This window comes from Sminthopsis crassicaudata, chromosome 1 (genome assembly GCF_048593235.1).
Source record: "Sminthopsis crassicaudata isolate SCR6 chromosome 1, ASM4859323v1, whole genome shotgun sequence".
NCBI classification, from domain to species: domain Eukaryota; kingdom Metazoa; phylum Chordata; class Mammalia; order Dasyuromorphia; family Dasyuridae; genus Sminthopsis; species Sminthopsis crassicaudata.
In genome coordinates, this window is record NC_133617.1 from 449535251 (window position 1) to 449823608 (window position 288358).

Sequence of the window (288358 nt, forward strand, 5' to 3'; positions counted from 1 at the left end):
TTTTAATGTCTGGACGCTCAATCGCTGGGAGGCTCTCCCTCCACCTAATTTTGAGGAATCCCTAACTTAATTCATAACTGAGCTCAAGCATCACTGTCTTTTCCAAATGAAGACTTTTCCAAATCTCTTCTTCCTCCAACTGTGTCATCCTTCCCTACACTTCCTTATATTTATTTTTTTCTTATATGTTCTACAAATGGTTATATGTACATGTTATTCTTCATTTCTTTGTATCCTCAGAGCTTGGCCAGTGCCTAGCACATAGTAGCTATTTAATAAATGCTAGTTGATTAATTTAATCAATAGTTTTCTTCCCAGTCAATATGAGAGGATTTTTAAAAAAAATTTCTACTGATGGTCACCTTAGGGTATCTGCCACTTGTTCTCCCTTTGTTCTTCAAGAAGACCAGTGGCATCAGGACAATGATGTTTTTATTTGCAAGTGAATTATATTTAAGTGAGGCAGAGCTGTGCAAAGCCATCAGCCTTATTCTCTCCTCTAGAGTCATTAAAGTCTAGTGGCAAGTCTCAGATCAAGATCTGTTAGATCTGGGCAGTTCTCTTTGATGATTTTCTGTAAAACAGTATCTAGACTCTTTTTTTCATCATAATTTTAGGGAAGTCAAATAATTTTCAGATTATCTGTCCTAGATCTTCTTTCCAGCTCTGTTGTTTTTCCAAGTAGATATCTAACATTTTTTTCTAATTTTTCATTTTTTTGATCATTTGATTTGATTTTTTTGCTTGACTGATTCTTGATGTCTCAATGAATCATTCATTTATATTTGTTCAGTTCTGATTTTTATTGAGTTATATTCTTCATTAGCTTTTTTTTGAACTTCTTTTTGTATATGTCCAATTGAGTTTTTAAATGAGTTGTTTTGCTCTATGGAACTTTTTTCCCTTTCACTAATTTTTTTAACTGAGTTATTTTCTTTTTCCAATTCACAAATCCTACTTTCCTGGGAGTTCTTTACCTTTTCCAATTCACAAATTCTGTTTCCCTGCACTTCCTGGGAGTTCTTTATCTTTTCCAATTCACATTTCAGGAAGTTGTTATTCTCTTGCATAGCTTTTCTTTCCTTTCCCCATTTTTCTTCTAACTCTCTTTTAAGATTTTTAATAGTCTCTTCTATGAGAGCCTTTTGTAATGGGGACCAAGTTGGATCCCCCTTTGGGATATTGTCTGGAGACTGTCTGCTATTAGTCTCCTTGGGGTTTGAAAACCTGCTCTTTTTCAATATAGAAGCTATCGATTGTCCTTTTGATTTTTTTACTCATTTTTTTTAATGCCTGTAAAGTCTACCTTCAGGGCTAGGAGGTTACCAGCTTCCTCTGCAGAGCAGAGATAGGTATATGGACAGTAGCTGTCCTGCCAACAGGCTGCAAAGAGTGGTGAGGTACAGGAATACTCTGGGAAAAAGTTCCCCACTGGAAGTGACTCATGTCTGGGTATCATAGCCGAGTTGTGGAAATGCCCAGGGAAGAATCCTACTGTGTGGATTAGTGACTGTCCTGGGTCTAGAGGCTGAGCAGTGAAAGTGTCACTACTCCAAGCCAAAGCCAGCTGTGGGGCTGTGTGTATTAGCAGTAACCCAGCAAATTGTTCTGCACAGCTCTGGAAGTGGCTCTCCCCAGGAAGCACAGTAGTGCTGCGGAAGTTCTATTGCCTTAGGTCTAGCTCTGCATTGTGCAGAATAGAGGCTGCCCCGGGGATTGCCCCCTCCCCTCCACCACAGCCATGCAGATTTGTGACTGCCCTGGTCCATGCTGCAGAATGCAGCTGCACAACTGTGCTGTGGTCTATGCTGAGTCACTTCTGGTTTTGGGTGGATATAGCCAGATCCTATTAGGGTCTGGCATTTAAAAAAGTATCCTCTACCTTTAGCTTTAATTTTTCTGCTGGTCTTCTGCTTTGCAAGCAAAGCAGAGCAATCAGCCTCTGGCAGAATTGTCTCTGTAAATTTTCTAATTACAAATACCACCCCTGCCCGGTCTGTTTAATATGCTAGCCTCTAATTCTATCCCCGTTTGCGCTGGTCTGTTCCCGCCACTCAGGACAAACCTTTTCTGACGATCTTCCAGATTATCTTAGGCTGGTAAGTTGTTGCACTTCCAATCTTGGTGAATTTTACCAGTCAAGCGCTATTTTTGAGACTGAATTTAATAATTGGTAGTGAAGATATGAGAGAGCTCAGAAAGTCGTGTGTGCTTTCTCCACCATCTTGGCTCTGTCCCCTTCCAGGTATTTTTGAAAAAAATTTACTACTTTCCCCAATTTCCTATCTCTCTTCCTCCAATCCCCCCCCTTTTTTTTTTCAAGGAAAGCAATTATCAAATAACCATCCCACATATAAATGACAAGAGTGAATTCCTATACATAACAGACTAGTACAGTAAGGTTTCCTAAAAATCCCTCAAACATAAAGCAATAATTACACAATTTTGACAATTTCCATCCTAATCTTAAATACACAGTAATAAATGACCCAGTTAGGGCTTAACAGTCATTCATCAACCATTTTCCAATTCCCTATATCAATCTTTCAGGGGCAGGGAGCAAAGCTTCTCATTAAAAAACTGCTTCATGCTGATAAGGGGTAAAGACAGTCTGAGATAGAAAGGGCTGCTACAAGATGTGTGGAGGCCAAAATAGAGTGGCCAGAAGCTATCCATGTAAAGAAACATGCTTGTCTCACATGACAAGTGAATGGCTGTCAGCTATAGTCCCAATAAAAACAGCAGTTTAGGTTTCACAGACCACTGTGAAGGACTAATTGTCCTCTCATTATTTAGAAACCTTAAGAAAAACTTGAATATTCACAGACACAGATAGATGATCAGGCTAAATACTCATTTGCTTAAGTATTTAGGATACAATGATTACATATAATCAGATTGGAAACAGCAAGGTTTGACGTAAGTAAATTGCATTAACAATTTTTATTGACTATTATTCTTATCACAGAAATCAGTCACAGGAGGAGAAAAATACAGGGATATAACTGTAGCATAATATAAAAACTGACCTTTCAGCCCATATAGGACACAATATAAAATAGCCATAATCTAGTTTTACTCCAGTAATTGTCCCAGTGGAGCTTCAAAACTCCCTATAAGCCCAAGAATTTTACCTCCAATAACAAATCCTGTTAACCAAAGTTTCAAACAAACCCCAAACAGGTACTTACCATGACCTTATATTGATAATAGTAAGAAATTTGTTCACAACTTATCTTTCATATCTAAGTGGGCAGTTCCATAAGTTGAACATTATACAAATCATTTTGCTTTAAAATACCCAGTACATAGAAAAGTTCCAAATTGCATATTGCTCATAATAGAAATATTTTCAAAGGGACAAAGGAAAAAAAAACTATTATTTTCCAAAGCCCTTTAAAAGATGGGCATAACTTCAGGATGCAATTAATACAATCAATTAAAACTTATACAGAATATCCTAATACACATAAAAGAATCTGAAAGATTCTTAAAAATACCAATCAAACTTTTAGAAATAACTCTATCAAATTATAGATCACAGTTATGACCATATTCCTTAACCAAGGAAACCATTATATATCCAAAAAAGAAAAACCAAATAATCAGTCAATTAACTGAAATGCAGGCCTGTTTCTTTAAATCACAGTTTGCTCCTTTCAGCAGAGAACCAGGTAGCTGCAACTTGATAAAAAACAAACAAACCAAAAATACCAAAAACAAAAACAAAAACAAAAAAAATGTCTGAAACACACTTGGGAGGGGGAAGGGAAGGCGAGCTAAATCTGCACAAAAGATTCCCTCCTGTTCTCCACTCGAGTTTCCCCACACAGAAATCCTTCCATTAAAAGTTTTCCTTTTTCTCTTCCTCCTTAACTCTTCTCTTTCCCTCAGCTACATACTTTAAACAAATTCAAACAACTCTTCTGACTAGATGCTCCATTGATAAAGTAGCAGAAGCAGTGGGGGGAGGGTAGGAGTGAGTTGAATCTTCACCTTTGAAGACAAAAGATCCTCTCCTGTTTCTCCTTCCCCCAACTCTTCTCTTTCTTTACTCTTAAAACCCTTCAAACCTACAACTGCTCCTACAAATCAGTCTTTCATAAACCACATCATTCTCCTTTCTTTTTCCCTTCAAAAGTTATAAGATTCACAATACAGTGAATAGCTAAATAACTCCATAAAACCCACATATCCAGGAAAACATAACTTACAATGTTAATAAATTACCCAATGTTTCAGAAGCAAACCCAATAGTTTTTTTAAAAAAAAGTTTTTCTTCCTTCTGCCTGAGTGTTTCAAGGCCACTAGTATAAACTTCTTTTCCCAGGTGGCATCAAGCAGATAAGGTTTTATTGTCATTACTCCTCTCTATCAGGCTTTGAAAACCTGCTTTTCAGGGAAAAACTTCCCTGCCAGTTTAAAATCACAAGAAAATTTTCATACTAAGTACCCATTGCTAAATTTCTTAAAAATTTTTCTTAAAACTTAACAGAGATCTTTAAATCAACACAACAGACAGACAAGTCACAAACACAGAACACAAATCACACGTCATAGACAGCACAATTACATTAACAAAACATTTAACATATACAAGACTAGAAGCTATCCAGAAACCTTAGAATAGCTCTGAGAGTCTTCCCTCCCAGAATCCAAACGGAGCTTTTTAGGCTTCCAAACCCCTGTTTGGCGCATTTCCTTGCCTTCACAGAGAATGCCCAGAGAACCAGATAGTGCAAAAAGGCACTCAGAACCAGAGTTGTGCCACTGGCACACAGAACTAGATAGACACAAGTACACTTAAAAACAAAGAGACAGTAGACAAACAATTCTGGAACACCAACATACAACCAATCAGCCAGGGCACTCCAACAGCGTCTTGTGGAGGCCAGTAGGCATTACTATTTCTGTGTCCATTGTAACCACCTACTATCCCTGAATTCTCACTTGAAATTGAACCGGTTCCCAGAATGCTTGAAGCCAATTGAGTCAAATTTATGTCTCCTCACCCAGTCCACAAAAGTGGAGGTCCAAGGCCAAGGAACATCATCTCGGTGGTCACCCTGGAGAGACGGTAACCCCCTTCACCCTCCAGGGAAAGGGACTAGGGCTGTTGAACAGAGCCAAAGGCTATTTTGCTGAGGCCTCCAAATGAAGTGCCCAGAAAAAAGAAAATACAGGACAGTCAAAATAATATAAATTTAAGAGCATTCATTGCTAGCTAATGATTGAACCACCAGAACAGGGAAGTCAGTATCAAGAGATTTCAGAGACACATATTTATGGAAAGAGACATAAAAGTTCCCATAATACATTTGTCATACTAAAGGAATTTTGTCCTAGACAGGAGGCAAAGATCTCCTGGCCACTAAGGGTGCCATTTCGAGACAGGCAATAAGACATTATCAAATTGTCAAAATCTTAGGTTTATAGAGCAGCACATCTGGGGTGTAGAAATACTATCTGCATTTGAGCGTGAAGAGCTAGTAAACTTCTAACTATAGAGTTTCAAGATTGTGTTTTTCACGGTCCAGAACGGTGTCCTTACACCTTAAACCCATATTGCCTCAAAAAAAAAAATTAATTGAAAGATGTTAAACAAGATAAATCTTGTTGGCACTACTGGAACCTTGGGAAATGGGTTTAAGTACTCCTCCTAATATATATATACTCTGACTATATTACCTGGAACAAAGTTAACCTTCAGAACTCAAAAGACTAATTAATGATTGACATTCAATGGAGGGCAGAAAGGTTTTAGAAGAAAAAAAAAAGTGATGAGTAAAAGTTGAGAGGCAACTTTGGATTTTATGTAAAGATAAAAATCTATAAATTAGCACTATCTCAAAGTATGATGAGCTTTTTCAATAATACATGGGATAACTACAATACATATATAATAAATAGTAGAAGATAAAAGATTGCTAATGATGTTCCTCCCCCCCCCCCCCATTGCTAGGCCTTATTCCCTGTATTACTTCAAGACTCTGCTCAAATGCCCATCTTCTGTAAGATATAATATAATATAATATAATATAATATAATATAATATAATATAATATAATAAATATAATACAATGTAATATAATAGTACACACACAATACAATACCCACGTGCATATACATAGTCTTGTTCATTTATAGTCACCTTTGACTCTTCATTTCGGGTTTTCTGATCAAAGATATTAGAGTGATTTTCTATTTCCTTCTCCAGTTCATTTTACAGATGAGAAAAACTAAGGATTAAGTGACTTGTTCAGGATCACACAAGTAATGTGTCTGAGGCCAGATTTGAAGTCAGAAAGATGGTTTTCCTGACTCTAGATCCATCTAGAGCCATCTAGTTTTCTCATAATTTGAATATATCTAGTTATTTACATATAATCTCTATTAGAATGTATCCTCCTTGAGGGCAGGAACTGTATTTTTTTTGTCTTTCTTTGCACCCTTTGCAGTTAGCACAATGCTTGGCATGTAGTGATTACTTCACAAACACTTGTTGCTTTTTAACTTGTTGTTATCAAAGGTTTGGACTACTATGGCTTCTAATGCTGAGATTTGGGGTATTTTTAAGATTTCCTTTAGCACCAAATCCATTGATCCTGAGATTGGTTCATCCTGAGATTGGTTCCTGAACAAACTTGTTCTTCTGTGTATATTATTAGTCTCTTTTCTTCCAGGTGGAGATTTTTTTTTTTTTTTTGTATTTGGCTACAGATCTATTAGGTTGTCTCTCTCTTCCCTGCCCTCCTCTTTCTCTCTCTGTAGTTTTTTGTCTCTTTCACACACACACACACACACACACACACACACACACACACACACACACACACACACACATACAATTACCACAGAGATTATAGCCTTAGAGATTGAGAAATGGAAGGAACTTCAAGAGACATTTGGTTCATACACATATGAATGTGTATATATTCAGTTATATTACATAAGAAATAATGATTGACCTAAAAATAGTAGAGGAAATTGAGGAGCAGTTAGACATGAAAATAACCAGGAGAGAGAAACCCCAAGAAAATGGAGAAAGGAGAAAGCATGTAGGAGAAAGTGATCAACAATGCCAAATGTTATAGAGAAATTGAGTTCAAAACTGAGAAAACTAGTTATTTCAAAAGTTAAATATTTCAAAGATGATGATAATCTTGGTTATAAGCAAGCCACTCAAGAATCAGAGTAACTGGGGTCAAGCAGATATTTTCAACTAGATAATCTCTCTATCACTGCTAAGAGCCAAAGACTGGTTTACTGACTGTTACATAATTTCACAGAGCTTCTCAGAATCTCCTTGAGCCAGAAATGCAAACATTCCTAAGACTTCAGGGCTATCAGGAGAAAGAGACATTTGGAATTTTGGCTGCTTATTCAAGGGTTTCCAAGGCACCTCCAGGCTTAACACATCATTGGCAATAGAATGGTATCATTGACATCAGTCAGCCCTTTAACAAGCGTTTCCCCTTTCCAATGCTTATTGAATCACTTTTGACCTTTTCCACAACAGGCAGGCCATACTTGTAACTAGCTACAAGTACAAAAATTTAGTTATGGGATTGTTAAACTCTACATGAAACTAATGTTTGAAAAAAGCATTCTTCTCATGTCAAAGCACTTTCACCCATAAATCAGCATGAAATGTATTTTTATGCGTCAACAACATGTTGCTAGGTTTAGGAACCAGGTCTCCAGCCTCTTTAATGGTATCTAGGTGGCACAATGAATAGAACTCTGGGCCAGAAGACTTCAGTTCAAATGCCTCCTTAGATAATGCCTACCTGTGTGACTTTGGACAAGTCATCTAACCTCTATCTCCATTTTCTTACCTGTAAAATATGGATAATAATAGCACCTACCTCCAGGATTGTGAAGCTCAAATGAGCTATTTGTAAAATAGCAAATTCCTGGCACAGAGTAGGATATTAAAATATATCCTCCCTTTTTTCTCCCTCCCTTAGACAAAATACTTTCTATATTGACTTCCTCTTTTTATTAACACCAATATTCTTTTAGTTATGTGATATGGCCGTTGGAGAATCCTATGATCTCTGAATCACCCAAAGGGCAAAATAAGAGTAGGATGCAACACATTACAAAGAAGAAAATGTGCAAGGGAGTGTGATAAAGGATATCATCAGAGAAATGCAAAACTGAGGGGGAAAATAGAGGAACCAGTTGCATAATATGCATGACCAATGGACAAACTTGTGTAATTCATTGATATTGTGCAGTGTCAAGAAAATGTGAATACAAAAATATAATAAAACCTCCTTTTTTAGTTCACCTGATGATATTAAGAAATACATATTTCTCCAGTTTAAGGTCCTTTCCAGATATATCTGAAAGAAGGAAACTTTAATGGCATCTTTTCAAACTTCTCAGAAAATAAGATTATTCATTAAATTAATCAAAATCCTCATCCCACTTTTTCTGGGGTCTAATTTCTTTATTTAAGGCAAGTGTATGAAAGGTCAAGAAGGAAATTAGTTTTCTTTCTAGGCTCCAGAAAATGGAGTAAGAATAATGAATAACCATTAATAACTTAGAACAAAAAGTGTTTCTTTAGGATCATTGCTTTCTACTTTATCCTAAATGGATTAGAGGAAGAGTTTTCAGAATGTGGTCCACAGACTCCTGGAGGTTTTGAGACCCTTTTAATAGTTCCTCAAGGTCAAACTATTTTCATAATAATACTAATAATTTTTTTACCTAACAAAATACTCCTTTTTGATCAAACTATATCTATGTGAGGCATATCTATATTTTAGCCAAAACCTATCTCAATAAATTAAATGAAGTCCTTTCAGGTCTTAAGTAATTTTTAAGAGCATAAAGAAATCCTGAAACTGAACTGGTATATTTAAGACTGTTACTACCTGGAAAATAGAGGGTTTGAATAGTTTTTAGAGATGGATTTTCCAGGGGGATTTCCTAAAAATTAAGTGACTTTTACTCTATTTGATAAAATAGAATATGAAACAAAATATATAATTTATGTTTTTATCATATTTTGAAATTTTCCTGTTTAAGAATCTTATAAAATGTTATCTTCAAATATTTTGTGTTGGAGAATGTATGAGAAAATGCTGCAAGAAAATGCCTCTGAGGGGCAGCTAGGTGGCGCAGTGGATAGAGCCACTAGCCTTGAATTCAGGAGGACCCGAGTTCGTATCTGATCTCAGACACTTAACACTTCCTAGCTGTGTGACCCTGGACAAGTCACTTAACCCCAGCCTCAGGAAAAAAAAAAAAAAAAAAAAAAAAAAAAAGAGAGAAAATGCCTCTGCTTTAACCACGTTTTTCTTTTTCTGAACTCCACATACTCAATCCTGACATCATTTTAGTTCAATTCAAAGAAATATCTGTTAAACAATTACTATGTGCTGAACACTGGACCAAACAAAACATGCAAAAGACAGTCCCTGTCCTCAAGCAGATGACAATCTTACAAGTTCTTATTTATGTTGTTCCCCCTACCCCTAAACTTGGGATGTCCTTTTACCTGTAATCCATTCATTTTTATTCTATGCATTATTCAAGATTCATGTTGTGTCCCTTCCTCTATGAGGCTTTTGCTGACCACTATAGCCTATTATTTTCCTTCATCATTTTTCTCTTTGAACTGACATCACTTCTTGATTGGGTAACTCACTTTGGCAATGATCATATTGCTGCTCTGAATCTGATCCCTTCTCTGTTCACAGAGAATCAAACCCTACAACAACTTTCAAATTGGAATCCTTGCTTAAAGTCTCTTACCACCCTAGACCATCCATCACATTGTTACAGAAATAATTTTCCTTGCCCATAGATCCAACCATGTGAGTCCTCAATTTAGCTGATGCTAAGGATGCTAGGTGGTGCTTTGAATAAAGTACTGGGCCCTGAATCAGGAAAACTCCTTGAGTTCAAATCTGGCCTCAGACAAGTACTTACTCACTGTGTGACTCCGGGCAAGTCACTTCACTCTGTTCACCTCAGTTTTCCTTCTCTGTAAAATGAGCTGGAAAAGGAAATGGCAAAACACTCATATCTTTGTTAAGAAAACCCTAAATGAGGTCACAAAGAAGTGGTCAAGATAAAAATGATAAATGACTTTTTATTACCTCTAAACTATAAACCTTGCTTAGCCTCTAAAGTCTTATATAATATGATCCCAACTTATCTTTACAACTTTATTGTACATTATTCCCTTGCAGTGCTCTGTAATCTGGCCAAATCAGCAACCCCTCCTGCCCTCATTAAACAAAACACTATCTCCCATCCTCTATGTCTAATGCCTCACATCATCCCTCTCTTCCTTTAGAAGTGCAGCTGTGGTATGATCTTCTATGCAAAGCTTTTTCTGATCCCCTCAACTACTCTCAAATTTCCTTATTTTTAACTATTTTGTTATATTCGTGTTTATTCATGTAATCTGTACTTTTTATGCTGCATTTTATATACAGTTATATATTACATTAGATGTGTGTTTGTTCATACACATATACTTACAAGTAAGAATTGTTTCATTCTTTGTGCTTATCTCTTTAGTACCTGTGACAGTGTCTGGCATGTAGTATGTGGTAAGTAATACTTGCTGATTGCTTGCTTGGTTGACTGAATGTATATATTATTTCTTTCCATCTCAATAGAGATGATGAGAACTACTATATGGACTAGGTTCTTATCAAGAAGAAACAACTGACTGATGAAGAAATAGAAGTAGAAACTTTGAAGAGAAAGTGGGGAGTGACTGCTCCATCTTAGAATTTATGGCAGAAAAATAGAAGAAAGTTAAGAATAATCTGATATGTGTCCTTGTTTTGGGGAAAGCAGATTTCATTGAAAAGATAGGTATGGGCTAAGGAACTTGGTATGCAGCCAAGAATAACTTACCCATCAAAAATGAGCATCATTTTCCAGGGAAGAAGATGGATATTTAACGAAATAAATGAATTCCATCTATTCTTGATAAAAAAAAAAAAAACAGACCTACATAAAATGTTTGATCTTCAAATACAGAACTCAAGAGATTTCTAAAAAAGTAAAAAGAAATCTTGAGAACTATACTTCTGCCATAAAAATACATAAAGAACAAATGTATAATGTGTCCTAGAAACTAGAGGTGGAAAGGAAATTATATCATAAAAAAGGGTAAAGTGGTGGTACTATATCTCATGAAGAGGCAAAGGTAACATTATATCTGAAAGAAAGAAAGGAGGGAGATGAACATAGTGTGTATCAATAGACATATTTGATTTATGGTGAAACTTCTTCCACTTCATTGAAAAGTGAAAGGGAAGGAGTAAGCTAAGGGGAAGGAAATACAGAAATTGTGAGGAAAAGGGGTAAAATAAGGGGAGGAATTTTAAGGTGGGGGAGGGATACTAAAAAGAGAGGGCTGTGAAAAGCAAGTGGTGTTACCAAGTTTAATACTGGGTAGGGGGGTAAGAGTGAAGGAAAGGGGAAAAGCATAAGCAGGGGTTAATAGGATGGCAAGCAATATAGAATTACTCATTCTAACCATAAATGTGAATGGGGCAAACTTCCTCATAAAGAGCAAGCAGTTAGCAGACTGGATTAAAGTCAGAATCCTACTATATGTTGTTTACAGGAAACACACCTGAAACAGGGTGAGACATTCAAACTAAAAGTAAAAGGGTGGGGTAGAATCTACTATGCTTCAGGCAAAGCCAAAAAAGCAGGGGTAGCCCTCCTCATCTCAGATCAAGCAAAAACAAAAACTGATCTAATTAAAAGAGATAAGGAAGGGCATCATATCCTGCTAAAGGGCAGCATCAATAATGAAGCAGTATCAATATTAAACATATATGCACCAAGTGGTGCAGCATCTAAATTCTTAAAAGAGAAATTAAGAGAGCTGCAAGAGGAAACAGATAGCAAAACTATAATAGTAGGAGATCTCAACCTTGCACTCTCAGAATTAGATAAATCAAACCACAAAATAAATAAGAAAGAAGTCAAAGAGGTAAATAGAATACTAGAAAAGTTTGAAATGATAGATCTTTGGAGAAAGCTAAATGGAGACAGAAAGGAGTATACATTCTTCTCAGCAGTTCATGGAACCTATAAAAAAATTGATCATATACTAGGGCATAAAAACCTCAAAATCAAATGCAGTAAGGCAGAAATAGTAAATGCATCCTTTTCAGACCATAATGCAATCAAAATTACATTTAATAAAAAGCCAGGGGAAAATAGACCAAAAAATAATTGGAAACTAAATAATCCTATACTAAAGAATGATTGGGTAAAACAGCAAATCATAGACATAATTAATAACTTCACGCAAGAAAATGACAATAATGAGACATCATACCAAAATGTGTGGGATACAGCCAAAGCAGTAATAAGGGGAAGTTTTGTATCTCTACAGGCCTACTTGCATAAAATAGAGAAAAAGAGGGCCAACGAATTGGGCTTACAACTCAAATTGCTAGAAAAGGAACAAATTAAAAACCCCCAGACAAACACAAAACTTGAAATTCAAAAAATAAAAGGTGAGATTAATAAAATTGAAAGTAAAAAAACTATTGAATTAATTAATAAAACTAAGAGTTGGTTCTATGAAAAAACCAACAAAACAGACAAACCCTTAGTAAATCTGATTAAAAAAAGGAAAAAGAAAAAGCAAATTGTTAGTCTTGAAAATGAAAAGGGAGAATTTACCACTAATGAAGAGGAAATTAGAACAATAGTTAAGAGCTACTTTGCTCAACTTTATGCCAATAAATTTGATAACTTAAATGACATGGAAGAATACCTTCAAAAATATAGCTTGCCGAGATTAACAGAGGAAGAAGTAATTAGTCTAAATAGTCCCATCTCAGAAAAAGAAATAGAACAAGCTATTAACCAACTTCCTAAGAAAAAATCCCCAGAACCAGATGGATTTACATGTGAATTCTACCAAACCTTTAAAGAACAACTAACTCCAATGCTATATAAACTATCTGAAAAAATAGGGATTGAAGGAGTCCTACCAAATTCCTTTTATGACACAGACATGGTACTGATACCTAAACCAGGTAGATCGAAAACTGAGAAAGAAAATTATAGACTTAATTCCTTAATGTTCCTTAATGAACATTGATGCTAAAATCTTAAATAAGATATTAGCAAAAAAGACTTCAGAAAATCATCCCCAGGATAATACACAATGACCAAGTGGGATTTATACCAGGAATGCAGGGCTGGTTTAATATTAGGAAAACTATTAGTATAATTAGTATAATTGACCATATTAATAATCAAATTAATAAAAACCATATGATCATTTCAATAGATGCAGAAAAAGCATTTGATAAAATCCAACATCCATTCCTACTAAAAACGCTTGAGAGTATAGGAATAAATGAACTATTCCTTAAAATAATAATGAGCATATACTAAAAACCTTCAGTAAACATCATATGTAATGGCGATAAACTAGAACCTTTCCCTGTAAGATCAGGAGTGAAACAAGGTTGCTCACTATCACCATTACTATTCAATATAGTACTAGAAACTCTAGCCTCGGCAATAAGAGCTGAGAAAGAGATTCAAGGAATTAGAGTAGGAAATGAGGAAATCAAATTATCACTCTTTGCAGATGACATGATGGTATACTTAGAGAACCCCAAAGACTCTGCTAAAAAGCTATTAGAAATAAATCAGAATTTTAGCAAAGTCGCAGGATACAAAATAAATCCACATAAATCCTCAGCATTTTTATACATTACCAACACAGTCCAACAGCAAGAGATACAAAGAGAAATTCCATTCAAAATAACGGTTGATAGTATAAAATATTTGGGAATATATCTACCAAAGGAAAGTCAGGAATTATATGAGCAAAATTACAAAACACTTGCCACAAAAATAAAGTCAGATTTAAATAATTGGAAAGGCATTCAGTGCTTTTGGATAGGCCGAGCAAATATAATTAAGATGACAATACTCCCTAAACTACTCTATTTATTTAGTGCTATATCAATCAGACTCCCAAGAAACTATTTTAATGACCTAGAAAAAATAACAACAGAATTCATATGGAATAACAAAAAGTTGAGAATTTCAAGGGAAGTAATGAAAAAAAAAATAAATGAAGGTGGCCTAGCTGTACCTGATCTAGAAGTGTATTATGAAGCAACAGTCACCAAAACCATTTGGTATTGGCTAAGAAATAGACTAGTTGATCAGTGGCACAGGTTAGGTTCACAGGTCAAGATAGTGAATAAAAATAGCAATCTAATGTTTGACAAACCTAAAGATCCCAAATTTTGGGATAAGAATTCATTATTTGACAAAAACTGCTGGGAAAACTGGAAATTAGTATGGCAGAAACTAGGCATGGACCCACATTTAACACCACATACTAAGATAAGATCAAAATGGGTCCAAGATTTAGGCATAAAGAATGAAATCATAAATATATTGGAGGAACATGGGATAGTTTACCTCTCAGACTTGTGGAGGAGGAAGGAGTTTGTGTCCAAAGGAGAACTAGAGACCATTACTGATCACAAAATAGAAAATTTTGATTACACCAAATTAAAAAGTTTGTGCACAAACAAAACTAATGCAGACAAGATTAGAAGGGAAGTAACAAATTGGGAAAACATTTTTACAGTTAAAGGTTCTGATAAAGACCTCATCTCCAAAATATACAGAGAATTGACTTTAATTTATAAGAAATCAAGCCATTTTCCAAATTGGTCAAAGGATATGAACAGACAATTTTCAGATGATGAAATTAAAACTATTTCCACTCATATGAAAGAGTGTTCCAAATCACTATTGATCAGAGAAATGCAAATTAAGACATTACACACCTGTCAGATTGGCTAAGATGACAGGAACAAATAACGATGAATGTTGGAGGGTCTGTGGGAAAACTGGGACACTGATGCATTGTTGGTGGAGTTGTGAAAGAATCCAACCTTTCTGGAGAACAATCTGGAACTATGCCCAAAAAGTTATCAAAATGTGCATACCCTTTGACCCAGCAGTGCTACTACTGGGCTTATATCCCAAGGAAATACTAAAGAAGGGAAAGGGACCTGTCTGTGCCAAAATGTTTGTGGCAGCCCTTTTCATAGTGGCTAGAAGCTGGAAGATGAATGGATGTCCATAAATTGGAGAATGGTTGGGTAAATTATGGTATATGAATGTTATGGAATATTATTGTTCTGTAAGAAATGATCAACTGGAGGAATACAAAGAGGCTTGGAGAGACTTACAGCAACTGATACTGAGTGAAATGAGCAGAACTAGGAGATCATTAGACACTTCAACAACAATACTGTATGAGGATGTATTCTGATGGAAGTGGATATCTTCAACATAGAGAAGATCTAATCCAATTCCAATTGATCAATGATGGACAGAATCAGCCACACCCAGAGAAGGAACACTGGGAAATGAGTGTAAACTGCATTTTTTAATTTTCTTCCCAGGTTTTTTTACCTTCTGAATCCAATTCTTCCTTTTCAACAACAACAAAAATTCGGTTCTGCTCATATATATTGTATCTAGGATAAACTATAACATATTTAATATGTATGGGAATGCCTGCCAACTAGTGGAGGGGGTGGAGGGAAGGAGGTGAAAAACTAGGAACAGAAGGGAGTACAAGGGATAATGTTATAAAAAAAAATTTACCTATGCATATGTACTGTCAAAGTAAATGCTATAATTATAAAAATTAATAAAAAACAAAATTAAAAAAATTAAAAAAAAAGAAAAGATAGGTATGATCTTAAAGCTTGAGGTGATGGTCCATCCAAAAATGAAATACACAAGGCACAAAAATGATCACTTCTAATGTCTGATGGAGAGGAGCTTCTCATCCAAGTACCAGTTAAACTAAATATTCACTTAGGGCTCTTTCAACTTTTACTCTCTCTAGTTCTAGTTCCAACTTCCTAGAAGATGGGGTTGGTTTTTTTCCTTTTAGTAAATTTCTCACAGAAATTCTTACAAAAGTACATAATCATGGGCACTAAATACAGTATTCTGTATGAACAGATAGACTAGATTAATCTAGAAGATATTTTGGCAGGCAAATAGGTAATACATGTTGGAGGGTGAAGAGTGGACATTGGACATTAACAAATCCTCAGAAGTCCTACTCCACAAGAAATCCCATTTCTTGCCGTTTCCCATGGCAAGCCTATAGCTTGTCATGATTAGTATTTAAGTAACTGAAAAAAGTCAATAGGTAGGAGGAAACAACTTGAAATTCTAAAACAAGAGTTGATTGAAGTCACCAACTCCACAAAAGTACAACCAATTTGAGAAAGATGTTTATGAATACAACTTCTATAAACTCTTTGAGGATGAGATCTATCTTTTATTTTTGTCATCATATTTTCAATGCCCTATCCATATAAGGCATTTGGTTTGAACTTTTGCTGTCTTCCAAAGAGCATGATAGATCTTCGTTCAAAGGAGATAAGTGTTAACTAGAACTGAAGCTTTTATTGAATTTCTGATATGTTCTGTGGCTAGTGTTCCATAATCTAAATTGAAACAAGGTAACTCCACTTGAACTTTAAAATGAAAAACAGGATAAAAGATTAGATGCCATTTGGTGTTTGGCAAACTCTAAAAGACAACTTTGGGGAATGAAATGAACTTGTCATTCCATACACTTAAATGACAGTGATGCTATTCAGTTGTGTACAATTCTTCATGACACCACTTGGGTTTTTCTTGACAAAGATAATGGAATAGTTTGTAATTTCTTTCTCCAGCTCGTTTTAGCGATGAGGAAACTGAGGATAGCAGAATTAAGTTAACTTGCTTACACAGGTTGGTCATTTGAATTCACAAAGATGAGTTCTGATTTCAGAATAAGCACTCCGTATTCACTTAAAATTGACTCCGTATGAGAAGAAAATGAAATGTAGCATATTCAGATCTTCTCAAAGGCAATTATCTTCCACTATATCAGTGGTTCTTATTCTGGGGTTCATGAATTTTTTTAAATAGTAGACAGAGGCAAAGTTTTTTTTTAAATGTTCCAGAGAAGTTCTCAATTTATTCCAACTATTTTGTTTGTTACATATTTTTAAATTTTTTTATTTATTATTATAACTTTTTATTGACAGAACATATGCATGGATAATTTTTTTTACAACATTATCCCTTGCACTCACTTCTGTTCCAACTTTTCCCTTCCCTCCCTCAACTCCCTCCCCTAGATGACAGGCAGTCTTATACATGTTAAATATGTTATAGTATATCCTATATACAATATATATGTGCAGAACTGTACAATTCTCTTGTTGCACAGGAAGAATTGGATTCAGAAAGTAAAAATAAGCTGGGAAGAAAAACAAAAATGCAAACAGTTCACACTCACTTCCCAGTGTTCCTTCCCTGATTATAGCTGATTCTGTCTATCATTAGATCTTCTCTTTGTTGAACATATCCACTTCCATCAGAATACATCTTCATACAGTATTATTGTTGTAATGATCTCCTGGTTCTGCTCATTTCACTCAGCATCAGTTCATGTAAGTCTTTCCAAGCCCCTCTGTATTCATCCTGCTCGTCATTTCTTACAGAACAGTAATATTCCATAACATTCATATACCATAATTTACCCAACCATTCTCCAATTGAAGGGCATCCATTCATTTTCCAGTTTTTAGACACTATGAAAAGGGCTGCCACAAACATTTTGGCACATACAGGTACCTTTCCCTTCTTTAGTATCTCTTTGGGATATAAGCCCAGTAGTAACATTGCTGGATCAAAGGATATGCACAGTTTGATAACGTTTTTGGGCATAATTCCAGATTTCTCTCCAGAATGGTTGGATTTGTTCACATCTCCACCAACAATGCATCAGTGTCCCACTTTTCCTGCATCCCCTCCAACATTCATCATTATTTTTTCCTGTCATCTTAGCCATTCTGATAGATGTGTAGTGGTATCTCAGAGTTGTCTTAATTTGCATTTCTCTGATCAGTAGTGATTTGGAACACCCTTTCATGTGTGTAGAAATACTTTTAATTTCGTCATCTGAAAATTGTTCATATCCTTTGACCATTTATCAATTGGAGAATGGCTTGATTTCTTATAAATTAGAGTCAACTCGGGGGCGGAGCCAAGATGGCGGAGAAGATACATGCCACTGTGTAAGCTCCTTTCTTCCCTCACAACGAACTAGATTTAATCAGCCTCAGAAATAGCGTTGGACTGATAGAATCCACAAGGACTGGAAGCACGACTTACCAGCTGAAGAGAATCTGGAGTTTCAGCAGGAAAGGTCAGCTCCCAGGGGAGGAAGAAGAGAGGCCAGCGCAGACGGTGGGGTAGGGGCACACTGCGCTGGTCGCACTGGGGAGGGCTCTTGGATCAGAGAATCCACTGACATAAAAGAATCTGGCACAGGCTGTTAGCTCTTCTCTGCTTATAAAACAGCAGTTCAGAGGAGAAATATAAGCCACTTTGAAATTTGAAACTAGATTGGATCTTCCCGGATCCCAGGGGTGACTCAGCAGATCTCGGCACCGGGCTGACATAGGCAACCCAGGCTTTTACCTTGGGGTAGTTAAGAGATTGGAGAGTGGGCAGGGCGGTAACTCATAGTGCCTGGCTCGGCTGGAGGCGGTGGAATGGTAGTCCCAGAGAAGCGGAACCTTTGAACTAGGGACTGCGGTTCCTGGCAGACACTTCCAGTTTGAGCGCAGGGGCTTTTCACATCACCTGGTGCAGACATCCACGCCCCACCGGGACGCATAGGCTAGGCTTTGAGTCGCCTTTACTGTTCAGTCTCAACCTCAAGGAAGCTGCTAAAACACAGCGCCCTCAGGGCACAGCAGTGCTGATCACCTCTGGGGCACTTCCAGGGAGGGGGTGGGGAACTCTCTCCCAGAGCTCTCTCTTAGCTCAGGCGCTAGAACGGCTGCATCCATCCTGTCTGGGAGGAAGCTGTTAAAGAAATAAATAAATAATTTCCTACCCCAGGGACAGACCCCAAAAGATTTTTTAAGTATGAGCAAGAAGCCCCAAAAAAACATAGATTCCTTCTACACAGAGAAAGAGCGGGTATCCAACCCTGAGGAAGTTAACAGCAGAGAGTCAGCAGATAACAACCTAAAGGGGAATGATTCCTGCCCCCCATCACATAACTCTCTCCATGAAAAGAAGATTAAAAAGTTAAGAGAGTTTGAAGAAAAATGGGGAAAGGAAAGGGAAGCTATGATAGAGAATAACAACGTTCTGAAATTGGAGTTGGAAAAAAATAAAGAATTCACAGGAGATGCAGGGAAACAAAATTAGTGAATTAGAAAAGGTAAAAAAAAATCACAGGAAAATAGGATTTCTGAATTGGAGAAGATAAAAAAGTCCCAAGAAAATAGGATTTCTGAATTGGAAAAAGAAAATAATTCTCAAAAAAAAAATTAGGGAAATGGAAAAAAATTCAATAGAGCAAAATAATTCATTTAAAAACTCAATTGGGCATTTACAAAAAGAACTAAAAACTGTGAAAGAAGAAAATAACTCCTTAAAAGTCAGGATGGAACAAATAGAAATGAATGATTCACAGAGAACCCAAGAATCAGTCAAACAAAACAAAAAAAATGAGAAGTTGGAGAACGTCAAATACTTACTGGGAAAATCTATAGACCTGGAAAATAGATCTAGGAGAGATAATCTGCGGATCATTGGACTTTCCAAAAACTATGACCAAAAAAAGAGCCTAGATTCTATTTTACAGGAAATTATCAAAGAGAACTGTCCAGAGATAATAAAAACAGAGGGGAAAGTAGATGTTGAAAGAATTCATCGAACTCCTTCTGAAATAGACCCTAAAAAAACAATACCACGGAATATTGTGGCTAAGCTGCAGAATTACCACACAAAGGAGAAAATCCTGCAAGCAGCTAGAAAAAAACAATTTAAATACCAAGGTGCCACAATAAGGGTCACACAAGATCTGGCTGCCTCCACATTAAAAGATAGAAGGGCCTGGAACCTGATATTCTGAAAGGCAAAAGATCAAGGATTGCAACCAAGAATAAACTACCCAGCTAAGTTTAGCATCTTTTTCCATGGAAGAAGATGGTCATTCAATGAAATAGAGGAATTCCATATGTTTCTAAATTAGAGTCAACTCTCTATATATTGTGGAAGTGAGGCCTTTATCAGAACCTTTAACTGTAAAAATGTGTTCCCAGTTTGTTGGTTCCATTCTAATCTTGTTTGCATTAGTTTTGTTTGTACAAAGACTTTTTAATTTGATATAATCAAAATTTTCTGTTTTGTGATCAATAATGATCTCTAGTTCTTCTTTGGACATAAAATCCTTCCTCCTCCACAAGTCTGAGAGGTAAACTCTCCTTTCTACCATACTAATTTCCAGTTTCCCCAGCAGTTTTTGTCAAATAATGAATTCTTATCCCAAAAGTTGGTATCTTTGGGTTTATTAAACACTAGATTGCTATAGTTGTTCACTATTTTGTCCTGGGAACCTAATTTATTCCACTGACCAAATAATTATTTTATAGCCAATACCAAATGGTTTTGTTGACTGCTGCTTTATAATATAGTTTTAGATCAGGTACAGCTAGGCCACCTTCATTTGATTTTTTTTTCATTAATTCCCTTGAAATTCTTGACCTTTTGTTCTTCCATTTTGTTGTCATTTTTTTTAAGTCACTGAAATAGTTTTTTAGGATTCTGATTGTTATAGCACAAAATAAATAGATTAGTTTAGGGAGTATTGTCATCTTTTTTATATTCACTCGGCCTATCCAAGAGCACTTAATATTTTTCCAATTATTTAAATCTGACTTTATTTGTGTGAAAAGTGTTTTGTAATTTTGCTCATATAATTCCTGACTTTCCTTTGGTAGATAGATTCCCGAATATTTTAGGCTATCGTCAATTATTTTGAATGGAATTTCTCTTTATACCTCTTGCTGTTGGATTTTGTTGATGATATATAAAAATGCTGAGGATTTATGTGGATTTATTTTGCATCCTGCCACTTTGCTAAAGTTGTGAATTATTTCTAATAGCTTTTTAGTAGAATCTCTGGAGTTCTCTAAGTATACTATCATATCATCTGCAAACAGTGATAATTTGGTTTCTTCATTACCTACTCTAATTCCTTTAATCTCTTTTTCAATTCTTAGTGCCAAGGCTAGCATTTCTAATACAATATTGAATAATAATAGTGATAGTGGATAATTTTGTTTCACTCCTGATCTTATTGGGAATGGTTCCAGTTCATCCCCATTACATATGATGCTTACTGATGGTTTTTAATAGATGGTCTTGACTCTTTTAAGGAAAAGTCCCTTTATTCCTAGACTCTCACGTGTTTTTAATAGGAATAGATGTTGGATTTTTATAAAATGCTTTTTCTGCATCTATCGAGATGATCATTTGTTTTTTGTTAATTTGGTTATTGATATAGTCAATTATACTAATAGTTTTCCTGATATTGAACTAACCTTGCATTCCTAGTATAAATCCTACTTGGTCATAGTGTATTATCCTGGGGATGATTTTCTGTAATCTTTTTGCTAATATTTTATTTAAGATTTAGCATCAATATTCATTAGGGAGATTGGCCTATAATTTTCTTTCTCTGTTTTCAACCTACCTGGTATCAGTACCATGTCTGTGTCATAAAAGGAATTTTTTAGGACTCCTTCAATCCCTATTTTTTCAAATAGTTTATATAGCACTGGAGTTAATTGTTCCTTAAATGTTTGGTGGAATTCACATATAAATCCATCTAGTCCTGGGGACTTTTTCTTAGGGAGTTGATTAATAGCTTGTTATATTTCTTTTTCTAAGATGGATTGTTTAACCAATTTACATCTTCCTCTGTTAATCTGGGCAAGCTATATTTTTGAAAGTATTCTTCCATGTGATTTAAGTTATTGAATTTTATTGGCATAAATTTGGGCAAAGTAACTCCTAATTATTTCTTTAATTTCTTCTTCATCACTGGCGGGTTCTCCCTTTTCATTTTAAAGACATTTTTGTTGGGTCTGCTGAGTGTGAGCTGCCTTCTGTACTCTCACTGCCTGCTGTGCTCTTCCTGCCTGCCTCCCTTCAGTCTATGCCTGATCTAAACCTCCCCACCCATAAGCAAAAATGACCTTTTCTTGCGAATTGTGAGGATTTCATCTGTTGGTAATTGTTTGTAGTTTTTTTCAGTCTGGCTATAATTCAGAGGCCTTGTCATAAAATAAAGTATTCTGAGAGAAAAGACAGAGCTTAAATAGATGTGTGTGTCTTCCCCATCATCTTGGCTGGAAGTCTCATGAATTTTTAAAAACACTTTTTCATAACTGTAATTCAATATAAATGATTTGCTTTATATTCCTCTGTATTTTATTTTATGCATTTAGAAATATTATTTTGAAAAGGCATCTGTTATCTTCACTAGACTTCTAGAGGGTCCATCACACAAGAAAGGATAAAAAATTCTTTTTAAAGTATCACTTTGAGAAATGGTAGTGGAAAAATTCACAACTAGATGTAGACTGAAATATAGCATTCCAATTTTAATTAACTACTAAATATCATTGTGAATTTTGACAGCAGCATACATAGAAAACAGGAAAAGTTTTACTTCTTGGGGACATTTTCCCAATTGAGCTCACTTTCACCATAGTCATAAGATTTTGCCATATAATCAGACTACACCAGGCTATCTCAATAAGTGAGTTCATGAATGTGTTTCCCAAGGAAGCAAAACATATGCAAATAAGTCTCATGCATAAGATTTTTGTGTTTCTTGTGGAATACAGAGGCATGTCACTATAACTGCAGTATCCTTTCCCCAGTGAAGAAAGCAAGATGTGTCCATCTGTTTTCCACCTTTTTACAAGGGTTTCCTGGGCTCTTTTTCTATCCCAGGGTCTATAAATGAATCAAGTGTCACTCTTAGCAGCCATTTCATGCCTTAGTATTGGTTCTGTATTCTCTTTAGCTCTTATCAGGGGGAAGGTGAGACAGACACACTCCTGAGGGATATGCTATTCAGCATAATCAACAAGTTAGTGTACTTTGGGGGATTTTGATCTCCCAGGATGACTCAACACAAACACGTGTCCTATGATCCTGTGCTAAACATGTGGGACATGTTCAAAGCTTGGGAGAATTAAATATGCCTATTCCCATATAGATTTTCCAATGAAAAGTTTCTTCTCATGGCCAACAAATGAATGATTTGTAAACTTCGGAGAACTTTGGTATTTCAACCAAAATTCTCATTTCTTTCCATTCTTTTGAAAGTAAATAGTTAGATACCCCACTGATATGTACTTAGAAGAGTACAAATATGTTTGAGAGGAAGCTTTGGTGGGGATTCAAGAAGAAGATAGGAAGAAAAGAATTGATGGGAACAGGCAGATGGAGATCAGTGGGGCTTATGAAAAGAGTCTGCTTTTTCCATATAATCTGCTATAGACACTGGAATCCTCCTCCAAATTATTGAGCTCCAGTTGCCCTGAATACCTATTTCTAGTTGCCCCAGGGACTCTGTGGTTTTTAAATTTAATACCCTCCATACTGGCACTTCTTTTACTCTCTCTCTCCTTAATTATGAATGTTTTGTCATGCTGAACTAGTATAAAACAAATAGGGTACTCAACTTGTTTCTCAACTCACTTCTTTTCTCCTTGTGAGTGCTGATATCTAGAGATGGAAAAGGGGGGAAGTTTAATTGTTTATTGTGAACTACTTATGAGGGAAGATCTGAAAAGATATTGCAGCTCTAATAGACTATTAAATACATAATTGCATAAGTGAGCTAATGCAATTGGCTAAGACTGAATTGAAATTGAAGTTTTCTTTTCCCACTCATCTCATTTCCCCTCCCAACAACAAAATACCATTTCAAAGGTATATAAGACACAAATAGGTAGCAAGAAGGCATCAGCAAAGGCAGTTCTCCCTCTTGATACTCTCTTGTGACCTTAGTTCAGGTGATGACAGTAGGTCCCCGACGACCAGTTCTCTCATGGATTTGGGAAATTTTCAAGGCAATAGCTATGAGAGGACTCAGCACAGCCTGAAATGGGGAAAAAACAAAACAAAACATGGTAAACAAAGTTGTATTCATACTTATTTTGTAAGAAAATAGCTAGGTTATACAGGCTTGTAAAGGGCTGAAACTCTTGAGTTAATGGACTGAAGTTGGGAAACTTAAGGCTAATTACCGATTGGACAATACTCTATAAGAATATGCTTGGAAAATGGCCTTTCCCCCTATTCTGTGCTGGCCCAATCATTTGGTGTATACAGAGAATTGTAGGAGGGACTAGGGTGTGGAGTAAGACTAGCCAGAGTCACTTCTGAGTGGTTGATGAAGAGGTGAGGTCATGGAGATCCTGCACATCCATTCCCTTCATGTCTACTGCTCAAGACCAAGAATAAAGACTTTTGCTTATCCTGACTCCGGCTGATTCTAAGGTATCCAGGGTGCTAATGTGGTCATCACATTTGGTGCTCAACATGGGACCATGAACCCTAGTTTCACTGAAGAAGTCCTCGGAGACAAAGAAATAGGGTGAGTATTTTAATAGGCAAACTTTGTAACCTTTTCTAGCTGAAATGGGGCAGATATTAGGAAAATATTCTCCCCCCAGCCCCACCCCTGCCCCAAAATGTCAATATAGAAAGCATACTTAAGTTGATCAAGGGACAAGACTTAATTATAACTTGGTTGCAGATTGCTAGACACTTGGATACATTAGAACACATGTCCCCTTGGTTCTTAAAGGAAGAAGATATAGGACAACAAGTAGGAGAGCAACTATGTGATACTACAATGATAAAGGTCCTGGTTCAATTTCCAAGGAAACATTCTATATATACAACATAATACAGTTGGCCTTAAAGAATTCTGCAAGTAATAGAAAAAAGAAAAATTTTAAGAACAGCCAGATGAGGAAGTGTAAGGAAAAAGAGGAAGACAATGAACAGATTAAAAGCAATATTACTAGAGGGCATGTAGAGTTAAGGGAGGATGAAGGGCGTGGTGAAGGGTGTGGTGATTCTCTCTCTGACCAGGCAGCTTCAACTCCGCCTAAACCAGAACTGGTTATTATACGCCCCCATCAACTTCACCTTCCAGGATGGAGGGAGGAGTAGTAGTGGGAGGGGCAGTGATACCACCAGCAATCACCCCCTTTTATGACTAGATTGCAAAAGGCACTACTTAAAGAAATAGAAGAAGGGCAGGATTTAGCTGATTTTAAAATCTGAATGTATCCTTTGATTCAACAGTTTAACTCTTCAGGTCAAGAAAGTAGAAGATACACTCCTTTTGATATAGAAATGCTCAAAGACTTGAAAAAGGCTTGCACTCTTTATGGGGCTACATCAGCTCATGTTAAGATGTTATTACAGAATTTGGCTTATGAAGTCTTAACCTCTAGGGATTGGAAATCTCTAGCAAGGACATGCTTAGAACCTGGACAAAACTTCTTGTGGTTTTCTGAATATAGTGAGCTTATATAGGATACAAGCCCAACAAAATAGTCATAGTGGAGTTAATCCTATGACCAATCCTATGACCTATGACCAATTAACAGGTGTAGGTTCTTATGCAGATATTTCAGTGCAGATTAATTACCCCAGAACAGCATATGAGTAAATTGCTGCTGCTACTATCAAAGCATGGTCTTTTCTACTCAGTAAAAAATGACAAGGGAGAGTTTTCACAAAAATTGCACAAGAGACAAATGAACCCTTTGCTGATTTTGTGGGACATTTTCAGACAGCTGTAATACAAACTAATGGTGAAAATGCAGTAACAGACATTTTGATAAGGCATAACTTGCTAAAGAAAATGCTAATGTAGGGGTAGCTAGGTGGTGCAGTGGATAGAGCACCAGCCTTGAATTCAGAAGGACCTGAGTTCAAATCTGTGTGACCCTGGGCAAGTCACTTAACCCCAGCCTCAAAAAAAATGCTAATGAGATTTGCAGAAGGATTATACTCTTAGTATAACACAAGGATGCTCCTTTAGAGGATCATAAGATGCTGTGCCATAGTGGGCACAAATACCTTTTATAGCCAGGCTACGATGCAGAATTCCCAAGATCTGAACATGGGAAGATAGTATCCCTTTTAGCAAGGGATTTCAAGAGACTCCTCAATGCTTTCAATGTGGTAAAGTAGAGCATCTGAAAGCTCAATGATGGCATAGAGACAGAGTGAGAAAACAGGGTGGGAGAACAAGACCCAATACCCCATGTCCAAAATGCAACAGAGGCTTCCATTGGGCATCAGAATGAAGACTGATTCAGGGAAACAGGATGAGGGGCCCAGCTCCAGGGCCCAAGACAAAAAAAAATACTTGGGGCATGATAGCAGCCGATGGTACACCCAGAGAGTTCCTAGAAGTTCAGTACCCAGACATGACCAATCAGCCAGGAAGCAATCTGATGAGAGAAAGGGATTACAATTGGGGAGAATAGAGTATGCAGCTGGGACAACTGAGATACCCCCTGGAGAGGTGAAATCTGTTCCTCTCCAGCCTATGGATCCCTTGCCTCTGGCAGAGTAGGCTTGACCATTTCACCTCTTGAGAGTACTTACAAAACAGTGTTCATCCATACACTGATGTGGGAAACTAGGGAATGTGTAGATAATATCCCAGTCACTAATACAGGTAGACAATGTGTGACTTATCAACCAGGAGAAGCAGTAGCATCAGGTTTACTGATACAGACTCCTAATAAGCAATCTTCAAGCAACAAAATCCAGGAATATACTGGACAGCAGTTGTGACAGCTGACCAAACTATGCTCACTATCTATATAAATGGCATAACATTAGAAGGATTGGTAGATACAGGTGCAGATTGTACAGTCATTAGAGGTGCCAACTGGCCCAGTCACTGGCCAAAGATTAAGGCAGACACCTACATGTCTGGCGTAGGAGGATCAATAGCAGTTAAAGTTAGTGCTACCTCTTTGAGATGGATATTTGAAGGTGAAACAGGAGTTTTTATTCTTTTTATAGTTAAAAAATTCCCCATCAATAAAGAGACATTTTACAACAAAACATGAGTACTTTGGTTTTTTAGGAAGGGCTGCTGTTGAAGGCCTGCCAACACTTTCATCTGTTCCTAGCCAATGAAAAACTGATACACCAGTGTGGATAGAACAGTGGCCCTTTCAAAGATAAAATTCAGGCCTTATTAGATATAGTACAGGAGCAACTTGAACAAGGACACTTACAACCTTCTCTAAGTCCTTGGAATTCCCCAGTATTTCTAAGAAAGAAATCTGGAAAATGGAGGATGTTGGCTTATTTGCCAAATGGAAAGATTGTAGGATTTCAAAACCCTCAGGAATCACTGGATTCTCTGAGACATGATATGACTGTTGTAGGACTTGAAAACCTTCAGGACTCATTGGATTCTCTAACACATAAAAAGACTGTTGCAGGACTTCAAAAACTTGTGGGCATCATTAGATTCCCTGACATGTGAAGCAATGGACAATAGATTGGTTTTGGACTATCTCTTGGCTGCTAAAGAAGGCGTATGTGTAACCGTTGTTTATATACTCTCCTAGGACTTTTAGAAATCTTTTACAAAACCATGTTGATTTATATTGTTTGTTATATCTACTAGCATGTACAATTCATGTTTGTTACACCACATTGAGCCTGCACTGGCTGTGGGGAGTCATCACTAATAGCCTGTGTGTTATTGCTATGTGCTTGTGTAATATCTTCCATGCTGATGGGTTTGTGCATACTTGTTTCTAATAAGATCTTTCAGCCCAGAAACCCAGTAGCAATCCCCACTTCCCTTTCGTGCTTTTCATCTCCCTTCCTGAGATGTCAGAGAGGGCATGGTTACCTCCTTTTCAGTGTTTTTACCTCCTTTCCTGAGAAGTCAGGGAGGCTGTGATTACCTCCTTTTGGGGGTTCTCACCTCCCTGAGAATTCAGGGATGGCATGACCACCTGTGTTCTAAAACAGAAGAAAACAGGAGATGTAAGGGGCTGAATGAAACTCTTGAGTTAATGCACTGATGTCAGACAACCGAGCACTTAAGGCTAATTACCAATGGGACAATACTCTATAAGAATATGTTTAGAAAATGGCTCTTCCCACTATTCTGTGCTGGCCCAATCATTTGGTGTATACAGAGAATTGTAGGAGGGACTAGGGTGTGGAGTAAGACTAGCCAGAGTCACTTCTGGGTGGTTAATGAAGAGGTGAGGTCATGGAGATCCTGCACATCCATTCCCTTCACGTCTACCACTAAAGACCAAGAATAAAGACCAAGGACTTTTGCTTATCCTGACTCCGGCTGATTCTAAGGTGTCCAGGGTGCTAACGCGGTCATCACACAGGCTGGGCAGCAAGATGGCACAGTCAATAACATACTGGAGCTGGAGTAAGAAAGATCTGAGTTTTTGTAAATTAACAGCTGTGTGACTTTGAGGAAGTCACTTAACCTCTGTGTCAGTATCTTCATTTGTAAAATAAAGATAATAGGTTGGAATAACAGCATACAGATATGGTATTGAAAGGGTAAGCTAGAATACTTTGGTGGATCTATCAGGTCTAGCAGACTTTAACTATTCCTTCTCACTATGTAATGCTGGCTTTAGGCTAAATTAATATGTAGCCCAAAGTCAAGAAAGGAAGGCAGGTTGGATGGCTAAGACTTTAAGCATAAGCAGAAGACAAGAGATTCAGGAATACAAATCAGAATCCTAGCTTCAAGTAATTTAAGGCTAGTCATGAGCACTGGCATTGGCTGAATGATATTAAGAGCCTAGGACACCAACTCTTGAGGGCAGAGACCCTATAACAATACAGGGCTTCTGTCATGGAAGTGGGTCATTCAGCAGCTTTCTATTCTAGTTGGTTCATCTTAATAATTAAATTCTAAAAAAGTTGTTTCTTCCTTTGGCATCCAAGAAGCCTGTTTACTGGAGTTAGGAATAGAGTGACATCTACAAGTAAGCAATTTGTCTTTCAAAAGATGATATATGGTAAGTGCTTTGACTAACAGTTTATTTAAGGAAGAGGCAGCTGAGTTCAAATTCAGCCTCAGACTTTGACAAATAGATCTACTGAAGAAGAAATTTTTCATTAATTACATCTTGGACACTTCTGAAAGTATCTAAGACACAACTTTGAGAATCTGCACAAAACTCTCTAGCTACCTCATCTTACCTCATCTTATTAAGCCTACTTGTGCAAAAGCCCAATGGGATGTAAGTTTTCATTTCCTAAAGAAATTGTTTTATTTGCAACAAGAAGAAAGTGCAAAATCATGCTATGGCAACAATAGTTATCTACAGAACTATACTATACTAACTACAGAAAAAAAAATAGAGTTGAATAATATGACTTATTTGTTTTAAATGATGATGCTTCAATTGACTTTAATTCAATCAACATTTATTTAGCATCTGCTATTTATGAGTAATACCCTCAATTCTAGACATATAAAAAAAGAAAATGAATTTACATCCCATTGGGCTTTAGGAAAAGTAGGTTTAATAAAAGGAAGGTAAGAGAGTATGACTTATAATTTTGGGAAATTTTAGTACAAAGTATATATACACCAGGACATGGATTGAAGAATTATTGCTAAACAGCTAATATGTAAATTCCTATAGGATCTGGGGTTTTAATAATATGGCATAATTTTCATAAAATTTGATTTAAAGAAATATAATTATTGGAGTAACAATTCCATGAATGTTTCACCAGCTTAAAATATAAAAATGATTTTTAAAATTTAACCTATTACATAATCATGGATTTACTAAAGAATCATTTTTTTCATAGTAGAATCTGGAGGAACTTTAGAGAATATTTTGTCTAACTCCCTTATTTTATATGTAATTGAAGATATGGGAAAAATAAATAACTTGACCAAGGTCAAATGGGTAATAATGAGGGACAGAGCCAGAATTCAAACTCTGATCTAATTCTAAGTTTGGTGCTCCTATACAAGCACTACCTGTTGGAATTAAATTTGATTACCTCTAAGAACACTTTAAATGGTTTGGTTGCAAATTACTAAGTACTAATTACTTGGTTGCAGATTTCGATTATTCACAGGGGCTCTTCCTTAAAGTTTTCTGTCCATTTGCCCATATATTCTTTGTAACTATGTTTTCTTTGTCCTTAGGTATCCTTAAATCACTGATCAACTGAATATTAACAAAAATTTTTAAAAACTGCAAATCTCCTAAAAGAAACCAAGAATTTAAAAAAGTGATTTAACTCCATGAGTGCAAAAATACTCTACAAAATGCTCTTTTATAAATTCAAAAAAATAGGGAGAGAGAAGTTCTATCTTGAGACAGCATCTTAAAAAAATCAATTTCTAGGACTGCTTCACATCTTTTTCAAAGTCCTTTAAATTCCTTCTAACATCTCTAAAAATACAAATGGAATTTTATTTTTTGTGGAATTTGCCACTTAGGCTCTTTTGGAGGACTGCTTCCCGGCAGTTAACCAGAAATACTCTATGGGCAACACATCAGTTTTGGTGCTCAATATACTGAGTGTAGATAATGCTTTACTTTAGTGAAAGGTTATCCTAAGGCTGCATTGAAACAAGCCATTCTTCACTTCACATCTTCCCCACCTTCTGAATCTCTTTCCTTTGCTCAATGGGATAATACCATTCAATGAACAGTAAAGTAGATTTGGACCATGAGAAGTATGACAATCTATTTCTTAGGCTGCCCTAAATTCAATTTCAGTGAAAAACTCAAACAGTAAATCCTAAATATTTCATAACTCTTCTATAAAAGGAAGAAATATTACAATAATAATTAATCACATTTATGTTGTGAGAACCAAATAATATAACACATGTAATGAGCCCCAAAGGAGCCCAAAGATATTACTTTATTTTTATAACACCATACAGATGCTAGCAATTATTATTACACAATGGCTTAAGGTTTGCAAAGCATTTTTATTTTTTAAAAAATGTCTCTATGAGTTAGTATAAATCTCATTATTATTCATCATACTAATTTTTTCATATGATGAAACTGAAGCAGGTTAAGCCAGTAAATTTGAACTCGAGATTCAAAACCAGGTCGCTCCATTTTTATAGCACTATTACCTTGTAAGAGGGAAAATTTTCCATCATCAACTAAAAATGTCAAAGCATTGTGAAAACATTTAAGTATTATCTTGACCTAGGATCGAGGTATCCAAATTACCAGGACATTGGGCACCTGGCATCGTATGCTAGGCATTTATGTACTGTCAATAAAATTATTATCAATGAAAGGAACCCATTTCCTTGTCCAGTCAACTATCTAAGAAGCTGAAAAGAGAAGAACAAGCAAAACAAATAGACTTGTTTATACACCTTCCATAAATAAAAGGACACTTGAATTGAAATTGGGTGACTAGAGTTCTAATATAGGCCTTGGCATTCATAAGCTCTGTGACTCTGAAAACATCTCCCCACCTCTCCAACTTTCAGTTTTCTCAAATTTAAAATGAGATTAGATTAGTCCTGCTCTAAATCTCTTTATCTTATGTAGCTAAACCTGAGATTCTTTTCAGCAGTCTTAAGGGAACCAATGAAAATCACCCTAAAGATTCTTTTCCAGTGAAGTTCTTCAATTGCAATAGAAATCTTTGTTCATTAAGAGTAATTTTTCCTAAAACTTACTATGTGAAGTAAAAGTTTAAAAAACCAAATTTTATAGCTATTGAACCATATAACAGGATGAATCTAACAATGACTTTTTAGAAGACTTTCCAAAAAAATCACATTTTGGTAGAATAACAGCAATAAGAACAGCCACCATTTATCTAGCACTGTTTTCAGAAGGCTTAAGGTCTAATAGAGGCAACAACATGAAAACAGCAGTGTACACACAAAATGTTTTAAAAAATATCATTTAATGTACACATAAAGTGTTTTAAAATATTCTCATTAGATTCTCACAACTTTGCAAGGTGCTACTAATTATCCCCATTTTTACAGATAAGGAGATTGAGGCAAGTAGAGGTCAAATACTCTATCCAGTATCACATACAACTACTAAGTATCTGATTTGAATCCAGGTCTTTTTGACTCCAGGTTCAGTGCTCTATTCATTAAGACAACTAGCTGAATGCTTTAAGTGTTGCTTCTCAGAAGAGTTCAGTAAAAAGGGCAATTTATTACTTATTAAATGCTAAGGGACTAGCACTATCTAGATAAAATTTTCAGGGGGTAATGAACTCTTTCTGTCACACTTGTTTATGGAGGACCCTGGACTATCTAAAGACAGTAAAAAGTAAAGACAGAACAGAGGAAGAATCCTTATTCAGCGGCTCCATATGGGGAGTAACCTGAGGAATCTTCTCAATCAAAGGGAGGTTACAGTGGGTGTAGGTGATTGGGAAATAGCTGGTATCCATCTTCACACTATAAAGAAATATTTATCAAGTTATTATGTGCATGTCCCTGACACTGATACTCAAGCCACACTCTGGAAATGTCAATTTAACCTTGTGATCTTTTCAGCCCATTTGAGCTACTCATAAGCAATGGGAAACCTATGTCCAATTCACATCAGCAGCAAAATGTGAAGTCACATTTTTATAGGCAAGAGAGGAAGGTCAAAAAGTTATAATAAATCTTTTCCCAAATATTCATCCAACATGAGTGGCTGACAAGTAAAAACCCTAAACATTCTCTTCTTCCTCATCCTTTTCCAATGTACCAGGTCTAGACAGAATGAGAAAGAGTGTTAGATCTGAAATCAGAAAACTAGGCTCAAATCAAGACTTTTTGCTTCTTAGGAAAGTCCCTTTCTCCCTTTGGAGACTCAATTTTTGTATTTATATAAATAAGGGGTGGGGGAGTTCCCCCAGACTATATTATCTTGAAGGTCCCTTCCAGCTTCAAATCTTCATTCTATAGATTCCAAGTGATTTGGATTAAAATACAATATGTTAAATGCTTCTCCATACCACTAGAGGGAAACCTAACATACCTGACTTTACTTTTTAAAATGATAATTATGAAATCATAAGATCTCAAAACAGCTCAGTCATGCTTTTTGGCAATGACATATTAAAAAACAATCTAAAGATATCAATTTCATAATAGTTAAAAAGACCTTAGGATAGGGAACCTCCTAAATAAATAAATAAACTTATCAGCAAGTTATAATCTTAGAGAATAAGACTTCAACTCATGATTTCTTGGCTCTGAAGGCAGCTCTCTATTTACCATGCCGCTTTGCTTCCTGTCATGGGAGTAGTGGTGGGTGTAGTGATGTTGAGAGGGGGATCAGGATAGTGTGACTGGTGGGATTAAGGTAATAGTGGTAACAAAAGTTACTTCACATTTGTAGAATTTTTTCAGACATGTTTTTAAGATTTCTCTTACAACAACCTTGTAGGAAATCTATCATTATAAATATCTGCAGTAAAGATAATTCTGCAAATTATTTCTGTATTCTATTCTAATGTTTGAGAATTTTCACTGAAAGAGTTCTCCTTTGTAGCTAATTTAGATCCCTTCTTTCCCAATTTGAATTCTTTCCTCAAAATCTATATTCATTTATTTTGAAGAACATCTAGTAGTATACTTTGTATTCTTGACTACCTTTGTTACCCATTACCTCTTCTAAAGTAAATGAATCAGCTTCTCTAACGTTTCTCATGTCTTACTTACACACACACACACACACACACACACACACACACACACACACACATCAAATGTTGATCTTCTCTACTAGGAAGAAGGGAGGGAGGGAGATTCCTTGGAATTCAAAATGTAACAAATAAATCTAAATATTTTTTAAAGTCTGACAGTTTAACCCTTAAAGTAACATTTATCTTGTCTTTAAAATGGTTTCCAGGGGTGGAGCCAAAATGGCAGAGAAGATACATGCAAACTTCTAAGCTCTCCCTTATCCTCAATACCAAGTATATAATTCAGCCTCAAAAATAACGCTGGACTGGTAAAAATCATGAAGATTAGAAACACAACAACTTGCCAGCTGAAGAGAATCAGGAACTTCATCAGAAAAGGTCTGTAATGAAGGGAGGGGGAAAAGGACCAGCACAGATGGAGAGAGACTAAAGACTATTTTACTGTGCCAATCGGGCTGGGGTTATAAAAGCTACCGAGACAGAGGTTTCTGGCATAGGCTGATAGCTCTACTCTCCTTGCAAAAAAGCAGATCAGCAGAGAAGTCAAGCCACTTAAAAACAAAACAAAACAAACAAACAAAAAAAACCCCACCAGAAACTGTCTATAGCTACCCCAAACCGGAAGTAAGACAGCACAAATGGGGCAAGCCTTCTGCTGTCCAGGGCTTTTCCTTGGGGCAATTAAGAACCTGCAAGGCAGTGGGGGTGACACAGCCCAGGGAAGCCTCTAGTCCCACAGTGGGGGGCTCAGCTTGAGGCAGTGGAACTTCCACAGTAGCAAAACCCCCACAACAGTGACTGTGCTTTCCGGGGCAGAGATACTTCTGGTGTATTTGCCAGTCAGCTGCTATTATCCACAGCCCTATGGGGAGATTTGGCCTGGGGTTGTGATGCTTTCACTGAGGCTCTAGCCTCAGAGCAGTTGCTAGGCTACAAAGCCGGTGTCCTTCACTGGGCACACCTGCAGCCTGGCTCTGAACCACTTCCAGAGGAAGAGGAGAGAACTCTCTCCCAGAGCACTCTTGGACCTTTTCCACACTGTTCACAAGACAGCTGCTTTTCATAATATCTTTGTTCTGTAGCGGAAGCTGGGAACCCCTTAATCAGAAAGCAGACCCCACAAGTTATAAAAAATGAGTAAGAAATTGAAGAGAACGATTGACAGTTTCTGTATAGAAAAAGAGCGGATCTCTAACCCTGAGGAGGCGAACAGCAGATAGTCTCCAGATAATACCCTGAAGGGGAATATTACCTGCCCTCCATCACATAACTCTCTCCTAGAAGAGACTATTAAAGACCTGAAAAGAGAGTTAGAAGATAAATGGGCAAGGGAAAGAGAAGCTATGCTAGAGAGTAACAATGTCCTGAAATTTGAATTGGAAGATAAAGAATTCACAGGAAATGCAGAAAAACAAAATTTGGGAATTGGAAGAGGTTAAAAAATCACAGGAAAGTAGGATTTCTGAATTGGAAAAGATAAAGAATTCTCAAGAAAGTAGAATTTGTGAATTGGAAAAAAAAATAACTCACTAAAAAAAAAAAAATAGTGAAATGGAAAAAAATTCCACAGAGCAAAATAATTCATTTAAAAATTCAATTGGACATATACAAAAAGAACTAAAAAAATGTGAATGAAGAAAATAACTCATTGAAAATCAGGACTGAACAAATAGAAATGAATGATTCAATGAGACACCAAGAATCACTCAAACAAAGTAAAAAAAATGAAAAGCTGGAGAATAACGTCAAATATTTATTGGGAAAATCTATAGACCTGGAAAATAGATCTAGGAGAGATAATATGAGGATCATTGGACTTCCCGAAAATTATGATGAAAAAAAGAGCCTAGATTCTATTTTACAGGAAATCATCAAAGAGAACTGTCCAGAGATAATAGAAACAGAAGGGAAAATAGGCATTAAAAGAATTCATTAAACACCCTGTGAAAAAAACCCTAAAAAAAAAACAAAACAAACAAAAAAAAACTCCATGGAATATTGTGGCTAAGCTGCAGAACTATCAAACTAAGGAAAAAATATTGCAGGCATCCAGGAAAAAACAATTTAAATATCAAGGTGCCACAACAAGGGTCACTCAAGACCTGGCTGCATCCACATTAAAGGATCGAAGGGCCTAGAATCTGATATTCTGAAAGGCAAAAGAACTTGGAATGCAGCCAAGAATAAACTACCCAGCTAAGTTTAGCATTTTCTTCCATGGAAGAAGATGGACATTTAATGAAACAGAGGAATTCCATTTGTTTCTAAGAAAAAAAAAAACAAAACAGATCTAAATAAAAACTTTGATCTCAAAACACAAGACTCAAGAGAAGCAGAAAAAGGTAAAAGGAACTCTTGAGAACTGTATTTCTGTTGTGGATATACAGAAAGCCCACATGTATAATTGGATTTTACTGATATAACATAAAAAAAAGGGAAGTAGAAAGGGAAAGGTATCAGAAAACGGGTAAAGGGGAGATTAAAAAGAAGGAAAATACATCCCAGGAAGAGGCAAAGAAAATTGACCACATCTGAGGGAATTCAGAGATGGGGAAGAACATTGTGTGAATCTTACTCTCATCAGAGTAGGCTCAAAGAATTAATAGTTGACATATTTGTTTTTCAGAGAATTCTCTCTCACCTCATTAAAAGGGGGGAGAGGAAAGGGGAAAAGGAAAAGAGTAATAAGGGAAGGGTACAATAAAGGGGAAGGGATGTAAAAGGAGGAGGGAGGAATACTAAAAAGGGAGGGCTGTGTGATAGGGGCCCATAAGTTTAATACTGGGGAAAGGGTTTAGGGGGGACAAGGGGGGAAAAAAGCATAATCTGGCGATAATATGATGGTAGGAAATATAGAATTAGTAATTTTAACTGTAAATGTGAATGGGAGAAACTTTCCTATTAAGCAGAGATGGATAGCAGACTGGATCAAAGTCAGAACCCTACAATATGTTGCTTACAGGAAACACATTTAAAGCAGGGAGATACTTACAGAGTAAAGGTCAAAGGCTGGAGCAGAATCTATTATGCTTCAAGTGAAGTCAAAAAAGCAGGGATGGTCATCCTTATCTCAGATCAAACAAAAGCAGAAATGGATCAAATTAAAAGAGATAAGGAAGGAAACTATATCCTGCTAAAGGATAGCATAGACAATGAAGCCATATCAATACTAAATATACATGCACCAAATGGTATAGCATCTAACTTCCTAAAGGAGAAGTTAAGAGAATTGTAAGAAGAAATAAACAGCAAAACTATAATAGTGGGAGATCTCAACCTTGCACTCTCAGAACTAGATAAATCAAACCACAAAACAAATAAGAAAGAAATTAAGGAGGTAAATAGAACATTAGAAAAATTAGGTATGATAGATCTTTGGAGAAAACTGAATGGTGATAGAAAGGAGTATACTTTCTTCTCAGCAGTTCATGGAATCTATACAAAAATTGACCATATATTAAAACATAAAGATCTCAAAATTAAATGCAGGAAGGCAGAAATAGTAAATGCTTTCTTCTCAGATCACCATGCAATAAAAACTACATTCAACAAGAAGTTAGGGGCAAAAAGACCAAAAAGTAATTGGAAACTAAATAATCTCATATTAAAGAATGATTGGGAGAAGCAGCAAATTATGGAAACTATTAATAATTTCACCCAAGGTAATGCCAACAATGAGACATCATACCAAAATTTGTGAGATGCAGCTAAAGCAGCAATAAGGGGAAATTTTATATCTTTAGAGGCTTACTTGAATAAAATAGAGAAATAGAAGATCAATGAATTGGGACTGCAACTTAAAAGGCTAGAAAAAGACCAAATTAAAAACCTCAAACCAAATACTAAACTTGAAATTCTAAAATTAAAAGGCAAAATCAATAATATTGAAAGTAAAAAAAAAAAAAACTAAGAGTTGGTTTTATGAAAAAGCCAATAAAATAGATAAACCTTTGGTAAATCTGATCAGAAAAAGGAAAGAGGAAAATTAAATTGTAAGTCTTAAAAATGAAAAGGGGGATCTTTCCACCAATGAAGAGGAAATTAGAGCAATAATGAGTTATTTTGCCCAACTTTATGTCAATAAATTTGATAACTTAAGTGAAAAGGATTTCTACCTCCAAAAATATAGGCTTCCTAGATTAAGAGAGCAGGAAGATTAACAGATCAAATAGATTTACATGTGAATTCTACCAAACGTTTAAAGAACAATTAGCCCCAATATTATATAAACTATTTGAAAAAATAGGGGATGAAGGAGTCCTACCAAACTCCTTTTATGACACAGACATGGTACTAATACCTAAACCAGGTAGGTTGAAAACAGAGAAAGAAAACTATAGACCAATCTCCTTAATGAATATTGATGCTAAAATTTTAAATAAGATATTAGCAAAAAGACTTCAGAAAATCATCCCCAAGATAATACACTATGATCAAGTAGGATTTATACCAAGAATGCAGGGCTGGTTTAATATTAGGAAAACTATTAGTATAATTGAACATATTAATAATCAATTTAACAAAAACCACATGATCACCTCAATAGATGCAGAAAAAGCATTTGATAAAATACAACATCCATTCCTACTAAAAACGCTTGAGAGTATAGGAATAAATGGACTATTCCTTAAAATAGTCAGGAGCATGTATTTAAAACCTTCAGTAAGTAAGTACATCATATGTAATGGGGATAAACTGGAACCTAAACTGGAACCTTTCCCAGTAAGATCAGGAGTGAAACAAGGTTGCCCACTATCACCATTACTATTCAATATTGTATTAGACATGCTATCCTCGGCAATAAGAGTCAAGAAAGAGATGAAAGGAATAAGAGTAGATAATGAGGAAATCAAACTATCACTCTTTGCAGATGATATGATGGTATACTTAGAGAACCCCAGAGATTCTAATAAAAAGTTATTAGAAATAATTAACAACTTTAGCAAAGTTGCTGGATACAAAATAAATCCACATAAATCCTCAGCATTTTTATACATCACCAACAAAATGTAACAGCAAGAGATACAATAAGAAATTCCATTCAAAACAACTGTCGAGAGTATTAAATATTTGGGAATCCATCTACCAAAGAAAAGTAAGGCATTTTATGAGCAAAATTACAAAACACTTGCCACAAAAATAAAGTCAGATTTAAATAATTGGAAAGACATTAAGTGCTCTTGGATAGGCCGAGTGAATATAATAAAGATGACAATACTCCCTAAACTAATCTATTTATTTAGTGCTATATCAATCAGACTCCCAAGAAACTATTTTAATGACCTAGAAAAAATAACAAAATTCATATGGAAGAACAAAAGGTCAAGAATTTCAAGGGAATTAATGAAAAAAAATCAGATGAAGGTGGTCTAGCTGTATTCTAGGTGGTCTGGGCGGTCTAGGTTTTATGAAGTATGAACTAGTTGTTCTTCACAGATCACAGTTGTATTTAGTTATTCTCAAAAATGGTCCTGAAAACAAGTTCAGAATGAAGGTTGAGTGTTGGGATTACTAGGTGAGAACTGAGGTTGTCTGGATGGTGACAAGGTGAGAATTCAGGTTTTCTGGACAATTACAAGGTGAGAACTCAGGTTGACTTGATAGAGGGGGCAAGCTCATTGGCTGGGGTGGTTCTTCCCAGAAGCCCTTGCATTATCCCACGCCCATTCTCTGGGAGGATAAAAAGAGACAGCAATGGGCGCAGAGAGCAGATCGGCCTGGAGAAGGATAAGAGCTGGAGGAGATTCAGAGCCAGGATTCAAGAAGGAAGACTCTGAATTGCATCAGGCTTGACGGGGCTCTCTGCAGGAAGGGAAGTCACTTCTTTGGACAAGAGTTAACAGCAACTGCCTGGAGACAACGGTTCATTACAGGAAGAAGAATCTGTCGGAGAGATTTGAGTAGACACAGCAGATCTCTTCCCAGAGAGCGATCCAGCAGCTTCTAGAGACGACAGCTCGCTACAATTGGCGCCCAACGTGGGGCAAGGACTTTTGCTTATCCTGACAAGAGGAGCTAGACCAGACCTTCGCAATTTGGCGCCCGAACAGGGACAGATACGGTCCTGATTCCAGTGGAAAAGCCTCCCATCCAGATCTCAGTCTCTCTGACCCAGAACCGTGAGTAACGAGGAAACTTTGTTAAAGATTAAGTCAGTGTGCTAATAGATAAATAAGGAACTTGTTAAGGACTAAACCAGGAATCTCTTATAGCTGAAATGGGGCAAACACCTTCTGTTCAAGGAAAATGTTTAGAGAGCATCATCAAGGTTATGAAAAGCCAAGGATTGATTATAATTTTAGAGGAGATTACTGAACTTTTAAGAACTGTGAAGGTTATATGTCCTTCTTTTTCTCTGGAAGAAGAATTGGATCCAGATGAATGGGAATTAGTAGGAAAGCAATTAGGTGAACACTACAATTCCAGGCCAAACTCAATTTCCAAAGATACAATTCATATATACAATGTAATCCAATTGGCTTTAAACAATGTTATTCTAAAGGAAGAGATGAAGGAGCAAAATGGGGAGGTGTCAACTAAACTAGGTGAATCAGATAACAATGAAGTTAAGTACAATTCTGAGCAACAGCAACAGGAGCACCTCCCATCTCCTCCCTCAATTAACCCTTCAGGGGTGGAGCAAGAAGGAGGAGAGGAAGAGGCAGAAACACAAACAGAATTGCCTGTGAAGCAGCCTAAGCCTATGACAAGATTAGAAAAAGCATTGGTTAAAGCTAAGAGAGAAGGAGACAACGGTTCATTACAGGAAGAAGAATCTGTCGGAGAGATTTGAGTAGAAGACACAGCAGATCTCTTCCCAGAGAGCGATCCGGCAGCTTCTGGAGACGATAGCTCGCTACAGTTGAGGAGTGAAACATATTTGGAATCAATCATCTTGTCCTTATTCCCAGAACTTGTCAGTCCACCAGGAGGAATATGCATAGTTAACAGAAGCTCCCACATTGTCTATGCAGAAAGTGGAAGACCATCTCCCAGGGCCATTGACCCAACTCATTCCAAAGTAGTAGATGCTCATTGGAAAAGTGCATATTTCTCAAAATTACGTTCTTTTATGATATTATATTTCCAGAAATATTTGTGAAAATGCTGAATTAGAAATCTTTTTTTTTCTCTTTCTATCTTTTGTTTTCTAATTGTTGTCTCACAAACTTGTTCCTGAAGAAAAAGAACTTGAATCTATCATTTCATTGGCCTAGGAAACTAACTCTAATAATGGTAAGTATCTTTTCTACAACTTTCTCTAGTTGCTCAAAGCACTTAGGGGCTAAGTGACTTGCCCAGGATACATTAGAAAGATACATTACAAAGGTCTTGAAACTAGACCTTCCTGGCTTTGAAGCTAGTACTCTCTTCACCACACCATATTTCTTTTTATCTCTGAAGAAGAGAATAGAAATTGCAGTTCCTTCTCTTCTTTGAAGAAATGGGAACTAAAAGTTAGAAATACTGTTTATATGCTGTTAGACTCAATAGATATACTAGTTTTAAACAGGAATGATGGAAGCAAAAAGAGGTGATTTTCTGTCTCTAGGCCTAATGTTCTAATCCACTCTTACCACCTAGCTTATTTCTGTGCTATCCTTTTTGAAATCTAAGTGTTACTAAGTATACAAAGAAGGGTGCTCTAATTATAACAGGCCATAGCAAAATGAAATGTTATAAACAGAATTTGAATGTCAATAAATGACTTAAAGATGAAGGAAATTCTCACGTTTAAGAATCACTAAGTAAAGTTTAACAGATTTTTATTGTTGTTCCAGGCCATCAACTCCAGAAACTACCTTAAACTGTTGCAGATCAGAAACTGTTCTGAAATGTATAATCTTAGGGAGAGCCAGAGTACTGAGAGGTAAAATGACTTGCCCAGTGTCACATAGCCAGTATGTATGTGTCAGAAGATGGAAGTTGAGGTTCAAATCAATCAATCAGTAAGAATTTATTGAGTGCCTACTGTATACCATGCATTATCCTAAGCACTGAAAATACAATGGCAAAAATTTAACAGATCCTGAAAGAGATTGTATTCTATAAGAGACAACATATAAATATGTAAATTAAATATGAAATATGAATATTAGATAGTTTGATGTAGCAGTACATTAGGAAATTTAGAAAAGTCTTCTTATAGAAGATAGCATTTGAGCTGAGTCTTAAAGAAGACAAGAGTTTTGAAGAAGCAGAGTTTAGAAGGTAAAGCTTTCTAGGCATAAGAAACAGCCATTGAAAGGAATTGAGGTAGGAGAGGGAACATTGTGTGTACCCAAAGCTGCAAGAAGATCAACATGGCCAGATTTAGAATATGTGAAGGGAATTAATATGAAAAGATGCTGAAATGATATGTTGGAGTCAGGTTCTGAGAGGCAAAAAAAATTTAATTTTGATCCTAGAGGTAATAGAGAACTGATGATATATATATTGAGTCTGATCAGAATTGTACTTTAGGAAATCTGCTTTGGCACCTGGGTGAAAAATGCATTGGTATGGGGAAATGTAATGTCTGAACTGCCTCTCTGGAGGACCTTGGGATCAGCCCAAGTCCTTGGTCTTAGTGGAGGAATGAAGGAGGCAGGAGAACCACCACAAGGCTGGTCAAAGATGGAGTCCAGAGTCTGGAATCTGTTAGTCTGGCGTCTTCTCTTGTGTCTGTGACTGAGAGACTCCTTCTGTGTCTGAGACTCCCTTAAATACCTCAGTATGATTACATTACTGCAACACACTGAGCTTGTGCAACCGTTACATCACCATATCACATTAAGTATATGTTTAGAGAACCATTATCTCACATTGAGTAGCTGCTTAATTATAAGTACTCTGCTGTCCTTGATTCAAGTATACCTTTTCAGAGATCTGGCCCTCACAGGGAAAAGTTTAAGGTCAAAAGACCAAATAGGAAGTTATGGAAATAATATAGGAGAAGACCTGAATTGGGGTACTGGTTATGTGAATGGAGGGGAGGACATTTATGCTACAGTTGTTGTGGAATTAAGTATGACAAGTTGGACAATTGATTAGGCACACAAGGATAAATGTAAGTAAGGTGTCTTTGAGGATGGTAGTACTCCTGAAACAGGAAGCATACTTAGTTTTTCCCTTAAAAAGTTCAAGAAACTCAGTCCTAAATTAGAAAATAAAACCTGCCTTGCCTCATGGTGACCATAGTAGCCATTTAGTAGCCATGATAAAATTAACCCATCATTCCAAAGGTTCTGATTGAAGATGTTACCTTTCCTCCGAGGTAAGGCACAAGTATTTATTTTGATAATGACTATTGTGAATATAAAACAAAGGTATCAAATTCATCCCTCACTAACCCTATTTAGCCTACAACACTCTGGAAGACAACCTGAACCAGATTAAAATGTAATTGAGAAATATTTAACAAAATAAATACAAATATAATTGGGTATAATAAGTGATTTTATAAGTCTAAATATACAGATAAGGATTCTTATAAATGGTTTAGTAGCCCCCCAGTTCTATTTGAGTTGGGGTTAGGGGATAGGGAGTATGCCTCTGATATTATTGGTACAGGGCAGTGCTTCTCAATTTTTTTATCTCAAAAACCCTTTACATCCTTAAAAAATATTCAGCATGCTAAAAAGCTTTTGTTTATGTAGCTTAGACATATCAATATCTATCATGTTAGGAATTAAAACTAATAAATTTGAAAATATTTTAGATTCAACAAAAGTTTAAATACCTATTACTTACAGGTACTGCACTATATATGGGGATATAATTAATATAAAGAAAGACAGTCTCTGATCTCAAAAAGCCTACAACCTAAAACGGGAGACAACACATAAAAGAAAGTAGCAAAGAGGGCTAGTGACAGGATAGGGGGTAGTTGGTTCAGGGGCTTCTTGTTTTGTGGAGTTCAAACCAGGAAGGAGAGAAATGTAAAGTGGAGTAAGTTGAATCCAGTTTTTTTCCCTCCATGAAGGAAGGCACTGAGAGGAGTTTGGTACTCTACCCTCCAGACTCTAATCAAAAAGAGAGAAGGCCATGGGAAGTAATGTCAGTCTAGGCTTGACTTAGTAGTATGGCAATGAGTTTAGAAGGGATGAATTTACTCTGGGCCAGGCAGTTAAAACTAGACAGGGCAGTAAATGTAAAATGAAGAAAAATTATTTAAAATGCCAATAATAAACTCATTATATGTTAACATAAGCAAAAGATTTTAAAAATATTAAATTTTTATAAAACAAATTTAGTGAGAAAAATAGCATTATTTTACATGTTATTTACAAATCTCTTTAATGCTTGGGTTAAGAGAAGAAAGCTGGATTCACATATTTGCTTCTGCTTTGTTGCAATATGTTGTTCTGATAGAAGAATATGAAGAAAATCTGGCATCATAGATATGTAGTTAGAAAAAGGAGGAATACTATACTAAGGACATAATATCTTAGTAATAGTATAAAAATGGTTTTGACTATGGGGATCTCCTGAAAATGTATTGAAGACCTCCAGGGATCTGCAGACCATACTTTGAGAAATAGGAAATTCCACCTACCCATGAAGGTTTGATATAGGATCACAGAGGTTAGGCTGGACCCAACTTTCCCAAACTGCAGAGCAGTCGCCAAATTACACATTTAAACAAATGATTTTAGTTTCTCTCTGTCTGTCTGTCTGTCTGTCTGTCTGTCTCTGTCTCTCTTTCTCTCTCTCTCTGTCTCTGTCCTTGTCTCCTCTCCTCTCCTCTCTTCTCCTCTGCTCTCTCCTCCTCTCCTCTCCTCTTCTCTCTCTTCTCTCTCTCTCTCGGTCTCTCTTTCTCTTTATCTCTCTCTATTTCTCTCTCTCTCGGTCTCTCGGTCTCTCTCTCTCTCTCTCTCTCTCTCTCTCTCTCTCTCTCTCTCTCTCTCTCTCTCTCTCTCCCACACAGATTATAATGTTATAAAGCCTAAACAATTAGTAACTAGAAAGATATTAATGTAAGAGCCAAGTATTACTAGTTATATAATTATAAACACACACAGATATACATTTGTGTTTATATTTGCATATATGCCTATTGTGTGTATATATGTTTTTAAATCTTCCTTGAAGGTGAAACTCACAGATCTACTGTTAGGAATTTTTGTGTATATACTTAATTTCTTATGAAAATATCTACTAATAATTTACATTATACTCAGCTTTCAGTATGTTTGTTTTCCTATTCTGTATATAATACATAATTTATCAAGTAAAATATTTGGGGACTCTCCTAATGATATTTCCCACTCTATCTCTGTTATTTTTGTTTGGTTTTGTTTTAGTACACACAGCTGAAATATAGCAGTTTCCAAGACTAAAGAGATAAATTAGGAATTCCTTATATGGAGAAAAGTATAACTGAGTCATCTCTTGAAAGATGGAGAGAGAGGCATTATCAGGCTTTCTCTGAAAGAAGCCTGTAGCAATTCTCATAACTAAGTCCTTGACTTTGGGTCAATAGTCTGTTTCAGCTGGAAAAACTAAAAATACATCTGCTTTTAGGTTCAGCAAAGAAGTTGGTTTAGAAACATATGGCTGTTTTCCAGTTTTCTTCTAGGCTTCTTTCTTTAGATTTGCTGCACATGTATGTTTACAAATAGTTACAGGCAAAGCCTTTTTTTTTTTTTTTTTTAATCTTTGCTGGCATTTTAATGGAGAAAAAAGTTGGGGCTCTTCTTTCTCCCTCCCAGTGGACATAACATGGAGTAAGGAGAGTGGGAATAGTAACTAGTAAGTAGGGGAGATGGGAGAATGAAATGGGGTTTCTAGTAATAATAAGAAGATGAATTGAACTGAACTTGAATCATTTGCCTGTCACCCTACATATCTATAGTTCCACTAGATCTATGGAGAAGCCTTTTCCAATTTCCCCTCCAAGATTCTGTACTATCCTTCACACCCACCCATTCCACTCCTAATTAAGGGAAGAGAAAAATACAAGAGACTGGCCTGGAGATACAGGCCAATATCCATTTGTGCCTTCTCTGGTAACAGTACCCTAAAATGGCTTTCAAACTCTCAGCACACACTTCTCCTACAGTCCCAATCTGGACTTCTTCTAAGAGTAAAGTAAACTTTTTTCCCCTCCATTTATTTCTTCCCTGAAAAGGATACATTAGTGTATCAGCAATAGTGCCTTATGTTAACAGATCATTAGGTGAGTGATGGCTCCTTAATTCTGTTAAAGGGGACAATTCTAGGCACAGTTAACTGTGTTTTAGATCTTTCAAGTGCACATTTTAATCACTGTTGTTTCTTCTATAATAATAGATCTCTTTAAATGGTGTCATAAATTAACTGCATGATAATCAATTTATGTAACACATCTACATAAAGTTGCAAATTAGAATAAGATTTAAAGAAATATGAATACCTAAGTATGTAGCTTCTTTCTCTAAACTTATCTGTTTCAATCACTTTAACTAAGCTTGAGTTTTTAACTTTTATTTTCCTATAATTCTATCGATACTTTTCTTTGTTATTTTGCCTGCTTTCTCTTTTAGAAGAAGAGAATATCTTAGCAAAAAACTCAATTTATCAAAGAGAAATCATCTTACACTAATTCTAATTATTACTTGAGTGCCTACCGAGAAGTGGAATTTGTCATTGCTATAGAACTGAGGCCTAAATTACTCCTTTAATCTTTTTATCTTGATTTTTATTCCATGCTTCAACAAAATAAGGAAAAGCCAGAGTTCACAGTGACCCCCATTTGCAGTTTTCTTGGCAAAGATACTAGAGTGGTTTGCTTTTTCCTTCTCCAATTTATTTTACAGGTGAGAAAAATGAGGCAAACAGCATTAAGTAACTTTCCCAGGGTCACACAGCTAGTTTTTTGTTTGTTTGTTTGTTTTTCCTTTTTTTTTTTTTGTTTCTTAAAGCTTTTTATTTTCAAAATATATGGATGGACATTTTTTCAATATTGACCCTCCCATAGCCTTGTGTTCCAAATTTTCCCTCCTTCACACAGCTGGTTTGAAGTTCGGAAGGCAAATGAGTCCAGATCTGGTGTTCTGTGCACTGTGACATCACCTCACTGTCCTAGAACCTAGTCTTAAATACTCCCATTTTCTCAGTTGCTTATTATGAAGCTGCCTTCTTTTATATTAAACTATTCCTACTAACTCAATCCATTTTCTGTGTATAAGGTATTTTTTAACATACCAAATTTTAACTAATTAACTTTCTTTTTGATACTCTTTTTTTTAAGTATCAGATTTTATTTCTTTTGTGAATGTAGTAAGGCATTTTGAGCAGCACTGGTTTGAATCACAGTTAAGTTCCTCATAAGAAATATTCATAAATTATTTGAAATGACTAGGGAACTGTGTTATGAACATATGAACATAATCTCATAAGATTCAGAATCATCTCTTATAGTACCAAAGAAAGTATGCAATTAGTAATTCGTGCATTTTTCACTTGTAGGTATATATCTTGGCTTTCTATTTAGAGCCTTTTCATATTGCATAGAAGTATTGCCCCTTTTAAATTGATTTTTAAAATTTTCTTACCTATGTAACACTCCCTCTGTGTACTTTTCCAACTTATATTCACACTTATGATAGAAGTTCCCAGAAGGTTACAGGGGATTCTATGTTCTATGTTCTTGTCTGTTATGTCTATTGCTCATATACCACAACCAATGTCTCCCTCCTAACAGTTAACCAGCAAATATAATTAGTTCAAAGCAATAGTATTTTCTTCTTCTCCTTTTTCTCCTCTTCTTTCTCTTCTTCCTCTTTTTTCTTCTTATTCTATATTTTTATTAATGTTTTATTTTACACCAATTACACATAAAATGATTTTAACATTTATTTTTAAACATTTTGAATTTTAGATTCTCTCTCTCCCACTCTCTTCTCACCCCTCATTGAGAATGCAAGCAGTTTTATAGAGTTTATACATGTGTCGTCATGTAAAACATATAAACAAGTTAGTCATGCTGTGAAAGAAAACACAGCCCAAAACAAGAAAAAGAAAATTAAAGAAAAAGTATGCTTCAATGTGCATTTAGACTCCTACAGTTCTTTCTCTGAAGGTGGATAGCTTTTTTTCATCATCAGTCCTTCAGAATTGTCTTCGATCATATCATTGCTGAGAATAGGTGAGTCACTTTCCAACAGTGAGATGAATGATGCCAGTTCTAATGCTCTTATGATGAAAAGCACCATCTACACCCAGAGAGTGGACTGTGGGAACTGAATATGGATCACAACATACCATTCTCACTCTTTTTGTTATTGTTCACTTATACCTTTACCTTCCTACTTTTCTGTAAAGTAAGGCAGATGAGTATGTTATTCTCCTCTTTGAACCAGTTTCAATGAGAATAAAGCAATGGCATTTTCTAAGAATGAATATAAACAGTACCTACAAATTATTTTCCTCGTGAATCTGAAATGACATCAAAGTTACACAGTGGTAAGATTTGATACAAACTTGAAATACAGTGTAACTTAAAGATACACATGCAGGGAACACATGTGACCAAGGCTACTTAGTCTTATGATACTACTAAGTTTTGAAGGCCTTTCTCTCCTGTGGAGTCATCTCAAAGCTATCCCCTGTATGCATCATCTCTTGTACAGGTTATTCAAGTGGATCCACAGAGTTTACATTTCATTGAATATAATGACTCTTGTGAATCCATAGTCAGCTCCCTTTTCTACAGCCAAGGGTCATGCTTCTTATCTCAAATGTTTCTCTGTATTCATGTCTGTCTGGAATTTTATCTTCACTTTCTTATCCAAGCCTCAAATATCAAACTGACATTCCAACTGTTGAATGAGTTTTACCTCCCTCTGGGTACTAGCTATTAAATGCCATGACCATTGGGAGGTTGAGGGAAGAAAAGAAATACCCCCTTCGCTTTAAATGGAATAGAACTAAGTACTTCCCCAGCTGCTGGCTCTATCTTCCATACATTCAACCTGATAATATTTTTAAGGGTCATCTGAGAATATGACCAATCATTGCTCATCTAATCACACTGCTCCTCTCTGACTCATTTGGAGAGATTCATTTGACATCTTAAGCTACATCAATTGAATTAGGGTGAGGGAGAGAAACCAAATCTCCCTCCCTCCCCCACACACACCTTACACGCTGTTTTATGTATCAATGTGTGTGGAGAATCACTAGAATTTCAGATAGAACCTATATTGAAAGTAAAAAAAAAAAACCTAATAAATAAAACTAAATTGGTTTTATGAAAAAATTCAATATAGATAAACATTTGGTAAATCTGATCAGAAAAAGGAAAGAGGAAAATCAAATTGTTAGTCTTAAAAATGAAAAGGGGGATCTTTCCACCAATGAAGAGGAAATTAGAGTAATAATAAGGAGTTACTTTGCCCAACTTTATGCCAATAAATTTGATAACTTAAGTGAAATGGATGACTACCTCCAAAAATATAGGCTTCCCAGATTAACAGAGGAGGAAGTAAATTGCTTAAATAATCCCATTTCAGAAAAAGAAATAGAACAAGCTATTAATCAACCCCCTAAGAAAAAATCTCCAGGACCAGATGGATTTACATGTGAATTCTACCAAACATTTAAAGAACAATTAGCCCCAATGCTATATAAACTATTTGACAAAATAGGGAATGAAGGAGTCCTACAAAATTCCTTTTATGATACAGATATGGTACTGATACCCAAACCAGGTAGGTTGAAAATGGAGAAAGAATACTATAGCCCAATCTCCCTAATGAATATTTTTTTTATTTTTTTAATTATTATTATTTTTTTAATTAATAATTTTAAATTATATATATATATATATTTTTTTTATAATATTATCCCTTGTATTCATTTTTCCAAATTATCCCCCCCTCCCTCTATTCCCTCCCCCCGATGACAGGCAATCCCATACATTTTACATGTGTTACAATATAGTCTAGATACAATACATGTGTGTGAATATCATTTTCTTGTTGCACAATAAACATTAGATTCCGAAGGTACATGCAACCTGGGCAGACAGATATTAGTGCTAACAATTTACATTCACTTCCCAATGTTTCTTCTCTGGGTGTAGCTACCTCTGTCCATCATTGATCAACTGGAAGTGAGTTGGCTTTTCTTTATGTTGAAGATTTCCACTTCCTTCAGAATACATCCTCATACAGTATTGTTGTTGAAGTGTATAGTGATCTTCTGGTTCTGCTCATTTCACTCAGCGTCAGTTGATTTAAGTCTCTCCAGGCCTCTCTGTATTCCTCCTGCTGGTCATTTCTTACAGAGCAATAATATTCCATAATCTTCATATACCATAATTTACCCAACCATTCTCCAACTGATGGACATCCATTCATCTTCCAGTTTCTAGCTACAACAAAAAGAGCTGCCACAAACATTTTGGCACATATATGTCTCTTTCCGCTCTTTAGTATTTCTTTGGGATATAAGCCCAGTAGTAGCACTGCTGGGTCAAAGGGTATGCACAGTTTGATAACTTTTTGGGCATAATTCCAGATTGCTCTCCATAATGGCTGGATTCTTTCGCAACTCCACCAGCAATGTATTAGTGTCCCAGTTTCCCCATATCCCCTCCAACATTCATCATTATTTGTTCCTGTCATCTTAGCCAATCTGACAGGTGTGTAGTGGTATCTCAGAGTTGTCTTAATTTGCATTTCTCTGATCAGTAGTGATGTGGAACACTCTTTCATGTGAGTGGATATAGTTTCAATTTCTTCATCTGAGAATTCTCTGTTCAGATCCTTTGACCATTTATCAATTGGAGAATGGTTCGGTTTCTTATAAATTAGGGTCAGTTCTCTATATATTTTGGAAATGAGACCTTTGTCAGAACCTTTGTTTTTAAAAGTATTTTCCCAATTTGTTACTTCCCTTCTAATCTTGTTTGCATTAGTATTGTTTGTACAGAAACTTTTTAGTTTGATGTAATCAAAATCTTCTATTTTGTGATCAATAATGATCTCTAATTCTCCTCTGGTCATAAATTCCTTCCTCCTCCACAGGTCTGAGAGGTAGACTATCCTCTGTTCCTCTAATCTATTTATGGTCTCATTCTTTATGCCTAAATCATGGACCCATTTTGATCTTATCTTGGTATATGGTGTCAAGTGTGGATCCATATCTAATTTCTGCCATATTAATTTCTAGTTTTCCCAACAATTTTTTCCGAATAATGAATTTTTATCCCTAATGTTGGTATCTTTGGGTTTGTCAAAGATTAGATTGCTAGAGATGTACCCTTTTTTGTCCTTTGTATCTAATCTGTTCCACTGATCTACCGGTCTATTTCTTAGCCAATACCAAATGGTTTTGGTGACTGCTGCTATATAATATAGCTTTAGATCAGGTACACTTAGACCACCTTCCTCTGAGTTTTTTTTCATTAGTTCCCTTGCAATTCTCGACCTTTTATTCTTCCATATGAATTTTGTTGTTATTTTTTCTAGGTCATTGAAATAGTTTCTTGGGAGTCTGATTGGTATAGCACTAAATAAATAGATTAGTTTGGGGAGTATTGTCATCTTTATTATATTCGCTCGGCCTATCCAAGAGCAATGAATGTCTTTCCAATTATTTAAATCTGACTTTATTTTTGTGGCAAGTGTTTTGTAATTTTTCTCATATAATTCCTGACTTTTCTTTGGTAGATGGATTCCCAAATACTTTATACTCTCAACATTTGTTTGGAATGGAATTTCTCTTTGTATCTCTTGCTGTTGCATTTTGTTAGTGATATACAAAAATGCTGAGGATTTATGTGGATTTATTTTGTATCCTGCCACTTTGCTGAAATTTTGAATTATTTCTAGTAGCTTTTTAGCAGAGTCTTTGGGGTTCTCTAAGTATACCATCATGTCATCTGCAAAAAGTGATAGTTTGATTTCCTCATTTCCTACTCTAATTCCTTGAATCTCTTTCTCGGCTCTTATTGCCGAGGCTAGCGTTTCTAGTACTATATTGAATAGTAATGGTGATAGTGGGCAACCTTGTTTCACTCCTGATCTTACTGGGAAAGGTTGCAGTTTATTTCTATTGCATATTATGCTTACTGAAGGTCTTAAATATATGGTCCTGATTATTCTAAGGAATAGTCCATTTATTGCTATACTCTTGAGCGTTTTTAGTAGGAATGGATGTTGCATTTTGTCAAATGCTTTTTCTGCATTATTGAGATGATCATATGGTTCTTATTAATTTGATTATTAATATGGTCAATTATATTAATAGTTTTCCTAATATTAAACCAGCCCTGCATTCCTGGAATAAATCCTACTTGATCATAGTGTATTATCCTGGAGATGATTTTCTGAAGTCTTTTTGCTAATATCTTATTTAAGATTTTAGCATCAATATTCATTAAGGAAATTGGCCTATAATTTTCTTTCTCAGTTTTCGATCGACCTGGTTTAGGTATCAGTACCATGTCTGTGTCATAAAAGGAGTTTGGTAGGGCTCCTTCATCCCCTATTTTTTCAAATAATTTATATAACATTGGGGCTAATTGTTCTTTAAATGTTTGGTAGAATTCACATGTGAATCCATCTGGCCCTGGGGATTTTTTCCTGGGGAGTTGATTAATAGCTTGTTCTATTTCTTTTTCTGAAATGGGACTATTTAAGCAATTTATCTCCTCCTCTGTTAATCTAGGGAGCCTATATTTTTGGAGGAAGTCATCCATTTCACTTAAGTTATCAAATTTATTGGCATAAATTTGGGCAAAGTAACTCATTATTTCTCTAATTTCCTCTTCATTGGTGGAAAGATCCCCCTTTTCATTTGTAAGACTATCAATTTGATTTTCCTCTTTCTGTTTTCTGATCAAATTTACCAAAGGTTTATCTATTTTATTGGCTTTTTCATAAAACCAACTCTTGGTTTTATTTATTAATTCAATAGTTTTTTTACATTCAATATTATTGATTTCTCCTTTTAATTTTTGTATTTCAAGTTTAATTTTTGGTTGGGGGTTTATAATTTGGTCTTTTTCTAGCCTTTTAAGTTGTAAGCCCAATTCGTTAATCTTCTCTTTCTCTATTTTCTTCAAATAAGCCTCTATAGATATAAAATTTCCCCTTATTACTGCTTTAGCTGCATCCCAAAGATTTTGGTATGATGTCTCATCATTGTCATTATCTTGGGTGAAATTATTAATTGTTTCTATAATTTGCTCTTTCACCCAGTCATCCTTTAAGATGAGATTATTCAGTTTCCAATTACTTTTTGGTCTATTTACCCCTAACTTTTTACTGAATGTAGCTTTTATTGCATTTTGATGTGAGAAGAAGGCATTTATTATTTCTGCCTTCCTACATTTAATTTTGAGATCTTTATGTCCTAATATATGGTCTATTTTTGTATAGGATCCATGAACTGCTGAGAAGAAAGTATATTCCTTTCTATTGACATTCAGTTTTCTCCAAAGGTCTATCATACCTAGTTTTTCTAATGTTCTATTTATTTTTTAAATTTCTTTCTTGTTTGTTTTGTGGTTTATTTGTCTAAATCTGAGAGTGCAAGGTTGAGATCTCCCACTATTATAGTTTTACTGTCTATTTCTTCTTGCAATTCTCTTAACTTATCCTTTAGAAAGTTAGATCCTATACCACTTGGTGCAAATATGTTTAGTATTGATACTGCTTCATTATCTATGCTACCCTTTAGAAAGGATATGATGCCCTTCCTTATCTCTTTTAATTAGATCAGTTTTTGTTTTTGCTTGATCTGAGATGAGGATGGCTACCCCTGCTTTTTTGGCTTTGCCTGAAGCATAGTAGATTCTACCCCACCCTTTTATTTTTAGTTTGAATGTATCACCCTGTTTCAGGTGTGTTTCCTGTAAACAACATATTGTAGGGTTCTGATTTTTGATCCAATCTGCTATCCATCTCCGTTTGATGGGATCATTCATCCCATTTACATTTACAGTTAAAATTACTAATTCTGTATTTCCTGCCATCATATTATCCCCAGATTATGCTTTTTTCCTTGACTCCCCTGATCCCCCTCCCCGATATTTAATTTACAGACACCCCTTGTGACGCGCAACCCTCCCTTTTTTTTTTTTTAGTATCCCTCCCCTCTCCCTCCAAGTCCCTTCACTTATTCTCCTTTTCCTTTTCCCTTTTCCTCTCCCCCCTTTTAATGAGGTGAGAGAAAATTTTCTGAAAAACAAATATGTTAATTATTTACTCTTTGAGCCTCTCCTGATGAGAGTAAGATTCACACAATGATTCTCCCCCTCACTAAGTTCCCTCAGATATGGTGTATTTTCTATGCGTCTTCCTGGGATGTAGTTTCCCTCTTTTTATCATTCCTTCCCCTTTTTCTGAAACGACCTCCTTCCCTTTACTACACCCCCCTTTTTTTCTTTTATATCAGCAAAATCAAATTATCCTTGAGTATTTTTTATATACCCACAACAGAGTTACAGTTCTCAAGGGTTCTGTGTACCTTTTTTCTGTTTCTCTTCAGTCTTGTGGATGTAGATCAAATTTTTTGTTTAAGTCTGGTTTTTTTCTTAGAAACATATAGAATTCCTCTATTTCATTGAATGACCATCTTCTTCCATGGAAAAAGATGCTAAACTTAGCTGGGTAGTTCATTCTTGGTTGCAGTCCTTGATCTTGCCTTACGGAATATCAGGTTCCAGGCCCTTCTATCTTTTAATGTGGAGGCAGCCAGATCTTGAGTGACCCTTATTGTGGCCCCTTGGTATTTAAATTGTTTTTTTCTAGCTGCTTGCAGGATTTTCTCCTTTGTGTGGTAATTCTGCAGCTTAGCCACAATATTCCGTGGTGTTCTTTTTTTAGGGTCTATTTCAGAAGGAGTTCGATGAATTCTTTCCACATCTACTTTCCCTTCTGTTTTTATTATCTCTGGATAGTTTTCTTTGATAATTTCCTGTAAAATAGAATCTAGGCTCTTTTTTTGGTCATAGTTTTCTTGAAGTCCAATGATCCGCAGATTATCTCTCCTAGATCTATTTTCCAGTTCTATAGATTTTGCCAGTAAGTATTTGATGTTGTTCTCCAGCTTCTCATTTTTTTTGTTTTGTTTGACTGATTCTTGGGTTCTCTGTGAATCATTCATTTCTATTTGTTCCATCCTGACTTTTAAGGAGTTATTTTCTTCTTTCACAGTTTTTAGTTCTTTTTGTAAATGCCCATTTTCGTTTTTAAATGAATTATTTTGCTCTATTGAATTTTTTTCCATTTCCCTAATTTTTTTTTGAGAATTATTTTCTTTTTCCAATTCAGAAATTCTATTTTCTTGAGACGTTTTTATCTTTTCCAATTCAGAAATCCTACTTTCCTGTGATTTTTTAACCTTTTCTAATTCACAAATTTTGTTTCCTGCATCTCCTGTGAATTCTTTATTTTTTCCAACTCCAATTTCAGGATGTTGTTATTCTCTATCATAGCTTCCCTTTCCTTTCCCCATTTTTCTTCAAACTCCCTTAATTTTTTAATAGTCTCTTCAAGGAGAGAGTTATGTGATTGGGGGCAGGAATCATTCCCCTTTAGGTTGTTATCTGCTGTCTCTCTGTTGTTAACTTCCTCGGGGTTGGATACTTGCTCTTTCTCTGTATAGAAGGAATCTATGGTTTTTCTGGTTTTTTGTTCATATTTTAAAAATCTTTTGGGGTCTGTCCCTGGGGTAGGAAATTATTTATTTACTTCTTTACCAGCTTCCTCCCAGACCGGATGGATGCAGCCGTTCTAGCGCCTGAGCTAAGATAGAGCTCTGGGAGAGAGTTCCCCACCCCCTCCCTGGAAGTGCCTCAGAGGTGACTAGCACTGCTATGCCCCGAGGGCGCTGTGTTTTAGCGGCTTCCCTGAGGTTGAGACTGAACAGTAAAGGCAGCACAAAGCCTAGCCTATGTGTCCCGGTGGGGCGTGGATGTCTGCAGCAGGTGACGTGAAAAGCCCCTGTGCTCAAACTGGAAGTGTCTGCCAGAAACCGCGGTCCCTAGTTCAAAGGTTCCACCTCTCTGGGACTTCCTGGAGCCGAGTTCCACTCCCTCCAGCTAAACTAGGCAGTGTGTGTTGCCTTGGGCCGTATCCATCCACTTGTCAATCTCTTAACTATTCTCAGGAGGTAGCTGAGGCCACGCCCCCTGGTGCCGAGATCTGCTGAGTCACCCCCAGGGTCCTGGAAAATCTAATCTATCTGAATTTTTAAGGTATTTTAGCTTTCTCTTCTGAACTGCTATATAATAAGCACAGAAGAGCTAACAGCCTGTGCCAGATTCTTTTATCTCAGTGGCTTCTCTGATCCCAGAGCCCTTCCCAGCGCAATCGGCGCAGTATGCGAGCACCCAGCCATCTGTGCTGGCCTCTCTTCTTCCTCCCCTGGGAACTGACCTTTTCTGTTGAAACTCCGGATTTTCTTCAGCTGGTAAGTCGTGCTTCCAGTCCTTGTGGTATCTATCAGTCCAGGGCTTTTTCTGAGGCTTAATTTATCTAATTGGTTGTGAGGGAGTGAGGACGTTCACAGAGTCGTGTGTTTCTTCTCCGCCATCTTCCCTAATGAATATTGATGCCAAAATCTTAAATAAGATATTAGCAAAAAGACTACAGAAAATCATCCCCAGGATAATACACCATGATCAAGTAGGATTAATGTCAGGAATGCAGGGCTGGTTCAATATTAAAAAAAACTATCAGTATAATTGGCCATATTAATAACCAAATTAGGGGACTTCCGGCCAAGATGGCGGCGTGGAGGCAGACAGCTGCTTGAGCTCCTCGTTTTCTCTCAGAACTTACTTCATGACAAGCCTCTGACTTAATGCTTGACCCAGAAAGAAATCCACAAATTATCACCAAGAGAAGACATCCTTGAAAGTCGCCAGAAAAGGTCTGTGTTTGTTCGGGGGAGGGTCAATCAGACTGGGTGCAGACTGAGGGCAGACAGCCAGAGCAAGACAGGCAGCTCACACAGCTCAGACCGGAGGGGGAGGGGTGTGATCTCTGCCGTTTCTGTGAAAGGGCTTTTGCCCCAGTGTGGATGCTCCGTCTTGGCAGCAAGCCAGGAGCAGCAGAGAGGGTGTAAACACCGGAGGTGAAGATTAAAACCCCAGAAAGTCAGCGTCTCTCAGAGCCCGGCCACCCCCAACCCCCACCTGGACTGACTCGGTGCGTTCTCAGAGCCTCAGAGCGCAGACTCAGTACAGTCATTGCTGTTCTGTTAGTGGCTCTCTGCTGCCCTACCCCCAGTCTGTAGAGGAAGCCCATTAATACCATCCAGCCCCATCCCCCGCAAAACAGACCTATTGTTTCTCTTGTCAGTTTGTTTTCTTTGATTCCTACTCTGACAAAATGAACAAAAAATTCAAAAGGGCTCTAACCATTGACAGCTTCTGTGTGGAGAGGGAGCAGACTTCAAATGCTGAGGAGACTAGGAACAGAATGTCCCCAGATGTATCCCCTGGGAGGGATATAAGCTGCTCCTCAATACAAAAGAACCTCATAGAGGAAATCAAAAAGGCTCTCACAAGAGAGCTGGAAGAGAAATGGGAAAAGGAAAGGGAAGCTTGGCAAGAGAGCCTGCAGAAGTCATCCCATGCATTCAAAGACAGAATGGATAAAGAAATCAAATCATTGAGAAACAAGATTAGTGAGCTGGAAAAGGTAAACAACTCCAAGGAAAACAGGATTAGTGAGCTGGAAAAGGTAAACAACTCCAAGGAAAACAGGATTAGAGAGCTGGAAAAAGAAATCAGCTCTCTAAAAAATAAAATGGATAAAATGGAAAAAAATTCCATAGAAGATAAAAACTCAATTGGACAATTACAAAGAGATATAAAAAAAGTGAGTGAAGAAAATACATCATTGAAAATTAGACTGGAACAAGTAGAAATGAATGACTCAAGGAGAAACCAAGAGGGAGTCAAGCAAAACCAGAGAAATGAAACAATTGAAAAGACTGTCAAGTACCTTACCAGAAAGACAACAGACCTGGAAAACAGATCCAGGAGAGACAATTTGAGAATAATCGGACTCCCTGAAAAATGGGAGGAAAAAAAGAGCTTGGACACCATTTTCGAGGAAATTATCAAAGAGAACTGCCCAGACGTTTTGGAAACAGAGGGTAAAATAGACATTGAGAAAATTCATCGATCACCTACTGAAAGGGACCCTAAAATCAAAACGCCAAGAAATATAGTGGCCAAGTTCAAGAACCATCAGACAAAGGAAAAGATATTGGAAGCTGCTAGAAAAAAACAATTCAGATATGGAGGATCCACAATAAGGATAACACAGGATCTAGCAGCATCCACATTAAAAGAACGCAGGGCCTGGAACATGATATTCCGAAAGGCTAAGGAACTTGGTATGCAGCCAAGAATAACTTACCCAGCAAGAATGAGCATCGTTTTCCAGGGAAGAAGATGGACATTTAACGAAATAAATGAATTCCATCTCTTTTTGATGAAAAAACCAGACCTACATAAGAGGTTTGATCTTCAAATACAGAACTCAAGAGACTTCTAAAAAAGGTAAAAAGAAATCTTGAGAACTATACTTCTGTCAAAAAAATATGTAAAGAACATATGTACAATTTGTCTTAGAAACTAGAGGTGGAAAGGAGATTATATCATAAAAAAGTATAAAGTGGTGGTACTACATCTCATGAAGAGGCAAAGGTAACCTATTATATCTGAGAGAAAGAAAGGAGGGAAATGAACATAGCGTGTATCAATAGACATATTCAATTTATGGTGAAACTTCTTCCACTTCATTGAAAAGTGAAAGGGAAGGAGTAAGCTAAGGGGAAGGGAATACAGTAATTTCGAGGAAAAGGGGTAAAATAAGGGGAGGATCTTTAAGGTGGGGGAGGGATCCTAAAAAGGGAGGGCTGTGAAAAGCAAGTGGTGTTTACCAGTTTAATACTGGATAGGAGGGTAAAAGGGAAGGAAAGGGGAAAAGCATAAGCAGGGGTTAATAGGATGGCAAGCAATATAGAATTAGTCCTTCTAACCATAAATGTGAATGGGGCAAACTGCCTCATAAAGAGGAAGCAGTTAGCAGACTGGATTAAAAGTCAGAATCCTACTATATGTTGTTTACAGGAAACACACCTGAAAAAGGATGAGACATTCAAACTAAAAGTAAAAGGGTGGAGCAGAATCTATTATGCTTCAGGCAAAACCAAAAAAGCAGGAGTAGCCATCCTCATCTCAGATCAAGCAAAAACAAAAATTGATCTAATTAAAAGAGATAAGGAAGGGCATTATATCCTGCTAAAGGGAAGCATCAATAGTGAAGCAGTATCAATATTAAACATGTATGCACCAAGTGGTGCAGCATCTAAATTCTTAAAAGAGAAATTAAGAGAGCTGCAAGAGGAAATAGATAGCAAAACTATAATAGCGGGAGATCTCAACCTTGCACTCTCAGAATTAGATAAATCAAACCACAAAATAAATAAGAAAGAAGTCAAAGAGGTAAATAGAATACTAGAAAAGTTTGATATGATAGATCTTTGGCGAAAGCTAAATGGAGACAGAAAGGAATATACTTTCTTCTCAGCAGTTCATGGAACCTATACAAAAATTGATCATATACTAGGGCATAAAAACCTCAAAATCAAATGCAGTAAGGCAGAAATAGTAAATGCATCCTTTTCAGACCATAATGCAATCAAAATAACATTTAATAAAAAGCCAGGGGAAAATAGACCAAAAAATAATTGGAAACTAAATAATCTTATACTAAAGAATGATTGGGTAAAACAGCAAATCATAGACATAATTAATAACTTCACCCAAGAAAATGACAATAATGAGACATCATACCAAAATGTGTGGGATACAGCCAAAGCAGTAATTAGGGGAAGTTTTATATCTCTACAGGCCTACCTGCATAAAATAGAGAAAGAGAGGGCCAATGAATTGGGTTTACAACTAAAATTGCTAGAAAAGGAACAAATTAAAAACCCCCAGACAAACACAAAACTTGAAATTCAAAAAATAAAAGGTGAGATTAATAAAATTGAAAGTAAAAAAACTATTGAATTAATTAATAAAACTAAGAGTTGGTTTTATGAAAAAACCAACAAAATAAACAAACCCTTAGTAAACCTGATTAAAAAAAGGAAAGAGAAAAAGCAAATTGATAGTCTTGAAAATGAAAAGGGTGAACTCACCACTAATGAAGAGGAAATTAGAACAATAGTTAGGAGCTACTTTGCTCAACTTTATGCCGATAAATTCGATAACTTAAATGAAATGGAAGAATACCTTCAAAAATATAGCTTGCCCAGATTAACAGAGGAAGAAGTAAGTAGTCTAAATAGTCCCATCTCAGAAAAAGAAATAGACCAAGCTATTAACCAACTTCCTAAGAAAAAGTCCCCAGGACCAGATGGATTTACAGGTGAATTCTACCAAACATTTAAAGAACAACTAACTCCAATGCTATGTAAACTATTTGAAAAAATAGGGATTGAAGGAGTCCTACCAAGTTCCTTCTATGACACAGACATGGTACTGATACCTAAACCAGGTAGATCGAAAACGGAGAAAGAAAACTATAGACCAATTTCCTTAATGAATATTGATGCTAAAATCTTAAATAAGATATTAGCAAATAGACTTCAGAAAATCATCCCCAGGATAATACACTATGACCAAGTGGGATTTATACCAGGAATGCAGGGCTGGTTTAATATTAGGAAAACTATTAGTATAATTGACCATATTAATAATCAAATTAATAAAAACCATATGATCATCTCAATAGATGCAGAAAAGGCATTTGATAAAATCCAACATCCATTCCTACTAAAAACGCTTGAGAGTATAGGAATAAATGGACTATTCCTTAAAATAATAAGGAGCATATATTTAAAACCTTCAGTAAACATCATATGTAATGGTGATAAACTAGAACCTTTCCCTGTAAGATCAGGAGTGAAACAAGGTTGCCCACTATCACCATTACTATTCAATATAGTACTAGAAACTGTAGCCTTGGCAATAAGAGCCGAGAAAGAGATCCAAGGAATTAGAGTAGGAAATGAAGAAATCAAATTGTCACTTTTTGCAGATGACATGATGGTATACTTAGAGAACCCCAAAGACTCTGCTAAAAAGCTATTAGAAATAATTCAGAATTTTAGCAAAGTCGCAGGATACAAAATAAATCCACATAAGTCCTCAGGATTTTTATACATTACCAACACAATCCAACAGCAAGAGATACAAAGAGAAATTCCATTCAAAATAACAGTCGAAAGTATCAAATATTTGGGAATATATCTACCAAAGGAGAGTCAGGAATTATATGAGCAAAATTACAAAACACTTGCCACAAAAATAAAGTCAGATTTAAATAATTGGAAAGACATTCAATGTTCTTGGATAGGCCGAGCGAATATAATAAAGATGACAATACTCCCCAAACTAATCTATTTATTTAGTGCTATACCAATCAGACTCCCAAGAAACTATTTTAATGACTTAGAAAAAATAACAACAAAATTCATATGGAAGAATAAAAGGTCGAGAATTGCAAGGGAACTAATGAAAAAAAAGTCAGAGGAAGGTGGTCTAAGTGTACCTGATTTAAAGCTGTATTATAAAGCAACAGTCACCAAAACCATTTGGTATTGGCTAAGAAATAGACTAGTTGATCAGTGGCATAGGTTAGGTTCACAGGGCAAGATAGTGAATAAAAATAGCAATCTAATCTTTGACAAACCCAAAGATCCCAAATTTTGGGATAAGAATTCATTATTTGACAAAAACTGCTGGGAAAACTGGAAATTAGTATGGCAGAAACTAGGCATGGACCCACATTTAACACCACATACTAAGATTAGATCAAAATGGGTCCAAGATTTAGGCATAAAGAACGAAATCATAAATAAATTGGAGGAACATGGGATGGTTTACCTCTCAGACTTGTGGAGGAGGAAGGAGTTTGTGTCCAAGGGAGAACTAGAGACCATTATTGATCACAAAATAGAACATTTTGATTACACCAAATTAAAAAGTTTCTGCACAAACAAAACTAATGCAAACACGATTAGAAGGGAAGTAACAAATTGGGAAAAAATTTTTACAGTTAAAGGTTCTGATAAAGGCCTCATCTCCAAAATATACAGAGAATTGACTTTAATTTATAAGAAATCAAGCCATTCTCCAATTGATAAATGGTCAAAGGATATGAACAGACAATTTTCAGATGATGAAATTAAAACTATTTCCACTCATATGAAAGAGTGTTCCAAATCACTATTGATCAGAGAAATGCAAATTAAGACAACTCTGAGGTATCATTACACACCTGTCAGATTGGCTAAGATGACAGGAACAAATAACGATGAATGTTGGAGGGGCTGTGGGAAAACTGGGACACTGATGCATTGTTGGTGGAGTTGTGAAAGAATCCAACCATTCTGGAGAGCAATCTGGAATTATGCCCAAAAAGTTATCAAAATGTGCATACCCTTTGACCCAGCCATACTACTACTGGGCTTATACCCCAAGGAACTACTAGAGAAGGGAAAGGGTCCTGTATGTGCCAAAATGTTTGTGGCAGCCCTTTTCATAGTGGCTAGAAGCTGGAAGATGAATGGATGTCCATCAATTGGAGAATGGTTGGGTAAACTATGGTATATGAATGTTATGGAATATTATTGTTCTATAAGAAATGACCAACAGGAGAAATACAGAGAGGCTTGGAGAGACTTACATCAACTGATGCTGAGTGAAACGAGCAGAACCAGAAGATCATTATACACTTCAACAATGATACTGTACGAGGATGTATGCTGATGGAAGTGGATTTCTTCAACATAGAGAAGAACTAATCCAATTCCAATTGATTAATGATGGACAGAACCAGCTACATCCAGAAAAGGAACACTGGGAAATGAATGTAAACTGTTATTTTTACCTTCTGAATCCAATTCTTCCTGTGCAACAAAAAATTCGGTTCTACACACATATATTGTATCTAAATTATACTGTAGTATATTTAACATATATAAGACTGCTTGCCATCTGGGGGAGGGGGTTGGGGGAGGAAGGGAAAAAATCTGAATAGAAGTAAGTGCAAGGGATAATGTTGTAAAAAATTACCCATGCATATGTACTGTCAAAAAATGTTATAATTATAAAATAAAATAAAAAATTAAAAAAAAATAAATAACCAAATTAACAAAAACCATATGATCATCTCAATAGATGCAGAAAAAGAATTTGATAAAATCCATCATCAATTCCTATTAAAAACACATGAGAGCATAGGAATAAATGGACTTTCCTTAAAATAATCAGTAGCATCTATTTAAGCATAGCATCATATGTAATGGGGATAAACTGCAACCATTCCCATTAAGATCAGGAGTGAAATAAGGTTGCCCACTATCACCATTACTATTCAATATTGTATTAGAAATGCTGGCTTTGGCAGTAAGAATGAATTAGAGTAGGTAATGAGGAAACCAAATTACTACTCCTTGCTGATGATAAGATGTTATATTTAGAGAACCCCAAAGATTCTACTAAAAAGCTATCAGAAATAATCCACACCTTTAGCAAACTTGCAGGGTACAAAATAAAGCCACAGAAATCATCAGCATTCTTATATGTCACTAACAAAATTCAACAGTTAGAGTTACAAAGAGAAATTCCATTTAAAGCAACTACCAATAGCATAAAATATTTAGGAATCTATCTGCCAAGGGAAAATTAGAAACTATATGAACAAAACACAAAATACTTTCCACAATACTAAGCAATTGGAAAAACATTAAATGCTCTTGGATAGGGTGAGCAAATATAATAAAGATGACAATACTCCCTAAACAAATCTATTTATTTAGCACTATGCCAATCAGACTACCAAAAAACTATTTTAATAGAAAAAAATAACAACAAAGTTCATATGGAAAAACAAAAGGCCAAGAAATTCAAGGGAATTAATGAAAAAAAAATCAAATGAAGGTGGCCAAGCTGTACCAGATCTAAAATTATATTATAAAGCAGCGGTTATCAAAACCATTTGGTATTGGTTAAGAAATATACTAGCTGATCAGTGGAATGGTTAGATCCAAAGGACAAAATAATCAATAACTGTAATAATCTAGTGTTTGCTATTGATCAGAGAAATGCAAATTAAGACAACTCTGAGATACTACTACACACCTGTCAGATTGGCTAAGATGACAGGAACAAATAATGATGAATGTTGGAGGGGATGTGGGAAAACTGGGACACTAATACATTGTTGGTGGAGTTGTGAAAGAATCCAACCGTTCTGGAGAGCAATTTGGAACTATACCCAAAAAGTTATCAAATTGTGCATATCCTTTGATCCAGCATTGCTGCTATTGGGCTTATATCCCAAAGAAATACTAAAGAGGGGAAAGGGACCTGTATGTGCCAAAATGTTTGTGTCAGCTCTTTTTGTAGTGGCTAGAAACTGGAAGATGAATGGATGTCCATCAATTGGAGAATGGTTGGGTAAATTATGGTATATGAAGGTTATGGAATATTATTGCTCTGTAAGAAATGACCAGCAGGAGGAATACAGAGAGGTTTGGAAAGACATCAACTGATGCTGAGTGAAATGAATAGAATCAGAAGATCGCTGTACACTTCAATGCTGTATGAAGATGTATTCTGATGGAAGTGGATATCTTCAACATAAAGAAGATCCAACTCACTTCCAGTTGATCAATGATGGACAGAAACAACTACACCCAGAGAAGGAACACTGGGAAGTGAATGTAAATTGTTAGCACTACTGTCTATCTACCCAGGTTACTTATACCTTCGGAATCTAATACTTAACATGCAACAAGAAAATAGGATTTACACACATATATTGTATCTAGGTTATATTGTAACACATGTAAAATGTATGGGATTGCCTGTCATTTAGGGGAGGGAGTAGAGGTAGGGAGGGGATAATTTGGAAAAATGAATACAAGGGATAATGTTATAAAAAAAATTACTCATGCATATATACTATCAAAACATTTATAATTATAAAATAAAATAAAATAATAATCTAATGTTTGATAAACCCAAGGACCCCAGCTTTTGGGATAAGAACTCAATGTCTGACAAAAATTGCTGGGAAAATTGGAAATTAATATGGCAGAAACTAGACATTGACCCACACTTAACACCATACGCCAAGGTCAGGTTCACATGGGTTCATGACCTATGCATAAAGAATGAGATTATAAATAAATTAGAGGAACATAGGATAGTTTACCTCTCAGACCTGTGGAAGATGAATGAATTTATGTTCAAAGATGAATTAGAGATCATTATTGATCACAAAGTAGAAAACTTTTATTATATCAAATTGAAAAGTTTTTGTACAAACAAACCTAATGCAGATAAGATTAGAAGGGAAACAATAAACTGGGAAAACATTTTACCATCAAAGGTTCTGATAAAGGCCTCATTTCCAAAATATATAAAGAACTGACTCTAATTTATAAGAAATCAAACCATTTTCCAATTGATAAATGGCCAAAGGATATGAATAGACAATTCTCAGATGAAAAATCTATTTCTAGCCATATGAAAAGAGCTCTAAGTCATTATTAATCAGAGAAATGCAAAATAAGATAACTCTGAGATACCACTACACACCTGTCAGATTGGCTAGAATGACAGGGAAAGATAATGCAGAATGTTGGAGGGGATGTAGGAAAACATACATTGTTGGTGGAATTGTGAATACATCCAGCCATTCTGGACAGCAACTTGGAATTATGCTCAAAAAGTTGTAAAACTTTTGAACCAGCAGTGTTACTACTGGGCTTATATCCCAAAGAGATCTTAAAGAAGGGAAAGGGACCTGCAAGTGCAAGAATGTTTGTGGCAGCCCTCTTTGTAATGGCCAGAAACTGGAAACTAAATGGATGCCCATCAATTGGAGAATGGCTGAATAAATTGTGGTATATGAATACTATGGAATATTATTGCTCTGTAAGACATGACCAACAGGATGATTTCAGAAAGGCCTGGAGAGACTTACATGAACTGATGCTGAGTGAAATGAGCAGGATCTTCTGGTATACTTCAACAACAATACTATATGATGATAAATTCTGATGGATGTGACCATTTTCAGTAATGAGGTGAACCAAATCACTTCCAATAGAGCAGTAATGAACTGAACCAGCTACACAAGCGAAAGAACTCTGGGGGATGACTATGAATCACTACATAGAATTCCCAATCCCTCTATTTTTGTCCACCTGCATTTTGGATTTCCTTCACAGTCTAATAGTAAACTATTTCAAAGTCTGTTTCTTTTTGTACAGCAAAACAACTGTTTGGACATGTATACATACATTGTATTTAATTTATACTTCAACATATTTAACATATATTGGTCAACCTGACATCTGGGGGGAGGAAGGAAGGGAAAATTAGAACAAAAGGTTTGGCAATTGTCAATGTTGTAAAATTACCCACACATATATCTGGTAAATAAAAAGTATTATTAAAATAAAAAAAATAGAACAGGTATCATGTGACATAAAATATCACAAAATTTCAAGCCAACCATATGCTAGATGCCCAAAAAACCCATCTGCTTTTGTTACCTGTGGTTCTCTATCATGATTGCATGGGTCCTTCTCATAGCTTTCTGCATAGATCCTGATTGTAGTTCTCTTGCCACTGGATGAACTGACCCTAAATATGAGCCTGGAGGCATTAGAGAAAATGATTCGCAGTCCCTAGGAAAGAGGAAATACAAAACAAGTGAATTAATAAATAAATACATAAATCGAAACCAGCTGTGGAAACCAGTATATAACTATGTCCTCAAAGCATCACAGCTGGTTGTGAACAAAAAAAGACAAATCTACACTAAATGTGACCTAGAAAGTACTTAATGTTCTGTAGATAATAAAGAGAGAATAAAAACAAAGTTTATGGAATTGTCATTTATAATGGTATTTAACAGACATTTTATGTAATCAATGTCAATTTTATGGTATAGTATTGTCATCAAGTTGCCACTATAGAAGAATTTTCTCTAATCTCAGGGGCTTAAACTTGCATGGAGAGGAATAGGTAAATTGATAACCCTTAGGATAAATCCATAGGACACATCATTATTACTCAAACTCCCTTTTAGATGTATTCTGTATCCTAGAGATTTACAGGACAATAGTACAGATCATACCAGATAAGCTCATCTATTAAAAGATGAGTTCCTAATAACTTTGTCTAAAGGGACACCAACCAAGATTGCACATAAAATTAATGGAGACAAAAGGGGAAATGAGTTGCTGCAAGTTTGGATCTATGTGCCCAAGCTTCCCAACTTCTACTCTCTGGTCTATCTAGATTACATCAGCACTCAAAGTGATACAAAGCTTTTGTACATGATGGCTTCTTCCCCTAATTAGGTATGGGTGGGAATTCAGAAGCATCTTTTCCTAATATCATTGTCAACAGATGTTTAATGGACAATAATAATAACAGTAGCTAATATTTATATAGTACTTACTATATGCCAGACCCTGCACTAAGCACTTTACAATTATTATTTCATTGGCTCTTGCAAAAACTCTGAGATGTTCAATACTTTTATTACTTCCATTTTACTGAGAAGGAAACCAAAGCAAATAGAAGTTATGTGAATCAGCCAGCATACAGTAATAGAGATTGAGTTAACCATGTTAGAGTAACTTAATTTGATGTTAAACTCCTCCTCCCCACTACTATTATCCCCACTCACACCTTTATTTTTAATAAAGTTTTATTTTTTCAATAAACAAAAATCTTGTTTCTTTTACTCCCACATTCCCATCATCCCTTTTTCTAGTTATAAAATCTTGTAACATATGTCTAATCAAGCACTACAAAAGATTTCTCAGTGTGCTCTCTGAGCCCATCACCTCTTTATCAAGAAGTGGTTCACATACTCATAATGGGTCCTCTGGAACCATGGTTGGACACTGTGAATTAGAGTTCTCCAGTCTTTGAGATTGTTTGTTTTCATGCTATTGTTGTTATTGCACAAATTATTCTTTTAGCTCTGCTTTGCTTCAGGTCATAGAAATTTTTCCAGGTTTCTCTGAAGTTATCCTGTTCATCATTTCTTACCATACCATCACATTCATATAACATTCATAACTTGTTCAGCCACTCCTCAACTGATGAATACCCCTTCAATTTCTAGTTCTTTTCCATTATAAAAACAGTTGTTATAAATATTATTGATATTTTATATATAAAATATATATGTGTATATAAATATAAATAAATATGGATCCTTTTAAAACTTTTCTTTGGGTTTAGTCTTCATATCCACTGCCTCCTATAAATGCATCTCTTTCTATCTTGGCTAATTTCCACATTCCAGTTAGATGAAAGTGTAGATTGCTCAGTGCCAGAGCCTCAGGTCACTGGGTACCTCTTCAGACCTTTGATCTACTTTCATTCTTACCCCAGAATATTTGTTCCTGGGAAGGGTCATAAAGGCAAAGATGTTGCTACTTAACTTTGGCTAAGTAAGTTCAAATTCTGTTACCTTTATAAATCCCTGTTGTATTTCAGTTATTTCTGATTCTTCCTCCTTCCTTCTTCAGTTCATCTTATGGATGAGGAAACTGAGGCAAATAGTCATAAGTGACTTGTCTAGATTTATTCTATGAAGATGAATTTTCCTATTCTAAACCTGATGCTCAATTAATTGCACCACCTAGTTGACCCCTGTAAATCCCTACCTTGAACCTAACTGCTGATGTTAACTAGTTTTGTGACTTTAAGTCCCTTCAAAATTGTGGAACATCTTTTCTCATTGGTAAAATGAAAGCATTTGAAGAAATGATCTTTCTGTGCCTTTAACTTCTATGAATCTTTCCTTTTTTGTGATTATATAATACTTAGAAGCTATACTGTGCTTGAAGCTTTAAAAAATTGCCTTTCAGTGGTTATCCCATTCGGTCTTCAAAACACCTGCATGTAGAGCCAGATCTCAAAAATAAATTGTTAAATTTTCAGTACAAGCATTTATAGCTCTGAGTTCGATTTATTATTGATTATTTAAACTTCAGAAAATGATAGAAAAAATTAATAATGCAGATTAAAATTAAAACTATGTATAGTTTTTCTGTCCTAGAAAGCTAGTTAAACATTTATCAATGCTCCACTGCCTATTTTCATTCCCATTGATAGATTAGGAGATGTAGCTTAGATTAATTGACCAATATCTATTTAAAAATGAAGTAGGATTCAAGGATTCTAAATTGAGTATCCTAACCAATGTACCTACCATCTAGCTTCCTGGGATTCTTTTTGTCCTGCGTTTCTCAGACTTCTCTGTTAATACCCAGCTTTTGGGATGTGATAGTCCAATTCTATCTCAATGAATATTGTCACTTGAAAAACACCATAAACATCTTTTCATCTAATTTATTCAGGACAGGAAGCAGTAATTAGCTAATGGCTGCAACCTAATTGCCCATGGTTGGATTGAATGGCCTTAGATATTTTTTACCTATAAAATAGAGACAAGAACAATTGTACTAACTTATAAGATTGTTGTAAGGATCAAATGTAAGATATATTATTCACAGCTGTAAGGTAAAGAACAGGGTCTATCCCATCTATCTATACTTTATATTACTTCTCTCATCTCATCCCACCCCACCCAAGCTTGGGAATAATCATCAGCACAATTCTAGATAAACTTTGGTGTAATGAATGAACAAAAGATTGTAAGATGAGAACAGTAAAAAGAGAGCTTTGTTTACATATGTGTTGTAATCCTTCTATTTGCTTTTCTCTTCTTGCTGACTAATGAGAATAGCTGGCTCATGAGAATTATATCCTAAAAGAATTTCTAGAAAACAAAATAATATGGGGGAAGGAACGAGGCCAAGAAAATCCAAGGATCTCAGGAGTGAGGGAATTCACTTCAAAAGAACAGCTAATCTTGATTAACTATCTAGGCTTAAGTCCCAGTATCCTTTATACTGAAGCCTCTCCATGTTGAAAGAAACCTGGACATTCAAGTTTGGAGCCAGGGGAACAATGTTCTGACAAATTCTAATCATTTGGGACATTTGTTTATGCCAAGAAGAACTACAGAGAGGAAGGCATACAAAATTAGAATCTTGGTGAGAGACAATAATCCAGGTCCCTTGGAGGAATCTAATAGTAAAGATATTGATGATGATGACAGTTTTAACAATAATATTGTATCTACTTTAAAATAGATATTGCTCTTTGGTATATTGTGCATAATGCAAGTATACATCAAAGAGCTCTAAGATTTGTGAAGTATTTTGAACATCTTATTTGATCCTCAAAACAAAACTATGAAGTAGGTGCTATTATATTTTATACATAAGGAAATTGAGGCACAAAGAATTTAAATTTTTAATTGTCCATAGTCACATAGCTGATAAGGGTCTGAGATGGATTTGAACTCAATTATTCATGATCCCACGTCTGGCACTGTATCTTCCTTGACACCTCCCTCTCTCCATATCAGTCATTCTTAACTTATGTTGTATTATGGACCCCTTTAGCAATCTGATGGAGTAACCCTACTGTGATTACTGACTACATTCATAATTGAAGAAAATGCTAAATTTAAGTCTTAAAATAAAGATATAATATTTTCCCCATCCAGATTCAAGAATCTTTTAAAATACATCTGTGGACCCCATCCACGGTCCCTGAATTAAGAACTCCTAACTAGGTAGAACTGACATGTATTGTATAATAGAGAAAAACAGGGATTACAGGCCAACAAAGGCCCAAGCATCAGGTGGAGGAACAAGGAAATTTTCCAATATAAATATAAATTAGTAACAAACCCTTACTTTCATCATCTCTCCTGCTGAAATTACTTCCACTGGTTATCTGCACAGGTAATATGACTCAAGGAGGTCAGAAAAACCATAGTGAATAAATAACTGAACTTAAATTAATATATTATTTTAAGTTTGACAAAAGCCCTTTATACATAGTCATTCAATTAGTTTTTATGAATATATACTATATGCTACTCTGATAGTCAGCATTTGTAGTGAAAATTTCTATTTACATTTTATTATATATCATGATATCCAGCCTTGTCCCTGAAGAAGTAAAAAGAAAATATAACATTCTCTTTTTGTGGGAGAGAGAGAGGACTTGGAATAGAAAATTGAATGTTTTGTCAGATGCATATTCTGATCATTGCTTTCAATCGACTGGTTTCCTTGTTACAAAGTAACAAGTATAAACAGGCAGATGGGTTGAGGACATATGCAGAAATATGCCCAACAAATCCCCAAATATCAATAAAACTTTTTTTTTAAAATTAGAAGGATCATTCAAATCACCATTAGAGAAGTTTCTATTTGAATAGACTGTCAGTTTATCATGGGTAGAGATAATTTTGTCTTTTCTTTGTCTCAGCAAAAGTTATTACAGCTGGAGGGGCAGAACCAAGATGGCAGGGAGGACACATGCCTCTATCAAAGCTCTTCCTTGCTCTCAGACTACTTCTTTCATGAAATGGCCTTGGGATTAGTGCTTGACTGAAACAACCCACAAATATTGGGAGTACAACACATTACCAACAGAAGATACCCTCAAAATTCACCAGAAAAGGTCTATTTTTGCTCACGGGCAGGCAGACCTCAGGCAGGCAGTGAGAGCATGGAAGGCAGCTAAAGCTGAACAGACTAGAGTGGGACAGGATATGCTCTCAGCCAACAGAAAATTTGCAGGGAGAACTTTGCCACAGTGTGAGCCACTTTGCCCTGGCAGTAAGCCTGTAGATCAGCAGAGAAGTTTTAAACACAGGGGGTAAAGACTATAACCTTGAAACGCTACATTCCCTTGTGACCTGGCCACTTCCACCCAGCACCCAGAGTGTCTCAGCACACTCACAGAGTCTCAGAGTGCACCTGTTGTGCAGGCAGCACAGTTATTACTGTTCCGCTGCTGCTTCACTGTTACTTCCTGTTGTGTGTAGAGGAAGCTTGGTAATACTATATTGCCCAAAAAGCAGACCACCGCTTTTCTTTTCTTTTTGTTTGTTTTCTTTATTTCATTTTTATCAAAATCAGTAAAAAGTTAAACTGAGCTCTAACTATAGATAGCTTCTATATGGATAGAGAGCAGACTTCAAACCCTGAGGAGACTCAAAACAGATTGATTCTAGATGAAACCCCAAAGGGGGATATGATTTGGTCTCCACCACGCAAAACTCTCATAGAAGAAATTAAAAAGGCTCTTACAAGAGAGCTAGAAGAAAAATGGGAAAAGGAAAGGGATGCTTGGCAAGAGGGTCTAGATAAGCCATCCTACTCATTAAAAGACAGAGTGGATAAAGGAATCAAATACCTGAAAAACAGAATTAGTGATGGATTTATATGTGAATTCTGCCAAATATTTAAAGAACAATTAACTTCAATGTTATATAAGCTATTTGAAAAAATAGGGATTGAAGGAGTCCTACTAAATTCCTTTTATGACACAGACATGGTACTGATACCTAAACCACATAGGTTGAAAACAGAGAAAGAAAATTATAGACCAATCTCTCTAATGAATATTGATGCAAAAATCTTAAATAAAATATTAGCAAAAAGATTACAGAAAATCACCCCCAGGATAATACACCTTGATCAAGTAGGATTTATACCAGGAATGCAGGGCTGATTCAATATTAGGAAAACTATTAGCATAATTGACTATATCAATTAACTATAAGCATAATTGACAATATCAAACAAAATTAACAAAAACCATATGATCATCTCAATAGATGCAGAAAAAGCATTTGATAAAAATCCAACATCCATTCCTATTAAAAACACTTGAGAGTATAGGAATAAAGGGACTTTTCTTAAAATAGTTAGGAACATCTATTTAAAACCATCAGAAAGCATCATATGTAATGGGGATAAACTGGAAACATTCCCAGTAAGATCAGGAGTGAAACAAGGTTCAGCAATAAGAGTTGAGAAAGAGATTAAAGGAATTAGAGTAGGTAATGAGGAAACCAAATTATCACTCTTTGCAGATGACATGATGGTATATTTAGAGAACCGCAGAGATTCTACTAAAAAGCTATTAGAAATAATCCACTACTTTAGCAATAAATCCATATAAATCCTCAGCAGTTTTATACATCACCCACAAAATCCAACAGCAAGAGATACAAAGAGAAATTCCTTTTAAAATAACTGTTGCTAGCATAAACTATTTGGGAATCTATCTGCCAAAAGAAAGCAAAATTATAAAACACTTTCCACACAAATAAAATCAGCTCTAAACAACTGGAAAAATATTAAGTGCTCTTGGGTAGGTTGAGTGAATATAATAAAGATGACAATACTCCCTAAACTAATCTATTTATTTAGTGCTATACCAATCAGACTCCCGAGAAACTATTTTATTTTATTTTATTTTTTATTTTTTAAAATTTTATTTATAAATTTTTTGACAGTATATATGCATGAGTAATTTTTTTTATAACATTATCTCTTGTATTCATTTTTCCAAATTATCCCCTCCCTACCTCTACTCCCTCCCCTAAATGACAGGCAATCCCATACATTTTACATGTGTTACAATATAACCTAGATACAATATATGTGTGTAAATCCCATTTTCTTGTTGCACGTTAAGTATTAGATTCTGAAGGTGTAAGTAACCTGGGTAGATAGACAGTAGTGCTAACAATTTACATTCACTTCCCAGTGTTCCTTCTCTGGGTGTAGTTGTTTCTGTCCATCATTGATCAACTGGAAGTGAGTTGGATCTTCTTTATGTTGAAGATATCCACTTCCATCAGAATACATCTTCATACAGCATTGAAGTGTACAGCGATCTTCTGATTCTATTCGTTTCACTCAGCATCAGTTGATGTAAGTCTTTCCAAACCTCTCTGTATTCCTCCTGCTGGTCATTTCTTACAGAGCAATAATATTCCATAACCTTCATATACCATAATTTACCCAACCATTCTCCAATTGATGGACATCCATTCATCTTCCAGTTTCTAGCCACTACAAAAAGAGCTGACACAAACATTTTGGCACATACAGGTCCCTTTCCCCTCCTCAGTATTTCTTTGGGATATAAGCCCAATAGCAGCAATGCTGGATCAAAGGGTATGCACAATTTGATAACTTTTTGGGCATAGTTCCAAATTGCTCTCCAGAACGGTTGGATTCTTTCACAACTCCACCAACAATGTATTAGTGTCACTCTTTCATATGAGTCGATATAATTTCAATTTCATCATCTGAGAATTGTTTGTTCATATCCTTTGACCATTTATCAATTGGAGAATGGTTCGGTTTCTTATAAATTAGGGTCAGTTCTCTATATATTTTGGAAGTGAGGCCTTTATCAGAACCTTTAACTGTAAAAATATTTTCCCAATTTGTTACTTCCCTTCTAATCTTGTTTGCATTAGTATTGTTTGTACAGAAACTTTTCAGTTTGATGTAATCAAAATCTTCTATTTTGTGATCAGTAATGATCTCTAGTTCTCCTCTGGTCATAAATTCCTTCCTCCTCCACAGGTCTGAGAGGTAGACTATTCTCTGTTCCTCTAATCTATTTATTATCTCCCTCTTTATGCCTAAATCATGGACCCATTTTGAACTTATCTTGGTATATGGTGTTAAGTGTGGATCCATATCTAATTTCTGCCATACTAATTTCCAGTTTTCCCAACTGTTTTTTTCAAATAATGAATTTTTATCCCTAATGTTGGTATCTTTGGGTTTGTCAAAGACTAGATTGCTATAGATGTACCCTTTTTTGTCCTTTGTATCTAATCTGTTCCACTGATTGACTGGTCTATTTCTTAGCCAATACCAAATGGTTTTGGTGACTGCTGCTATATAATATAGCTTTAGATCAGGTACACCTAGACTACCTTCATCTGACTTTTTTTTCATTAGTTCCCTTGCAATTCTTGACCTTTTATTCTTCCATATGAATTTTGTTGTTATTTTTGTTGTCATTAAAATAGTTCCTTGGGAATCTGATTGGTATAGCACTAAATAAATAGGTTAGTTTGGGGAGTATTGTCATCTTTATTATATTCGCTAGGCCTATCCAAGAGCACTGAATGTCTTTCCAATTATTTAAATCTGACTTTATTTTTGTGGCAAGTGTTTCATAATTTTTCTCATATAATTCCTGATGGATTCCCAAATATTTTATACTCTCAATATTTGTTTGGAATGGAATTTCTCTTTGTATCTCTTGCTGTTGCATTTTGTTGGTGATATATAAAAATGCTAAGGATTTATGTGGATTTATTTTGTATCCTGTAACTTGCTAAAATTCTGAATTATGTCTAATAGCTTTTTAGTAGAGTCTTTGGGGTTCTCTAAGTATGTATATAGTATAGAGTCTATGGGGTTCTCATGTCATCTGCAAAGAGTGATACTTTGATTTCCTCATTTCCTACTCTAATTCCTTGAATCTCCTTTTGGCTCTTATTGCTGAGGCTAGCATTTCTAGTACTATATTGAATAGTAATGGTGATAGTGGGCAACCTTGCTCCAAAAAACTATTTTAATGACCTAGAAATATGTATAAAATTCATATGGAAGAACAAATGGTCAAGACTTTCAAGGAAACTAATGAAAAAAATCAAATGAAGGTGGCCTAGCTGTACCTGATCTAAAACTATATTACAAAACAGTAGTCACCAAAATCATTTGGTATTGGCTAAGAAATAGATTAGTTGATCAATGGAATAGGTTAGGTTCATAGGACAAAATAGTCAATAACTATAGCAATCTAGTATTTGACAAACCCAAATATCCCAACTTTTGGCATAAGAATTAATTATTTGACAAAAACTGCTGGGAAAATTGGAAATTAGTATGGCAATAACTAGGCATGGACCCACACTTAACACTGTACACCAAGATAAAATCAAAATGGATTCATGATTTAGAAATAAAGAACAAGATTATAAATAAATTAGAAGAATAGGATAGTTTACCTCTCAGACTTGCAAGAGCAAGGAATTTGTGACCAAAGAACTAGAGATCATTATTGATCACAAAATAAAAAATATTGATTATATCAAGTTAGAAAATTTTTGTATAAACAAAACTAATGCAAACAAGATTAGAAGGGAAGCAATAAACTGGGAAAACATTTTTACAGTTAAAGGTTCTGATAAAGGCCTCATTTGCAAAATACATAGAAAATTGACTCAAATTTATAAGAAATCAAGCCATTCTCCAATTGAGAAATGGTCAAAGGATATGAAGAGACAATTTTCAGATGATGAAATTGAAACTATTTCCACTCATATGAAAGGGTGTTCCAAATCACTATTCGTCAGAGAAATGCAAATTAAGACAACTCTGAGATACCATTACATACCTGTCTGTCAGATTGGCTAAGATGACAGGAAAAGATAATGATGAATGTTGGAGAGAATGCAGGAAAACTGGAGCACTGATGCATTGTTGCTGCAATTGTGAACGAATCCACTTATTCTGGAGAGCAATTTGGAATTATGCTAAAAAAAAGTTGTCAAACTGTGCATACCCTTTGATCCAGCAGTGTTACTACCGGGCTTATATCCCAAAGAGATATTAAAGAAGGGAAAGGACTTGTATGTGTAAAAATATTTGTGGCAGCCCTTTTCATAGAGGCTGGAAACTGGAAATTGAATGGATACCCATCAATTTGAGAATGGCTGGATAAATTTTGGTTTATGAATATTATGGAATATTATTGTTGTGTAAGAAATCACCAGCAGGATGAATTCAGAGGGGCTTGAAAATCTATACACAGATTGTTATAGAAGAGTGTGTTCTATGTGTCCAACTTAAAAACCTTTGTTCATTTTCCCCTCATTTTTTAGGTTAAGAGACTCAAGACAGATCAGTGATGTACCCAATATTATATTGATAATAAGGACCGAGCTGTGATTTTAACTCTGTTTATCTAGAGGGAGGTACATATTGCAATGTGTGGAGTGCTAAGACTGGATTCAGGAAGACACTAGTTCAAATTTGACCTCAGACATTTACTTGCTATGTAACCCTGGGCAAATCAGTTAACCTCTATTTGCCTCAGTTTCCTCTACTGTAAAGTGGGTATATCTTATAGGCCTGTTGTGAGGATCAAATTAAATAATTAATTTTAAAGCAATTAGCACAGTGCCTGGAATATGAATGCTCATTCCCTTCCCATTGGATCCAAAATGAGCACCATTTCTTTTATAGGCTCTATTTCATATATTATCTCTCACAGGACATCTCAATACATCCAGAACACAAGTTAAAGTGTTAAGGGAAAAATATTGCTAAATAACATGTGAACTATATTTCATAAAGGAAAGCATTCAGTCTCTTCAGGACACTATAAAAGGCTTGGATTAAACTGACATATTCTCCAGGGAAAAGACTGGCTAGAACTCTCCATCCTTCTTGGTTTATATCATAGAGTTAAACCTCATTCAGAATTTATTTAAAGCAGGCTTCTTAAAAGAGCCCATATTACAAAAATACTTCAGCAGCCTTTTTTTATGTTGGCAAAGAATTGGAAAGTGAGGAAATGTCCCTCAATTGGGAAATAGCTAAAGAAGCTTTGGTATATGAGTGTGATAGAATACTATTGTGCTGTAATAATAAGGAAATGGTTTCAGAAAAACCTTGGAAGACTTGTATAAGCAGATGCAAAGTCAAGTAAGCAGAATCAAGAAAACAATTTATATAGTAAGTGCAACTTTGTAAAAATAATCTATCTTGAAAGACTCAGTAACTGATCAACCCAATGACCAATCATATTTCCAAAGAACTCAGGTTGAAACATGCAATCCAGCTTCAGTTAGAAAGTTGATGAAATTGGACTACAGACTGTGACACATATATATTCACACATATAAATATATGTGCACACATACATACATGATTACATATGTTTATATATGTACACAAGATAGTTTTTTAATACATGACAAATGTGGGAATTTTTTTTGTATTATCTTGGAAATGGGTTTTATTTTTCTTTCCTTCTCAATGGATAGGAGGGATGGGGAAAGGGAAAGTAAAATTGTATTTTAAACATATATGTGTATATGTATGTATACATATATATTTGTACATATATACATATAGATTTCTATGTATGTGTATATGTGTGTGAGAAAATGTAAACTTTTTCCAAATTATATCCTGCTCTCTTCTATAATTCAACACTGGAAAGATGCTGAACCTTAACCTATAAACTTGATACTTGGGGAAGAATGACTGCCTCAAGCTCACACATCTAAAGTTGAAGCCTCCAGAGTCATCTTGTCCAACATTCTGATTTTACAACTAAGTAAACCAGGCTAGAATGATTTACCAAAGGATATAAATATCATAAACATTACTAATCAATCAGTCAATAAACATTTATTAGGTGCCTATTATGTGCCAAGCACTGCTGTTAAATTCTGGGGATAAAAAGACATAAAAAGACAAAAGACATTTTCCGCCTTCATATATTCTATATTCAGGATAATATTCAGACATTCATACACATGTTGCAAATTGAATAAAGGTAGACACTAGGTGCTATTGTGCTCCTAGCAGTTTGAATCTGAACTTTGGAAACAAGAAGTCCTGCCATTTCTGGAGTAAAACTTAAATAACTTGGATTCTTTTTCATGTCTCTTCTAATTTGGGTTCTTCAATCGAGATTCAGAAGTCATGAAATTCTATCAATTCTGAAGTCATTTGTAGCATTTGGTTAATATTGGAACCAATCAATAATTAAATTTAAAAGATCAGGCTGCCCAAATATGTATGCCAATGGGCTGATGTTGGAAAAAATCCAATTTAATTAGGACTATTAACTGTCCTAATACTAGATACTAGAACCTTTTTAAGTTAAGCAGGATAACTAAATGTTTTTTCCCCCAAATGCGAAGCTTAAAACAGAACGGGATTTCTTCTTAGGTCTGAATTAAATAGGGAATTAATTTAGACATGGCACTCTTTTCACCCATGATTCTATTAATATATTCTTCTCTACATAGGGAACTCGATATAAACACTTTCATAATCCCCTACTGGAAGGTCAATTAAGGTGGATTTATCTAAACCTCTGGATTACACTTCAGGGAATGAGAAAGATAGCCAAGTTATTATTAGTCAATGTAAGTGGGTTCAATTGAATAGAGCGATAGGGCCAAAGTGGTGGGTTTTGTTTTGTATATGGAAAAATTCCACTTCACAGTTATGATCTATACTCTGACTCCAGTCAGTTTCTCCTACATGGAGCTACATGGTAACCAGGTTAGAAGGTGGATAATTCAGTGCACCATATAACTACAACTAGAAAGCAATTTAAAGATTATGTTTTGAAGACTGTGGGGGTAGTGCTATTACCTTTGCACACAGAATCAAATACTAGAACTAGAAATGATGTTAGAGATTATCAACCTCCAAATTTTACAGTTATATAAATAGAAGCTCAGACAGGTGAAAAGATTTCTACAAGTCTATCCAAAACTTGATCCAAGTCCTAGGGAACACCTAAGTGTTGCAGGAGATAGAGCACTGGGACCAGGAGTCAGGAGGACCTGAGTTCAAATGTAACTTTATGCTCTTCCCAGCTCCTCAGTTCCTCATTTGTATAATGAGCTGGAGAAGGAACTGGCAAATCACTCTAGTAACTTTGCAAAAAAAAAAAAAAAAACCACAAAACCCAAATGGGGCCATGAAGAGCTGAAAAATAACAACCACCTCTGTTTCAAAATCTACTATTTTCTACATTAATACCATATTGCTTTTTAATTGAATTGCATAATTTGTTTAGGTAATAATTTATCAATATAATTTATATTGATATATTATAAAGCAAGAAACATTAAGTATGCACTGTGCTAGGCACTGGAATGAAAAATATAAACTGAGACAGTCTCCATCCTTAAGGATCTTATATTCTCTGGGAAGTATATATAATGTTCATAGATAAGTAAACACAGGATATAATTAAAATGCATATAAAATATTTTTGGCAGGACTCTAACACCCACGGGAATCAAGAAAAGGTGGATTTCACATGGGAGAACTGAGGATTTCAGGTACAATGATGGTAGCAGGTCACTTTGGCTGAAGCATATAATGTGTAAGGGGAAGTGATATGAAATCAATATGACAAGATAAGTTGGATCCAAAGTGTAGATTTGAACTCATCTTCCTGAATCCTTAGCACTCTAATATCTTCACCACTTAGCTGTCAGCGAATAGGATTCTGAAATCAAAACAGTTTTCTAATCAATCTAAGGTTAACTTGAAGACTTGAAGTCACTTCTGTATTATACTTTTCTACTAAAAATCTTATACACACACACACACACACATATATAGATACATAGATATCACTTTTTTGATTTAGTAAATATTTTTGTTTAGTTGTTTTTCAATCCTGGCCAAGCCTTCTTGACCCTGTTTTGGTGTTTTCTTGGCAAAGATAGTGAAATGGTTTGCTATTTCTTTCTCCAGCTCATTTTACAGATGAGGAAATTTAGGCAAAGAAGATTAAGTGCTCAGGGTCAGTAACTGAGACTGGATTTTAATTCAGGTCTACCTGATGTTAACCAAGTCCAGTACTCCATCCACTACTCCACCTAATAAATATATGGAAGCCAACCTAATTTTAAGAGTATCATTAAAGATTTAAAATTAGAAGAGATCTCAAAGGCTATAAACTTGTCATTTTTTTAGGTTCGTTGACAGTGAGCAGAGTCCTCTGTAAATGAATTTACAAGCCTGAAAATCTAGATCGATAAAAATGGTTTCTTGTAGGGGTTTAGAAGTAAAGTTTATTTAGTAAAGTTGAGGGTAGAGATAAAAGGGCACTGGATTAGGTCCAGTGGGCAGAAACCCTTGGCATGACCGACATAAGGATGCCATGCTTAGGACTTTTGCAAATGTGGACTCCAAAGTAGCCCCTTTTATAATGGGGGGTCTTGGTGATCTTGAAGGTGGGTGGAGTCCTAGGCTCCTGGCGGGCTTTCAGCCAGGGTCAGCATTGAACAGAATTCAATGGGTTTAAACTGTGGGGGTTGGGAAAACTCAAGTTTAGCTCAGATCTGGTGGGGGCTGGGGAAACCCCGGTGACCAGGATTTGTAAATCAAAGGTCAGCCATGGGGGTTGGGAAATCAGAAAGGGATCTTTAAAGAGACCTCAACCCCTATCACTCTGATAGCACCTATCTCCTTATGGCTGTTTGATCTCATACCAAAGAGCTTAGCCATCTTGAAATCAGATTCCAAATGTAAATTTTACTCAGGAAAGTTAAAAAAAATCAATGAATATCCCAGTGTAAAAATAAAAACTGATTTTCAATGTGTTCTGATGGTCATGAAGAAAGAGGGTATGAGGTAGTTGTGGAATAAATGAATTAGTTTTGGCTCTACCAAAGCATAAATTAGCCTGATACAAAACAGCTAAATAAAACAGAAGAAAAATGCATTGAAGTGTCAAAGCATTAAAATGATACCTCATATTTTTATACTGGACCAATGATGTCATTGGTATAAGGAACTAACAGTTATGCAAATTCTATCCATGCAGTCAAAGTACTGTTTTCTAGCATCATTGGTAACTTTTATAAGCAAAGTAATTTCTGATGAATGGTGGTTTTATGCTACAATAGGTTTCCCCATCTTTCTCATAAAAATCATTTACTATAAATATGGGTTAAAATATATTAAAATTAAATATTCTAAATAAAGGTTTCCCTTGTTCTACTAAAAAAAGAACTGTTTTCTAACTCATAGTCTTAGAGTTACCTAAAGTACTGTAAGGATAAATAACTCACCCTGGGTCTCAGTAAGTATAAGAGATAGAACTTGAATCAAAAGTTCTTTGGATTTAGAACTTGACTTTCTGTTCATTATGTCATGCTGCCTTTTTTTCAAGTCTATACATTGGACACATTCATAAAAATAAAAATAGAATCCATCTAAACTCTCCCAATATTTCCTTCCAAATTACTTTGCAATAATGTAGTAAGCTAAACTCTGGAACCAGCTAAACTAATCTATTTATTTAGTTCTAGACCAATCAGATTCCCAAGAAACTACTTTAATGACCTAGAAGAATTAACAAAATCTGTATGGAAGAACAAAAGGTCAAGAATTTCAAGGGAACTAATGAAAAAAAAATCAAATGAAGGTGGCCTAGCTGTACCTGATATAAAACTATATTACAAAGCAGCAGTCACCAAAACCATTTGGTATTTATTGACTAAGAAATAGATTAGTTGATCAGTGGAATAGGTTAGGTTCATAAGACAAAACAGTCAACTGCTGGGAAAATTGGAGATTAGTATGGCAGAAACTAGGCATGGACCCACACTTAACACTATATACCAAGATAAGATCAAAATGGGTTCATGATTTAGGGATAAAGAACAAGATTATAAATAAATTAGAAGAACATAGGATAGGTTTCCTTTCAGACTTGGAAGAGCAAGGAATTTGTGACCAAAGAACTAGAGATCATTATTGATCACAAAATAGAAAATATTGATTATATCGAGTTAAAAAAACTTTTGTACAAACAAAACTAATGCAAACAAGATTAGAAGGGAAGCAATAAACTGGGAAAACATTTTTACACTTAAAGGTCAGAACATAAAGGTCAGTCATAAAGGCCTCATTTGCAAAATATATAGAGAATTGATTCAAATTTATAAGAAATCAAGCCATTCTCCAATTGAGAAATGGTCAAAGGAAGAGACAATTTTCAGATGATGAAATTGAAACTATTTCCACTCATATGAAAGGGTGTTCCAAATTACTATTCATCAGAGAAAGGCAAATTAAGACAACTCTGAGATACCACTACACATCTGTCTGTCAGATTGGCTAAGATGACAGGAAAAGATAATGATGAATGTTGGAGAGAATGCGGGAAAACTGGAACACTGATGCATTGTTGCTGCAATTGTGAACGTATCCATTCATTCTGGAGAGCAATTTGGAACTAAGCTAAAAAAAGTTGTCGAATTGTGCATACCCTTTGATCTAGCAGTGTTACTATTGGGTTTCTATCTCAAAGAGATATTAAAGAAGGGAAAGGGACCTGTATGTGCTAAAATGTTTGTGGCAGCCCTTTTTGTAGTGGCTAAAACTTGGAAATTGAATGGATGCCCATCAACTGGAGAATGGCTGGGTAAAATTGTAGTATATGAATGTAATGGAATATTATTGTTCTTTAAGAAATGACAAGCAGCATGAATACAGAGAAGCCTGGAGAGACTTATGAACCAATGCTAAGTAAAATGAGCAGAACCAGGAGATCATTATACAGTTCAACAATACTATATGAGGATCAATTCTGATGGAAGTGGATATCTTCTACAAAGAGAGAAAACAAATCAGTTCCAATTGATCAGTAATGAACAGCACTAGCTTCACCCAGTGAAAGAATAGCATTTATACTCTTTCTGTTGTTTTTATACATAGCATTTATACTCTTTCTGTTGTTTGCTTGCATTTTTGTTTTTCTTCCCAGATTATTTTTACCTCATTTTTTTTTGTGTGTGAATATCATTTTCTTGTTGCACAATAAACATTAGATTCCGAAGGTACATGCAACCTGGGCAGACAGATATTAGTGCTAACAATTTACATTCACTTCTCAGTATTTCTTCTCTGGGTGTAGCTACCTCTGTCCATCATTGATCAACTGGAAGTGAGTTTTTACCTCATTTTTAAACCCGATTTTTCTTGTGTAGCAAAACAAATATGTATATGTATATATATATATATATATATATATATATATATATATAGGTATGTATTGTATTTAACATATACTTTAACATATTTAATATGTATGGGACTACCTGCCATCTAGGAGTGAGGGTGGAGGGAAGGAGGGGAAAAGTTGAATAGAAGTTTTTGCAAGAGTTAATGTTGAAAAATTACCCATGCATATGTTTTGTCAATAAAAAACTATAATAATAATAATAAAGATGAATTCTGGAGATGTATAGACAACAAAAAGTCAGGATGAGACATTTTTTTACCTAAGATAACTCAGGAGGTTGAAAGAAGAGGTCTGTGACACGAAGGTGAAGGTTGGCCCAAAGCACATGTGTTGGCAACATTAGTGGTGGACCTTGAACATGGCATGATAGTAGCAACAGCTTAGGAAGCTTTCAACCATGGGATGATTGAGCAGTTATCTGTCTGCTCAAAAAAAAAAGATTACTTGAACTGATATAAGGTGCAGGACTAAACAATGTTGGGCAACTCCATTGGCTACACACAATTCTGGACTACAGTTGCAGAACAGAGGAGTGCCAGAACAAGAGAACACCGAACAAGAGAGCTTACCTTACTTCTTGCTAGATCACACTACTTTGGAAACACCAAGAACTGGCTCTGAAAACAACAGCACATAAAGGCCTGAAGTTTGGAAGAGTATCTCCCTATCTTAACATGAGTAGAGTTGTTGGGAGCCACAATCTCTAAGCTGATTGGCAAAGCCCAGCACTGAGATCAAATGTGCACAGCACTCATGCAGGAACAACATTTTCTTCTATGATTCTCATTAGTGGACTACTATTTACAATATTATTTATAATTGGCTTGATTACAGCACTAAAACATTATCTAAAAAAAAATCTGCTGACAAGGGGAATTAGAATGTTCTTGGAGCACCAGAGTGCAGACGCAGCGCAGCCATCACTGTCCTGTTAGTGCCTCTCTGCTGTCTCCCGCAGTCTGTAGAGGAAGCCAGGTAACACTGTCTAGCCCCATCTCCACACCTGCCTCCAGAAACAGACCAATTGTTTCTCTTATCAATTTGTTTTCTTTGATTCCCGCTCTGACAAAATGAACAAAAAATTTAAAGGGGCTCTAACCATTGACAGCTTTTGTATGGAGAGAGAGCAGACTTTAAACACTGAGGAGACTAAAAGCAGATTGTCTCCAGAGGAATCCCCTAAGGGGGATATGATCTGCTCCTCAATACATAAGATTCTCAAAGAGGAAATCAAAAAGGCGCTCACAAGAGAGCTAGAAGAGAAATGAAAAAAGTAAAGGGAAGCTTGGCAAGAGAGTCTGGAGAAGTCATCCCATGCATTTAAAGACAGAGTGGATAAAGAAATGAAATCATTGAAAAACAAAATTAGTGAATTAGAAAAGGTAAACAACTCCAAGGAAAACAGGATTAGTGAGTTGGAAAAAGAAAACATCTCTCTAAAAAATAAAATTGATGAAATGGAAAAAAAGTTCCATAGAAGATAAAAACTCAATTGGACAATTACAAAAAGATAAGTGAGTGAAGAAAATACATCATTGAAAATTAGAATGGAACAAGGAGAATTGAATGACTCAAGGAGAAACTAAGAAGTACTCAAGCAAAACCAGAAAAACAAAACAATTGAAAAGAATGTAAAGTACCTTATTGGAAAAACAACAGACCTGGAAAACAGATCCAGGAAAGACAATATGAGAATAATTGGACTCCCTGAAAAATGTGAGGAAAAAAAGAGCCTGGACACTATTTTCCAGGAAATTATCAAAGAGAACTGCCCAGATGTTTTGGGAACAGAGAGTAAAATAGACATTGAAAAAATTCATTGATCACCTACGGAAAGGGACCCTAAAATCAAAACGCCAAGAAATATAGTGGCCAAGTTCAAGAACTATCAGATGAAGGAAAAATTATTGGAAGCTGCTAGAAAAAAGCAATTCAGATATGGAGGAACTACAATAAGGATAACCCAGGATCTAGCAGCATCCACATTAAAAGAATTAAGGGCCTGGAATATGATATTCTGAAAGGCTAAGGAACTTAGTATGCAGCCAAGAATAACTTACCCAGCAAAAATGAGCATCGTTTTCCAGGGAAGAAGATGGACATTTAATGAAATAAATGAATTCCATCTATTCTTGATGAAAAAACCAGATCTACACAAAATGTTTGATCTTCAAATATAGAACTTAAGATATTTCTAAAAAGGTAAAAAGAAATCTTGAGAACTATACTTCTGCCATAAAAATACGTAAAGAACATATGTATAATTTGTCCTAGAAACTAGAGGTGGAAAGGAAATTATATCATAAAAAAGGGTAAAGTGGTGGTACTACATCTCATGAAGAGGCAAAGGTAACCTATTATATCTGAGAGAAAGAAAGGAAGGGGATGAACATAGTGTGTATCAATAGACATATTCGATTTATGGTGAAATTTCTTCCACTTCACTGAAAAGTGAGAGGGAAGGAGTAAGCTAAGGGGAAGAAAATACAGAAATTGTGAGAAAAAGGGGTAAAATAGGGAGAGAAACTTTAAGGTGGGGGAGGGATACTAAAAAGAGAGGGCTGTGAAAAGCAAGTGGTGTTCACAAGTTTAATACTGAGTAGTGGGAGTAAGAGGGAAGGAAAGGAGAAAAGCATAAGCAGGGGTTAATAGAGCAAGCAATATAGAATTAATCATTCTAACCATAAATGTGAATGGGGCAAACTGCCTCATAAAGAGGAAGCAGTTAGCAGACTGGATTAAAAGTCAGAATCCTACTATATGTTGTTTATAGGAAACACACCTGAAACAGGGTGATACATTCAGAATAAAGGTAAAAGGGTGGAGCAGAATCTACTATGCTTTAGGCAAAGCCAAAAAAGCAGGAGTAGCCATCCTCATCTCAGATCAAGCAAAAGCAAAAATTGATCTAATTAAAAGAGATAAGGAAGGGCATTATATCCTGCTAAAGGGTAGCATAGATAATGAAGCAGTATCAATATTAAACATATATGCACCAAGTGGTACAGCATCTAAATTCTTAAAAGAGAAATTAAGAGAGCTGCAAAAAGAAATAGACATCAAAACTATAATAGTGGGAGATCTCAACCTTTCATTCTCAGAATTAGATAAATCAAACCACAAAATAAATAACAAACAAGTCAAAGAGATAAATAGAATACTAGAAAAGTTTGATATGATAGATCTTTGGAGAAAGGTAAATGGAGAAAGAAAGGAGTACACTTTCTTCTCAGCAGTTCATGGAACCTATACAAAAATTGATCATATACTAGGACATAAGAACCTCAAAATCAAATGCAGTAAGGCAGAAATAGTAAATACATCCTTTTCAGAACACAATGCAATGAAAATTACATTCAATAAAAAGCCAGGGGAAAATAGACCAAAAAATAATTGGAAACTAAATAATCTTATACTAAAGAATGATTGGGTAAAACAGCAAATCATAGACATTATTAATAACTTCACTCAAGAAAATGACAATAATAAGACATCATACCAAAATGTGTGGGATAGCGCCAAAGCAGTAATAAGGGGAATTTTTATATCTCTAGAGGCCTACTTGCATAAAATAGAGAAAGAGAAGGTCAACAAATTGGGCTTACAAGTAAAAATGCTAGAAAAGGAACGAATTAAAAACCCCCAGACAAACACAAAGCTTGAAATTCTAAAAATAAAAGACTTTTATAAAATTAAAAGTAAAAAAAAAAAAACTATTGAATTAATTAATAAAACTAAGAATTGGTTCTATGAAAACAAGAAGAAAATAGACAAAACCTTAGTAACAATGATTTTAAAAAGGAAATAGGAAAAGCAAATTGTTATTCTTAAAAATGAAAAGGGAGAACTCACCACTAATGAAGAGGAAATTAGAACAATAGTTAGGAGCTACTTTGCTCAACTTTATGCCAATAAATTCAATAACTTAAATGAAATGGAAGAATACCTTCAAAAATATAGCTTGCCCAGATTAACAGAGGAAGAAGTAAATAGTCTAAATAGTCCCATTTCAGAAAAAGAAATAGAACAAATCCTAAGAAAAAATCCCCAGGACTAGATGGATTTACAAGTGAATTCTACAAAACATTTAAAGAACAACTAACTCCAATGCTATATATATGAAAAAGTAGGTATTGAAGGAGTCCTACCAAATTCCTTTTATGACACGGACATGGTACTGATACCGAAAACAGGTAGGCTAAAAACAGAGAAAGAAAATTATAGATCAATCTCCCTAATGAATATTGATGCTAAAATCTTAAATAAAATATTAGCAAAAAGACTACAGGATAATAGACTATGACCAAGTGGGATTTATGGAATGCAGGGCTGGTTCAATATTAGGAAAACTATTAGCATAATCGACCATATTAATAACAAAATTAACAAAAACCATATGATCATCTCAATAGATGCAGAAAAAGCATTTGATAAAATGCAACATCCATTCCTACTAAAAACACTTGAGAGTACAGGAATAAATGGACTATTCCTTAAAATGATAAGGAGAATATATTTAAAACTGTCAGTAAACATCATATGTAATGGCAATAAAATGGAACCTTTCCCAGTAAGATCAGGAGAGAAACAAGATTGCCCACTCTCATCATTACTATTCAATATTGTACTAGAAACGCTAACCTCGGCAATAAGAGCCGAGAAAGAGATTCAAGGAATTAGAGTAGGTAATGAGGAAATCAAGCTATCACTCTTTTGCAGATGACATTATGGTATACTTAGAGAACCCCAAAGAATCTGCTAAAAAGCTATTAGAAATAATTTGGAACTTTAGCAAAGTTGAAGGATACAAAATAAATCCACACAAATCCTCAGCTTTTATACATTACCAACACAATCCAAGAGCAAGAGATAGAAAGAGAAATTCCATTCAAAATAACTGTCAATAATATAAAATAATTGGGAATCTATCTACGAAAAGAAAGTCATGAATTATATGAGCAAAATTACAAAATACTTGCCACAAAAATAAAGTCGGATTTAAATAATTGGAAAGACATTAAGTGCTTGTGGATAGGCCAAGCAAATATAATCAAGATGACAATAATCCCTAAACTAATTTATTTATTTAGTGCTATACCAATGAGACTCCCAAGAAACTATTTTAATGACCTAGAAAAAATAACAACAAAATTCATATGGAAGAACAAAAGGTGGAGAATTTCAAGGGAAGTAATGAAAAAAAAAATCAAATGAAGGTGGCCTAGCTGTACCTGATCTAAAACTATATTATAAAGCAGCAGTCACCAAAAATATTTGCTATTGGCTAAGAAATAGATTAGTTGATTAGTGGAATAGGTTAGGTTCACAGGACAAAATAGGAAACAACTGTAGCAATCTAGTGTTTAACAATCCCAAAGATCCCAACTTTTGGGATAAGAATTCATTATTTAATGAAAACTGATGAGAAAACTGGAAATTAGTATGGCAGACATTAGGCATGGACCCACATTTAACACCACATACTAAGATAAGATCAAAATGGGTCCATGATTTAGGCATAAAGAATGAGATCATAAATAAATTAGAGGAACATAGGATAGTTTACCTCTCAGACTTGTGGAGGAGGAAGGAATTTGTGACCAAAGGAGAACTAGAGATCATAATTGATCACAAAATAGAAAATTTTGATTACATCAAATTAAAAAGATTTTGTACAAACAAAACTAATGCAAACAAGATTATAAGGGAAGTAACAAATTGGGAAAACATTTTTACAGTTAAAGGTTCTTATAAAGGCCTCATCTCCAAAATATACAGAGAATTGACTCTAATTTATAAGAAATCAAGCCATTCTCCAATTGATAAATGGTCAAAGGATGTGAATAGACAATTTTCAGATGATGAAATTGAAACTATTTCCACTCATATGAAAGAGTGTTCCAAATCACTATTGATCAGAGAAATGCAAATTAAGACAACTCTGAGATACCACTACACACCTGTCAGATTGGCTAAGATGATAGGAACAAATAATGATGAATGTTGGAGGGGCTGTGGGAAAACTGGGGCACTTTGTTGGGCCACATTGTTGGTGGAGTTGTGAAAGAATCCAACCATTCTGGAGAGCAATCTGGAACTATGCCCAAAAAGTTATCAAGCTGTGCATACCGTTTGATTCAGCAGTGCTATTACTGGGCTTATATCCCAAGGAAATACTAAAGGAGGGAAAGGGACTTGTATAGGCCATGTTTGTGGCAGCCCTTTTTGTAGTGGCTAGAAACTGGAAAATGAATGGATGCCCAACAATTGGAGAATGGTTGGGTAAATTATGGCATATGAATGTTATGGAATATCATTGTTCTGTAAAAAATGACCAACAGGATGAATACAGAGAGGCTTGGAGAGACTTACATCAACTAGGAGATCATTATACACTTCAGCAATGATACTGTATGAGGATGTATTCTGATGGAAGTGGATATCTTCAGCATAGGGAAGAGCTAACCCAATTCCAATTGGACAATCATGGACAGAATCAGCTACACCCAGAAAAGGAACACTGGGAAATGAGTGTAAACTGTTAGCATTTTTTGTTTTTCTCCCCAGATTATTTTTACCTTCCAAATCCAATTCTTCCTTTGCAACAACAACAACAACAAAATTTGGTTCTGCACATATATATTGTACCTAGAATATAGTATAACATATTTAATATGTATGGGAATGCCTGCTATTTAGGGGAGGGGGTGGAGGGAAGGAGGTGAAAAATTCAGAACAACAAGGGATAATGTTGTAAAAAATAACCTATGCATATGTACTGTCAAAAAATTTATAATTATAAAATTAATAAAAAAAATAAAAATAAAATAAACTTTTAAATAGGGAAAAAAAGAGGTCAAGGCTAGATAGAAAATATGACATTCAAACAGAAGAGTCAAGGGTATATATAAATATATATATAATATATAATATATATATATAAATAAAAGGGTAAATATGAAAGAGAAATCATAAAGGAATTAATAGTGTTTAGCTATTCAAGTTGCTATGTGGGATGATTCAAGAAAAAAGGTGATACATCCTAAAAACTTTATCATTATTAAGGGAGTTAGAAGTATATACATAGTACATACTTAGGATATACTTAGAAGTATATATTTAGTATATCCTTATACTTATATACTTATATTAGCATAGAACCTTAGAGAATCAACTCAACTAAAAACGTAGTTGAAACAATTATCAACTTCAGAAAAATGATAAGACATAAAATAAACTTATATAAACCATCAATATGTCTACATGTTATTATCAAAATACAGCAGACATAGAAAAAAAGATCCATTTCAAATCTAGACAATACAAATTATTTGGGGGTTTATCTGCCAAGACAAATCGATGAACTAAACAGATGCATTATAAAATTTTTCATATAAATGAAGACAGAAATAAACAATTGGGGTAAATTAATTGTTCACGGATAGGCTGACCTAATAGAAGAAATAAGAAATTTACCTACATTTATTTACTTATTCAGTGCCATGTCAAGCAAACCACCAAAGAATTATTTTGTAACTCTAGCAAAAATACTTACAAAATTCATCAGAAAGAACAAAACATCAAGAGTATCAAGGGAATCAATGAAAAAAAATGTAAAGGAAGGTGGACTAGCAGTACCAGAATTCAAATAATATTACAAAGAGCTATTCATCAATACCATAGGGTACTTGGTAAGAACTAAAATGGCACATCTATGGCATAGATTGAATACACAATATATAGTAGTAGATGGCTATGGTAATATAGAGTTTGAGAAACATAAAAATCCAAGCTTTGGGGCAAGAACTTACTATATGACAAAAAGTTGCTGGGAAAGTTAAAAATCAATTTGGCAGAAAAAACATAAACCAATATCTTACACCACATGTCAAGATAAGTTTAAAGTGGGTAAATGATTTATTTTTCCCTCTCAAAAGTATTTTATTTTTACAAGTACATGTAAAGACAGTTTTCAACATTCACTTTTGTAAAACTTTGCATTCCAAATATTTCGCTCCCTCCCACAGAAAGCAATCTCATATAAATATATTCCTTTAAAACATATTTCCATATTTGTCATTTTGTGGGGGAAAAACAGACCAAAGGAGAAAAAAACCATGAGAAAAAACCAAGGAGAAAAAACAAAAACAAACAAAAAAGTGAAAATACTACACTGTGATTCATATTCAGTCTTTATAATTCTTTTTTTCTTTTCTTTTTTTACATTTTAAAATTAATTTTATAATTATAACTTTTTTTAACAGTACATATGCATAATTTTTACAACATTATCCCTTGCACTCACTTCTATTCTGAATTTTCCCTCCTTCCCTCTATCCCCTCCTCTAGATGGCAAGCAGTCCCATACATGTTAAATATGTTATAACGTATCCTAGATACAATATATGTGTGCAGAACCGAATTTCTTGTTGTACATAAAGAATTAGATTCAGAAGGTAAAAATAACCTGGGAAGAAATAAAAAATGCAAACAGTTTACACTCATTTCCCAGTGTTCCTTTTCTGGATGTAGCTGATTCTGTTCATCATTGATCAGTTGGAAGTGAATTAGATCTTCTCTTTGTTGAAGATAGCCACTTCCATCAGAATACATCCTCATACAGTATCGTTGTTGAAGTGTATATTGATCTCCTGGTTCTGCTCATTTCACTCAACATCCATTCATGTAAGTCTCTCCAAGCCTCTCTGTATTCAACCTGCTAGTAATTTCTTACAGAACAATAATATTCCATAACATTCATATACCATAATTTACCAACCATTCTCCAATTGAGGGGAATCCATTCATTTTCCAGTTTCTAGCCACTACAAAAAAGGCTGCCACAAACATTCTGGCACATACAGGTCCCTTTCCCTCCTTTAGTATTTCCTTGGGATATAAGCCCAGTAATAGCACTGCTGGATCAAAGGGTATGCACAGCTTGAAAACTTCTTGGGCATAATTCCAGATTGCTCTCCAGAATGGTTGGATTCTTTCACAACTCCACCAACAATGTGGCCCAACAAAGTGCCCCAGTTTTCCCACAGCCCCTCCAACATTCATCATTATTTGTTCCTGTCATCTTAGCCAATCTGACAGGTGTGTAATGGTATCTCAGAGTTGTCTTAATTTGCATTTCTCTGATCAATAGTGATTTGGAACACTCTTTCATATGAGTGGAAATAGTTTCAATTTCATCATCTGAAAATTGTCTGTTCATAACCTTTGACCATTTATCAATTGGAGAATGGCTTGATTTCTTATAAATTAGAGTCAATTCTCTGTATATTTTGGAGTTGAGGCCTTTGTCAGTACCTTTAACTGTAAAAAATATTTTCCCAGTTTGTTATTTCCCTTCTAATTTTGTTTGCATTTGTTTTGTTTGTGCAAAAGCTTTTTAATTTGATGTAATCAAAATTTTCTATTTTGTGATCAATAATAATCTGTAGCTCTCCTTTGGTCACAAATTCCTTCCTCCTCCACAAGTCTGAGAGGTAAACTATCCTATGTTCCTCTAATTTATTTATGATCTCATTCTTTATGCCTAAATCATGGACCCATTTTGATCTTATCTTAGTATGTGGTGTTAAATGTGGGTCCATGCCTAATGTCTGCCATACTAATTTCCAGTTTTCTCATCAGTTTTCATTAAATAATGAATTCTTATCCCAAAAGTTGGGATCTTTGGGATTGTCAAACACTAGATTGCTACAGTTGTTTCCTATTTTGTCCTGTGAACCTAACCTATTCCACTAATCAACTAGTCTATTTCTTAGCCAATAGCAAATATTTTTGGTGACTGCTGCTTTATAATATAGTTTTAGATCAGGTACAGCTAGGCCACCTTCATTTGATTTTTTTTTTTTCATTACTTCCCTTGAAATTCTCCACCTTTTGTTCTTCCATATGAATTTTGTTGTTATTTTTTCTAGGTCATTAAAATAGTTTCTTGGGAGTCTCATTGGTACAGCACTAAATAAATAAATTAGTTTAGGGATTATTGTCATCTTGATTATATTTGCTCGGCCTATCCACAAGCACTTAATGTCTTTCCAATTATTTAAATCTGACTTTATTTTTGTGGCAAGTATTTTGTAATTTTGCTCATATAATTCATGACTTTCTTTTCGTAGATAGATTCCCAATTATTTTATATTATTGACAGTTATTTTGAATGGAATTTCTCTTTCTATCTCTTGCTCTTGGATTTTGTTGGTGATGTATAAAAATGCTGAGGATTTATGTGGACTTTTGTATCCTACAACTTTGCTAAAGTTGTAGATTATTTCTAACAACTTTTTAGTAGAACCTCTGGGGTTCTCTAAGTATACCATCATATCATCTGCAAAGAGTGATAGTTTGGTTTCCTAATTGCCTATTCTAATTCCTTTAATCTCTTTCTAACTCTTATTGCCGAGGCTAGTGTTTCTAATACAATATTGAATAGTAATGGTGATAGTGGGCAACCCTGTTTCACTCCTGATCTTACTGGAAAAGGTTTCAGTTTATCCCCATTACATATGATACTTACTGACAGTTTTAAATATATGCTCCTGACTATTTTAAGGAATAGTTCGTTTATTCCTATACTCTCAAGTGTTTTTAGTAGAAATGTATGTTGGATTTTGTCAAATGCTTTTTCTGCACCTATTGAGATGATCATATGGTTCTTGTTAATTTGATATGGTCACTTATACTAATAGTTTTCCAAATATTAAACCAGTCCTGCATTCCTGGTATAAATCCTACTTGATATATCATGATATATTATCCTGGGGATGATTTTCTGTAGTCTTTTTGCTAATATCTTATTTAAGATTTTACCATCAATATTCATTAAGGCGATTGGTCTATAGTTTTCTTTCTCAGTTTTCAAACTACCTGGTTTAGGTATCAGTACCATGTATATGTCATAAATGGAATTTGGTAGGACTCCTTTATTCCCTATTTTAAAAAATAGTGTATATAGCATTGGGGCTAATTTTTCTTTAAATGTTTGGTAAAGTTCATATGTAAATCCATCTGGTTCTGAGAAGTTTTTCTTAGGGCATTGATTAATAGCTTGTTCAATTTCTTTTTCTGAAATAAGACTATTTAAGTAATTTACTTCCTATCTGGAAAGCCTATATTTTTGGAGGTAGTCATCCATTTCACTTAGGTTATCAAATTTATTAGCATAAAGTTGGGCAAAGTAACTCCTTATTATTGCTCTAATTTCCTCTTCATTGGCGGAAAGTTCCCCCTTTTCATTTTTAAGACTAACAATTTGATTTTCCTCTTTCCTTTTTCTGATCAGATTTACCAAAGATTTATCTATTTTATTGTTTTTTTTTTATAGAACCAATGATTAGTTTTATTTATTAATTCAATAATTTTTTTTTACTTTCAATATTAATTTTTCCTTTTAATCTTAGAATTTCAAGTTTAGTATTTGATTGGGGGTTTTTAATTTGGTCTTTTTCTCAATCTTTATAATTCTTCCTCTGGATGCAGATGATATTTTCCAAGTCAAGTCTATTGGAATTGCCTTGAATCACCACAATACTGAGAAAAGCTAAGTCTATCATAATTTACAGATTGTCACATAATCCTGCTATTACTGTGTACTTTGTTTTTTTGGTTCTGTTCACTTTTAATTCTGTTAACTTCATTCAGCATCAGTTCAGTTAAATCTTTCCAGGCTTTTCTGAAGTCAGCCTGCTCATCATTTCTTATAGAACAATAATATTCCATTACCTTCATGTTTCTTACTCAGCAATTTCCCAACTGATTGTCATCTATTAAATTTCAACTTCCTTGACACTACAAAAAGAGCTGCTATATGTAATTGCACATATGGGTCCTTTCCCCATCTTTTGTGATCTCTTTGGGATATAAACTGTGACATTGCAGGATCAAAGAGTATGCACAGTTTCATAGCCTTTGGACATAGTTCCAAATTGCGCTCCAGAATGATTGGATCCATTCACAACTCCACCAACAATGTATTAGTGTCCCAGTTTTCCCACATCTCCTCCAACATTTGTCATTATTTTTTCCTGTTGTCTAAGTCCAATTTGAGAAGTATATAGTGGTACCTCAGATTTTCTTGATTTGTATTTCTCTGATCTTCCTCTCTTGGAGGGGTTATGGGAAAACTAGAACACTAATACATTGTTGGTGAAATTATGAACAGACCCAGCCATTCTGGGGAGCAATTTGGAACTATCTTCAAAAGGTTATTAAACTGTACATACCCTTTGACCTAGCTTATATCCCAAAGAGATTTTAAAGGAGGGAAAGGAACCCACATGTGCATGCTGCAGCCCTTTCTGTAGTTGCAAGAAACTGGAAACTGAGTGTATGCCCATCAACTGGAAAATGGCTGAATAAGTTTTGGTATATGAATGTTATAGAATATTAATATTCCATATAATATATAATGATCTATAAGAAATGATTAGCAAGATGATTTTAGCTTTTAGAAAGACCAGGAGAGAGTTACATAAACTGATGCTAAGTGAAATAAGCAGAACCAGGATTTCATTATACACAGCAATGGTAAGATTTTTATGATGATCAATTCTGATGTGTGTGGCTCTTCTCAACAATGAGATGATTAAGGACAGTTCCAATCTTGTGATAATGAGAACCATCAACACCTAGAGAGAGGACTGCGGGAATTGAGTGTGGATCAAAATTTAGCATTTTCACTTCTTTTTTTTGTTGTTTGCTTGAATTTCATTTTTTTCTCATTTTTTCTTTTTTGATCTGATTCTGCTTGTGCAGCAAGATAATTGTATAAATACATATGCCTATATTGATTTGCATATTTTAAAAAATCAATAGCAATTTAGAGCATTTTTTCATATGACTTGAAATGACATTAATTTCTTCATTTGAAAATTGTTCATATCCTCTTACCATTTATCAATTGGGAAATGACTAGTATTATTATAAATCTAAGTCAGTTCTCTATATATTTTAGAAATGAGGTTTTTACCAAAAACATTGGCTATAAAAATTGTTTACCAGCTTTCTGCTTCCTTTCTAATTTTGGCTACATTGGTTTTGTTTATGCAAATCCTTTTTAATTTAATGTAATCAGAATTATCCATTTTGCATTCCACAATGTTCTCTTGTTCTTCTCTGGCCATAATTTTCCCTTTTCTCCACAGATCTAACAGAGAGACTATATATCTTGATTTACTAATTTGCTTAGAGTATTACCTGTTATGAATGCATCGATCTTATCTTGATAAAGGACATTAGATGTTGGTCAATGTCTAGTTTTGCCAAACTATTTTCCAATTTTCCCAGAAATTTTTGTCAAATAGTGAGTTTTTATCCCCAAAGTTGGTGTCTTTGTGTTTATCAGATACTAGATTATGATAGTCATTGACTATTGTGTCTTGCATATTTAGCCTATTCCACTGATCCCCTACTCAATTTCTTAACTATTACCAAATGGGGTTGTGAACTTATCTAATTACTCTGGAGAGCTATTTGGAACTATGCACAAGGGCTATAAAAGTGTGCATACACTTTGACCCAGCAATACTAGGTGTATATCTCGAAGAGATTAAAAAAAAAAAGGAATAAGACCTATATGTATATTGAGATGGTAAAGAACAAGAAATTGAGAGGATGCCCAATAGTTGAGGAATGACTGAATAAGTTGTGGTATATGATTGTGATGGAATATTATTGTACTTTGTCTTACTATAAAAAGTGATAAAGAGGATGGTTTCAGAAAAATGTGGGAAGACTTAGGTGAATTGATTCAGAACTAGGAAGAACTAGAAAGAACATCATACACAGTGGCAGCAATATTATAATAATTACCAACTGTGAAAGACTGATCAATACAATGATCCAAGACAATTCTGCAAGACTCAAGATGAAAAATGCTACTCACTCTCAGAGAGAAAACTGATAAACTCTTGAGTGCAAACTTAACTATAATGTTTTACTTTATTTTTCTTATAAGGCTTTTTGTTTTTGCAACATTGCCATTATGGAAATATGTTTTGCATGATTTCACATGTATAATTGATATAGTAATGTTTGCCTTCTCAATGGAAAGGGGAGGGGGTAAGGGGAGAGAATTTAGAATAGAAGAATTTCTTAAAATGTTAAAAGGAAATAATACATTTTATAAAAGATTAATCTTTTCAAGGGAAGTTTTTACATGTCCACTATGAACATTACAATTAACATTTTCTATTGCCTTAAAGTTTATAAACAGTTTATTTCATCAGTGAAACAAAACCATAAATGATTTTATAAATACTGTAAGGATCTCTCTCTTTCTCTTTTTTTTACTCTTGTACAGAAAGACAAAATAAAGTTCCCTAAAGTTGGATTAGGGACCCAGAGTGAAAAGCAAAAAGGAATTCTACTTTAAGTGGTGACAGAATTTAGGATGATTGTGAATTGATTGGGGTATGAATATTAACTTTAGAATAAAGAAAAATGTGTTTAAAACTTTAAAAAAATGAAAAGGGCTTTACCTAGAATTGGCACAAAGATAGTTATAAAGCAGTTACATGCTTCAGTTGTCAAGTTCTCACTCTCTAATATAATAGTTTCTGCTATATTGGTATTAATTATTTCAAAAGACAATTCAGAGACAACTAGATGCTGCAGTGGATAGAAAACTGGTCCTAGAGTCAGGAGAGCCTAATTTCAAATCTGGCCTCAGACACTGTGCTAACACTTCCTAGTTGTGTGGCTCTGGGCAAGTTGCTTAACCCCAATAGCCACACAGAAAAAAAAATGAAAAAAAAGAAAAGAAAAAAAAAACAATTAAATCCAATCTCCTAAAGTCATTATACAGATTCTAGTATTTGACCAAAAGTATGGAAGCAAAAGCAAAGATGAGTTTAGTTGTTCAGGTAATAGGAGGACCTATAAAAAAATTATAAAATTCTACTGACAGAAAAAGCAACATCTAGACCACAGATCATCCTTCTTCTTGAAACTTGAAATAAGACATACATTAAGAAACAAGACAAAACAAAAATAGTAGTGACTACAATTGTATCCTTTAGTTGTTTTGAAAGGTCTAGTATCCTTAACAATTCATTTAATTTTGTCCATTCTACTTATAACAAATGGACAAGGATGGGAATCTGGGAATTCAGATAGAACTTTTCTTAACCACATAGGGATTTTTAAAAATTGCTTGTTTGTACAGTAAGCCTAAAAATTCTACCACAGGCAATTCAGTGATAGGCATGCCAAATAAACAAAACTCAGTAGAAAATTACAGTGTAAGATTTTCAGTTGGTTCCTGTGTGTTTTGACAAAGGCCAACATCACTAAGGCACAGTTGCAGACTCTTTATTGACCCATTTCTCCCTTTGGTATGATCTAGAAGGTATTTGATGCAATATTCCAATTGCCAGAAGTGAGTGGTGGGGAAGCCTGTCTCCACTTCTCATGAGGAACACACAAAAAGTTATCACATTCTTTGCTGGCAGGGAATCAGGAACTCCCAGGCACGCTACAAGGGAAGGGTAGCAGTAGTTGGCACACAGCTGCTATGAATCCTAATCAACAAGCAACTTCCTCTCCAACCACAAACCAGAACCTGATGAAAGGCAATCTCACTCTTGCCTTAAACTTGGTCATTTGACTTGGCCTCTTGCCCCAGTTTGCCCCAAATTAGCCAGTTTGCCCCAGAATCTGGGGGTCTACACCATGGGAAAGTTATTATTACCTTTATTTTACAGATGAAGAAATTGTGGCAGAGAGAAGTTAAATAACATACCCAGGGTCACACAGCTAGGAAGCATCTGAGACAGAATTTGAACTCAAGTCTTCTTGACCATAGCTCCAAAACTCTAACCACTGCACTACTTAGCTATCAATGTCTTTGCTCATTCTATCTCCCCATATTTCAAAAGTCTTTACATTATTTTTTCTCCAGAATTTCTACCAATACTTTAAAATGCATCTCAAATAACTATTGTGTATCTTTCATTTTTAAATGTGTTTTTTATAGACAATTTGTTGCTGGATTCTAATTTTAATTCGTTCTGTTTCCTTTTTTTATAAATGAGTTAATCCCATTCACTTATAATTATTATTGGTGAATTTCCATCCATTTTATTTTTACTCACTATTGTCCTTCTAAGCCTCTCTTTTTACACTTTTTACACTATTCCAATTATCTTACCCTCTCTTCTTACCCTCCTATTCCATCCACTCTTCCCATGTGCCTCTAGTCAAAGATGACTTTTCACGTACAGATCTTTTGCAAATGCTTTGCCTATATCCTCCTATGCATTTATGTACTAGCTATTTCCTTCACTAGCTACTTTGTATTTGTTTTGCATGTATTTGTTCTGCATATTCTTGTATATGGAACATATTGTTTCTCTCAATAGAATGTTAGTTCTTTGAAGGGATTAATTCATTTTTTTTTAAATTTCCATGACCCCAGAACCCAAAATAGTGTTTGGTACATAATACATATTTAATATTGATTATGTTTATTTGAGAATGCATTCTATTCCATTTCCTAATAAACTTCCTGAAATTAGAGACCACAATATCAAAACTTTACATCTCTCCCACTCAGTGTATTCATAATGTTCATTTAATTGAATTGCAGAATTGAACTTCCTAAAAATGAAATGGTTGTCAGTTTGAGACACATCAAATACCTTGACTCCCATAAGTACCTGTTTTTTGGTCACAGTGCCATCCACAGGGTCCACATATTCAAAACTGTCTGTTTTTTCCACATTATAGACATTGTTCCCCACAGCAAACTGCTGGCCAGTGAATGACTTGTCAGTGACCAAAGCCTCCAGGTCTCGCATGATGTAATATGTCATCTTTGGCTCTAGCTCCTCATAATCAAACCTGGTATGAAGGGAGAGAGACAGTAAACATAATCATAGAACCAGAAGTTTGGTAGGAATTTTTAAGCCCATCTGATCATTTGCCATTCCTTACAGATAATATGCTGAACTGAAAACATTTCATTAAAGTGAGGAGAAGGCCAGAACTCTGAAACAAGGTGTCAGTGGAATTGATGAGACAATGGTTATCTAATTTCGCATGGTGATTAATATTTCTCTAAATTCAGTATGACTGATTTAATCTTACAACAAATAATGGTTTCCTAGTGATATAATGATTAGTTTATAACTCAGTGTAAAGCACATGAGCTGGGACTCAGAGAAAGAGACAGACTCAGAAGGGCCAGACACAGACTGGGAAGAGACTCAGAGTCAGATTCATTCACTCCATCTCACACCACCATGGTGGCAGGCCTGTCCTACTTAGTTTCTCCACTGAAACCAAGACTCCAGAAGTCCTCTAAGAAATCTACCCCAGGTCCCAGGCAAGGAAACTAGATTGTGAAGGAGAAAATAAAGGATTTGGACTTTAACACCTGGCTATTCTCGTGGTGATTACTGAAACAAAAACTGCTCAGAGACTTTCAGAAAACCAAACGAATACTACACAATTCCATCATTAGCAATCATTTAACAATTTTTTACAATTGAACAAGCAAACCTTACAGAAAATAAGCACTTTCTTGTAACAAATTTCTTCAGAGTTCTTACACAATACAAATAGAACATTTGAAACAGTGTTATCTCTTCCCAGAAAATCAATTTGGGAAAGAATGTCCTTTATGAGTACCCTGCAGCCATATCAACCTATCTGTATCTTCTAGTCCAGAATGATAGAAGGGCTGGCTAAGCCAGTAAATAAATGGAAGCTCTTGGAAAAATACCTGTACTTAATATTACTGCTACAAGCAGATGATCTTATTTTCAGATCTTGGAGAGGATTTACCTAAAGGAGGCAGATGTACACACATATGAAGCAGTCAGAAGGCACTAAATGCCTGAAATTGTTGTAATAAAGGTTCACAGTACAATTGATTAGGAACTGGGAGGGACTTTAGAGATAGTCTAATTCAATCTTATCAAATTATAAATGAGAAAACTGAAGCTCAGAGAATGATAACTGGTTTGTCCAAGCAGGTAGTAAATTAGAATGTAAACTTCTTGAGGGTAGGCACTGTCTTGCTTGCTACTATTTGAAACTTAGCATAGTGCCTGGCACATATAAGTACTTAATAAATGTTCTAATTAAGTTATCTAAATCAAGATTTGAACACAGGGTTTACAATTCCAATTTCAGTGTTCTTTTCTCTCTAAAATTCTCCAAAAATTAGCAACGATCGCTTAATTACCAAAACTAATAACCTTTTTTTCTCCCCAGTTCTGATGCTTCTTGACCTCCCTGTAGCATTTGAAATTGTTGATCACTTTTTCTTCCAGGATGCTTTCTCCTCGTTGTTCTCTCCTGGTTCTTCTACTAAAAAAAGTCTCCTATCTGACTATGCTTACAATTGTAGATATCTTTTCAAGGCTCTGTCTTTGGCAACTTTTTCCTCTCTATGCTTTTTGCTATTTCACATGTTGATTTTATCACCTCCCCTAGTTTCAATTATCCTTTTTATGTAGATGCTTCCCAGACTAATACATTCAGCCCTGTCTTCTCTCCTGAGCCACAGTCATAGATCACCAATTTTTTTTAAACATCTTAATCTGGGATGTTTTGTAGGCATCTCAAACTCAACATATTCAAAACAGTACTCTATCACTATTGTTCTCCCCAAATTCTCTCTTTGCTTAAGAACTTCCCTATTACTATCAAGGGAATGGCCACCCTTCCAGATATTCAGCCTTGAAATACTAGTGTCAATCTTAAATCTCACTCATTTTATATATGCAGTTCATTGCCATATCTTTTTCTGCCTTCATAGCATCTATGGTATATTTCCCCTTCTCTTGACTCACATTGCCACAGCCCTAATTCAAGCCCTTATCACATCTTGCCTAAACTATGTCAATAGAATTCTTATTGATATCTCTACTTCAGTTCTCCTCACTCCAATCCATCCTCTACTTAGCTTCCAAGTTGATTTTTCTCTTTATTTTTAATGTCTTTTAAATATATATACATATTTATATATATGTATATATTTTGTAATTTATTTCCCCCAGTTACATGTAAAAACAATTTTTAAAATTTTTTAAAATTAATTTTATAATTATAACATTTTTTGACAGTACATATGCATAGGTAATTTTTTTACAACATTATCCCTTGTACTCCCTTCTGTTCCGAATTTTTCCCCTCCTTCCCTCCACTCCCTCCCCTAGATGGCAGATATTCCTATACATATTAAATATTTATAGTATATCCTAGGTACAATATAGATGTGCAGAATCGAATTTTGTTATTGTTGTTGTTGCAAAGAAAGAATTGTATTCAGAAGATAAAAATAATCTAGGAAGAAAAACAAAAACAAAAAAAATGCTCACAGTTTACACTCATTTCCCAGTGTTCCTTTTCTAGGTGTAGCTTATTCTGTCCATCATTGATCAATTGGAATTGGATTAGCTCTTCTCTATGTTGAAAATATCCACTTCCATCAGAATATATCCTTATACAGTATCATTGTTGAAGTGTACAATGATCTCCTAGTTCTGCTCATTTCACTCAGCATCAGTTGATGTAAGTCTCTCCAAGCCTCTCTGTATTTCTTACAGAACAATAATATACCATAACATTCATATACCATAATTTACCCAACCATTCTCCAATTGAGGGGAATCCATTCATTTTCCAGTTTCTAGCCACTACAAAAAAGGCTGCCACAAACATTCTGGCACATACAGGTCCCTTTCCCTCCTTTAGTATTTCCTTGGGATATAAGCCCAGTAATAGCACTGCTGGATCAAAGGGTATGCACAGCTTGAAAACTTCTTGGGCATAATTCCAGATTGCTCTCCAGAATGGTTGGATTCTTTCACAACTCCACCAACAATGCATCAGTGTCCCAGTTTTCCCACAGCCCCTCCAACATTCATCATTATTTGTTCCTGTCATCTTAGACAATCTGACAGGTATGTAGTGGTGTTTCAGAGTTGTCTTAATTTGCATTTCTCTGATCAATAGTGATTTGGAACACTCTTTCATATGAGTGGAAATAGTTTCAATTTCATCATCTGAAAATTGTCTGTTCATAACCTTTGACCATTTATCAATTGAAAAATGGCTTGATTTCTTATAAATTAAAGTCAATTCTCTGTATATTTTGGAGATGAGGCCTTTATCAGAACCTTTAAATGTTTTCCCAATTTGTTACTTCCCTTCTAATTTTGTTTGCCTTGGTTTTGTTTGTGCAAAAACTTTTTAATTTGATGTAATCAAAATTTTCTATTTTGTGATCAATAATGACTCTAGTTCTCCTTCAGTCACAAATTCCTTCCTCCTCCACAATCTGAGAGGTAAACTATCCTATGTTCCTCTAATTTATTTATGATCTTGTTCTTTATGCCTAAATCTTGGACCCATTTTGATCTTATCTTAGTATGTGGTGTTAAATGTGGGTCCATGCCTAATGTCTGCCATTAAAAACAATTTTTAACATTCATTTCTATAACTTTTGAGTCCCAGATTCTTTCCCTTTCTCTCTTCCCACTGCCCTGCTTTGAGAATGTAAGGAATTCAATATAGGTCATAGATATATACTCATGCAAAAGAAAGCATAGACAAAACAAGTCAAGAAAAGTAAAGTTTAAAAAAAGTATGCATCAATCTTCATTAGTTAGCATTAGTTATTTCTCTGGGAATGGGTAGCATTTTACATCATAAGTCCTTCAGAGTTGTCTTGGGTCACTGTATTGCTCAAAATAGTTATGTCATTCATAGTTGATCATAGTACAATACTGCTGTTATTTTTTTATCCAGTGCATTTCACTTTGCATCAGCTCATGAAAGTCCTTTCAGGTTTTTCTGAGAGCAATTTGCTCATTGTTTCTTAAAGAACAATAGTATTCCAGGGGCAGAGCCAAGATGGTAGAGAGTAGGAACATCTTTATCTGAGCTCCTTTCAGTATCCTTCAAATCAATACCAGCTCAATCCTCTGAACTGATTTTGGAATGACAGAACCCACAAATATTTGGAATGTAACAAATTTCCAGCAGAAGATCCTTTGGAAGAATTTCAGAAAAGGTCTGTTTCAATTTGGCAAATGGGGATGTGGATAAGTGCATAGTTCAGGGAATCATGGAATCAGAGTGTTGTGCTGGGAAATCTATTGGGAGGCTCTTAGACAAAATACAGCTGCATTGGCTGTTCTGGTCTGGTTATAAACCAATGGATCAGCAGATTAGCTATAAGACATCCAAAGCAAATACAAAAGGCAAATGGTGAGCTTCTGAATCCCAGCAAAATTTGGGATCTGTCATGTCTATTCAGCACCAGAAGTCACTCAGGAAAATCAGCCCCAGGACAGCCTAAAGCAGTTGTTGATAGTGGAGGAAGCTTGGTACAATATTTCCTTTGCCCTAAGAACAGACCTAAAGTTTGAAAAAAATACGCAAAAAAGCAAAAAGAACTCTGACCACAGATAGCTTTTAAGGATCCTAAAGGCAAATCATCTACAGATGAAACCCCAAAGGGTGATATAAGTTGGTCCCCATCTCAAAAGTCTTTTTCTTTTTATTATAAGTTTTTATTGACAGAACATATGTCTGGGTAATTTTTTAAAAAAATATTATTTCTTGCATTCACTTCTGTTCTGACTTTTCCCTTCCCTCCCTCCACCCCCTTCCCTAGATAGCAGGCAGTCTTATACATGTTAAATATATTATAGTATATCCTAGATACAATATATGTGTGCAGAACCATACAGTACTCTTGTTGCATAAGAAGAATTGGATTCAGCAGGTAAAAATAACCTGGGAAGAAAAACAAAAATGCAAGTAGTCCACATTCATTTCCCATTCTTTCTCTGGGTGTAGCTGATTCTGTCCATCATTGATCAATTGGAATTGAATTAGATCTTCTCGTTGTTGAAGATATCCACTTCTATCAGAATACATCCTCATACGGTATTGTTCTTGAAGTGTATAATGATTTCCTGGTTCTGCTCATTTCACTCCGCATCAGTTCATGAAAAGTCTCTCCAGGCCTTTCTGAAATCTTCCTGCTGGTCATTTCTTACATAACAATAATATTCCATAACATTCATATACCACAACCCAACCATATACAACCCAACCATTCTTCAATTGATAAGCATCCATTCATTTTTCAGTTTCTAGCAACTACAAAAAGGGCTGCCACAAACATTTTGGCAAAATAGGTCCCTTTCCCTTCTTTAGTATCTCTTTTTGATATAACCCTAGTAATAATACTGCTGGATTAAAGGAAATGCACAGTTTGATAAATTTTTTGGCATAATTCTAGATTGCTCTCCAGAATGGTTGGATTTATTCACAACTCCACCAACAATGCATCAGTGTCCCATTTTCCCACATCCCCTCCAATATTCATCATTATTTTTTCCTGTCATCTTAGCCAATATGACAAGTGTGTAGTGGTATCTCAGAGTTGTCTTAATTTGCATTTCTCTGATAAATATGATTTGGAACACCCTTTCATATGAGTAGAAATAGTTTCAATTTCATCAAATTTCCCCCTCCCTCCCTCTACTCCCTCCCCTAGATGACAGGCAATCCCATACATTTTACATATGTTACAGTATAACCTAGATATAATATATGTGTGTAAATCCAATTTTCTTGTTGCACGTTAAGTAGTAGATTCTGACGGTATAAATAACCTGGGTAGATAGACAGTAGTGTTAACAATTTACATTCATTTCCCAGTGTTTCTTCTCTGGGTGTAGTTGTTTCTGTCCATCATTGATCAGCTGGAAGTGAGTTGGATCTTCTTTATGTTGAGGATATCCACTTCCATCAGAATACATCTTCATACAGCATTGTTGTTGAAGTGTATAGAGATCTTCTGGTTCTGTTCATTTCACTCAGCATCAGTTCATGTAAGTCTCTCCAAACCTTTCTGAATTCATCCTGCTGGTCATTTCTTACAGAGCAATAATATTCCATAATATTCACATACCATTCAAGGATCGATGTTAAAAAAATTATCCATGGATATGCTTTTTTAAAATAAAAAGCTTTAATAAAATAAAAAAATTTTAAAAGAACAATAGTATTCCATGTATTCCAATAATTACATGTCACAATTTATTCAACCATTCCCTAATTGATAGGAATCCTCTCAAATTCCAATTATTTGCCCTAAGAAAAGAACTGCTATAAATATTTTTGTACATATAAATCCTTTCCCTTTTTAATCTGTTTTGGGATAAAGATTTTGTAGTGGTTTTGCTAGGTCAAAGGGTAGGCATGATTTTATATAACCCTTTAGAATGGATCAGTTAAAAACCCCACCAACAGTGCACTAATGTCTCATTTTCCCCACATTCCCTATGATATTTGTCATTTTCCTATTAGCTAATCTACTAGGTATGAGGTGGTACCTCAGAATTATTTTAATATGCACTTCTTTAGAGCACTTTTTCATATGGCTGTAGTTAGGTTTGATTATTTTATCTGAAAACTTCATATCGTTGATCATTTATCAATTGGAGGTATCTTTTTTAATGACTTTTCTATATATTTGAGAAATGAGCCCTTTATTGGAGAAACTTACTTCAAAATTCTTCACACTTATTATTGTTAATTGCATCCGCTTTCTCCTCCCCTGTTTATTCTATTCTCTCTCTCTCCTTTCACTCTACCCATCCCCAGTCTTGCTTCTGACTGCCTCCTCCCTACCCTCCCTTCTAACATCTCCATCTCCTTTCCTCCCACTGTCCTGTAGGGTAAGATAAATTTTTTTTTTTACATCCAAATGAGTGTGTAAGTTCTCTCTTTAAGCCAATTTAAATGAGAGTAAGGTTCACTTACTCCCTTTTACCTAGTCCCTCTTCCTCCTCTTTACTCTAAAAACTTTTTCTTGCCTTTTTTATGGGAGACAATTTACCTCATTTTACCTCTCCCTTTCCCTTTCTTCCAGCATATTCCTCTCTCACACCTCAATTTTATTTTTTATTTAATTCACACCTATGCCCTGTCTATATGTATTTCTTCTAGCTGCTCTGATAATGATAAAATACTTATGAGTTTTAAGTATCATCTTTTCATGTAGGAATATAAACAGTTTAATCTTATTAAGTCCCTTATAATTTCTGCTTACCTTTTTATGCTTCTCTAGAAATTTGAAAGTCAAATGTTTCTGTTCATCAAGAATGCTTGAAAATCCTTTATTTCATTGAATATCAATTTTTTTTCCAACCTGAGTTTTCTAAAACATATGTTTGATTGTGTCAACTCCCCAACCCACCATTCCTGCTCAGTAAACTCCAGTGACCCCTTATTTCCAAGATCAAATATAACTTCCTCTGTTTGGCATTTAAAGATCTTTATATCTGATTTCTTTCTACCTTTCAAGTCTTCTTCATTCTCCTCCACGTGTTCTACAATCCACCACTGTTAGCCTGCTTGTAGTTTCTCAAACACTGCATTTCATCTCACGTCTTTGTACTAACTGTCTCCCATGACTGGAATGGTCTACCTTTTAGTTCCCCTCTCTTCTTTAAATACTCCATTTGAGTTCTCCTCACAGAAGATATTTTTCTCTTTCCCTTCTAATCCCATTCCCCACTTGCTAATGCTTTCTCCATTCACAGAACCTTTCATTGTCTCCTTATATTTCTTGTATCAAACAACAATAATGTATCTCATATATTCCTAGTTATTTACATGTTGTCTCTCCCATTACAAAGTAAGTTCATTGAAGACAGTGATTTTTTTCTACTTTCAGCACTAGGGCAGCTAGGTGGTGCAATGGATAGAGTGCTAGGACAGGTGTCAAGAATACTCATCTTAGATATTCAAATATAGCCTCAGATACTTATTAGTTGTTTGATCCTAGGCAAGTCACCTAATCTGTAAAAATGAGGGGGAGAAGGAAATGGCAAAACACTGCAATATCTTCGCAAAAACAAACAAACAAACAAAAAACACCCAGATGGGGTCATGAAGAGTTGGACACAACTTATAAAAAGGACTGAATAATAACCAAAAAAAAACACACTAAGTATTGTTCTAAGAATTTTGCAAATATTATCTAACACATCTTCAGCACATAGTAGGTGTTTAATAAATGCTTACTGACTGACTATATCATGCTGTTTTTCTTTCACTAGGTTTCTAGTCAGAACAAAGTTATTAACAAAACTGGGACTTTAGGAATTTCATTCTGTCAATCTAAAATACCCTCTGTCAAGTTTCAGCTTGGTATTCTTTATTTCTTGTATGGTTATATTTTTAGTACCTTCATCACTCCTCCCAAAAAAAGAAGGCCACCAAAAATAGTTATACTTTGCCTAGGAAAGACTGTACATTTCAAAAGTGAATTTTTTATGTCATTGACAGTTAAAGATAAAAAAAACACCCAACAAATTGGGTGTTTGCTACTTTCCCATTTGTGAAATGACATAGCAGTAATAAGTTTCAAAATCAAATTTGAAGAGGCCTCTACCTGTATGACCTTAGGCAAGTCACTTAACCCCAACTGCCTTAGCAGCAGCAGCAGCAGCAGCAGCAGCAGCAGCAGCAGCAGAAGAAGAAGAAGAAGAAGAAGAAGAAGAAGAAGAAGAAGAAGAAGAAGAAGAAGAAGAAGAAGAAGAAAAGAAGAAGAAGAAGAAAAGAAGAAGAAGAAGAAGAAGAAAAGAAGAAGAAGAAGAAGAAGAAAAGAAGAAGAAGAAGAAGAAGAAAAGAAGAAGAAGAAGAAAAAGAAGAAGAAGAAGAAGAAGAAGAAAAGAAGAAGAAGAAGAAGAAAAGAAGAAGAAGAAGAAGAAGAAGAAGAAGAAGAAGAAGAAGAAGAAGAAGAAGAAGAAGAAGAAGAAGAAGAAGAAGAAGAAGAAGAAGAAGAAGAAGAAGAAGAAGAAGAAGAAGAAGAAGAAGAAGAAGAAGAAGAAGAAGCTGGACACATGATTTGGGCAGAAAGGATGATACAACAAATTAGGAGTCCAAGGGATAATTTACCTATCAGATCCATGGAGAAAGGACAATTTATGATCAAGGAACCAGAAAAATTTATGAAAGACAAAATGGACAACTTTGATTACATTAAATTTAGAAGTTTTTGCATAAACAAAACTTCCCTTTTAATCTTGTTTGAACAGAAAATGTTACCTGCATCCAGAAAAAGAACTATGGAGACTGAATGTAAATCAACACATACTATGTTCACTTTTTTCTTTTTTTTTTCTCTCCCATGGTTTTTTCCCTTTGCTTTGCTTTTTTCTTTCCCAACATGATTCATAAAGCAATGTGTATTAAAAATAAACAAATTTCAAAAAAAAAAGAAAAAAAATTGAAGAAGCCTTTAGTTATGTAGGATCACAGACATAGAATAGAGAACATTGTCATCATTAGATAGGAAGTGCTCAGACCTCAGACAGATTGCTTATTTGCTGCTTACAAATGTTTCCTCCATACACCAGTATAATTCACAGTCTAATAGAGGAGACAACATGCTAACAACTATGTGCAAACAAGTTATATCATGGTAAAAATGAAACAAAGAAACGACAAAAGAACTAAGAGAGACTAGGAAGGGTTTTCTGTAGAAAATGAGAATGTAAGTGGGACTTGAAGGAAGGAAGCCAGAAAAGCCTAAAATGAGGAAGAAGGCTTGGGAGATGGCCAGCGAAAATGCCTAGAACCAAGAAATGGAATTTGAGGAACAATAAGATCATTGTCACCGGATTGAAGAGTATATGATAAAGTATAATGTATAAGAATGCTGGAAAGATAGGTTTGATAGGAAAAGAGGGATATTATTGAGGAATTAGAATGTAAAACAGAGCGGATTTTATACTTAAACCTGGAGGTGAAAGGGAATGATCAGAGTTTATTGAGTAGGAAGGAGTGATATTGTCAGATCTGCACTTTAGCAAAATCACTTTGGTGGCTAAATAGATGCTGAACTGGAGTGAGGAGAGATTTTTGGGATCAATCAGCAGGCCATTGCAGTAGTCCTAGTATGAGCAAATAAGGGCCTTTTTACTAATCTGCTTATATCTATACACCAGTGGCTTTTCCAAATCAATGAAATATTTGCACTTTACAACTTGAATCCATTTGCAATTTCATTAGTACATATGACATGATTCTAAGAGATTACCCATTGAACAACTCACATATTTCAGTAAATTAATTGATACAAGATCACTTGATCACAGATTTAGAACTGGGTGGTACATTAAAAGTCATGTAATCCCACCCCCTCCTTTTTATAGATAAAGAAATTGGGACCCAAAGAGAATAACTTGGGATCTTAGTATCATAGATTTGGATATAGAAGGGGCCTCATCTAGTTCATCTAGTCAAAGGGATTTGTCCCTATATTTCTCATTTTAGTAACACAATAAGCACTTTGGAAACACCTTATTAGCCCTCCAGAATTGAATAGGTATAGTCAACAATTTGATTTTTAATTTTCATTGAATGTTGCAAAACTGAAATCCAAAGTCACTCAAATATAGCAATATTTGTCATGTAAATATGAGTGTCATGGATTACCTTTTTCTCTGATATTTATCTTAGCACATGGCTTTTCTTTTCTTTTAAAAAAATTATTAAAGCTTTTTATTTACAAAATTACAAAAATTGGGTAATTTTTCAACACTGACCCTTGCCTTCTGTTCCAAATTTTCCCCTCCTTCCCCCAGCCTCTTCCCTAGATGGCAGTTAGTCCAATACATGTTAAATGTGTTACAATATATGTGAAATCCAATATATATATATATAATTATATTTATACAGGTATCTTGTTACACACACAAAAAAATCAGATCAAGAAGGAAAAAAAAAACTGAGAAAGAAAACAGAATGCAAGCAAAGAACAACAGAAAGAGCCAAAATGCCACATTGTGGTCTACACTCAGTTCTCACAGTCCTGTCTCTGGGTGTAGATGGCTCTCTTCATCACTGAACAATTGAAACTGGTTTGAATCATCTTATTGTTGAAGAGAGCCATGTCCATTGGAATCGATCATTATGTAGTCTTGTTGTTGTCACAGCACATGACTTTTCAAGATGCAGAAAAAGACTCTATGAGCGCACAGCTTACTTTGAAACCTATTTGAAACTATTGAGTTTAGACCAAGTTCTAACAAGTCTCAATAGTGTAAGTTGTGGTGATTAGCTATTCAAACACATCCAGTTCTCTGTGACCTATGGACCATAGTACACCAGTATAGCTCATATGGTTTGTCATTTCTTTCTCAAATGGATTGAGGCAAACAGGAGTTAGGTGTCTTGCCCCGGATCACACAGCTGGTGTTTGAGGCTGGAATTGAACTCGGTCTTCTTAATTCCAAAGCCAGATACTTATATCCATTGGCCTCAACAATGTAAAATCAACCAAAATTTCTCTGGAATTTTCCTATCTTAGTGAAATGTAAGCCTACATGGAGTTTACATTTGGTGAAATATAAGTTCTGTGAGGTCAGAGACTGCTTTTTATATTTGTTTTTTGTATCTGTAGTGCCTAGCAAAAAGACTTACTCATTAATAACAAGCACTTAATACAATACATTTGAATTGGTGATTATTATTGTTGTAATTCAACCATGTCTAACTCCTCATAAGCTTTGGGGTTTTCTTGGCAAAGATACTGGAATGGTTTGACATTTCCTTCTCCAGTTAATTTTAAAGTTGAGGAATTGATGCAAACATGGTAAAGTGACTTGCTCAGGGTCAGATATCTGTGGGGTTGAACGCAGGAAGAGAAATCTAGCATTCTATCCATTGTACCACTTAGCTGCCCAGGATCAATGATACTCAAACTTGTCTTTCTTGTGAGCCATCCATCCACCCCTAATCTTCTAAAACTCTCACTAGTTGTCATTTCTTAAATAACTAGCTATATCCTTTGAATTAATACTGATATCCATTTTCTCCACTTTTCCAAACTCAGAGTTAATTTTTGGCAACCAATTTTTTGCTATATGTTCACTGCTGTGATTTCTATCCTGAAGCTGGAGTGCTGAATTGGGAGATACAAAATGAACTGTAGCCCCAGCTCTGCTATTTAATGACAATGGGATCTTTAGCATGTCATCAATCCTTTGAATCTCAGTTTCCTTATCTGAAAAATGAGAGGTTTAGACTAAATGACCTATAAAATCCCTCCAAGCACTAGAGCTCTGATTTCAGTTGAAGAGAAACTATTCAAGGCAATTGCATATTTAAAAGTCATGAAGACATTATCTGCATAATGGTAAACATCAGGGATATTATGAAGAAATGACCCTTCTCTTTATAAAGATGGAAACTTTTCTATTATGATATGTTTAGTATCAACCTAGGAAGTTGGGAATGTAGGTAGAGCTAATGACTAGGCCTGGTAAATGGATCTGATGTGTATCAGTCATTCTATGTCTGCAAATAAGTAAGTAAAAAAGAGTAAGAGTTAAAGCATACCTCATAGAACTCATAATCTAGTTGTCAGAATCTGAGTGGAAGAACAAAGACAGTGAAGAAGAATTGGAAAGAAAAGTGATGGTGGTTCTAAGTTATATATAGAGAATTGTGTGCAAAGAAGATTTAGGGCTTAAAACAGGGTAAGCACTAAGATGCAAGTAGGTGGTACAGTGGATAGAGCACTAACCTTAGAATCTTCTTGAATACAAATCCAGCATCAGACCCTTACTAGGTGTGTGACTCTGGGTAGGTCATTTAACCCTGTTTGCTTGTTTTTTCCTAAAATGATTTAGAGAAGGAAATGGCAAACCACTTCAATATCTTAGCCAAGAAAATCACAAACAAGGTTACAGAGAGTCAGATATGACTGAAATAACTGAATAACAATAAATTTTATAAAGCTGATAATTGGCAAAGACACTACTATATATTTAAGTTTTCTTTTCACAGAACCACTCCTATGATTTCCTATGTCTTACTTGAGACCTCCCTATAAAAATTCTAGTTATCTAAAGCATTGGGAACCACTTTTTAAAATGTTTCTCCAAAGTCTGTATTTGTAACCTTGATCAAACTCTCACCTGCAGTAGTAGTGGCGACCAAATTTGGCCCAGTGATCTCGAACAATTTCCTCTACACTCTGTTTTCGGGCTGCAATGATTGAAAGCCAAACCAATACTGACCAAAGTCCATCCTTTTCACGAAGATGATCAGAACCTAAGAAGAAAAAAATACTATACTTAGAGCTAATCTTTATAAAAGCAAACTTTAAACATAATCAGAAAAATTAGAATTTTTTGTTTGATTTTCAATGAAAATAATTTGCTATATCCTTTGAATTATACTGATGTGCATGAATATATTTGTATTTCTATAAAAGCAAAAGCACTTCCATTTCAAATAAAATGCACATGCCTGTACATGTCAATATATATAAATATATACAATGTGACTTGATATTTCCAATCTGTAACGAATGAAATAAAAGAGCTAAGATAAAGTGCATATGCATAGTAATGTCATGTATTGAGATAAAATGTTACTGTACAAATGATGAAATGAATAGTCATTAGTTTTATTTCACTATTAGGCCACTATGGTTTTTTTTTTAAATATTTTCCTGATAGCAAACCTAAGTAGTAGATAGTATAAATATTATTCTCTCTATTTTACAAAAGAGAAAACAAACTAAGAGTGCCTAAGTACTCTTTCTAGTATCACACAGTAAATAAAGGAGGCATGATTGAATGGTGATGTTTTCAGTGAATCACTGGTTTTCAGAGAATGAGGCTTTGGGGATTAAGATTCCAATCATCAAAAATGGGCAAGTCTTTGAGTATTCTCAGACTTGAATTAGTCCTAATACAGTGAAAGAGAAGAGAGAAGAGAAATTTTTTAAAAAGAAAGGAAAAAGAAAAGGGAAGGGAAGGAAGAAAGGAAGGAAAGAAAAAGGAAGGTAGGAAGGAAGGAAGGAAGAAAGGAAAGAGAGAAGGAAAGAAGAAGAGAGAGGAAAGAACCCAGGTAAGGAAGGAGGGAGAGAGGAAGGGAAGGAAGAAAGGAAGGAAAGAAAAAGGAAGGTAGGAAGGAAGGAAGGAAGAAAGGAAAGAGAGAAGGAAAGAAGGAGAGAAGGGAGAGAGGAAAGAACACAGGTAAGGAAGGAGGGAGAGAGGAAGGGAAGGAAGAAAGAAGGGAGGAAAAAAAACTACTTGAATCTTGCTCACTGATGCTGTGCTAAAAGGCTCTCTCTTTTTTTTTTTTTAACCTAGTTGCAATTCTAATTCTCCTTATTGTATATCTACCATGTCATTGTTGTTGGCTCAGGGAATTTTAGTGGCAAGATATAAAAACACCTACATGACTGAGAGGCAGGCACTAGCCAAGGTGGTTTAATTCAAAAGGAAAATGAATTACCTGTCCTGCTCTTGCCAATGCTCATGAATAGGCAGCTGATGAAATATCTGGTCAGTGCTCATGGTTGTTTCTTTAAAACTGGACCCTCAGCATTACTCATCATGTTACTCTAACCTCAACTAACAAACTCTTTGTACTGATACAAAAATGGAAGTCATTTGGAAGGCATTGGTACAGCTCCATGATTAGCTGCCAAAAACAACAAGGCTGGGAAATACTGCCCAATAGGACTACTTCAAAACCTTTTCTCCTTTTATAGCTGAAAAATTACATTTATTTACTGGTTATAGCAAAATACTCTCTTAAATATAAGCTTTGTTTCTTAAATAATAATAACTTTCAGCTGGATTACATTACCTAGAAATCTAAACATTAGTGGCCATTAAGCTTCTATGGTAAGACATCATAATTTAGCATCAGAGAGATAGAAAATGCTTTAAATTACTTCAAAATAACACTCCAGTCACTTGTAGCCAGCAATCTAGTAAATTTTCTCTTGGCTTAGATTTTCCCTTGTAAGAGTTAAAGATTTGCCAAGTTTCACAAAGAATCAAGTGGAAAAAAAATGACCTGGTCTAATCTAATTTTTTCTTGTAAGAGTTAAAGATTTGCCAAGTTTCACAAAGAATCAAGTGAAAAAAATAACCTAGTCTAATCTAATTATGGGATTGAAATTGGTCTGAACTGATAACTATGAGGAAACTACATAAATTTTTTGGGGGAAGATTTTGGTATGCTTTTGAGAAAAGGGAAAAAACGACCTTCCTTAAATGTCTATAGTTAAACCATATTCTTGCTTTACTGATAAGTAACCTAAGCCAATAAGCCAGAATTTGAAGCTTCAAACAACTTGCAGTCATATAGGGAAACTGGTGCTTGGAAACATTAAATTTAATTTGAAAAAATTTTAGCTGAGATCCTCAAGCAATTAGCTCCTCTTGTAAGCACATCTTACTCTACTGATATCCCCAAATCATAGATATTTTCTGTGTTCACTACTATCTAGTTATACTGCACGCCCAGTAGGCTAGTGAAAAAGCTAACTTTCATTTTGGGCACTTCCTATATTTTAGTCCATGTGCCTGAGAACTGAGCTCTGAGATACTTTCCTGTCTAAATCCTAGATCTTATGATACAAAGTAAAATAAGCAGAACTAAGAGAACAACATTCACAATGACCAGAAATCAGTTGAGTGCAGCTATTCAAGCAATGCAGTAATTCATTGAATAGTTGATGCCAACTATGAATTTCTTCCCCTCAGTTGGGAAGCAGTGGGACACAAGTAGGGAATGAAGCATGTGGTATTACACATAGCCAAAGTGTCATTTTGCTTTGTTTAACTTTGCTTTTTTTTTTATAAGAAAAGTTTTATGGTGGGTGGAGGTATAAATTAGATAGGTATCAGCACATTGTTGGTGGAACTGTGAACAGATCCAACCATTCTGGAGAGCAATCTGAAGAGTGATTTGCTCAAAAAGCTATCAAACTGTGCATACCCTTTCACTCAGCAGTGTTTCTACTGGGCCTATGTCCCAAAGAGATCTTAAAGGAGAGCAAAAATCCAACATATGCAAAAAATGTTTGTGGTAGCCTTTTTTGTAGCAGCAAGAAATTAGAAACTGAATTGGATGTCCATCAATTAGAGAATAGCTAAATAAGTTATGATATATGAATGTTATTGGAATATTATTGTTCTGTAAGAAACGACCAGCAGGATGATTTCAGAGAATTCTGGAGAGACTTATATGAACTGATGCTAAGTGAAATAAGCAGAACCAGGAGATCATTATACACTGCAACAATAAGAATATATGATGATCAATTCTGATGGATGTGGCTCTCTTCAACAATGAGATGACTCAAACCAATTCCAATTGTTCAGTGATGAATAGAGCCATTTACCCCCAGAGAGAGGATGGTAGGAAATGAGTGTGGACCACAACATAGCATTCTCTTTCTGTTGTTATTTGCTTGCATTTTGTTTTCTTTCCCATTTTTTTTCCTTCTTGATCTGATTTTTCTTGTGCAGCAAGATAACTGTATAAATACATATACATATAATGGACTTAACATATATTTTAACATATTTAACATATATTGGACTACCTGCCATCTAGGGAAGGGGGCGGGGGGAAGAAGGTGATAATTTGGAACAGAAGGCTTTGCAAGGGTCAGTGTTGAAAAATTACCCATGCATATGTTTTATAAATAAAAAGCTTTAATTAAAAAAAGATATCAGCAAAACATTTTTAAAGAGAGGGATGTAGAATCAATCAATAAATAAACATTTATTAAATGACTAAGATACAAAAAGAGGTAAAATACAGTTTAATTCAATAAAAATTTATTAAGCGCTACTATGTGCTAAGTAGTAGGGATTCAAAAGAAGGAAAAAGACAGTCTTTGCCTTCAAGGAGCTTACAGCCTAATGGAGAAAACAACATGGAAACAAATATATATATATATATATATATATATATATATATATATATATATATATATATATATATATATATATACATATATATATGTGTGTGTGTATATATATATACATATATATGTGTGTGTATATATGTATATATATATATAAAGCTATAAATAGAATAAAAAAGAAATAATTAACAGATGGAAGGTACTAGAATCAAAAGGTATTGAGGAAGGCTTCCTTTTAGTTTTTTAATTAAGTTTAGTTAGGGTTAGTTATTTATTTTACATTATTTCATTTCATCTTACATTATTTCATTTAAAGAAAACCCTAGAGATCAGAAAAAAGAGGAATACTTATTCTTTTAGAGGATGAAATCAAAGCCCAGGAAAATTACTTAATTTTCTTCCTACAGGTGAGGAAGTTGAATGAGGGTGTTGAACTAAAAATGAGAGAATTGAACTAAAAATATTTAAAAAGTCTTACATAGTAATATCATATGCATAATAAGGAAGAGAGAGGAGGGAAAGAGGGGAAAAGGGAGAGAGAAAAGAGAGAGGGAAAGAAAGGAGGAGGAAGGGCAGGAAGAAGAGGAAGAGAGGAGACAAAGAAAATGAGAGAGAGGGAGGGGAGGAGAGAGATAAAAAGAAGAACTTGCAATATGTATAGCAATAATGGGACTAAAAGGCAATGTGATCTAGAAAAACCCTGGCTTTTGGGTCAGGGGACTTGGGTTCAAATTTTCCCTCTGATCCACCTGAGTGAGTGTTTTTGTGTGTGTGAGGCTCTCTCTGTGTCTCCGTCTCTGTCTTTGTATGTGTCTCTTCTTTGTCTATGTCTTTGTATTTCCCTGTGTGTCTCTCTCTTCTGTCTCTGACTCTGCTCTGTCTCTGTCTGTATGTCTCCCCACTGTCTTTCTCTGTGTCTCTTTTTATATCTGTCTCTGTCTTTCTCCTGGGTCTTTCATTGTCTCTCACTGATGATTATCAGTGAAGTAGTTATATCTCTATGTAGTTTTATCTCTGAATCTGTATCACTGACGATGTAATTTTCTGAAACTTTCATAGCACAGATTTCTGATTTCTTTTTTGTCCAACTGTTGATTGAATACTAATCTAAGAAAAAGCTTGTAAAGAAAACTGGTTCGTATTCTTAAAACTAGCTCTGCTCCTGCCTGCCTCTCTAGACTTTTCTGCTACCACCAATAGCCTTCTCACCTTGGGAAAAAACGCTGTCCTTACAATTTTTTCACTCTGGAAGATCCCTTCACCCCTGTGGTCCTCTCCTCTGAGTGGTGAGTTCTTCCTGAAACCTTTATTTTTAGCAAATCCCCAAACCAGTCAAGTTCATTCCTTTCCCTAACATATTCTGGACTCTCTAGAGTGACTTCTCCATCCTCTCTCCTTTTAAGTTCTTTTATGTGCTATCTTCCTTCATTAGAATGTAAGCTTCTCAAGGGTAGGAACTAATTTTCTTTTTGTTTCTATTTATATTCCCAGCACTTAGTATATTTATATATATATATGTGTGTATATATAAATCATGCATTTATATATAATAATGTTTAATATACTAAAGATCCATGAAAAAATATCTTAGAATGGTGAACATAAATAACCTTCCTGTGTGAAAGAGAATTCTTAGAGAAGATTGCTATGAACTAGGGCCCTTCTTTTTTGTTCGAATTTGGTGGTGGAGGAGACTCTGAATTCTAGCTGGGTGCCACTGGCCTTCCTCAGGGAGGTGATTCATTCTGTAATCAACCACAGGAACATGACTTCACCAAGCCTTTTTGCCTAAATAACTTGTGAAGATTTTTACTAATGTATTGATCTAGAAAAATCATTCAAAGATGCTCACTCAGCAGAAATTTCTGGCAAGTTTTTCCAGCTGATAATAACATAGGAAACATGAATTAATAGCACATGACTTAAATTGTGCTTTATATGAAGCCAGTAAGAATCAGTTGTTTTCTTTAAATTAGAAGATTACAAACATAAAATTCCATACAGAGCAGTGGAAAGAGCCAGAAGTCACAAGATTCGAGTTCTACTCCAAGCTCATTCACTGGTTAGTTAGAGGTGCTTAACTCTTTTGCGTAGTCTTTCTGGGCTTCTGTTTCCTATAAAACCAGAGGATTGAATCAGATGATCTCTCAGCTTTATAATCTTATGAATTTTATTAAAATTTATTTTTAAGTTATGAAACAGACTAATAAAAATTTAGTAGCCCATGAATAAACAAGAGGATTTCAAGGCCACACATATTGCCAAGAATCTCTTCTATGCTCTCCCCCTTAAATGGTCATGTAGCTTTGGATTGAAGATCTCCAGTGATGGGGAGTCACCTACTTCCTGAGGTAACCCATTCTAGTTTCTAGTGACTCTAACTGTTAGAAATACTAAGCTGAAATCTTATTCAATGAAATTTTGACAATTACTTTGCTCTCAGGAGCCCAAAGAGCCAAATCAAATTGCTCTTCCATTTGACAGTGTTTCATATTCTTAAAAATACTTACGTTCCCTTAAAGTTTTCCATATTAAACATAACAAATTCCTTTTGATCATATTTCAGATTGGTTTCCCTTCACCTTCTTGATAGACCTCTGATTCTCTCCAGGATATCAATGTCTTCCTTAAAATATGGTAGTCCCAAATGAATGAAAAGCATTTATTAAGCACTTGCTAGATGCCAGACACCACTCAAAGCATAGGAAATATGAATCCAAAAGTGAGATATTCCTTGAACTCAAAGAGCTTACATTCTAAGATATTTTCAATGAAATATTATGTGCAAATTGATTATTTTATAATCTACTGAAAGAGCTTAGGATAAGGGGCACATTTGGAGAAAAACTCTAGGTTCAACTATACTCCCTGCATTCCTAATAATATTTATGCTTAATACAATTATCTCTCTCTTTGCAACAAGAACTATATCTCTATCTATCTATCTATATACATATATATATATTTATAAACGTATCAATATATACAGATGCATATACATGTATATATGCACACACACCACACACAAATATGTGTGAATATGCATAGAACAGCCATGTGACATAGTGCCAGACCTGGAGTCAGGAAGACTCATCTTCTTGAGTTTCAAACCTGGCTTCAGATACTTATTAGCTGTGTGATTCTGGCCAATTCACTTAATCTTGTTTACCTCAGTTTTCTCAACTACAAAATTAGCTAGAGAAGAAAATAGCAAACTACTTTCTATGTCAAGAAAGCCCCAAATGGGGTGGCAAAGAATTGGGCACAGCTGCAATGACTGAGTAAGAATAACAAAAAATAAAATGTATAACTTGGGGTACTTCCTCTTGATACAACTTGAGACTATTGGAACAGCCTAGTAAGTAATAATTCCCTTAGGAGGCAGCATGATATTGTAGATAGTCATGTAGATAGTCATAAAGGTCAATGTTCAGATCCTGCCTCAGACACTAGTTATGTGACTCAGAACAAGACATTTAATCTTCTGTGCCCAAATTTTTAAAATTGTAAAATAAGAGACATACCTAATATGCCTCCTGGATCTAAATCTATGATCCAATACAATTTTAAGAGAACTAAACTTTTATTTTGGAGGGTCACATTTGAATGATGAGGGGAGGGCTTGCTCATCAAAGTCTCCATGCAGACACTGGAATAAGAAACGCTAACTTCTCTAGGGCTAGTGAACTTTAATTCAATGTTCTTGGGCCAAGAGTTTGGGATTCTTCCATATGCTGTAATGTCCTGGCCAGCAAGACTGGCATGCAATTATCTCCCTTCCCTATCATTTTGTGTCAAACAATAAGCTGATAGGGAAACAATAGGGCCCTAACTGCTACACCAGCAGACCTAATACTGTGGCTTTAAGTGGTTTTTCAGACTCTAACACTAGACCCCATCTTTTTTTAGCACAGAACTTGATAGTTTTTAAATAATCCAGAAAGGAGTTTGTGTTTTCAGGCTTTAAGGAAGCTCCTGGAGACATAAGTCATAGCACTGTTGAGCTCTTACTCACTTCATTCAGGATTGCACATGTATTCAGATGGCCCACTACCTTCAGAGAAATGGCTCTCCCAGTGCTGGAAATACTATCAACATAGCCTGTTTCTGTGCCCCAGTTAACATTCTTCTGGTCAGAGTTAGCAAAAAATACTCATATAAATTCTTAATAGTCTCTTGAAATTTAGGAAAGTTTATAAAACTGGATACAAGTTAAGAAAGCATAAGATATTTCATTGATTCAGAAAGCACTTACTGAAAAAAATTTAACATTTGAAAGACAGTGTGGTATAATGGAAAAACCTTTGGGTATGAAGTCAAAAGCCATGGCTTCAAACCTCATTTCTGCCCAGTGTGATCTGGAACATATTGCTTCATTTCTCTGGGCCTTTGCTTCCTTCAATATAAAGTAGAGAAGCTACAGTTGATGACCTTTAAAATCTTTTCCAGTTATAAATCTATGATTTTTCTAATCTAGATAGACAAAGTGTTTCGTTCAGAATGCAAGATGATAGAGTGGGTCAGAAATACTGTCTTTTTTAGGATATAAATTCCTTGAGGGGAAGCTCTCTTTTTGCCTTTATTTTAATCCTAAGTACTTATATCTTTTCTTCTTTGTGCTTTATATATAATAGGTATTTAAATAATTATTAAGTAATAATAAGTATTAAATAATTATTGAATAGGTATAGAAATATAGATCATTGCAAGCTAAGAGTTTGAGAAAGTCTTAAATAGATTATGGGTATTGACTTAGGCCACTTGGAAACCTTTTGATAGCATCATTCTGCTTAGAAATACCTAAAGAAGATTCATTTCTCCACTAAACTAGGCTTATTGTCAATACTGTGGTAAGATATTTAACATCCACTTGACTTGGTTAAACCCCTTAAACTCTCTAGGACTCAGTTTCCTCAATTGTCAAAAAGAAGGAGTGGACTGAATGATTAAGGATCCTTCTAAGTTTAATTTCATGATAGTGTAGTTATTAGGAGTATTATTGTTAAGCCTGAATTTATCTTTGACTTCCACCTATGTGACCTCTTCAATTCTCAGTTTGTTCATTTGTAAAAAAAAAAAGGGGGGGGGGAAGGCACTGGAATTTCCTTTATAGTTCCACACCTTAGATCATTTATTCAATACTTTATCATTTTGTTCAAAGTATCATCAATGTTTACATATATATATGCATATATATATTATATATTTAGAGGGAATAGCAAGTTGTACATAGTAGATTTGCAATTTCATGCACAATCATGTTTTTTATTGTACTGAGTTTTGTAAATGCTTATTTTGTTCTGTGAATTGAAAATGAAATAAATCTGTAATACATAATAACTAAAATTTATGAAAGCAAAAAAAGTCATTTCTGCCATTTGAAAGGTAAGTATTATATGAAAAAAATAGCAAAAGTTGAGTAATATTGCATTATCATGGATTTAGAGTTGCAAGGAAATTTGTAGATCTTTGAGTCCAAACTCCTCATTTTAAACATGAGGAGTTTGGACTCAAAGATCTACAAAGAGTTTTAGTGACTTGCCCGGATCCACATAGTTAGTCAGTTACACATGTTTTGGATAACTGGTTTGTCATTATCTGAGAAGGAAATTGACCAAATAGATATCCTAAGATCCTTTATAGTCCCTTAAAATGCAATGATTCTATGAAACACAAAGCAATGTTATTAGACTAATCATACCTGATGTTTTTGAGCCCCAAATACTCACAGATGTACCTTCCAAGACTTGGGATAAAACTGATAAAGCATTGGATATGGAGTCAGAAAAACAGACTCTCATCTCTGCCATTTAAAAGATGTCTTCTCTGGACTCTGCTCCTAATTTCCCAGACTGTACCCACATACCATGCCAGAGTAGCCTTCTCATCCTAGAAATTCAATCTTCCTCCTGCAGTCTCCTCATCTTAGAAATTGACTTTGTTGATGGTCTTCTCACCCTGAAAATATAGTCTGCCCCTTCCTTTGATTAGTTGGTTCCTCCTAGAATCTCCATTTTAGGAAAATGCTCAGGCCAGCCATATCTTCATGCCTTTTTAAGCTCCTTCCCCCATTAAAATGTAATACTCCTTGAATTGTCTTAGGAAGATTCTGACGATCACCTGGCAGGATAAGATACTAGATTACTGAGGTCCTTTCTTAAACTAAACTGCGAAGCATTCCAACTCTATTGCAGAGAGCACAATTCCATTGGGGTAATCACATTGTTTGAATGCCAAGTGTACACTTGCCAAAAAAAAAAAATTATGGAAACCTTACTCTGGGCAAGTGCTCACAAGGAAGTCAGAAAAAGTGATACAAGAACCTGCTTAAGGTATCTTTTAACTTTAGCAATGATTGCATGACATGGAAACACTGGCATAGAACTGCCCATCATGGCATGCCCTCATCAGAGAAATTGATTTACTCTATGACCAAAACAGAATTGAATTAGCCCAAAAGAAATGCATGATGTGCAAAATTACAGAAGGTACCCCAAATGTTCATATGGACTATTTGTGTCTAACCTGTGGCAAAGCATTCCAAGATTGTTTTGTTCTGATCAACCACAGTTGGGCATAATGTAACTCAACTGTAACATAGTGATGTTATTTTGGTCTTCTTTGAGAATGAAGGACAACAACCAAACACACTTTGAAGTCAGAGACTATCTTTCTTTCTGCTTCTATCTGTTCGCCCAGCACTTAACACACAGCATCTAGCATATAGTTAATGTCTTCTTTGAGCCTTGGGTAAATATTTTAAGTCTACTGCTATTCTTTACATTATTATACTTTTATGGAATTTGGGTTAATCTAAGTAGTAACATCAGACCTAAACATAGTCACAGTTTATAATATATAATTCTAAATTATACATAATGCCTGCCTTCCAAATAGCTGAAATGAATTTATCTTTTTTATATATTCATATATTTCCTTTATTTATTTATTTTGTTTTAGAAATTATTTTATTTTCAATTTCCAGAACAAAATAATTTCCAAAACATAGTACAATAAAAAAAGATGATTGCACACAAAACTGCCAATTTATCATGTATGACAGAAATTTACATCATGTATGTTAGAAGCACTGTCCAAAGAAATTGGTCTGTCTTCTCCTTCCTTCTTTCCTCCCATACAGACCAGTCTTAAATGCCAGGGCCTAAAAGTACTTGGTAAGAATAGAAAATACTCAAGAATAAAATCATTTGGAATGCAAATCTCTCTGAATTATGAAAAGCAATTTCAGACTCAGCTAAGGAAGGTCACTAATTTGCCTAAACCTAATCATACCATTCATTAGATCATCATTTCACTGGATTCTTTTTATTTAATAAAAAGATAAATAGGGTGAAGAATAGGTTGAAGCAAATTTTATCAGAAACGTCCCACTAAGAAGGGCTTCTAAGTCTTGCCCTTATATGACATGTCACTGGTATTAATAAAATATACACACACATAAATAATACATATTTACTCATATGGATATACTATAATACATGTATACATATGCTCCTTATGTATTTTATATATACCCACATGCATATGTTTGTATGTATATGTGTGTATGTATATGTATATGTATATGTATATGTATATGTATATGTATATGTATATGTATATGTGTAGATATAGATCTCCAAGCCTCAGTCAGGGATTGTCAGGAAGTTGCATGTTACACTTGCCAAATGTCCTTCATAATAATAATAAAAAATGAATGAATAGAAAGGATATATTAAGCAATCATTACATATCAGTTACTGTGCTAAGCACTGAGGATACAAATATAAGCAATCAAGACAAGTCCTGACTTCAAGGAGGTTACATTCTAATAGAGGATAATAAAACACATAATAAAGAACTAGAAGAAGAGAAGACAGTAATAGCTCATTCAGTGTTTTGGTTTGGAGATGTCCAAGAAAGAAATGAAGATAACCTTTATAAAAAATCTTTGTTTTACAAAGAACTTTCCTTATATCAACTGTATAAGATTTTCATTATATTTTATTACACATAAGTATAAATGTGTATTGTATGTGTGTATACCCATGAGGAAACATTCTCAGAGGGATTAATTGACTTTTCCACAGACACATAGATATTAAGTATCACTGGTTGAAATTGAACTCATACTTTTTTTTATTCGAAGTCCAATGTTCTTTCAACATCCCCATGTTGCTTTTCATAATATCAGATATAACAAAGTTTACCTGTGCCAAAGCTTTCTTCTCCACAAAGAGAACACCTTCCAGAGTCCATCAGATTTGAAAAGAATTTCCAACCTGCTGGTGTCTCATACACAGGGACTTTAAGTGATTTTGCCACCCTAAAAAAGAAAAGAAAAAGTAATACAACAGTTAATTCATATACTCCTTTCCCTTTTCTTTGTGTAAATAAAGGCACCCAGAAATTATTGGAGCAGTTCCTATTGTTCATAAGTTTATGGGCAGCATTTGACAATTTATCTATATTGAGAAATGGGGGAAGCTGTTGAATTTAGTATTTAATAATTCTGTGATCATGGACATAAATTCTCCATACCATAATTCCCTTATTTAAAATGGAAATAATATTATCTGCAGAACTCAACTCACAGAGTTGTGAGACTCAGCTGTGATAAAATATGTAAATCATTTTGTAACCCTTAAAGGATTATATGTGACAAATTAAATGTTATTGCCATTATTATAAAGTTTAGGATATCACACCATGGAAAGTGGTTAATTAAACCAATAAAATATATCTAAATTTCTCTTTATAGTAATGATTCATGATCATGTTTCTAAGGATTATAAAGGCATAATATAAATAATGAGAAGTCTGAACCATCTCTAAGCTTCCTTCAGTTTTAAAGCTATGATCCTCCATCTTAACTTACTGATTTGCATCTCTATTTTGGATTTTTCCCAAGTAATTGACCTTCCACTTGTTCCTGAATCTCTCCTTCCTGTGAAAATAGTAGTGATTTTATAATTTTAGATAATAGAGAACTTGTAAATCAGTAGAAGTAAGTGTTCAGTCCTTTGTTCCCCTCAGCTTAAGATGGTGGTTGACATGGAGAAGAAGCAATAGTGAAATACTGCATTAGATCATGAACCTCATTTAGTAGTCACTGTCTATTAGAATACCAAGACAATTCCCAGTTTAGAGGATGAAGTTCAAACCAATCTCATTTTTTCATCTAAGTTAACAGTTTTATTTGGCACATACTTAGGCAAGATGTTTTCATCTTCAATTGTGAATTCCCCTTTTTATTTCTGATGCAATCATATTTTCTCTTTTTTAAAATTTAAAAATCAGACAAACTTTATTAGCTGGTACTTTTTTGCTTTCAATTGTATCAATATCTTCTTTAATTTTCAGAATTTCTACCTTGTTTAAGTAGATATCTTTTTAAGTTTGTTTCATCAGGTTTTAAAAAATTAAATGACTAATGAATTTTTCCCCCCTGTTTTTTGGCAAAGAGGTTTAGGAATAGAAAATGGCTTTTTTTCCTAAGAACTACTTTACCTGGAGCATCTGTTAAGTTTGGGTACACTATTGCACATTATTTAATGACATTTTCTATTGTTTCTACACTTTGGTCTTTGACACATCAATTCTTCAGGATTCAAATATTTAGGGTCTCATTGATTTTTATTACTTTATTTCTAAGCCCCTTATTGAATGTTATTTTTATCCAAACAAGCCCTAAATATCCATTATCATCACATTCCAATGGGGAATAGAATAAACTTTCCCACTGATGTGCCAACAATGATTTAGTAAGGTTAAGACCTAGGAATTTTCAGAATTTCAGGAAATTTTAGAAATACTGAAAACTTGTAATAAAGGAAGATTTCATAGTTTTGAAAAAGCTAAATAACTCTAGATCTCTTATGTTCCCTATTTTCTCTAATATTGTTTATTGCCATACCCCTTCTTGCAATAATCTGTGACCCTGAAAAACAGTTCTTGGGATTATCTTTCAACACCTTATGAACAAAGATGATGTATTGTTTTAGATTACATTTTTGCAAGAGGATTGTCAACAAGTAATTCAAAATACTTCTGGAACCCTAATATATAGCAGTGCACTTCATGCTAACTTATTAACCAAATAATCATTCTATATATTTTCATCTCAATTGTCTAACCTAAAGAGAAAATATTTTCTTATAATGGTAGGCTAATGATTTTCAATCTACCATGGCTGCTTTTAAAATTAGTAGCAGAAAATTGACTATAGTATAAAAATATTAAAGGTCAAAGTTATTGAGCCTATATAGAATCATAGAATCTTAGGGTAGCAAGAAACAACAAAAGTCATTTCTATCAACTGCCTACCCTTTGCAGGAATCCAATAGACAACATACCTTACTTAATCTTTATTTGAACACTTCCATTGTTGAACAGTTCTAACAACATTTTTAAGTTCCCCTTATATTGAACTAAAATCCATCTTCCTTCCCATCAAGGGAAGAATTCTTTTCTCTGGAGTAATGCAGATTAAGTCTATTATCTCTTTCACCTGATAGTTCTTTAAATGTTGAAGGACAACTACTCTTTCTTCATATTAAGCTCCATCAGCTCTTTCAACCATTTCTTATATGACAGTTTTCATGATTGTCACCATTGTGACCACTCTTCTTCACATGCACTGCAGTTTGTCACTCAACCCAAACTGAATATTGATTCATTTTTGTGTACACAACTTTAAGATTTTATTTATGGCTTTAAATAGAAGAAGAAAATAACACAAATTCATTGTTGGTAGAATTGTAAAAGAATCCAACCATTTTGGAGAGCAAACTGGAATTATGCCCAAAGACTTATTAAACTACCTGTTATAATATTTGAAGCAATAATGATTTAGAATCAGTGACTTTAGAAAGACATGAAATAACGAAGAGTAAAATCAGCAGAACCAAGAGAATATTGTATATAGTAATAGCAATATTATTTTAAGAATGATTTTGAGCAACTAAGTCAGTAAATACCCAAATTAACTATAAAAGACATATGAAGGAAGATGCCACTTTTATCTAGAAAAAGAACTGATAAATAGAAGTATGTATAAAATAATTTTACACACACACATACACACACACATAAAACACCATATAACTATATCTCTAATGGTATCCATCTCTAGGGCAGTGGTGGAGAGAAAAAAAGGAATTTACATGGTAATTATGTTGCATATTTGAAAAGAATACAGTAGATTTGCAGTTTCATGTGAAATCATCTTTTTTATTGTACTATGTTGTGGAAATTCTTGTTTTATTCCATAAGTTAACAAATCAATGGAAATGAGTTTAGCATGATTTATTCTTTGTGAACCTATATTGGATTCTAAGTGATCAAAGTTTTCCCGATTTCAAAGCTAATCATTAAACTTTAAATCTTTCAGATCTTTCCCATGATATCCAAAATTTTCTTTTTCTTTTTTTAATTATAGCTTTTTTATTGACAGAACATATGTATGGGTAATTTTTTACAACATTGTCCCTTGCACTCACTTCTGTTCCAACTTTTCCCTTCCCTTCCTCCATCCCTTCTCCTAGATTGCAGGCAGACTTATACAATATATGTGTGCATAAGAAGAATTGGATTCAGAAGGTAAAACTAATCTTGGAAGAAAAACAAAAATGCAAATAGACCACATTCATTTCCCAGTGTTCCTTCTTTGGGTGTAGCTGATTCTGTCCATCATTGATCAATTGAGACTGAATTAGATCTTCTCTTTGTCGAAGATACCCACTTCCATTAGAATACATTCTCATTTAGTATTATTGTTGAAGTGTATAAAAATCTCCTGGGTCTGCTCATTTCACTCAGCATCAGTTCATGTAAGTCTCTCCAAGCCTCTCTGTATTCATCATTTCTTACAGAATAATAATATTCCATACCATTCATGTACCACAATTTACCCAACCATTCCCCAATTGATGGGCACCCATTCATTTTCCAGTTTCTAGCCACTATAAAAAGAGCTGCCACAAGCATTTTGGCATATACAGGTCCCTTTCCCTTCTTTAATATCTCTTTGGGATATAAGCCCAGTAGTAACACTGCTGGATCAAAGGTTATGAACAGTTTGATAAATTTTGGGGCATAATTCCAAATTGCTCTCCAGAATGGTTGGATTCATTCACAACTCCACCAACAATGCATCAGTGTCCCAGTTTTCCCGCATCCCCTCCAACATTCATCACTATCTTTTCCTGTCATCTTAGCCAATCTGACATGTATGTAGTGGTATCTCAGAGTTGTCTTCATTTGCATTTCTCTGATCAATAATGATTTGGAACACCCTTTCATATGAGTAGAAATAGTTTCAATTTTATCATCTGAAAATTGTCTATTCATATCCTTTGACCACAAAATTTTCTTTTTCACAAATGAAAAATAAAAGGAAACCTGAATTATGTCTCATTAAAAACCAAATCTCTTTAATATGATCTTGCTTTATTCTATCTGTGCCTCTGCCTGGAATATTCATCACACCTTACCTAGTCAAAAATGATCTGTCACCTTTATTTAAACTACTGCAAAAAGTTCAATAAACTAAAAGATACCAGGCAAGATATACAGGGTAAGACTTTTTGACAAAAATTTCTGGGAATACCAGAAGGCAGGCATGAAGAAATTAGGTTCAGATCACCATTTTAGATCATATATCATAATAAGTTTCAAAGAGATATATAGCCTAAATATAAAAGGTCATATGATAGAAAAAATAGGAGGTATTTTAATATACTCTGGTTAGTGAGAGAATTTTAACAAAGTAAGAGAGAGATGGGGTCACATAAGATAAAGTGACCAATTTCAATCATAAAATTGAAAAGCTTTTTGCATGAACAGACTCAATGCAGTTAGAATTATAAGAGAAGCAAATGAGGAAAACATTGTTGCAGATGACTTTGATAAAGGCCTGCTATCCAAGAAAAATAGGGATTAATCCTATCTTTCTTGGATAATAACCAGCTATTTTCCAATGGATAAATAGCCAAAGGACATGAATGGGTAAGTTTGAAAATGAGAAATGTTCCAAATCACTAATAAAAAGAGAAATGCAAATTAAAGCACCACTAATATTTCATCTCATACCCAGTCAGATGGACAAGGATGGCAAAAGATGTAAGTGGTAAATACTGAAGGAGCTATACAAATGTGTTAATTAATTGTTGGTAGAGATATAAATTGTTCTAAGCCTTCTAGAAAACAATTCATAATGATGAAGAAATCACTAAAATGTACAGACATTTTGACCCAACACTTCCACTGAGGAGGTTAAGATTAAGGGAAATGACCCATTTGATATGAAAAAAAGATAGTTAAATAAAGTACTTAGAGCAGCACTTGTGTAGTAACAATGAATTAGAAACAGTGAATATCAATCACTTGAGGAATGGCTGAAAAAATTGCAGGCTACATGTAATGATATATTACTGAGTTATGAGAAAGGATAGAGATGAAGAATTCAGATAAGGATATGAAGACTATTTTGAAATGGTGCAAATTGAAGAAGAACCAGAAAATAATATATATGATGAACAAAATAATGTAAGAGAAAGCCTTCACACTTTAGAATTCTGATCAATGCAGTGACCAATCATGAGTTCAGGATACTGCAAGCAAAATATATCTGTCACTTCTTTGAAATGATGGAGTATAAAGGTATCTAATACATTTTTAGACATATTTGTTTTAATTGATTATACATAGAGGAATGGATTCTGTGGTAGAAGGGTGAGGAGTAAAGTAGATGGGTAAGGTACAGTGGTATGAAAAAATAAAGATCATCAATAAATCTCAAAACACAAGTTACTATAGAACTCTTTTGATACTTATTACCCATTATTTTTCATTTTACTTAGTGTTGTAACATTTATCTCCTCTATTAAGTTATAAATTCCTTACTGGAAAAAACTACAGCTCATTCAGTTTTGTGCCACCCTAAAGCAGCTATAGACATAATGCTATGTACATAGTAGACGTAACTAATTGTTTGCTCTTCAACTATAAAATAATTTAATCTTTAACCTTCAGTTACCTCATCTTTAATATAAAGGGGCAGAACTACATTATCTCTAAACTTCCTTCCAGCTCAAATATAATGCTATTCTATGATTCTAATACAAATTCACTGAACGAAATTATGAAAAATATATTAGATATAGTTTTGGACATGAGAAATGTGGGATTATTTTGGCTTAACTATGCTTATTCATTATAAGATCTTTGTTTTGTTTTCTTTTGTTTTTTCAATTGAGGCAATGGGAAGCAAAGAATTGATTGAAAAATAAACCAAATTTAGTTTATTTGTTAAAAATAAGCTATAACAAGAAATGAAGACAAAATGACAGGCATATATGAATTACTCATGGTATCTCTCAGAGCAACAACAGATCAAGCCTGTGAACTGATTTTGGAATAACAGAACCCCAAAATAGTTGGAGTGTAACAAATTTTCAGTGGAAGATATTTTGGAAGAATTCAAGAGAAGGTCTGTTTTAATTAGGTGGAGGGTGGGGAGGTGGGGGGGAGAATCAAGCACAGACACTGCACAGGAAGCTAGTGGCATCTGCACACTGGGGAATCTTCCAGAAGGATCTTAGCCAAAATACAGCAACACTGGCAACTTTGTCCTTGTTACAAGCCGATGGATCAGCAGATTAGCTGTGAGTCATCCAACCTAAATACAAAAGGCAACTATTCTGAACCCCATATAACACACACCCAACCAGCACTGACCCAGGGCAATCTAAGGTCACTGTCACCTGTAGAGGAAACTTGGGATAATCTTCTTTTAGCTCTAATAGCAGACCTAAACTTTTTTTAATGAGCAAAAAAAGCAAAAAGAATTCTAACAACAGATAGCTTGTATGGAGAAAAAGAACAGACCTCAAATCCTGAGGATCCTAAAGGCAAATCATCTTCAGATGAAATCCCAAAGGATGATGTGAGTTGGTCCCCATCTCACAGTGTCCTCTTAAAAAAATCCAAAAAGGATCTTAAAAGAAGAAAATGAGTAAAGAAAAAGAGAACTTTGCAAGAGAGTTTGGAAAAGGAAACACAGAAATTATTTGAAGAAAACTTCTTAAAACTAGATTTAATGAAATGGGAAAAAAACCAATTCTTTGAAAAACAGAATTCGTGAAATGGAAAAAAAAATCCAATGAGCAAAACACCTCATTTAAAAGTTCATTTGATCAAATGCAAAAGAAGATAAAAAAGCTAAATAAAATTTATTGTGATGATATAAAAAGAAACTAAAGGAAAAGGGATTCTACTGGAAAAAGAGGAAAATGAAGTTAAAATGAGGTAAATTATATTTCATGGAGAGGCAAAAAAAGACCTATTGCAATTGAGGGAAAGAAAGGAGTGGGGATGAATAATGTATGAATTTAACTCTCATTAGATTTGGTTCAAAGAGAGAATATCAGATGTATTTGGCTTTATAGAGAGAAACTTGTCTCACCCTATAGGAAAATAGGAGGGGAAAGGGGAAAAGAAAGGGGGAGGGTAATAGAAGAGAGAACTGAAGTAGAAGGGAATAGATATAAGAAAGTGAGAAGGGCAGTAAAAGGGAAGGCTTTTTGAGATAGCAGCCAGAAGCAAAATACTGAGGTGGAGGGACAGGGAGAAAGAAAAAATAAAAGTATAATTTGGAGAAAACAAGATGGTAGGAAATAAAGAATTAGTAATTTAACCATGAATGTGAATAGCAAGAACTCTCCCATAAAATAGCAGCAGATAGCAGACTAGATTAAAAGCCAGAATCATTCAATATATTGTTTAGAAGAAGCACATTTAAAGCAGTGATACATTGAAAGTAAAGGTAAAAGGCTGGAGCAAAATCTATTGTGCTTCAGCTGAAGTTAAAAAAAAAAAAAGCTGGGTAGCAATCCTGATTTCAGATCAAGCAAAAACAAAAATAGATCTAATTAAAAGAGATAAGGAAGGAAATTACATCTTGCTAAAGGGTCTTATATATAATGAAGTAATATCAATACTAAACATATATGCACCGAATGGTATAACATCCAAATTTCTAGAGAAGTTAAGAGAGCTGCAAGAATTAGACAGCAAAACTAAACCAGTGGAGGCTCTCAACCTTGCTCTTCTAGGACAAGATAAATCTAACCATGAAATAAATATGAAAGAAGTTAAGGAGGTAAATAGAATTCTAGAAAAGTTAGATATGATAGACCTTTGGAGAAAATTGAATGGAGACAAAAGGAGTATACTTTTTTCTCAGCAGTACATGGAACTTATACAAAAACTGACCATTTATTTGGGTATAAAAAAATCTCAAAATCAAATGCAGAAAAACTAAATCAATAATTAATTGGAAACAAAATAATCAAATACTAAAGAATGAGTGAGTGAAAAAACAAATCATATACAAAATCAATAATTTCTTCCAAGAAAATGACAAAATGAGACAATATACAAAAATTTATGGGATGCAACCAAAGGAGTTATTAGGGGAGATTTTATCTCTAGATGCTTACTTCATAAAATAGAGAAATAGAACATCAATGAAGGATATGTAACTCAAAAACTACAAAAAGAGCAAATTAACCCCCCCCCCCCAATTAAATATCAAATTCGAGACAGGCAGAGCCAGGATGGTGGAGAAGACACAACATTCTAAGCTCTTCTCATATCCTCACTACTAATTATGAAATTCAGCCTCAAAAATAACGCTTGACTGGTAAAATTCATGAAGATTGGAAGTTCAACTTACCAGCCTGGAACATCACCAGAAAAAATTTGTCCTGAGTGGCAGGAGCAGGGCAGCACAAGCAGGGAGATAGAATCAGAGGCTAACACATTGAGCTGGACCGGGGCAGGGACAGTCTCCATGGCTGGAAAATTTACAGGGAGGACTCTACCACAGGTTGGCTGCTCTGCTTTGGTTGCAAAGCAGTAGACCAGCAGAGAAGTTAAGGCCAAAGGTAAAGTGTACTCCAAAAAATGCCAGAATCTAACAGGATACAACCACCCAGCACCGGAAGTGAGTGATTGAGTACAGACCACAGCACAGCTGTGCAGCTGCATTCTGCAGCACGGGACTTTTGCCCAGCAGCCTCTTATCTGCACAGTGGGGATCTGTCTGGGGCAATAAAACTTCTGCATGACTGCACTCTCCACGGCAGAGAAACTTCAGGTGCCCTATGGGGTTCTTCCCAGGGCAACTGCTAATCCCCATGGTAGGGTTCTGCCTGGAGCAGTGACACTTTCGCTGCTCAGCTTCTAGCCTCATGGCAGTCACTAATCCTCATAGCAGGGCTCTTATCAGAGCATTTCTGCAGCTCAGCCATGCTATCCAGGGCAGAGACACTTCCAGTGCAGAGCTTTTCCCAGTGCACTTCCACAGCTCAGCTGCTCTTTGCAGCCCATTTGCAGGATAAGTACTGTCCATATAAGTATCCCTGCTCTGCTAGCACTGAAGGTAGACCTTAAGGGCTTTAAAAAATGAGTAAAAAAGTCAAACGAATCATCAATAGCTTCAGTACAGAAAGAGAGCAGGTTTTCAACCCAGAGGAGACTAATAACAGACAGTCTCTAGACAAAACCCCAAAGGAGGATGTAACCTGGCTCCCATCACACAGGCTCTCTTAGAAGAAATTATACAAAATCTTAAAAGTGAGCTAGAAGAAAACTGGAGAAAGGAAAGAAAAGCTATGCAAGAGAGCACAAAAAAAGCTTATAACTCACTTAAAGAAAAATTTGATAAAGTGGAAAAAGAAAACAACTTCCTGAAATATGAATTGGAAAAAATAAAGAACTCCCAAGAAAGCAGGATTTGTGAACTGGAAAAAGAAAATAGTAAAAATAAAAAATAGTGAAATGGAAAAAAAAAATATATACATATATATATATGTATATATATATGTATATATATATACATATACATATATATATATATATCAGCAAAACAACTCATTTAAAAACACGATTGGACATATACAAAAAGAAGTAAAAAAAAGTTAATGAAAAAATCATTAAAAATCAGAACTGAACAAATAGAAATGAATGATTCATTGAGACATCAAGAATCAGTCAAACAAAACCAAAAAAAATGAAAAAATAGAAAAAATATGTTAAATATATAGTTGGAAAAACAACAGACCTGGGAAATAGATCTAGGAGAGATAATTTGAGGATTATTGGACTTCCTGAAAATTATAATGAAAAAAAGAGCTTAGATACTATTTTACAGGAAAGCATCAAAGAGAACTGCCCACATATAATAGAATCAGAAGGTAAAATAGGCACTGAACACCTTCTGAAAAAGACCCTAAAATGAAAACTCCAAGGAATTTTGTGTCTAATTTCAGAACTATCAGACTAAGAAAAAATATTATAAGCAGCCAGAAAAAAAAAAAAAATTTAAATACCGAGGAGCCACAATAAGAATCACTCAAGATCTAGCTGCTTCCACATTAAAAGATCGAAGGTCCTGGAATCTGATATTCCAAAAGGCAAGAGAACTTTGAATGCAGCCAAGAATAAACTACCCAACTAAGCTGAGCATTTTCTTCCAGGGAAGAAGACAGCCATTTAATGAAACAGATAAATTCCAATTGCTCCTAAGGGAAAAAACAGAACTAAACAAAAAATTTGACTTCCAACTATAGGACTCAAGAGAAGCAGAAAAAGGTAAAAATAACTCTTAAGAACTGTATTTCTATTATGGACATACATAAAGAGTGCATGTATAATTTGATTTTACTGATATAACATAAAAAAGGAAGTAGAAATGGAAGGGGAATAGTATCAGAAAAAGGGAAAAGGGGAGATAAAAAGAGGGAAACTACATCCCAGGAAGAGGCAAAGGAAAGCTATCATATCTGAGGAAATTTAGAGAGGGGGAAGAACACTGTGTGAATCTTACTCTCATCAGAGGTGGCTCAAAGACAAAATAATTGATATATTTGGTTTATAGAGAAACTTCTCTCACCTCATTAAAAAGGGGAGAGAAAAAGGGAAAAGTAAAAGAATAATAAGGGAAAGATACAAGAAAGGGGAAGGGATTCAAAGGGGATGGGAGGGATACTAAAGAGTGAGAGCTGAATGAGGCAAGTGGTGCCCATAAGTTTAATATTAGGGAATGGGGGAAAGGGAGGCAAGAAAAAGAAAAGCATAATCTGGAGATAATAAGATGGCAGGAAATACAGAATTAGTACTTTTAACCATAAATGTGAATGGGATTAACTCTCCCATAAAGTAGAGGCAGATAGCAGACTGGACCAAAAGCCAGAACATTACAATATGTTGTTTACAGGAAACACAGTTAAAGCAGGGAGATACATACGGAGTAAAGGTAAACAGCTGTAGCAGAATCTATTATGCTTTAGGTGAAGTCAGAAAAACAGGGGTAGCTGTCCTTATCTCAGATCAAGCAAAAGCAAAAATTTATCTAATTAAAAGTGATAAGGAAAGAAATAATCTTGCTAAAGGGTAGCATAGACAATGAAACAATATCAATAGTAAACAAATATGCACCAAATGGTATAGTGGTATATCTAACTTCCTAAAGGGGAAGTTAAGAGACTTGAAAGAAGAAATAGACAGCAAAACTATAATAGTAGGAGATCTCAACCTTGCACTCTTAGAATTAGATAAATCAAACAAGAAAGAAATTAAAGAGGTAAATAGACTATAATAAAAATTAGGTATGATAGATCTTTGGAGAAAACGGAATGGAGACAGAAAGGAGTATACTTTCTTCTCAGCAGTTTATAGAACCTACACAAAAATTGACCATATATTAGGACATAAAGACCTCAAAATTAAATGCAGGAAGGCAGAAATAGTAAATGCATCCTTTTCAAGTCATGATGCAATAAAAACTACATTCAACAAAAAGCTAGGGGTAAATAGACCAAAAAGTAATTGGAAACTAAACAATCTCATTTTAGAATGATTAGGCAAAACACCAAATCATAGACACAATTAATCATTTAAGTCAAGAAAACGACAATGATGACACATCATACCAAAATCTGTGGGATGCAGCCAAAATGGAAATAATGGGAAATTTTATATCTTTAGAGGCTTACTTGAATAACATAGAGAAAGAGAAAGTCAGTGAATTGGGCTTCCAACTTAAAAAGTTAGAAAAAGACCAAATTAAAAAAACCCAATCAAACACTAAACTTGAATTTTTTAAAATTAATTTTATAATTATACATTTTTGACAGTATATATGCATGAGTAATTTTTTTATAACATTATCCCTTGTATTCATTTTTCCAGATTTTCCCCTCCCTCCCCTAGATGACAGGCAATCTCTTACATTTTACATGTGTTACAGTATAACCTAGATATAATATATGTGAGTAAATCCAATTTTCTTGTTGCACATTAAGAATTGGATTCTGAAGGTATAAGTAACGTGGGTAGATAGACAGTAGTGCTAATATTTTACATTCAATTCCCAGTTTCCTTATCTGGGTGTAGTTGTTTCTGTCCATCATTGATCAGCTGGAAGTGAGTTGGATCTTCTTTATGTTGAAGATATCCACTTCCATCAGAATACATCTTCATACAGTATTGTTGTTGAAGTGTATAGTGATCTTCTGGTTCTGCTCATTTCACTCAGCATCAGTTCATGCAAGTCTCTCCAAGCCTTTCTGAATTCATCCTGCTGGTCATTTCTTACAGAGCAATAATATTCCATAACCTTCATATACCATAATTTATCCAACCATTCTCCAAATGATGGACATCCATTCATCTTCCAGTTTCTAGCCACTACGAAAAGAGCTGCTACAAACATTTTGGCACACAACAGTCCCTTTCCCCTCTTTAGTATTTCTTTGAAATATAAGCCCAGTAGTAGCACTGCTGGATCAAAGGATATTCACAGTTTGATAACATTTTGGGCATAGTTCCAGATTGCTCTCCAAAATGGCCGGATTCTTTCACAACTCCACCAACAATGTATTAGTGTCCCAGTTTTCCCATATCCCCTCCAACATTCATCATTATTTGTTCCTGTCATCTTAGCCAATCTGACAGGTGCGTAGTGATATCTCAGAGTTGTCTTAATTTGCATTTCTCTGATCAGTAGTGATTTGGAACACTCTTTCATATGAGTGGATGTAGTTTCAATTTCATTATCTGAGAATTGTCTGTTCATATCCTTTGACCATTTATCAATTGGAGAATGGTTTGATTTCTTATAAATTAGGATCAATTCTCTATATATTTTGGAAATGAGACCTTTATCAGAACCTTTAACTATAAAAATATTTTCCCAATTTGTTACTTCCCTTCTAATCTTGTTTGAATTAATATTGTTTGTACAGAAACTTTTTAGTTTGATGTAATCAAAATCTTCTATTTTGTGATCAATAATGATCTCTAGTTCTTCTCTAGTCATAAATTCCTTCCTCCTCCACAGATCTGAGAGTTAGACTAATCTATTTATGATCTCATTCTTTATGCCTAAATCATGGACCCATTTTGATCTTATCTTGGCATATGGTATTAAGTGTGGGTCCATATCTAATTTCTGTCATACTAATTTCCAGTTTTCCCAACATAAACTTGAAATTTTAAAATTAAAAGGAGAAATTAATAAATTGAAAGTAAAAAAACTATTGAATTAATAAATAAAACTAAGAGTTGGTTTTATGGGAAAAAAGCCCTATAAAATAGATAAACCTTTGGTAAATCTTATTAGAAAAAAGAAAGAGGAAAATCAAATTGTTAAGTCTTAAAAATGAAAAGGGAGAACTTTTCACCAGTGAAGAAGAAATTAGATGAATAATAAGGAGTTACTTTGCCCAACTTTATGCCAATAAATTTGATAAGCTTAAGTGAAATGGATGATGACCTTCAAAAATATAAGGTTCCCAGATTAGCAGAGGAGGAAGTAAATTGCTTAAATAGTGGCATTTCAGAAAAAGAAATAGAACAAGCTAGTTGATTAGGACCAGATGGATTTACATGTGAATTCTACCAAACATTTAAAGAAAAATTAACCCCAATAAACTATTTGAAAAAAATAGGAAATGAAGGAGTCCCACCAAATTCCTTTTATGACACAGACATGGTACTGATAAATAAACCAGGTAGGTTGAAAACAGAGAAAGAAAATGAAAGACCAATCTCCCTAATGAATATTGATGCTAAAATCTTAAATAAAATAATAGCAAAAAAAACCTCAGAAAATTGTCCCCAGGATAATACACCATGACCAAGCAGGATTTATACCAGGAATGCAGGGCTGGTTCAATATTAGGGAAACTATCAGTATAATTGGCCATATCAGTTACTAAATTTAACAAAAACCATATGATCATCTCAGTAGATGCAGAAAAAGCATTTGATAAAATCCAACCTCCATTCCTATTCAAAACACTTGAGAGTATAGGAAAAAAATGGACTCTTCCTTAAAATAATCAGTAGCATCTATTTAAAACCATCAGTAAGCATCATATGTAATGCGGATAAACTGGAACCATTCCCAATAAGATCAGGAGTGAAACAAGGTTGCCCACTATCACCATTATTATTCAAAATTTTATTAGAAATGCTAGCTTCAGCAATAAGAGTTGAGAAAGAGATTAAAGGAATTAGAGGAGTTAATGAGGAAACCAATTATCACTCTTTGCTGATGATATGATGGTATACTTAGAGAATCCCGGAGATTCTACTAAAAAGCTATTAGAAATAATCCACACCTTTAGCAAAGTTTCAGGATACAGAATAAACTCACAAAAGTCATCAGCATTCTTATATATCACTAACAAAATCCAAAAATTAGAGTTACAAAGAGAAATTCCATTTAAAGTAACTACTGATAATATAAAACATTTGGGAATCAATCTCTCAAGGGAAAATCAGCAAGTATATGAGCAAAACTACAAAATACTTTCCACACAAATAAAGTCAGATCTAAACAATTGGGAAAATATAAAATGCTCTTGGATAGATCGAGCAAATATAATAAAGATGACAATACTACTAACCTAATCTATTTATTTAGAGCTGTACCAATCATACTCCCAATAAACTATTTTGATGACCTAGAAAAAATAACAACAAAGTTCATATGGAAAAACAAAAGGTCAAGAATGTCAAGGGAACTAATGAAAAAAAAATCAACTGAAGTTGGCCTACCTCTACCAGATCTAAAATTATATTATAAAGAAGTGGTTACCAAAACCATTTGATATTGGCTAAGAAATAGATTAGTTGATCAATGGAATAGCTTAGGTTCAAAAGACAAAAAAAGTGAATAACTTTAATAATTTAGTGTTTGACAAACCCAAAGACCCCAGTTTTTGGGAAAAGAGTTCACTGTTTAACAAAAACTGCTGGGAAAATTGGAAATTAGTATGGCAGAAAGTAGGCATTGACCCACACTTAACACCATACATCAAAATAAGGTCAAGATGGGTTCATGACCTAGGCATAAAGAATGAGATTATAGGGGTGGAGCCAAGATGGTGGAGAAGCTAGACGGAACTTTCTAAGCTCTCTAATTCCCTTTCTACCAACTATTTAATTCAGCCTCTAAAACAGTGCTTGACTGGTAAAACCCATGAAGATTGGAAATACAAAATCTTACCAGTGGAAGAGAATCTAGAATATAGTCAGAAAAGGTATGACCGGAGGTGGTGGGAGTAGACCAGCCCAGAGCAGGGATAGAAATGGGAACAGGGTGGCCTCTGCAGTTGGAAGGTTTACATAGAGCTCTCTGCCATAAGCCTGACTGCTTTGCTTTTGTGGTAGAGTAGTGGACCAGCAGAGAAGTTGGAGCCTGGGGTAAAGGGTACTCTGAGGGACACCAAAGCCTGAGAGGATCTGGCTACACCAAGGTCAGGTCAAAATGGGTTCATAACCTTGGAATAAAGAATGAGACTATAAATAAATTAGAGGAACATAGGATAGTTTACCTCTCAGACCTGTGGAAGAGGAATGAATTTATGTCCAAAAAAAACCTAGAGATCATTATGATCACAAAGTAGAAAACTTTGATTATATCAAATTGAAAAGTTTTTGTACAAACAAAACTAATGCAGATAGATTAGAAGGGAAACAATAAACTGGGAAAACATTTTTACAGTCAAAGGTTCATATAAAGGCCTCATTTCCAAAATATATAGAGAATTGACTCTAATATATAAGAAATCAAGCCAATCTGCAATTGATAAATGGTCAAAAGATATGAACAGACAGGGGATGTGGGAAAACAGGGACACTGATACATTGTTGGTGGAACTGTGAATACATCCAGCCATTCAGGAGAGCAATTTGGAACTATGCTCAAAAAGTTATCCAACTGTGCACACCCTTTGACCCAGCAGTGTTGCTACTGGGCTTGTATCCCAAAGAGAGCTTAAAGAAAGGAAAGGGACCTGTGTGTGCAAGAATGTTTGTGGCAGCCCTCTTTGTGGTGGTCAGAAACTGGAAACTACATGGATGCCCATCAATTGGAGATTGGCTGAAGAAATTGTGGTATATGAATATTATGGAATATTATTGTCCTGTAAGAAATGACCAACAGGGTGATTTCAGAAAGGCCTGGAGAGACTTACATGAACTGATGCTGAGTGAAATGAGCAGGACCAGGAAATTATTGTATACTTCAACAACAATATGTATGATGATCAATTCTGATGGATGTGGCCCTCTCCAACAATGAGATGAACCAAATCAGTTCCAATAGAGCAGTAATGAACTGAACCAGCTACACCCAGCAAAAGAACTCTAGGAGATGATTATGAACCACTACATAGAATTTCCAATCCCTCTAATTTTGTCTACCTGCATTTTGGATTTCCTTCACAGGCTAATTGTACACTATTTCAAAGTCCGATTCTTTTTGTACAGCAAAACAACTGTTTGGTCATGTATAAATATATTGTATTTAATTTGTGCTCTAACATATTTAACATGTATTGGTCAACCTGACATCTGGGGCAGGGGAAGGAGGGGAAAAATTTGAACAAAAGGTTTGACAATTTTCAATGTTGTAAAATTATCTATGCATATATCTGATAAATAAAAACTATTTTTAAAAAAATGAGATTATAAATAAATTAGGACAGTATAGGATCATTTACCTCTCAGGTCTGTGGAGGAGGAAGGAATTTATGGCCAAAGAAGAACTACAGATCATTATTGATCACAAAATAAAAAATTTTAATTATATTAAATTGAAAAGTTTTTGTACAAACAAAACTAATGCAGACAAGATTAGATAAGATGCAATAATATGGGAAAACATTTTTACAGTCAAAGTTTCTGATAAAGGCCTCATTTCCAAAATATATAGAGAATTGACTCTAATTTACAAGAAATCAAGCCATTCTCTAATTGATAAATGGTCAAATGATATGAACAGACAATTCTCAGACAAGAAATTGAAACTATTTCTAGCCTTATGAAAAGATGCTTCAATCATTATTAATCAGGGAAATGCAAATTAAGATAACTCTAAGATACAACCTCATACCTGTGAGATTGGTTAGAATGACAGGGAAAGATAATGCGGAATGTTGGAGGAGATGTGGGAAAACTGGGACACTGATACATTGTTGGTGAAATTGTGAATACATGCAGCCATTCTAGAGAGCAATTTGGAACTATGCTCAAAAAGTTATCAAACTGTGCATACCCAATGATCCAGCAGTGTTACTGCTGGGCTTATATCTGAAAGAGATCTTAAAGAAGGGAAAGGGACCTGTATGTGCAAAAATGTTTGTGGCAGCCCTCTTTGTAGTGGCCAGAAACTGAAAACTGAGTTTTTGCTCATCAATTGGAGAATGGCTGAATAAATTGTGGCATATGAATGTTATGGAATATTATTGTTCTGTAAGAAATGACCAGCAGGATGATTTCAGAAAGAAATCTGGAGAGACTTACATGAACTAATGCTGAGTGAAATGAGCAGGACCAGGAGATTGTTATACACTTCAACAACAATACTATATGATGGGCGGGGCCCTCTTCAACAATGAGATGCACCAAATCAGGTCCAATAGAGCAGTAATGAACCAGCTACACCCATTGAAAATACTCTGGGTATGAAGCAGTACATAGAATTCCCAATCCCTCTAATTTTATCTGCCTACATTTTTTATTTCCTTCACATGTTAATTGTACACTATTTCAAAGTCCGATTCTTCTTGTGCAGAAAATAACTGTGTGGACATATATACATATATTTTATTTAACATATACTTTAACATATTTAACATGTATTGGTCTACCTGCCATCTGGCAGAGGTGGTGGGGGGAAAGAGGAGAAAAATGGGAACAAAAGGTTTTGCAATTGCAAAGGGAGAACTTTCCACCAATGAAGAGGAAATTAGTGCAATAATTAAGAGTTATTTTGCCCAGCTATATAGCAATAAATTTGGTGGTCTAAGTGAAATGGAGGAATACTTACAAAATATAGATTGTCCAGATTAACAGAAGAGGAAAGAAATTACTTAAATAGTTCACTTTTAGAAAAAGAAATTGAGCAAGCTATTAATCAACTCTCTAAGAAAAAATCTTTAGGGCAAATATTTACAGAACAATTCTATCAAACATTTACCGAACACTTAATTTCAATACTATGCAAACTATTTGGAAAACTACAGAAAGAAGTCCTACTAAATTCCTTTTATGACACAGATATGGTGCTGATACCTAAATCAGATAGGGTCAAAATACAGAGCAATTATAGAGCAATTTCTCTAATGAATATTGATGAAAAATCTTAAATAAAATATTAGCAAAGAGATTATAGCAAGTTATCCTCAGGATAATACACCATGACCAAGTAAGATTTATACCAGGAATGCAGGGGTAGTTCACTATTAGGAAAACTACTAACTTAATTGACTATGTCAATAACCAAGCTAACAAAAATCATATGATTATCTCAATAGATGCAGAAAAAACATTTGACAAAATCCAACACTCACTCCTATTAAAAACACTAGAGAGTATAGGAATAAGTGGAGTTTTCCTTAAAATAACCAGTACCATCTATTTTTTAAAAATCTATTAAAATTTATATATATATATATGTGCATATATATATATAAATTTAAAAAATCAATTTTAAAAAGCACTTTATGTAATGAGGACAAACTAGAATCCTTTCCAATGAGATTAGGGGTGAAACAAAATTGCCCACTTTCATTATTAGTATTTAATATTGTAATAGAAATATTAGCTTTAGCAATGAGAAGAAAAAGAGATTAAAGGAATTAGACAAGGTAATGAAAATTATCACTCCTTACAGATGATATGATTGTATACTTAGAAAATAACATAGATTATAACTTAGTTATAACTTAGAAAATTCTAGAGAATCAATTTTAAAATTCCTAGAAACAATCCACACCTTTAGCAAAGTTATGAGGTACAAAATAAATCCACATAAATAATTAGCATTTTTATATATTAACCACAGAATCCAGCAGCAAGAAATACAAAGAAAAATTCCATTTAAAATAACTGTAGATAATGTAAAATATTTGGAACTTTACCTGCCAGGGCAAAGTCAGGAAATATATGAACATAATTACAAAACACTTTCCACACAAATAAAGTCAGAACTAATCAACTGGAAAAATATCAAGTGCTCTTGGATAGGCTAAGCTAATACAATAAAGATAACAATGTTACCTACGTAAATCTACTAATTCAGTGCCATACCAATCAAACTCCCAAGAAATTACATTACAGAGCTAGAAAAAATAATAGCAAAGTTCATCTGGAATAGCCAAACGTCAAGAATTTCAAGGGAATCAATGAAAAAATGCAAATGACAATGACCTAGTTGTACCAGATCTAAAATTATATTATAAAGCAATGGCCATGAAAACCATTTGGTACTGGCTAAGATATAGGTTGGGTTCACAGGACACAGTAGTTAATGACTACAATAATCTAGTGTTTCATACATCCAAAGACTCCTATCCTAAAAGAGATTAAAAACTCACTATGTGACAAAAACTGCTGGAAAAATTGGAAATTAGTATGGCAGAAACTAGGTATTGACATATCTAACATTGTATACCAAGATAAAGTAGAAGTGGGTTCACAATTTAGACATAGTGATAATATAAGTAAATTAGAAGAACAAAGGGTAGTTTACACCTCTCAACTCTGTGGAGATATAAGAAATTTGTGGCCAAAGAAGACCTGGAGTACATTATTAAATAGAAAATAGATAATTTTGGTTATATTAACTTAAAAAAATTTGTATAAACAAAACCAATGCGGATAAGATTAGAAGGGAAGCAATAAACTGGGAAAAGTATTTACATTCAAGAGTTCTGATTAAAGACCTCATTTCTAAAATATGTAGAGAATTGACTTAAATTTATAAGAATTCAAGTCATTCTCCAACTGATAAATGGTCAAAGGATATGAATAGTCAATTTCCAGATGAAAAAATTGAAATCATTTCTAGAAAAATGCAAATAAAGGTAATTCTGAGATATCATTACATACCTCTCAGATTGGCTAAGATGATAGAAAAAGATAATGACAAATTTTGGAGGGGATGTGGGAAAATTGTTCACGGAGTTGTGAATTGATTCAACCATTCTGGAGAACAATTTGGAACTCTGCCCAAAGGGCTATCAAACTGTCCATATCCTTTGAATCCAACAGTGTTTCTATTGAGCTTGTATCCCAAAGAGATCATAAAGAGGGGAAAGGGATCCACATGTGCAAAAATGTTTGTGGCAGACTTTTTATAGTGGCAAGAAACTGGAAACTGAGTGGATGCCCATCAGTTGGAGAATGGCTGAATATGTTATGGTATATGAATGTTATGGAATATTATTATTTCATAGTAAACGATCAGCAGGATGATTTCAGAGAGGTCTGGAAAAACTTACATGAACTGATGCCAAGTGATCAGGAGATCATTGTACACAGCAATAGCAAGATTATATGATGATCAATTCTGATGAATGTGGCTCTCTTCAATGTTGAGAGATGATTGAGGCCAATTCCAAAGGTCTTGTGATGAAGAAAGCTATCTACAGCCAGAGAAAGGACTGTGGGAACTGAGTGTGGATAACAACATAGTATTTTCACCTTTTTTGTTCTTGTTTGCTTGCATTTTGTTTTCTTTCTTTTTTTTTTTTTCTTTTTTGGTCTGATTTTTCTTGTGCAACATGATATTTATAGAAATATGTATAGAAGAATTGAATGTGGGGAGGGGGTTGGAGGAAGGGAGGGAAAAATTTAGAATGCAAGATTTTGTAAGGGTAAATGTTGAAAATTATCCGTGTATATATTTTGATAATAAAAAGCTTTAATTAAAAAAAATAAGCTACATCAGGCTTTGAGTGGTGTAGTTCTGTTCAAAGAGTCAGAGGTTAAAGTCTTAATTGGATTTGAGAACCTATATCTCCAACCAAAAATTAAACCTCTTTCAATGTCAGCCCACTCATTGGATGGGCATATGTGACAAGTCTCCATGTGTGCAACTTATAGCTAATGGAAAAAGGTGATTTCTCCTAAGACTATGCTCTTCTCTTTTATCTCATGTTACTGTAGCCACTATCTCCTTTACTCCCAACAGCAAAACCTTTTCCCAATTCTTGCCAACGTTTCTTATTTCAGCACATTTCTGCATATGAAGACAAGGTTCACAATAACTTTAGGGCCCCTTTGGTTTCCTTGAGAATTTGTGACAAACTGACTAAAAAAAGTCACAACATGCAAAGTCCAGAACTAGGAATAGCCATATAAGTGAAATATGTGTAAAAAGGAAAACTGAGAATAATTTACCTTCTGTCTTACATGAATTTTATGATGAGAAAGGGCTTTTAAGACTTGACCATTTTTGGAAAACCTTAGAGACCTGTGGACCTTGTATAAGCCAAATATATTTAGCACAAGCAGACAGTCGTTTTATTGCATTTGGAGTTTCATTAGTAATAGCAACTAGCAGGTATGTGGCACATTAAAAGTTACAGTGTCTCATATTTCTGTGAAGCAGACATTACTAATATTATCACTATGTTATAAAAGAGGAAACTGAGGTACATAACAGTTAACTGAGGCAGCAGGGCATGGGAAGAGCACTGGATTTGGAAATGAGATTTGAACCCCTGTCTTTTGATTTAACATTTACTAATTGCACAAGTCTGAGCAAGTCATTTTAGATATTTAATTTCCTCACCTCTAAAATGGAGATGCTAATGAAAGTTCTTTAAAGCACTATAGAAATGTGAATTATTATTGAAGAATCTCAAAGCTGAAGATCTCAGAGCCTATCGAGTTTCAGTCCTTATTTAAATAAAAGTCAACTGTACACCATATGTAAAACTGAGCATCCAACTAACCCATTCCCTTTAATGAAAGCTTTCGGAGAGCTTTTTTTTGGATAATTAACTGTTAGGAAGGTTTGTTTTTCCCCCTTACATCAAACTTAAGTTTTTCTATGCAACTTCACTTCTTGTTCTTAATTTTGCTCACTAGGACTAAGTAGAACAATTCCAAACCTTCTTTACATGGTCATAAAGAGCTATCTCTTTAAAGTCTTCTCTTTTTCAGACTATACATCTCCAGTTTTTTAACTACGCCCCATATGGCATGATCTCAAGGTTATTTGCCATTCTGGTCAATCTTCTCTGAATGTTCTGTAGTTATTTAATATCCTTCTTAAAATACAAAACCCCAAACTCAATAAAGTATTCCAGGTATTGTTTGATTATAGCAGAGAAGAGGAGAATAATCATTTCCATAGAACTGGACCCCATACCTTTCAATAAATTCTATATCACATTGTTCATTTGTATTTGGAATCCATTCAAATCTCCAGTATCTCCTTCAGCCAAACTGTCATGTAGCCATGGATCTTCCATTTTGTGTTTGTGAAATTGATTTTTTGAATCAAAATGTAAGATGACATGTATCCCTATCAAGCTTCATCTTTCTAGATTATGCTCAATATACTAGTCTATGTAAGTCATTGGGAATAGGAATAAAATAAAATATGTTTAGGATACTTTGTTGTATAAATGTTTATTGGCTGACTGAAGTTTACCATTTAGGTTCAACCAATCAACTATTATTTCTGAACTTACCTAATTGTATTAACAACTAGCTCACATTTCTCCATATTTCTCATAAGAAGAGTATGATAAGTTAGGTGCTTTGTTAAAACATAAAGTACATTTGTAACAATTCCCTGGTCTATCAGTCCTGTAACACTGTCAAAAAAGGAAATTAAGTTAATCTGGTATATTGTCTTTTTGATAAAGCCATTCTGGTTCCCTGTGATCAGTTTTTTTTCTTTTCTAAATGTTAACTAACACTCACTTTAATAATAACATTTTAAAAATTTTGCCAGAAACAGAATTCAAACTTACTGCCTATTATTTGCAAACTCTATTCTCTCTTATTTTAGGAAAAAATTAATACAACATGTACACATCTTCCAATCCTGGAGGAATCTTCTTTTTCCATTCTCTATGAGCTTTCTAGTATATGTCAGCATTTGTTCAAATCTTCTTTTTGAATTTTGAATTGTAAAAGGGCAACAGATAGATATTGGCAGTCTTGATGGTAATATTTCTTCAAATAATTTCTTATTAACTATTCAACTTGTAATTTTATCTAGTAGGACATTCCCAGGGAGGAAACTTACTTTCCAAAGTCGATCAACAACTGCTTTGCAAATTAAAGTCTGAAAGTTCCCTGAAGCCTGAAAGATTAAATAATTTGCCAGGATGACATTGCCTCTATGTGCCAGGTGCAGTATTTAAATTCCAGGACTAGCCTCCTCTGCCCTCTCCCTCAGTGTCTTTCTCTTCTGGACACGTCAGTGGGTAACTAGAGGAAGAAACGTCTGTGAGTACTTTTCACAAATGAGTATACACCCTTTTTCCATGAAATCTTGACATAATAAAAAAGCTTGAAAATCCAGAAAGTTTAAGTCTCAAATCTATCATAAATGGTATCATTGTTTGGATGATTTTGGATTTTGGATACAATTGGGGTTGAGTGACTAGCTCAGAGTTCCACAATAAGTATCTAAAGCTGAATTTGAACTTAGGTTCTCCTAACTCCAGAGACAGTGCTTTATCCACTGCACCACCAATACAGTGCATAGAGCTGATCCTGGTATCCGTTTTTCTAAGACTCAAGTGTTCCTTGATGGGGTAATAAACTTAAGAGTTACAATCTCTACTCATTTGAAAAATCATAAGGGTAGATATGGATGGGACTTCAGGGTCTTTTAACCATAAAACTGAAAACATAGAACTGGACTATTGAGGAAAACCTTCTCATTTTACAGAAGAGAAAACAGACAGTGTAAGTGATTAGCCCAGGGTCACACATTATCTAAGGCAAGATTTGAACCAGGAGTCTTCCTGATTTCTGGGTTAGGAATCCATTTATATTGTTTTTACTCCAGTTCAGATATTCTATTCTCATCACTTTAGAGTTGAGGAAACTGAGAATAAAGTGGTTGGTCCAAGGATACACAATTAATAAGTGGCAGGGCAAGCATTTAGACTGTCTTCTGCCTCTAAATCTACTGTCTCTGAAATTTCAGTGGTTGAGAGGTACACTCAATCTTTTTTTTTACCTTTTTCACTTGTCTAAGACACAGACAAGAGATAATTAATTGAAATTACTGAAAAACTTAAAAGAATAGAGCATGCTAATAAACCCATATACTGAGGGAGAGAGAGAGACAGAGAAACAGTCAAAGACAGAGACACAAAAACAGAAACAGAGATTAAATTAATTTAACAAATAAGAGCACAAACAAAGTATTAGAGTAGAGGAGGCATAAGAAAGGGGTACAGTGTTTGGGGAATCACATTTTTTGGCAAAGAATGAAATTCCATGCTAAGGAATGGAAAGTTTAAGGAGGTGGAGGGGAGGATTTCCTTGGCTCCCACCCTCAACAGTAAATTGTCAGGAGCAAGAGGTCATGAAGAATAAGGCTGTAGCTTCATTTTAAAGGACCAGAAGCATCCATTTTTATAACTATTAGCTACAGTTGCAGCTATGCAAGCTAGATTAATCCATTGGGTAATTAGATCTCAAGTTACTGTTCATGAGTTGATTGCCTTGGTCCAGCTAGGAAGGAATCACCCTCCTTCCTCCCTCTCCTGAAGCTGGGACCCAACCCAAATGCAGTAGTCAGTAGACACTAGACTTTAGGCTGGTTGTTGGTAGGAGCCCACACTTGTGTCTCTCTAACAAAAAAGGCACACCCACACCCATATCCAGCGTCTGCTCTGCTCTCTTTGCTCTGTGACTGCCACATGTTAAGAAACAGAGAAGTAGGCACAAAGTGCACATGATGGGAAAAGCCTGGAGTGAAGGAGCAAACAAATGATGCAGTGGATAGAACATTGGCTCTGGAATCTGGCAGACCCAAGTTCCAATTAGGCCTCAGACACTAAACACTTATGAAGCTATGTCACCCTGAGCAATTCACTTAACCCCAGTTGCCTCAATAACAACAACAAAAACAAAAGTTAGAAGTGAAAGAGACAAGAAAGGGAACTGAAGAAAATTAACAGTAATAGGAAACCATGTTATCTATAAAGTGCTAGCTTTTGGGGGGGGGGGCGGAGATGAGGAAATGACCAAGGAATAGTAGTGTCTTAAAAGTTACTGATTAATCCTGCTCCCAGCCTGGGCCAAGGGCTTTACTCTCCTAGATATTACCCACACCACTTGCCCCCTATGGGCAAGTGACCCCAAGAGCCTTGAAAGGGTCATCAATTTCTCCATACCTTATTTCTGGTCTTTTTTGCAGTCATTACTCAGCGTCATCATCTTGGAGTTGAGGCCTGACAATTGCTTCTCCCATTCTGCAGCCACAATTATTGATAATCCAGAAAAGTACTACCAAATGATTCAACATCAGAAACTCATGCTTTTCTCAAGGGAAATAACACCAAAGATAGAATGCTACCATTTGCTTTGCTTCTATATCCTAATCAGCATGAATTTGTCCATTTCTCTTACAAATGAAACCTTCTGTATGTGTTGTCTCTCCAATTAGAATGAGAGCTCTTTAAGAACAGGGACTATTTAATTTTCATTAATCCCCAGCATTAAGCACAATTCTTCATACATAGTAAGTACTTAGTAAACTTTTTTTTTCATTCATTCATTCAATAGGAAATCTTCCTTTTTAAAGGACCATTATACCTTCTTCTTTATAAAAGAAAAAATTGATATTATCCTGTGATTTAAAGAAATACATCTTAGATTTGGAGCTGAAAGGGATACTCAAAGTGGTCTAGTACAAGTCCCTCATTTTGAGGATAAGAAAATTGAAGTCCAGAGGGTTAGGGTGATTTGCCCAAGATCGCATGGGTTGTAGGTTTCAGAATTAATATTTGAACCCAGGTCCTCTGACTTCTGAGTTAGTGTTCTTCATTCCTTATTATGTTGTTCTTCAGAAGCAGTTCCAATATTTATTTTTAATGTGAATGACAGAATCAGATACATTCATTTTGAATTTTCTAGTCCCAGTGAACCTAGAATGAAAGAATTCCCCTGTCCAATAGCTAAAAGGGATAAAAAGGGTAGACAGTGTTCTGAAGGGTAATGTTCTAAACAATAGGAGAAGAGAAAACGAACAAGAACCACATCTTGGGCTCACCTAAGACAATTTGTTTTCTTATATGTGGTGGTCACCAATAACCCAGAACCTTAAGAAGGGAAGAGCAGCTTAACCTTTATGTAGGGTGGGCAGGTTGGGAAATTTGTCCCACAGTGGAAGATTTCCAGGACCATTGTTCAGTGGCTATATTCCTCTAAGGAAGAAGGCCTGAGCAAGGTAATGGTAGGCAAAAGAGCAAATGGTTTTCATAAGGGGTACAGAGCTGTTGCTCAGGACAATGAAAAGTGGAATGGTGTAGAGGGCCAGAACTCTGGAAAAGTATATTTGAAGCAAGGATACATACAACAAGGTATTTACTCAGTGTAACTGATGAGATAATGGTTCTCTAGTTCACATATACTTAGTACTTAGTATGGTGATGTAATGGTTCTCTAATTCACACATACTTAGTGTGCTGTAATGATGTAATCATACTGAGGTATTTAAGGGCTGAGAGGACTGGAAATGAGACTTTCCATCTTTGACCATCGTCCTGGTGGTTTTCCTGCCTTCATCACTTCTCTACTAAGACTAAGGACTTAGGCTGGCCCCAAGATCCTCCAAAAAGCTAGCCCAGACATTACAGCATGGCAGTAGTTTAATTGCCATACAATGTTCACTGGGCAGAGAGGAAGTTGTTAAACCCAAACTCTAATCCTGCCTAGAGGAGAAGAGAAGCTCTTCTGGTTTAGACCTGTCTCCTCAGTGGCAGTGACATTTTCTTCTGCCTAATAGATGGGGATAGCCCATGAAACATGATAACGTGAAACAAAGATAAGTTGGGTAGGGGGATGAGTATGCACATGAATGAATTGTGAAAAGGGAAGAATGAAGGCAGGCAAGGGAAGGAAAGAGAGACAAGAATGTGGTCAGTCAGTCAATTAAATGCGAAATTTTAGAATATCTGCTTCTTTGGAGAGCTGTGCTTCTCTAATGGTACCACTGTTTCTCCAATTCCAGGGACCCTATCTTTCGCTAAAAATTTTGCCTTCTCCATCTTCTCACACTTTCCAAGTCTTGGAGCTAAGAGTTGAGCAATAAAATTACCAGTAGGGGGGAAGGGAAAGTGTTCCTGAAGTAACAAGTTCTCCATAGTCTCTCAGTTTGGCTGAGCTAAAAGAATGGTAGTGAGAGAACTTTGCCATGGTACAGCAGAGGAGGAAGCCAGTTCCTACTGAAGGACTATGTTTTCTTCTGGGATTGCCTCTGCATGTCTCATGCTCAGAACTTTTTTTTTTTTTTTGCCTTAAAGCTTTTTTATTTTTAAGCTGGTAGTGCAATGATTGAGAATCCATTTGAATCCTACCTTAGACACTTACTATCTATTTGACCCAAATAAGTGACTTTGTTATTCTTATTGTTAACAACAGTTGATTACTAAAGATTAATAGTCACACATCCTAAATTAGCTTGAACCAGATTAAGAACACAAAAGATGGTTAATTATTACAATTTTGTATGATACTCCAATTGCCCCTGAGCAATGCTATTTCATAAAAACTGTAAGAGAAATAAAAAGGAGCTATAATTTCTATAAGACTTTTTGATAACCACAAACTCTTGCTTTATTGAAAATCATGTAGGAGATGATCCCACTGATGATCCTTTGATCCTCCTCTCTGCCTAATGGTAGAAAGTTACACATACACACACACACACACACACTCACATTCACTCACCTACTTATTCTATGGTATTTATAATTAATTACATGTTTGATTTGTACATGCTTATAAGGTGTGGGAAAATGAACCACTAGAATGAGAATTCCCATCTAAGCTATTCTTGGTAATGTCTAATCAGACATTAAACAAAAACAAATTCAAACTTCCTTTCCTTCAACATTTCCATTGATGAGTTTATTCTATAACACCATCTTTAACTGCCTGTATGGATTAGCTTGTACTGTCTTTAGGCCAAAAGATTACATATGATTTGCTAGTTAGAAAACATAGCCAGTATTATGAATATGAATCAATATGAATCACTCTATTTTACTTTCTTCCACAATCATTGCCAATATTATATGTTTGCTTTGTATTGGCACCAGAATAAACAATTTTTAATTCCTTCCATCCCTATCCCTTGATATTTTATACAATTACACGTTCAAATAAAAGAAAAGCAGTTACTAAAATCTGTCACAACAGAATGATTACAATAGCATTAGTTCAAAAATAGCCAGAAACTTCATATACTCTAGGCTTCCAGATGCTGGAGTCTCTATTGTCTGGACTTGTCCAAACCATCTCCTCAAAATGTCCTTATTAAATACTGGGGGATAGAAAGGAGGAACAAAGAAATGGAGAGAATAATATTGCCCTTTAAGTTCATGAATCAAGTTTTAATACCACTGAAACCTTGGACGAGAAGTTGGAGCTGGAAGGAATCTTAGAAATAACTATGGCCAAATTCATATACTATCCTTCCCTACCCCGCCTACTCCCATACCCAATGCACAACTCAATTTTACTGAGGAAATTTTTACTTAGGAAACCGAGACCAGGGAATATTGAGCACCTTGGACAAGGTCCCCTCAGTAGAAAGCAGTAAAATATGATCTTGAATCCAACAAAGAATTTAATATGGGATAACAAATAGGTTTAGGTCTATACATATGTTTCATTGGTATAAAAATTCATACTATAAAAACTCCCTCTAATGATGTATCCCTATAGATTTTAGGTTTAGAATTGCCTAGGGCCTTAAGTTAAGTAACTTATCTTTAATTGAACCCAAGCCTTCCTAACTTCAACAATGGGACTCTATTATGAAATAATGAATCCTCTTTAATGATTAATAGATATATTATTTATTGTAATATATTTTTAAAATATTATAATATATTACAAGAGTCAGGTAATATACAACATATAAAGTACTAGAGTTTCTAAATACTGTAAGTATCAGTTTTTATCATCATCACTGCCATCTTGTCGCAATCATCTTTTTAGAGTTCAGATAGAAATAGTTCCCAAGATATGACTCTATTGTGCTATGATCCCTTCATAACTAATGCTCTGTGAATTATTATACAGATAGATAAATTAATTTTTGTAGTTGTACAAAAGCATATATGTAATATATATATATATAATATATTTTACATTATTTAACATATATCCTGTCCATAACATATATTGGCTGCACAATATATTCCAGTAAACTCTTGATTAATCAGCAATCTTTTTTTAAGTACTTGCTATGTGCCAGGCACTCTGCTAGGCCCCTAGGAAAGAAAGACAGAAATAAAACAATCCCTATCCTCAATAACCTTATATTCTATCAAGGACAGACAACATGTGTATGATTAAATATTTTCAAAAAAACAAAAAATATATAATAATTATAAGATTATTGTTAGAATTGAGAATGAATCAGGAGTAGTCTCTGAAAGAAAGTCATGCTTGTGCTAATTTCTTTTTTTTATTAATTTTATAATTATAACATTTTTGACAGTACATATGCATGGGTAATTTTTTACAACATTATCCCTTGTACCACCTTCTATTCCGAATATTCCCCTTCTTCCCTCCACCCCCTCCCCTAGATGGCAGGCATTCCCATACATATTAAATATGTTGTAGTATATCCTAGATCTTGTGCTAATTTCTAAGGAAATTAGGCAAAAATCAATGTTACATTTCAGAGGCAAAAGTATTAGTAACATGATTTATCAAAGTGCCAATCATTGAGCAAATTACTCACATAGTGAGTTCTCTTTGCTGATGAAATTTCAGGTCCAAACCAAATGTACACACACACACACACACACACACACACACACACACACACACACACCTATCACCTTTGATTACTTAAACAGCCATAAGATCTAATCAGCTTCAAAGGATCATGCTGCGATATGCAACAGAGGTAGAAAGCAAAAATACCTGAGACCTTCTTCAATCAATTGGTTCTGACTCACTTTTTCTGAAAATAAATTGAACACAGACCACCAAATAGTGCTCACAGGGAATGGGAGGAGGTAGAATACCCTTGAGACTCTTAACCTTAAGGAAAACAGTCTTATTTAACATTGGAATGAGCCTTGGTGGTAGAGCTGTCTTGTTGGTAATTGTATCAGCTGTTTATAAATTAATTTTTGTAGTTGCATAAAAACAGGTAGATGGCATAGTGGATAGTGTACTAGGCCTGAGGTCAAGATGACTCATCTTCCCTGAGTTTAAATCTGGCCTTAAATCCTTACTAGTTTTGTGATCCTGGACAAGTCACTCAACCCTGCTTACCTCAGTTTTCTCATCTATAAAATGAATTGAAAAGGAATTGACAAATCACTCTATAATATTTGCCAAGAATACCTCAAACACAGTGAGAAGACTCAAACACATTTGAAAAGACTGACCAATAACTGAATTTTTAAATCTGTAATATATGTTGCACAATCTCCACCATTTCTTTACATAATCTAATAAATGCAAGTCTTTTAGGGCTAATTTGTCATTATTTTCTGGTGCAATGACCAGGTCTAAAATTGTTATTCTATTTCCATAAAAAAATCCATCTGACTAAGCTGTTTGATTCTTCTTTGGGGAATATTATATCATTGACTGGTTTCATGAACATGTCACCCATAGGGGGATTTTTGATCGCATGTTTAGATTTCAGCTATTTCAGAGTCTCCATCAGAAAGTAAGCCACTTTGGTTACATATAATTAATCCAATGATGTGCCTGTCATATGCTGTCAACTAATTCTTGGTGGAGTGATGTCTGCTAATTTCAAAAGTATTTCTGTGGATTTTATAACCTGTTTCTCTTTGTTAAAATATTTCCCATTTTGTTATAATCTATTTTACAATTCTAAGGGTTACATCAAGCAAGATAGGTTTTTCCTCAGTGTTATCTGCTTTAAATATTTTCTTGTGAGCTTTGGTTTCAGAATGCCAGGACATTTCTTATTTCTCATCTAGAAAAAAATCAAGATATTTGTAAGAATCATCTTTATTCATTGTTTACTAATATTATTAATATCATCAATAGCTAAAGTAGAAAAATTAGATGTAATTTTGTATTTTCTTTAGTATGTAAGAAGAAACTTTTTTTTAATAATAGTTTTTATTTACCAGATATTTGCATGGGTAATTTTACATCATTGACAATTGCCAAACCTTTTGTTCAAATTTTTCCTCCCTCCCCCCCGCGATGGCAGGTCGACCAATATATGTTAAATATGTAAGACTATAAATTAGATACAATATATGTATACATGGCCAAACAGTTGTTTTGCTGGACAAAAAGAATTGGACTTTGAAATAGTGTACATTTAGCCTATGAAGGAAATCCAAAATGCAGGCGGACAAAATTAGAGGGATTGGAAATTCTATGTAGTGGTTCATAATCATCTCCTAGAGTTCTTTTGCTGGGTGTAGCTGGTTCAGTTCATTACTGCTCTATTGGAACTGATTTGGTTCATCTCATTGTTGGAGAAGGCCACATCCATCAGAATTGATCATCATACAGTATTGTTGTTGAAGTATACAATGATTTCCTGGTCCTGCTCATTTCATTCAGCATCAGTTCATGTAAGTCTCTCCAGGCCTTTCTGAAATCACCTTTGGTCATTTCTTACAGGACAATAATATTCCATAATATTCATATACCACAATTTCTTCAGCCAATCTCCAATTGATGGGCATCCATGTAGTTTCCAGTTCTGGTCACCACAAAGAGGGCTGCCACAAACATTCTTGCACATGCAGGTCCTTTTCCCTTCTTTAAGATCTCTTTGGGATAAAAAAAAAACCCAGTAGCAACACTGCTGGGTCAAAGGGTGTGCACAGTTGGATAACTTTTTGAGCATAGTTCCAAATTGCTCTCCAGAATGGCTGGATGTATTCACAATTCCACCAACAATGTATCAGTGTCCCTGTTTTCCCACATCCCCTCCAACATTCTTCATTACCTTTCCCTGTCTTTCTAGCCAATCTGACAGGTGTGTAGTGGTATCTCAGAGTTGTCTTAATTTGAATTTCTCTGATTAATAATGATTTGGAGCATCTTTTCATATGACTAGAAATAGTTTCAATTTCTTTATCCGATAATTGTCTGTTCATATCTTTTGACCATTTATCAATTGCAGATTGGCTTGATTTCTTATATATTAGAGTCAATTCTCTATATATTTTGGAAATGAGGCCTTTATCTGAACCTTTGAGTGTAAAAATGTTTTCCCAGTTTATTGTTTCCCTTCTAATCTTATCTGCATTAGTTTTGTTTGTACAAAAACTTTTCAATTTGATAAAATCAAAGTTTTCTACTTTGTGATAAATACTGATCTCTAGTTCTTCTTTGGAAATGAATTCATATCTATTCCACAGGTATGAGAGATAAACTATCCTATGTTCCTCTAATTTATTTATAATCTCGTTCTTTATTCCAAGGTCATGAACCCATTTTGACATGACCTTGGTGTAGGGTGTTAAGTGTGGGTTAATGCCAGTTTCTGCCATAATAATTTCCAATTTTCCCAGCAATTTTTGTCAGACATTGAGTTCTTATCCCAAAGTCTGGGGTCATTTGGTTTGTCAAACACTAGGTTATTAGAGTTATTGATTATTTTGTCCTTTGGACTAAGCTATTCCACTGATCAACTAGTCTATTTCTTAGCCAATACCAAATGGTTTTGGTAACTGCTGCTTTATAATATAATTTTAGGTCTGGTACACCTAGGCCACCTTCCTTTGATTTTTTTTTTCATTAATTCCCTTGAAATTCTTGACCTTTTGTTTTTCCATATGAACTTTGTTGTTATTTTTTCTAGGTCATTAAAATAGTTTTTTGGGAATCTGATTGGCATAGCACTAAATAAATAGATTAGTTTAGGGAATATTGTCATGTTTATTATATTTGCTCACCCTATCCAAGAGCATTTAATATTTTTCCAATTGGATAGATTGGACTTAATTTGTGTGGAAAATGTTTTTTTAGTTTTGCTCATATAGTTTCTGATTTTCCCTTGGCAGATAGATTCCTAAATATTTTATACTATCGGTACTTACTTTAAATGGAATTTCTCTCTGTAACTCTAACTGTTGGACTTTGTTAGTGATATATAAGCATGCTGATGATTTATGTGGATTTATTTTGTATCCTGCAACTTTGCTACAGGTGTAGATTATTTCCAATAACTTTTGAGTTGAATCTTTGGGGTTCTCTACGTATACCATCATATCATCAGCAAAGAGTGATAATTTGATTTCCTCATTACTTACAATAATTCCTTTAATCTCTTTCTTCACTCTTATTGCCAAAGTTAGCATTTCTAATACAATATTGAATAGTAATGGTGATAGTGGACAACCTTGTTTCACCCCTGATCTTAATGGGAATGGTTGCAATCTTTCCCCATTACATATGATGCTTATTGATGGTTTTAAATAGATGCTACTGATTATTTTAAGGAAAAGTCCATTTATTCCTGTACTCTCAAGTGTTTTTAATAGGAATGGATGTTGGATTTTATCAAATGCTTTTTCTGCACCTATTGAGATGATTATATGATTTTTGTTCATTTGATTATTAATATGGCCAATTATACTGATAGTTTTCCTGATATTGAACCAGCCCTGCATTCCTGATATAAATCCTACTTGATCATGATGTATTATCCTGGGGATGATTTTCTGGAGTCTTTTTGCTAATATCTTATTTAAGATTTTAGCATCAATATTCATTAGGGAGATTGGTCTATAGTTTTCTTTCTCTGTTTTCCACCTACCTGGTTTGGGTATTAGTACCATGTCTGTGTCATAAAAGGAATTTGGTAAGACTCCTTCATTCCCTATTTTTTCAAATAGTTTATATGACATTGGAGCTAATTATTCTTTGAATGTTTGGTAGAATTCACCTGTGAATCCATCTGGTCCTGGAGATTTTTTTCTTAGGAAGTTGATTAATAGCTTGATTTATTTCTTTTTCTGAAATGGGACTATTTAAACAATTTACTTCCACCTCTGTTAATCTGGAAAGCATATATTTTTGGAGGTAGTCCTCCATTTCACTTAGGTTATCAAATTTATTGGCATAAAGTTGGGCAAAGTAACTCCTAATTATTGTTCTAATTTCCTCTTTATTAGTGGCAAGTTCTCCTTTTTCATTTTTAAGACTAACAATTTGCTTTTCCTCTTTCCTTTTTCTAAACAGAATTACCAAAGGTTTATCTATTTTATTGATTTTTTTCATAAAACCAACTCTTAGTTTTATTTATTAGTTCAATACTATTTTTACTTTCAATATTACTAATTTCTCCTTTTAATTTTAGAATTTCAAGTTTAGTATTTGATTGGGAGTTTTTAATTTGGTCTTTTTCTAGCTTTTTAAGTTGCAAGCCCAATTCATTGATCTTCTCTTTCTCTATTTTCTTCAAGTAAGCCTCCAAAGATATAAAATTTCTCCTTATTAGCGCTTTAACTGCATCCCACAAATTTTGGTATGATGTGGCATCATTGTCATTATTTTGAGTGAAATTATTAGTTGTATCTATAATTTGCTGTTTCACCCAATCATTCTTTAAGATGAGATTATTTAGTTTCCAAATACTTTTTGATCTATTTACCCCTAACTTTTTGTTGAATGTAGTTTTTATTGCATCGTGATCTGAAAAGAAAGCCTTTACTATTTCTGCCTTCCTGCATTTAATTTTGAGATCTTTATGTCCTAATATATGGTCAATTTTTGTATAGGTTCCATGAACTGCTGAGAAGAAAGTATACTCCTTTCTATCACCATTCAGTTTTCTCCAATGATCTATCATACCTAATTTTCCTATTATTCTATTTACCTCTTTAATTTCTTTCTTATTTGTTTTGTGGTTTGATTTATCTAATTCTGAGAGTGCAAGGTTGAGATCTCCCATTATTATAGCTTTGCTGTTTATTTCTTCTTGCAACTCTCTTAACTTCTCCTTTAGGAAGTTAGATGCTATACCACTTGGTGCATATATGTTTAATATTCATATGGCTTCATTGTCTTTGCTTTAGCAAGATATAGTTTCCTTCCTTATCTCTTTTGATTAGATCAGTTTTTGCTTTTGTTTGATCTGATATAAGGATGGCTACCCCTGCTTTTTTTTACTTCACTTGGAGCATAATAGATTCTGCTCCAGGCTTTTACCTTTTTTCTGTAAGTGTTTTCTTGCTTTAAATGTGTTTCCTGTAAACAACATATTATAGGGTTCTGACTTTTGATCCAGTCTTCTATTTGTCTCAGCTTACGGGGAGAGTTCATCCCATTCACATTTACAGTTAAAATTACTAATTCTGTATTTCCTGCCATCATAATATCCCCTGATTATGCTTTTTTCCCTTATCCCCCGAACCCCTTCCCCAGTATTAAACTTATGAGCCCCACTTGTGTCACGCAGCCCTCCCTCTTTAATATCCCTCCCTTCTCCCTTTAAATCCCTTTCCCTTTCTTATTTCCTTTCCTTATTGCTCTTTTCCTTTTCCCTTTTCCTTTCCCTCTTTTTATTGAGGTGAGAAAGAATTTTCTGTAACACTAATATGTTAATTATTTTCTCTTTGAGCCAATTCTGATGGGAGTAAGGTTCACACAATGTTCCTCCCCCTCTCTAACTTCCATCAAATATGATAGGTTTTCTTTGCCTCTTTGTGGGATGTAGTTTCCCTCTTTTTATCTCCCCTTTCCAGGAGTAATTGCAGGTATACAGTTGACTCATTAATGATCTCAAACCTTGATATCTGAGTAAATGACAATATATGGATTCTTATCATGATACTCATGGATGGTTCGACTGCACAGAATAAGAAGAATCAAAGGTCAATGAATCCAGAAAGGAGTAGTGAGCCTAATTCAAACCATCAATTTTACAGAATCTTTTGAGGTTGGTCCCAGAATAATTAAAAGATTCCTTTTTGTCCTCTTTTACTGCTTTACTGTTTTGTAAGCATCCTTCTTCTTCAAAGTGATCAACTGCTTTTTTATGCTAATTAATTTAAAACTTAAATGCAAAATATAAAAAGAAAAATTACCATGTGCATAGCAGAACATTATACATATTAAACAACACATTTCCATTTCAAAAAAACCTACATAATAAAAATACATATCATGCTCAGAGTTGTCTATCTTTTTTTTTGCTTTCTTGATTTTCTTTTGTTTTCTGCTCTGCACTTTTTACTTTAATGCTTTTTTCCTCTTTTCCTCCCCCCTACCTTCCCCCAGAAGGCTACAATTAAGCATGGATAAATTTATATTTACCTATACACATATATGCACAAACATATATAGATATAGATATAAATATAGATAGATAGATATCTATAAACACACACATATATAATATATATACACATATATATACACATATGCATATATATATGTATATATATATACATATATATATACACACACACACACATTCACCATACTTTCATATGCATCTATGTAAGATCATACACTCGTTTTTTCCTTTTTCTCTGAAAGGGGATAACATCCTTCATAAGGTCAAGTCTTCCTTTATTTTTCTAAATCTACCAATTCATCATTTCCTACACTAGTGCAATTTTCCAACCTTATACTATTTGTTATTTTAAATGATCTAAAACAATATTGATTCATATGGCTGACACCCTATTTTTCTTCTGATTAAATCTATTTTAGCTTTAACTTTGTCTGAGGTAAATGATTACTATCTTTATTTTTTTCTAATAAATTCTACTCCTAATCATTAATGTTATGTTTGTGTATATTCTTATGTCCCATCCCTGCCGACTCCTCTGCTTTATTTCCACACAACCTTGCCTTGCTATTATTTAACTTACTCCTCTCAAAGGATCCCTACCTTATTTTCTCCCCTCACTTTTTCCCTCTCCCTTTATCCCATTCCCAGTAATCTACACAACTTTTCCCATTCCTATTAATCCATACACCCTTCTATACTTCCCCTCCTTATCCTATTCCTCTCCATGTTATATAGACTTTTATACCTTTCTAGATAAATATGTATTGTTCCCTCTTTCCTGATGAGAGAGGATTCCAGAACTACCAGCTCTTCTGACCCCAACTAATTCCTATGCATCGGTTCCTCCTCATTCCTATAACAACTTACTTTTTATCTTTTCCTACACAGTTTTGCTTTTTAGAATCACATCATACTCAGGTCTACCCCAATCTTTCTTTTGAACTACTTAAATACTACTGACAATCTTAGACAAACATTACCACCTATAAAACATCGTTTGGCCTTATTGAGTCCCTTGTAATTAGCCTTTGATGTTTATCTTGCTTTTCTCATTGAAATTATATATCAACTTTTTTATTAAGTTCAGGATTTTTGCAACAAAATCCTGAAAGTCTGAAAATTCTTTGACTACCTTTTTTCATTCACCCAACTTTGCTGGGTATGTAATCCATTATTCTAACAACACATAGAAAGAAGGATTTTGAAGCAACTCATCAAAATCTTATAAATAAAAGAACACATCAGGAACTGATATGGCTTCTCCAAGTAAGACATGCCATTTCACTAGAACCTAGCATATCCTATTTTACAACATAATTAATACATTTTGTTCTGTTAACACAGCATTTTTTCCTAGAATTTGCTTTATATTTATTGTTAAGGAGGGAATCCTATTAGTCATAATTTTTAATGAGCTAAAGGGATGGGCTAAATGAATTTTATAAAATATCATTGTGAATAGAAAATCCAGAAGATGTTTCCAGTCTGCAAATTCCTATGCAAGTAATTAATCCTTAATATCAGAAAATCTCTAGATTTCAGAGTTGGAAATTTTTTTTACAGGTCTTATAATCCAACCCACCCATTTTGCAGATGAGAAAACTTGAGTTTAGCACAGACAAGGAAAATTACCTGCCCAAGTTTACAGAGATGCTAAAAGACAAGACTGAGTTTTAGGGCTCCAGAGCCAATATTATTCCCACAACTTTTGACTTCACTTTGTCTTTCATACTAGGTTTTATTTTTTACCCAGTCCTGGGATTTTATCAACACATGGAGGTCCTCCTTTTCATTCCAGCCACTTGTTGGCTTGTCTTTCATAATCTATCTTGATTACAATTGTTTCTGTAGAAATGCTATAACAGATGTGTATAAAACTGAATCAGTTTTCTTTTCAAAAAAGGTTATTGACTTTTCCTTTGTAATCTACAGAGCAATGAAAGATAGCTGCTTTCTTCATTTGGAAAGATTCCAAAGAGTCACCTGGACAAAGGTGACAAAGAATCACAAATTAAAGGATTTGTGCAGAATAACAAAACCAGTATGTGCTCAGAGGAATTACTGGAATCCCATTTTCCTTGACCCTGAGGATAGTTTTGCCACCTTTCCATTCCATTCCAAATTTATCCATCATTTTATCCTCAGATTAACTGAAATTGTCCTTAAGCTTCCAGTGGCCCTGAACCCAGGGCTTTGACACCTCCTCTCATCACTAAAGCCTTGAAATATTTCAAGGCCATCTTGAAACTCCTACTCTGGGTGATATAAGCTATAAACTTCAGGCAAGAAGTCTAACAGCAGTAGCTATGTAGACACATAGCTAGCAGTTGTCTAACAACCCGCGTTAAGGGCTCCAAGCTGTCAAATTCAAAATAATTATTTAAAAAACAAAACAAAACAAAAAAAATAATACTTACTTCAGACTCAAGATCATAATATTCCCAAATTTATCTTCTCTCCCATAGGAGTTAACAGGTAACAGGTTGAATAGATCAGAAAAAAAAAAAAAAGAAAGAAAAGAAAAGAGATGGCCAGTTGAGGGCAATGATGATAAATGTCTATGCTGCCAAGAATCCTACAAAAATTTCAGAACGAGCAAGTAACTTCCAAAGGCAAGTATCTATACTTACTCTTTGGCTCTCCCCAGCTGTTAGCAATATCTGGAGCATTTTCCAAGTCCTTGGTGGCTTTCATTTAGATGTGTTGATCCTTTGCAACATTTTTTTTTAATGATAGCAATGCTGATGATTGTTTGTCTTATGTTAGAATGAATCTCTGTGTACAAGAATAGTAATATTTCCCTCTACTCCACTAACTTTTTCTCCTGCATCAGAGAGAAAGATATGTAAAATTCTTTCATTTAAGCTCTATTATATGGAAATTACATATATTATATGATAGAAAGATGGAATATTTTCCTGGACCAAAAGTGTTTTAGACCCCATGGGAAAAAGCTTGAAACATTCCCAGACAAATATGTGTACTTTCATGTCCACAGGACTCCATCAAAGATATCTTTCAGTATTCAAAAATTATATATATTAAGATCAATTGTCAGTTTGCTTTTGAAATATTTAGTTCCGTAGCAGTATCATTTCAAAGATATAGTGTCAAAGAATAGTTTAATAGGGATTCCAATTTATAAAGTTGGAAAGAACTTCAAAGCCTGATTTTACTGAGATTTCATTTTGATGTTGTCGAGTTGTTCAGTTATATCCAACTCTTTGAAACACTATTTAGGGTTTTCTTGGTAAAAATATTGCAGTGATTTTGAAGTGGGTTGTGGTCCCTTCAAGAAACTAGTCCTTTCAGATTGATTTATTCCTTTCTGATTCCCAACCCCTCCTAGCTGATGCATTATCAATTCAAGAAGCTAGGACCTTTGATTCACAAATCTTAGTCAAAAGCACCCCTTTTGAATTCCAATAGGAGATCTGGGCTTGTCCTAGCCCCCCACCGGATCTGAGTCAACTTGGGCTCTCACAACCCCCATTGGATCTGAGTCAACTTGGGACTCCACTCATGGGCCTCTTTAGCGAAATATCTCATTATAAAAGAGTCAAGCTGGAGTCCTCTCTTTACAGAGGTTCTAAACATGCCAGCCTTACAATTGGCATGCCAAGGGTCTCTACCCACTGGAATAATATTTCAGTGCCCTCTTGTCTTTACCTAACACCTTTTATTAACTAGACTTTACTTCCAAACCCCATAATAAACCTCTTTTATCAATCTGGGTTTTGGGGTCTATAAAAATTCCTTTACAGGGGACTCTTGCACCACCACTAGGCCTCATTTAACGCCCCCTATCCCTGCGCCGAATGCAAAGGGAACTCTATTTGACTCCCTGTATTCCGAAACTGCCACTTGATCTCAATTTCATTTGGGTATCCCAAATCTATACCTCATCAATTTTCCATTTCCTTCTACAATTCATTTTACAGATGAGAAAACTTCTGTAAATAGGATTAAGTGATTTGCCTAAGATCACAGCTAGTAAGTATCTGAAGCTAGATTTGAACTAAATTCAAATTCTAAGCCCAGTGTTCTATCTACTTTACCATCCAGCTGACCTAGGCTTCACTTTACTGGTAATGAAATCAAGATAAGGAGAAGGTAAGTAATTTGTCCACAAAGTGTCTGACTCTAAGGCCAGTATTCTATTTCACTGTTTCAACTTGTTCTCAAAGAGAAGCTCCCTATACCAATCACAGATCTGAATCTAAAGTTTAAAAAAAAAAAAAAACAAAAAAAAAACTTACATTTACATAGCACTCTAAGAGTTACAAAGCACTTAAAATAACAGACTCAGATTTAACAGGTAAGGATCCATATTATTTCTCATTGTATAGATAAGAAAAGTGAGGCTTAAAGAGATGAAATAACTATATTTAGGTCATACAATGGTAAATAGCAGAGTTGGGACTAGAACCCAAGGCTTCTAGCTCTAAATCTATGGTTCTTTCTCCTATATTAAGCTGTTTTTGAAATCAGGGATTTATTCACTTTTAAAAGTTTTATTTATTTTATTCTGAATTTAAGAAATAAAACAGGTACTTCATAATACAGGGAAATAGGATCAATTTAAAAAATTAAATAAAAATTAAAAACATTTAACAAAACGTCTTTCCAGGCGGCTTTTTAAAAAATCCACTTGCTCATCATTTCTTATAATACAATAATATTACATTACATTCATATGCTTCAATTTGTTTGGCCCATTCCCCAATTAATAAGTATTCCCTCAATTTCCAATTTTTTGGCACCATAAAAAGAGCTGCTATAAATATTTTCTATGTATGTGAGTGCTTTTTCCTTTTTATGATCTTTTTTTGGGGGACACAGACCTTGGAGTGGCATTGCTGCAAGTATGAATAGTTTGATTATGCACTGGGGGATACAATATTTACATAATTATATAACTATAAAGAAGCATCAAGGTAATAAAAGATCCATCTTGGAGTTCAAAAGACTTCTATTTAGTCCTGCCTCTGACACAAACTTACTAAATGACCCTCAATAATTCACCTAACCTCAGAGCCTTTTGAAATTTCCAAATCTTATAAGCAAGCTTCCAAAATCAAAACCTACCAATTTGCATCAACATAAGGAATTTTTATAAGAGATTTCTTCAAACTAATGACGTTACATGTCTGCATTTTTTAAAAAGTGTGTGTGTGTGTGTGTGTGTGTGTGTGTGTGTGTGTGTGTGTGTGTGTGAGAGAGAGAGAGAGAGAGAGAGAGAGAGAGAGAGAGAGAGAGAAAGAGAGAGAGAGAGAGAGAGAGAGAGAGAGAGAGAGAGAGAGAGAGAGAGAGAGGGAGAGAGAGAAAGAGAGAGAGAGAAAGAGAGAGAGAAAGAGAAAGAGAGAAAGAAAGAGAGACAGAGAGAGACAGAGAGAGACAGAGAGAGAAATAAGGAAGGAGGGAGGGAAGGAGGGAAGGAGGGAAGAAGAGAGGGAGGAAGAAAGGGAAAGAGGGAAAGAAAAAGGGAGGGAGAAGAGGCAGAGAAAGAGACAGAAAGACAAAGAGAAAAATATGTGGTGATGATTTTGATGATGATGTAATTTGATTTTGCTTCCATACAGCACTCACCAGAAGGATCATGATAGGTTTCTCGTATCTGGAAATATACTCCTTTCCTCTGGCAATAAAAAATTGCCAGGAACCCCAAGTATTTTATATAGCCTATGACAATATGGAAAACATTATAGAATTATAAGATCATAGATTTATTTTTAAGAATGCTTTCTTTTATTTTTAAATTACATTTTAACATTCATTTTTTATTGTTTTTGAGGTTCAAATCCCCTCTCCTTCCTTTCCTTCCCACTGAGGGCAAGTACTTTGATGTATATTATACAGATACAGTCATGCAAAACATATTTTCATATTAGCCATGATGCCAAAGAAAACACAGATCAAAAAAAAAAAAACAACAAGAAAAGTAAAAAGAATTTTAAAGTATTCTTTCATCTGCATCTGACTCTCTATCAGTTCTTTCTCTAAAGGTAGAAAGCATTCTTCATTACAAGTCCTTCAGAATTGTCTTGTATTGTTGTTTTCAGCCCTTAATTTTGAAAGAGGACCAATGATATCATGAGGTGATGTCTTGACTCCCTTGTGAATTGGATTTAAGTGAGGCAGAGTTGCACAAGGTCATCAGCCTCACTTTTTCTCTTCCAGAGTTATTGAAAATCCGAAAGAAAGACAAAAGTCAAGATGATTAGTGATTACCCAGGATATAGTGAATGACTGACCAAGATGCCTTCATGATTGTTGGGATAAATTGTTCTTATCTACCTATTCCACTGGGGAAAATCTTCACATGTTTGATGTAAATTACCATCAATCTGTTTTCAATCTGGTTACAATCAATACTGTCTGCTGAGACAGTATGGCTACTCCATGCTACAACTTCTTGGAACCATGGATGAGGGTTGAGTAGCAGACACAAAAGGCAGGGGGAACAGCCAGGAAAAGGGGACACACCAGAAGCACTAGTTTTTCCTATACACATTGTATTGTTGAGAATAGGTAATTATTCATAGCTGATCACTGCATAATATTGCTGCTATTGTATATAACTGTCAGGAGATCATTGTACAAAGTATCAGCAATATTTTAAGACCATAGATTTAAAGGTAGAAGATAATTCATAAAACTCTCTTTTTACAGATAAGGAAACTAAGGTACACAAAAATTAAGAGGTTTGTCCAGGGTCACAGAGAAACTGTGTTTCTGAGGCAGTGTTTGAACTCAAATCTTCCTGATTCTAGACCCAGTATCACCCTCAGAATCACTGATGTAGAAAAGATCAACTAATCTAACCCTCTCAATTAACATATAATAATGCTAAAACTTCGAAAAGAAGGGTAAATTACCCAAGATCACATAACTAGGAAGAGAAAAGACCCAGAATTCAAACCCAAATCTCCTTATCCCAAGTCCAGTAGTCTTTGCTATTCCAGGTCATCAAACAACTCCTAAATGAAACACTACTGCAGCTAACAAATGTTAAACAGCATTACTAGGAATCTAGGAAAATGGGATCCACTCTAAAAAGCTGTAGAAATTTCAAGAAAACAAGTAATAAGAGTTTGGAGAAGTGAGGTACAGATTGCAATCTGCTATGATATTGTTTGTTTTTTATATTGTCTACATTTCCCAATGTTTTCCACTTCCTGTCCCCATCCCAGAAAACCATCCCTCTTTGACAAAGAATAAAAAAGAGGTGGAGGAAGCAATTCAGCAAATATGAACATTATATGCAGCATTTTACACCTGCAGTCTGCTTCCTCTGCAAAAAGATAGTGTGAGCTGCCTTCTCACATTCCTTCTTTGGTATCAAGCTGGATCATTATGATTTCATAATATTCTTTTTGGGTGGATTTTTAAAAAAAATTTTAAGCACCTATTATGGATTAAGAGCAAGAAAAAATACAATAAGAAAAAATAATAGAGTTTTTTTCTATTAAAGAGATTACAACATGAATAAATACCAGGGATCTAAACAAAGGGCCTTAGGAAAATTTGAAGAGAGAGACAACATTGTAAGCTGGAAGAAAAAAAGAAAATTTCTTTGAAGAGTCAAGATGAACCCTGAAGGAAGAGAATTCCAAAAGGCAAAGCCTAGAAGGGAATGTACTCAGTGTGAACAAACATAAGTATAACGGAGCAAGGCAAAATTTTGGGGAACAACTATATCTATGAAAGTGAAATAATATGAAATAAAATTTAACAGGTATCTTAGATTGGAGTCAGTTAATGGAGACTGTCAAAGGCCAGGCAAAGGAATTTGAATTTTATTTCACAGTGATAGAGAGCCTCCAAAGTTTTCTGAACAGAATAGTGATATGAACATATCTGTGTCTTAAGAATTTAATTTAGGGGTACCTAGATTGTGTAATGGTTAGAACACCAGCCCTGCAGTCAGAGGACATGAGTTCAAATTTGGCCTCATAATCCCAATTGCCTCAGGGAAAAATTATTTTAACAATTGCATAAAAGAGGAATTGTGGAAAGGAGAGACTGGAAGCAGAGGAAATTGTCACAGTAGTTTAGGAGAGATATAGTAAATAACTAAACTAAAAAAAAAAGATTTTGAAAAAAAAAAGTTAGGCAACTAGAAAAAGAGATAAAGTCTTGAAGATGAAAATAATTCTTTGAAAATTAGAATCAGGCAAGGGAAAGTGAATGAAGATATGAGAGACCAAGAAATAACAAAAAAGATTATAATGAATGAGAAAATAGAGCAGAATGTGAAATATCTTATTAGAAAATGACTGATTTGGAGAACAGATCAAGAAGAGAAAATATAAAAATAATTGGACTGCCTGAAAATTGTCCTGGAATGATAGAACATGAGGGGAAAGTAGAAATAGAAAAAAATCCACTGATCACCACCTCAATGAGATTCTTTGTGGAAAACACATGGAAATAGTATTGCCAAATTTCAAACCCCCCAGATCAAAGAAAATTTTGCAAGAAGCAAAAAGAAAAAAAATTCAAATATGCTGGAGTTACAATTAGAATTGTATAAAACTTAGCAATAGCTACCATAAAAGATCACAGATCCTGGAATCTTATCTACTGACAATCCAAAAGAACTAGACATGCAGCCAAAAATATCATATCCAGCAAAATTATCTATAATGCTGAATGAGAAAAAAGGGACATTTAATGAATTTGCAAATTTTCAGGACTTTCTATCAATGAAACCTGAACTTAACAGAAAAATTAGCATATAACAGTTAATATCAAAGATTAGTTTCAAGGAACTAAACACAGACAAATTGAATGTTTCCCCCCCTGCCCTGGGAAATGTATACTATATGTTTAAGATTCATATCAACAATAGGGTAGCTCAAAAGAAAGATTGACAGTTAACATAAAAATAGTAATTATGTTACATAAATGAGGTGCAGAGGAAGAATAGACACAGAGGCATTAGAGGGGGGAAGAGGGCTCATAGTTCTGAAAACCTAACATCTGGGATGGGTTAATTAGGCAGCATTCCATATATATCATGAAAGGTATAGCACCCTCCAAAATCTATAAAGAAATAAGGGGGAGGGGCAGCTAGGTGGCACCGTGGATAAAGCATCAGTGTTGAACTCAGGAGGACCTGAGTTCAAATCTGGCCACTTCCTAGTTGTGTGACCCTGGGCAAGTCACTTAACCCCAATTGCCTCAGGGGGGAAATAAAATAAGGAAGGAAGGGATGGGTGGATGGGGAAGCAAAGGGTGAAGGAAGAAGATAAGGGAGGGATCCTTGGGTGGGGGGAGGTTAGATTAAGTTAAGAAGCAGAATTAAAACAGAGAGTTAGCAGGGATAAGAAAGGTGTGTGTGTGTGTGTGTGTGTGTGTGTGTGTGTGTGTGTGTGATATGTGTGTATGCATGTATGTATAGATCTACATATGTATACATAAATATATCTTTTCTTAACTATAGCTTGCTTGTGGGTGGTAGAAGGGATGAAAAGGGAAAGGAATAAAGTAAATAAGGTGCACAGCAGAGAACAAAAGAGCAATTGACAAGGAAGTAAAGAAAAAATGGACATTTATGAATCTAATTTTTTCTACATATATATTTTTTTTTCTTAATCTGGTAATTTGTTATATATTTTGAATCCTCTCATGTTCCACTGGGCACATGACAATGTTCTCTTTTCTTTTGCTTTATTTTGTATTCCTTTTTGGTTTTTCTTTTTTTATTATTCTGTTTTTTCAAATAAAATAAATTTTTTAAAAAAGAAAAGAAAAAGATTTAGGTGTTGGTGTGTAATGTCTGGACTAACTCTCTGGAGGACCTCAGAATCAGCCCGAGTCCTTGGTCTTAGTGGAGGAATGAAGGAGGCAGGAGACTCACAAGGATGGATGGTCAAAGATGAAGTCTGGAGTCTTCATTATGTCTGTCTGTGGCTGAGAGAATCTTCTGTGTCTGAGGCTCCCTTAAATAACTTAGTACGATTACATCACTATAGCACACTGAGCATGTACCAACTGTTAGGAGAGCCATTACATCACCATATCACATTAATTGTTTAGAGAACCATTATCTCACACTGAGTAGATGCTTAACTATAAATACCCTGCTGTCCTTGATTCAAGTGCATCTTTTCAGAATTCTGGCCCTCTACATTGGTGGGACATTGAAGTATATGTGTCCAGCAATTGATTAGAGATATGGACCTAGATTTGAGGGGAGAAGTTGGGGCTAGATATATGGATTTGGTAATCATTTATGTAGAGGTGATCATCGAACCCATGGGAACAGATAACATTACAGAAGTCAGAAAGGATCTATATACATCAAAACATTCATAGAAATAAATTTTGTTGTTGAGAAAGAAATAAAAACAAAGTGCGTGCCCATCAATGAGGGAATGTGACATAGGAATGCCATGCTATGATGAGTAGCAAATAAGAGGAATTTAGAGCTATGTAGGAAAGTTATATAAATGCTAAGGAGAAAAGTTGACTTATTTACTATGAAAATAATAGATGCAATATTATAAACAATAATATGAAGGAAAAGAACAATAAAAGTGGATTGATGTCTAAAAATAATTACCAACCCAGAGCTCAGAAAATAAATGAAAAGTTGTACCATGATCCTTTCATTGGAGAGGCAGAAGCTATGAGTGTGGAATACTGCATACCATATGCACATTCCAACACAACTTATTTGTGATAATTTATTTTGCTTAATGATTAGTCTTCCCCCCCAAGAAAGGAAAGTTGAGTAAAATAAGGCAAAAAAAAGGGCAAAAAAACCAAAACAAAACAAAACAAAAAAACAGTGGTGGATTGGATTGAAGGAGAATGGAATATGTATGTTTTGAAATGAAAGTGATATTAGAAGGAGGAGAAAGAATATGAGAAGGAGGAGAAGAGCTAGTATTTATATGCCATTTAAGGTTTGCAAAGTGCTTTCATACATAGAATACTCATAACAACCCTGTAATGTAGATGCTTTTATTATCTTTATTTTATAGGTAGGGAAACTAAGGCTGAGAGAGGTTAAGTAACTTGCCCAACATCATACAGCTATGAAGTATATGAGGCAAGATTTGAACTCAGGTGTTCCTGACTCCAAATTCAGCTCTCTTTCCACTGTGCTACCATACTATATACAAAGAAAACAAAAAAGCATCAATAGAACTGTTAAATTTTTTTAATGTATCACTAGCCTAGTGCTATTCACTAGCTTTTCTCTCACACACAATCTTGAAGTTTTAATATTATTTCCTTTCTTCTTTTTTGTAAAGAACATACTGTTAACTTTTTTAATTAAAGAAAATATGTTTTGATGTACTAGCAAAAAAATAAGTGGGACAGAAATTCTCAAGATTTTCCTCTATCCTTCAATAAACATTTATAAAAAAACCTACTTTGTTCCAGGTACTAGTATAGGTGCTGGAGAAACAAAAAAGAAAAAGATATGTGTCCTCAAGAAGCTTACAATCTAATACAATACATAGAAAGAAACTGAACATAGGGTAAGAGGAGTCATCAGAAGGTATCCAGAAGGGGGAGAGAGAAGTGGTGCATGATATTGACAGTAGATAGGAAATGAAGTTATCTGGAAAGGTCTCAGTCATCCATAAAGGGAGGCCTTGGAAAGAGTTCATTGCTCTGCCTTCTAGCCCTTCAATCAGAGAGGAAAGACAACTGAAGGAGACGAGGAGATATTGAACCTTAAAGCACAATCAGTGTTCAAGATGATGGCATAAGCTTATACGTGGAAGAAGTTTGATGGTCCTAGAATAAAAATTAAGCAGAGCAGTTGTGATAGAAGAGTCCTTAGGCCACTGGAGAACCATTTGAGAACTTAAATAAAGGCAACTACTTGAGTGATAAGGTACAATAACAGGGCTGCAAGGAAATGGAGCCAACCTGCCAGAAAGAAGGCTTACAATCAATCAATACAAATTTATTGGCACAGTGATAGAGTACCTAGCCTGCAGCCAGGAAGATCTGGGCTCAAATTTGGCCTCAGACACTTAACTTGGGTAATCCTGGGCAAGTCACTTTACCAATTTTGCCTCAGTTTCATTACCTGTAAAATGAACTGGAGAAGTTAATGGAAATCCACTCTAGTATCATTACCACAAAAATTCCAAATGGAGTCACAAAAAGCCAAAAACTAAAAATAACTAAACAACAACAAAGAACCTACTATGTGGCAGGCATTAGAAGAAGTGCAGGAAATAAAATCTGGTCATTTTGCTGAAGGCCAGCCACAAGTATTTCAATAATTAACCTAGTGCCTATCTTTGATATTTTTACAGTACTAGTGGCCCAGTGGGTCAGTCAGCAGCCCAGAACTGTTGGAATTACAGCTTGGAAGTACAGAAGGCAGCAGAAGGCAGCTTATGTTTGTGCATTTGGGTGCACAATACTTCAAAGTCATTGTAATTTTAGTTGACAGGAATCTTATTAGGAAATATTGCTCCAGGAGGCAGAATTCAACCCAAAAACTGGAACTGTGATTAAAAGATAATCTGGAAACAGTCCATCTTCTTTATCAAACTGTTTTTTCTTAGCTACATAAAACTGTTAGCTCTAGTCCCTGAACGCCGTTTTTCAGCTCTTTTTCACTACCTTATAAAAATAGAAGAGTTGGAGGTCAACTACTCTTGTTGTTATTCAATTGTTTTAGTCATGAATGATTCTTTGTAACTCCTTTTGGGGTTAACTTGGCAAACATACAGGAGCGGTTTGCTATTTCCTTCTCTAGTTTATTTTACAGATGAGGAAACTGAGGCAAAGAGGGTTAAAGGATATGCTCATGGTTGCACAATTACTAAATGTCTGAGGTCAGATTTGAATTAAGGTCTTCTTGAATCCAGACAAAGCCCTCTATCCATTCTTAATCCCTAATTTCACAGATAAGGAAATTGAAGTCTAGAAAAATAAAATGATATTTCCAAGGTCATAACACTAGTTAGTGATGGATACAGGACAAACACATTGCCTGGCTCCTTCACTACTGTTCTTCAACAGGATGGAGTGGAAAGAACCTTGGGAGTTGGAGGGATCTGGGCCTTGGGCCCAGTTCTGCTCCTAACTAACTATATGAGGTTAGGAAATTCACTTTATTTCTCTGAAGTACACTCTAATTTCTATAAAAGGAAGGTGCTAGACCAGATAAGGACTAGGGAATAAGTATTTACAGAGCATCAGTTTTGTGCCAAGCACTGTACTAAGCACTTTACAAATATTGTGCCATTTATTCTCACAACAACCCTGTTGGATAAGTGCTATAATTATCCTCATTTTACAATTGAGGAAATTGAGGGATACAGAGATTTAGTGACTTGTCCAAAGTCACACAGACCAAAAGTATCTGAGGCTGGATTGAAACTCAGGCTTTTTGCCTCTAGGCTAAAAACACCTTTGCACTATGCTGTCTAGACACTTAGATGATCAGATGATTACTAGATAATTAGATATTTCTAAGGCTGCTTATGAGTCTGACCTCCAATGACATTTGGCAAAGGAACTCTGAAATGATCTTCATTTTTGTCTTCATTTCTCTAGAGCCCAGTACGTGCTGAGGTGACCCAAATTGTATCACACTTTGATTAAAGAAAATTAAAGTACAACTAAGTTCTATACACAAAAAGCCTTTAGTAACTATGAACACAATTTTCAAAACTTCCTGTAATAGTAAACTATTATATGTAATTGTTCTTATTGCTGATTTATAGATTGCATACAACTTGGGGATAGGAATTGTTTTGGCAGTTAGGTGGTACACTGGATAGAGGCATCAGAAAAACTTATTTTCCTGAGTTCAAATATGGCCTTGGACACTAGCTGTGTGACCCAGTCACTTAACTATTTGTCTGTTTCCTCAACTGTAAAAAGATATGGAGAATTAATGACAAACAACTTTACTATCCTTGCCAAGAAAACTCTACATGGCATCCCAAAGAGACTAAAACAAATGAAAAGAAATTGTTTAATTTCGTATTTCAAAGGCCTTGGGGTTGATTGCTCAATTTGATGTTGTTACACTGTAAGGATGTGTGACATTTGAAGTGTGATAAAATGATAGAATCATAAATTGAGGGCATCAAATCTAACTCTATTTTTGCAGATAAGGAAACTGAGAAACAAGGATTTATATAATTTGTTTAAGGCCACACAGTTAAAATTTAGATGAGGCAGGAAATGAACCCAAGTCTTTCTTACATCAATTCATATATCTTATCCACTACATGCTATATCTCTTCACACAAGATAGATAGCTCAGAAGTTTCCCATGTTGTCATTCCTTTAAAATCTTACTTAGACAGGTGTGACATGAACTTTTCATTAAACATAAAAATAATGTCGTTGTAAAGCAGTTAGTTCAGTCCTCTGTGATCTCCTTCCTACACACTGAACCTTGGTCTTTTTTCCTGATTTATACTATTGAGTCACACAGACAGAGTTTGCAAGCCATCTCCAGCACCACATGAAATAGAAGGAAGGGATATTTGGGGTCATTCCCCCCTGCATGGCACTACATTCCCTTAAAAGGTTTCAAATGGACACACAAGCCTGACATTAAAGCAGAACTAAACAATGGCTTAGCCTATCCCCCATATAAGGTCAAGTATTAAAATGGTAACACCCCTCCTAGTTTATGAAGCAAAAAAAAAATAGAGGAATGTGGAGCTCCAGCACACAGAACAGAGGACCTAGGGACATTTCCTAAACCGGAAGATAGAAAGCTCATCTCATTGGCAAAGGTTTCATAAGATCAAAAGGAACCAAGTGCTTGCACAGAGTTTTGATAATTGCTGTTTTCTTTATAATAAATTATTTTGCCCTTTACCAAATATAATAGCAATTGCACAAAGCCAATTCATTTTCAGTGTTTTACAGTAGCAAGACAACTATTTAAGACAATATCCAAACTGAGGTTCAGAGGGGAGAAAAATATAAATAAGAAACCCCAGGCTTAATCCTTCCTCTCACTGTAAACATACATATACACACATACACACAAACAAGCACATACCCACTCATTAAACCCTACACACATAGGCATATACACATACATACATACATATACAATGTAACTATACACATATAACTGCATTCGTATACATTATGTATCATTAATTCCTAAGAATGGAAGAAATCTTTCATTTCTAGACAACTATAGTGATAGAAAAAATACTTTTTTAAGCTACAAAGAGTTCTTTAACCTATAACAAGGTTTTTATCTTTGTCTTCTGTTGATTCAAAACAAATTTTTTCATCCAATATCTGTTCAAGTCTGGAACCAATAAAGCTAAAAAAAACTCTGGATGGACCCTGGATTTTGTGAGACATAGTTTATTAATGTCTTGAAATAAGTTTTAATATTTATTATCATTTCTTTAAGACACAAATAAGCTTCTTGGATCAAACTAAAAATAAGCTATGCCATCACTTTCCACTCTTGCAATAATTTACTTTCCTAGGGTCAGATTCTTTACTTATTATGGAGTCCAGGCAATGCTAACATGCTACCATTTAGACCAGTCTTCTCTGCCTCAGAGGGCCAAATAATTTCAGTTGTAAACCACAGAATTTCAGAACTGAAAGGGAACCCAGAAAATAGACAATCTGACCCACACCTGACCCAGTATGCCCATTGACATCATTCATGAATAGTCACTGAGTCTTTGCTTAAAAATTGTTAGTGAGGGAGAATCTAGCACCTATATAAATCCCCATATAGCTTATTTTAATAGAGTGGTGAGCAAATAAGAACAGGAGAAATTCCATAGTATGAGCCCCTTCAACACATATAAAACATATAAACAAAGCACTGCTAAGAAGGCCATATTGAGAATACTTATAAAATAATTGGAATATTTCTAGAGAAACAGTGTCCTGAAGATAAATAAGCATCAAAACTAGTTACACTTTTTTAAAATTTTCCAATTTGGAAGAGGGAATTTAAAGTAAAATTAAGCATGAAACCTCAAATTCTTAGTACCAAAACATTGGTGATATGAAATCTTATTTAAGTAAATTTCCTTTTTGGACTCAAATAAAAAGTCTTTGTTGAAAAACATCATGGGACTGAAACAATAATTAATATACTAAAGGTATTCATGTATCCCTGAGCCTTAGAATTAAATACTCTGTGCCAGGCCACCACATACTTGTCTACCAGGTAGTCTCTAGATTTATTAAAGGGGCTGAGGAGGTAGGTAGGGATGGGAAAAGGGAGAGGGAAGGGAAGTCTACACAAGCATTTACTTGATAAAGTAAAATATCCCAAAGCCTTCACTTAAACCTCACTTCATCCCAATGATGGAAGTACAATAAAGTTTCCAGTTCTCCTATTGGCTTTGCAAGGCAATATGGCACTGAGGAAAGAAGATTACAGAAGATTTACTCTTCTTGCCCAACTCTACCACTAATTAGCTAGGTAACTTTAGCCATATCTCTTAAACCTTCTAAGCCTCAGTTTCCTCAAAAATAAATCATAATAATGTTACTTGAACCACCTACTTTAAAAAGTTCTTGTAAGTAGTTTTACAAATAGAATGGTAAATAAAGGATTTTTAAAATTGGACTTTAATGGACATCTAACTTATACCTGAAAGAAATTCCCACTGTTACATGCCGAACAAGTAGTCATCTAGCCTCTGCTTTAAAGACCTCCAATAAAGGGGAATCCACTACTTCTCTAACAAGCCTGTTACACACTTAGACAGCTGTAATTGTTAGGAAACTTGCAAAAAATTTGTTTCTTTGCAACTCAATTCAATACTCCTGTGAGAGAAGGCCAAGGATATACTTGAATTCCAGAAGAAAGAGAGGTATCAGCTTCCCAGATTGACATTCCAGACTTTATAATGGGGGCATTATTCAACTAATTCTTAGCTCAAATCAGAGTTAACCTAACATTTGCCTTCCCAGCAACATCCTCTAGAAGAAAATAATTCTAGTTTTACATAGATCTGAATGATTTTCTAGAGTTGGGGAGCATCAGTTTGTCGATATTACAAAGAAGGCTTTGATCATGGGCAGGTTTCCATGATTTGCCATAATAAACACATTTTCTTTAACGAAGTAATAGGTTGTGTAACTTCAAAGGCCTTAACTGAATTTAACTTAGGGAGAAAAAAAAGATAATTAGAACACTTGAGTTGAGGCCAAGTTGCCCAAGCTTATAGCTATATTCTTTCCCCTTTTCTGCTAATTGATGGTTATAAACATTTTAACAGTCTAAGCAAAACAAATTAAAGAGAAACATAAAAATTTAGTCATTAGAAAATGTACATTTTCCACCTGGCATCATAGACCTTGATGATAGAAAATTCAGAACTATACATAGCTTTCCTCCTTTTAGAATGTGACATGTTGGTGAGGGAGGAAGGAAGAGGTGAGGAATGGAAAGAGTCACTTTGTCATGACTGTTCAAAAACCTTGTTAGACAGTGACAAGTCACCAACAAGCATTTATTAAGTGTGTAAGTACAGTGGACTAATAGAAGAAATTGGATCCTACTAAGGAAGAGCTGGTTTCAATTCCTACAAATAAGGGATCTATGACCCAGGATCAGTTAACTTCTAAAAACCCCTAAGTAATTTTAAAGACAGTATTTGATCTACACTAGTAAATGGAATTTACTCATTAGGAATTCCCAGTATCAGTGAAACTACCTTTCTAGTTTGTTTTTTTTTTTAAGTAAAGGAAAAAGAGGAGAAAAAGGACAGAGGATGAGATAAGAGAAGAAAAATGAAAATAAGGAGACTGCATCAGAAAGATCAGCAATGCAAAGCTACCTCCAAATACCCTAATTCTACAAATGCTACAGATGCCCCCAACTACAGAGTTAGAGACAATGTTTCATGCAACAGCTTTACATCCTTTCTTTTGACATCCCTCATCTCCTCTCTTTTATGGCTCAGGCTCATCACTGATTTTTGTCTCATACTTGGGTCCTATTACTGTTTGGAAATCTGACCCACTTTTATTATGTGGTCTAAGCCTTTTGTCTTTGGCCTCTCTACATTTTGTTAGCTGATCTATTGAATATTTTTCCACTAAAGAAAAAGGTGCAAATCTTACACCTCCCTTATCCAACATTAGTCACCGGGGTCCACAGTGTCATGAATTTCAACCAGGCCCTAGAGAATCCTTAGTTACTTCATGAGGGTCCAAGTTGGGGTAAATTTTTGTCTTTAGTGAAAAATCTAGAGCTTCAAAAAGGCTTCAAAGGGATACAATTCCAAAATAGATTTAATTACCTATATCTATTCAGTCCAAAGCCAGCCAAATTTAGATTATGTAGCAACTAAGATATTTTACACCTATTTAGCCTATTTATAGATATGACAAATTTATAAATATATATGTATATATTTATATAAATTAGGTTAATATAAATTTAGTTTAAGTTCAGTTGTATATAGGCATTATATTTCTTTATGTTTTGTTCCATAATGTACACCATTTTAAATGTCAAAATAATACCAGTTAATATTTAAACAGCTATTTTAATCAAGAATTTTACTTTTACTAAAGAAAATCTTATTATTATCTTAGATTTATGTCTTGGGAATTAAATGGAATCAATAATTATCAAAGATCCTTACAACTCTGGAATTCTAACTTATTTTAACCTATGATGCCTAAGAAAAAGCATAAATTCTCAGACCAAAAGGCAATAATAGCCCAAGCACATCCACCTTATGGCAAGAAGCTTCTGAAAATTTATATGAAGGAAGAATTCACTAGGGGAAGTTCTATAGCACAGTAGAAAGTATCTTGGGCCTGAAGTCAGGAAGACTCATCTTCCTGAGTTCGAATCTGGTCTCAAACACTTTCTAGCTATGTGATCCTGAGCAAGTCACTTAATTCCATGTTTCTTAGTTTCCTTATCTATAAAATAAGCTGGAGAAGCAAATAGCAAAACACTTCAATATCTTTTCCAAGAAAACCCCAAATGGGATCATAAATAATTGGAATGACTGAACAATAAAAAGGGCATACCAGAAACATATTTTATTCAGGCACTATCCCATATTTATAAAATGAGCAGATTAACATATTTCAAGAAAACATAAGACATTAAAAATGATAGAAATATATAGATTTTCTTTGCCTTTTATAATGTTGTTTATGTCTTTGGTATTGGAAGAGGAGTGGGGATGGAGGTCAGTTATTTCTACACTAACAAAAAAAAATGAGATAACAGAACAGGAATTTTTCATTTTTTTGTTGTCTTGGATCCCTTTTGCAATCTGATAGAAACTATGGAATAGAACAAAATAATATTTCTAAAAGCATAAAATAAAATATATAGCATTACAAATGAAATCAACTTTATTGAAATTATCAATTTTTTAATTCACATATTCCAAGTTAAGAAGCCCTGATCTAAAGGCAACTAAAAGTTCATAATCTTATATGATAGTGAGTTCCTCTCACTAAAAGTCTTTAAGGACATATAAGGCACATGCTGAAATAACAATGAATACTGAAATAACAATGAAAAAATTGCACAAATCTAATTGAAAATATCTTAATATCACATAAATGTAAACTGTCTTTGCAAGTTGGAAAAACTCCAAATTGGGGTGGGAGGGGGAGAGGAATGAGTGAATTACAGTAAAGGAAGTGTGGGGTACTTGGTCAGTTTGAATCTGATTTAATCAGATATAAATCACATATAACCACAAATAAAGATCATGGAATGATAATCTTTAACTTCTACAAAATTCAAGTAATCTTAGAAATTTCATAAATTAATCTGTTATGTATGAAACTCTGGAACTACTGATAAGATTACTTTCAACCTTGGGAAGATTTGACTTATTACAGGTGCTTTAGATTAACATTAGAGGGGCAGCAGTGGCCAGTGGATATAGAGCACCAGCCATGAAGCCAGGATTCAAAATCTAAATTCAAATCTGACCTCAGACACTTAACACTTCCTAGCTGTGTGATCCTGGGCAAGTCACTTAACTCCAATTGCCTCAAAAAAAGATTAACATGAGAAGCAATCTCAAGAAATAAGGAATAAATTGTATATCCAGATAACCCAAGACAGTAAACTACAAAAAAAATCAAGACATAGAATATAATGCAAACCACAAAAGTGTTTTTTCTACATACATCATATTTCTATAGACTGCCAACAAATACCAAGAAAAATGCACAGAGAAATACCCTTTCTGATGACAAAAAAAAATTTAAATGATGTTAACTTATTAAAGAAATGTGTGACATCTACATAAAGACACCTTCAAAACTGATGTTAAGAGAAATTAAGGAATAATTGAAAAGAGCAAGTGTTATTTTCTGCATATAGTTAGGTTGAACAACTATAGTAAAAAAGTCAGCATTTCACAAATCAATTTAAAGGATTAATACAAATTAAATAAAATGCCAAACACAATAAAAACTCTAGCAGACTATTTCACATAACTAGAAATAGCCACAACCAAATTCATATTAAAAACAAAAAATAAAAAACAACTTAGGTAGGCAAGAATAATAATACGAAGTAGGGAAAAAAGAATGGTTGAAGGAGAACTTCAATCAGTTTCAATGCTTATTCTAAAGCAATATTCATTAAAATTATTTTGTGGCAGAGGAGAAAAAGAAATATACGAGTGGAACAATAGGGACATAAAAGGGTCAATCATAATAAAAACTACTGGGAATATTGGATAATGACAAGGTTTTAAAAATAAGTTTAGAGTTATGCTTCATATTCTGGGTTATAATAAACTCTAGATAAAATATGTAAATATTTAAATGATTTTTTAAAACTTTGCTTCAGTTTTCATCAATCAAACCAAAACAATTAAGTTAAATGTTGCTATAAATAATGAATATAGCTACTTTTAAAAACTATAGATTTGACTATACTAATATAAAAATATCTCACATCAAAAAAAAAAAAAAACAAACAACAACTTACATCCGTTAAAAAAAGAAATAAAAGAAATACAGGTAAAATTAGAAGAGAAAACAATTAACTGGAAGATGGGGTGTAATTCTTGTAACAAATGTCTCTGAAAACAGCCTCATTTCCAAGATATACAAGAAACTAATACAAATGTATAAAAACAAACCATTTTCCAATGGATTAATAGTCAAAGGATATTAACAAATCATTCTCAAGGGAAGAAATCCAAATAATCCAGTCACTTAAAATGTTCCAAATCACCAATAATTAGAAAATGTAAATTAAAATAATTTTGAACTTTTACCTCACTTTCATCAGATTTGTAAAGTTGACCCAAAAGGGGCAATGTTGAAGTTTCTGGAAGAAAATAGACACATTGATGCACTTTTGGTGGAGCCATAATGTAGTATAACCACTGTGAAAAGAAATTTGGGGTTAAAGGTAGAGCCAAGATGGTGGAATAAAAACTTGTCTGAGCTCTTCCCCAAACCCTTCCAATACCTTATTATTAAGCATTATCATTTAATAACGCTAAACAAATTCTAGAGGAGTAAAATCTCAAAATAAGATAAACACTTTTCCAGCCCAAGACAACTTAGAAAGTTGGTAGAAAAGGTAGAAAAGTGGAATGAGGTCTGGTGCAGGCCCTGTCAACATAGCCCTGGTTCTAGCAAACCAGGACCAGGCCTTAGAAACCAGTGAATTGGTAATGGCTGCAGTGACTGCTTCCAAAGCTCTCAGTCCACAGATGATAAGGGGATTTAATGAACAACTGATCAGAAAGAGATTGCAGGGGGATCTTTGCTAAAACCCAGGCAAAACTGTGTTGTAACATCTAGGTTGCAATCCTGGGTGATTGTTCTAGGGCTCAGAAGAGCATTAACCAAAGCCACAATGGAAGAGAGATCCTAGTCGAAGTTCCAGGACAGAAAAGAATGTTTGTGGTTGCTCACAGACCAGAGCACAGGTCAGGAGAATAGCAAACATACTTCTCCTTAAATCATACCACTTTGAAAGAACTGAAAACTTAAATGTCTTTTGAAGTATCTCTGAAAACAGTGAGCAAGGTCCCTGAAGCTTGGAACCTCTCCACTCTGGAAGCAGAGTCCTACTTTAAAAAAAAAGAGTTAAAAGTTAAGCAATAGACTAGGGAAATGAGCAAACAATCAAAAAAGATTCTGACTATAGAAAGTTACTATGATAATAAGGAAGATCAAAACACACATTCAGAAGATAATAAAGTCAAAGCTCTTTTATCCAAAGCCTCCAAGAAAGACAATCACTGCTCTCAGGCCAAGAAAGAGCTCAAAAAGAACTGAAAATCAAATAAGAAAAGTAGAGGAAAAAACAGGAAAGAGATGAGAGTCATGCAAGAAAATCATGAAATAAAAATCAACAGCTTCTTTTTTGTAAAGGAGACATTAAAGGTACTAAAGAAAATAACACCTTAAAAAATAAACTAAACCAAATGATAAAGGAAATACCATAATTCAATCAAGAGAAGAAAGTCTTAAAAAGCAAAATTGTCTAAATGAAAATAGAGAAAACAATTCAGTGAAGAAAAACCTTCTTAAAAAGTAAAACATTAAAAAAAAAAGTAAAAAGTTCCAAGAGTGGAGCCAAGATGGTGGAGAGGACACATGTTTCTTTCTGGCCTTCTCCTACAACACTCAGACAAATTAGCAAATCTAGTCTCTGAATTAACTCTGGACTGACAGAATCCACGAATATTGGGAATGCAACAAATTACCATCAGAAATTTGAATATAGGGGGCAGGTAGGTGGCACAGTGATTAGAGCACCAGCCCTGAATTCAGGAGGACCCGAGTTCAAATCTGGTCTCAGGTCTTAGCTGTGTGACCCTGGGCAAGTCATTTAACCCCAGCCTCAGGAAAAAAAAAAGAAGAAGAAATTTGAATATAGCTATTAGCAGAAGATAATTTCAAAGATTGCCAGAAAAGGTCTGTTTTAATGAGAAATGGAGAAAAGCTGCCAATCACAAGCAGGCTGAGCACTGACACCAGTGCATGCTGTGCAGACCTGGAATAGGGTACAGACTCCATGCAGCAGTGCAGACTCCATGTGGCAGTGCAGACTCTGTATGGTGGAGAATCTATGGGGAAGAATCTACAGCAGTGTTGATTACTCTGCCCTAGTTGCAAGCCAGCAGATAAGCAAAGAAGTTAAAACAAACAAACAAATAAACAAAAATCATCCAACACAAACACAAAAGATGAATAGTGAACCCTGAAAAGCCAGAATGTCATGGGCCCTGGCCACATCCAGCCAGCACTGGGAGTGAGTCAGCACCAAACCAGCATAGTCGTGGACACTTGTAGACGAAGCCACTGCTTGTAGATGAAGGCTGCCATGTGTAGAGGAAGCCGCTGCTTGTAGAGGAAGCTTGGAAAACCTCCCTGCCCTAAAAGCAGACCTTAATTTTTTTTTAATGAGTAAAAAAGCAAAGAGAATTCTGACAATAGACACTTTTATGGTGAAAGAGAATAGATTTCAAACCCTGAGGAGACTAAAAACAGATTGTCTCCGGATGAAGACTTAAAGGGTGATATAAATTGGTCCCCACACAAGTCTCTCCTAGAAGAAATTAAAAAGGATCTTAAAAGAGAGCTAGAAGAAAAATGGGAAAAGAAAATGGAAACTTTATAAGAGGATTTGGAAAAGGCATATAACACATTAAAAGACAGATTTAATAAAATGGAAAAAGAAAACAACTCCCAGAAAAACAGAATTTATGAAACAGGAAAAGGAAATAACTCCTTAAAAACAGAATTTATGAAATGGAAAAAGAAAATAAGTCCTTAAAAAACAATTTGTGGAATGGAAAAAATTCCATAGAACAAAATAACTCATTTAAAATTCAATCGGAAAAATAAAAATGAAATAAAAAAGTAAATGAAGAAAATAATTCACTAAAATTCAGAAGTGAACAAATGGAAATGAATGACTTAGTAAGACAACAAGAATCAGTCAAGCAAAACCAAAAAAATGAAAAAGTAGGGAAAAAAGAGTAAAATACCTAATTGAGAAAACAACTGACCTGGAAAATAGATGTAGGAGAGAAAATCTAAGGATTATTAGATTCCCTGAAATTCATGATAAAAAAAAGAGCCTAGACACTATCTTTCAGGAAATCATCAAAGAGAACTAAGCAGAAATCAAAGAATAAGAAGGTAAAATGACCATTGAAAGAATTCACCAAACAATTCCTGAAGGATACCCCAATATTAAAACCCCAAGGAATATTGTGGCTAAAATTCAGAACAATCAGACCAAGGAAAAAATATTACAAGCAGCCAGAAAGAAACAATTCAAATACCAAGAAACCACAGTAAGGATTACCCAGGGATTAGCAACTTCCACTTTAAAGAATCAAAAGGGCCTGGAATCTGATATCCCAAAAGGTGAAGAAACTTGGAAATGCAGCCAAGAATAAATTACCCTGCTAAACTGAGCATTTTCTTTCAGGGAAGATTAGACATTCGATGAAAAGATGATCTTCATTTATTTCTGATGAAAAGAGCAGAGCTAAACAAAAAAATTTGATCTCCAAAGATAAAAAGATAAAAAGAAAAGAACTCTTGAGAATTATATTTCTGTTATGGGTATACATAGAGAATGCATGTATAATCTGATTTTACTGTTAAAATATAAAAAAAAAGAAACTAAAGGTGGAAAGCAGAATGTACTGGAAAAAAGGGGAAAGTGGAGGTAAAATGAGGGAAATTACATCTCATGAAGAGGCAAAGAAGACATATTATAATTGAGGGAAAAAAGGAAAGGTGATGAACATTGTGTGAATCCTACTCTCATCAGATTTGGCTCAAAGAAAGAATATTAGATATATTTGGTTTCACCGAGAAACTTCTCTAACCTTATAGAAAAGTGAAAGGGGAAAGCGAAAAAGCAAAGAGAAGGCTAAATTGAAGTGAAAACAGAAATAGTAGGGGAAAGGTAGAAAAAATGGGGAGGGCCTCTAAAGGGGGAAGACTGCTTGAGGGAAGTAGTACTCATAAGTAAAATTCTGGGGAGGAGGAAAAGGAGAACAGGAAAGAGAAAAGTATGATTTGGGGTTAATAAGATGGCAGGAAACACAGAATTACTAGTTTTAACTGTAAATGTGAATGGGGTGAACTCTCCCATCAGATAACAGACTGGATTAAAAGCCAGAATCCTACAATTTGTTGTTTGCAAGAAACATATTTAAAGCAGAGTAATACATAGAGAGTAAAGGTAAAAGGCTGGAGCAGAATTTATTATGCTTCAGGTGAAGTAAAAAAAAAAAAAGGCAGGGGGAACCATCCTTATCTCATATCAAACAAAAGCAAAAATTGATCTAATTAAAAGAGATAAGAAAGGAAACTATATCTTGCTAACAAGTATATAATATATACTTATATATATATAAGATATATAGATATATAGATATATATATGTATATATGTATATATCTATATATCTATATCTATATCTATATCTATATCTATATATCTATCTATATATCTATATCTATATATATATATATATATATATATATAAGATAATGAAGTATTATCAATTTAAAAAAAATATCTGCACCAAGTGGTATATCATCTAAATTCCTAAAGGAGAAGTTAAGAGAGTTGCAAGAAGAAATAGACAGCAAAACTATAATAGTGGAAGATCTCAACCTTGCACTCTCAGAACCATATAAACCAAACTACAAAATAAATAAAAAAGAAGTTAAAGAAGTAAATAGAATAATACTAGAAAAGTTAGGTATGATAGATCTTTGGAGAAAATTGAATGGAGACAGAAAGGGAATATACTTTCTTCTCAGCAGTTCATAGAGCCTATACAAAAATTGACTATATATTAGGACATAAAACCTCAAAATCAAATGCAGACAGGCAAAAATAGTAAATGCAATTTTTCAGATCATGATGCAATAAAAGTTACATTCAATAAGAGGGCAGGGAAAAATAGACTAAAAAGTAATTGGAAACTAAATAATCTCATTCTAAAAAAGTGAATGGGTGAAACAGCAAATCATAGACACAATAAATAATTTCATGCAAGAAAATGACAATAAAGAGACAACATACCAAGGGGAAATTTTATATTTCTAGATGCTTACTTGCATAAACTAGAGAAAGAGAACAATGAATTGGGCTTTAAATTAGCTAGAAAAAGAACAAATTAAACCTTTCCCCCAATCAAATACTAAACTTGAAATTCTAAAAATAAAAGGAGGAATCAATAAAATTGAAACTAAAAGAAACAATTGAATAAATAAATAAAACTAAGAGTTGGTTTTATTAAAAAAAAAAAAAAAAACAACAAAATAGATAAACCTTTAGTTAATTTGATTAGAAAAAGGAAAGAGAAAAATCAAATTGTTGGTCTCAAAAATGAAAAGGAAGAAGGATCTAACTTTCTACCAATGAAGAGGAAATTAGTTAAAGAAAACTATTAGAAGTAATCCACAACTTTAGCAAAGTTGCGGGATACAAAATAAATCCACATAAATCATCAGCATTTTTATACATCACTAACAAAATCCAACAGCAAGAGATACAAAGAGAAATTCCATTTAAAATAACTATTCACCTAGCTTTTTTGGGATAAGAATTCACTAGTTGGGGGGCAGCTAGGTGGCGCAGTGGATAGAGCACTAGCCTTGAATTCAGGAGGACCCGAATTCAAATGTGGTCTCAAACTTAACAGTTCCTGGGCAAGTCCCTTAACCCCAGCCTCAGAAAAAGAAAAAGAAAAAAAAAAATTCATTATTTGACAAAAATTGCTGGGAAAATTGGAAATTAGTATGGCAGAAACTAGACACTGACCCATACTTAACACTATACACCAAGATAAGGTCAAAATGGGTTCATGATCTAGGTATAAAGAATTAGATTGTAGATGGCAGAGAAGAAACACACGACTCTGTGAACGTCCTCACTCCCTCACAATCAATTAGATAAATTAAGCCTCAAAATAAGCCCTGGACTGATAGATACCACAAGGACTGGAAGCACGACTTACCAGCTGAAGAGAATCTGGAGTTTCAACAGAAAAGGTCAGTTCCCAGGGGAGCAAGAAGAGAGGCCAGCACAGATGGCTGGGTGCTAGCATACAGCGCCAATCACGCTGGGGAGGGCTCTGGGATCAGAGAAGCCACTGAGATAAAGGAATCTGGCACAGGCTGTTAGCTCTTCTCTGCTAATTATTTAGCAGTTCAGAAAAGAAAGCTAAAATACCTTAAAAATTCAGATAGATTAGATTTTCCCCGGATCCTGGGGGTGACTCAGTAGATCTCAGCACCACGGGGCGTGGCCTCAGCTACCTCCTGAGAATAGTTAAGAGATTGACAAGTGGGTGGATACGGCCCAAGGCAACACACACTGCCTAGTTTAGCTGGAGGGAGTGGAACTCAGCTCCAGGAAGTCCCAGAGAAGCGGAACCTTTGAACTATGGACCGCGGTTTCTGGCAGACACTTCCAGTTTGAGCACAGGGGCTTTTCACGTCACCTGCTGCAGACATCCACGCCCCACCGGGACGCATAGGCTGGGCTTTGTGCTGCCTTTACTGTTCAGTCTCAACCTCAGGGAAGCCGCTAAAACACAGCGCCCTCGGGGCACAGCAGTGCTAATCACCTCTGAGGCACTTGCAGGGAGGGGGTGGGGAACTCTCTCCCAGAGCTCTATCTTAGCTCAGGCGCAGGAGCTGCTGCATCCATCCAGTCTGGGAGGAAGCTGGTAAAGAAGTAAATAAATAATTTCCTACCCCAGGGACAGACCCCAAAAGATTTTTAAAATATGAACAAAAAAGCCAGAAAAACCATAGAATCCTTCTACACAGAGAAAGAGCGGGTATCCAACCCCGAGGAAGTCAACAGCAGAGAGACAGCAGATAACAACCTAAAGGGGAACGATTCCTGCCCCCCATCACATAACTCTCTCCTAGAAGACACTATTAAAAAATTAAGGGAGTTTGAAGAAAAATGGGGAAAGGAAAAGGAAGCTATGATAGAGAATAACAACCTCCTGAAATTGGAGTTGGAAAAAATAAAGAATTCACAGGAGATGCAGGAAAACAAAATTTATGAATTAGAAAACGTTAAAAAAAAATCACAGGAAAGTAGGATTTCTGAATTGGAAAGGATAAAAAAGTCTCAAGAAAATAGAATTTCTGAATTGGAAAAAGAAAATAATTCTCAAAAAAAAATTAGGGAAATGGAAAAAAATTCAATAGAGCAAAATAATTCATTTAAAAATGAAATTGGGCATTTACAAAAAGAACTAAAAACTGTGAAACAAGAAAATAACTCCTTAAAAGTCAGGATGGAACAAATAGAAATGAATGACTCACAGAGAACCCAAGAATCAGTCAAACAAAACAAAAAAAATGAGAAGCTGGAGAACAACGTCAAATACTTACTGGGAAAATCTATAGACCTGGAAAATAGATCTAGGAGAGATAATCTGCGGATCATTGGACTTCCAGAAAACTATGACCAAAAAAAGAGCCTATATTCTATTTTACAGGAAATTATCAAAGAGAACTGTCCAGAGATAATAGAAACAGAAGGGAAAGTAGATGTGGAAAGAATTCATCAAACTCCTTCTGAAATAGACCCTAAAAAAAGAACACCACGGAATATTGTGGCTAAGCTGCAGAATTACCACACAAAGGAGAAAATCCTGCAAGCAGCTAGAAAAAAAAAACAATTTAAATACCAAGGGGCCACAATAAGGGTAACACAAGATCTGGCTACTTCCACATTAAAAGATAGAAGGGCCTGGAACCTGATATTCTGTAAGGCAAAAGATCAAGGACTGCAACCAAGAATGAACTACCCAGCTAAGTTTAGCATCTTTTTCCATGGAAGTAGATGGTCATTCAATGAAACAGAGGAATTCTATATGTTTCTAAGAAAAAAACCAGACTTAAACAAAAAATTTGATCTACATCCACAAGACTGAAGAGAAACAGAAAAAGGTACACAGAACCCTTGAGAACTGTAACTCTGTTGTGGGTATATAAAAAGTACTCAAGGATAATTTGATTTTACTGATATAAAAGAAAAAAAAGGGGGGTGTAGTAAAGGGAAGGAGGTCGTTTCAGAAAAAGGGGAAGGAATGATAAAAAGAGGGAAACTACATCCCAGGAAGAGGCATAGAAAATACACCATATCTGAGGGAACTTAGTGAGGGGGAGACTCATTGTGTGAATCTTACTCTCATCAGGAGAGGCTCAAAGAGTAAATAATTAACATATTTATTTTGCAGAGAATTTTCTCTCACCTCATTAAAAGGGGGGAGAGGAAAAGGGAAAAGGAAAAGGAGAATAAGTGAAGGGACTTGGAGGGAGGGGAGAGGGATACTAAAAAAAAAAAAGAGAGGGTTGCGCGTCACAAGGGGGGGTCTGTAAATTAAATATCGGGGAGGGGGATCAAGGGGGTTAAGGGAAAAAGCATAATCTGGGGATAATATGATGGCAGAAAATAAAGAATTAGTAATTTTAACTGTAAATGTAAATGGGATGAACGATCCCATCCAACGGAGACGGATAGCAGATTGGATCAAAAAGCAGAACCCTACAATATGTTGTCTACAGGAAACACACTTAAAATAGGGAGATACATACAGAGTAAAGGTAAAAGGTTGGAACAGAGCCTATTATGCTTCAGGTAAAGCCAAAAAAGCAGGGGTAGCTATCCTTATCTCAGATCAAGCAAAAGCAGAAGTAGATCTCCTTAAAAAAGATAAGGAAGGAAACTATATCCTGCTGAAAGGTAGCATAAATAATGAAGCCATATCAATACTAAACATATATGCACCAAGTGGTATAGCATCTAACTTTCTAAAGGAAAAGTTAAGAGAATTGTAAGAAGAAATAGACAGTAAAACAATAATAGTGGGAGATCTCAACCTTGCACTCTCAGATTTAGACAAATCAAACCACAAAACAAACAAGAAAGAAACTAAAAAAGTAAATAGAACATTAGAAAAACTAGGTATGATAGACCTTTGGAGAAAACTGAATGGCAATAGAAAGGAATATACTTTCTTCTCAGCAGTTCATGGATCCTATACAAAAATAGACCATATATTAGGACATAAAGATCTCAAAATTAAATGTAGGAAGGCAGAAATAATAAATGCCTTCTTCTCAGACCACAATGCAATAAAAGCTACATTCAGTAAAAAGTTAGGGGTAAATTGACCAAAAAGTAATTGGAAACTGAATAATCTCATCTTAAAGAATGACTGGGTGAAAGAGCAAATTATAGAAACAATTAATAATTTCACCCAAGATAATGACAATGATGAGACATCATACCAAAATCTGTGGGATGCAGCTAAAGCAGTAATAAGGGGAAATTTTATATCTTTAGAGGCTTATTTGAAGAAAATAGAGAAAGAGAAGATTAACGAATTGGGCTTACAACTTAAAAGGCTAGAAAAAGACCAAATTATAAACCCCCAACCAAAAATTAAACTTGAAATACAAAAATTAAAAGGAGAAATCAATAATATTGAAAGTAAAAAAACTATTGAATTAATAAATAAAACCAAGAGTTGGTTTTATGAAAAAGCCAATAAAATAGATAAACCTTTGGTAAATTTGATCAGAAAACAGAAAGAGGAAAATCAAATTGATAGTCTTACAAATGAAAAGGGGGATCTTTCCACCAATGAAGAGGAAATTAGAGAAATAATAAGGAGTTACTTTGCCCAACTTTATGCCAATAAATTTGATAACTTAAGTGAAATGGATGACTTCCTCCAAAAATATAGGCTCCCTAGATTAACAGAGGAGGAGATAAATTGCTTAAATAGTCCCATTTCAGTAAAAGAAATAGAACAAGCTATTAATCAACTCCCAAGGAAAAAATCCCCAGGACCAGATGGATTCACATGTGAATTCTACCAAACATTTAAGGAACAATTAGCCCCAATGTTATATAAATTATTTGAAAAAATAGGGGATGAAGGAGTCCTACCAAACTCCTTTTATGACACAGACATGGTACTGATACCTAAACCAGGTCGATCGAAAACTGAGAAAGAAAATTATAGACCAATCTCCTTAATGAATATTGATGCTAAAATCTTAAATAAGATATTAGTAAAAAGACTTCAGAAAATCATCTCCAGGATAATACACTATGATCAAGTAGGATTTATTCCAGGAATGCAGGGCTGGTTTAATATTAGGAAAACTATTAATATAATTGACCATATTAATAATCAAATTAATAAGAACCATATGATCATCTCAATAGATGCAGAAAAAGCATTGACAAAATCCAACATCCATTCCTACTAAAAACTCTTGAGAGTATAGGAATAAATGGACTATTCCTTAGAATAATCAGGAGCATATATTTAAGACCTTCAGTAAGCATAATATACAATAGAAATAAACTGCAACCTTTGCCAGTAAGATCAGGAGTGAAACAAGGTTGCCCACTATCACTATCACTATTCAATATAGTACTAGAAACGCGAGCCTCGGCAATAAGAGCCGAGAAAGAGATTCAAGGAATTAGAGTAGGAAATGAGGAAATCAAACTATCACTTTTTGCAGATGACATGATGGTATACTTAGAGAACCCCAAAGACTCTGCTAAAAAGCTACTAGAAATAATTCAAAATTTCAGCAAAGTGGCAGGATACAAAATAAATCCACATAAATCCTCGGCATTTTTATATATCACTAACAAAATGCAACAGCAAGAGATACAAAGAGAAATTCCATTCCAAACAAATGTTGAGAGTATAAAGTATTTGGGAATCCATCTACCAAAGAAAAGTCAGGAATTATATGAGAAAAATTACAAAACACTTGCCACAAAAATAAAATCAGATTTAAATAATTGGAAAGACATTCAATGCTCTTGGATAGGCCGAGCGAATATAATAAAGATGACAATACTCCCCAAACTAATCTATTTATTTAGTGCTATCCCAATCAGACTCCCAAGACACTATTTCAATGACCTAGAAAAAATAACAACAAAATTCATATGGAAGAATAAAAGGTCGAGGACTGCAAGGGAACTAATGAAAAAAAACTCAGAGGAAGGTGGTCTAAGTGTACCTGATCTAAAGCTATATTATATAGCAGCAGTCACCAAAACCATTTGGTATTGGCTAAGAAATAGACCGGTAGATCAGTGGAACAGATTAGATACAAAGGACAAAAAAGGGTACATCTATAGCAATCTAATCTTTGACAAACCCAAAGATACCAACATTAGGGGTAAAAATTCATTATTCGGAAGAAACTGTTGGGAAAACTGGAAATTAGTATGGCAGAAATTAGATATGGATCCACACTTAACACCATATACCAAGATAAGATCAAAATGGGTCCATGATTTAGGCATAAAGAGGGAGATAATAAATAGATTAGAGGAACAGAGGATAGTCTACCTCTCAGACCTGTGGAGGAGGAAGGAATTTATGACCAGAGGAGAACTAGAGATCATTATTGATCACAAAATAGAAGATTTTGATTACATCAAACTAAAAAGTTTCTGTACAAATAATACTAATGCAAACAAGATTAGAAGGGAAGTAACAAATTGGGAAAATATTTTTAAAAACAAAGGTTCTGACAAAGGTCTCCTTTCCAAAATATATAGAGAACTGACCCTAAGTTATAAGAAACCGAACCATTCTCCAATTGATAAATGGTCAAAGGATATGAACAGACAATTCTCAGATGAAGAAATTGAAACTATATCCACTCACACGAAAGAGTGTTCCAAATCACTACTGATCAGAGAAATGCAAATTAAGACAACTCTGAGATACCACTACACACCTGTCAGATTGGCTAAGATGACAGGAACAAATAATGATGAATGTTGGAGGGGCTGTGGGGAAACTGGGACACTAATACATTGCTGGTGGAGTTGCAAAAAAATCCAGCCATTGTGGAGAGCAATTTGGAATTATGCCCAAAAAGTTATCAAACTGTGCTACTACTGGGCTTATATCCCAAAGAAATACTAAAGAGCGGAAAGAGACATATATGTGCCAAAATGTTTGTGGCAGCTCTTTTTTATTTTTTTTTTATTTTTTTAATTTTTATTTTATTTTATAATTATAACATTTTTTTGACAGTACATATGCATGGGTAATTTTTTACAACATTATCCCTTGCACTTACTTCTATTCAGATTTTTTCCCTTCCTCCCCCAACCCCCTCCCCCAGATGGCAATCAGTCTTATATATGTTAAATATATTACAGTATATTCTAGATACAATATATGTGTGTAGAACCGAATTTTTTGTTGCACAGGAAGAATTGGATTCAGAATGTAAAAATAACAGTTTACATTCATTTCCCAGTGTTCCTTTTCTGGATGTAGCTGGTTCTGTCCATCATTAATCAATTGGAATTGGATTAGCTCTTCTCTATGTTGAAGAAATCCACTTCCATCAGCATACATCCTCGTACAGTATCATTGTTGAAGTGTATAATGATGTAAGTCTCTCCAAGCCTCTCTGTATTCATCCTGCTGGTCATTTCTTACGGAACAATAATATGCCATAACATTCATATACCATAATTTACCCAAGCATTCTCCAATTGATGGGCATCCATTCGTTTTCCATTTTCTGGCCACTATAAAAAGGGCTGCCACAAACATTTTGGTACATACAAGTCCTTTTCCCTTCTTTAGTATTTCTTTGAGATATAAGCCCAGTAGTAGCACTGCTGGATCAAAGGCTATGCACAGTTTGATAACTTTTTGGACATAATTCCAGATTGCTCTCCAGAATAGTTGGATTCTTTCACAATTCCACCAACAATGTATGTGTCCCAGTTTTCTGTGGGAAGTCACTTAAAACCAATTGCTGCTCAGCAAGAAAAAAAAATAGAAGAAAGAACAGAAAGGGATCATCCTTTATCTCCCTCCCTATACCAGCCTCTACCCTCCCCTTTGAGCCATTATTTTATCCACACAAACAGTTTTATCCTTAGCACAACTGTTCTTGGAACTGATCCTGGCCCAAAGTCTAGTATGATCTCTGCCACTCAACTAAACTTTCCCCAATGTGGCCTATCAACTTCTGGTCAGTGGGGTTGGAATTGAACTATGAATGAGGTGTTGTCACAGAAGCTCTGAGCTTTAACTGCTATCCCTGTCATGGCCAATGACACAGTCATAGAGTCAGAGTTGGGAGGGACCTCTTAGGTTATCTAGTCTAACCCTTTCATTTTGCAGATGAATTAAGGAAGTTAAATGACTTGCTTAATGTCACACATTTGAATTACTATTTTTTGTTGTTGTTGTCATATCTGATTCTATATCATCCCACAAACTTGTGTGCATGGGATTTTTTTGACAAAGACTGGAGTTGGCCCCATTTTAAAGATGAAGAACTGAGACAAATAGGAGTTAAGTGAAATGTTTAGGGTCATTCTGTTAATGTCTGAGGCCAGATATGAATTCAAACCTTCCTAATTCCTAAACCCAGTGCTCTATATACTTCACCACCTACATGTGCATTACAATGCCACTGTACTATGTTGTCACTTTATGGAACCTGATAATTAGGTGTCCAAGAAGTACAATGAAGATTCAGAGGGAGAAGGAACACCAGAGGACAATTCTCACTTATAGTGAGCATTCATCTTATGTTAACTCTGTCAATTATAAGGCTCTAGGAAACATGATAAGCATTTTACTGAAAGTAACATAATAGATTCTAATTTAATTTACTTTTTTTTTTAAAGTAACTAAGTTAACTTCTTTTTGTCCCAGATTTCTGAATTGTATACTGTCTACTTTGAGGGGTTATTGGGAGAATGAAATAAGAAAATATACTAATATACATAAAAAGTAGGCTAATAACAACAATAAAATAGCTAGCATTTATATGGCACTTTAAAGTTTCAAAGCATTTTACAAATATTTCATTTTATCTTCACAGCAATCCTAGGAGGTAGATACTTTATGGGTCTACATTGTCTTATGTTAAGATGATATTGGAGAATTTAGCTTATAAAATTTTAACCCCTAGTGATTGGAAATCTATAGCAAAGACATGTTTACAACCTGGACAAAACATGTTGTGGCTTTCTGAACATAGTGAACTCTGTAAAATACAAGCCCAACGAAATACCTGTCACCTTTGATCAACTAGCAGGTTTAAGTCCTTATGCAGACACTTTAGCACAGATTAATTATCCTATAGCAGCATATGAGTATTTTACAGATGAAGAAACTGAGGCAGACAGAAATTTAAGTGACACACCCAGGGTTACAAAACTAGAGACTGTATAGAAATTTAGGACTTCTTGACTAACCATTAGAGCCTCTAGCTGCCTAAGCCTTATAATTCTTTACAGTTGAGAAAGAGAGGCAGTGACAAAGGCAAAGAAAAAGAGTTTCACATGCACATGAGAGAGCAAATGTGTTGGAAAGGAAAGGGAGCTAACTTCCAAAACAGAAAGACATGAGTTTAGTTTTTGACTGACACACACTGGCTGCATGACTGCAATTTACTTCTCTCTGGGCCCCAAGCTACTCTCTAAGACTATAAAGGGCAAAGGAAGCACAGTGTTGGTTGAAGGAGTTTCCTCACTAAGAATTCTCTTTATTTTTTTAAGGACTATATAAACAGGATAATCTAGTGCCTTTAATTAGATTTCCCTATCTACAACACACCTGGAAGTCTTACACTCCTAAAAATATGGCTTTTGTGGACTGTCATTTAATCTTCCAAACATTACTTTTTTTTTAATCCAACAAGAATCTCACTTTCTTTGACTTTCTCAGACTTTACAGAAAGACCTCCAGTCTCTAATATTCTAAACCAGGAAGCTTTTGATGAGGATTAAAAGGATAGGGGCAAATGACTTGGCAGTTGGGATACCATTTCTACTTAGTATCATAAAAGAATAGAAGGAGGGGGATTTGGCAAAGGTCTTGCTGTTTCCTTAGCTTCCTCTAAAAAGAACTGGTAAAACTAACTCCCTTCGGCTCAGACAGGATTAAGTAAGGTGCCATAACAGGCTGGGAGAGTTTGGCACAGTGCTACAAAGCTTAAACAGAGAGCACAGCCCTGCCTGTTATTCCAAATAGTGAAACCTACTCAAAAAATTAGGCAGCATGGGGGAAAACCATGTCAAGAGAATATTCCCATGGCAACTCTAGGTATTCTCTGAGTTTTCTCCCTTTTATACAAAGCAAGATTTTTTTTCTCTTGAGACCTCTTCTATTGAATATATCCAGGGCAAGCTATCAGTAATGCACATTTTCTCTCACATTCCTTAACCAGTAGGATGTGATCTAAAAAATCTGTGAGCTAAAAATAATAACACTTGTCTCCAAAGATGAACACAGGAGAGGCACTTTCAAAGTTCAGAAAATACCTTCCTCAAACCAAAAACAGACATTTAGTTACCACTGAGGAGGGTGGGGAAATTTTGAGCCATCCCTGCTTAAGAGAACATTTTTGGTACATGCAAAGGCATGTCAATACAATTTTTTTTTTTTGCATTGCAATAAACTTAGAAATCACTGGGGAATTTGACTTTGTCCCAGATAAAGTCAAACGCGATGAGTAACAACTCAACCCATTATAATAACCATTCAAAACATAGGGCTAAATAAATTTCCCCCAAATCACCAAATCTTAGCATTAGAAAGGGTAATCAGGACCATTTAGGCTAACTTTGAACCTGAAGAAGAATCTTCTCTATGGCATTTCTAACAAGTGGTTATCCAGATTCTGCTCAGAGACTTCTAATGATGTAAATAAAACCCACTGTGTCTTGAGACAAGAAGCCTATTCTGGATCTGGCCAACCCTTAATTATTGGAAGACATTTCCTTTTATGAGGCTTATTGCTTCTAGCTCTGTCCTTTCTGGCCATTTGGAATAAGCCTAATTGCAGAGACTGGGAGTTTAAGGAATTGGGTTCAAATCTTGGCTCATGTTCTTACTATATGTGTGACATTGGGCAGCTTATTTTACCCTTCTGGTCTCATTTTCTTCAACTGTAAAATGAAAGGACTGGACTAGATGATGTCTAAGGTCCCTTCTAAATCCATGATCCTATGATCCTATGTATTATTCCTTGTGGCAACTCTTCAATTAATTGAAAAGAATTAACATATCTCTTCTAAATCTTCTCTTTTCCAGTCTAAAAACTCCAACTTCTTTCAATCAGTCAACAAACATTTATAATACTTTACCCCTGGCATTGTGCTAGACACTGGGCATACAATGACAAAAATGAAACTGTTCCTTACCATATAAAATTTCTATTCTTTTGGGGGAAACAAAGATGCACATTGTTTCTAACCTTCATAGGTTTCTGAATACTTTTCTGAATAAAACCAATATGATCATTTGTCCTAAAATGTGGCACAACCAGTGGAACACATAGTCTAAATGTGGATTTATCAGAAACAAAGTACTTTCACTGATACTTCTTCTACAGTGGCTCATTCAAATTTCATCTCCTACATGAAGTCTTTCTTTTAACTGCCATAAACCCCTAGCAAATATTTCCTTGTATTTATTTTGTATGTATTTCCCATTTACTTATTTGTTATATCTATACCAAGATATTCATATGCCACTTAAATCATAGGTCCAATTCCTATTCTTCTTCTTATTTCTATATGCCATTAGCTCCCCCAAGAGAATGCAAATTTTTTGAGGTAAGGGACTATTTTACTTTTCACTTTAGTTTCTCCTGTACCTAATACAGCACCTGGCAGGTGCTTACAAAATGTTTGCCAATTGGATGAAGTGCAGACTTAGAACCAACACTTTTTTAGGAAGCTTATCCTTTTCCTGGAAATAATATAAGCTACAGTAGAACCTACTATGTGCAAGGCCCTAAGTTAAGTATCTGACAGTCCCTGCCCTTAAGAAACTTACACCCTAATTAGGAAAGAATAGTCAAGGAATTGAATTGGGGAAGTGATGGAATAAGCAAAAGAGCTGGTGGCAAATGAAGAGAAGATTATGCAAATCGCATGTAAATACCATTGGCTCTCTCTTCTCTCCCCTTCAACCCAATTCCCAGAAGAAGCTTTGAAAAGGTAAAGTTTTTTCTAAGGTAAGAAAAGTTAATTTATGGCTACCATTTCCATAACATAATATGTAAAAAAGATTTATGTACATGAAACTGAAATTTTATTATCTACTACTTGTTATTTCTTTTAAATATATTACAAAGTTTTCATGTAAATTTCTTTTTTACTTCCCTCCCTTCTCTTCCTTGCCTTCCTTCACCTTCCTAGAGATGGCTACCATTGAAACAAATACATATATATGTGTAAGATTATTCTATGCATATTTCTATTTATTAATTTACTAGCTTTCAAACATTATTTTCTATGTTTGAGCTCTGCTACTCCTTTCTTTCTTCAGCAAGAATTCTGAGAAAGCCTAATCCAATTTGAAATAGACAACATGAATTTATTCATCTTTGTACTTCTGCAGATTGCCAACCTAATTTTTCTAGAATCCAAAAGTTTGGGTCAATCTAGCACATTCCACCAATTGTCAAACATTAGTACTACTGACTGAAAGCTGTAGCAAGTGGAATCAATGGGCCTAATAACCACAAACAAATAAAATGCAAGCCTTTAAATCCATTCTTTTATAGCAGATAATAAAAGCAAAAATTCACACAAGATCACCTCATTCCTTATAGTATCAATAAGGCTTATACAATCATGTTCAACAAGTAGAGGAAATGAAAGAATGATTCCAAAGGTATGACAGAAGCCACAAGATTTTAAGTCTCAAAGAATGAAAGCTGTTCATGATGAATACTTCTTCCTTACCTATCCAAGGCTGTGCTGGTTGGCATGCTCCTACCAAATCCTCGAATTCCCATCTGACGAAAATATGGAATGCAAGCGAGGTTGGCAGCAATGATGGCCAGAGAATCAGAAGGACTCACAAAAAAGCCATTTTGGCCTAAAATCATGTAACGGTCCTGTAGGAAGTAAAATATAGGCATTACCAAGCAGAGACATCACAGCAATCCATCCCAATTACTATAGCCAGATGATTTCTTGCCTTTCCTCTGCCAAAAAGTATTTGAAGGCATTTTCAGCCCTAATGGTGGCATCTCAGGGTTGCTTCTCAATCCCAGGCTTGTTTAAAGTATTGAGATTTGTCTAACTAAAATCTCTTTGGGAAGAAAGGTCTGAATATACCAAAATATCAACCAACTCAGAAACACTTATTAAGTGTCTATTGTACCAAATCTAGATGGTAGCCAGATAGTTCAGTGATTAGAGTGCTCTGCTTGGAGTCAGAGAAACCCGAGTTCAAATCTGGCCTCAGATAGTTACTTGCTATGTGACCCTGAACAAGTCACCTAATCTCAGGAATCCAGTGGAGAAAGAAATGGCAAACTCCTCCAGTATCTTTGCCAAGAAAACTTCATGGACAGTATGGTCTGTGAGATCTTTGAAGAATTAGACATAATTTAATGACTAAATAACAACAATGTGCCAGACATTGTACTAGTCCTGAGATACAAAAAAGAGGCAAAAGACAGCCCCTGTCCTCAAGGAATTTATTATCTATTGGAGGACACATTATGTGTGTGCAATATAAATTGAAAATAATTAACAGAGGGAAGGCATTGAACTAAGTGTGGTTAGAAAAGACTTCCTATAAAAAATGTGAGTTTTTAGTTAGAAATTAAAAGGAAGCCAGACAAATCAGTGGTTGGAGAAGAAAGGTGACAGCATTCCAGGAATGGGAAGCAGCCAGAGAAAATGCCAGAATAGAGAGTAGGAGCAACTTGTTCATGAAAGAGCCTCTTGGCCAGTATCATTGGACTAAAGAACACATGCACAAGAGTAAAGTATAAAAAGGCTAGAAAGGTAGAACAAGACTAGATTATAAAGGGCTTTCTTTGAATGCCCAACAGAGCATTTTATATTTGCTTCTAGAAAACTGGCAATAGAAACCATTAGAGTTTTTTTTTAATAGAAAAGTAATATGGTCAGACCAGTGTTTTAGGAAAATCACTTTAGAGGTTGAATGGAGAATGGACTGGAGTGGGGATAGATTCAAGACAGCAGACCCACCAGCAGTTGCTATAATAATCCAGATGTGAGAAAATGATGGCTTGCATTAGAACAGTGGCAGAGGAGAGAAGGGAACATATATTAGAGAAGATGCAAAGATGAAATATATTCATAGCATCAGAACAAAAAAAGTAAGTGAACAGCCAAACAAATTTTGACACATGATCATAACAAAATACTACTGCATTATAGGAAATGGTGACTAGACAGAATTCAGCAAGGCATGCAAAGACATAAATGAACTGATGCTGAATTAAGTAAAGAGAAAGAAGAAAACAATATAAAAGAATGTAACCAGAAAGAGGGCAGCTAAATGGTACAGGGAAAGGAGTGCTAAGCCTCAAGTCAGGAAGGCTCATCTTTGTAAGTTCAAATTTGGCCTCACACACTTGTTAGCTGTGTGATTCTGGGCAAGTCCCTTAATCCTATTTGCCTCAGTTTTCTCATCTGTAAAATGAACTGAAGAAGGAAATAGAAAAACATTCCAGTATCTTTACCAAAAACAAAGAAATAAACAAAAATCACCCCAAAGGGATCACAAAGAGTTGAACATGACTGAAACAACTTAATGACAACAAACGGCAAAACCAACAATAAAATCTGAACAATGCATAAATGTAATGACCAAGCTTGGTCTCAGAGTTGAAAAATATACTTCCTTTGTTATAGAAATGGGAGATAATGAATATAGAATATTGCATATAGTGACAAACATAGTCAATGTGTTCTGAATGCCTATACAGTGCCATGATTAAATGCTTGAAGTTGCCTCATGCTTACACAGGCACTCCTTTAAGATACCAAAACAGACTGAAAACATAATGATCAAATAACAAGAACCTTAGAGTGGGAGGATGGAGGTCAATCTGCCAAGTAATCAATAAGCAATTAAATCTAAATGATTGTCCCAGTTTAGTCAGTAACTAACAAAGAGACCTTTAGCAAATCACCTAATTTTTCTAAGGCTCATTTTCCTTATTTGAAAAACATAGTTATTGTTTTTTAACGTTAATTAAGATTTCTAGCTATTTTGAGACTTACTATTTGTACCAAGGAATGAATAAAAAACATTTATCAAACATTTGTCAAGCCCTTAAGAGGCTCACAGTCTAACTGGGAAAGATAATACATGTAGCAAAGTTCCACTCCAGAGTGGATGGAAAACTCTGAAAGTCCAAAAGGTTCAGTTACAAAGCCAAAAGCAAGACCCAGGAATCCTTTGCCTTCATTAATGTGACTGTCCCATAGAAATGCTTATCATCATTGACAAGGATGTCATGATCTCAAGGTCAAGTGGAGAAGGATTTCTAAAATGCCTTGTCATTGACCCTAACGTGGTCCTTTATACATAATAGATAATCTGTACACAGAATGAAATCAGTGAATAGATACTGAAAGAAATCTAAGAAATAGCTATACTAAGCAAAATTTAGCAAAAAGTAGATTGAAAAGACAATACAATTCAATCATAGGTGTCCATGTATGCATTTTCTATGTGTTGTGAAACTCATCACACTCATTAACTCCCTGGTTACAGTTGGTATTATGACAGATTTAAAGTTGGAAGAAAGTCAAGGTTATAAAGAGGTCATTTTTTCCAGAGATATCCAAACACAGTCCCATGGGTCACCTGTGATCCACAAGACTCCCAGGTATAATTCAAACTAGATTTAAGAGCCACTGAGACTATTTAGCAAAATAAATAAAAATATAATAACATATAGATAATACTAAAGTCATTTTTAAAAGCCATTTGGGAAATTTAAAAGCCATTGGGAAATAATTTAACAAAATAAACAAAAACATAATGACATAAATAATATTACATTTGAAAACTAAGTCAATATGCAACCTGTAGGGATCCCTATGTATGAATTAATAGCACCATTTCCTTGAGTTTGATATCACTTGCTATCATCCAACCCTTTCATTTTATAAAGAAACTCAATTCCAGAAAAGTAAAAAGTGACCACACAAGTTGTAAGAGCAGACTTTGAACCCAGGATGTCTAATTCTTAATACATCACCATTTCCACTATACCACAAACAATTAAGTATTTTTGAGAATGGTTAGGAGGGAAGAGAACCAGTCCTTTATACTAACCCCATCAGCATCAAACGCAGCTCCAAAGCCATATTCTCCTCCTTTCATTGCCTCCAGAAGTGTGGTTGCATATGTTAGATTTGGGTCAGGAGGCTGTCCTCCAAAATCCTCCAGAGGAACACAGTTTATTGCAGAATTTGCTGGGGCTCCTAGCTCATCACACAGAATCTTCCTTACATAGGGTCCCATAACTGTGGGAGAAAAGACAATGTGTCATCCAAATTTCAAATTTTTGCAAGAGAGTGGAGATCTCTTTGTTCCAGTCTCAGAAATATACAGCAACCCATTTAATACCCTCGAAGAAGAAAAAAAATCCATTAGTCATAATTCAAAATACAACATGAAAGAAGACATGAAAGTTCCATGACCCATGTCCCTTTTTCCAAAAATATCTTTGTAGACCCACATGAAGAGCTACCAGAGACTGTGCTCTAGTGCCCCAGCCTTCAAGAGCCCAGGAGAAGCATGAAGCTTCTCCTCATTCCACCACCCTTCAAGTGCAAATGCCTTCCCTTAGTACTACCTTGTATTCAAGTACTGTATATTTATTTGTGTTTATTCTGCATATATTTACATTTATTTATTAACTTCCCTAATTAGATTTTAAACTTCTTTAGAATAGGGATTATTTCATTCTTTTGTATTTTTATCCAATGAGCTAAAAAGCTTGGCACATAGTAAGTACATGATAAATGAGTAGAGTTCTGAGATTTAGATGTTTGTTTACAACATCTCTGCAAATGTATTTTACTTTGTAATATATCTGAATTTTGCATCAATGTGTTTTTTGCTTTCTAAACTGTAACTTAACATCAATAAGAATAATTTTAAAAGAAAAAATGTTTTCCATTCTTGTACAGTGTTATGCAGTGTTATGCTAGCTTCACTATAAAATGAAGATAATTTATCATCATATGAAAAATGTTCCATATAATCACAGATTTTTAAAAATGCAAATTAAAACAACCTTGAGATATCATTTTACACTTATCAAAATGAAGGTTACTGTTCAAAATAAATATTGAAGAAAGTATATTTTGGCTTAACCTTTTTTCTCTGTAAATCACAAATACTATGTGATGCTAATTTCCTTTTTTATATATAAACATATTTATACAATTCTCTTGCTGCACAAGAAAAATCAGATCAGAAAAAGAAAGTAAATGAGTAAGAAAACAAAATGCAAGCGAATAACAACAAAAAGAGTGAGATGTTATGTTGTGATCCACATTCAGTTCCCACAGGCCTCTCTTTGGTTGTAGATGACTCTCTTCATCACAAAATCATTGGAACTAGCATCAATCATCTTGTTATTAGAAAGAGTCACATTCATCAGAATTGATCACCGTATAATATTGATATTACTGTGTACAATGATCTCCTGGTTCTGCCCATTTCACTTCATTCATGTCACTCTCTCCAGGCCTCTCTAAAATCATCCTCCTGATCATTTCTTGTAGAACAATAATATTCCATAATATTTATATACCATAGCATATTCAATCATTCTCCAAATGATGGGCATCCACTCAATTTCCAATTTCTTGCCACTATTTATGATGCTAATTTACAAATCCTTCAAATTGCCACTGAGAGAGGATAGTGCAGATGAGATTTATGATCTAGGTTGGGGCTGGACTCCAAATACAAGAGGTCCTCAAAGACTCAAAGCAAAGCTGAACACTGCCCTGACACATAACCTACTAAACTTTAACACACTCCTAAGACTTTTGGAACACTTTATTGATGCTTAAAAATAAAAAGAACCAAAGATTACTGTTTCATCATCTCCACGTATAACTTCAAATTCACTTTTTCACACTATTTTCACCATCATTATAAGAAATGAAACTAAAATGCTAAGGTTTTCTAGAGCATTTTTCATATTGGAGAATATATACATGATCAGAATGAAAATGAATCTATTATTCCTCATTATTAGAAAAAAACAAAAAGAACTGGTTAAGGGCCTGAGGGGCCTATCTTAACTTGTCTTTCCAAAACCACTGAGCTCACCTCCATGCATAGCATCCACCTGGATCTTAAGTTGATTAGGTCCAGTCAGCAAACTCTTAATGGTGCTAAAGTCAAAGATGGTCTGAAGGAGGTTGAGATAGATGTCCACTGGATCCACTATCTCCACTAAAGGCAGGAAACAAAAAGAAATCAATGTAGTGAGTCACATCCTCATCAGATTGTGAGCCTATTGAAAGTAGGTGCTACTTTCAGCTTTTCTTGGTGTCCCCAGTACTTAGTATGGTGCCTAACACATACTAGATATTTAACAAGTATTTGTCAACTAGACTGGACTTCATTTGAATAAGTAGCTTAAAAATGAACTTGGCCTTATGGAAGCTAGGAGATATTTTTCCACATTATAGGTGATGCTAAATCTACAGATATTTTAGTTGATCAAACTAACTTCTGATGTCTCAGTTCCTAAATGGGGCCAATAATAACAACTATCTCCCAGAGTTGTTTAAAAGATCAAATTAAATAGTATTTTTAAAGTGTCCTGCACAGAACCAGGTATATAGTAGATACTAAGTACATGCTAGTTATTATTATTTCCAGATGTACTTTACAAATTAGAACACAATCATTATTTTATAGCATGATCATTGTCAGGCACTAAGTAACTATAATAACCACCTCAATATCAAAACAATAGATAGGGGCAGCTTGATGACCTGAGTTCAAATTTGACCTCAGACATCTAATAGTTAGTAGCCATGTGACCCTGGGCAAGACACTTCACCTCAATTTCCTCCAAAAAGTAGATAATAAAAGGTATAAGGGCAGAAAAATGCTACAAACACTGTCATTTTATTGATTGGTTTTTACTAAACTGGTTTTCCCTGTTAAAATGTAACTGAAAGGGAGGAAGGTTGTGGAGGAATATTTTCAGAAATGATTGTGTTTATGATGGACAGAATCATCTACACCCAGAGAAGGAACACTGGGAAATGAGTATAAACTGTTAGCATTTTTTTGTTTTTCTCCCCAGGTTATTTTTGCCTTCTGAATCCAAATCTTCCTTTGCAACAACAACAACAACAATATATATTGTACCTAGGATATACTATAACATATTTAATATATATGGGAATGCCTGCCATCTAGGGGAGGGAGTGGAGGGAAGGAGGGGAAAAATTCAGAACAGAAGGGAGTACAAGGGATAATGTTGTAAAAAAAAATTACCTATGCATATGTACTGTCAAAGAAAATGTTATAATTATAAAAGTAATAAAAAAACAAAAACAAAAAAATAAAAAATAAAACAAAAAAAAGAAATGATTGTGTTTTTTAAAATTGAGATCATTATAAATGATCATAAATAAATAAAACTGCCTTTAAAAATATCAGTAGGAATGCTTAATTATTCTTAACATAAAATTATTTTCATTAAGGTGAGATGGGGGGCAGTTATGTGGCACAGTGGATAGAGCACCAGCCTTGAATTCAGGAGGACCCGAGATCAAATTTGACCTTAAATACTTAACACTTCCTAGCTATGTCACCCTGGGCAAGTCACTTAACCCCAGCCTCAGAGGGGAAAAAAAAGGTGAGGGGGGGAATTACCCACAGTTTAAGTGTTACTCTGTCTCTTATTTTGTGATCTTGAATCATTTGCTTCTCTATTTTAGTTTCTCTATCTCTTAGACTAGATAATCTTGAAGGCCTCTTTGATACCAGATTTTTTTTTAGTTTAAATGATTGCATCTATACACTATACAAATATTTTTTCCAATTAGTAAAATGAATATTCATTCATTCAGCCTGATGTTCACCTCTACAAGCAAATATTTAAAGTATATTTTCTGGTGTGATAAAAGCTATAAGTAGAAGAGAAGGGGTGGTCCTAACTTTTCTCTATGGAAATGCTGGCCAATTTTGCCAGCCTGGACCCTGTAGGAAATGGGTACAGGTCTTGAGCAGCACTCAAATCTTGCCACTATTTATAGTAATATATATGTTAATAATTTACTATGTATAAAATGGTTTAACCATTTTTATTACTTAGGTATCTTTTCTTTTTAATGTATCATTGATGAAGGTTTTGAGTGTTGTATCCCAACTTCATTTTCTCTTTAAGCATTATGGTTTTTAGTGCATGCTTTTGCCAAGCAAAAAAGAAAAAAAAGTGTTTTTTGGGAACATATATGGTGAATTATAATAGAACTGACTACAAATTCTGAAAAGATACAACCTTATAGAAAGCAATTTGGTAGTAATTGACTGAGCATTAAACCTTCAAAGCTCCATATTCTCATTCCACTTAAAAAGGCCCCACTGCATCAAGAGCCATCACCAGTTGTCTTTGACTCACTCCTAGACCCAGTGACTCTGAAGGAAAGCAGGAGTCTGATGATTTTGCTCAACTTTGCCTCACTTAAATCCAATTCACTTGCAAGTCATGACATCATCTTCCTGATGTCACTGGTTCTCTTCAAGAATGAAGGACAAACAAGTTTAATTCTCTCTCCTTCAGCCTTGCCTAAGGACATCAGTGATGTCCCAGTAATGGTGTCCTAGTTACCTTACTTCTAAAATAAGGATATCATTTATGATAGCATAGGCTGGGCCCATGAGTGAAAATGTAGCCTTAGACATTAAGTTATTTGACCTTAGGAAAGCTATTTTACTTTTGTCCGCCTCACTTTCCTTGGCTGTAAAATAAGGATAATAATAATACCTAACAAAGTATAAGGTCCAAATGAACAATATTTGTAAATAGTTTGGATCAATGACTGGCATAGAGTAAGTTTCCTTCTTTCCTTCTTCAAGAGGCCTTTCCTGATTGTATCCTCACACACCAAAAATACTTTATGTTTTACTTTTTATATAATTTGGAAATTCCTATATGTGGTTTGTCATGTATCCCTTGATAAATCATATATATATATATATATATATATATATATATATATATATATATATATATATATATATATATATATATATATATATATATATATATATATATAAATACAGGGATATCTTTAGACTCAACTATGTATCCCCAGTACCTAACAAAGTATGTGACACACAGTAGACATTTAAAATATGCTCAATGATTAACTCATAATTTAGAGGGACATAAAGCAGTTAAGAAAATTGTTTCCACAAAGGGACTATCCAATAATTGAGGAAATGTCTGAACAAAATGTAGTGTAAAAGAGTAATGAAATGGTCATAAATGATGAATATGAATATAAATAATTCTGGGAAACTTAGCTAACTTGTATGAAATAATGCAGAGAGAAGGGAGAGAAGAACAATTTATACAATGACCACAGAAATGTCAAGGAATATAACCTTTATCAATGGAGTAACTGATTGTGACTTTAGTGGACTATCATTGAAGCATAAAACTGCATTAAAACTTTTGAGACACTTTATATAGAGAAGATCCATGATTCTCCCTTCACAAGTGAAAAAAAAAAAAAAAAAAAACCTCACAAGCCATCTTCAAGGAAATTGTCTGAGACACATAGAGATTAAGTGATTCAACCAGAGTTACCTGGGTGGAAGCAGGATTATTATCAGCAATTTCATTCTAAATGTTATAAAATTAATTCTTAAAATTAAAGATTGTTCATGTTTAAGATTTCTCTAGGTGCAGGCAACTCCTAGTAAGAAAATTCTACCAATGCAGATTAGCAAATGTTTGACAACTTATCAACTCAGTCCCATGATAAAATATTGCATTTGGCACCCCTGTTCCTACAGTAAATCTTTCCAGAATCATCTGAAGGTTGTATAACATATTCCCACTCACTGTTGAGGGAGAGACTGATACAGAGGATAGGGAGAAGAAGATGAAGAAGGAAAGAGAGACAGAGAGGAAGAGGAAGGGGAGAGAACAATGGAAGTAAAAAAAAAAAGGGAGGGAGAAGGCAGGAGGGAGAATGTTTGAGCAGATTGTTTAATGAGATTTTCTAAAGTTTTATAAAAGCAAAGTCAATATGGCTTTTCAAAGTGTTGTCCAAAAAAAGAATAATAGTTATTTATCACTTACATAATTCTTTAAGATTTGCAAAGCACTTTACATATGTTACTTCACTTGATTTGAAATCTCACGAGTATGAAAATAGATTTTGAAAGAATCTTCTAAACTTCCTTATCAAGCTTCCAGATAGCACCATGGATAGATACTGAAGTTAAATCCAGAAAGACCTGAGTTCAAATGCACTTACTTATTTACTAGCTTACTTACTTACTAGCTACTTTACTAGCTTACTTACTAGTGACCTACCCAAGTCACTAATCCTCTATCTGCCTCAGTTCCCTCAATTGCAAAAGGAGCATAACAGCACCTATCTCCAGGGTTATGTGAGCATCAAATGAGAGTATATTTTTAAAACTCTTAGTAGGGTACTTGGCCCAAAGTAGGCTTTTAATAAATGCTTGTTTCCTTCTTTCCTTTCTCTTAACAACACACAGATGTCATACATCAATAGCTGTTCTTCAGAAGTTTAGTTCAAATATTTAATTTAGTTTCCAACACAGTAAAGATTCTGAGACAGTCCCAATTCCCACAATCCATGGAGCTGCTGTGCCATATCATTTGAATTGAATGTTACTATTACCTCTGAAAGGTTTGAATTTGTTCTCCAAATCAAATTCTTGTCTTCCTAGTCGAGATAAGTCAATTCGGAGATCTGGACAGATGGCATACTCCTCAATCGTTCTGCTGATCTGGTAGATCTTATCTGAAACTACATCTGGTGCAGGACCTAAAATTTAAAACAAACAAACAAACAAAAAACCCTGTGCATGAGCATACACACACATACACACACACACACACACACACACATACACACACACACATACATACATACATACATACACACACACTTCAATTTTAGAAGCAATAGCCTACCTTCCCTAACCAGCAAAGAAAATGATCCATTTGTCCAATACTCATACTCAAGAGAATTCATACTCAGGAGAAAATTGCTCAAATAGCTTAGTTTTCTGATGCTCAAATTCACTTTAGCAAAAACATGGTATTTCAGATCATGTTTGAGGGATTTTTGTTGGGAGTTCGTTTTTTAATATCCATTTCTGTGGAGAATAGTTTTACACCTATCAAGAAGAACTGATTTTATAATCTATTCCCATCCAGGATAAGAGATAGAAGCAGAGTATGAAGATCACCAAGCTTAAGAATCTGAGAATAAAACTAATTTTGCAGGTAACCTTGAAAAGGGTTACATTGAGTTTTACAGGTTAGCCCAGTATGTTTAGCTGGTTTATTTAATCAACCTCATATTTCAATCAATTCGGATGTAACTACAAATGTTTGATATTCTCCCTCAAAAAGAATGAAATAATCTATTTCAGATAGTTTGCCATTTAGGGAAGGAGGGAGGGAAAGAAGAGAGGGAGAAAAATTTGGAACTCAAAATCTTTCCAAAAATGAAATGTTGAAAATTGTCTTTACATTTAATTAGAAAAAAAAATAATATTTTTAGAAAGAACATGAGATTTTACTTCTGGTATACTCCGAATTTGGTGTCAGGTTATTGTGACATTACACATGATGCTTGTGAAATGGATTTCAGTGAAGAAGAGTTATATAAAAGTCATTAGCCTCAGTCTTTCTTCAGTTAAGAAAACTGTCAATGGCTTGGTATGCTGGATGATCTTGGCATCTTTGATACCTGACCAAGCTCTAAGTGCTCTGTCTCACCTACTTCAACTATCTTCATGGACATTGGAACAAATTGCCTATCTGCCTATTCCACAAGAGAAAGTCTTCACATACTTGGATTAGGCAACATTCCCCTAACTCACCCATGGATTTGAAGCCTGTTGGTTACCCTAAAACTGGATTTAACCTATCTGCCAAGATGGTTTTACCAGAGTGCCTGCCTGCTGTACATATTACAGTTTCTTGGAGCCACAGGTGAGATTTGGGTAGCAAGTAGATACCAAAGGCAGATGAGCTGTTCTAAAAAGGGTTCAACAAGTCCAAATATCAGAGATAATAATCCTTCCTGAACACCCTATACACCTTGGAGTCAGGTAGACATGGGTTCAAATCTTGATGCTTACTGACTTCCTCATCATGAGTAAGTCTTTTAATCTCATTTGTAAGATGGGCGAAATAATGCCTGTAATATTTACCTTTCAAAGTTGTTATGAGACTCTTAAAAAAATAAAATATGGAAAATGATTCGAAAATTTTAAGGTCCTGTAAAATGTGAATTGTTGTTTTAAAACATGCTTATTTTTACTGAAGGGACAGAAACTCTATATCTAGTTCTTTTCTAAGTGTAAGACTTATTTTATAACTCAAGAAAATACTGAACAAGACCATATTTTTCACTTTTAAAAATTCCTAGTCAGCACCTAGCACAATACTGAGCATTTAATGTTTGTTGAACCAAAGAAGCTGATCTCAATTCAGTAAGTGGAGAATGTTACAAGATCAAGATCTGTTTTATAAAAAGGAAAACGAAGCACTAGAAAGAAGCTCAATGACTTGCACAAGGTAACACAAATAGTAACTGGAAAACTCAGACCTTGTAAATGAATCAAATATCCTTCATATGGCAACATGTTAGTACTATTTTGCTGACCAAGACACCACTTGAGCTGGTTACCAATAGAAGAAGACTGAGGAAGCTGGAGAAAAATTCCTAATTTCTCTCCTTTATGCCATTTTTTCTTTATAAAATTGAAAAAATGTGTTGGGATTTTTTTGTTTATGTGTTTGTTTTTATGGTTACTGGATAAGAGAATGTGTTAATCTCCCACTGGCTCCTACACAATCCATGTTTTCAAAAAATATTTCTGGCTGAATATTGATGCCAAAGTCATGGCCAATTTCTCATACCTAGAATAGGAGTAGTAGTACAAGCTGCACATAATTGCAAAAATGTTATGAGTAATGTTTATGAATTAGACAACCTTTTGAGGCTCTAAGCTTCCTATTCTATGAATTTTTTATTGTTCTTTGGAGATCTTTCTGACATTATGGACTTAATAGTATAAGTGTTACTTCCATTGATCCAGATAACAACTCTTTTGTAACTTGAGATTTTAGTAAAAAAAAATTCATAACTATAAAACTAACCTGGCAATTTCTTCTCTGAATCTTGCTAATCAAGTTCTCATACAGCAACATTTTGTACACCACCCAGCCCTTATTTAAGCTTGGTAGATCTTGCCAAGCCTTGCATTTTTTTTAGCAAAATCTTTAATTAGTTAGGGTTATTTACTTCTACTTTACAATGAGGCATTAGGTTAGAGTTGTGGCTAAGGAATGTTCTAGTTAACAGTTGCTAACTTTGACCTTCAACTACCCTCATCACCTTCTCCTATATCCAAACTGTCAAGCTTTCCTAGAGAAACCTTCTGGCTAGTGCAAATTCATACTTTTTAACCCATCTAAGACCTCAGTACTCCTAATTCATTCTTTTAAAACATTAAGTACATAGGATGCGAAAAGTATTGTGAATCCTGAAGGTTCAAAGGTTTTTTAGAAGTCTGGACCACCCTCAAGATACTATAATATATATATATATATATATATATATATATATATATATATATATATATATATATATATATATATATATATAGTATATATTATTACTATTGAGTCATCTTGGTCCTGTCTGACTCTTCACGACCCAACTGGGATTTTCTTGGCAAAGATACTGTAATGGTTTTCTATTTCATTCTCCAGCACATTTTAAAGATGAGAAAACTAAGAGAAGCAGGATTAAATGGTTAACCAAGATCACATAGATAGTAAGTATCCAAGCCAGATTTGAACTCACAAAGTTGAGTTCTTTGACTTCGGGCCTGACACTCTCTCCATTGCATCACCTAGCTTTCCTAGTAAGTAGCTTAATTTCAGCAGCTAATTCTGCTTCTTAATTTACTGAGATTAAAGCTTCATGACAAACTCCTACAACTTCTCTCCTCTTTACCTCAAAATTTCTCTATGTTTTCATCTAATTTCTCTTCTCCTTTCCAAAACTAACCCCTCTCAATCTGTGTTTTGACTTCATTTCCCTGCCTCCAAAGAGATCTTACTCCATAAATTAGGTTCTCTTTCACAGATCTTCAGCCTTTTTAATCTGAGGCCCATGAAGTAGGTTTTTAAAAATATATTTTTAAACTTTGTTTCAATATTATTTATTTCATATATTTATGCATTTCAAGCAATATTTTGAGAAGGGCCCCAGAGGCTTCACTCATACTGCCAAAGGAGTCCATCACATTAATTAAACCCTTATATCAACCACTCCTTAAATGGATCCTTACCTTCTACCCACAAACAGATATATTTAAGTCTCTCTATTTGTACTGAGGGAAAATATATTCCCCCAATCATGCTACCTCAATCTACTCAATCTATTATCCAATCTTACTTTCCCTTTATTGCCAAACTCCTATACTATTTGTCTTCATTTCCTTACTATTCATTCAGTTATTTCTGAATTCTTTATAATCTAGCCTCTGTCCCCACTTTTTTTTTGAACTGCTTTCAACTTATTCCAAATTTTTTAATTGTCTTTTTCTTCAATTTTTTTCTGACATTATGACCATCCTCCAAATTCCCCTTTGAAACTGATTTTTCCTTAGGTTTTCCTGGCACTACAGTGTCCTAATTTTCCTATCACTGTGTCTATTTCTCTGTCTCAACTGATTCCTCTTCTCTTGTCCCTTAATTTTTGGCTTTCCACAAGATCTATTCTTAGCTTAAGTCTCCTTCCTCTTTATTCTCTATTTTCTATGGTGATTTTATTCACTCTTGTGTCTTATTATCACCTTTATAGGGATGAATTTAAAATCTCTATATCTACCTGAATCACATTCAAATTTTCCAAATTCAGCACTTCTAAGTGCATTTTAAACAATTCTTCCCAGATGTCTCATGTATTCCTCAAATTCAACCTTTTCAAACACTGAAATAATTTTCTTCCTTTTCCTAAAGGCTTTTCTTTGGTCCCTCTCCCAACTTCTAAGTATACTTATGACATCCTGTCCATGCATATATGTATGTATGAATATATGTAAAAGATATACATATAAAAGATGATATATACATATGTGCGTATATCTATAGATAGATATGCATATATAAATATAGACACACATATGTCTATACAATTATACATATGCACATAAAAGATGATATATATATATATATTGTATCTATAAACAGAAATGAATGTATGTGTAGCTACAAATAGGCATGAATACACATGCATGTATGTATATGTATCTATATATACACATATAAAAGATGATATATACATATATGTGTATATATTGAAAGATAGATAGACAGACAGACAGACAGATAGATTTAAAGGAGGGAGAAGTAATCCTGAACAAGTCATTGAATCTCTTTACTTTCTGGTTTCTTTATTTGTAAAATGAAGGATTTGAACTAGAAAAAAGAGTTCTTAACCTGCAGTATATGGATTTTTAAAAAATGTTTTGATAATTGTATTTCAATATAATTAGCTTCCTTTGTAATCCTATATATTTTATTTTATACATGTAATAACATTATCCTGAAGAATTCATGGGTTTCTGTGGATTTTCCCTAGACTGCCAAAAGGGTCTATGATGCAAAAAGGTAAAGGACTCCTATACTAGATGATCTCCAAAATCTCTTGCAGCTCTAAAATAAAATGAACCTATAATTCTATTAATAATCTCCCCATTACAATGTGAGCTTTTTGAAGGCAGGAATTCTGTTTTAAACTGTCTTTATATTCCTATAATTTAACATAGTATCTGAAATTATTGTAGGCATTTAATAAATTCTTGTTAACCAACTGATAAGAGGGAAAGAAACAAGTGAGCATTATGTTAACACATTTCAGATACACAAATTTGTTCCATTTATTTTAAGTCTACCTACCTCCATTAGAAACGTTAAACTTGACTCCAAACTCTCCCCCTGGTCCTCCAGGGCAATGACTAGCAGTGAGAATGATTCCACCGGCTGCTTTTATCTTCCTGATAATGCATGAAACAGCAGGCGTGGACAAGATGCCATTTTGGCCAATGATCAGCCGACCAATCTAAACCAACCAAAAAAAAGAAAAATTAACCAACTTGAATAAGTGTGAAGGTAATTAAATCATGAAGATTTATATTCAGTAGTGATCAGAAATCTTTGGCCATAGGATTGTTTAGGTGAAGGCCTACTGGGGCTAAGTCTCTTGACTAAAGAGTCAAGAGGGAAAGAGCATCAGCTCTGAAATCAGAAGGCATGGGAACAAATCCCATTTCTGATGCTTGCTATCTATCATTTGAATTTGGACAAGATACTTAATCCCCCAAGACCTCTTTCTTCATTTGTAAATGAGAGATTTAGTATATGAAAGTATATTCTAAATAACAAATAACTAAATAATAAATAGTAAAAGAAATATAATCCAAGTGACTGATGTTTATTTCATGCTGAGAAAATTGACAAAAATTGGGAATAGTCAAGCATTGTTAGCTACTGAAAGAGAGGCACACTAATACACTATTAGTAGAACTGTGAATTGGTACGTCCATTCTGAAAAGTATGAAATTATACCAACAAAGGTCTGAATTGTCCATATTTTTCCCTCAAGTATTTTCTTTGCTAATTGTTTAACATATTCTGCTCAGTAAAGTCAAAGATAGAGAGGTTCCATATGTACCAAAATATTCATGATTCACAAAAACTGTTTTGTGGTAGCAAAGAAGTGGTGAATGACTATCCAGATTGTAATACATGTATTATACCATAAGAAGCAAAGACTATGTAGCATTCAGAGAAACTTTGGAAGATCTAAAAATGTGCATGCATATTGAATACAACAATGGAGATAAAAAGAAAAAAAAGTCTATATAATTTATACTAAGCTGAACTCAGGAGAAGAACTTACAAAATACATCTCTCTATAAAGGCAACAGATGGATATGGAATATTACCTATATTGTCAGATTTCAGCTGATGAATTGCTTGACTTTACTTAGCTACTTTTTCAGGGTACTTTTGTTTGTTTGGGGTTTTTTGATTAGTAGGGACAGATCATGGAGTAAGGAAGAAAAAAAAAACCATAATAGAAAATGAAGGCAATTTTCAAACAAGAGACAATCAATAAAAATTTTCATGAAGCTGTTACCCTGAAGAGCCTCTAAGGTCCTTCCAATTAGATCCTTTGATCTAGGAATTCAGCCATCTTCTTGTTTTTACTTCACTTTTACTTCACTCCTCTGGACCATAGACCCATTCAGCTCTCAAACTCTATGCCATCCTGAATGTTAAATCCCTCACATGGTCCACTTTATCTATCCACCCCTATCCATGCTTCACTTAAATTATCACCCTCTAGAAATTATCTTATTTTTCCTATCCCTTCCCCCACTTTCCAGTTCTAAAATCATGATCATATAAATTATGTTAAGATATAGTACCTTATGGTAAGTTATGTCCACATGAGTTATCTACTATCTCAACAAGTGAGTGTGAGCACAAATTGGCAAGCATCCTGACTGTATTTCATCCTGGCCATTTTCCTGCTATATTCACATTGTGAATGGCATAGATAGATAACATCTTGGCTGTTTCTATGGAGAAGACAGTCAGGAAGTTTGGAGAAGAGGATGGAGGAAGGAGGCAGATCCTAGATTTGGGGCACTATTTTTTCTTGTCTCAAAAGAATATTCAGCTAGAGTAATATCTATGATCTAGAGGTACAAGTATGAGTTGAGAAGGGAAATCTAATCTGTCTTAATGGAGAAAGTAGCCCTTAGTATATTCTTGACATTTTAACTCCTCTTCACTAAATGCTAATTACACAAGTGATCACTACAAATACCTACTATTGATAATAGCCAATATATCCAAGGTATAGAGTTAGGAGATAGAGTTATGCATAAAGAACAGCAAAAAGGTCAGTATGAATAAACCATAAAAGAAAGTAATGTATAATAAGGTTAATTTCATGGAACAGTTAAGTGGTGTAATAGATAGAGCACAATGTGCTTGCATAGTGGATACAACAATGGAGATAAAAAGAAAGAACTGAGTTCAAATCTGGCCTGAGACACTTATTAGCTGTGTAGCCCTAGGCAAGTCAATTGTCAGAAAGGAAGGAAGAAAGAAAGATCAAACAGTTTCATCCCAGCAATCATTACCATGTGATATTGCTATACCCCTTGAATTAGAGAAATAGACCCAAATCCTGCAGGGGTTATGCTTTAGATCCCCCCCAATGGAGGACTACAATCCCAACAAGTGAGTGTGTGAGCACAAAATCACAGTCTACTTTTGTAAAGTTTGGGCTAGCTCCCTGAAGGGCTTAGAATCAGTCAGGATAGCAAAAGTCCTTGCCCCACGATGGGCACCAAAATGCGATATTTTCTCTAAATCGTAATCGTTCTCTGGGAGGAGGTTTCTTAGGGAGCTTCTGGAGGCAGCCTTAGTTTTAGTTCAGTTCAATAATCCCAAAATGCAGCCAGGAGTTAAAGTCCAGATCCTATATTGTGTCCTTCAAAATCCTGAATCTTTTCCTGGGGCCTGGTTGGCTTTAGTAGAGGCCTATCTCTCTCCTTGATTCCCCAATGAGCTCTTATCAGAATGTCTCCAGCCAGCTTCAGTCTCTAGCTCCCTCTGAATCTAAAGCCTCCAGCCAGCTCGAAGGTAGACATGAGAATGAAATCTTGACTCCTCCTCCCTGAATCCTGGCTCCTTATATCCTCCCAGAGAATGGGCTTGTGGGTACTCCCTGGGCTTGTGGGAGCTCCTTAAAAGTATGCTCTCTTAAAGGTGTGAACTCTGAACTAGAGAATTGTTAAGTACCATGCTAAATTAGATAATTATAACCATTCCAGTGACTTAGCACCTTATAAGAATCCTAATATACTTTATTTAGCAGACCCAAGCATCCTAGCCATGTTTCACCCCGCCCATTTTCCTGCTATACCACTCCATGTGCCATTCTTCTCATTCATTTCACCTTTTGCTCTGGGAATACAAATCCATTACTCCTAAGAGGGTGTGTCAACTCTCCATTCACCACATCTCGGTGACTTAGCAGATCAAAACTATTAGAATAAAGCTGACAAGAATAGGGATTATTTAGTTCTTTATAGTTGTATTTCTAGTGCCTAGCACAGCGACTAATACATAATGGATTAAAGCAAACAGGGTTAAGTGACTTGTCCAAACAGTGTCTGAGATCAGATCTCAACTCTGGTTATCCTGACTCCAGGCTTAGCACTCTTTCCACTGAGCCACATTGCTGCCTTTCCTAATGCATAAATACTTGTTGGTTAACTGAAGAAAACATTAGAAAGCTTATTATAACCATTAAGTAAAAATAAACATTTGAGTCTTTAAAGGACAAATATCTATTAATTTTGGAATACATAATTTCCTCCCAGTCAGTTGGAAGAAAAGGGGTAAATGCATACATAAAGTAAAAGGTATTGGAGGAGGCCCTGGACTAGCTATTAGGAAGCCTGAGTTTCCTGCTCTCAGTTATGACATTTACCAAGTATATGATTTTGAGGCAGTCATAATATCACTGTACCTGATTTTCCTCACATGCAAAAAGAGGATCTTGAACTAGATTGTGTCTAAAGTATCCTCCACTTCTTATATCTGATGATATTGGAGTCAGTACTTGCTGTAATGATATGCCCTAAAGAAATACATAATCTTCATCCTAGAAAACCAGGATTGGGAAGTGGGCTGAGTAATGCCACCTCCTACTCCCTCCACCATAGTTATGGCTTATAAAATCCTATGAGTAGCATACTAACTCCACCCAACTGCTTTAGTGAGATTCTTTTAGATTTGAGAGATAATTAGAAACTAAGGTGCTTTCTGAGCTCCTGAAAAAGAGAACACAGAACAATGGAAAGATTATTGATTCTGGAATTAGAAGGTGAGGATTAAAATTCTACTTCTGATGCCTATTAGCTGTGTGAATTTAGATAACTTAATCTCCTGGTGCCTCAATTTCTCCATCTATAAAATGAAGGAAGAGGTGACCTAGAAGGCCTTTCTAGGCCTATAATGTTATATTCTTATGATCCAAATGTCTGACCATCAGAAAGAAGCTGTTTAGCATTCATTTGGCCTTTAATTAACTTAGCTTTTTAAAAAAGTTTTATAAATTATATGATAGCAGGAGGAGTTAGTAATCAGTATACAAGAAGACATTAAGTAGTTATTTTTCAGGTTTTCTGGATGGGTTAGAGACCAGTAGTAAGAAATTCCTCAAAATGAACCAGACCCTTTGGGTTCCATTACAAGCATTCCATTACTCTATGAATAGACTAAAATATATTGTGCCCTTTCTTTCATTTTTTAAAAGATTATTTTCTCACAGAATAGAGAAGTGAGGATTACAAATTTTGAATGTTCCACATTTATTCCTTTCGGATTTATATCTCCTAGAGAAGACATTTCTGTTTCCCTTAAATTAGTTTTCTCTTTCTAGAATTGTTTTGCATTTACTTATCTTTTTTATTTATGTGTTGTACCTTCTAAGAAAATATAAACTTCTTGAAGATAGGACATTGGGTTTTTTTGCATTCCTCCCCTCAATGTCAACCATATTTTAGATGTTTACTAAATGCTTGTTGAATTGATGAAGAAGTATCCACAAGCACTTAGAATGTTAAAAGAGATCCTCTTGCCCCCTCCATTATGAGATTAAGGCAGTCTGTACTTTATACATACCAGAAAGATGGGCTATAGTGAATTTCTTAAACATTTTTCCTGGAAAGACTCTTCCCCTCCCCCCCTCTCTCAATCTTTCTCCCTCCCTCCCTCCCATTCTCCCTCCCTTCCTTTCTCTCTCCCTCTCTCTGTCTCTTTGTCTCTCTCTCTCTCTCTCTCTCTCTCTCTCTCTCTCTCTCTCTCTCTCTCACTGTCTCTCTTTGTCTTTGTCTCTCTCTGTCTCTCTCTGTTTCTGTCTCTATCTCTCTCCCCCCCTCACCCTCATTTCTTTCTGTCATAGTTTCCTCTTTTGTAAAATTAGGATTATAATAGCATCTACTTCACAGGATTGGCATGAGAATCACATGATATATTTGTAAAATATTTTGCAAAACCTGAAAGCACTAGCTATCATCATCATCATCATCAATACCACCACCTATCAGCACCACCACTACCACCATCAGCCTCATCAGCATTATTGGCAACATCATGATCATTACTATGATTAACAAACTTTCCATTAGGAATATCTGCTTTAGGATTAGATAGAAATATAAACATATAATCCTAATATTTAAAAAAATAATGTATCTCGGACAGTGTTTATTTTCTCTTTAATGTGGGTAGTATTAATTTCCACTATCGATTTTTTAAGTATATTTTAATAGTTTTTAAATGCATGGGTAATTTTACAACATTGACAATTGCCAAACCTTTTGTTCCAATTTTTTCTCTCCTTCCCCCCCCAAGATGGCAGGTTGACCAATACATGTTAAATATGTTAAAGTATAAATTAAATACAATATATGTATACAAGTCCAAACAGTTGTTTTGCTGTACAAAAATAATCAGACTTTGAAATAGCGTACAATTAGCCTGTGAAGGAAATCCAAAATGCAGGCGGACAAAATTAGAGGGACTGGGAATTCTATGTAGTGGTTCATAATCATCTCCTAGAGTTCTTTTGCTGGGTTTAGCTGGTTCAGTTCATTACTGCTCTATTGGAATTGATTTGGTTCATCTCATTGTTGAAAATGGCCACATCCATCAGAATTGATCATCATATAGTATTGTTGTTGAAGTATACAACAATCTCCTGGTTCTGTTCATTTCACTCAGCATCAGTTCATGTAAGTCTCTCCAGGCCTTTCTTAAATCATCCTGCTGGTCATTTCTTACAGAATAATATTCCATAGCATTCAAATACCACAATTTATTCAACCAATCTCCAATTGATGGGCATCCACATCCACTATCGATTTTTTAAAGACATCACCCACTTAGATCAACCCAAGCTGTTTAGAAATCACTTCCATTTGCTTAATCTGACAAATTTGTTGCTTTGAAACACACACACACACACACACACACACACACACACACACACACACCATGGTCTTCAACTTATGCCACAGATATCAATCAAATACCTCTGGTAAGCAAAGATTTATAACTCGGCAAGATTTTTAGGGCAGCAGAGTAATGCCTTGTATATTACATTCCCCATGAGGATGTCACTTTGCCTTAGAGAATTCAAATCAGAAAAAGACCATGACTCCTACCCAAACATTCATTGGGACTACAGCAGCAGTTACCCTGACAAAGGTCCTGCCTGAATCCTTGTAAGCACTAGGATCTTGGGCAGCTGGACATTTTTAGACATTTCACGAGCTTAACATGGAGCCATTTAGCTTCTTCTGGCTCCTTCCTCCCCATAATCTCTCACATGTTTCAGTCAATTAGTCTGGAAATCCTTGTGAAACAAGAAATTAAGACCTAGACATGGTAAGGGGGTGGTATAGTGGAAGGAGGGGGTGTTTCTAGCATTTGCTGCAGTTGAACATTTGAGATGGCTTGAGGAGGGAAGTCATACTTGTGATTATGAGAAGTGATAATTATAGCTCAGATTTTAAAGCCATAAAGGACCTTCAAAGATATTTAGTATGGACTGCCTCACCCATTTGACAAATCAAGACCTTAGCAAGGTAACATGATGTGATGTGAAGAGACATTTCTGAAGAACCCTCTGAATCAAGTTAAAACCTCATGTAAGAAAGTAAATGCTCACTCACTGAGAAGTAGCTACAGAAGATGTATTAAATAAGGTAACGAAAGATCACTAACAGTGGGCAGAAGATGATTTATATGAATGGGTATAAATTCAAGTAAACAGGATCTATCAGTTGAACAGAATGGCTTCCCATCCAACACAAAGTCTGTGATCCTATGATATCATGAACTATGAAAACAATATATACAATGATTGCAACAATATAAACAAAACACCCAAACCACTGAAGCTGAGGGTTACAAAGGACCCCTGTCTAACTCTAGAGAAAAGGAATGAGAAAATAACTCTTTTTCTGTTTCTTTACAGAGGTCCGAGATTTAGTTATGGAGCACTATGTAAACTGTTAGATTTGCTCCATGTGCTCATTGTTTTACTGAATTTTTTTTCTTTCTTTTTTTTTTAAATTCATTGTTATAAGTAATTGCTCTCTGGAAGAAATATATGTATGGGATATGTAGAGATTATAAAAACAAAAGATATCACTCAAAATTTATTTTAAGATGAAATAAGGAGCAGCTTCTATTACCCCCTCAAAAAAAAAAAAAAACTGTCCTGGATATGCTAGAAGAAGGGAAAGAAAGGAGATAACCTTGATTTTTTTTTATAATTGAAGCTTTTTATTTACAAAGCATATGCATGGATAATTTTTCCAACATTGACCCTTGCTTAACTTTTTGTTGCAAATTTTCCCCTCCTTCCCCTCACCCCTCTCCTAGCTCTCAGATAGTCCAATACATGTTAAATATATTGAAATACATGTTAGATCCAATATATGTATACATATGTATGTAATTAAGTTGTTACAAAAGAAAATCAGATCAAGAAGGAAGAAAAAAACTTAGAAAGAAAACACAATGCAAGCAAATAACAAGAGAGAATGACAATGCTACGTTGTGTTCCACACTCTATTCCCATGGTTTTTTCTCTGGATGTAGATGACTCTCTTTGTCACTGCACAAATGGAACTGGTTTGAATCACCTCAATATTGAAGATAATCACTTCCATCAAAATTGATCCTTGTGTGGTCTTGTTGTTGCCATATCTAATGATCTCCTGGTTCTGCTCATTTCACTTACCATCGGTTCATGTAGGTCTTTCCAAGCCTCTCTAAAATCATCCTGCTAGTCGTTTCTTACAGAATAACAGTATTCCATAGCATTCATATATCATAATTTATTCAGCCATTCTCCAATTGATGGAATTTCCAGTTTCTTGCCACAACAAAGAGGGCTGCCACAAACGGACCTTGATTTAATGCAGCAATGGCTGGCTACCCACACTTTGACCTTGCCAGTAGCCCTGGGGAGTGCCCAAAGCCAAGGAGAAGCCTTATGAAAATAGCTATGATTTCCAAATCACTGATGGACTCTGAATAGTAAAACTAACTACATAAAAAGTCATATATCCTTCTTGTATGTTGCTCAGAGAAAAATGCTTTGAAAGCAGCCTCTTTTTTTGTTTTACTAAAATTTTTCCATTTACATATGAAATTAAATTTTAACATGTTTGTTTTTAATTTTGAGTCCCAAATTCTCTCCCCTTCATTGGAAAGGCTAGCAATTTGATCTAGGTTATGTAAAATATATTTCCATTTTAGTCATGTTATAAAAAAAGAGAGATCCCCTTTCCCCCAAAATGAAAAAAAAAGTGAAAAATAGCATGCTTTAAATTTGAATTCAAGTGCCACTAGTTCTTGGAGGTGGAAAACATTTTTCACCACAAATCCTTTGGAATTGTCTTGAATCATTGCTTTGCTAAGGACATCAAAGTTATTCACATCATAGTATAATGTTGCTGTTACTGTGTTCAATGTTCTTCTGGTTCTGCTCACTTCATGTGGCTTCAGTTCATGTAAGTAAAACAGGCATTTTATAGAAAGTGGATGCCACCAGTTTCCGAGCAGAAAGAACAATGAAAAAGACATGGAGACATGGGAATTAAAATTAAAAACTATTTTGAGAATATTCTAAGAATAAAAATGGTTAACATTCATACAGTGCTTTTAAAGTTACCTTATTACCTCACTTGTTCTCCCTAACAAACCTCTGAGATAGTGCTCTCACTGGGGATAGGGATTATATCTGTGGTTTTGTTCATATAGTAAACTGGAAAATGGAAAGAACCTCTCTGCCCATCCCTTTCAATACCTTCTCATCTTAAAGAGAGGTGACTTGTTTAGTATCATATTCCCAATATGTACCTGTGGCAGAATTTGAACCTAGATTTTCTTGGACTTTGAAATCAACTCTCCAATACATACCATACTGCCTCTTGATGTATTTTCTACCACTTGCAATTTCCAGATAAGTTAAGAAGTTAAGAGGATTTTCCCAGATTGACAAAGCTGGTATCTGAAGTGAGACATGGACCCAGCTTTCTTTTCCACATAGAGTGCTAGACCTGGAATCTCATTTTCCTAAGTTCAAATCAGGTCTCAGATACTTTGGACAAGTCACTTAACTCTCATTTAGAAAATGAGCTAGAGAAGTAAATGGCAAACCACTCTATTATATTTGTCAAGAAAATCACAAATGGGATCACAAAGAGTTAGATATTATTGAAACAACTGAAAAAAAATCAATCTTGCCTCTCACCATGCCAATATGTATATATAATGGCATATATATTTAGACATATAAACATACCTTAAATAAAAGCAAGCACATACATTGTATATATGTACATTAACATATATAGTATATATGTATGTATGTGTATATATGTCTATACTTTCAATAAACACAGAATTAAAATACAGCAGAGGTTGCCCACATATAGTGAAGGTGAATAGGGTTAGATATGTGATTTCATCAATACAGGGAACATCCAGATGAGGAAATCCCCTATATCAAGATAAGTTTGTATTTTGCAATTTACAGAGTTGCTGTAAGAACTAAGAAGTTCTTTAATTTAGTTTGGAATCTTGTCCTAGCCCATAAATTCTTTTAGGTGAGAACTACTTCTTAAGTCTCTGTTTTATATATGTACCTCCTAGCCAATTACTGGAGCTCCTGTCATGCTCAAAAAGAACAAATGTTTTAGGGAAAATTCCTAGGGCAAGTTTCACACAAGTATCTGACTTTCAATAAACATAATTAAATTTCTTTACAAAATCTAATGAAGCAGCATTTTTAAAAATGCCATCTGAGTCTCTGGATACAGCTAAACGAAGCTTAAAATAACCCATCCCAGCAGCTGGGAGGCCCCAGCTGTTCACTAAACCTCCCTTCCCTTTCAACTTTTCCATAAAAAGAGTGAATGAAGAACATAGATTAAAAGAGCCAAGAATGGACTGACCAAAAAGAAGACAATTGGACCCCAAAGGCCAATTTCTAATACAAAATCCTCAAAGACAGGCTACTCACAAAATTACTAAAAATGGTAATACTCTATGTCACATATGCTATTGGCAGTGCCCTTAGTATGAAAATAAGTAATGTTGCTATTTATTCAGCAGTAGATAATTAGGAGAAAGAAATCAGGGAAAATAGTATCTGGCCTTGGGTTTGAATTCTTCCTCAGTGGATTATCTACCTGTCTATAAGCAAGTCTAAGTGACATAGTAGTTTAAAGTTTTGGACTTCCTGAACTCAAAACCTAATTCAGACACTTAGTTGCTCTAAAAACAATTAGCACTTCTCAATCTTAGTTTCCTCATCTAACCCAAAAGATTCTTGTAAGGATAAAATGAGAAAATGGATGTAAGTACATTGTAAATTTTAAAGAGCCATATAAATCTGGGTCTTAGTTTCTTCATGTATAAAATGAGTGGAGCAAAACTGTGCAATGATCAACTAAGACAGACTTTGCTCTTCTAAGAAATACAATGTTGTAAGACAATTCCAATAGATTCATGATGGCAAAAGCTATCCACATCCAGAAAAAAAAAAACAAACCTATGGTGTCTGAATGAAGATTAAAGCATATACAATTTTAACTGTTTCTTGTTGTTTTTTCTTTCTTATGTTTTTCCCTTTTGTTCTAATTCTTCTTTCTACATAATTAATATGGAAATATTTAATGTGTACATTTAACATTTATAACATTTGTCACATTGCTTGTCATCTAGGAGAAGGGGAAGGAAGAAGGGGAAAAATGAAAATCAAAATCTTGTAGAAATTAATGTTGAAAGCTAAAATCTTAAAATTTAAAAATAAATTAAATTAAATAATGCATTGGTTTGACTAATAGATTTCCAGCTCTAATTCTATGATCTTACAATCCTATGTCCAGGTCACCTCCAGGAAAGGGAGACTGAATTATAAAAACCTTTCATATTCTTCCTCTCTTCTTCATCTACTCCATCCAACTCTGAACTGACACAATCAGCATTCACCACCATTTGACATATCCCTTGTCATTTGAGCCAGACCAAGATTTATTTGACCTAGATTGCAACTATCATTCTCATTACAGAAGCCCATCAAGCAAGAGCTTCTTTCTGGTCTAATAGGACCAACTAATCAACAATCCAGGACAATTCGTATAAGCAGAAGGCAACATTTCCATATCTCATAATCTCATATCATTGGCAGTTGAGCTGAGAAGGCAAATAGAATAATAAATTCAGGTCAGATACAGATGAAGAAAATGAAGTTCAAAGGGACTGAGGGATTTGTCCAAGTCCATATAGTCAATAAGAGGCAGAGCTGAAATTTGAATTCCTTTAATTCTATTACTCTTCATATCTTGATGCCCCAATAGTTCAGTCAATAATTTTAGAAAAACTTGTAAAGATTTATACAAAATGATGAAGAGATAAATAAGCAAAATCAAGAGAATTTGTGTATAGTAAATTTAAGAGAATAAGCCATTTTACTACTATAAATACCAAAATTAAATATAAAGAACACATGAAAAAGACACTCTCTGCATCCAGAGAAATAACTAATGAATAGAAGTAAGGTTCAGAATAATTTTACACACACACACAATACACATATGGATTTATGAATATATGTGTATTCATATATATGTGTGTATGTATATTCATATATGTATGTATAAGTATATATAAATATGTGTGTGTCTAATGGTAGCTATCTCTAGAATGGGGCAGGATGAAAGGGAAAAAAGGGAGGGGAAAAACTTAAATAATATTTTTATTATGTATTTCAAAGGAATAAATGCAGTTTTGTGTGCAATCATCTTTTTATTATATTATGTTATAGAGTTACTTGTTTTGTCCCATAAATTAAAAAAAAAAACTTTTAAATGCCAACTATATACCAAGCCCTCTGCTAAGCACTGAGGATACCAAGAAATGCAAAAACTGTTGCTGCCTTCAAGAAGCTTTCAGTCTAATGAGAGACACAACCTGCACACAAGTGTGCATAAACAAGATATACATAGGATAAATTGGAAATAATCTCAAAAGGAAGATTGTAGAAGGTGGAATTTTAGCTGAGACTTGAAAGAAGTTAGGTAAGTAAGGAGATGAAATAGAAGAAGGATAGCATTCCAGGCATGAAGGATAGACAGTGAAAATGCCCAGAATTTGAAGGTGGAACATCAAAAGCCAGAAACAGCGAGGAGGCCAGAAGCAGCACCTTTGCAGTTTTAATTTCTATAATCTAAGGTTTTTCAAATATCACTAAGAGTAACTCAGGAATCACTAGTTCTTTCAAGATTGGGATGTGTTCGCAGATGACATGATGGTATACTTAGAGAACCCCAAAGACTCTGCTAAAAAGCTATTAGAAATAATTCAGAATTTTAGCAAAGTTGCAGGATACAAAATAAATCCACATAAATCCTCAGCATTTTTATACATTACCAACACAATCCAACAGCAAGAGATACAAAGAGAAATTCCATTCAAAATAACGGTCGATAGTATAAAATATTTGGGAATATATCTACCAAAGGAGAGTCAGGAATTATATGAGCAAAATTACAAAACACTTGCCACAAAAATAAAGTCAGATTTAAATAATTGGAAAGACATTCAGTGCTCTTGGATAGGCCGAGCGAATATAATTAAGATGACAATACTCCCTAAACTAATCTATTTATTTAGTGCTATACCAATCAGACTTCCAAGAAACTATTTTAATGACCTAGAAAAAATAACAACAGAATTCATATGGAACAACAAAAGGTCGAGAATTTCAAGGGAAGTAATGAAAAAAAATTTAAGTGAAGGTGGTCTAGCTGTACCTGATCTAGAACTGTATTATAAAGCAACAGTCACCAAAACCATTTGGTATTGGCTAAGAAATAGACTAGTTGATCAGTGGCATAGGTTAGGTTCACAGGGCAAGATAGTGAAAAAAAATAGCAATCTAATCTTTGACAAACCCAAAGATCCCAAAATTTGGGATACGAATTCATTATTTGACAAAAACTGCTGGGAAAACTGGAAATTAGTATGGCAGAAACTAGGCATGGACCCACATTTAACACCACATACTAAGATTAGATCAAAATGGGTCCAAGATTTAGGCATAAAGAACGAAATCATAAATAAATTGGAGGAACATGGGATGGTTTACCTCTCAGACTTGTGGAGGAGGAAGGAGTTTGTGTCCAAGGGAGAACTAGAGACCATTATTGATCACAAAATAGAAATTTTTGATTACACCAAATTAAAAAGTTTCTGCACAAACAAAACTAATGCAAACAAGATTAGAAGGGAAGTAACCAATTGGGAAAATATTTTTACAGTTAAAAGTTCTGATAAAGGCCTCATCTCCAAATATACAGAGAATTGACTTTAATTTATAAGAAATCAAGCCATTCTCCAATTGATAAATGGTCAAAGGATATGAACAGACAATTTTCAGATGATGAAATTAAAACTATTTCCACTCATATGAAAGAGTGTTCCAAATCACTATTGTTCAGAGAAATGCAAATTAAGACAACTCTGAAATATCATTACACACCAGTCAGATTGGCTAAAATGACAGGTACAAATGTTGGAGGGGCTGTGGGAAAAGTGGGACACTGATGCATTGTTGGTGGAGTTGTGAAAGAATCCAACCATTCTGGACAGCAATCTGGAATTATGCCCAAAAAGTTATCAAAATGTGCATACCCTTTGACCCAGCCATACTACTACTGGGCTTATATCCCAAGGAAATACTAAAGAAGGGAAAGGGACCTGTATATGCCAAAATGTTTGTGGCAGCCCTTTTCATAGTGGCTAGAAACTGGAAAATGAATGGATGTCCATCAATTGGAGAATGGTTGGATAAATTATGGTATATGAATGTTATGGAATATTATTGTTCTGTAAGAAATGACCAACAGGAGAAATACAGAGAGGCTTGGAGAGACTTACATCAACTGATGCTAAGTGAAACGAGCAGAACCAGAAGATCATTATACACTTCAACAATGATACTGTACGAGGATGTATTCTGACGGAAGTGGATGTCTTCAACATAGAGAAGAGCTAATCCAATTCCAATTGATTAATGATGGACAGAATCAGCTACATCCAGAAAAGGAACACTGGGAAATGAGTGTAAACTGTTATTTTTACATTCTGAATCCAATTCTTCCTGTGCAACAAGAAATTCGGTTCTACACACATATATTGTATCTAGAATATATTGTAATATATTTAACATGTATAAGACTGCCTGCCATCTGGGGGAGGGGGTTGGGGAAGGAAGGTAAAAAATCTGAACAGAACTAAGTGCAAGGGATAATGTTGTAAAAAATTACCCATGCATATGTACTGTCAAAAAAAAAAGTTATAATTATAAAATAAAATTAAAATTAAAAAAAAAAGATTGGGATGTGTTTTTCCCCCAGAGCTTAATGACTTGGACTTATCCAAAATAATTGGAGTTCTCTTGTTATCTTTTTATGTATCATTAATGATGAGGTTCAGCTCTTTAGTCAATGGTGTTTCCTTTTTTCACAAAAATTATTCTATTTAAAAAGTTTTTTTTTAATTGTTATTCAGTCACACCTGACTCTTTGTGACTCTATTTGGACTTTTCTTGTCAAAGATACTTGGAGTGGTTTACCATTTCCTTCTCCAGCTTGTTTTACAGATGAGGAAACTGAGTCAAAAAGTGATTTGTCCGTGATCACACAGCTAGTAAATGTCTGAGGCTGGATTTGAATCTAGGTCTTCTTGATTTCAGGTCCAGCATTCTATCCACTGCATCACCTAGTTGCCCTTATGCATACACACACACATACATATATACACACATATATAAACACATATATAGCAAAATAAAAGTTGAATTGTCCTATCTTTGCTCATCTATTGCTATGTCATCCACCTGAGAGGTATCCACTTGTATCATTATGTAACTCCTCTTTGGTATTCTTTTCCTCCAATATAATTTTATAAATACTTTCATGATTCTTAAAGTGTTTATATGCTAGGCAATATACAACAGAGAACCTCTGCACACTACAGAGGTTGGAGTGTAGAAAATAGATTAGAAAAGGGGATGGATTAGTTAGTCTTATACTATTATATATATATAAGTCTGATAAGAGCTAATTAGTGCCTAAACTTAGGTTCTTTCCCTTAGAATGGAAGGAGTGATGGGACAGATACAATAGATATCATAATGTTAGTCTGATTTGAGGAGGGAGAAAGAAGATGGAAGCATTTTAAAAGACTGATATATCAAGGCAGAGTGACTTGAATGATAATCCAGTCTTCAATAATCGGAGTGACAAATTTAAGGGAGATACAATTGGGCAATTTGTGAGGTAGAGGCATTGGAAAGACTTTCAGGGATTTGAAGATATAAACTAGAGATCTGGGAAGAGATTAGAACCAGGACTATAGATTTGAAAGATAATTTTCTGAAGATTCTTCTTCTTTTTCTTTTTCTTCTTCTTCTCCTCCTCCTTCTTCTTTTATCTTTTTCCCCCTCCTCTTCCTCCTCCTCCTCCTCTCTCTCTCTCTCTCTCTCTCTCTCTCTCTCTCTCTCTCTCTCTCTCTCTCTCTCTCTCTCTCTCTCTCTCTCATTGTCTCATTGTCTCTTTGTCTTTCTCTTGTCCTTTTTTTTTGCTTGTATCACATTATCCTTCACTATGAGGAATAGTAGAACATAGAATGTTCAAGATGACCACACAAGAAGATGCTCAAGAAATATATACAATAGATGAAGGTTATGGAATATTATTGCTCGGTAAGAAATGACCAGCAGGAGGAATATAGAGAGGCCTGGAGAGACTTAAATCAACTGATGCTGAGTGAAATGAGCAGAACCAGAAGATCACTGTACACTTCAACAACAATGCTGTATGAGGATGTATTCTGATGGAAGTGGAAATCTTCAACATAAAGAAGATCCAACTCACTTCCAGTTGATCAATGATGGACAGAGGTAGCTGCACCCAGAGAAGAAACACTGGGAGGGGAATGAAAATTGTTAGCACTAATATCTGTCTGCCCAGGTTGCATGTACCTTCGGATTCTAATGTTTATTGTGCAACAAGAAAGTGATATTCGCACACATGTATTGTACCTAGACTATATTGTAACACATGTAAAATGTATGGTATTGCCTGTCGTCGGGGGGAGGGAATAGAGGGAGGGGGGGTAAATTGGAAAAATGAATACAAGGGATAATATTATAAAATATATATATATATATAATAAAAAAAAAGAAATATATACAATAGTTTCTCTTCAATATAACAGCTGCTTAAGGAGTTCTTTGCAAGCTCATGGTGTGACAGATTTTGAGGCTGATGCACGCATGTCACAGGCAAGTTTTGTTTCTTTTGCAAATACCATACTAATAGTTATACTGAACAAAATTACAAATTTTATTTTATCTGAAATATATAAAATTTTTCATGGCATATCTCTGAAAAATTTATTAAAAACTTTCAGATTAGGAAATCTTAACTTCTAACAGGATTTCAAAAGCCTTTACAATAAAGGAAACTAAGAAACTTCCCATGCAAATCAACCAAGGGTGACTTTAAAAATATTCCTGTGCTCAGTCAGTAGCAGACAAGCTCTGTTTCTCTCATTCCCTTGAAAAAATGGCTCAAGAAGGAGTATGAAAGTTATACATCTCCCAAAGCTAGTTATTCTCAATCATTCCACAGAAAATGGTTTTGTCAGACCAGAGTAAAAGCTTATTTATCAACTTCCCTCCAACTTCCTGCTTAAAGCCAATGTTCATCAATTACAAATGAGGCGGCATATCATTGGTATCCCAAAAGCAGTACTGCAGGCTCTCAACTCTCAAAACTGCTCCCTTGTTTTCCCCAGTCTCTTTGGTTATTCATCAAAAACTTCTCTTTTCCCTAACATAGGTAATATATGCTTAGGAATGATGAGCCTGAAAGCACAAACTACCATAAAGTTAGCCTTTTTAATAATAATCAGCAATGAAAAAGTGAGAGAGGGAGGGAAAGAAAAAGAAAGAAAACAGGATTCACTACCAGGTTAGGTTTCCCTTTTAAAGAGGCTTTTTCTTGCTCATCAAGAGGTAAAGAAATTTCACGTAAAGAAGACTTTTAGTAGGACCTTCTTGCTTTACCAACAACTTCCTCTAAAAATAAAGATTTAGGTACTGAAATCTCTGAAGCTCTAGAATGATTCTTACAGGATACCCAAGATTTTCTCAAAAATTTGGTGGAGAGATAGTGTGAACTGAAGGATGAAGCAACTGTGACCATGTGGAGAAGAGAAAATGAGGTAGGGGAGATAGGGATTGAAGGTCTAGAGGTACATACTGGAAAGGAACATTGATATGAAAGTTAAAGAAAATAATCATGAAAACTCCAGGAGAGTGGGAAGAGAATTCATGAATTGTTAAATGTCAGTTAATAAACATTTATTTTGTATGACTTATGACCTAAAATCATTGTCATATAGACATAGATATAGATTGATAGATCTCCTCAATCCACTTACAGACATATTCTACATGTCACTAATGGCTAGCATATAGCATGGTACCTAATGGTACCTCAGGGTCATCCACACTACCCCCATCCTACCCTGAACAAATGAATGGTTAAAGAAAGCCCACCAGTTTAACAGTTCATTAACACAAATAAGTATGGACAGTGTTTTCAGAGACTAAATGGGCTAGAGAAATCACTGGGAGGCAAAAACTGTAAAAGGGAAAAAGAATTGTAAAATTACGCACTATTTTGGGTACTATAGACATGGAATTACCTAGTCCAATTTCCTTTGACTAAATTAGTTCTCCTGTCTGGGAGGCCAGGGCTCTTCCCTTGGGAAAGGTCGGGGGGAAAGTAGAGTCGTGTAACTAACATAAAAAGTAACACGGAGGAGGATAGTGTTTACAGTTGTCTTATGGGAGTAAGAGGGGTGCAGGGAGAGCTTTGTTGTAAATCAAGGAAAGCAATAAGAGTTGAGCGGAGTTTGCTTAGATGTGGGCAGAATGAGGCACAGTACATAAGGAAAATTAGATTTAGGTATCACATACTAAGTGAACCTTTAATAAATTGAGATAAGGAAAAGGTGTATGACAGGAATTACAAAAATAGGATAAAATAGTGAAAAAGAAGGCAGCAGTGGGAATCAATGCCAGGGGAAAATGTGAACGGTAATAAAGATTATTAAATAGAGAGTAAGAAGTGTGGGGTGAGTTGCAATAGAGAGGTGGACTATCGGGATGTCTAGAGATGGAGGCTGGGGATAGCTGAAGGAGGAGGTGGCTAAGGAAGGAAGGCCAACTCACCCCGTTGGCCGCAGCCATCTGGACCACAATCTCGGTGGCTGCCTTGCTGAAGTACCTGCCATCACTCCCCACCACCATGGTGCAGCCCTGGCGGTCTCGAAGGTCGATGGACGAAAGGACACTTTGCACGAAGTTGGGCAAGTAGTTGCGCTGGCTCTCAAAGAGGCCGGTGGGTCTGCGCAGCCCCCCGCCTCCCGTCGGCTTCTGATCCTCGTAGGGAGTTGTTTGCACCGTCAGCACCGGGATGGGGCTCCCCTCCATTGCTGCCTAATCCTGATCGCCACTAGCCTTGGACGTGAGTCTTGGACCAAAACCTCTGAGCCACTGATCCTGATCACCCCTGGAGAGCGCTCCTACTTCTCTCTGTCCCAGCCTAAACTTCTCTTCTTTTCCTCAGCTGAGTCTTTCCTCTCTTCCCACTCTCCCCTCACACACAGCCATGCGTCCAGATGTTCCCACCCCTGTCCTCTCCCTGCCGCTGCCCCGCAGTTTAGCTACTGCCTTCCAGGAAAATGTCCCCCTGCTCCCAGAGGTAGACAAACTTCCCTCCAATCCGCTAGCCCTCTCTGGAGCTGATTTCTTCTCGGCAGGAAGAAGCAGCTGTATTCTCTTTCAAAGTTTCCAATACACTCCTCTCCCAGTCCTCCCCTCCCCCCTTCCTCCCGGGATGCCTTCTAGGCGGTGTCCGCCCTTTCCAACTCTCCCACTGGGACTCTCCACTCTATCCAAACTCCTCCTTAAAATTTAGCCAGGAGATGGGGGTGGGAAGGAGCGATTTGAGAATTACAAGAGACTCCCCTCCCCACCTCCTGCAGTTCCTGCCCTCCCACTTTTTCGGTCCCTTCTTCCACTCTCCCCAGGAATGCACCGTAGCACTCACGGGTTTCTCTTTTGTACAAGGGCAGGGAGAGGTTTGAGAGAGGGCTGAAATCTTTCGCCATCAGCTAGCAGGCTCAGCCAAAAATAACCCTGGAAAGAGGAGCTGAGAATTGTAATCCCCTGCCAGCACTGAAATTGGAGGCTCTGTGTGTGTGTGTGTGTGTGTGTGTGTGTGTGTGTGTGTGTGTGTTCCTACACTGACATTTGTTGCTGGGAATCACATACTGTCAAGCCTTCCAAACCAATGAGAATTAGAACATACAACTATCTATCCTCAGCAACTAATCACATACACACACTCACACCCCACCTCTATCCCTCAAAAAAAAAAAAAAAAAAAAATACTCAAGACATTTTAGTACACAAAGAATCTTCGGCTCACTAATTTAGAATTAGGAAAAACTAGAGAAGTCATTAAAGGCAACCTCTTCCTTTTATAGATGTTATCTTGGATAGCTAACCTTGGATAGATAGATATAGTAAATTACAAGAAGTGACACTATACAGTTAAATCATGTCCTCTGAATCCTCATGGGACCTAAGATGTTTTGGTGGGAGAAGGGGAAAGCCGGGAGAGAAACATCTGTATCAAGGAAATTCTGACTCCCTGCTCTTTCTACCTAATAGTCTCACTTTTCCTTCATTTTCCAACTTTCCCTAACAAATTTCACATTCAAGGAAGAAGTTTGCCATCTATCTTGTTTGTTTTTAACATGTTAGAATTTCTAGCTTATACGTATATGTTATATATATATATATATATATTCTGATTCAAAAGGGAAGAAGCTGATTTTGGTCTGCAGATGCTGGGAAGTTTAGGACTCTTCTGCTTAACTTGTAATAAAATCCTAAAAACAAGAACATACTACATACCCCTACCTCTCCTGCCTCCAATCTATCCTGTACTACTATATTAATCTTCCTAACATCCTGTATTGATTATATAATTCATGAACTCAGAGACTTTCAGGGTTTTAGAGTTGCCAACTCTATAACTATTGCCAACAAATTAAGTCCTAACTCCTTAGCATAGCATTTAAGGTCCTTCATACTACCTATTCAGTCTCACCAGTATTAACACATATAACTTAAATTCCAATATGACTGATCTTCTGTATACTTGCATTTGCTCTTTGCCTAATATATCTTTCCCACTACCTATAAATCTTCAATGTCATATTCCAAGAAATCTTTGCTGATGTTGAAAGCAATTTATCTCCTGAATCCCTCTATGAATGAATGAATGAAAGTAGCTTTGAATCATTGTAGTCATGTTTGACACTTCGTGATCCCTTTTAGATTTTTCTCTGCAAAGATACTAGAATATTTGCCATTTTCTTCTCTAGTTAATTTGACAGATGAGGAAACTGAGACAAATAGAATTAAGTGACTTGCCCAGGGTTACCCAGCAAGTTAGTATCATAAGTCATATTTGAACTCAGATAATCCTGATTCCAGGGCTGGCGTTCTATCCTTTGCCTCATCTAGCTGTCCATTTATGTGGTATTATAGACAAAATAGATGTAAGATGATTTATGAGTAAAGCATTAGCAACTGGAAAGATCAGGAAAGATTTCATATAAGAAGTAATCTTAACCTAAATCTTGAAGTAATTAGGGATTCCAAGAGGAATGTACATAAGGAAAAGTACATTGTCAGGCAAGAATATCCAAACCAAAACATTGAGATGAGAGATAGAATTCTATGTATACAAACTAGTTAAGAAGGCCAATTTGACTAGACTATAGTATTCATGAAAGATAGCAATGTAGAATAAAGCCAGTAAGGAAGATTGTGGTTAAGTTGTAAAGGACTTTAAATGTCAATCAATCAACAAATACATTTATGCATTATTGTGTGCCTGTTTCTATTGTGTTGTGTATACAGTGAAAGAGTAAAAATAGAGCCTGTCTTCAAAAAGTTTAATTTCTAATAAAGTATGCAACATATATAAACCAGAAAATACAAGATAAATACAGAATATATGAAAAAGATGATGATAAAAGCAACTGAGGTGAGAGTCCCAGGAAAGGTCTCTTGGAAAAGGTGTCATTTGAATTGAATCTTAACAAAAGTCAAGGATTATAAGAGAAGGAAATTGGAAAGGAGAACATTTAAGCCAGGGATATTGGCTAATGCAATGGCTCAAGGATAAAAGATGGAGGCTCATGTAGGACGAACAAGTAGGTCACTATGGATGGAACATATAGAAGGGATTAGAATACAAGAAAATTGGGTAGTAAAAAGGGGCCAAGAAGTGAAAAGCTTTAAAAGGCAAATAAATTTGAATTTAAACCTGGAAGTAACAACTAGAAATTGGGATTGGGAGTGAGTGGGGATAAAAAGTGGGGAACCATCGTTCCTGTTTGTTAAAAATTATTTTGACCACTGAGAAGAAGATGGACTACAATGTAAATACACTTAAGATAGACTATTGCAATAAGACAGAGCACATCTCCTCATCATACTTTCCCTACTCATATGGAAACTTAGACTCCTTCCTCTGAGTCACCTCTGCAACACCTTCTGCTGAGTGACAGATGAGGTTTCCACTTATTTTGGGGAGATACAAGGCTTCATGCAACTGGAAATCTGAGAAAATTTTGTGTACCCAAAGCTCCTGAAACAGACTCCTCATCTTCAAGTCAAAATATAAAAGAAAGTTTTTTGGGGTTTTTTTTGTTGTTGTTGTTTTTTTTTTTCTCTAGAGTAAAGCAAAGTTTATTGTACATTCCGACAAGAAGGTCATCCCACCCTTCCAGCAGATAATCTAAGAGAAGAAGCGCCTCCTGTGGGCAGGACAGCACCTTTAATCCCTAATGCAAATACCCCCTCCCAACACTGACCCTCATCCTCATTGGCTGAGAATCTTACATTCTAAACGAAAGATCTACCCACGAAATTGAACTTGACCAATAAGTACATAGTTGCCCATATTTGACTGAAATAGGGAGGAAATTGTGTCATGGGAGGATAGCAGGAAGGGGACTCAATTATGCCCTTGAATCAATGCTCAAAGTCCTTCAGGCCTATTCAAACTCTGAAGTAGATGAAGCCTTACTCGATTTTCACAACTGTCTTGAAAGATCTCACCTCTTCTCATTCAGTCCCTCCTCTTACTTTGTACACTGAGATCGCTTCAAATTTTTGTAACATAATTTCACATTCCCTATGAATTCCTCATTTCCTTCTTGTTCCTGTTGTTCTTGGGCCACTGGCTCCACCCTTGTCCTTTTAACAACATCCATCTAACAGACCCTTTAGCTTTCTCTTCCAACCTAATCATTCCAGATAATGAGTTTTGGACAATTCTGGTTATTAATCTGATCAAACAAGGGATGCAGATAGGGAGTAATATAACACCACAAAGGGCTATAAGGCCAAACCAAAGGAACTGCTTCTACCAGCTTTCCCAAACCAGGACCATCAAGACATATTGAACGGTGAGGTCCAAGTCTGTACAGGAAACATGAGCAAGTTTCCTAATGTTCTTAGGGATTTCTCTTACTAGATTTCCACCTCATCAATCTTTATACATGTTGATAAATTTAGTTTAGCACAAACTCCCCCTTCCTCAGCCACAAATAATCCAACACAAGTCTGTGTTCTAAAATAGCCTCTCTGGTTCAAGTAGCTTCATCAGCCAAAAGATCTAGTGCCTCAGCCGTCTGATTGGTGATAATCTCTACAACTGCTTGAAGCCTAATTATCCTGTTCAACATATATATTGGGGTTCTATATCCCCAACTTCCATCTTGAGTCCAGGTGGCTGGCTCATACAATTCTTTCTGGAGGCCAGGAGTCACCCCAACCATTTGCATCTCCAGTCTGAGTAATGGAGGTATCTAAACTCCATTTCCCTTTTCCCAAATCATCGTAAGACTGAATCCCTAAATATTGGCTTGCCTGTTCAGGAAGAAAGAAAATTTTGGCCTTAGTCCAATATAACAAGTCCCTGTCCAATAAAGAGGTAGGTGAGTTTTTTAAAAGGAAAAAAAAAGCAGAGAATCCTTTGTGAAAATTTCAACCTTTTTTTTTTTTTTTGAGTTTCGAATTCTTTCCCTCCCACCAGTCCTTTTTCCAAACAAAATTTTGCTTTCCAGATTTTTTTGAAACTATCCCCTACATAATTTTTAGAGCACAATAGTATTCCATCACAATCATGTACCACAATTTGTTCAGCCATTTCTCAAATAATGGATAAAATCTCAATTTCTAACTCTTTGCCACCACAAAAAAAAAAAAAAAAAAAAAAAAAAAGCTGCTATAAATATTTTTGTATATATAGTTCTTTTGCTTTTTCTTTGATCTCTTTGGATCAGACTTACTAGCAATATTATTGGGTCAAAGATCATGCCCAGTTTTATAACTCTTTGGATATAGTTATAAATTATTCTCTAGAAGAATTATATCAGCTCACAACTCTACCAATGGTATATGAATAAACCCATTTTTCCACATCCCTTTCAGCATTTGCATTTGCTTTTCTGTCATATTAGCCAACCCAATGGATATAAGCTTGTTTTAATTTGCTTTTCTCTGATCAATAGTGATTTAGAGCATTTTTTCTGAAAACTACCTGCTTATATACTTTGACCATTTACCCATTGGAAAGTAACTCTTATTTTTAAAAATTTGGCTTACTTGAAAAATGAATTTTTTTGCTTTTTCTTAGTAACATTTTATTATTTCTAATTATAGTAATTTAGGGCATTTTCCACATGATCATATTGATTTCTCCTTCTGAAAACTGCCTCTTCATATCCTTTGAACCTTTTTATCAGTTAGAAAATGGCTTTTATTTTTTAAAAATTTGACGCAATTGAAAAATGATTTTTTTCTTTTTTATAATAGCATTTTATTGTTTCCAATTATGCATAAATATAGTTTATAACATTCATTTTCATCATATTTTGAATTTCAAAATTTTCTCCTTCCTTTCCTTTCTTCCCCAAAACAACAAGCAATATGATATAGAATATACATGTACAATAACTTTAGATATATTTCCATATTTGTCATGTTTTGAAAGAAAAATCAAAACAAAAGGGAAAAACCATGAGAAAAAAAATAAGATGAAAATAGTGTGTTTTGATATACATTAAATCTCCAAACTTCATTCTCTGGATGCATCACAAGTTTATTGGAATTGTCTTTGATTACTGTATTGCTGAGAAGAGCTAAGTCTGTCACAGTTGATCACCACATAATCTTGTAGTTTCTCTGTGTAATATTCTCCTGGTTCTGCTCACTTCATTCAAAATCATTCATGTAAGTCTTAACAAGGTTTTTCTGAACAATAGTATTACATTATATTCATATACCACAACTTATTTCTAATTGATGGACATCCCCTCAATTTCTAATTTCATTAATTCAATGTAATCAAAATTACCCATTTTATCTCCTGTGATCCTCTTTATTTCTCAGTCATAAAAGAGACTCTTGAATGCATTTCCCACAGAATAATTTAGAGTTTAAAACATGAAGGCTTTTCCTTTCATGAGTTTTGCAAAGAGCTTCCACTTACAGGAAAGACCATAAGTATACATCACATAACATATATCATGTTCTAGAATAAAAACAAGAAAATAAAAAGAGAAACTACACAACATTTTAAAAGAATAAAAAAGTGAAATATAAATAAACACGAAGTGGTTAAATGCAAGGTAATTTGGGGAAGGGAGATTGGGAGTTGGAGGACTCAAGAAAGGCTTTAGGTAGATCAGGGCTTCTTGAACTTTTCCCACTATATCCCCTTTTTGCCAGAGAAATTTTTACCTGACCCCATCTTGAATCTGAACTAAGGTAGTGTTGGCAGTATTCATGCTTGTGCAGTGCAAAGTTACAATGTCATGTGTTCAGAACGTAGGCTACAGTAAAGTCCCGTGATGTAACACTGGAAAGAGCCATCAGAAATACCTCAGATTCATTATATGTTTGATTTTGAATTGCATTTAATTTTACTGCTGCCAATTTTTTTTTGCAACCCCCACATTCAGTTATGTGGGATCATGATCCAGAGTTTAAAAAACCTTTAATATAGATGATAGCTCACTGGAATCATTTTGAAGGAAGAGAAAGAACTTTGGGTAGGTGAGTAGGTAGTTCATTCTAGACATGGGAGATGACTGAAAGAAAGACAAGGAGGTAGAACCAGGGAAAGTGGAGGGTGATATTTCAGAAACAAAAAGACCAATTTAGCTATATCCTAGAATGTAAGAATGAGAGAAATATATAATAAGACTAGAAAGATATATTTTGGTTAAGTTGCAAAGAGCTTTAAAAGCCAAATAGAGAAAATTATATGTTAACCCAAAAGCAAAAGGGACTCAGTGAAGTTTATTGAGTAGGGGAGTGAAATGATCAGATATGCCCTTAAGGATAATCACTATATCTCTCAGAAGGGTATACTGGAATGAAGATAGACTTGGTTTAATTATTTGGTCTATTGACCCTCTCATTTAGCAGCAGTCAGCTTTCATTAAAGTATATATAGGGGAAAAAGGAGTCAATTGTTGAATTAAAGAGAGAAAGACTATAAATTATATGTATACACATACACACACACAAACACACACACACACACACACACACATATATATATACATATATATATATATATAAATTATATAATATGCAATAAGAAAATATGTAGGCAAACCTCTTTTATTGTTCAGTGGTAGCCAACTCTCCGGGACTCCATTTCTGAGTTTTTCTTAGCAAAGATACTGGAATGTTTTGCCATTTCCTTCTCTAGCTCATTTTACAGATGGGGAAACTGAGGTAAACAAGGTTAAGTGACTTGCCCAGGAAGTAAGCTAGTAAGTGTCTAAGGCCAGATTTTAATTCAAGTCTTCCAGACTTCAGGTCTTGTGCTCTAGACATTGCACTAGCTAGCTGTCCAAGCCACACCCCAGATTACACTAAAATTTAGGCATAATGAGAATAAATATATAATAAGGAGGCTGGTTTTGAATTCAAATCTTCATGATTCTAACACAACACTTCTTTTTCAGCCTGGTTTTTCACCTATCTATGAACTTCTCTGCAAATCCCCCCCTTTCAGTTTAATTGCATTTATTTTAATTACTTAATTTTTCAATTCGTAATTTACAAAGTTGATTGGAAAGTAGATCAGGAAGGGAAGTCAGGGTTTCTAGCCTATTATGGCTCTGCTCCACTATTCCCCCAATTTCCTGGTTTAACACCTGGATGGAATTATTCAAATTTTTGTAGGTTGTCAATAATCTCTGCTGTGCCAAGTGGGAACTCTGGTTTTTAGTAGTTCTTTAGTCATGCATGATCTTAGACTGAAGTTTTCCCCTAAATCAGTTAAAGGGGAGAGGGGAATGAAGGGAAAATATCAACAATGACTAGATTTGGAATTCTAGTGTTTTGTATGTAGTAGGTATTCAATAAATATTTATTTTATTAATTCCTCATGTGTGTCTATATTATTTCTGGGATTGTAATTTAATATCAAAATACCCATCTATGAGCTCCACCAACTGAAATCTCAGTCTCTCCACTTGTCCATCCAGCATCCATTCATCCATTCTCTCATTCATTCTATGTGGGAGTCTTTACTTTTGGGGAAGTTTCTTCTCATTTTAATCTACACAATACAGTGGAAAGAACACAGGACCAAGATTCAAATCTTCATTTTGCCATTTGGTACAGGCATTAGTTGTAAACCCGGGCAAATCACTTAATTTTTCTGTGCTTCATTTTGATATTTGTAAATTGAAAGAGCTGAACTGAATGACCTCTTAAGAGTTTTTCTAGTTCAGAATCTATAATCTTATTATAAGTTACTTAATATCTCTAGGAATTAATTAAATTAAAGGAGTTGTTGTAGATGATTGTTTAGGTTTATTTGTCATCCTAAATATATTGCTTCCCTTCCTTTTTGTTAGTACATTTTTGTTTCAGTATGAAATTTTTAAATGTTTACTGACTACCTTAGGAGCCTTTAGAAAAGTCAACTCACCTCCAAAATGGAAGTAATACAAATATAGCCACATGCCTTCCTAGCATCTCATAATAGTGACAGAAGAAAATCAGAAAAAAAAATTGTTATTGTTTTGGATAGGACTGGATCTTTCATTAACTATTTGTATAACTTAGGTAACTCTTTTTTCTCTGTGTCTAAGATTAGGTTTTTATCAAATGAAAAGGTTGGATAGATGGAAATTCATCATGAATCAGGGACTACTGGAAACAGTCAGGACTGCAAATCAGAAGGTCTGACCTTGAATCCTTGCTCTGTTAGTTAATACCCATGTGTCTTCAGACAAATCCCTCCTTAACTCTGGTTCTCAGTTTTCTCAAGAGGTTTAGACCACACAGTCTCTCCCAACTTTACTTCAAGTTTTGATATTTAGCAGGGGTTCAGGGAGATGGTAAGCAGGCATCTGAGGTTTGTTTAACTATCCTATGGGGAAACATCACATAGTTTATATCTGCAGGCTTCTGCCTATAAACTTTTCTTTCTATTGAATTAAGGGGGTTAGAAAGGATGAGAGGCCACGGTAGAAGAGTGGAACTAAAACCTTTCAATAAAGCATTCTTGAAACCCTAATCTGGCATCAAGTCACTTGGTATATAACCAGCCAATTAAAATCATTATTAGCTGGCGTAATGCAAATTAATAACTCTGTTTAGTTCTGGGGTAGTTATCAGTGAAAAGAAGAGGGTATTTCTTCTGCCTTTCCATAGTTATTTCTGTAACCTCCCTAAAAAATCCTGCAAACAGCTCAAGATTCTTTTACTTCTAAAATTAGGTTTCTTTTTCTATAAAGCACAAAGACAGGCTATTTCTGCTAGGCTTCTTCCTTCTAGGAACACCTAATTATCATAGTAATTATCCATATTTATATCATGTCTTAATGCTTACTTTATCCAAAAAGGTAAAGAGAGAAGTACCAAATTATCTTAACTAAGAAACAGAACAGAAATAGCTTCAATGACCTTAAGACTGGGAGGGAAAGCTTCCCCAGGATGTCCCATACTTTCAATATGTATTTAATAGAGTCCTGGCCAATAAACCCGTCTTTATAAAAGCATAACCAGAATGCCTTTGATACCATTCCCACATAGATATACATGTGTTATTCTTTCTTTTTTAAAAAAAATTGAATTGAATTTATTTTTGGTTATAGTTTAAGTTCTGAATTACCTTCCTTCTTCCCTCCCCACTTCCCACTTGAAAGGACCACTATTTGCTAATGTATTACCCTTTCAATGTGCTCTTCTGAGTGATCTTGGGCAAGTTCATTAATTCTTCTAGGTCTCAGCATTCTCATTTGTAAAATAAAGAATTATGTAGCCTCTAAGATCCTTTATAACTCTAAATCTACAAATTTATGATTCTTCTGCCTAAAATCCATGAAATATGTGTTTATTCACTTCCATTTTTCCTCTCACAAAACAATGATCCTTCTAAATTTCTGCAAACATTAGTTTTTAATTAAATATATGCACAGGAGTATAATCTGAGAGCTGTAAGCAACCCTTTAAATCATCTATTCTGCTATTACCACTTCTCATACAGGTGAGAAAACTGAGGCCCAGAGGAGTAAAGGAAGTCCTCTACAATTAATTCTACTTTGCTGCCCACCCCACCTTCCAAATTCAGTCTTCTTTCCATTATACCAACAACTGTTGTTGACTGACTAACTGCAATTATGAGAAGAAATACAAGAAGTATAAGATGAGGGATACAGAAGCAGGTGTCAGTAGAGAGTACTCCAATCCTCTTTTTGAAAAAGCTCAAAGCCCTATAGTTATCTGCCAGATTTATAGATATAATTTAATTAAATAAAATTAAAAAGATTTTATATAAACAAAACCAATGCAATCAAAATTATAAGGAAAGCACAAAACTGGGGTGGGGGGAATTTTGCAACAAGTGTCTTTGATAAAAGTTTCATGTCACTAATATAGAGAGAAGTGAATCAAATTTATAAAATTGATAAATTATCAAAGTATATAATAGGCATTTTTCAGAGAAAGAAATCTAATCTATCTGAAATGCAAATTAAACAATACTGAGGTACCAAATCACACATATCAGGTTGGCTAATAAGTGGGAAAACTGGGATACCAATGCACTTTTGGTGGACTTGAGAACTGATCCAATCATTCTGGAGAACAATTTGAAATTATGCTCAAAGGGCTATAAAGCTGTGTATACCCTTTGATTCAGCAAAACACTGCTAAGTTTATATCCCAAAGACACCCCCCAAAAAAGGGGAAAGGAGCTATTTGACAAAAATATTTACAGCAGTTCTTTTTGTAGTGGTAAAAGAATTGGAAATCAAAGGGATACCCATCCTTTGGGGAAAGACTAATGGAATTAGGGAATGACTGTGATATATGACTTTAATGGAATATTATTGTGGTAAAAGAAATGACAAGAAGGATAATTTCAGAAAAATCTTGAAAGACTTACATGAACTGATGCATAGGGAAATTAACAGAATCAGGAGGATATTGTACACAGCAGCATCAATATTGTTTGAATGACTTACCTATTCTCAGCAATACCATGCCAAAACAATCCCAAAGGACTAATGATGAAGCCTACTATCTGCCTCCAGAGAAAGAATTGATATTATTTGAATACAGATTGAAGCATGTTATTTTTCTCTTTCTTTTCATTTTAGTATTTTACACAAAATGACTAACATGGAAATGTTTTACATAATTGCATAATTATAATCTATACAACTTATTGAGCGTACCTTCTCAATAAGGGCTGAGGGTAGGGGGTTAGGGAAGAAAGGATAGAATTTGGAACTCAAAACTTTAAATAAAGATGTTTTTTAAATGAAAAAAAAACAACAACAAGAAAAAGTTCAAAGTCCTGATGTTGGTAAAACATTATTTATACTCCTCAATCTACTCTTAAAATACCACCTTTTCAATGATGCTTTCATAAAATAAATGAAACAACAAATATATAACATCCCTCACCTCTTCTCTCTAAATATCTAATTGAACCTTTCTTTCACTTAAGGCAAAAATATATTTAACTGAGTTCCTTTTTTTGTTTGTGAATTTGTTTATCATTTGTTCATGAACCTAGAATCAGAATGTTTGAGCTGGAAAGAAACTTGGCTTATCTGGTCCCAAATGATATATGTAATTGAATGATATTATAATGGAAAGGGTACTGGAGTTGCATTATATTAATGATCCCTGCCTTAGCTTCCCTAAAAATTCAACTTAAGTACTATTTTTCCTGATTTTTCCAGTTGTTCATGCTCTATCCTCAAATTACTCCATATTATTTCTCTGTATACATATAAAATCCCCCAGTAAGCTCCTTGAAAATGTGGAATATTTAATTTTTATTTTTATATAATGTCTAGCTCCTAGTATAGTTTCTTACACACAGAGAAGATTTAACAAATGTTTCTTGAATTTCACTATTAACTAGTTGTAATTTTGGTCCCCAGTTACTTAACGGCTATAAGACTGTTTCCTCAACTAAAAAATGAAGAGAGTAATATCTCTCCTACCTCTCCAGACTCTTGGGAAGACTAATTAAGACAATATATGTGAACTTAAATACTCAAATGATACTGTGATCTCATCAATTAAGGTCTTCCTTTCAATGAGGAAGAACACAATCCATCCATGTGCAACTCTTCTCCATGTTTTTTCAAGAGTTGATTCCACCCTAAATATGGAGCAAGACTAGCTAAGTTGACATAGATCTTTGTACCATTTACAATAAGAGAAGAATATGACATTTTTTTTAAATGAAGGCAGTTATTCTACTTATCAAAAGGAATGGTTTCAAATGACAGTGAGCTAATTCTCCTAATGGCCTTTTATCTCTTATTAAGCATATTGAAAGTTAGATAAAATATTCAATTAGTACCACCTAGTGTCAGAACTACAAACTTGCTCTAGCTTTTCAGTTCTGAAAAAGGGAAGAAAGAAATCTTAGAGCTGATAAGGTCTCAGAACTCAGTGGTTGAATTCTTGATCTGAGCAATCTCTCTTCTGAGAGCAACAATCTCTTCTCTAACACTCTCAACTATTCAACCATAGGGTTTTTGTTTATTTTTTTTAGAAGACATCGACTAAGGAGAAATCATTATCTTCCAAAACATTTCTATCTCTGGTTAGGTCTAATTGTTAAATAATTTTTATATCAAGTTACAATCTCCTCTACCTCTTTTTTGCTATCATAAAACAAAAATGATGGAAATTGAGTGGATGTCCACCAATTGGGGAATGACAATAAATTGTGGCATATGAAGGTAATGGAATATTATTATTCATATACCCAAAGAACTAAAAATTCATCTCAAGATAATACATTCTGTTAATGCCAGTGGGAAAGGAAGGTTTAGATGAAGTAGAAATGAAGGAAAATCCACTTTCTTATTCTTTGCAATGCTTCTAATCCAATGAATCTTTCTACCTTCTTCAATAATCCTTCTTTCCTTACTCTCATTTTTCAGATTCTAAAGTACTTCTTTTCATTGCAAGAAGATTTTGGCACTGAATGATCAATGAGAAGGATCAGGCAAGATAACTATACTAATTATGCTTTATCATGTTCTTCCTCATAATATATTCCAACCCTAAATTTGTCTTTCTCATATTTACTTCCTACCTGGAATATGCTTTTACCATGAATGTATATATTTTGAACTGTTTCTCAACCTTGGCCTTTTCAACAAAGATCCATTGGGAAAATACTATTCCAAGAGGCTATTGCCATGACTTCATTTCCATACACATAATATAACTTTTTTCTGGCTTTCTAAATTTATTTTAAAATATTAGATAAAATGTTATTATGTTCCATAGAGAATGCCCCAATTTCAATATTCCCAATGGCAATCTTTGCACGTTAGTATCTTCTATTCCTTGCAATTTAGATAAACAATAATGAAGTAGAATACATTTACCTAAGGAATCAGGGAACCTACTAGGAAAGCTTCGATCTTTGTCATATCTGAACATAGCTTTTTGCTCTTCCTTGTCCCAATTGCCTGGACTGGCTCTGATTAAGCCATATTATAATAGAGCTTGTTTCTTGTCAACTTGTTTCTTTTGGGAGGAAAAATTCAACTCAATGGAGTGCATTCTGCTAATACCATCCTTTCCACACTCTCATTTTGCAGATAAGAAACAACTTCTTTTTATTGCATAAAGACATTGAAATTGAATAAAAAAAACCTGAAAGAATTAGGTGAGCTATTGATATAGCTTTTCATAATATCATTTTCAAAGCCTGAATTCCTCTTTTTCAAATTCACTACAATACAGTAGGAAAATCACATATTTCCCTTGATTGTACTTGGAATATGCTTTTGTCCTGAATGCATGTCTTCTGTGGTCATGCTGGATCTTTGCAGCCAAAGTCTGTAGGGGAAAGACTATTCCAAGTTACCATGGCTTTAGTTCCAAAGATATAATATGGTTGTTCTTTCAGACTTTCCAAGTGCATTTTAAAGCATTAGAGAAAGCATTGCTATATTTGATAGAAAATGCCCCAACTTCATTATTGTCAATAGAAGTCATTGCATTTCAGTATCTTCTGTTCTTTAAAAACTTGACAAAGATGACAAAACAGTAAGGTTTCTAAAGAATCAATGCAAAGAAAGCTTTATTCTTTGGTCTTTCTGAGCATAGCTTTGTGTTCTTTCTTTCTTCTCCTGCTTGCCTCATTTGGCTCCAGCTAAGCCATGTTCCAATAGAAAAAATGCAAGTAAAGGCAATGCATTCAGTTAATAACAGGAAGGAAGAAAAGCCTAATAGGACTGCAGCCAAAAAGGAAAATCCATTTCCTCTCTCTCTTGCATTGACCCCAATTCAACAACTCCTTTATCCTTAAGTAAGGATTTTAAATTTCCCACATTCTCATTTTGCAGATATGACAGGACTTTTTTTCATTTCATGGAGACATTGGCATTGAATGAGCAGCCCAAGAAAATCAGTTGAAAAACTGCTCTGATTGTCATTGAAAACATGTGGACTCATTATTTTCCAAGCCTGAATTCATCTTCTTCACTTCAATATGACTGGTTAAATCATGTCTATTCTTTGATTCTACCTGGCTTTTTCCCTGAATGCATGTGTTCTACAATGAGGCAGAACCTTGTCCTTTGCAAGGAAACTCCGATGAGAAAGGACTTACAATTGGTTGTGTCCATGCCTTCATTTCCATAGATACAATATGATTTATCTTTCAAGTTTTCTAAGTGCATTTCGAAGTGTCAGACAAGGCATTGCTATGTTTGATACAGAATGCCCCAATTTCATTATTTTCAATGGTCGAAAGCATTGCATGTCAGTCATGCAAATGACTTGACCAAACATAACAAAGTCAAACTTGACCAAACATAACAAAGCAAAGTAGGTTTTCTAAGAAATCAATTCACAATTTAGAAAGTTTCATTCTTTAGTCTTTCTTAACATAGTTTCTTGCCTTTTTTTTCTTCTCATGATTGTCTCACTATTGCTTCAATTGAGTTTAGTTTCAATAACCCTTGCTCCTTGTCTACTTGTTTATTTTGACAGGAAAGATGCAACAAAAGGCAAGGCATTCTGTTAATGCCAGGAAGGAAGGAAAAGAAGCCTTTAAGACAACAATCGAAAAGGAAAATTCATGTATCTATTACATAAATAATATCTATTCTTCATCTACCTATTATGATTCCAATCCAATTAATGCATCTCATTGTATCTTTCCTTTGATTCTACCTGGAATGTGCTTTTATCCTGTATTCAAATGTTCTGCAGTGATGCTGAACCTTGGCCTTTGTAGCCAAAGCCTATTGGGGAAAAAAAAAACTATTCCAATTGCTTGTATCTATGATTTCATTTCCACAAAGGCAATATGGCTGTTGTTTCACACTTTCCAACTGCACTTTGAAATGTTAGAAAAGGTGTTGCTTTGTTTGATAGAGAAAGCACCCATTTCATTATTCTTAATAGAAGTCATTGCACTTCAGTATCTTTTATTCATTGTAAGCTTGATTAAAGATAACAAAGCAGAGTAAGATTCCTAAAATATCAATGCACCTGCCCCCAAAAAACTTCATTCTGTGGCCTTTTTGAACACACCTTTTCACTCTTTTTTTCTTCTTCAGATTGCCTCGATTGCCTGTAGTTCAGCCAGGTTCCAATAGTCTTTATTCACTGTCAATTTGTTTTCTTTACCAGGAAGAATGAAACTCAAATCAATGCATTCTGTTATTTTCCTTATCTGTAATAACTCCAGTTCAATGAATGTTTCATCCTTCTGCAAAAACCTCATGCTTTCTACATTCTTGTTTTGTAGATATAAAAGAATTTAGTATCATTGCATGAATACATTGGCTTTGAATGAACAGGCCAAAATAATCAGAAGAAACTTCACCTACTGTCCTTGAAAACAATCAGCCTCATATTATTTTCCAAGCTTGAATTGATCTTTTTCACCTTTAATTCAATGCAATTGGCTAAACTTTGTCTTTCCTTTGATTCTACTTGAAATACTTGGAATGTACTTGGGACTTTTTGCCCAAGTCCTGGGCTAGGAAGTGTTAAGTGTCTGAGGTCACATTGGAACTCAGGTCCTCCTGACTTCAGGGCTGGTGCTCTATACACTGTGCCACTTAGTTGCCCCTTCCAAACATTTTGAAGGATTAGAGAAGGCATTACTATGTCTGGTAGAGGATGACCCAATTTCATTATTCCCAATAGAAGTCATTGCACTTCAGTATCTTCTATTCCTTGCAAGCTTGATCAAAGATAACAAAGCAGAGTAAGTTTCCAAAGTAATAAATTCACCTGCTAGGAAAGTTTTATCCTTTAACCTTTCTGAATATAGTTTCTTATTCTTCCTTTCTTCTCCTTATTGCTTTCATTGGTTCTAGTTTACCATGTTCCAAGAGCCCTTGTTCCTTGTCAAATTTATTTTCTTTGGGAGGAAAAAAATGCAGCTCAAGACAATGCAGGAAACATTAGTCGGGAAAAGAAAATCCATTTTTCCTATCTATTGCAATGACTCCAATCCAGTGAATGCTTCTTCTGCAAGGATCCCACATTTTCCACACTCTCACCGTGCAGATATGATAGGATTTCTTTCATTACATGACGACATTGGAATTTATTAAGCACCTCAAAAAATGCAAATAGAATGCATTGATTTTCCTTGAAAACACCATTCTTCATGAAACTTACCAAGCTTGAATTCATAGTTTTCACATTCACTTTAATACAACTGACAAAACAACGTCTTTCCTTTGTTTCTACTTGGAATACTTTTGCCCTGAATGCATGTGTTCTCCTATAATGTTGAATCCTTTGCAACCAAATCCTATTCAGAAAACATTATGAATATAGAATGAGCAGTGCAAAAAAAAGTCAGGAAAAGAAACTGCACCAATTGTCTTTAAAAACCCTTTTCTTTATGTTATTTCCCAAGGCTGAATTCATCCTTTTCACATTCACTTCAATATAGTTGGCTAAATCATGTCTTTTCTTTGACTCTACTTGCAATATGCTTTGGTCTGAATGATGCTTAATCTTGCAAGGCCTTTGCAGCCTGGTGTCCAAGGCTTCATTTCCATGGATGCTAATATGATGCCTTTTCAAGCTTTCCGAGTGCATTTTGAAGTGCTAGAGAAGTAATTGCTATATTTGATATAGAATGCCCAATTTCATTTATTCTTAATAAAAGTAATTGTACTTCAGTATCTACTCTTCCTTGTAAGCTTGATCAAAGGTAACAAAGTAAAATAGGTTTCCAAAGGAATCAATGCATCTGGAGAAAAGTTTCATTCTTTGGCCTTTCTGAACATAGCTTTTTGCTCTTTTTTTCTTTTCCTTATTGCCCCCATTGGTTCTAGTTTAGCTGTGTTTCATAGGTCCTTGTTAACTTGTATTCTTTGGCAGGAAAAATGCAACTCAAGGCAATGCATTCATTAATGTCAGGAAAGAAAAGAAACTTTTAGGATAGCAATCAAGAAAAAAAATGGGCTTTCCCTGTCTATTTCAATGACTCTTATTTATTGAATATCTCTCCATTCTGCAAGAATCCCATCCTAATTATACTCTCAAACTGCAGATATGAAAGGATTTCTTTTCATTGACATTGAATGAGCAGTCCCCCCCCCTGAAAAATCAGTTAAAGTAAACTGCAACAATTGTCCTTGCAAACAATTTTCTTCATGTTATTTTCCAAGCCTGAATTCATCTTTTTTTCATGTTTAATTCAATTTAACTGATTAAACTGTGTCTTTCCTTTGATTCTACTTTGAATATGATTTTGATCTGAATGTGTTTGTTTGCAATGATGCTGAACCTCAGTCTTTGTATCCAAAGCCTGTTGGGAAAACAATACTCAAATTAGATGTTTACATGCCTTCATTTCAACATATAAAATATGGTTGTTCCTTCTGCTTTTCCAAGTGCTTTTAAAGCTTTTGAGAAAGAATTGCTATGTTTTATAGGAATGATCCAATTTCATTATTCTCAATAGAAGTCATTCCACTTCAGTATCTTCTATTTTTTCCAAGGTTTATCAAAGGTAATGAAGTAGAGTAGGTGTCCTAATACAACTTCTAGGAAAATATCATCCTTTGGACTTTCTAAATATAGCTTCTTGCTCTTCCTTTCTTCTCCCAATTGCCTCCATTGGCCCAAATTTAGCTTCATTCCAATAGCCTTTGTGCCCTGTCATCATCTTTTTTTTTGTCAGGAAAAATGCAACTCAAGACAAGGTATTAACAGAATGCTGTTAATACTAGGAAGAAAAAGAAGCTTTTAGGATAGCAGTTGAGAAAGGCATATAGGATTACAATAATTGCAATCCTATTAATGCTAACCCTTCTCCAAGAATCCCATGCTTTTCACACACTTATTTTGCAGATACCAAAGGATTTCTTTTCATTGCATGAATACATTAGCATTGAATGTGCAGCCTCCCCAAAATCAGAAAGATAAACTACAATGATTGTCACTGAAAACAATTTACCTCATATTATTTACCAAGCTGAATTCATCTTTTCCACATTCACTTCAATACAATTGGCTAAACCAATACACTTTTTCTCAGAATGCATATGTTCTGCAATGATGGTGAAGCTTGGCTTTAGTAGCAAAAGCCCATTGGCCTTCCATTACTCTAACTAGATGTGTACCTGCCCTCATTTCTATAGATAAAATATGACTGTTCCTTCTGCTTTTTCAAATACATTTGGAAGCATTAGACAAGGTGTTGCAAAATTTGACAGAGAATACCCAAAATTTCATTATTCTCAATGGAAGTCTTTGCACTTCAGTACCTTTTATAACTTGCAAGCTTGATTAACAAAGTTAAGTAGGTTTCCTAATGAGTCAGTGGACTTGCTAGGAAAGCTTTATTCTTTGGCCTTTCTGAACAAAACTTTTCTTTTCCTTTCTTCTTCCGATTGCCTCCATTTGCTTTAGGTTAGTTATGTTCCAATAGTTGCTGCTCCTTTTTAAGTTATTTACTTTGGTAAGAAAAATGAAACTCAAGGCAATGTATTCTGTTAATTCCAGGAAAGAAAAGGAGTTTTTAAGACAGCATTCAAGAAAGGAAAATCCACTTTTCCTCTCTATTGCAATAACTCTAATCCAATGAATTTTTCCCATTACAAGAATGCCAACTTACCCACTCTCTCATTTTGCAGATGTGAAAGGATTTCTTTTTATTGCATAAATACATTGGCATCTAATAAGCAATTCCCCCCAAAAAATGGGAAAAGAAACTACACCTATTCTTGCAAAGACTTTTCTTCTTGCTATTTAACAGGCCTGAAATCCTCTTTTCCACATTCATTTCATGGCTAAACCATGGCTTTCTTTGATTTCATCTTGAATATATTTTTGCCTTGAATGCATATGTTCTGCAGTGATGCTGAACATTGGCCTTTGCTTGCAAAGGCAAAGTCAGAATCATTGCAGAACATATACATTCATCCCAAAACCACATGCCAACTAGAATCAAAGAAAAAAACAGTCTGTCAGGATCTATTGAAATAAACATAAGAAAGGTGAATTCAAGCTTTGAAAATATTATAAAGAATAGTAATATCAAGCATAATCTGTGCAATTTCTTTGCTTTATCCTTACCCAATGTCTTTAATGCAATGAAAAAAGGACATTCCTATACTAAAATGAGAGTCAGGTGAGCATCAATTTCCTCCAGAACATGGTAGAATTCATTATATTGACATATATTGTATGATCTCATTTTCGTTAGAATAATTCATTTCAACTAAATGCATCCGGATGTTTCTATGGAGGAACGTCATGTATTCCCTCTGGTTTGGGCAATGCATAGGGACATAGTGCTTGCAGTGTAATAAATGGTACCAATAGAAGTAGGACATGGATAAATTTATAACTCTCATTTTTGCTATTGGAAAGCTTTTTTCCTAGCATAAGAAATTTCAAATTTTATGATTATCTGTCAGGAAAGCATCAATACATGGCACTTTTGATATGTCTCATGGATAATATAATGTTAATAAAAAATGATTTTCTCATTTGCCATCACAAATTAATTGAATACTTTGTCATTGTTTTTGTTTTGCTTTATTTCTACTTTGAAATCTACTTGAAATCAGTGAATAAATTGATTATTGTATCTGAAATTAATGCTAAAGAAGAGAAGACCTGAAAGGTTTCTCTGCTGCGTCACTAAGGACCCTTGAAACGAGGGCTTCTTATCAACCTTGATGTACGTTTAAATATAGAGAAAATAATGCCATGTGCACCGAAAAGTAATTAACAGAAATATGAGCATGAGAGCTCTAAGGTCACAAAATGCAGTAAAAATTGTGAGAAAACTTCCAAATTAGACCTATCCAAAAGAATCCACTGCAATAGGTTCATAATAAAAGAGTTTTCAAGAAATTTGGCTGAACAAGAACAGACACAATGAACAATATATTCATTGATTTCAAGTGTGTATACAAAGTTAAAATAAACCAAACCAAAAGCAATGACAAATTAATTGAAATGCAAATGAGAAAAATCATTATTTATTTACATTATATTATCCAGGAGACATGAAATTGCCATGTATTGATGTTTTCCTTAGAGATAACCATAAAATTCGAAAATGCTTATGCTAGAAAAATACTTTCCAATGGTAAAAAAGGACAGTTGTGAGATTATCCAAGTGCTATATCAATGTTACATTGAAAGCATTTCATCACAGTGCATTGCCCAAACCTGAGGAAATATATGAAGTTTCTATTTGGAAATGCCAGAATGTGTTTCCTTGAAATGGATTATTCCAATGAACAAAAGATTGCACTCAACTCATTGTAAAGAATTAAAACTATACTAAGAGAAACATTAAAGGTGAGGAGCTAGTAAGAAGTGAAACTGATGCTAAGGAAGGGAAGAACTGGAAGTTTTCTCTGGCACTTCACTAATTCCCTTTGATCATGGACTTCTTAGCAACCATTAAACTACATTTGAATATAGAGAAAATAATGCCATGTGCATTGAAGGGTAATTGACAGAAATATGAGCCGAGAGCTGTAAAGTCCCTCAATGCACTAGAAACTATGAGAAAACTGCCAAATTAGAAATATCCTAAAGAAACCTCTGCAAGAGGTATATAATAAAATAGACTTCAAGAAAGTGGGCTGAAGAACTGATACAATGATTACATTGATTTCAACTGTGTATAGAAAGTTAAAATAAAGCAAAATAAAAAATTGGAAATTAATTGAAATATAAATGAGAAAAATTGTTTTCTGTTAACATTATATTATCCAGGAGAAATATAAAAAGTCCCATGTATTGATGTTTTCCTGAGATATAGCCATAAAATTCGAAAATGCTTATGCTAGGAAAAAAGCTTTCCAATGATAAAAGTGACACTTGTAAATTTATCGATTTCCTACATGTATTGCTACCATGTATAAAATTGCAAGCTTTATGTCCCCACACATTGCCCAAACCAGAGGTAATACACGACCTTCCTCCATAGAAACTTCCGAATGCATTTCTTTGAAATGGAGTATTCCAATGAAAATGAGATCATATGCAACTCAATGTAAAGGTATACTAAGACGAAATGTTAAAGGTGGGGAGCTAATAAAAATTGAAATTGATGCAAAGAATGGAAAGAAGTGAAAGTTTTCTCTGGAGCTTCACTACTTCCCTTTGATATGTGCGCCTCTAAGCAACCATTGATCTACGTTTAAATATAAACAAAATCATGCTAGGCACATTGAAGGATTATTGACAGAAATAGGATACAGTAGGCTGAGAGCTCTAAAGTCCCACTAGAAACTATGAGAAAACTGCCAAATTAGAACAATCCAAAAGAAATCACTGCAACAGGTACATAATAAAAGAGTTTCAAGAAATTTGGCTGAAGAAGAACAGATACAATAATCAATTTATTCATTGATTTCAAATGTATATGCAAAGTTAAAATAAAAAAAATCAACAAAGTCAATGACAAATTAATTGAAATGTAAATGAAACAAATCATTTTTTATTAACATTATATTATCCATGCGACATATAAAATTGCCATGTATTGATGTTTTCCTGAGAGATAACCATAAAATTTGAAAATGGTTATGCTAGAAAAAAGCTTTCCAATGGCATAAAGAACAGTTGTGAGTTTATCCAATGCTACAGCAATGTTACATTGGATGCATTTCATCACAGTGCATTGTCCAACCTGAGGAAATATATTGTTTCTATTTGGAAAAGCCAGAACGTATTTCCTTGAAATGGATTATTCCAATGAACAAAAGATCACACGCAACTCATTGTAAAGGAATTAAACCTATGCCAACAAGAAACGTTAAAGCTGAACAGCTAGTAAGAAGTGAAATTGAACATAAGGAAGGGAAGAATTGGAAGTTTTCTCTGGAGCTTCACTACTTCCCTTTTTTACGTGGGCTTCTTAGCAACCATGGATCTATGTTTAAATATAGAGAAAATAATGCTGTGTGCATTGAAGGGTAATTACAGAAATATGATACAATGGGCCGAGAGCTCTAAAGTCCCTCAATGCACTAGAAACTATGAGAAAACTGCCAAATTAGAACAATCCAAAAGAAACCACTCCAAGAAGTATATAACAAAATAGTTTTCAAGAAATTGGGTTGAAGAAGAACAGATACAATGATTTCAACTGTTTATACAAAGTTAAAATAAAGCAAAACAAAAAAAATTAGAAATTAATTGAAAAATCATTTTATATTAACATTATATTATCCTGGAGACATATACAAAATGCCATATGTTGATATTTTCCTGACAGATAACCATAAAATTTGAAAGTGCTTATGCTAGGAAAAAACTTTTCAATGGCAAAAGTGACAGTTGTAAATTTATCTATTTCCTACATGTATTGCTACCATTTATTACATTGCAAGCACTATATCCCCACAATTTGCCCAAACCAGAAGGAATACATGATGCTCTTCCATGCAAACATCCAAATGTATTTCATTGAAATGGAGTATTCCAATGAAAATGAGATCACATGTAACTCATTGTAAAGTAATTAAACCTATACTAAGAAGAAACATTAAAGGTGAGGAGCTAGTAAGAATTGAAATTGATGCTAAAGAAGAGAAGACTTGAAAGATTTTTCTTCAGCTTTCTTCAGCTAATGTCCCTTGAAATGTTGGCTTCTTATCAACCACTGATCTACGTTTAAATATATAGAAAATAATGCTGTGTCCACTGAATGGTAATTATCAGAAATATGATAGGATGGACCGAGAGTTCTAAGGTCCAGAAATGCATTAGAAACTATGAGAATACTGCCAAATTAGAACGATCCAAAAGAAATCACTGCAACAGGTACATAATAAAAGAGTTTTCAAGAAATTTTGCTGAACAAGAACAGATACAATTATCAATTTATTCAATGATTTCAAATGTGTATGCAAAGTTAAAATAAAGCAAAACAAAAACAATGACAAATTAATTGAAATGCAAAGCTTACATTTCCAATAAACATTTAGGGACTCTAAAGTCCCTGAATGCACTAGAAATTATGAGAAAACTTCCAAATTAGAACAATCCAAAAGAAACCACTGCAAGAGGTACATAATAATATAGTCTTCAAGGTCTTAGGCTGAACAAGAAAAGATACATTGCTCAACTTTTTCTTTGCTTTCAAGTGTGTATACAAAGTTAATGTCAAAAAACAAAACAAAACAAAAAAAAAACACAAACAATGCCAAATCAAATGAAATGCAAGTGAGAAAAATTGTTTTAAATTAACATTATATTATTCAGGAGACATATAAAAAGCGCCATATATTGATGTTTTTCTCACAGATAGCCATATAATTCAAAAATCCTTATGCTAGGAAAAAAGCTTTCCAATGGCAAAAGTGACACTTGTAAATTTATCGATTTCCTACATGTAGTTGTTTTTTATTTATTATATATTTTTTTATAATATTATGCCTTGTATTCATTTTTCCAAATTATACCACCTCCCTCTACTCCCTCCCCCCGATGACAGGCAGTCCCATACATTTTACATGTGTTACAATATAACCTAGATACAATACATGTGTGTAAATACCATTTTCTTGTTGCACAATCAGCATTAGATTCCGAAGGTACAAGTAACCTATCCAGACAGATATTAGTGCTAACAATTTACATTCACTTCCCATTGTTTCTTCTCTGGGTATAGCTACCTCTGTCCATCATTGATCAACTGGAAGTGAGTTGGCTCTTCTTTATGTTGAAGGTTTCCACTTCCATCAGAATACATCCTCATACAGTGTTGTTGTTGAAGTGTACAGTGACCTTCTAGTTCTGCTCATTTCACTCAGCATCAGTTGATGTAAGTCTCTCCAAGCCTCTCTGTATTCCTCCTGCTGGTCATTTCTTACAGAGCAATAATATTCCATAACCTTCATATACCATAATTTACCCAACCATTCTCCAACTAATGGACATCCATTCATCTTCCAGTTTCTAGCTACAACAAAAAGAGCTGCCACAAACATTTTGGCACATATATGTCTCTTTCCGCTCTTTAGTATTTCTTTGGGATATAAGCCCAGTGGTAGTACTGGTGGGTCAAAAGGTATGCACAGTTTGATAACTTTTTGGGCATAGTTCCAAATTGCTCTCCAGAATGGCTGGATTCTTTCACAACTCCACCAGCAATGTATTAGTGTCCCAGTTTTCCCACATCCCCTCCAACATTCATCATTATTTGTTCCTGTCATCTTAGCCAATCTGACAGGTGTGTAGTGGTATCTCAGAGTTGTCTTAATTTGTATTTCTCTGATCAGTAGTGATTTGGAACACTATTTCATATGAGTGGATATAGTTTCAATTTCTTCATCTGAGAATTGTCTGTTCAGATCCTTTGACCATTTATCAATTGGAGAATGGTTCGGTTTCTTATAAATTAGGGTCAGTTCTCTATGTATTTTGGAAATGAGACCTTTGTCAGAACCTTTACTTTTAAAAATATTTTCCCAATTTGTTACTTCCCTTCTAATCTTGTTTGCATTAGTATTGTTTGTACAGAAACTTTTTAGTTTGATGTAATCAAAATCTTCTATTTTGTGATCAATAATGATCTCTAGTTCTCCTCTGGTCATAAATTCCTTCCTCCTCCACAAGTCTGAGAGGTATACTATCCTCTGTTCCTCTAATCTATTTATTATCTCCCTCTTTATGCCTAAATCATAGACCTATTTTGATCTTATCTTGGTATATGGTGTTAAGTGTGGATCCATATCTAATTTCTGCCATATTAATTTCCAGTTTTCCCAACAGTTTTTTCCACATAATGAATTTTTATCCCTAATGTTGGTATCTTTGGGTTTGTCAAAGATTAGATTGCTATAGATGTACCCTTTTTTGTCCTTTGTTCCACTGATCTACCGTTCTATTTCTTAGCCAGTACCAAATGGTTTTGGTGACTGCTGCTATATAATATAGTTTTATCTCAGGTACACTTAGACCACCTTCCTCTGACTTTTTTTTCATTAGTTCCCTTGCAATTGTCGACCTTTTATTCTTCCATATGAATTTTGTTGTTATTTTTTCTAGGTCATTAAAATAGTTTCTTGGGAGTCTGATTGGTATAGCACTAAATAAATAGATTAGTTTGGGGAGTATTGTCATCTTTATTATATTCGCTCGGCCTATCCAAGAGCACTGAATGTCTTTCCAATTATTTAAATCTGACTTTATTTTTGTGGCAAGTGTTTTGTAATTTTTCTCATATAATTCCTGACTTTTCTTTGGTAGATGGATTCCCAAATACTTTATACTCTCAACATTTCTTTGGAATGGAATTTCTCTTTGTATCTCTTGCTGTTGCATTTTGTTAGTGATATATAAAAATGCTGAGGATTTATGTGGATTTATTTTGTATCCTGCCACTTTGCTGAAATTCTGAATTATTTCTAGTAGCTTTTTAGCAGAGTCTTTGGGGTTCTCTAAGTATACCATCATGTCATCTGCAAAAAGTGATAGTTTGATTTCCTCATTTCCTACTCTAATTCCTTGAATCTCTTTCTCGGCTCTTATTGCCGAGGCTAGCGTTTCTAGTACTATATTGAATAGTAATGGTGATAGTGGGCAACCTTGCTTCACTCCTGATCTTACTGGGAAAGGTTGCAGTTTATTTCTATTGCATATTATGCTTACTGACAGTCTTAAATATATGCTCCTGATTATTCTAAGGAATAGTCCATTTATTCCTATACTCTCAAGAGTTTTTAGTAGGAATGGATGTTGGATTTTATCAAATGCTTTTTCTGCATCTATTGAGATGATCATATGGTTCTTATTAATTTGATTATTAATATGGTCAATTATATTAATAGTTTTCCTAATATTACACCAGCCCTGCATTCCTGGAATAAATCCTACTTGATCATAGTGTATTATCCTGGAGATAATTTTCTGAAGTCTTTTTTCTAATATCTTATTTAAGATTTTAACATCAATATTCATTAAGGAGATTGGTCTATAATTTTCTTTCTCAGTTTTCGATCTACCTGGTTTAGGTATCAGGACCATGTCTGTGTCATAAAAGGAGTTTGGTAGGACTCCTTCATCCCCTATTTTTTCAAATAATTTATATAACATTGGGGCTAATTTTTCTTTAAGTGTTTGGTAGAATTCACAGGTGAATCCATCGAGTCCTGGGGATTTTTTCCTGGGGAGTTGATTAATAGCTTGTTCTATTTCTTTTTCTGAAATGGGACTATTTCAGCAATTTATCTCCTCCTCTGTTAATCCAGGGAGCCCATATTTTTGGAGGAAGTCATCCATTTCACTTAAGTTATCAAATTTATTGGCATAAAGTTGGGCAAAGTAACTCCTTATTATTTCTCTAATTTCCTCTTCATTGGTGGAAAGATCCCCCTTTTCATTTGTAAGACTAACAATTTGATTTTCCTCTTTCTTTTTTCTGATCAAAGTTAGAAAAGGTTTATCTATTTTATTGGCTTTTTCATAAAACCAACTCTTGGTTTTATTTATTAATTCAATAGTTTTTTTACTTTCAATATTATTGATTTCTCCTTTTAATTTCTGTATTTCAAGTTTAATTTTTGGTTGGGGGTTTTTAATTTGGTCTTTTTCTAGCTTTTTAAGTTGCAGGCCCAATTCGTTAATCTTCTCTTTCTCTATTTTCTTCAAATAAGCCTCTAAAGATAGAAAATTTTCCCTTATTACTGCTTTAGCTGCATCCCACAGATTTTGGTATGATGTCTCATCATTGTCATTATCTTGGGTGAAATTATTAATTGTTTCTATAATTTGCTGTTTCACCCAATCATTCTTTTAGATGAGATTGTTCATTTCCAATTACTTTTTCGTCTATTTACCCCTAACTTTTTACTGAATGTAGCTTTTATTGCATTGTGATCTGAGAAGAAGGCATTTATTATTTCTGCCTTCCTACATTTAATTTTGAGATCTTTATGTCCTAATATATGGTCTATTTTTGTATAGGATCCATGAACTGCTGAGAAGAAAGTATATTCCTTTCTATTGCCATTCAGTTTTCTCCAAAGGTCTATCATACCTAGTTTTTCTAATGTTCTATTTACTTTTTTAATGTCTTTCTTGTTTGTTTTGTGATTTGATTTGTCTAAATCTGAGAGTGCAAGGTTGAGATCTCCCACTATTATAGTTTTACTGTCTATTTCTTCTTGCAATTCTCTTAACTTTTCCTTTAGAAAGTTAGATGCTATACCACTTGGTGCATATATGTTTAGTATTGATATGGCTTCATTATTTATGCTACCTTTCAGCAGGATATAGTTTCCTTCCTTATCTTTTTTAACTAGATCAACTTCTGCTTTTGCTTGATCTGAGATAAGGATAGCTACTCCTGCTTTTTTGGCTTTACCTGAAGCATAATAGGCTCTGTTCCAACCTTTTACCTTTACTCTGTATGTATCTCCCTGCTTTAAGTGTGTTTCCTGCAGACAACATATTGTAGCGTTCTGATTTTTGATCCAATCTGCTATCCGTCTCCATTTGATGGGAGCATTCATCCCATTCACATTTACAGTTAAAATTACTAATTCTGTATTTCCTGCCATCATATTTCCTCTCCCCCCTTTCAATGAGGTGAGATAAAATTCTCCGAAAAACAAATATGTCAATTATTTACTCTTTGAGCCTCTTCTAATGAGAGTAAGATTCACACAATGATTCTCCCCCTCACTAAATTCCCTCAGATATGGTGTATTTTCTATGCCTCTTCCTGGGATGTAGTTTCCCTCTTTTTATCATTCCTTCCCCTTTTTCTGAAATGACCTCCTTCCCTTTACTACACCCCCCTTTTTTTCTTTTACATCAGTAAAATCAAATTATCCATGAGTACTTTTTATATACCCACAACAGAGTTACAGTTCTCAAGGGTTCTGTGTACCTTTTTCTGTTTCTCTTCAGTCTTGTGGATGTAGATCAAATTTTTTGTTTAAGTCTGGTTTTTTTCTTAGAAACATATAGAATTCCTCTATTTCATTGAATGACCATTTTCTTCCATGGAAAAAGATGCTAAACTTAGCTGGGTAGTTCATTCTTGGTTGCAGTCCTTGATCTTTTGCCTTTTGGAATATCAGGTTCCAGGCCCTTCTATCTTTTAATGTGGAGGCAGCCAGATCTTGAGTGACCCTTATTGTGGCACCTTGGTATTTAAATTGTTTTTTTCTAGCTGCTTGCAGGATTTTCTCCTTTGTGTGGTAATTCTGCAGCTTAGCCACAATATTCCGTGGTGTTCTTTTTTTAGGGTCTATTTCAGAAGGAGTTCGATGAATTCTTTCCACATCTACTTTCCCTTCTGTTTCTATTATCTCTGGACAGTTCTTTTTGATAATTTCCTCTAAAATAGAATGTAGGCTCTTTTTTTGGTCATAGTTTTCGGGAAATCCAATGATCCGCAGATTATCTCTCCTAGATCTATTTTCCAGGTCTATAGATTTTCCCAGTAAGTATTTGACGTTATTCTCCAGCTTCTCATTTTTTTTTTTTTTTTGTTTTGTTTGACTGATTCTTGGGTTCTCTCTGAATCATTCATTTCTATTTGTTCCATCCTGACTTTTAAGGAGTTATTTTCTTCTTTCACAGTTTTTAGTTCTTTTTGTAAATGCCCAATTTCGTTTTTTAAATGAATTATTTTGCTCTATTGGATTTTTTTCCATTTCCCTAATTTTTTTTTGAGAATTATTTTCGTTTTCCAATTCAGAAATTCTATTTTCTTGAGACTTTTTTTTATCTTTTCCAATTCAGAAATCCTACTTTCCTGTGATTTTTTAACCTTTTCTAATTCACAAATTTTGTTTCCCCGCATCTCCTGTGAATTCTTTATTTTTTCCAACTCCAATTTCAGGACGTTGTTATTCTCTATCATAGCTTCCCTTTCCTTTCCCCAATTTTCTTCAAACTCTCTTAGCTTTTTAATAGTCTCTTCAAGGAGAGAGTTATGTGATGGGGGGCAGGAATCATTCCCCTTTAGGTTGTTATCTGCTGACTCTCTGCTGTTAACTTCCTCGGGGTTGGATACTCGCTCTTTCCCTGTGTAGAAGGAATCTATAGTTTTTCTTGGGTTTTTGCTCATACTTAAAAAATCTTTTGGGGTCTGTCCCTGGGGTAGGAAATTATTTATTTACTTCTTTACCAGCTTCCTCCCAGACTGGATGGATGCAGCGGCTCCTGCGCCTGAGCTAAGAGAGAGCTCTGGGAGAGAGTTCCCCACCCCCTCCCTGGAAGTGCCTCACAGGTGACTAGCACTGCTGTGCTTTGAGGGTGCTGTGTTCTAGTGGCTTCCCTCAGGTTTGAGACTGAACAGTAAAGGCGACACAAAGCCCAGCCTATGGGTCCCGGTGGGGCGTGGATGTCTGCAGCAGGTGACGTGAAAAGCCCCTGTGCTCAAACTGGAAGTGTCTGCCAGAAACCGCGGTCCCTAGTTCAAAAGTTCTGCTTCTCTGGGGCTTCCGGGGCTGAGTTCCACAGCCTTCAGCTGAGCTAGGCAGTGTGTGATGCCTTGGGCCGTATCAGCCCACTTCTCAATCTCTTAACTAGTCACAGGTGAGAGCTAGGGGCCGCACCCACTGTGCCGAGATCTGCTGAGTCACCCCCAGGATCCGGGAAGATCTAATCTATCTTTGAATTTTTAAAGTGGTTTAGATTTCTCTTCTGAACTGCTGTATTATAAGCAGAGAAGAGCTAACAGCCTGTGCCAGATTTCTTTATCTCAGTGGCTTCTCTGATCCCAGAGCCCTTCCCAGAGCTATCAGCACAGTGTGCTAGCACCCAGCCGTCTCTGCTGGCCTCTCTTCTTCCTCCCCTGGGAACTGACCTTTTCTGTTGAAACTCCAGATTCTCTTCAGCTGGTAAGTCATGCTTCCAGTCCTTGTGGTATCTATCAGTCCAGCACTATTTTTGAGGCTGATTTATCTAATTGGTTGTGAGGGAGTAAGGACGTTCACAGAGTCGTGTATATCTTCTCCGCCATCTTGGCTCCGCCCCTGATTTCCTACATGTATTGCTACAATGTATAAAATTGCAAGCTTTATGTCCCCACACATTGCCCAAACCAGAGGTAATACACGACCTTCCTCCATAGAAACTTCCAAATGCATTTCGTTGAAATGGAGTATTCCAATGAAAATGAGATCATATGCAACTCATTGTAAAGGAATTAAACCTAAACTAAGATGAAACATTAAAGGTGGGGAGCTAATAAAAATTGAAATTGATGCTGAAGAAGAGAAGATCTAAAAGGTTTCTCTGCAGCTTCACTAATGTCCATTCATTCCTATACTCCAGGTCTTCTCTTCTTTAGCGTATACTCAAGTTTCCAATTTCTTGCCACTAAAAGAGGGCTGCCACAAATATTCTTGCACATACTGGTCCCTTTCCCTTTTTAAAGATCTCTTTGGGATATAAGCCCAGTAGTCACATTGCTGGATCAAAGGGTATGCACAGTTTGATAATTTTGAACATTTTTACAAATTGTTCTCCAGAATGGCTGGATGTATTCATTCCACCAACAATATATTGGTGTCCCAGTTTTCCCACACCCCCTCCAACATTCAGCGTTATCTTTCTCTGTCATCCTAGCCAATCTGACAGGTGTGTAGTGGTATCTCAGAATTGTCTTAATTTGCATTTCTCTGATCAATAATGACTTGGAGCACCTTTTCATACGGCTAGTAATAATTTCAATTTCTTCATCTGAGAATTTTCTGTTCATATCCTTTGACAATTTATCAATTGAAGAATGGCTAGATTTCTTATGAATTAGAGTCAATTCTCTATATATTTTGGAAATGAGGCCTTTATCAGAACCTTTGACTGTAAAAGTATCTTCCCAGTTTATTGCTGCCCTTCTAATGTTGTCTGCATTAGTTTTGTTTGTACAAAAAACTTTTCAATTTGATATAATCAAATTTTTCTATTTTGTGATCAGTAATGATCTCTAGTTCTTCTTTAGTCATAAATTCCTTCCTCTTCCACAGATGTGAGAAGTAAACTATCCTATGTTCTTCTAATTTATTTATAATCTCATTCTTTATGCCTAGAACATGAACTGACTTTATCTGGGCCAATGCCTAGTTTCTGTCATACTAATTTCCAATTTTTCCAGCATTTTTTGTTAAACAGTGAATTCTTATCCCAAAAACTGGGGTCTTTGGGTTTCTCAAACACTAGATTATTAAAGTTATTGACTATTTTGTCCTTTGAGCCTAAGGTATTCCACTGATCAACTAGTGTATTTCTTAGCCAATACCAAATGGTTTTGGTAACTGCTGGTTTATAATATAATTTTAGATCTGGTACAGCTAGGGCACCTTCATTTGAATTTTTTTTCATTAGATCACTTATAATTCTTGACCTTTTGTTTTTCCACATGAACTTTGTTTTTTAGGTCATTAAAATAGTTTTTTGGGAGTCTGATTGGTATGGTGCTAAATAAATAGCTTAGTTTAGGTAGTATTGTCATTTTTATTATATTTGCTCACCCTATCCAAAAGCATTTGGTATTTTTCTATTTGGTTATATCCGATTTTATTTGTGAGGAAATTGTTTTGTAATTTTGCTCATATAGTTCCTGATTTTCCCTTAGCAGATAGATTCCCAAATATTTTATACTACCAGCAGTTACTTTAAATGGAATTTCTCTTTGTAACTCTAACAGCTGGATTTTGTTAGTGTTATATAAGAATGCTGATAATATATGTGGGTTTATTTTGTATCCTGCAATTTTGCTAAAGGTGTGGATTATTTCTAATAGCTTTTTATGAGAATCTCTGAGGTTCTCTAAGTATACCATCATATCATCAGCAAAGTGTGATAATTTGGTTTCCTCATTACCTACTCATTCATTTAATCTCTTTCTCAACTCTTATTGCCAAATCTAGCATTTCTAATACAATGTTGAATAGTAATGGAGATGAAGGGACTACTCTAACCAGAGAGGAAATAGAGACAACTTAGCTTTGGTACAGACAAAAGCACAGAGACCTTCCCAGAAACGTGAAAGGTTGTGATATAATGTAGAACCACATGAGAAAAAAGACAGTATAAAAGTGGAAGTAAGAAAATTGCTACTTCCATGAATATTAAAATTGATACTGAGAGGATAATAGCTGCAAACCTCAGGCCATGTTCCAGTTTCTTGTGTTAGTATCTGCTGTTATCTACTTCTCATTCTGGGATCTTGGAAACAGTTAAAGAAAAATCATATCAAAAGAGTAAAAAATGAGAAAGAAAAAACCAAACAAGTAAACAACAACAACAAAGATGAAAATGATATGTTGTGATACACACTCAGTCCCCATAGTCCTCTCTTGGGTGCAGATGGTTTTCTCCATTACAAGACCTGGCCTGAACTACATTGCTTTTGAAATGAGCCATGTCCATTAGAATTGATCATTGCATATTCTTGTTTTTGCTGTGTACAATATTCTCTTGTTTCTACTCACTTCATTTAGCACCAATTCATGTAAGTTTTTTCAGGTCTTCCTGAATCAGCTTGCTGACCATTTCTTATAGAATGTTATATTCTATAACATTCCCATACCATAACTTATTAAGCCATTCTCCTACTGATAGGTATTCACTCATTTTCTAGTTCCTTGACATTCCAAAAAGGGGTGTTACAAATATTTCTGTACATGAGGGTTCTTTTCCCTTTTTTATGATCTCTTTGGGATATAGCCCCAGAAGAGATACTGTTGGATCAAAAAATATGCAGTTTGTTAGTCCTTTGAACATAGTTCTAAATTGCTACCCAGAATAGTTGGACAGGTGCACAACTCACCAATAAGGTATTCCAGTTTTCCTACATCCCCTTTAACATTTATCATTATCTTTTCCCGCCATCTTAGCCAATCTGAGAAGTGTGAAGTAGTACCTTAGAGTTTTCTTAATTTGCATTTTTCAGATCAATAGTGAGTGAGAGCATTTTTTCGTATGACTTGTTCCCCTAAAAATTGTCTGTTTATATCCTTTGACTATTTCTCAATTGGGGGATGGCTTATATTCTCATAAATTTGAGTTAATTCTCTATATATCTTAGAAATAGAGCCTTTATTAGAAATCTTGGATGTCAAATTCCCCACCTTTTTTTTTTTTGTTTCTCTTCTAAATTTGGCTGCATTGGCTTTGTTTGTTCAAAAACTTTTTAATTTAATACAATCAAAATTACATATTTTGCATTTAATAATGTTCTCCAGTTGTTCTTTGGGCATAAATACCTCTCTTCTCCACAGATCTGAGAAGTACACAGATCTGAGTAGTTCTCCTATTTTGCTTATTGTATCACCCTTTATATGTAAGTCATGATCCCATTTTGACCTTACCTTGGTATAGGATGTTAGGTGTTGGTCAATGCCTCATTTCTGTCATGGTGTTTGGAATGGTTTTTTTTTCCTAAGTAGATTTTTGCTACCTTAGAGGCTATGATAGTATGATTGGAACACTTCCATCCACCAGAAAAACATACAGACCATAACCAAAGCATATTTGTAACCATGGGCTAGTGACAATTGAATGAAGTCAATCTATCCAGTTTCAAAGAGTTCAACTTAGAGAGGAAACTGCCCATGACTTCAGAAGTTTGGACACATTATGATTGCAGTATATGGGACAAATCTAATAGGTGGTTACAACAATTCTGTGAAAACTCCCCCACTAATATTTCTGGGTTAGTTCCACCAATTTGTCTAGTCTCCAACAGCTGAATTAATGAAGATGCTCTATCATGGGGAGGTGTGGTGATGGTGCTAGCGCCCTGAATATCTTAGAATCAGCCGGAGACAGGATAAGCAAAAGTCTTTATTCTAGGTCTTTATTGGTAGAAGTGAAGAGAGTGGACATGTAGGATCTCTGCAGCCTCACCACCTTGTCTCTCTTGCAGAAGTGACCCTGACTAGTCACCCTGCACCTTCTAGTCCCTCCCACAAATTTCTGTATACACCAAACAATTGGGCCAGCACAGGATTGTGGGAAGGGTCATTCTCCAAGCATATTCTTATAGAATATTGTCCAATCAGTAATTAGCTTCAAGTGCTCAATTGTTCGACCCCAGTGCATTGACTCAAGAATTTCAGTCCTTTACATCTCCCACTTTCTTTTGTTTTAGAACGCTGATGGTCACACCATCCCCGACTTCTCAGAGAGATGAGAACCCCAAAAAGGAGGTGATCACGGCCTCCCTGACTTCTCAGGAAGGGAGGTGAAAGTACTAAAAAGGAGATGATCACGCCCTCCCTGACATCTCAGGAAGAGAGATGAAAAGCACCAAAGGGAAGTGGGGATTGCTAGTGGATTTCTGGTTTGAAGGATTTTATTAGAAACAGGTATGCACAAACCTATCAGCATGGGAGGTATTACATAAGTACATAGCAATAATGCATAGGCTATTAGTGATGACTCACCCACAGTCAATGCAGGCTCAATGTGGTATAACAAACATAAATTGTACATGCAAGTAGTGATAAACAAAAAATATGGTATTATAAAAGATTTCCAGAAGTCCTAAAAGGAGGGTATGTAAATAACAATCACACACACACCTTCAGCAGCCAAGAGATAGTCCAAAACCAATCTATTGTCCATTGCTTCATGTGTCAGGGAATCTAGTGATCCCTAGAAGTTTTTGAAATCCTGCAACAGTCTTTTTATGTGTTAGAGAATCCAATGATTTCAGCAGATTTTGAAGTCCTGCAACAATCTCATCTTTTCTAAGAAAATCCAATGATTCCTGAGAGTTTTCAAGTCCTACAACAGTCTTATCATTTCCCAGAAAATCCAATGATTCCTGAGGGTTTTCAAGTCCAATAATTTTTGATGTCCATAAGTCAAACGCTCTTTCAGTGGTGGGCACAGTCAGCAATGGAACTGGGTCTTCTCCTTAGTTTCAAGGGTCTACTCTGTCTCTCTCCAATGGACAAGGTGAATACAGCTTGTTGGCACCCATCTGATTCCTTCTCCATCTGTGGAGAAACAAGCAAACCCTTTCCCCCAAGCAGTTAACCTATCTGGTCCCTTCCATTCACCACTTTCTGGGTCTCTCCACATCACCTGGTGATTATCTAAAGATAGTGGAGCTGCTTGCACTGGACACTGCCTTTCTGGTGGGTTATAAAATCTGTCTGCCAAAGCCAGTGCATCTTTGTCAAAAATCAAGAAATTGATAGTATAAAGAACTAGATTTAGAAGTTCTCTAGGGTTACCTGTGACTTCCCCTTTCTTTTGTTTTGGGAGGAGCGTCTTAATGTCTCTGTTTCTCCTCTCTACTATTGCCTGTCCTTGAGCATTAAAAGGTCTGCCAATGGTGTGTAAACTCTCATACTGTGCACAGAAGTGTGCAAAATGTTTAGAAGTATATACAGGTCCATTGTCTATTTTTATTGCTTGTGCCATACCCATAATTGCAAATGTTTGAATAAGGAATTCATGACCATTTGGGCTGTCTCTTTTGCTGCTGGTATTGCAAAAGTGAATCCTGAAAAAGTGTCTACCACAACATGAATAAAAGACAGACAACCAAAAGATTTATAATGGGTCACATCCATTTGCCAAATTTCATTAGGTCTCAAAGCACGAGGGTTCTTCCCTGGAGGGAGTGTAGGAGCATGGAAAGGAAGGCAAGTTGTACAGCTTTTTACTATGCTCCTAGCTTCCTTTATTGGTATTCCAAATTGTAAACATAAACCTCAAGTAGCCTGATGATATTTAAAATGAGATTCTTGGGCTTCTTGAAATAAAGGAGTATTGGCCAACATGGTTAGAAGGCTATCTGCCTTTGAGTTACCATCAAAAATAGGACCTGGAAGTCCACTATGAGAGTGGACATGTAAGATATAAATCTTACCTGGATGCTTTCTCACTTCCTCTTGAAGTTCCTTAAAGAACTGATATTTATTAGAGGCTACAAATTTTATTTGGGCTGTGGCAATTCTTTGTACCACACCTACTGAATAGACTGAATCAGATATTATATTTATATCTCCTGGATAATAAGTAAAAGCTAGAATGATTGTATACAATTCATTCTGCTGAGTGGACTGAAAAGGAGTTCTGACTACTCTCTTTATTTAAGTCACAAGAGTATACAGTGCAAATATGATGTTTGGATGCATCTGTAAAGATAGTTGGTCCTTTAAGAGGAGATTTACAAACCTTTTCTTCAATAATCCAGTGCCAGTTATGCAATAGTCTGGTTATCTTTAATGGAGACCTGTGTATAAAATTTGGAGCCATGGCTAATAAAATTTGACACTCTGGGATGGTTTCACAGCATACATTAATTTGTGCATAAAGATGTATATCTTGTCAGGTCTTATCCTAGATAATTGTATTGCTCACTTAGTGGCCTTTAATAAAATTCTAGACACAAGCATTCTGTAAGGAGTAAGGCTTTGTTCTGGTTCTGCTGGGAGGTTCACCCACTCTATCACACTGTCTCCTTGATGAAGGACTTCTGTGGGTGTCTCTTGGGTAGCAAAAACTGATATTTCCAAGGGGTTTTGAATGACTCTTTCAACCACATTGGATAAAGCCAGTTCAACTTCTTTTAAAGCCTCTTGAGCTTCTTTTGTAAGCTGATGTGGTGAGTTTAAAGCAATGTCTCTCCTTAAAATGTCATATAATGATTGCAATTGATAGGTAGTCAAGCCTAACAGTGGACCCATCTATTGGATATCTCCTAACAATTTCTGAAAGTCATTTAAGGTATTTAGCTGCTCTGTTCTTAAGGAAAGTTTTGTACTATAAGCATCTTAGAATATACTTCATATCCTAAATATTGAAAAGGAGCTTGTCTTTGAATTTTTTCTGGAGCTATATGCAATTTGTAGTTCCTTAGTGTTTCCATGGTCTTTTGTAGACATGCTTCTAACATTTGTTCCTTGGGTGCACATCCCAATATAACATCCATGTAATGTAATAACATTACTTTTGGAAATGATTTTCTTTTTTTTTTTCTTACTAGAGTAAGAGCAGCAGCAACATACATTTGACACATAGTAGGGCTGTTTTTCATTCCCTGTGGTAAAACTGTGCATTCAGATCTTTTATAAGGCTCAGCTAAGTTAACGCTGGGCACTGAAAAGGCAAATCTTTTCATATCCTTCTTATCTAGAGGGATAGAATAGAAACAGTTCTTAATGTCTATAACCCAAAGAGACCATTCTCTAGGCAATTGAGTAGGAGAGGGAAGTCTAGGTTGAAGAGTTCCCATAGTTTCCATCTGTTCATTTACCTTTCTTAAATCAGTCAACATCTTCCATTTTCCAGATTTCTTTCTTACAACAAATACTGGGGAATTCCAAGGGCTTAGAGAAGGTTGTAAGTGTCCTTGGTCAAGTTGCTCCTGCATTATATCTAATAAGGCCTGAATTTTATTGCTACCTAAGGGCCACTGTTCTATCCACACTGTTGTATCAGTTTTCCATAGGAACAGATGAAAGTGTTGGCAGGCCTTCAACAGCAGCCCTGCCTAAAAAACCGAAGTACTCATTTGTAATCCTAATTGTTGTAAAATGTCTCTTTCCCACAGATTGATGGGGATTTTTTTGACTATAAAAAGAATAAAAACTCCTGTTTCACCTTTAAATATCCATCTCAAAGGGGTAGCACTAACTTCAGCTGCTATTGATCCTCCTACACCAGACATGTAGGTGTCTGCCTTAATCTTTAGCCAGTGACTGGGACAATTGGCACCTCTAATGACTGTACAATCTGCACCAATGTCTACCAATCCTTCTAATGGCATGCCATTAATATAGATAGTGAGCATAGGTCGGTCAGCTATCACAGCTGATGTCCAGTATATTCCTGGATTTTGTTTCTTGGAGTCAGAATCTGGGTGACTATCACCATGTTGCTTATTCAGGATCTGTATCAATAAGCCCCATGCTACTACTTCCCCTGGTTGATAAGTCACACATTGTCTACTTGTGTTAGTGACTGATGTTATCTACACATTCAGCAGTTTCCCACATCAGTGTATGAATGAACACTATTTTGTAAATACTCTCAGGAGGTGAAATGGTCAAGCCTACTGTGCCTGGAAGCAAGGGATCCATTGCTGGAGAGGAACAGATTTCACCTCTCCAGGGGGTATCTCAGTAGTCCCAGCTGCATACAACTCTATTTTCCCCAATTGTAATCCCTTTCTCCCATCAGGTTGCTTCCTGGCTGATTGGTTATGTCTGGGTACTGAACTTCTAGGCACTCTCTGGGTGTAGCATTGGCTGCCATCATGCCCCAAGTACTTTTTGCCCAATGGAAGCTTCTGTTTCATTTTGGAATAGGGTGTTATTCTCTCACTCTGTCTCTATGCCAACATTGAGCTTTCAGATGCCCTACTTTACCACATTGAAAACATTGATGAGTCTGTCTAGAAATCCCTTACCAAAAGGGACCCTGTCTTCCCATGTTGGGATCTTGGGAAGTCTGCATCATAGCCTGCTATAAAAGGTATTTGTGCCCACTGTGGCACAGCGTCTTATGATCTCCTCTAAAGGATCCTCCTTGTGTTGTCCTAGTATAATCCTTCTATGAACCCCATTGGCACTTTCTTTAGCAAGTGCCTTATCATAATGTCTGTTACTGCATTTTCACCATTAGTTCATTTGTTAGCTGTCTGCAAATGTCCTACAAAATCAGCAAAGGGTTCATTTGGCCCTTGTGCTATTTTTGTGAAGGCCCCACCTTGTCATTTTTATTGGGGAGAAAAGCCCATGCTGTGATAGCAGTAGCAGCATTTTGCTCATATGCTGCTAAGGGGTAATTAATCTGTACTGACATGTCTACATAAGAACCTACACCAGTCAGTTGGTTATAGGTGATTGGAGGATTAACTCCACTATGACTATTTTGTTAGGCTTATATCCTACAAAGCTCACTATATTCAGAAAGCCACAACAAATTTTGTCCAGATTCTAAGCATGTCCTTGCTATATATTTTCAGTCCTCAGGGGTTAAGACTTCATAAGCCAGATTCTGTAATAACATCTTAACATAAGCTGATGTAGCCCCAAAAAGAGAGCAAGCTTTTTTCAGGTCTTTGAGGATTTCTATATCAAAAGGAGTGTATCTTCTAAATTCTTGACCAGAAGAGTTAAACTGTTGAATCACAGGATTCTTATTGATTTTCAAATCAGCTAAATTCTGGCCTTCTTCTGTAGCTTTAAGTAGTGCCTTTTGCAATCTTGTCATAGAAAGGGGTGATTCCTGGGGGGGGGGGGAAAGATGCTGGTGATATCACTGCTCCTCCCACTGCTCCTCCTCACTCCATCCTGGAAGGTGAAGTTGATGGAGACGTGTCAAGAACCAGTTCAGGTGTAGGCAGGTTTGAAGCTGCCTGGTCAGAGGGATAATCACCACACCCTTCACCACACCCTTTACCAAGCCCTTCACCATGCCCTTCATCCTCACTTGCTCTCTAGTGCTTTTGCTATTAATCTGTTCATTGTCTTCCTCTTTTCCCTCACACTTTGTCATCTGGTTGTTTTTAAAATTTTTCTTTTTTCTATAACTTGCAGGATTCTTTAAGGCCAATTGTATTATGTTGTATGTATAGAAATTGAATCAGAACCATTATCATTATAATATTCACAAAGTTGATCTTCTAATAGTTTCCAATTATCTGCCCCTATATCTTCTTCACTGAAGAACCAAGTGGACATATGTTCCAATGTATCCACGAATCCATCAATCTGCTCCCAAGTCATTATTAAACCCTGTCTCTTTATCAATCAGACTATGCTTCCTGTACATATCCGTAAGGGTGGTGTTGGGGGTATTGATGGGGGTGGGGTTGGGGGAGAATCTTTTCCCAATATCTGCCCCATTTTAGCTAGAAAAGGTTACTGGTTTAGCCCTCAACAAAGTAAGTTCCCTGTTTGTCTAGTAAAATACTCACCCTATTTCGGTCCCCGAGGGCTTCTTCAGTGAAATTAGGGTCTTTGGATCCGTGTTGGGCACCAAATGTGGCGATTGTGCTAGCACCCTGTATATCTTAGAATCAGCTGGAGTCAAGCTGAGCAAAAGTCTTTATTCTAGGTCTTTATCGGTAGAAGTGAAGAGAGTGGGCATGTAGGATCTCTGCAACCTCACCTCCTCATCTCTCTCATAGAAGTGACCCTGGCTAGTCACCCTGCACTCCTAGTCCCTCCCACAATTCTCTGTATATACCAAATGATTACAGGATAGTGGGAAGGGCCATTTTCCAAGCCAATATTCTTATAGAGTATTGTCCAATCAGTAATGAGCCTTAAGTGCTCGAGTGTTTGACCCCAGTGCATTGACTCAAGAGTTTCAGCTCTTTACAGGGAGAGATAAATTCTTAGGGAGTATTAACAAATCCATTTCAGTCAACTCATAATCCCATAGTTTAATCAAATTTTTATCACTCCTGTGAAGCGTTTCTTGCTTTTTGATAAGCATTCCTTTTTGGAATGTAGCTATCTCTTCTTCACTTAATCTAAGAAGCTTAGGCAGGCCATTTGGGTGAGATGGATATGCTAAGACCATACCTATGAAGAAAAGTGAAAGTTCCATAAGGAAGCTGTGCAACAATTTATTTATTTGCTGAGGCAATTGGGGTTAAATGATTTGCCCAGAAAAGTGTTAAGTGTCTGAGACCAGATTTGAACTCAGGTCTTCCTGACTTCAGGGCTGGTGCTCTATCTACTCTGCCACCTAGCTGCACCCCCCCCCCCCCCCGCGCCTCAATTTAGACAGTTAAAATTGCAGTCAAATAATTTCAGCCATATCATTTCCATGGGCATGAATGATGTTTTCTCAGCTGTGTTGTTCTTTAATTGCCATGGCCTGGGGAAACAGTAAACAGTTTTTGTTTCTGTTTTTGTTTTTTTGTTTTTTTGTTTTTGTTTTTTTACTTTTAAGGCTGTCATAAGGAGGGAGGAAACTCTGGTGTTTCCATAACATCCCAATATCATGTGCTCTTCCAAATGCATATGTGCTATCAATGTAAATATTAATTCTTTACTGATTTGAGTTCAGCTTGTTGTGCTGAATAAGCATTAGGTAGTGATTAATCTTCAACCAATTCTGTGATGGTGGTGATGCCATAGTAATCAACCAATTCCTTTCCTCATTTCTGAGGCAGGATCCATCAGAATACCAGTTAAATTCTGCTTTTCCCAAGAGAGTTTTCTTCAGATCTTTCCAGGGAGAAAGCAAGATATAAATGACACAGTAATGTTCTAAAATCTCATCCTCACTTTCCACCTTAGACAGAAAAGTGTGTTTACATATTTGATAGTTAGATTAGGCTTGGATAACAACATCATTTCCAGATTGGCTAGCTTGCTAAAAGACAAATGCTGATATGACATGAATTCAGGAGTGTATCAATGGCATGGGGAACATGTTCCATTAAGGGAGAATCAAGACAAATGTTCTCAGTGACACAGACAAAAACAGCTATGGTCACCACTGCCCAAAGAAAGCTTGGGAGGCCTTTAATAAACTTGTCGAAAGTTTTACTACAGTATCCCACAAAACAAAAGTTTTTACCATATTTCTGTTGTCAGCATACCCATTGGATTTCCTCCTTTCTCAGAGATGAATAACTCAAATGGGAGAGAGTAATTAGAGAAGCCTAAAGTTGGTGTGTATTGAAGGACAAACTTCAAAAAATCAAAAGTGTGAACTTCTGAAGAAAAAGCCAAGGACTCAGGTACAGAATCCTTTAGGAGTTCCTAAAGGGTTAAGGCAATACCCGAAAAGTTAGGAATCCAGTGACAGTAATAGCCTACCAGATCAAGGAAGGCACTGATGTTTGGTGTGGGCACAAAAAACTGAGTGATAGCTTTAAGATGGAACAAGTCTACACAAAGGCTGAAGGCAGAAAGGAACTTTACAGAAGGGAGGGCAAACTAGAGTTTGTCCCTAGATATCTTATGACCTTTTGCTGCTAAACCATTAAGATATACAAAGTATTGAACAGAAAGGTCTTGGGAAGGTGAACAAAAGAGAATGGGGACACTTTCAGATGTGGATGGTGTCAGGAATAAAAGAGTCCCTACTGGGTCAAATGAAACAGTGGCTCATAATTTATAGAGAGTAGCCTCAGAGACCAAGACAAAAAGATGAAAGGCATCAATCTATAAAATAAAAATAAAAAGAAGTTCTGAAATGTGTGCTGCAATGGTCTTATTAGCAGTCCTCACGATTGAGGTACACTCTTGACTCTAGAGAAATGAAAATGAAAGAGAATGGGGAAGGTAGAGGGATTTAAAACTAAGAATGTAGCCAAAAAAAGTCAACTAGAACATTCACCTCTTGTCCCTGTAAGAGTAAGGAGACATCACCAACAGGAGATATAAGGATAATGGGCATGACCTGAATATCCCCCTCTTGGAGCCACCCCTCCTGCCAACCTTTCCTGGAGTGAAGTTATGCTGATTGATTGGGTTATAGGGAGGATCCTTTAATATTTTCTAGGATGCTTTCTTTTTTCTCTTCAGAATTTAGTCCAGTCCCCTTTAACATTCTTTCTCCAGTGACCAGTACAAATAAAATAAATTTCTGGCCTGATTGATTTTGATGTTATAGAAGGGAAACAATAAGGGATGAGGAGCTGAAGAATGATAAGGGTAGGGATGGTAAAGAATGGACTGATATAACTACAAAGGAACTACAAGAAAAAATTTTTCCTTTTTGTTTCCCTAAATTCCTTTTTACTGTTTCCCCCTATTTTTTCTGGTTATATGTGTATATTAGTTGTTTAAATAAGTATTTCTTTATGAATCATGTTGGGAGATAAAAATCAGAATAAAAAAGAAAAGTCATGGTAAAGAAAAAAAAAACAGAAAAAAGAAGTGAACATAGTCCATAGTTCCCTTTCCAGATGCAAGTAGAGTTTTCTATCCAAAATTTATTGGGATTGCCTTTGATCACTAAACTACTGAGAAGGATCAAGTATTTCATAGTTGATCATTGTACAATCTTGCTGTTATTGTGTAGAACATATTCCTAGATGCTTGTTTCACTCAGCATCTGTTCATGTAAATCTTGCCATGACTTTCTAAAATCACTAGTTCATCACTATTTTATAGTACTCCATTACTTTCATATACCACAACTCATTCAGTCATTCCCCAATTGATGGGCATCTACTCATTTTCCAATTCTTTGCTACCACAAAAAGAACTGCTACAAATATTTTTGCACACTTTGGTCTTTTCTCCTTCTTTATGATTTCCTTGGAAGAGAAACCCAGTAGTAGCATTGCTGGGACAAAAGTTATACTGTTTTATAGCCATTTGTCATAGTTCCAGATCGCTCTCCAGAATGGTTACATCATTTTCCAACTCCACCAACAATGCATTAGTATCCCAATTTTTCCAAATCCTCTCCAACACTTAGCATTATTTTTTCCTGTCATCTTAGCCAATTTGAGAAGTGTGAGGTGGTACCTCAGAGTTTTAATTTGCATTTTTTTAGTTAATAGTGATTTAGAGCATTTTTCATGATTATTGATGACTTTAATTTCATCATCTGAAAATTGTTCATATCCTTTGACCATTTATCAATTGGGGCATATCTTGCATTCTTATAAATTTGGCACAGTTCTCTATATATTTTAGAAATGAGACTTTTATCAGAAAATACTGACTGTAAAAAGTTCCACCCAGCTTTATTAAAAATCCCTTTTAATCTTTTTTTGTGCAAACCCTTTTTAATTTAATGTGATCAAAATTGTCCATTTTGCATTTCATAAGTTCTTTAGTTCTTCTTTGGTCATATATTCTTCCCTTCTCCAGAGGTCCAATAGATAAATTATTCCTTGCTCTCCTAATTTGCTTATGGTATCACCCTTCATGCTCAAATTATGTATGCATTTTGACCTTATTTTGGTATCTCCAGTTCTCCAAGCAATTTTTGTGAAATAGTGAGTTCTTATCCCGGAAAGTGGTGTTTGGGGTTCATCAAATACTAAATTATTACAGTCACTGATTATTGTGTCATGTATATTTAATCTGCTCCTGGCATAAATCTCATTTGGTCATTGTGTATTATTCTGCTAATAAACTGTCCTAATTTCTTTGCTAACATTTTATTTAAAATTTTTGCATCAGTATCCATTAGGGAGAATTTTCTTTCTTTGTTTTGGATTTTCCTGGTTTAGGTATCAATACCATATTTGTGTCATAGAAGGAATTTAGGACTCCTTCTTTATTTCTCCAGATAGTTCACATAGAATTGGCCTTAATTGTTTTTTAAATGTTTGGCACAATTCACTTGTAAATCTATATGATCCTGGAGATTTTTTCTTAGGGAGTTCACTGATGGCTTGTTCAATCTCTTTTTCTAAAATGGGATCATTTATGTATTTTATTTTCTTATCTTCATCTGTACAATCTTTAATTTTGTAAGTATACTTTCATTTAACTTAGAATCAGATTTATTGGAATACAATCGGGCAAAATGACTCCTCATTATTGCTTCAATTTCTTCTTCATTGGTGGTAAATCCATACATTTCATTTTTGATACTGATAATTTGGTTTTCTTCTTTTCTTTTTCTAATCAAGTTAATCAAAGGTTATCCACTTTGTTATTTTTTTTCATAAAACCACCTTTTATTTTGTTTATTAGTTCAATAGTTTTCTTGAAGATAACTCTCACTTGGTTATATTGTATTATCCTATTGATAAATTGCTGTAATTTCTTTCCTAATATTTTATTTAAAAGTTTTGCATCAATATTCATTGAGATAATTGGTCCATAATATTATTATTCTGTTTTGGTCCTTCTTTGTTTAGGTTTCAGCACCATATGTGTGTCATAAATGGAATTTGGTAGGACTCCTCCTTCCCCTATTTTCCCCAAATAGTTTATATACTATTGGGATTAATTGCTCTTTAAATGTTTGATATATTTTACTTGTATTTAAGCTTGAAAATTAAAAAAAAATATGCAAGAGTAGAGTTAAGATGGTTGAGTGAAACCAGGAAGCTACTTGAGCTCTTCCAATTTGCCTCAAAAACCATATGAAACTCTGAACAGAGTCTGACAGAATGAAATCACTCTCCAGTTCAAAATAGCTTGGAATAACTTCAAGAAAGGACAGTCTCACTGGGGTGAAAAAAGTGTTCAATTTAGCTCAGAGAGACTCTGGAAAAGCCAGTGAGAGGGTCTTAACAACAGCAAATCAGTAAGCAAGATCCTCATACCTGGCTCAGTAGAGGAGAAGATTATTGGGGCAGTATCCAGTCCCAGGTCAGAGGGCAAAGTATAAGAACCAGGCTGTTTTGAAAAAAGCAGACAAAGCTACCCCCTACAAATACAAGGGGCTCTTGAATGCAAAGTCAAGGCTTAATGCTACACAAGAAGCTTGAGACAGCACTCCCTTTATCCCACAAGCATAGCTTGACTATAAAAATTTTTTAAAAAGAAAAAGAAAAAAGAAATACCAAAAGAATGGTAACAGGAAAGGGAACAAAATACCAACTCAGATGGGGACAAACTGTCCACAAAGGAAATCTCAAAGAGTGATATGAATTGGTCTCAAGCTCAAAGAGGCTTCTTAGAAGTGCTCATGAAAGACTTTAAAAAGCAAATAAGAGAGATAGAAGAAAAAATGAGAAGGGGAATTAAATGTATGCAAGAGAGAGTCAATAGCTTGGAAAAGGAAGGCAATTTCTTAAAAAATACAATTGGCCAAATGCAAAAAAAAAAATGCACTGAAGAAAACTACACAGATGTAATTTAAAGGTTAAACTGTTTACATCCCTAGATGGAAAAAATGATATTTATAACTCTTTAGAGGGTAGACAGAGGGAGGTATCACATGGATGGATGGTGTAGTTATGAATGGACTCTGATGTGATGATATCACAGAAAAAGACATTAAGGGATGGAAAAAGTCTATTAGAAAAAGAAGGAAGGAGACATATAATGGGACAAACTAGATTACATGAAGAAGCACAAAAGACCTCTTACAATCAAGGGAAAGAAGGGAGGGAAAAGAGCATTATTTGAAGCTTGATCTCATCAATTTTATTTACCTATCTATGCTTCTCCTGAATCCTGTTTGTAGATTAAATTTTCTGTTGAGTCCTGTTTTTTTAATAGAAATAATTGAAAGTCTTTTACTTCTTTGAAGATCTGATACCTCCCCTGAAAAGTGATTCTGAGTCTTGCTGAGTAGTTAATTCTTGGTTATAATTCTAGATCCTTTTCCTTCCAGAATATGGTATTCCAGGCTCTTTAATCTATTATTGTTGAAGCTGCCAGATCCTGAGTAATGCTGAATGTTTCTCCTTGATACTTGAATTGCTTTTGTCTGGAAGCTTGCAGTATTTTTTTTTCTTAGAGATCATAATTCTGGAGTTTTGCAATAATGTTTCTTGGGGCTTTCCTTGTGGGATCTCTTTCTGGGAGGTGATCAATGCATTCTTTCAATGATTACTTCCCCTTTGTTTCTAGAATATTGGGACAGTTTTCCTTGATGAAAAATAAATTAAAGCAATAATCAGGAGCTATTTTGTCCAGTTGTATGGCAGAAAATCAGACAATCTAAACAAAATGAATGAATATTTACAAAAATATAAATTGCCCAGATTAACAGAAGAGGAAATAAATTCCTTAAATAGTCCCAGTTTAGAAAAAGAAATTGAACAAACCATTAATGAACTCCCGAAGAAAAAAATTTCCAGGGCCAGATGAATTCACAAGTGAATTTTACCAAACATTTAAAGAACAATTAAGGTCAATACTTTGTAAAGTATTTGGAACAATAGGTAAAGAAAGAGCCCAGCCAAATTTCTTTTATGATACAAATAGGGTACTGATACCTAAACCAGGAAGAACCAAAACAGAAAAAGAAAATTACAGATCAATCTCCCTAATGAACATTGATATAAAAACTTCAGATAAAATATTAGTAAAGAGATTACAGCAACTTATCAGCAAGATAGTATACTGTGATCAAGTGGGGTTTATACCAGGAATGCAGGGCTGGCTCAATGTCAGGAAAACTATTACCATAATCAATCATATCAATAACAAAATCAACAGAAATCATATGATAATCTCAATAGATGCAGAAAAAGCTTTTACAGAACCCTTCCTATTAAAAACACTAGAGAGCAAAGGGATAAAGGGAGCTTTCCTTAAAATAATGTGGAGTATCTATTTAAAATTTGAGATGAACATAAACTGGAATTCATTTCCAATAAGATCAGGAGTGAAACAAGGATATCCATTATCACTATTATCACTATTATTCAATATTGTACTTGACTTTAGAGCAATAAGAAAAGAAAAAATGAATTTAAGGAATTAGAATAGGCAATGAGGAAATAAAACTATCATTCTTTGCAGATGATATGATGATATACTTAGAAAATCTTAGAAAATCATACAAAAACCTACTTGAAACAATTCACAGATTTAGAAAAGTTTTAGGATATAAAATAAACCCATGCAAATTCTCAGTATTTCTATATATTACTGACAAAGTCCAGCAGTACAATATAGAAAAAGAAATTCCATTTAAAATAACTGTAGGCAAATTAAAATGTTTGGCTATCTATCTGCTAAGATAAATCCAAGAACTATATGAACATAGTTACAAAACACTTCTCACACAAAGTCATATCTAAATAATTAGAAAAATATCAATTGCTCAGCTAATATAATAAAAATGACAATTCTGCCTAAATTGATCTACTCGTTCAGTGTCATACCAATCAAAATTGCCAAAAATTATTTTATAGAACTAGAAAATGTAATAAAATTTGCTTAGAAGAACAAAAGGTTAAGAATATCAAGGGGATTAATGAAAAATAATACAAAGGATGGTGGCTTAGTAGTACAAGTCCTAAAACTAAAAGGCAGCAGCCATCAAAACCATTTGGTACTGGCTAAAGAAATAGTGGTGGATCAGTAGAACAGATCAGATACATACAACACAATCATTAAGGTCTATAGCAATCTAGTGTTTGATAAATCCCCATACTTCTGGACTTCTGGAATAAGAATTCACTATTTGACAAAAATTGCTGGGAAAACTGGAAAGTAATATGCCAAAAACCTGGTATAGACTTACATCTCACACCCCATGCCAAAATAAGGTATGGGCTTAAAGGGTGATACCATAAACAAATTAAGAGAACAAGGGATAATTCATCTATTAGATCTTTAGAGAAGGGAGGAATTTACAACTAAAGCACTAGGGAACATTATGAAAAGCAAAATGGACAACTTTGATTATATTAAATTTAAAAGGTTTTGTATTAAACCAACAGAAACAAGATTAAAAGGGAAGTACAAAGCCGGGAAAAAAATTTATAGCCAGTTTCTGATAAAAGTTTCATTTCTAACTATATAAAGAACTGTGTCAAATTTATAAGAATACAAATCACTCCTCAACTGATAGTCAAAGGATATGAACAATTTTTCTATAGTCATATGAAAAATTCTCTAAATCACTATTGATTAATGAAATGCAAATTAAAACAACTTTGAGGTACCACCTCACACCAAAAATGTTTGTAGCAACTCTTTTTGTGGTAACAATGAATTGGATAGTGAGTAGATGCACTTCACTTGCAGAATAGCTAATTGATATTAAGTATATTAAGATGATATTATTGTTCTATTAAAAAAATGATGAACAAGGTGTTTTTAGAAAGACCTGGAAAGATTTATATGAACTGATGTAAACTGAAGTGAAACAAGCAGAACCAGGAGTGTTCACAATAATAAGTGTACACAATAATAGCCAGAGTGTATGATGATCAATTATGAAAGACCTGGTTCTTTCAGAGGTTCAGTGATCCAAAGCAGTCCCAATAGACCTTAGACAGAAAATGCCCTCTGCATCCAGAAAAATACCTATGGAGATTGAATGTAAATCAATACATGCTATGTTCATTTCTTTTTTCTCAACTTTTCTAAGAATTTGGATGCTATATCAATTGGTGCATATATATTTAGTATTGACATTACTTCATTATCTATGGTATACTTTAGCAAGACGTAGTTTCCTTAACTCTTTTCATTAGATCTATTTTTTACTTTTGCTTAATCTGAGATCAGGATTACTGCCCCTGCTTTTTGTACATCATCTAAAGTATAATGGATTCTCCTACTGCCTACCTTTATTTTGTATATATCCCTCTCTTCAAATATGCTTCTTGTAAACAACATATTGTAGTGTAGAATCCTTTCTGGCTACTCTGTTATCTGCTTCCATTTTATAAGAATGTTCATACCATTTACATTTATACTAAAGATTATTAACTGTATTTTTTGTCATTCTATTTTCTCACTTTATGTTTTTCTCTCTCATTTTAGCATTTCCCTCTTCACCATTGTTTTCCTTCTGATCACCACCTCCCTCAATCTGCCCTTCTTTTTTCATCTTTCCCCCTTTCTAATTTCTTTTCCCTTCTACTTCTCTATAAGGTAAGATGAATTTCTACAACAAACAAATATGTGTGTTATTCCCTCTGAGCCAAATCCAATGAAGTTAAGATTCAAACAATTCTCATTCCCATCTCTTCTTTCTGTCAACTGCAATAGATTTTTTGTGCCTCTTTACATGATGTAATTTATTCCATTTTACCTCCCTTTTCCTCTTCTCCCAATACAATTCCTTTAACATCCCTAATTTCTTTTTTATATCAGTAAAAGTCAATCTGTACCTACACCCTGTAAGTATATCCCTTCAAACCATAAGTTAGCCTAAGATACAGTTCTCAAAAGTTACATGTATCATTTTCCCATAGAAATGTAAACATTTTAACCTTTAAAAATGTAGTTTGGGAGGGGGGCAACTGAATGACATAGTGAATAGAGTCCTGGCCTTAAGGTCAGGGTACCCGAGTTCAAAATTAGCCTCAGACACAATACTTACTAGCTGTGTGTCCCTGGGCAAGTCACTTAACCCCAATTTGCCTCACAAAAAAGGGGGAAAAAACAAAAAGCCATAGTTTTTTCTTTCCATTTTAACCTTTTTATGCTTCTCTTGAGTATTGTATTTGAAGACAGATATTCTGTTGAGCTCTCATTTTTTTCATCAGAAATAACAGAGAAAACCCTATTTCAGTGAATGTCCATCTTTTATCCTGGAAGGTAATGCTTAATTTTCATGGATAGTTGGTTCTTGGTCTTTCAGATCTTTATTTTTGCCTTTTGGAATATTATATTTCAGGCTCTCTTATCCTTTAATTTAAAAGTTACTTTAGGTCTTGGGTATTCCTGATTGAATTTCTTCAATATTTCCATTATTTCCTTCTGGCTGCTTACAGTATTTTCTCTTGATCTGATAATTCTGGAATTTAGCTACAATACTCTAAGCTTGGAGTTTTCATTTTGAGGCCTCTTTTAGGAGGTGATAGGTGGATTCTTTCAATGATCATTTTGCCTTTTGGTTCCAGGAGAGGGCAGTTTTCCTTGATGATTTCATGAAAGATGTTGTCCAGGTTCCTTTTTTCATCATGTGTTCCATATCATATCAAGTCCATGTTATACCAAGTGGTCTTCTTAGATTCTTAGATTGTTTTTCCTGGATTTCTTTTCCAGGTAAATTATTTTTCCAATGAGGCATTTTACTTTTTTTATCTTATAATTTTGTTCAACTGATTTTTGATATTTCATTGAATCATTCAATTCCATTTGTCCAATTATAATTTTTAGTGAATTATTTTCTTTAACTTTTTTAACCTCTTTTTGCATTTGGCCAATTGTACTTCTAAAGAAGTTGTTTTGTTTAGTGGATTTTTTTCCCATTTTGACAAGTTTATTTTTTAAGAAATTGTTTTCTTCTGTATATATTTTTCCATTTTGTCAAATTTACTTGTTAAGGAATTCTTTTCTTCAGTGTTTTTTTTTTTTCTATTTCACCAATTTATTTTTTAAGGAGTTGTTTTCTTCAGTCAAGCTGTTGGCTTTTTTCTCTAAATTATCACAACTCTCCTACATAGCTTTCATTTCTTTTCCCCATTTTTCTTATATTTATCTTTGAAAATCCTTTTTTAACTCTTTCAAGAGAATCTTTTTGAGCTGGAGATCACTTCATAATTTCCTTTAAGGCTTTACCTGCAGACATTTAACTTTAGCTATCTTCTTCTGGATCTGTGTTCTGATCTTCCATGCTTCATAGTAGCTTTCTGTGGTTGTTATTCTTTTACCTTTTTAACTCAATTGAAAAAGCTGAGCTCTGCTCCTAGGGCACAGAGGAGATTGTCTCAAGTTTCTTTTGCAGGGGGAAGGGCCTCTCACTGGCTGTGCTGGGGCTGGTGGTCCTGTAGGATTTCCCACTGCTTTGGGAGGGCCTGGTCAAATTCTGTCTGTTATACTGAAGTTTATGGGCTCACAATCTGCCTTCCATTTTTGTACTGAATGTCTCACAACTAGTATGCTGATCCATTAGCTAAAGCAAGACAGAATAGTCAAAATTCTTATATTTTGGATAACAGCCTTACCCACACTGCTTTTGCATCTGGATCTTCTGCTCAATTAAGACAGACCTTTCCTATACCAGTGAAACTCTCAAGAAATTATTGTACAGACTTAGAAAAAAATAACAACAAAATTCATCTGGAAGAACAAAAGGTCAAGAATTTCAAGGGAATTAATGAAAAAATACAAATGAAGGTAGCTTAGCTGTATCATATCTAAAACTATACTACTATAAAGCAGAGATCATCAAAACCATTTGGTTGTAGCTAAGAAAGAGAGTAGTCAATCAGTGGAATAAGTTAGGTTCATAGGACAAAACAATCAATGACTATAGTAATCAAGTGTTTAACAAACCCAAAGACCCCAGTTTTTGGAAATTAGAATTCACTATTTGACAAAAAGTGCTGGAAAAATTGGAAACTAGTATGTCAGAACCTTGGCATTGACCCACACCTAACACTGTATACCAAGATAAGGTTGAAATGGGTTCATGATCTAGACATAAAGAATAATATTATAAACAAGTAAGAAGAACATAGAATAGTTTACCTCTCAGATCTGAGGAGGAAGAAATTTGTGACCAAAGAAGAACTAGAGATTATTACTGATCATAAAATCGAAAATTTTGATTATACTAAGTTTAAAAGTTTTTGTACAAACAAAACTAGTACAGACAAGATTAGAAGGGAAGCAATAAACTGGGGAATCATTTTTACATTCAAAGACTCTAATAAAGGCTTCATTTCTAAAACATATAGAGAATTAACTCAAATTTATAAGAACTCAAGGCATTCTCCAATTGATAAATGGTCAAAGGATATGAACAGATAATTTTCAGATGAAGAAATTTAAAACCATTTCTAGTCATATGAAAAGGTGCTCCAAATCACTATTGATCAGAGAATTTCAAAGTAAGAACAATTCTGAGATACAATTATACACACCTGTCAGTTTGGCTAAGATGACAGGAAAATATAATGACAAATGTTGGAGGGGATGTAGGAAAACTGGGACACTGATACATTGTTGATGAAAGTGTGAATGGATTCAACCATTCTGGAGAGCAATTTGGAACTATGCTCAAAAAGTTATCAAACTGTAAATACCCTTTGACCCAGCAGTGTTTCTACTGGGCTTATATCCCCAAGAGATCTTAAAGAAGGAAAAGGGATCCACATGTGCAAAAATGTTTGTGTAAGCCCTTTTTGTAGTGGTTAGAAACTGGAACCTGCATGGATGCCCATCAATTGAAGAATGGCTGACTAAATTATAGTTTTTTGAATGTTATGGAATATTATTGTTCTGTATGAAATGACAAACATGATGATTTCTGAGAGTCCGAGAGATTTACATGAACTGATGCTAAGTGAAATGAGTAAGGAGCTCATTAGATCAACAACAAGACTGTACAATGATCAAGTCTGATGTACATGGCTTTCTTCAACAATGAAATGATTCAAATAGGTTCCAATTGTTCATTAATGAAGAAAGTCACATACACTCAGAGAGAAGCCTGTGGGAACTGA

The 288358-nt window shown here is 35.0% G+C and overlaps 1 protein-coding gene across 2 annotated transcripts; it reads right to left on the reverse strand.

Annotated features, from left to right (window-relative positions):
* Window positions 1-22522: 22522 nt before the first annotated feature.
* Window positions 22523-235241, reverse strand: PGM5 (phosphoglucomutase 5). 2 transcript variants are annotated; one of them, XM_074280734.1, is made up of 12 exons: window positions 234520-235239; window positions 216000-216162; window positions 210691-210837; window positions 206114-206239; window positions 204098-204288; window positions 200731-200885; window positions 183204-183314; window positions 125354-125469; window positions 113380-113515; window positions 100075-100258; window positions 66226-66360; window positions 22523-24046 (listed from the first exon to the last, which is right to left on the reverse strand). In XM_074280734.1, the coding sequence occupies exons 1-12, from the start codon at window positions 234778-234780 to the stop codon at window positions 23957-23959; spliced, it is 1815 nt and encodes a 604-aa protein (XP_074136835.1). In that variant the 5' UTR covers window positions 234781-235239; the 3' UTR covers window positions 22523-23956. The 2 variants fall into 2 exon arrangements, with proteins under 2 accessions (XP_074136835.1, XP_074136836.1); XM_074280735.1 differs by lacking the exon at window positions 183204-183314 and having other exon boundaries at window positions 234520-235241.
* Window positions 235242-288358: the final 53117 nt, after the last annotated feature.

Bases quoted from the DNA above. Each gene is read 5' to 3' on its own strand.
- PGM5 (XM_074280734.1), bottom strand. From the start codon at position 234,780: ATGGAGGGGAGCCCCATCCCGGTGCTGACGGTGCAAACAACTCCCTAC. The intron at 125,470-183,203 runs GTAAAAGTTCAA...TTTCTTTTTTAG, and splicing joins ACAAATCTGATGAAAGTGAG to GGTGGCAAAATCACTTAAAG. The intron at 100,259-113,379 runs GTGAGAGTTTGA...CCTTCATACCAG, and splicing joins GGTCGCCACTACTACTGCAG to GTTTGATTATGAGGAGCTAG.